The following is a 211,152-nucleotide window of genomic DNA, read 5'->3' as shown; positions in this document are numbered from 1 at the left end:
TAATGAGACACAGTGGATGTATTCACACCTGACAGCTGACACCTAAAACTCAGCCGGCGCTCTCAGTCCATCTAACTCAGAGTCTTTGTTGCTGAAATGCACAAATCACGCCGCATGCTCACACACTGCTGACACCTCCTTCTCTGCTTCTCACTCTCCATTACTTTCATAACAACATTTATAATCATCTACATGACAATCTGTGTGGGGCTCTATAGTGCGGCTCGGGGGTGACAGAGGTTAGTACTGAAGGGAAGCAGTGCATGCTGGGATTGCGGCCTGCTGAGAGAGTGGCATTCTGGGAGGCGGTGTCCTGCGGGCAGGGCCTCTGGGGGATGCAGTATGCTTAATAGGCCTTTCATGGCCGGCCCACAAAGCCTTTTGTCCCCCAGATAATTCATCCTGCCCAGCATGGAGAGAAGGAGGAGAGAAGGGGGAGGGGGACCTCAGAGCGGGGGAGTCCCGGCTTCTTCTCCCACCCTGCAGTGTAATGCCGGGTGGCGCTAGTGTGAAGGAGCCACGTACAAACTGCTCAGTGGCAACAACACCAAAACATTGGCAGCGAAGTGCTGGCAAACAGCAGCACAACAACACCATCAGTGACTCCTCCGAAACACAGCCAAATGTCTGACAGTGGACACACATGTGGATGTTCTCACACACACCTGAACAAGAGCAACAGGTGTCATAAAATACCACAGCATGTGTGTGAATGGAGCCCTGCTGGCTTACAAAAACCCCTCAGGTACATCATGGTGGGAGTTCCTGCATTCAGAGAGAGCGAGACGTGGCCGACTTCCCACCAACAGAACCCCCATCAGACCCTGTGATCTGGGAATACCCAGTTATTAATGAACTGGACAGGAGCGGCTCCCCTGGTTTTAAAGTGTGCTGATTGAAGTGAAGAAGAGAATTCCTGAGTGAGCACAGGGGGGGGTTCGAGCTGTGATCACTGCGCTATGAGTGTGTGTGTGTGTGTGTGTGTGTGCTGCACAGTCCTGACTGGGCCTGTCCCGTTCACAACAACACAACACAGCTGCACTGGAGGGACTGCAGGCCTCAATGGACGGGGGTCAATACAAACTCTGTGGGGACCAACGCATACCAAATCAGGGGGAACAGAGCAGGAGGTGGAGGAGGCGGAGGAGGAGGGGGAGGGGGCGCACTTTTCTCCCCCAGGATCCCTTCAGTTTGTAAACTTTTAGACTTTTTTCCTTCATAACTCCCTGTGTGCTTTACAAACTCTGGTCCACGTTCTGGTTTTTACGCACAATCTGTGCAAAGCTCTCGTGTGTTGCGCGTACTGTGCAGAAACGGCGCTGCAGTACCCAGCTCGGGGATTTTGGGAGCCAGTCCCTATTGTTCAGATCCCTCCTCCTGCTTGGGAAGTGGGAGGACCCGAAAAGGCGTCGCAAAAGGGAGAATTGTTTGAGAGCTCAGTCATCCAAAAACGGCCTTTCAATGTGAGAAGTTGGGGAGCCGAAGAAAATGTCGGTGGCATCGCAGTAAATTACTAAAGCAGCGAGACTTTAGAGGGAACAGAGAAGTAAAAAAAAAAAGAAGTCGTCGTTTTTGGGGAATAAAGCTGAGAAGAGGAGCGAAGAGAAGATCGTGCGGTTAAAGACGAGGTGTGAGCACCAAGCAGAGCGGTTTGGGTAAGTTTTGTGCCTTCGGTGCGTGTTTTTACGCTGCTACGCTGCTTATTAACGTGTTTTACAAAGTTACAGATACATGTATCAGCCCTGGAGCGTGTTTGCATCCCGACACAACTCTTTAACAACTCGTATGTTGCGCTGTTTAAAGAGAAAGTTGTGATTTGGGTGCTCGCTGAGCGCCTCATGCCGCTCAGCGCTTTAGTAGCCGCATTTGTTTTGTTTTTTTCAGCTTATTGATCCACGTAAAAGTTCATACAAAGGTTGTGTGTCACAAACACTTTTTATTTGCAGCCAGATTTTGTGTCGGGTCTCGGATTTGGAGCTAGTTTTAACCAGAAGAGTTAACTTTGTGTTCGGACTTAGCCTGTTGTTGATTGGATGAACTCTGCGTCCGTATTTTCCGAACTTTTCCTCTGTTTCCTGCGTGTATCTGCGGACACTTACACTCGTACATGGAGAGGTATCAGCCATGTGTGACACGTTGCAGACATTCATGGCTGTGTTTTTACGCATACGCGAGTTTTTCTTGGGGAAATGTGAATGCGCTTTGCAGGCCGCAGCCTATGGTGGCTTCCATAGGGGAACAGAGCGCAGACACGGCGGCTCTGCCAGAGTCACCCTCACATTACCACCGGGGCCGCAGCGATGTATGGAGAATGTAAAAGCCCTAAATCTTCTTCTTCTTTGCTGCATGAAATGTGCTGAGCAGATTGTCATCACGACCCATACCTATGTACCTGAGTGCTCCCACCGCCCCTCACCCCAAACCGAAGCCCCGGTGTCAGAATAACCTCATTAAAGCCTCCAATAAAGTGACAGCTGCTGCAGGAGCCGCGCAGGAATGCAGCCTCTGTCAGGACAGTCTCTCTTGATATCATCCTGTCATTCAGCTCTGATCTAATGAGAAAATGTTGGTCTTAATCCCCGGGCTGCTAATGAGTGATACCGTGCAGGGACCGAGGAAGAGGAGGAGGAGGAGGAAGAGGCCTGAAAGAACTGCCGCAGGGGCTCAAGTTTCCAACCCCAGGTGTCGTTTTGTTGTTTGGATTACATTTAGCCTTTGCTGCCTGGCATGGAGCAACCTCTGCGATCCAGTGACAGACATGGCATCAGACAAGAGGGCCCGAGTGTTCCCCTGAATCAATGTCACCCGGATTAAAAGTCGAAACGAATGGCCTGGCCTCCCCCCAATTAGGCGCACAGTTTATACACGAATTAATTGGTCTCAGTAAAAAAAGGAGGCTCTTGTTGCTTGGTAGCGGGGTTTTGTTGTTTTTGTTGATCATCTCTTGGCAGGCGGCTGGATCAAAGTTGTGCTGAATGATTCCAGTCTGATTATCTGCTCGTTTCTCACACTGATTTGGCCCCTTTGGTAACTGAAGTGGAGAAAGAGGAAGCACCAGGAGGCCAGAATCAGTCTGATAACAGTCTGTGCAGAAGAGTTCTAATACCATGTTTTATTACTAGTTAATCGTCCTATAAACGTCCTATAAAATGTCACAGTTTGTTTCATGATTTTTCGTCATTTTAGAGTAGATGATGTCAAAAGTGTTCGTTCACAGCAGCTGTGTTTTGATCAGACCACATCTTATTTGTAATATAATGTAATACTTAAAAAAATCTAGGAAACTGTTAAGATGGAGAGAACACCATCATACACATGACACATCAGTGAAAATACATCTGAATATTTTTGAAGATCATTTTCTTAGGCTTCTAATCTGCACCATTTATAGCGTGGATGATACATTTCTTAGCTGCAGTCATGCATTTTAACACTCAGCACAGCAGGTGCCTGTCAGGTCCCAATAACAGTGTTATGTGTATGAATGAAACCATTTCAGTCACTAAAGGGAATATTATAGGTGTGTAACCAGTTACATTAAAAAGGCCTGTATCTGTACAGGAAGCTTATGTTTTTTTCATTTTTTCTGGTGTGACCTTTTATAGTGAGGCCTGAAGTTAAATTAATGTTCATTGATCTTGGTTACCTGCCAAACGGCCCTGTATCTGAGACACAGGCTGCCAGTTTTCCACTCTTTTGTCAGCTATCCTGTAAGAGCCCACGTATTACAGCCTGTAAAAAAAAAGTTACTGTGTGTGGATTCATGTCTGCAGCCAATAGAAATACAGCTTCTTGCTCGTGTCTGATTTATAGTTTCAAAATCTGCTTTACTGATAGATGTTAAGAGACATGAGAGGAAGGATAAAGTTTAGGCGACTGGCTGTGTGTTTTTACATCTGGATATAGGTCAAAGTGAGATGATGATTTTTTTTTTTTAAAGATGCATTTAAGGTTTGCAAACAGCCTGCAGATCTGTAAGTTCTGCCTGAGTCTGATGTTTGTGAGGCAGAGGTTCTGGCTGTGCTGCTGGAAAGCAGCATTGTTATTGTAGTGGGTGTAACATTGGCGTTAATTGACAAAGGAGGAAAAAAATCCTTCCTGAGGGCACGCTTTCATCTCTATGACAGCGGATACACTCATGCAGTCATAACAGCCTGCAGACAGATTCTGTGGGCCTTTAGCGTGTGTGTGTGTGAATGGCATCCTGTTCAATCAGGATCATCTCTTTGTATGTATTACTTGTCAACTGGTCGTCACCTGTTTTGAGAGTTGCATGTTAAAAACGGAGCTTGATGGAAGAGAAGGCAGTTCATCATTTTTTTTTTTGGTTAATGTATTTTTTATAACAGCAAGTGACGCACTTCTCTCCAAATAAGGCCTCCTTATTTCCCACTGGCAGGCATTACTGGCCTGTTGACATGCAGTGCATTAGTCCTCCAGCGTGGACAGATTGGAGGCTCGAGCTCAGGCCGCGTGCCCCCAGGAGGGTTTCTGTGTCCAGTCAGACATCCGATAACCAAAGAGGGACACCTGGACCGGCAGGTGGCCGGGGTCCAGAGTACCCCCCCCCCTTCCCCTAGGGCTGCATACCTCTCTCCTCCTGATCCTCCCTGTCAGAGAGAGAGGGAAGAATGTGAGGTAAAAAAAGTGAAGGAGAAAGTACAGACGGAGAAGGAGAGGCTACGCTTATATACAGGCTGTTTATGCATGCAGGAGGCTACATATCATCAATACGCTCATGTTTGAAGCCTTTGTCTTAACAGCCTAATAAGGATAATCCAAAGCTTTTAAACCAGTTGAGTTGATTTGTTCCACTACCTAAACTAAAAGTTAAGAAGCTCTTGATTGGATAATGAAGTTAGCCAAGCCTCACTCTCTCACTCTCTTTCACTCTTTCCATCTTCTACACACACACACAAAACACACACACACACATCTGAAGCGTGTCCTTAGATCATTGATCAATTCCAGACTAAGTAATAAACCGTGTGTGTGTGTGTGTGTGGACAAACAGTCCTCTGTGTGCAAAGCAGATATTTGGACAAAGATTAGGGGGTGTTATTATGAGCCAAAAGCAACCCAGACGCTCTAATAGATCATTTACACACACACGCACACACAGAATCTCGCACACAGTCTACTTTCTCCCACTTTTTAACACTAGTGTTGGTTGGTTTTTGGTCGGGTTTTCTACAGGAATATTAATTGTATTTCTTTTCTTCCTACAATGTGTGAAAGAAACAATAAAAAAAGAAACATCAAGGAATCTGGGCTGTGATCCAGAGCTTTAACCAATAATCAGATTTATAGTGTTGCAGCAGAGAGCGAGCGAGAGAAAAAACTCATCATTGAAGAATGTCAAACTGGCAGGAGAAGACATGATTCAACAGAATAAATCACCGGGCACCAGATTAGCTGGTTATTGGGCCCCTGAGGTTATCAGAAGTGGAATTTTCCATCGACGGTGTGGCTCTTTTGCGAGCGTTTTTGTGATATTTCAGAGCGGGATAATGTGCATCCTGAGTGACGGGACAAATGGCAGCTCTGCTTTTACCATGTCTCACAAATCCAGCTTCTGAAACTGAGAACTCCGGTGCCTCCAGCTGTTTCTCTTCTTAAGAAAGACTTTCAGCTCTCACTTCATAACTGTGCACTCAGACTCGGGGTTGCACCATCGAACACACCCTCGCTTTCTGTTCAATTTCCTGCCTTCTCTCCATTTTCTAAATCCACCTCATATCTGTTCTTTGTCTAACTTTACAGTCTTTCTCCATTCCCTCATCTCTCTTTCCATCTCCCTCTCTCTGCCTTATCTCAGTTTCCTAATGCCTCCTCATATCTGTTTTTCATATAATATTTCACTCACTCTGCTTTTCTCTTCATCTCCCACTGAGAGTTGTAGGGCCAGGCAGCCCTGCTCACTCTCCTTTTTTCTTCTTCTCTGGGTTCCTGCTGAATAATGGGGAGAAATTGCTCTTGATTTATAATTGGTTCCATTCACTCTGATGCATGAGCTGCCAAAAGAGTTGGGGGCCCCTTAACCCACCCCACATCACCCCTCCTCCCTCTCTCGCTCTCTTTCTCCCTGTGATGCAGGAACACACAGGGTGCAGGCTGCATATATGTACAGCTATGAAAGTCTGTATTGGCATGTGTGAGTGCCGTGGCGTTTTATCTCTCAGGCCGAGGATAAGTGGTAGCCTGTTTTTTGGTGTGTTGACATTTGGTGTTGGAAAAACTTCCTGAGGTCTGCATATTTATGTGCCTCTGTGAGTATACTTTTACCATGTAATACGGGCTTGTGTGATTGCTAGCTTATGTGTCACCAAAAGTGTGTGTGTGTGTGTGTGCAAGGGAAGAATAGTTGTGGGTAAGTGAACTATGTAAGTGCATGCATGTGTGTTTGTATGATGAGTACTTCATCTATCTGTCTATTCTTCAGCTACTTAGCTATGGTGTGTAGCAAGCAATGCTTACATCCATCCATCCATCTGTACATCCATCCATCCATCTGTACATTATTCACTCTCCTTCCTTTCATATTCAGTTATCCCCTTTCTTCTTTCCATCTTCCACTCTTATAATCCATAGGTCTTTCCTTCTGTGCACATCTCCTTTATTGACTCTAGTCACTTCCTTCCTTCCCTCCTTCCCTCCTTCCCTCCCTCCTTCCCTCCTTCCCTCCTTCCTTCTGTCCTATGATGATCCAATCCTGTTCCCATGGCCCTGTTGAGCATGCTGGCATCCTGCACCAGGCAGGGGAACATGGCTGGCCGTGTTCACTGTGGCACCACAATTAGCTCTCCGTGGTTAATTCAGCTTCGTTATCTAAATTATGTAAATGCAGTGGTGCCTAATTGATTAGAACGCCCCCCCTCCTCTACATCGCAGGCCTGTCCAGATCTCTCTCGTTAATCCTCGAGACGCTCTGTAGCTCGTTAGTGTCGGATTGTGGGGGGCTTGGACGGCATATAGCTCGTTAATACTTTGTGAAGCGTGTGTGAGAGAGTATTATTGGGGAGGGGGGGATAAATTCTCAACCTCGTTAGGGATGCTTAGTTGCTTTTGATGTGTAATTTTATGGCATGAGAACGAGCAATGTTTTGAGTAGAGGATTTGGACTGGCCCCTCTCCACCTGTTGGGCAAGATTTTTATGCCAAATAAGACTCTATGAGGTTGTCCTAGAAAGCTTGTCCCCTGGGGGTGGAGTGGAGGAAAGATGCATGGGAATCGATTTAGGATCTTCTCTTTGCCAAGTTTTTGCGTGTGTGAAGTAGAGAGCCGAGGAGGATGGCGACGGTCATCTTGGCTTTGCTCTGTCAGTGGAGCTTTATAGTAGAGATAGCAGCATCCAGGTTAAATCTTACCTTGTCTCATTTTTCTCATTTCTCAACTGAAACACAGCAGCAGGTCGGCTATGACACCTGAAAATTACACTTCACAAGATCAAGCTGATGGCACTGCTGCTGTTTAATTGGACTGAATTATTGGATGACTTTCCTGGACTTAGTAATAAAATGATTAGATTGTTATTCAATTTGTTGATCAGCAAAAATAACTGAAATTTAGTGTCTTAAAAATTGACTGTTGGCTGCTTTTTCCCATTTTATTACTGTAAAATATTCTCATATCTTAAATTTACTTTTTACTTATTACTTTACTTACTTTTACAATGTTTTTATGACTTCAAATATTAATAAATGAATTAATGGAGGGGTTAACCAATAGTCAGCTGTTGCAGGTTTAAACATTTAATGAAAGGTTGGTTAAAATAAGTGTGTCTGTGGTGCGTCTGTGCCGTGCGTTGTTTCCTGTATGGCGGTCTGAGGGTGACCCAGGTGTGGTGTTGGTTTACTAAGTGATCTCCAAACCCTCCTTGTCCTCCTCAGCTCAGCACAAACCCCCGGGGCCAGGCCGAGAGGCCAGCAAACAGATTGACAGAGTGAGGAGAAAATATGTTGGGACATTCAGTGACGCTCTCACACACGCTCTCTCAAACACACCCTCTCATTGACGAGGCTCTGCTCTCCTCCTGCTCGCCTGCCAGTTGACATCCTCTCTATTAATTTGAGTCGCTGTTCAGCTTTCTTAGTCAGCCTCCCCCCCCCCCCCCCCCCCCCACTGCCTTCATAAACCCCCCCCTTACCCATCTCACATCAGTCCATAAAGACATTGAAGCCCCTCTCCTCCTCCTTCTCCCTGCCTCCACAAAACTCTCCACACACCACTCTCAGTCCTCTTGGTCATTGAGCTCCCTCCCTCCTCTTCTCTTTGGTCATTTAGCAAGGCCCATCAGCTCTTCCCCGGGCCCTTCAGAGTAGCGTCTCCCCTTTCTCCAGGGGTCTGCGGGGTCTTTGTCCATGCACCGGCTCACTGCTTTACAATGACTCTCCACTCTATTAAGGTGCGTTCTGCCTGTTAGCGTCGCCAATGGCAACCGGCCTCCCGCATGGCAGCTATGCAGCATGGCATTGTGGGCTGCGGGCCCGAGCGGGGCAGTTGAACCCCCAGCACTCCTCACACTTGACACCGCATGTGTTTATCTAAAGGGGGGGCTTTGTGGTGTTTGGAGAACCTCGAGGGGAGGAGGAGGGGGGAGCACAGGGTGTAAAAAGACGTAAAACTGGGGGAGGAGGGAGTGCAAGAGGGGAATTTGGGGAGGTGATAAATATTCAACAGCTCTGTTCCTCAGAAGGAGTTACTACCCTGCAACCCCTCCACCACCTCCACCTCCTCCTCCCTCCTGTGTGTCTTCTCCATGCCAGAAAGCAGATGGAATGTGAGCACTCAGGGAGGAGGCTCCAGTCTGGTTTTATCCAATTAGCAGGGTTGTCAAAATGAATTTATCCATGGAGGCAGCGAGACAATGGGACCGGCAGTGGCCCGGCAGAACAGGGGCCCCGGTGTCTTTACTTAGCACGCTCACAATGAACTTCTTTAAAGTGACTCTGTCCCTCAACATATAAGGCACTCTGCATACCTACAGTCAGGATGCATGCCTGCACACCACCACCGCAACCTCATACTGTCTGCTAGCTGAGCTTTATCCTCATCTGCTCTGTGATGCATGTACCCGGCCGGCTTTTGAGGATGGCCTGAGTCAAGCCGCAGGTTATTTCAGTTGAGTCCAAGTCAAGTGCTTGAGGCAGGCCCGAGTCAAGTCCTCACAAGAAAAAAGCAAGTCAAGAGGCTTTCAAGTCTCACTATAATGACCATTAAATGGCACATAATCCATTTAAAGGCTGTGTTAAGAGTGGGAATGTGCCAATTACTCTACTTGTGATCTCTACTGTGAAGAGTCCTCCATTTATTTATTATGTCTGTATGGAATCATTTTCATGAATGATGCCAGTGATTTCAGAGCTACATCCTGTGGCCAAAGGAATTTGATAGATTTAATGTGATCAGTTATATCATCTAAGCACTACTGCACTAATTTCGGTGCAGGCGCTTCTCATACTGACAGCAAAGCAGTCCAGTTTAAAGCTGGACTGGGCCTTCGGGTTTGCAAATGTATTTCTGTAAAAACATGTTTATCTATTGTGCATGTACCTCAAATAACTGGCTGTCAGTCAGTGGACCGATGGAGGCAGTGGTGCACAAACAGATGTTTTAGTGAAAGTGTGTCTGTTTTTAATGTGTGTGTCACCATGAAAGAAAGAAAAACATGCTGTAATTTTGCCCCACAGCCGTTTGTCCACAATTATTTTAGGCATAGGAAAGAATTTCCTCTGCTGACAGTAAAATGATAAGATGATTGGTGAAAACCTTTCCTCGTTAAGACACATCATGAAGGAGTTCAGTCTCACAGTAGCCTCAGCTTGATTACAGAAATAACTGTACTCTCTAATCAAACTTGTGCACTGCAGCTTAAAAAGTTCACACAGTTCCGTCTCTGCACTGTCGCTGAAGTATGTTTAAAATGCCACAAACTGTTCACCATGCATGTGTTCCCCATGGTGAGGCTGTAACAGAACACACACACAGACACACACTCTTAATTTAGAGGAGCTGTCTGCTTGTATGCTCTGTTTTTTATCAGTCTCGCTGATGCGTAGAGGGCTCCTCTCCCTCTCTGTGTCTTCCCTGGGAAGAACGTATGGAAAAAGTTGGACATAGATGTCAGGCCAGCTTTTCATCTTCAGGCAGGGTATCTGCTAAGCAAACACAGGACCCAGCTGACTAATGAATCAGGCAGGCTTGGAGGAGGGAGTGATGATGTATGAGCGAGGCCTTCTCATACTGCTAGTACAACAGTGCTAGTACCTGACTGTCAGTGCTTTTATTGTGAAATTAGGACCGGTAAGAGGTTGCGAGCATCCTGCTGGGCATCTAGCTAACAGACTGTCTGCTGCGGTTTACGGTTGGCGATCCTCACAGCTGGGACAGGTGCTGGACACAGACGCATGTGTCTTCATGGGCAGCTGTCCCAGGTTGTGTCCAAACAGCGACCGGCCACAGAAGCCGCAGTCCTTCAGCTCTGCTCACTGCTGGTCCCACAGAAGCTCGCTGTGTTTGTTTACAGAGTGAGCCACTACTGATGGACCACTCTGGAAGTAATGAGACCATACATGTATGTGAAGAATTAAAAATATGTCTCAGGAGTTCTCTGCCATCTTAGAGCTAAATTTAATACATTTATATTAATATAACATCATCAAAAGTGACTGAGTCACACGACTACTCGTGTTTAAATATTTATAACTCTTCTTTCAGCTTTTAGAGAACTTTGGTAAATTTAAGGTGATGATTACACTCCTTTGTGAACATCACAGAGGCATATGTGTTCTTTTTGAGACTGCTTACAATAGTAGTCCAGCCAGAGTCTACATCACACACATGCACAGTTAATAGATATCTTACAGAGGTCATATAGTCTTCATCACATTTTTGCTTGTCTTAATAATTCTGATGCACATACATCTGGACACAAACACAAACTTGGATGTTGGATGAACACCATTTTTTTCTAATATTTATGGAAAAATGGCGAACACTTTCATAATTTACTTGTCAGGTGATTGAACGGACAGTTTGTTTGTCAACCAATCAGTTGCTGTTGGCTTGAAACACAAGAAAACCATGAGCTGTGCTCATCAGCTTAGTCTTCAGTGGGGCTCCACACCAACCTTAAAACTGGAACTCCAGAGACTGCTGTTAGCTTTTTTGCTAACAGGTTTGTTGCTAACACAAGGTCTAATGAATGAATGAATTTTGTGTAACTAATCTTTTTGCTTGTGTTCAGTTTTTTTGCTGCCTTCATGTTGCACAATATATAAAACTCATAGCTTTTCCGTTGAATAAAAAGGCTGTTGGCTCATTAAGTGATCCGCTAATCATTACCACACCGTTGTGATGAAATTAATTATGTAAAAATTGTTTATACACATCTGAAATGTGCAATTAGAACGCAGCAGAGTGATGTGTGGTCCGCTGTGGCAGTTAACAGCTGGTTTTCCATCAGCCTGCTGCTTTGCTCATTTTCAATAAATGTGCCAGGCAGCTAAACATTTTCACTGCTGCCATTAGATGATGAAGGTGCATTGTAAGAGTTTCCATTCTCTTACTGTCCTGCTTTGGCCCCTAGTGTGTGTGTGAGAGAGAGAGAGAGAGAGAGAGAGAGAGAGAGAGAGAGAGTCATTAATCATCCCGCTTGCCATAATAAGATGAGGACAAATATGTGTGTTAAAGTTGCTTCTACTTTTACAGTTTCAGTGCAGCACAGTGTGTGTGTGTATGATCGTGTATGAGTGAGAGAGAGAAAGAGAGATTCAGCTTTGCAGGACCACCCTCCTCATCCTGACGGGAAGTTGTTAGTTTAACCTGACAGGAAAGAATTCGGGAAACTTGGCAGCAAGCGACAAGGGAGCGAGAAAAAGCTCCCCTCTCTGCATTAACTGTTAATAGACTGACCATCGTCCTCCTCATTTCCTTTCAATACTAAAATATCAGAGCTCGCTCCTCTCCTCCATCTTAGACACTGCTGTGATTTAAATTCCCCTCCGCCCCCCTTCGCCTCCTGCCTCTCATTAGTTGTTCTTTGTCCCAGCTCTTGAATGCAGCCTGTGTGTTTTCTCGTCCTCCCTCCTTCCTCCTCTCAGACCCTCTACCTGTATCTGTTACACCTGAGCGGGAAGGTGGAGGGGTCAGGTTACAGCCCACAGAATGAGGGCGCCCCTTTGATCGGCGCAGACTGATTGGGTGCGGGTGCAGGCGGAGGAGATGAGGGGGTCAGCGGTGAGATGGGGGCTGACAGAAAAGAAAGGCTTTATTTGTGTCTGGAGTTTGACTGCTGAGGGGTACTGCAGAGTGCGCTGGGTTGTGTTTCGTTAATGGTTGCCTGTTTGTATGTGTGTGTATACAAGTAAAGTTCAAGCAGAGAATAAGTGCAGTGGTGTGTGTATGAATTCAAGGCTGACTTGTTGATGGATGATTTGTGTGGTTTTGTCGTCAGTGTGCGATTGTTTGTTTCAGTCAGAACAACATGACTTAAACCGTTTAGTGTCCGCAAATGACCCGCTAACCTCCACCTCTGTGTGTTACAGGGGGTAGTGTATGGAAGATGTCTGGAAAGCAAGACTGGACTCCGTGGATGAAAAAGAGAAGGGCTCCAGTGTTGTGCACTCTGGCTGCAGTGCTGCTGTGCTGCCTGCAGAGCGGCGCTTCAGCAACGGGTGAGTTCATGTCCATGTAATGTGGCTCTTATATTATTTTGCTTTGAACAGTCTGCAGGTTTGAAATGGAAACGCTTCCACTCTTTGTGCCCTCTGTCACTGTTTTGCTCCATCCATCCATGTGTGAGTGCCTTAGTACATTACTTATTCTAAGCACCTGGTGCAGGACAGGTCCTGCCAGGGAAAAAATGTTCTGGCTCCCTCACATGGACTGAGGTGTTTTTACGTGTCTGGCAGCAGCTACAGCAGTTTGTTTGAAATAAATCTGAAGTCTTTTGGACGAGCTGGACCTGCCACCATGGGTGCACTGAAAGAGAAGTATTGTTTGTACTGTGGAGCTGCACCCATCAAGCCATTAATCAGTTCAACTCGGTGAAAAATTGTTTTTATACATTTTTTCAACAAAATGCTAGGTTTGCAGAAATCAGAATGTGTTGTCTTAGTTTACAGTAAACTATTAACGAATTGTCAAGAGATTCAATGAATAACCTGTCCTATAAGTCATTATGCTGTTTGTACTGATCACTTTCTGTACTCTCTCCTTCAGATGAGGTGCCCGTGTTCACTGAGGAGCCTCAGTCCGTGGTGCAGAAGCTGGGAGGCAGTGTCCGCCTGCGCTGCAGCGCCCGGCCCGCCTCCACCAACATCAGCTGGCGCCTGAACGGCCAGGAGCTGGTGGATGGAGACCTAGGTGTCATGCTGGACCCCAGCAGCCTGTTCATCCCCATGCTGTCCAACCTCACTCTGGGCAGATACCAGTGTGTGGCCAGCACCGGTGCTGGAGCCCTTGCCAGCGTGCCAGCTAACGTCACCGCTGCCAGTGAGTAGCCGCCCACACAAAAAGCTGTGACAAATAAACACAAACACACAGGCTCCCCTTGGTTTTGGTTTGTAAGAGTATCCAAAGAACGTCTCTGACTTAATTTTCTTCAAGTAGAACAAAAACAGTGCAGGGGCGGTATTTGTTTGCTTAAAATCAAACCAGTACAACTCTGTAAACCTTGTACTTTTCCACTGCTTGTGGCTAGTCTGCGTTTTCATCTTACAAAACACACAAAGCAGCTTCAGCGCACTGATTAGCTGTATGTATTCACTGTAGTTAGACAAAAACAGCTGTTTTTATGCAGTGCTAATGGAGTTGCAGTAAAAGATTCCTGATGCTGACGTTTTTAGTGCTCTGCCGGTTCGAGTGTGTGGTGTTATATTTGATATGCATCATGGGACCGAGAGGGGGCCTGAAACTGTGAAACATGAGCTGTAGGAATGGAGGGGACCCAGGGGCCGGGGGCCAGTCTGAGCATTGGGGGGGGAGGAGAGGGGACTCGGGCTCTGGCCCCCTTTGCTCCCCACAACACCACATTCCTCTCCACAGGGCCCGACAGCAGGTCTCACCAGAAATTATGGCCCCATAATTGGGTAGAGGGCTATGGGGAGATAAGAGTGTGTGTGTGAGGGGGTGGACAGAGGATATGGGTGTATGCTGCAGCAGAAAACACCATTAGGTTAAAAAAAAGGTTGTTGTTAACAGTGTTTTACATGAAGTGATGTGATGTATGAGGCTGCCATGGCTGCAGAAACTGGAGGTGTTTGAGGCCAGTCGAGACAAGATCCTGACACAAGATGAGACGTGATGTCACATTCTCTGTCTCCACGAAGGCCTCCATAACCTCACTCCTCCTTCGCTCCTCACCCTGTCACTTTCCCTCCTCCTTTCATTATCCTCCTCTTGTTTTTATTTTCCTCTCTTTTCTACAAAGGGCATTAAAAGTTATTGATAGTTCCAATAGCGGATGAATCTGTTGGGATAACCACATGTGGAGCCAGACTGTTTGCCCCACCTCCCTTAAAAACGTCTATAATTTAATAACGGTTTCTTCTCGGCCACCCCCAAACCGCCCAAGGAATTGCTCCACAGGGAGTGTGTACGTGCCTGCCTCTCCTTGTGCGCCCTCTTAGTTGTGTGCACATGTTTTTCGTGATCAGGATAGGTTGATTCCAGACCCTCCACACTATCCGACTCTGAAGAATCTGCACTTTTTTGGCAGAAGTTAAAAGCTCCTCGTGTGCAGACATTCACCCTCCTTTTTTTTTAATGCTTTAGAAGAGAAACGTGTATCTGCACAATGTGAACGCACAACACGTTGCACAAACATGTTATAATTCAGGCACACAGATGCAGGCCTCCTACCGCTACACATAAAAATGATGAATGCACTGTCTCTCTAGAAATATTTAAGTCGGCCTTGCCAAGCAGCGCTGGTGCGGGAGGTCTGCTTTATGAATACCATCAATCCTCCATCCTGCATGCAGGATGCACACACACACACAGAAACACACACCTGAGAGGTGCCTTTGTGTGTGTGTTGTGGGGGGGTTAAAAGGTGTAAATGGAGGAATTTGAAGGAGGAAGGTGGGATGGGTCGATAAGAGACAGAGAGGGGTGAGGAGGAGGGGGGTGTCTGTAAAAACAGCACCTGATTGATTTAGCAAATGGAGCGCCGCACGGCCTCTCTCGCTCACACACACACACACACACACACACTAAGCCTAACATGTCCTGGCTGGGATTCTCATCTTTCAGAATAAGAGCTGACTGAGATGGAGTTGTGTTGTGTGTAGACTCTGATCTTCCCCCATTAAAGCTCCAGACGCAGGGACAGCATGGTGAATAAATCAGCTGCCCGCAGTGAATGTGTTTGCTCAGAGCTTTGAGTAAATCACTGTGATGCCCCCTATCAGTAGATACTGTGGTCTTAACTAAACTTGCTTATTGAATTAGATCTGTATACAAAGTCTGATCGGCAGACTTGTTTATAGCAGCAGCAGGGTGTGTGTTTGCTCCAAGAAAAACACTGCAGTTTATAGCACCTCTGGAAAGAATGGAGGGAGAGAGGCTGTGTGTGTTAAGAATAAATCAGCAAAGGCTGGTAGACATTTAATTATGTTGCTAGAGAAGTTTTATTTATCTTTCATTGCACTGTTGGATTCCATGATGACAAATTTTCCCCTCTTTTCTCCAAATCTATAAAATGGCAGCACCTCCCCTGCACAGATTTTTACGGCTTCTTCTTAAGAGCCGAGTTTTGCTGCTTCCTCTCAAACCCAAACTGGCTATCTTCCCCTGAAACCCTATAGGATGGACTGCCCTCACCTTTGACCTCATGTCCAGGCCTCAGGGCTGCTCAGGCGGCGAGTGGGGGGTGGTGGTTTAGGAGGTCAGGGGTCAGCTGAGTGTCTGTGCTGTGCAGACTGCGTGTCTGCGGACACAGTCTCAGCACATGGCCTCAGTAATCCTACTCCCTACATTTCCCACAGAATCTGAACCAGCTCCAGTCCCAGAGTAATGTTTGACAGGATTAATGGTACCGACTGATGTCAGACGCCATTTTTAGGCTTCAGGACACGAACATTAGTAAACCAGGAAAAATTAGCAAGAGTGCTTTTATAAAAATTTCTGTGACTTCCAGCAGATCATGTTAAGACAAGCAGTGGGAACGAAGTTACTGAACTGAGTCAGAACATTAGAGACGCTGTGGGAACGTGGTTACAACACAGCAGGCTCGGGATGATGCGAGAGACACCCGATATCAAAAAGGCTCGGTTATTATTGCTGAGATTATTGTGGTTTTCTGCTTCCAAAGCTGAGGACTGACTGTGTACATTTGCAGTTAGATGTGATTTGCACACCGTTCTGCCATGATGACAGAATGGAGAACTGTAAGACAGCGCTGACCCCCCCCCCCTCCCCCTCCCATTCGTTGTGTGTTTCTTTAGAGCTGCGGGACTTCGAGCATGATGACCAACAGGAGATCGAAGTTGATGAAGGCAACACGGCTGTGATTGAATGTCACCTCCCTGAGAGCCAGCCCAAGGCTCAGGTCCGCTACAGCGTCAAACAGGAATGGCTGGAAACCTCCAAAGGTACAGAATGGCTTCAGTTCATTAAAGTCTTTCATAATATGCAGCATCTCTTCCTTCTTAATTCCCCGCACTATCTTCATAATTTACTGGAATGCTCTAATCCTGCTATCAGAGCAATCATAAGACTGATGATAAGGGTTTTTATCTGGAGAATGTTGAAACATGGGAATGCCATTGTTTATTTTTCAAACTATTTACTTCCAAGTTGCCTGGAAGAGAAGAAAAGCTCCAGTGGTTTGTGGCTGGTATGCTGATGATGCCTGGGAGCTGTAGGTACTGATATCAGCCTCTTATCTGTGAGGAAATGAATACCACATTGACGAGCATTCTGGGTCAGACACAAGGGCGCCACTCTGTGGCCTGTGTTGACAGTGCAGCTGTGTGTTGGAATGGCACACAGGGCTCATGTTACACACAGTTTCACAGTGTGGATTTTTCTGTGGTTCCTTTCTTTGTCTTTTCTGAGTTTTCTCATGAATTTCTTTGTGAAACCTGACCTTGTTGTAGGTGTTACCTCTAAACCGTTTACTGGTTTTGTCAAACATTGTGGGCTCTTCTCACACCGGCATCTGTTTTCTCCTGCAGGGAACTACCTCATCATGCCCTCAGGGAACCTGCAGATAGCCAACGCCACGCAGGATGATGAGGGGCCATACAAGTGTGCAGCTTACAACCCCGTCACTCAGGAGGTCAAAACCTCCACCTCTGCAGACCGCCTGCGCATACGCCGTGAGTATCCAACTCTGACACTCTAACCACTGGATTTTTGTCTCATTAAAACACATTGAGCTTTCTCTCCCCCTCCCTAAAGGGAAGATGCACTAAAATGGGAAAAAATGTTTTTTAGCTGCATTGTGCACCAATAGAGTTTTTGTTTCAGTGTGACATTTAGCACATGATCTTGCTACATCTTGTCACAGTGCTGGTTTTACAAATGTCTTTTACGACATAATGACAGTCTTTTTTTTTCACCATCGTCTCTCACAGGCTCCACCTCAGAAGCAGCTCGGATCATTTACCCGCCGGCGCCTCGTTCCATCATGGTGACCAAAGGCCAGCGGCTGGTGCTGGAATGTGTGGCCAGTGGCATCCCCACTCCTCAGGTGACATGGGCAAAGGATGGGCAGGACTTGCGTTTCCATAACAACACACGATTCCTGCTCAGCAATCTCCTAATCGATGCCGTGGTCGAGGGGGACTCTGGCACTTACATCTGCCAGGCGGACAACGGCATCGGCTCAGCCAGCGCCGCCACGGCCCTCTATGACGTGCAAGTGTTTGGTGAGTAAAGTGGGGTCTGTGTCATGGATTTAATAATTAGACTGACTCCTGTTTGGCGCGCTGAGAAGACGGGGGTCTGTGTGCACACTCATGTGCGGCTGGGTGGTGTTCTGTACGAAAGAGCTGGTGGAGACAGAGCTCTATTCTGTACCAGGACTTACTTGATTGAGTGTGTCTAGGTTATGGATGACTGTTTTTACAGTGATTTTCTGTGTGTGTGGGTGTGCGTGCCTATTTGTGTGTGAGTGTGTTGTGGGGCTTGTCTCTCTGCAGCTGGCTCTAATTAAAGCCAAAGTGCTGCTGTAGCTGTAATGAGCCATGCCCCATTCACAAGCAGCCAACCATCAACTAGCTGGCCTGCCTGGCTCTACACACCCTCCTGTCATATATCCTCACACACGAGCATGATTACATGTTTTTTTTTACTCAGGCACACACGTGACACTAAAGCTGAAATGAATTATTGTCTGAAATAGACAACCTTTCTGTTAATCACAGTCAAGAATGGCAAACGTTAAGTGTTTTTTTCTGTTTGAAATCATTAGAAATGGAATATTGTTTGGTTTCGGTTGGTTAGTCTGACAAAACATAAACACTGGCACCTTTTTGAAATGTTTGGAAAGTTGAGGTGATTAGATGACAAAGCATTCAGCAGATTAAGCTGCAACTAGTGATTAAATCCAATTGTTGTTGTTTGGTCTGGTAGTATGGTAGTAATAGTTTTCCTCATTTTTCCCTCCTGTCTCCTGCAGAGCCTCCTCAGGTGACAGTGGAGCTGCAGCAGCAGGAAGTCGTGTTAGGGGAAACGGTGCGGATCACCTGCCAGGCCCGAGGTAAACCCGCCCCCTCTGTGATTTGGCTCCACAATGCCCAACCCCTCTCCCCATCCCCCCGCCACCGCCTCAGCTCCCGGGTTCTGCGTGTCTCCAACGTTGGACCCCAGGATGATGGTCTGTACCAGTGCATGGCTGAGAATGGGGTGGGCAGCTCACAGGCCTCCACTCGCCTCATCACTGTATCGACTGGTGAGTGGAGTTGTTTTGATCTATTTTTATTCTTTTGTTTTTCTTTTATTTTTTTTAAGTTATTACATTTCTTAACGTCTCTTTGTTTACAGGGATTTCAGCCCGGGGAAAGCTGCCTTCCATCTATCGCCCGCTCAGCCCAGATAAGGTGCTGAGAGAGCAGCCGCCTATGAGGCCTGGAGCTGCAGGTGCCATGCTGCCTCTGGACTGTTCTGGACTACCAGGGCAGATCCTGCCTGCAGAAGCTCCCATAATCCTCAGCCAGCCACGCACAGGCAAGGCTGACTACTATGAGCTCACATGGAGGCCCCGGCACGAAAGAGGCCCCCCTGTGCTGGAGTATATGATCAAATACAGAAAGGTACATGTGCTTCTAACTACCTCAAACATGTGCTCATCCTGAGCGAGAAACTGAACCGTGTGACCCCCCCCCCTCTCTTAGGTGGGTGACCCCCTTGCAGAGTGGATCTCCAGCAGTATCTCAGGCTCTCTCCACAAGCTGATGCTGGCTAAGCTGCATCCAGACAGCCTGTATGAGGTTGAGATGGCTGCCAAGAACTGTGCAGGTTTGGGACAACCTGCTATGATGACCTTCAGAACTGGCAAAGGTAGGAGACTGCCTCAGAATTATTTATAGAACACCATCTGTTTAAAGTCTCATTTCTTTAATGCAAAATGTGATCTTTACTCAAACTTCTCTGTCTGCAGGTCGTAAAGGTCCCGGAGGACAAAATGATCCTCCAAAAACTCCTGCTGTCCCTTCACCAAGCCTCTCTCGTAAGCACCTAGCACGGCCTCCTTAATAAATCCTCCTTTGAATAACAATACTAATAAGACCAACATTAACATAACTAGCTGCTGTTCTAACTCTGACTAACAGTTCTCACTCTCTCTTGCCTTTCTGTGACTGAAGGATGAGCTAACAGTAAGTGCTGAATGTGAAGAGTCTGTTTTGTCTCAGTTTAAGTAGTGTCATTTATCTGACACAACATTCCTGCTCCTACTGCAGCTCCAGAAGCCCCCGACAAGCCCACAGTCTCCACGGCAACAGAAACGTCGGCATACGTGACTTGGATTCCTCGTGGCAACCGAGGCTTCCCCATCCAGTCATTTCGGGTGGAGTACAAGAAGGTGAAGAAGGCCGGAGAGGACTGGGTGACTGCTGTAGAGAACATCCCGCCATCGCGGCTCTCGGTGGAGATCACAGACCTGGAGAAAGGTCAGCCATCTTTACACTGCATGTTACAACAGTGTCGTTGTTATTCGCTGTGCTCTGACTCGGTGGAGCAGGAGGAGGAGGAGGCAGGGGGAGTAGAAGGATGGCATGCCATATAATTACAGTGATGATGTCCTGCATAATTACATTCCCACGGCTCATAAATGTATCATCATAATGAGTGTTGTTACAGTCATTTCAGTAATTACTACCATCAATCAAAACCATAAGCAGGTCAGAGTCAGCACTCTGAGTAAAACAAACATCATTAGTCAACACACACACACACGAGTCAATGTATCCTCAGGAGACAGAGCAGTGATGGTTTTCCTCTTCCTGTAGGGACGTCCTACAAGTTCCGTGTGGTGGCTGTGAATGTGATCGGTTCCAGTCCTCCCAGTGCGCCTTCGAAGGCCTACACAGTGGTGGGTGGGAGAACGCACGAGCGCCCCGTTGATGGACCCTACATCACCTACAATGAAGCCATCAATGAGACCACCATCATCCTGAAATGGACGGTGGGTCTCCAGACAAACAGAAACATTCACGTCTCCAGCATCAAGCAGACTTTTTAAAGGCTTTATTTCTGTCTCAACAGTACACTCCTGTCAACAACACGCCAATCTATGGTTTCTACATCTACTACCGGCCGACAGACAGCGATAATGACAGTGACTATAAAAAGGATGTGGTGGAGGGAGACAGATACTGGCACTCCATCACTGACCTGCAGCCTGAGACCGCCTATGACATCAAGATGCAGAGCTTCAACGAGAAGGGCGAGAGCGAATTTGGCAATGTTGTGATCCTTGAAACTAAAGGTGAGCTCATAGCTAAAATCAGTGTGGAGGGAGCTCAGTCAGGATTCTTTTACAAACGGTTTGTCCCCCTTTTTTTCTCTTCAGCTCGTCTAAATCACCAGCGCCCTTTTCCATCAGAGAGCACAGACACCCCAATGGGACACCCCAGTGGGCCGGTGCCTCGACCTGGTGACCTCCCCTACCTCATAGTTGGTATCGTTCTGGGAGCCTTTGTCTTCATCATAGTTGCCTTCATCCCCTTCTGCCTCTGGAGGGCTTGGGCCAAACAGAGTGAGTGCTCCTCGTGTTTTCCTTGAACCAAATTTCTGCAGAAATGAAACCGTCCACACCGGTTTGATTCTTGTTTTTCTATTTGTTTCAGAGCAAACATCTGACTTGTGTTTCCCTGCTGTGGCCACCCCTGTGTCATCATGTCAGTACACCATGGTTCCTCTTCAGGGACTTGCACTTGTTGGTCACTGCCCGCTGGATGGTCACATGACTGCTCCTCATGGCATCTACCCTGCTAACGGAGAATACACTCCAAACGGCAAACTTCACCACCCAAAGCACTGCCTGCCAGGGCTGCAGCAGGTACGAGTGTATTCAACATGGATGAGACGGAGAGACGGAGGCAGACCAGTTAAAATAGATATGTTTTGTGCTTTGCAGGATGATGTGGATTGTGATATGGAGTGTGACACCCTGCTGCCACAAACAGTGCCAAATGGACATCTGGCTGTGTACCGCTACTCCAACGGGTAAGTCATCCGATTTAACTGAAAATGAAAAACACGAGCCAAAAATTCTCCATCATAAATGACATTAAACTGACCTGCAAAATGTTTTTTTTCCCTCAGTGTTACTGACCATCATGACCCGACCTGCTGTTCTCCTGATGACTCCACCCACCAGCTCCTTGAACCCTCCAGTCTGCCTATCACGTCACAGGAAGTGGGAGGTGGGGGCAACACAGAGGAAGGCGTAACTCAAAGTACGTGCGCATGCCTTGACATCTGCAGCAGACTGATGTTTTCCGATGTCTAGAGAGAGTTGAGATTATTTTGTGACACTTTCAATGCTTAACTTGAGAGCCCAACCTCCATATCAAACAAACTCAGCATAATATGTTCTGACCTGACCAGTTGTTTTTTTTTCCTCTGCAGAACCCACATCTTTCCCTTTTCTGTCTCTAGAAGATGAAGGTATTTTCACCACATCATCTTCAACAGCCACAACGCCACAATCCCACGACACGACAATACAGGAAGTCAACATCCTCCCGAACGAAGCATCCCACGAGGACGAAGGGACGGCCAACACAACAGATGCATAAGAGACTTGTTGAATAACCAGAAGAAAACAAGAGAAAATATTTATTTTTGTATCACAGATATTTATATATTTATGCTTTTGTACATATGTGTCTGATTATACTGTATATAAGGTTATTTTCATATTGAAAAAAATACATACATCTCCTCACTCTGTCATGGACAAAAGGAGTTTTATGTTGTGACGCTGTCTGCATTTCCTGGGGAGGGACGAAACCTAAATTTGAGACGTTATTCCTCGCGTGGAGAAGATGAGTCTGCGGGGGCTTCGTCTCAGTTCAGCACTTCACGCCTACGCCTTCCCCACTCCTCATTTCATTCCCTGTCAACATCCTAAATGCTCGGACCCTTAGGTACTTAGCTTTATGTACTACACAAACAAAGGGACCATGTCTGATGCTGTTACTATGAGGTGCTTCATCACCGTTTAGTTCACGTTCTCAAGACACAACAGTCATTTTGTATAGCAGTAACACAAATGTATTATGCATTGTTCATCATTAACAAACTATTAACACGTGTATGCAACATAAATCATTGTTTCAGTAGTGTACAAGAGATTATATATTGTATAGTTATTTATTTTTTAATTGTTTTTTTTATCACTGAATGGGAGAGATTCTGGAAAATGTCTTTAACTCAGTCACTGATAAGCTGAACTTTATACTGCAACCACTTCTGTGTTTACTCATTTGCTGGTTACCAAATGACTGCCAGGTGAGGCCGCTGTGACAGGTGCGTGTCAGTATTATTCCTTCTCACTGGTCGGTGCATTAAAGTATTAGTCTTTGACAAGAGACATCTGCAATCAAAATGAAGGAGGTCCTGAATCTACACTCCCTTATACGTGCAGCCGTCCTGTGGCTGCACATGCTGGAGCACTATTGCATGTAAATAAAAGCTTATGAAATTAATTTGAGTCTTTGGTTCATCTTTTCAGTGAGGGGTGATCGATCTTTACAGCTCTCACTACATGCATGTGCAGTGCACCTGAATGATGCAGGAACGTTGAGTTTTCCTGCATTTCACTTGGGCTGATGTTTTCTGTATTTGAGCACTCATCAGAGAGGACTAGGGTGGAGTGGAGCCTGAGCTGCTGCAGTGGGGACAGATTAGTGACGTTGTACTAGGGGCCCCATGTTAATGTGTTTGATTTGCACTGAAGATAAATATTTTATTCAATACTTTTCTTCCATAACAACAACAAGCAACACTTAAACAACACAATGTAACTTTATGTTAATCACTCTTCTGTGAAATCAGCCTGTCCAGTTAGGATCAACACTGATTGTGAATCAATTTCAGCTGCTGTTGTGCAAATGGAACAGACAACAGGTGGAAATGAGGCAATTATCAAGACAAGCCCTATAAAGGAGAGGTTCTGCAGGTGCTGACCACAGACCATTTCTCGAGAAGGTTTGCTGTGTCTGTCAGCACAGGGTCCAGAGTGTGGAGGAGATACCAGGAGACAGGCCAATACACCAGGAGATGTGGAGGGGACCGTAGGAGGACAACAACCCAGCAGCAGGACCTCCTGTGTGCAAGGAGGAACAGGAGGAGCACTGCCAGAGCTGAGGAGATCCCTCAGGAGAACATCCACCGCCTCATCACGAGCATGCTCAGGTGTTGTAGGGATGTCACACACCTATTGAGAATCATTTTGACTTGTCTGGAGGAATTTCCACTCAGGTTGGATCAGCCTGTAATTTGATTTTGAGTATATGGGATGGGGTCAATTTTAATTTTTTTTTTATTTTATTTTTTTGTTCCTTAACATATTCCACTGGAATATTTTATTCATTAATATCTAGGATGTGTTTTTAATGTTCCCATTCATTCATTTTAAATTTATTTTCAAAATTAATTCTAATGTAAGGGTATAAGAAGCACACACTATTCTCCAGTTGTCAGCAAATACAAAGGTCTCCTTATAAACTTTATTAATTTCATATTTACAAATACATACATAATCTAACAATTCTGATATGAAACACTGGTAGTATTTACAAAATAGCTCTTGGAAAAAAATGATTCTGTACAGTTCAACCTGATAAGTTAGTAAATTACATTAGTAGGCAACTGTGCAGAAGGATTCTTAATGACCCAGTATACAGTGAATCAAGTTCTAAGCCTAAACTTGACTTTATTTCACTAACAAACTGTCGGTTTAACCAACATTTATACAAAGAAATTTATAGGAACACGTTGTCCCTGTGAATCCAAAAGATTTTTGAAATATTACAAATTAACCATGATATCATACATAAACCAATATGAGATTGAAATTGTGTAGCATGTAAACAACAAAAATAATCATTCAGCAGGTGCTTACTTTGTCGTTGGACATTAAAAGCAACAAAAGATTAAATCCTTTCAACAGCGATTCACTGGCCAGCGGCCTTCTCACACAGCCGAGCTGCCGTCATGGCCCAGGATGTGGCTAATGTTGTGGGCAGGACGGTTTGGCTGTTTGCCAGAGTCGCCAGACGATGCGTTGGAGAGAGACAGCAGGGGGGACATTGGCATGGCCGAGCTGTCAGTGGGCATACCGGTGGCGATCTCAGGGAACAAAGAGGTGAGGCTGAAGTTGGATATGTGGGGAGTGATCCCAGATGAGTTGGTGATGGGCATGGGGGGCATCTCTGGAAGCAAGGGGAAACTGGCCTGCCCAAAGCCCACAGGGCGAGGTGGTGAGAGGATAGAGCCGAAGCGGTTGTTGAGGGGTGGACCACTGCCCTTGTCGGCACCCGGGCTGGTAAACATTTGGTTGGGAAAGTATTGGAGGGTGACGTCACTGGGAAGGCTGGGGTGAGCTGCTGGAGAATAGGAAGGATAGAAGGAGGGCAAAGTGTTTTGAGGCTCCACAGGGAGAAGAGATGGCGTACGGGAGGTGCTGGGCTGGCTGACTGGAGGGATGAATGTGGAGTTTGCATTGATGGGAGGTGGAGGATTCATCCCTCCCTCCGGAATAAATGGGAAACCAAAGTTTTGTGCTAAGTGTTGGTCAGGAACCAGGTTATTTTCACTGGGAACCTGAGTGCTATCTGCCATAAAGCGTACAATGGTGCTGCGTCGTGCCTCTCCTCCAGACTGTGGTCTGCTCAGCAAAACTCCTCCTCCAGGCGGCAGAGGCAGGTGACCCTCAGGCTCAAAGGGGTTGCTCTGTCTCAGAGCGACTGATCGAGGCCGGTCTCCTGGTCTCAGTTTGGTAGGCTGAGTATCACGGGCTATATGGCGAGAATGCTGGCTGACAGCTGTGGGTGGTCTGGCGGAGGAGCGGCCTGGCTCAGAGCTGCTGTGTGGGGTTGGAGGGTGGGGGAGACCTGCTCGCACACCTGGGCCTGCATGCATATTACTACTGACCTGAGGAATATGGCCCTTGTTCCCCTCTCCAAGTCGCATAGCTGGGGCCTTCTGTGTTTGTGGCACATTGGGACTGGAGGCCTTGGCCTGTATGTCTCCTGAGGAGCTCCCAGGCACACAGCCGTACTCCATACTGACTGGAGGACAGCACTGCACTGCTCGCTGGTGGATGCTCTGCTCAGGCAGGTGGGGGGAAAGAAGGCTTTGCATGAAAGTCTGGTGACAGCCCTCCTGTTCACGAGAATGTGGAGGTCCGACCTGTACTGCCTGTGTGCCAGGGTGAGCTCCACTGTAGCCATTACGATTCCTGCCATCTCCTGGGGGCACAACACCCATCCTGAACCCTCCCTGCTGCTGTGCTTGTGGACCCCTCTGGGAGGGAGGCACTGACTTAGGAGCCATGTCACTACCACGAGAAACCTGAGCCTCAAAACCACTGAGCTGATGTGGTCCTCCTCCACCTCCCATAGCTTTGAAAGGTGGACACTCTGAGACACGCTGAACATCAGTGGACCCTGTGTGATCAGAGGGCAGGCGGTTCTGTGGGTTATGAGCAATACTGCCCTTCACTCGTGATGTGTCCAGGTACCCACGGAGGTCTGCTTGCTCCTGAGTGGCACTGCGGCCTGGCTGAAGGTGGAGACCCATGCGCTGCTGCTGTTCACCACTAGTGGAGCTTTTACCAATGAGTGCCTCTGCAGAGTAGTTAGAAACACGATGACGTTCCTGCCGAGATGGAGCGCAGGCCAGGTCTGAGGCCCGGGACACCGGATTACTGGGAGGAGAGATGAGCTGCTGCTCCAGAGTCCGGGAGCTCATCATCCTCTGCATAGCAGAATGGTCCTGACCAGGCTGAGGGGAAAAATCACAAAGAACTAGTTACTAATATACTGCAAGCAAAAGCAAGATTAAAAACAAATCATCAACAGCAAAAACTTAATAATAATACCCTTGAATGTTCACTCCTGCCTACACTGGAGCTGAAGGGGCAGGGTGGCTCTTTAAATGCAAAGTTCAACAGAAACGACCTCAACGCAACCATTATGTTAGGCTCTATTTTTTTTCCTGACATGGCAGAGTAAATGTGGTCTGCTGTTGACTGCTGGCTCACACACACACGCTTAGCTGGGCAGAGGCCAACAAACACATATACAAAATACCAGCGTTAACATTTTTAGCCTTTTGTCTTTTGACCAAGACATGAAGACAGGATTAACCTTTATTCTACAAATACAATTATCAGTCTTAACTGCCAAATACCACGGTCACATTATAACCCATCTAACACCAACCTTGAGATGGTCCTGCTGAGGCAGGTGGCTGCTGTGGTGGGCTCTGGATCCTGCTGTCTGGGCTTCACAGCTTTTCTCCTGATGTCTGAAGTGTTGCTGCTGCTGCTGCTGCTGGATCTGCTGCTGCATATGCTGCTGGTGTCTTGAGTGTGAGCTTGGTTGTTGTTGTAGTTGCTGCTGTTGGTGTTGATGCTGTGCTTGGGGTGGCTGTGGGTGTGTTTGTTGTTGGTGCTGTTGGGGATGAGACTGTTGGTGTTGTGTTGCTTGTTGATGCTGTTGCGATTGTTGGTGTGACTGTTGTGGATGCTGCTGGGACTGCTGCTGTGTATGCTGTTGATGCTGTGTCTGTTGTTGATGTGAGTGCTGCTGAACTCCAGACTTCTCCAGATGATGCTGCTTCTGCTGCAGACCAGCAGGTGAGCCAGTCTGGCTGCCTCTGACAAGCCCACGCTTCTTCTGCACATGTTGCTGCTCTTGTTGCTGCTGCTGCAGTGCCCTCTGGTGTAGTGAGTGGCGCTGTGCAGGGTCTGGCTGTGTCAAGTGGTGTTGCAAATGATACAGATGGTGTCTCTGTTGCTCTTGCTGCTGTTTCATATAAGGATTCCCTCCCAGATGCTGACCAGGCTGGGTAACAGTATGCTGTGGATGACCTTGGGGCAGATGAACCTGCTGGTTCTGCTCAGGAGGTCCTTGAGGGGGGCAGTGACCATCTGTAGGTCGGACCACGGTGCTCATGAAAGAGTTTGTGGAGAAGAGAGGGCCTCCATTTTCTGAATTAATCCTCATGACAGCTGAAGAAGTGGACGGCAGCTGTCCTACCATCATCTGGGTGTGGTCTGGTGCTTTCCCATCCATATGGCTAACAGTGTTCGCTGATGGCGGGCAAGGTTTAGGTCGTTTTCCAGTGTTTAGCATCACTTCTTCCGGTGCCTGCCTCTTGGAGATGATCTTTACTTGTCGGTCTCCTACATTGGCTCCAGCCTGAGCCCTCAATAATGCAGTCTTTAAAGGAGTGTACTCATTTGGCTGGGCTGCACCGGAACAGGGTGAGAGGGCATTGTTAGCGGGTTGGGATATGTGAGTAGAGGTCCCAACAGGAGAGGGAACTGAGCCCTGTTGAACAGCCAGATTAGGGGAGGCAGGATAAGGCTGGTGACTGGAGCTGGACCTGATCAGGTTGTTGACACTGAGGCTGACTACTGTCCCACTCTGTGATGAGCTCTGAGACTGGGCCTGTGGGAGAGGCTGAGACTGGGCCTGGGGGAGAGGCTGAGACTGAGAGTATGAAATGTTTTGTGGATGTCTGCTTCCATTAGGCCCACTGACAGGCCCTTCCCCAACTCTAACAGATACTTCAACAGCACCTTTGGCTGTTCCTGGATCCAAGGGTTTAGTCACTTTGGTCTGCTGCCCAGCTGAGACTCTGTCTTTACTGATAGATACCGATAGGGTTTTGGGGGGCTCCCATGTAGCTGCAGCAGAATTTTCTCCAGAGCAGCCTCCACTCCTCCTTCCAGGGCTGTCCTGTTCTAGCATGGCTAAGGCCAACATCTCTGCCTGCTCAGATGTAAAGGTAAATGTTCCAAAGGAGCCAGATGATGCAGCGATACTGTGGCCCTGAGGAAGCATGGAAGCCACAGAGAACCCTCTACTGCTCCCAGCTCCTGTAGACATGGGAGAATCAGTATGTCTGCTGGATGTCATGGGGTTCTCTATGGTTTGGTCATCTAGGTTAGTGTATACTTGTTGAGACAGGGCAAAGTCTTTTCTAGAGGGAGTGTCAGAAGTCACTGGCACTAAGCCTTCTTTCTCTGCTGCAGTGGAATACCTCTCATCCTGAGACTCTCTGTCTATTCTAGAAGCCTGGGGAGGTTTGATTTCAACAAGGTGGCATGAGGAAGGGTTGGCCATACTCACATCAGTCTGTGGTGGAGCTCTGGGAGTAGTGGGCCTTTTCCTAAACTCTGAACTTGTTGTAGGGGCTGTAACACAACTGTGGGCAGCTGAAAACACTGTTGCAGATGATGACATTGCCACAGTTGTGGACACCGATGATGATGTGGTGGACTGAGACTCAGACTTATTACAAGGAGGATGACTTGGGATATTAGATCCCCGGGAACGACATGGTGACAAAGGTTGTGCAGTCTGATTTAAAAGTATTGGTGCAGTTGTTGTGATACTAGTGGTGCAGACTGGAGTCAAACATGTAGCAGAAACAGTAGCATAGGTGAACTGAGTGTCAGTGGCAGAACTGACCACAGGCCTGTTTTGTCTAGAAACAGTAGTGGTGGGAGCTGACTTGATTTGGGCTGTGCTAGTTGTTGTACTGTTGGATGTCTGCTTCAGCTCTGGAACAGAAAGTTCACCCACACCTGAGTTGTTGCCAGGAGCTGCAGCTGGTTTACTTTCAATGACCACAGGTGTACTGACAGGTGGTTGGACTGATGTGACACTGACAGCAGTAACAGCAGTTGTAATTCCACTAGTGTTAGGGAGACTGAACACTGAAATACTCTGAGATACACTAACTGAGCTTCTATCCTGTTGATGTAAGGGACTGGGAACAGCTGGCTCACTAGATGGACTGCATACAATACTTTTCTGTATGTTCTGTGCAGATGTGACATTACCTACAGCTTCCCTGTTATCTATAGTTGTGACCATGGTAGGAGGAATATCTGTGAGTTTGGTGGTTGAGGGTTGTAAAACTTGAGATACTGCAACTTGAACTGTCTGGATCTCTCCTGCAACAACCATCGGCTTAGCAGAAACATCAACAGCAGGCTGGGGCTGATGCAGATCCTTGTTCTTTGAAGGTTTAGTCTTTTTAGATGCAGCTCTCCTCGGATTCTGAGCTGTGCGAAGCCTCTTTCCCGAAGGCTTTGAGGCATCAACCACCAGCCCTGATGTGACTGAGTTCACACAAGGTACCTGTAGCTGCCGTGTAGGTACTGCAACTGTAGCTCCAGAAATGGGTGTTTGAGTAGGAGGCTGCTGCTGCTGCACTACTGATAATGCAGCCGGTGGTGGCTGACCATTGCTCTGGCTAGAAATGGTCAAAGGGAGGCCCTGAGAAATGCTCTGGTTGAGACTACTGAGGGCCCCTAAACTGTTGAGGGCCACATTAGTAGTTGGTTCCTCAGTGGTGGTAGGCTGGACCAGCTGGAGTGTACTTTGGCCACCCTGAGAGCTGGCTTTGTCAGATGTCTTCACAGGCTGTAGGGCAAACACATGGCCATTCACAGTGATAGTCTGGGGGGTTGTAGGGGCTGGTGGAGAAGTGGATGTCTGGGTGACTTGCAGGGGATGGTTTGCTTGAGGCTGAACAGGCCGAGGAAGAATATGAACCAGTTGCTTTCCTCCGACACTCTGTAAGGGATTGACAGACACTGAATTGCTGGTTGTGGGTATCTGAGTGCACGCTGCAGGCACTGCAGTGGGCACAGCAGCAGGCACCATACCGATTTGAGGATTCTGTGGGGCTGACGCAGCCTGATTGGGGGCCTGAATGATTACAATATGCTGACATGGTGTCTGATTGGGTATTTCCTCTCTCACAACTGGCTGAGTAGGGCAGGCACTGGCTTGCTGCAGGATTACTACACTTGGATTGTTTGTGTTCTGTGGTGCTGTTACAGCGGACGCTGTTGCTCCAGCTGGGTTGACCTGAAGCACCTGCATGGTCTGAAGGAGGGGTAGCACAGTGGCCTGTGGCTGAGGCACCAGGGCTGACTGAGTAAGGGGCTGAGGCTGTGGGATAAGGGCAGTTGGAGGATGAGGAACCAGTGATGCTGGTTGAAGTACAGCAGGCTGGGGCTGTGACACAACAGCAGGGTGGGCTACCACAGCTGGCTGCGGTACAATGCCTGACTGGGAAAGAACAGCACACTGAGGCTGGGGAGCTAGGACAGGCTGAGCCTGTGCCTGGTTCAGGACTGCTGGCCCAAGCTGGGGTGGTCTTTGAATGGACTGCGCTTGAATGTGACCTGTAATGGGTGCCTGCTGTACTGGCATTTGTATTTGGATGGGATGAACAGATGGTTTGCTGCCCACCGTACACACTGTCACCTGCTGGACAGCTTGTGTGGTGTTGCTGACCTCTGGAGTTGGGAGGTTCTGGCAGACAGGCTGCACAGTGTTCCCTGCCATCTGCAGTGTTGTCCAGGTAGTCTGGGTGCTTCCTGCTGCCCCAGCCCTAAGAAGAGCTTGGCTGTTTGGGATAGCAGTGTAACTTACAGTCCTGATGGCAGAGTCCTGTGTGATCCAAGAAGAAACATCTGAGGCTATTGCTCTGGTTACAGTTTGTGAAAATGTAGGGTGGCTGGACGCATGTACAGCAGAGCTTTCAGTGGGAAGCTGTGATGCTGCTGTTGCTGCAATGGTGAGGGTCTGGGCTTGGGTGGCAGGCTGAGTCTGTTGTGGCAGAGTTGTGGTTGCTGCAGGTATCTGGAGGGTGATGTAAGACACAGAAGGTGGCAGAGTGGGGGCTGCAGCTGGTGTCTCAACTACACACTGCTCTATTACTCTAAGGCCTGGCATGGACTGAGTGGGTGCAGCAGCTGACACTGGGAGAAGGGCAGGAGTGGAAGAAGTGGCATTGACTTGCAGCAGGGCTCCATTGACCCTTAATCTGGCACTGGCCTCAGATGGTGGTTGAAGAATTAATGTTTCAGTGGGCTGTTTCCCTGGACTAGCCTCCTTCCCTGCAGGGCCCATCACATTGCCATTAGAATAGACAATGATCCCCTTTGGGAGTTGGTGAGTGGGGGTCACTGTTGCCACTTTGGCACAGCGCTGTTTGCCCTTCCAGTGGACAGTGGGGTCCTCTAGAAGGTTAATGTCATGGGCTTTAAGGAGCTCAATGTAGTGAGCACTCTCCTTACGCAGTTCCTCCAACTGACGCCTCAGACGACGGATCTCCTCAGCTGAATAGAAATGAAGCACACAAATTGAATAATCAAGTATTCAGGTATAATTAAAATACAAGAAGACAATAACACAACCACGGTTAAACTTCACCTTGAACTTTATCCCCTTCTCCAAGAAGCATTGTATCATTTTGTTTCTTCAGTTCAGTGATGTAGCGAAAAGCCTGGTCCAATATCATATTTTTACTCTATAAATGTGATCATAAAGGTTTGGTATTAAAACATGCTTACACGACACATACAAAGACCAACATCAAGACTACACCTCAGCATGTGTCCTACCTGTTTAAGTGCCTCTGAACATGGCAGAAGATTACCAATGCGGTTAATTCCAGCATTGATTTTTTCTTTTCTGTGTCTCTCCACTGAATCAAAAAAGAGAAGAAGACTTTTCATTCACTGAGAAAGTGAAATGCAAATCTATGTGCGCTAACAAGCAATGTTTGAGGAAAAGAATAACAGTAGATGTGCTTTTACCAGCATTGTGAGATTCTTTGTTTTTCTTCTTTCTGCAAAAACAAACAAACGTTTAAAATTTAATATGATTATTTACATATAATTATGTATGTGCTGATAACTGGGTAAAACAGCAATGAAGAGAAAAAGAGAAAACTCTTACTTGGGTTTTCGACCAGTTGCCTGAGTTTCAGTCATCTCTGGCATCCTGTCCTAACAGTTGCCTGTATGATAAGGTACCACTCAACAGCTGGACCTTAAACCCCTTCCGTACATGCCCTGCAAAGTAAACAGAGCATCCGGACTGAGTATTAGTTACAAGTAAAAGTAATGTCGGCAGAAAGATAAAAACAAATATAATCAGGCAGATAAAGCAGCGATAAAGCAGTCGTGATGCTGTCACGCAGTTTGATAGACACTAGATAATCAGTCACAAAGTAGTATGGTATTCTGAGCTGCCACTATTACTACCACTACTAGCTAACAGGCTAATGTAGATTCTTCTAGCTCCAAGGCTAACATAAACTCGTTTTCCAACCTGTTACAGTATAGTAACAGCCTATTTAACGAATTACACAAAGTGTGGTTTGTCTGGGTTTCACGTTAAATCGCCGACAGTAAACGAAGGTCAAATAAATATAGGGACACCTTACTAGCAAGAAACTAGCAACCTGAGCAATTACCTATTCAGCTAGCTTTCACTTAGCTAGTTGGCTAATAGCTACCTTAGCTTGCCGTTACCGACACAATTATTCAATGCATTATTTGCGGATTCATTCGCATCTGAGCTCATAAATGGGAGCTAATGAAGGGTAATTTCCACCGACCTCTAGCCTCGACATTATGGAGACTGCTGGTTTCCGTAAGAACTTTGAAATTAGAGGCTAACTATTAGCTAGCACTGCATTCAACTCATCTCTCAAAACAACCTGAATACATCTATCCTCGTGTAGAATGGGGAGGGCTCTCTCAAAGAAAATGACCAATGGTATTGCAGAGTTGGGAGTTTCCAACCAATCAGGACACGTAAAAGCCTCTGGGCTGAGTTTACATGGACTGACTCTACAAATGAATATAGTATATCATCCTTCACAGTAAACTTAAAATAAGTAATCTTACAACTGCCAATGTAAATACAACAGAATAAGACACGTAGCAAAACGGTTACTGCAAATAGTAATTCCTTTATTTAGACGTTAAAAAGTCTTACAATATAGAGCTCCAGAAAAGATAAAATTCTTCAAAGAAAGGAAAACATGCGTATACTACAGTGGAGAGGACACAACTCTCCTTGCATGCAGAGGGGTCAGAGATTCCTCTGGGCAACACACTGTCATCATAACAAAAACTTCAAATCTGCTGAGCATCAAAAACCAGTGAAAGTGTGTGTAACAACAGAAGCTGAGTGAGGCAGGAAGTTTGAGAAGACCATTTTTGCAAGATGGCTACATAAGGTGCCAAAGGTGTTTAAGGCATTATGTCTTAAAACACTGTGTGTTTAAAGACAAGCATCCTCACACACCTTAGTTATACTACTGAAAATAATGCCCAAATCCAGTCCCAAACAGCCCATCTGTTATTAATCAGACGATGTGAAGTGGGCCTCTCAGACACACATTCACTACAAAGATACTTGTTTGGTTCCCTCATGTCTAAACAGTTCTACTCTTAGTAGCAGTAAACCCAGGAGAAACTCTGAACCATTTGCCATCCCAATGTAAAAAATAAAAATAACAGAGGGGGATTTAAATTAACAGGCTGGAAAACAAGGTTAGAAATTAAAGAGTGGTGACCACATCCTCCCACCACCACAAAACCATTCAGCCTTCCTTGTGTCCATACTGAGGGAACTGGTCAGACTCATTACCCCAGAGAAACCCAGGGTTCAGGTGGTGAGGGTCGTGCCTGTTCCATGTAACATCTGTATAGGTACCACTCCAAACTGAGCAGCTGGGACTGTCTGCATGTCAGTGATGGTCTTTCACACACTTACTGCTTCAAACCAACTGTTTTCTTTTGCTCAACAGTATAGATATGTCCCCTTTAGTTTTAATAACCGCATAAAAACACAAACAGTATGATTTGCAAACACCACACCCGCCCCCTCCACCGTGTCTAAAACTGTCTTAAGTTGGCAACTTTGTCGATAGGAGCACTTTTGGAAAGAATTTTTTTTGTCATTTTCAATTACCTGTATGAGGAATGGGGCAATAAAATATGGAGAAAATCAATAATAATAATAATAATAAAGGGGACCCCTTTGCAAAATAAATGCAGCAATTTTTATACTTTTGTTTTCTGTTTTTAGCGTCCTTTGAAGAAAGTGTTGAATCTGTCGGCCCTGGGGCTTTTATCACAGTTCTGTTTTTGTGGAGAGAGGCACATCCCTGCTCTTTCCAAATGCTGTGCCCCTACTCGGACTTCTGAAGCTCTCCGCTGGGAGGTGCACATGGACTGCGCAGGCTCTTCTGCAACACATGGGCATCTGCTGGCTCTATCCTTTTGTAGTAATTCTTTTTTGTCTCAATGATCTCAAAGCCAAACTTCTGGTAAAAGTCAATGGCTGACTCATTGCTGATCTGCACATGACTGCAGGGTGGGGAAACAAAAGTTATGTTAGTCAATATTCTGACAAACAGTTTGTTCTTATGTGTGTTCTTGAATAAGACACTCACAGGTAAATGTTGTCAAAAGTGCCATCCTTCTCACAGATGTTTAGCACGTGATTAAGCATCTTCGTGCCTGTAGAAAAACAAGAGGCACAGTCAAAGAAAAAGCAAAGAAGGAAGAAAGAAGCAATCACTGCTGAACTCTTTACCAATTCCAAGTCTACGGTAGGGTGCTAGACAGCCAAGTGTCATGATATACAGTCTCTTCTGGTTCTGAGAGTGGTCCACTCTGCAGCACACAGCCCCCACTGCAATGTCATTGAAGTATGCTGCAAAACAAAAAAAAAAGATAAGACTCCTAACATGATTGTATAGCTAATGTCTGCATATCAATGGACTTCTACTACTTCTACTTTCTACTCCATGTATTGAAATCAATCAGTAAATGAAGAAATAATGCCTGCCATGCATATAGTTGTTAAAAATCAATGTACTTCAGCAATGGCAACCACAAGAGAAATCTATATGTATTAGAGTTAGATGAGCGATATTTCTTACCTAGCTTTGCAAGCTCTCCAACTTCCAATACATCTTTGTAAAACTTGTCATTGTAACTGACAGGAAAGATGACCTGGTTCAGGCGTTTCAGTTGCTTAATGTTGTGGGGCGTAACGTCCCCCAGCTCGATCCGGCTACTGGAACAAGAGCAAAACGGTCAAATAGCTGACAGTGGCTGAAACCATTATATTAAAGACAACAAAATTTAGATCACCCCACAGAATGCTACTGCTGTACTTTAGAACACATTATTAATTAAACATCACTAAGTTGGTTGTAGTAAATTAAGGTGCAGCAATGTGACAGTACGCTGAACGTCTTTGGCTTTTGTGCTGTTGGTCAGAAAAAAATCTGTAGATTAGATAGTCTAAATGTCTGTTTTCACCACAACAAAGAAAGAGGAGAGAATCACATTGAGACCTGTGACTCGTTTAGTAAAACATTTGGTATATAACACCTAGAAAGTTACAGTTGAACTTTTAACTTTCAGATAACCTGCATACATACAACAGCTTGCTTTGTGTCTTACTAAGTGACCCAAACAGGACACTCCATGTTGTCCCGTTGTGGGGTTCACAGAGATATTTATAGGACGACTACACATCTAAAAACAGCTCCTGGTCACGTGTGTTCATCAGGATGTACAGTAGTGTCTGTGAAATCCTATCTGAACAATTAACATGGTTCAGCGTTAATCGTCTTCATGTCACCTGCGGAAGTAATCTCATATATGTTAATCAAAACGTGAAGCACGACTGTCAAGACGTTACTTAGATAGATCAAGTTACACTAAGCAAACTGGTACAAACTGAAGTTGATGTTCAGTTGATGTCGGGTGTAATGTTAAAGCGATAACTTATTTTAGTCAATATTAGCTAAGTGTGCCCTTAATTTGTCCAATAACTTGACTAGATTATATCAATGTAGCTTCAATTTACGGCACATACAAAGTACCAGAGATCCATGGTTTTCTACTTAGCATTGCTAAACTGGGTTTACTGACTCAGCTTCCACTAGCGGCTAGCTAGTTAGCTTAGCTTGTTAGCGACCTAAACGTACCGACAAGCGGCTTAAGTTAATGAGAACCTACGTGACAGGACTGTTTTAGTGTCAGTGCTGTCGTTTATATTACTGCCATACACCTAAATAAAAGTAGCTTAGCAGGCTAGGTAGCCTCGCCGTCTCCTCCCCGCCTCCCCTTGTAGAAAAAAAAACAGACAAGAAAAACTTTACTCGTACTAAGCTACGAATTCGTGACCCAAATGCTCACACTCACCCTTTCATTTTAAAAAATATTATTCCTTAATTTCGATGGTGCTGATCTTTAGAGTTGTTTAGGGTAAAGAATACAAATTCTAACAGAGTTTGGGTCAGGGATGTCTCCCGTTTTACCCTCCACATGTAGCTAGTTGCGATGGTTGCAATTAGCTTAGCCACCACACTCGTTCCACGACTGTGTGGAGACTGTCAACCCTGACCCCCGCATGCGCACAAACATTGCTGCGCCTACGCAGCAGGATATTTTCCCCTGGATTTCGACTGTCAGGCTGTAATCAGCCTCACCAAGATAAATTAATCAAATAATGGTTGGGTTGTGTTACACAGTATGCAGTGTGTTGATAGTGCTTACAATACGTGTTGGGAATTAACATTTGAGAAGAGTGAATTTAGTTTACATACGTACAAGAGAACAGCCTGTGAGTCCTATCTCAGGGTAACAATGCCCCCAAAACAATCTCAACCACTTTCGTTTTTGGAATATTTTTGTTATCATTTTGTTGAAGGCAATTCTTAAAGAAATACAGTGTTCCGGTGCCATAAAACATAAGACAACCTCTGCACGATACTGTGCACATAACCAGAGCCTTCATTCCTTTTTGTTAAAATAGACATGAATAATTGATTGCCTATTGATGGAGCTCTATATATTTTTCCGCTAACATTATATTTTGAGCGGGGTACACAAACGGACAACAATTACACAAATGGATTATATAAATTAAAAAAAAAAGTTGCAATACCAATGGTTGCTACGATTGAGCCTCCATTTTGGTTCAAACGTCGCTGCAAAGATATTCAACAATATGAGAGATGGGTTACTTGTGGCTCAACTGGTCGACGGCAGAGCCGATCAATTTACGGTATTTATTTCATGTAACGTCGTCTACTATCCATCTACATTAACCTGATGGGGCTGAGTTAATCATTATTTTTCATAAACAAGTTCTTCCTGTTAAGGGGACTTCCTCCAAAGTACTTTAGGTAGACGAATTCTGATCTACATTTATCGATCACCAGTCTTCATCGTTGGTATATCTTTGCAGTTGTTCCGGGGGCGGATCCAAAATGGCGGCAGTTGCAGGGCCCGCAGTAAAACCGAGCAGAGAGTGAATGAAGTCAGCTGATCTCTGCCTGCTGTCACGCACCGCAGCACCCAGCGTTTCTCTTTCGAGGCAAGACAGTAAACGGACACTTCACAACCAGACGGTAATTGTTCTATTACTTTTTAAATCTAGTGCGCATTCTCGTTATATTCAGTACAACAACAGCTGCTTTTTGTCGAAAATGAAACGTTTTAGATATCCGCTTTGCACCAAAACGACAGTGGCAGCATTTTCCTTAGCCAGGCCGACAATACATGAGTGTTGCTGTTATTTTCACGATAACGAATAACAGCTACCAAATGTTGCTTGTACTGTAAAGACAGAATGGGAGGGACTGGACGTGTGTATTTAAGGTTTATTTACCATATTATGTCATACTCTTCCTGCTGTGTAAATGAAGCTAGCTTGTTTGAGTTTCCAGGAAAACTGTCACACTGAACATCCTGCACTGTGTGAAGCTCCAGAGCCATCATAACGGTGCTACAAGGTCACGCTTGTGCCAATAAATCTCTTCTATTCATTATAAAACTCTATTTAGCAAAGTTTTACACTCACACTCTTTGCTTGCAGTCAATGCACAATTAACATCAGTATGTCAGGATGTATTTGCGTGGACATCTCACTGACATGTCACATTTTTTAACCTTTTTTTTGCTATCCCTGTTAGCTTTACTGTCCCATTGCTCTTTACACAGACAGTATGCTGCCTGGTTACCAAGCTGTTCACCTGTCTTTACTTAGAATATATTAAATACTTTTCTTCAGTGAGCCACAAAGCACATTTTCTGGAGAGGACTGTAGTCATGAAGAGTTTCTCTGTCCAGTTATAAATTGTACTTCCCAGATTTGCACCATACTAGTTTTCCACTTCCTTAAAAAGAGCAATGTGAGGCCAGCCAGTCATGTGCCATGATCATATGATCAAGTGTCATGTCTGTGAAATTCTTTGCCCATAACCTTTGTACAAATGGTATTACACAGGGCCTGTTTAAATGGTAGCATGTATGATAATGCTCTTGTAACAGAAGGGTTGATGCATATAATCTTGTTGTAGAATTAGCATTAATCAAGGAGGCAGATAGTTGTTTCAAGTATTAACCATGGGAACAACAGACCCTACCAGCCCATTGTATGCTGGCAGACTAGTTTAAAATCACATCAGCCTCACATTGATAGTTCACACACGTTTAACACCCAATCAAAGGGCAGGAATGAATGTGTTTTGGTCTTGATGATACACCAGTGAAACATTTTGCTGCAGTTGAAGCTTTTGGCCTGCAGGTGGAGCTGCTGCTGTATTCCTGCACAGTTGGTGCTAAGCTGCCAGTGCCTAGCATAAACAAGATCTATGCATCAGTGAGAAGGACAAAGAAAAGGACATGGATGTAGAGATAGAATACGAAATAAAGGGGTGCAGAAATACACAGCATGAGCACGTTGGCTTCATCTACTGTGATGGGTGTAGATAAAGCTGATCTTAAAATACGCTGTGCATCTGCAGGCTGCTCTCCGTGGGGATGTACAAATGTCACGACTGATGACAGCTTGTGCTGCTGCTGCATGTAGCTTGATTATACACCATAGTGTGTATATCACACCTATGTGATATATATATAGCAGAAAATGAGCATGCTGTGTTTGCATACATGTATGAATGTGGAAAAAAACAGATAAAATGCTGTTATGTGGGATTCCCCTCTGTTAGCCTTATACATTATACTCATCCTGAGATGTGTAGACAAAAAGGAGAGGGAGAACAGGAGGGTGGCCTACTTTATTATGCTGAGAAATGAGTCATGAGCAGTGATGACACTGTATTTTCCTAACTTTGGTTACTACAGTAGGAACCAATATTTAGGTACTGACACATTACATGAGAAATATTACCTCCCTTTGTGGCCTTTATAGTGCAATAGAATCGGTTTATTGTCAGAATTCAGAAGGTTGGGTCAAATGTGAAACTGTGTTGATGATGGGTTTTAAGTACTTACAGGATAGGATTTGATTGATAATAGCACTGTGAATTGGGTTGTTTATCAATGGATTCCAGAAATACAATTTGTAAGTGCTAACACAGTTTATTTGTCTCCTGAGTAGAACTGTAGTAACTGAGTAGAAATGGATGTTGATGTCCAACAAATCAATCAATTTGTGGGGGCAAATAATGTCACAGTAGTGATTACCTTCAGCACACTTAGCTGTTTTATAGCCATTAACTTTATTATTATTTAATTATTAAAACCTAATCACAGAGGTGTTGTTGTTGACATTTGCTTGATATGTCTCTCATTTCTCTTTCTAATCCAGTCAGATTAATAACCCGGTGAAGATGGACATGTCCAAGCTACCCAAGATCAGGGATGAGGATAGAGAGAGCCAGTTTGGATACGTTCATGGAGTCTCAGGACCAGGTTGGCCACAACACACACACACACACACACAGACACCCTCAATTAAATAATGAAATTCCTTTTTGTCTTTGTTCACATTCAGTTTGTAGTTTGTAACAGTAATTTTTAACATACACATACCATCTTGGTAGATGCAGGTTTATATGTCAGGCTTGTCTATGACTTCTCAGTTGTGGTAGTATAATCACAGGTCTACTCCACATCTGTCCAACATGATTTATTGAAATGCTTTTATTCTCATTATTGTATTGCCTTTTTCTAGTGGTAACAGCCACATCCATGGCGGGAGCTGCCATGTACGAGTTGGTTCGCGTCGGCCACAGTGAGCTGGTGGGAGAGATTATCAGGCTGGAGGGAGACATGGCCACCATCCAGGTCTATGAGGAGACATGTATCCTTACCTATAAACTGCGTTCATTTTTTATGACAATCAGGCATCAATCATTGACTGAAAAAAGAGAAGGATATAGTAGATGTATGTAGTAGATGGTTTTCAAGAACAATCAACCATATGTGCACTAACCAAACACTGCAATAGGAGATGTTTGTCTGTGTCAATGCTGTTAACTATATGCAATAGAGAAGGCAGATGTTCTCCTGAACTAGACTTTAGCTGGCGTGTCTGTAGGAGATCCTGTGCTGCGAACAGGGAAGCCTCTCTCTGTTGAGCTTGGCCCAGGAATCATGGGGTCCATCTTTGATGGTATCCAGAGACCCCTAAAGGACATCAATGACATCACACAAAGCATCTACATCCCCAGAGGAGTGAATATTGGCGCCCTGAACCGAGACCTCAAGTGGGAGTTTTCTCCCAGCAAGAGCCTGCGGGTATGAGTCCGTGCAGGCTTCACACCTTTTACCATGATGTGAAGCAGATTTATTGTATGGCTGTTTCCTTTCTTACCTCTAGGTTGGCAGTCACATCACAGGAGGAGACATCTACGGCCTTGTGTATGAGAACTCCCTCATTAAGCACAAGATCATGCTGCCTCCCAAAAACAGAGGCACAGTGACCTACGTTGCTCCACCTGGAAACTATGATATCACTGTGAGTCTGACACTCATCCAACTACAGCCCTGCTTTTAGGAGTAGCTGTCACTTTGTGTTGATGTCGTGTGTCTGTGTTTCAGGATGTGGTGATGGAGCTGGAGTTTGAGGGCGTGAAGGAGAAGTTCACTATGGTGCAGGTGTGGCCTGTCAGACAAGTGCGGCCTGTCACAGAGAAGCTGCCCGCCAATCACCCGCTGCTGACCGGACAGAGAGTGCTGGATGCCCTTTTCCCGTGAGTCTCACATCCTTTTTCAATCTGAACAAGTTTTCCTGAATTGTTGTCCTTTCCTGACTGTTCTCTGTGTTAGGTGTGTGCAAGGAGGAACCACAGCCATCCCAGGAGCCTTTGGCTGTGGAAAGACTGTCATCTCTCAGTCCCTGTCCAAGTACTCCAACAGTGACGTCATCGTCTACGTAGGCTGCGGGGAGCGTGGTAATGAGATGTCTGAAGTACTGCGAGACTTCCCTGAGGTGGGTGGCAGCACCGATAACACTGTGTCCATTTGTGAGAGACTTATACAGTACTCAGGTAACTGACAGTGTCGTCTAATCCCCAGCTGACCATGGAGGTCGATGGAAAGACAGAGAGCATCATGAAGAGAACAGCACTGGTGGCCAACACCTCTAACATGCCTGTAGCTGCCAGAGAGGCCTCCATCTACACAGGAATCACATTGTCTGAGTACTTCAGAGACATGGGCTACAATGTGAGCATGATGGCCGACTCCACCTCCCGTTGGGCCGAGGCTCTCAGGGAGATTTCTGGTCGTCTGGCTGAGATGCCTGCTGGTGAGTCTCCTGGAGATCATAACAGGCTTTCTGCTCCTTGATTTCAAACAGCACCAGCTCATTTTGAAAGTGTCTTTTTTGCACAGTGCTATAATGAAATACTTTCTGCTCACAGACAGCGGTTATCCTGCTTACCTGGGTGCTCGTCTCGCCTCCTTCTACGAGCGTGCTGGAAGAGTGAAGTGTCTGGGCAACCCCGAGAGGGAGGGCAGCGTTAGTATTGTAGGAGCGTGAGTACATATTTACATCACTAGAGGGAGACATTACCCTGCACATCTTCTGTGGACCAGTGCTGAGTGGTTTAGCATTTAGTTGCATGTAAATGAACATGTTCTTTCCTCAGTGTATCGCCTCCTGGTGGTGACTTCTCTGACCCTGTTACCTCAGCCACACTTGGTATTGTTCAGGTAAATAATAAAATCCTACCGGGGTTCTAAATTCAGCCTTCAATTCCTGAGGCTTTACTATTCTTCTCTCATCATCTTCCCTCAGGTTTTCTGGGGTCTTGATAAGAAGCTGGCTCAGAGGAAGCACTTCCCATCTGTCAACTGGCTCATCAGCTACAGCAAATACACTCGTGCTCTGGATGAATATTATGATAAGCACTTTCCAGAGTTTGTGCCTCTCCGTACCAAAGCTAAGGAGATCCTGCAGGAAGAAGAGGACTTGGCTGAGATTGTGCAGCTGGTCGGAAAGGTAATTCAGCATGAAGTATTTTGATCAGAGCTTCAAAGTCAGTTCAATGTCCTGTGTCACATTTTGCATAAATAAATGATTAATGCGATTTTCACCGTGACAGGCTTCACTGGCAGAATCCGATAAAATCACTCTGGAAGTGGCCAAACTGATCAAAGACGACTTCCTACAGCAGAATGGTTACACTCCTTATGACAGGTAACATTAAAGGCTTACATAGCATGCTCAGATAAGACAAACTAAAAACTTTCTGACTTGTTCGTCTACCTCCTCAGGTTCTGTCCCTTCTACAAGACAGTGGGCATCCTGTCCAACATGATAGCCTTTTATGACATGGCACGGCATGCAGTGGAGACCACAGCTCAGAGCGACAACAAGATCACCTGGGCCATGATCAGGGAGCACATGGGGGAAATCCTCTACAGGATCAGCTCAATGAAGTTCAAGGTGTGTTTGGGGTTATGTCAAAGCTTTCTAGACGTGTCTTCTGTTAATCTCTGTTTATTATTTGATGATGATTTGATATGTTTTTCCAAAGAAAAAATTGTTTTATATTGTTTTTTTATTGGTCAAATGAAAAGCATTTCCATATTTTTAATCCCTTTAAACTACAATTTTGAATGTTGACAAAAAAGAAGGAAGCTGAAAATATGCTGAATTTAGAGAGAGTAATTAACATTTCCTTCATTAATGATGCATAATGTCACCCACCAACCTAGTAATGATTTGTCGAAATATCTGTCTGCCAACTGATTACCTGCGTACATCTCGATTTTATCCGCTCTGTGTGACTGTATTTCTGTGTCTGTGCAGGACCCAGTGAAAGACGGCGAGGCCAAGATCAAAGCGGAGTATGCACAGCTGGTGGAGGATATGCAGAACGCCTTCCGCACACTGGAGGAGTAGACTCCCACCTCTCACAACCTTTCCAGTTTTCATCTCTGACCCCCACTGCAGAATCACATTCCACCTCCTTGTGTTCCTGATGCCTCTGTGCTCCCATGTGCTCCTTTTGTGAATGTGTGAGCAGTTTCATGTGGAGGGAAAAGAGAAAGATGTACTGTATTCATTATTATTTGTTGCCTCTGGATCCTCTGCATGGTCATCGGTGGTGTGTATGTGTGTGTGAAAGAGGGATCTCTTCACCCCGTTTCTTCCTTTCTCTGTTTACATGATTTCTGTGTGTAGCCGTGCTGCTCTTCCTGAAGAGGATCGTTCGGTTGATGTATTGTAATTCAAAGACCATCTGTACAGAAGAGTATTGAATATAAATTTAATAAGATCAGTCTATTTATTGCCAGCGTTTCGATGTCGAAGGCTTCGTCGTTCTTTTTTTTTTTTGGTTTTAATGGTTCTGTGCAGTGCTGTGTACTTTGCTGTGTGAATGTGTAAGAGTCTGGCGCTCTGCTGTCCAATACTTTCATCATTGTTACTCCCAAAGAATAAAAATGTGGGACAAAAAAAAAATGTTGCTTGATTGCATCGTTTCTGGTGATACTGTCAGTGCTGCTGAACTGGTCTGTCTGCATGTCACTCAAATCCCCAGGATTCCTCCCTCTGGGTTCATTACCATAACAATACATTGCTTAATCAGAGTTGTCTTAAGTGTGTCTTAAAAATATTTAATAAATGTTAAAACAACTTCGACAGAGCACATCCTACTGAAATAATGTGCTTTCCTAAGTACCTGGAAACAATTTCTCTGGAGGCCAATAATTAAGGGAGAGGTCATTCTGGAGCCTCCATCTGGTTATGTGAAGGCCAATGAGCGTCACGACTGAGGTGACAACTCCCTTAAGGTATGTTACCGTGGCCGGATGAGATACACCTGCAACAGGAGGAGTGAGGAGCACGTTTACCTGAGCAGCAGAGCTTTGGAACTGCGTGGAACAAACTGTCTTTTTTTTACTTTTAAACCTTAGCGGCACTGAGAACAGGAATCCTGGGTCCACTCCGTGTCAGGTAAATGACTCGCAGCTGCAGTTTTGTGTCGTCTGTGGAGATCGAGAGATTAAACGCGCCTGTGCGTAAAAGCGTGTATGCGGGCGCGCGTTGATAACAGCGCGTGGCTTTTTTGCGTATCTGATCGTTAACTTTCTTCAGCCTCTTTGTCCGAGAAAACGTGACATTCACGTTAACTGATGCTTCATATCATTGAAGCCAATCAAGCAGCGAGGAGAGGAGGAAACCTGCGCGCTGTTAGTGTGTTTCAGCACGAATGTTTGGAAGGATAGTCATGTGTGCACAAAGGATTCACTTCACTGGCATGACTACGCATCCTCAGTGAGCTTCTTCCGTCAAACCAGTTCTGTCGCAGTGCTAATGACTTCCCCCGTGGCTCTGCTGATATCCCTGTTTGATGACATTTTCCGCAGAGAAACTGCTCCTTAAAAATTCAGCCCTCAAAAGACCAACAAGATGTTTTCTTCCACTGAAGTTTTCACTGATGCTTAAAGTCACTCACGGCATTCTGTTTCTTCTTATCTGAGCAGTGCATCAGAGCAGATGGACCAGGTATCAAACCGGTCAGGAGTGGGGAGTGATGACATTACAGATGAAACCGCATCCCTGGTGGATTTCAGGTGGAGTTCTGATGAAGAAGATGTAAGAGGAAAAAAATCACCACACAGACACACAGAGCTATGATGCTGCTGAAACTCAGCATTTGACTTTTACTTGACATTAAAAGTACAGGACCTCTCACTGCCACCTTGTGGTCTGTGATGCTTCTCAGTCCAAATGTTTACCCTCTGTTTACCAAACTTTACTTTGATTTGCACTGATTTATTGTCTATTTCTGTCTCAGTAATGTCCATGTCTCCTCTCCTGTCAGAGTTCGGACCCTCAGGGACAGTGCCTGGCAGCGCCACAAACGCCTGTCACATCCTACAAACAGAGGCTGGAGGAGTTTAAGAAGTTGTTCAAAGAATTGCCTGAATCAGAGAGACTCATTGTGGGTGAGCTACTGATAAGTGTTCAAAAGTAGATTCCAACACTGGCCTTCACATCACATTGTAGCAGTTAACCAACATCCACCTGCTAAACTACAACTTTAGGAAGGGACTGTCTGATAAAAGTGTGGAGCTGAATGGATGCACAGGAACACCTTACCTGACCTCTGCCATGTTGTTTAACTCACAATGTCATCTTATGTAATCAATATTTAAAAAAAAAAACAAGTATCAAGTAACTGGTATCATCATGGCGGGCCTTTCTTTAAGAAAAGCAGTCAAACATGCTTTCCCTGCCAAATATAAAAAATGTTTTTGGCTTGTGGAATTTAAATTCTTTATTTACTTCACCAGTCCTGTGTATTTTTTCTCAGACTATCCATGTGCCCTCCAGCGAGACATCCTCCTTCAGGGACGCCTCTACCTCTCAGGGAACTGGCTCTGTTTCTACAGCAATGTGTTTTGGGGTACCAAGGTAATGAGACTGTGGGGGAGGACAGGCTGTAAGAGCCTGCTGTTTACACAACAGAGACATGCAGACAAAGCAGCAGAACAGACATGCTGCAGTGTAAGATTATATTTTCAAGATGATAACATTCTTCTTTTCTATAATTTCACACACGGGGTGGCTAATTGCACCCATAATTAGCTCTTTACACCCAGAGCTAAAGAGCGCCGTTTGGCCCTCGTCTCCTTTAGAAAATCAAGTGAAAGTCGTTCTGCTCGGTAAAAGTAGCAATACTTATTGCTATACATTATATATTATTGCAATACAATAATTATTGGCTACTAACATCTGGGTGAAGTAAACATTTTAATAACAATAATACATTTTTATTTGTTGGTGCCTTTCTGGAAGCTGAAGGTCACCTTACATAAAAATTTGATTCAGATCTGTTGTTTCAAGGTGCTTAACAGAGAGAGAATGTAAAATGCTAACACTACAGCAAATGTAAAACATGCTCAACTGCATTAAGAAGTGTGTTGAAAAAGGAAAAATGCACCTAGACAACGTTGTGATCAAACCCGTTGATAAAGTTGAGCATTTTTCTGAAAATTCCCCTTTAGAGCAAGTGACACTAAGAAATTATGAGAAACATTTCCAGCCGTGCAACATAGTCATGGAAAGATGTTCCTGATGCAAGTTTGCAATAATGTGCAACAACTACAAGGACAGATGGCCAAGATGCAACAAGAAAAATAACAATGATGATACACTAATTGCTACGCTAGTGGCGGGCTTGGTCGACCATATTACATCGTAATGCAACAACAGCTAATTATGTCACAGCTCCCTGCGAGGTTTCATCACAAAGTACTGTTCCATTCTCTGTTAAATGTGCATCATAATATCTTTCATTTGCAGATCGCACTGACTCTTAAAAACATCAAAACTATGAGCAGAGAGAAAACGGCTCGCCTGATTCCCAACGCTATCCAGGTCTGCACAAGCACAGAGAAGGTGTGTTGGTGTCAGACATTCAACCATTCAGTTATTTTCACATGTGATAAGCACACATTCACAGTTTATCTCTTTCTTTTTAGCTCTTCTTCACTTCCTTCTCAGCGAGAGAGAAGAGCTACCAGGGTGTTTTCCGCATGTGGCAGAACGCACTGTTGGACAAAGTAAGGCCCTGCTCCACCCACACCACCTCCAACAGCACATTCAGACACTCACCAGTGCAATGTTCAGATTTCACGTAGGAGTAAATGTCCTGCACACGCAACAGTACTGACACTTTACATGTATCAAAAGAAATCCTTTCAGTCTTTTATCTCCAGGAACCGTGTAGACTTTTTTTGCTGTTTGCCTTGATTACCATACTCAAATCCACCCAAATCCCCACTGGGTTTGTGACTTTACCCTGTGTTTATCTAATCAGTCCAGAGAGCATTTGGAGACTGTCTTCAGCTGACATTATCAGGGCTGCTCTGCTGTTACATAGGGTAAAGATCTGCAGTGTTACATCATGGGCCCAGCAGACAGCCAGTGTTTGGAATAACTCAGCTCTCACCTTTACCCTTCACTTAGTTTAGTAAAAGTAAACAAATAAATGAACACAAGCCAGAGAAAGTACATATTCAGAAAAATGTAAGCGACCTAAGGAAATGCATGAAAGTTACTAAATAAAGCATTTAAGGAAGACTGGAGGCAAAACAGTAGTAAAAATAATAATATTGGTTCTTATGCCTTATACTGCCATTGTTCTTCCACACAGTGGTATTCCAGCTGCTTTAATCCCACAGGTTAAGTTAAATTCCAGCCTAGCAATGTTAAAAATGCAGCACAGATTATTATAAAGTTAAATCTGCTGACACTTCAGCTGCTTTTATCGTTCTGTTTGGAGAGTTTTTGTGCAGCAGAATGTTTTAAAGTGAAATTAATTTATTTAAAAAAAAACAAAACAAAACAAAAACCATATTTTGTGAACTGTTTTGTAACAATGCTTTTGCTGTTTAATTGGATCTCTGTCTAAACTATTTTTGGAGTCAGGCACCATGACAGCCTTCCCGTGTGTGTGCGCGTCCTCTGGGATCTTTAGCATAAACACCTGTTTGAACACGCTAAAGTTCATTGACCCCCTCCAGGTGTGGCCATGAGGGCTCATTTTCATTATTGACGACCTGCCTTTTAACCATTCACTGCGTCGCTGGACGCTCCGCTTGTGTCGGAGCTGAAACTGTGCGCGGGCATCGCAACAAAATAAAGCAGCTCCGTCAGACGTGCGAACTGTGCGTAAACAGGTACAGCAGCTGTTTACCTTTATCTGTGGGCGGTGCGTCTTTACGCAGCTGAAGTCGATGTGAGACTTCCTGAATGCGCGCTAGTCTACGTCCAGGTTACAGATCACTGGGTGAGAGCCTGACAGCAGCGGGAAATGTCCTCTGACACGTAAGTAAAGCCTGGCTGCATGGATACTGAACTTTGACCAGTTTATTTGGAACATCGGACTCTTTAAACGCTCCAGCCTTCTTTTTCCTTCGCGTTTGTTTCAGCTTAAAAACCGTTTCGTGCTGGTTCCCACCTTCCCGCAGCAGATGTTACATGTATTTTAAGTTGTGTTCACAGATAATGTTTTGTTGATTGCGCAGCCGGGCTGCCAGGGGTTAACAGAGAATGTAAGATGAGTATCCAAACGGTTTAGAGCCAATAAGGTCTACAGGTTGTTCAGAGACAGGGCTGTGAATCCTACCGTGTGGATGGTTATGTTACCTGTGTTTCCTGGTTACCTGCTACCAGCTTATTGTTTTGTATTATCTGCCAGAGATGATCAATCAGTGTGTGTGTTTCCTCCTTCTAGCCACTGAGCAGCCAGGAGTTGTGGCACATGGTTAAACAGCATTATGGATCAGATCTGGGCCTGAGCCATGAAGAGATGGAGAGCATATCAGCAGAATCAAACATGCAGAGCAGGTATTTACACCTGCACCTCCGTACACACACACACACACTTAAACACACACAGTTGAACACGTGATTTTCTGTTATTTGTTTTCTGTGCAGCTTGACAGTGAGGCATGGTGCTGATGAGGGTCTTGGGAGACTGGAGCGGACCCCCTCCACCCGCCACCCTGGGTTAGAGCATGGCCCTTTTGAGACTTCCACTCCTCAAGGGGAGGAACTGCCTTCCCCTCTTGGCTCACAGAACTCCACTAACACAGTATGAAATGTTTTTTTTATGTCTTTTGTGCACATCTAAACTCTTTGTGCTACTCAGATTTTCCCTCTTCTCTTTCAGGACGACCCTCGCAGCACCCAATCTCAGCGGCACAGCCCTGTTCCCTCGCTGGAACGCCTCGCACCAGAGCGGGTTTCAAAGCGCTCCTCGCTTTCTCTCGACCTTAATGCCAATGAGAATGGCATGTCTGAGCAAAGTGGCTCAGAAAGCAACGAAGAGGGTAACAGGAAGCAACCTTAGCACTATGCTGACATGCTGTGTGTTCTGCTGGTTTATCATTTTTATATCCTCCTCTTGTCTTTCAGTGGAGGATCGCGTTGGTCTCTCCCAGGTGCAGGGTCGACTGTATCTGAACAAGGTGTTCCACATCAGCGCAAGCAAAATGTTTGAGCTGCTCTTTACAGATTCCAGCTTCGTGCGCAGGTTTATGAGCGTCCGTAAGATAACAAGTGAGCCCTGTTTATATATTTGGGAACATCCACAGTTCATTCCCCTGCTTGTTTCAGTCAGAGCTGCCTCTTTTATTTTCAGATCCCAGCTTTACTGCCTGGCAGAAAGACGCCTCTGGAAACTCCAAGCGGAGTCTGAACTACACAATAATCATCAGCAACCCTCTGATTGGGAAGTTCTCCACGGCCACAGAGAACCAGGTGTGTTTACATCGGTGTGAATGGAGTGTAAATGGATGAGTAAATGTTTGATGTTTCTGTGTGATTTGTGGCTTCCTGCTTATTTGTACTACATTTATCTCTCAGACACTGTACAAAGAGTCCCGGGAGGGTCAGTATTACATCGTGGATGCTGAAGTGTACACTCATGATGTCCCATATCATGATTACTTCTACACTCAAAACCGCTACTACATCATAAGTACGTCGAAGCGGAAGTGTAGGCTAAGGTGAGATATTTGAACATGACTTTTCTACTTATGCTAAGCGACCTTAAATTAGAGCCCCTCTTCTGCTCCTAGGGTGTATACTGACGTAAAGTACAAGAAGCAGCCCTGGGGCCTGATCAAGTCCTTCATAACCAAAAACTCGTGGAGTGGCATAGAAGATTATTTCAGGCAGCTGGGTGAGTAGAAAGCCTCGTCTGTAGACTGTGGAGGATGAACTTCCCCGTCTTCTCTCTGTAGCCTGTGATTTGTTTTATCTGTGATCTGATAGGAACCGTTTCCTCCAGCACACTTCAGGCTTTGCAGCAGTGAATCATGTTATTGCCGTATTTGCAAGATGGAGAAATAAAGAAAAGGAAAAGACAGGAGAATTACTGCCAGCCTTTCACTCTTATCAGCTTTTTAAGAGCACTAAGCCCAATCATGAAACTTTCATCAGTCGCATCCATTTTTAAAGGGTTTTTGTTGTTGTTTACTGTTCTGCCCCACATCTGTCACTGTGTAGAAGCAGAAATGTTGGAGGAGGAAGCAGAGCTGAACCAGGGAGGAGGAGAGCTGGGGAAGATGGGTGGCCTGCGGAGGAGGCGGCGGACTTACAGCCGGACTCTTCCTGAGCACGGAAAGCCCAACAAGCAGTACGGGCCGGATCCTGAGCAACACAGAGAGGGCACCATGGGTACTGACAGCTTTAATGTCATGTGAACAACAAAGTTACATGTACATATTGTATGTAGCTACACACAGGAAGCGCTTAGAGAACCTCTACACTTTCATCAAGTACACTTGTTTCTAACGTGTTATTTAAACATGACATCAGACATAAATGGAACCTGGTTCAGTCTTTAACAAGTAAGCATCATTGTAGGTGGAGTTGTTGTGTTATTGTCCTATTGATTCACACTTTTGACACACCCAGAAAAATTGCAACATTTACATCTCAAGCTGTTGCAAAATGCTGGACGTCACAGAGAGAAAACATCTTGTGATCAGAATACAATGTGCTCATATTGACCTAAATTATCTGTTATGTATTTCAGGGCCCATAGAAATCAAAAGCCAGTACAGATGGAGCACCACTACAATAGTGGCTGGAATGAGTTTGATGTAAGTTGACAGCCTGATGTGGTTTATTCATGGTGTGAAGAATAACATTTTCTTGGTGTCACTTTAAATGTGATGTTTTCTTCCTTTCTCAGTCTGTTGATTCTGATGATGCTGAATCTGGGCCTGTTCTTTAAGTTGTGGGCTATGGAGGACGTGGCCCACCGGATGTACCTGACCACCAAGCATCGGCTGAGGGAGAGGAGCGAGGCCAGGTCAGATGACAGTCTGCTGCTGGCGTCAAGTGTTCATAGAAAGTATCAGTCGTGTCCATGATTGTTTAGAAAGCAGAAGTCTTGGTGTGGGTGGACAGTGGGGGAAGGGGCCAGTCTTCCTCCATCTTTTTTTAAATAGCCCACATGCATGAGAGTTCTTGTTCTAATGACTCAGTTTGCCTGTCTCAGTGAGCGTTATGTAAGCCACATCTTGCATCAGCCTCCTTATAGTTCCTTCTTTCTGCTTCTGTGTGTCTTGATGCATTCGTGCCACAAAATGATGAACTTCCAGTATTTCCTTGTTTTTTTGACAGCTTTGCCCCTGAATATGGGCCCAAACCAGGACCAGGGTACAGGTCCAGAGAGGAGATGCACCTGCTGAAAACTGTCCTGCAGGACTCTATTAACCTTTTAGAACAGGTATGTTGTTTTAACCTTTGAACACACACACACGAGTAGCACACTTTAGGACACATCCATCTAAGCAGGAGGCCATTGTTATACTCAGTGTATACAGTGTGCTTGTGGTTTTGAGTGGGTCAGTGTTCGTCACTAGACAGAATGGATGCACAGCAAGGGACAGAGCAGCGTGGGCTTCAGTGCAGGGAAGACACTGTCAGCGTCTCAGCGGGGCACTTTCAGCCTGAGGAACTAGACTGTCATATCTCTGCTCATAGCCCGGCACATAAATCCTCTAAAACAGAAAGTTGATGTTTTATATCATGCTGTATGTACAGATCGGTGTGTGTTTAACCTTTGGGACAGAGTCTGTGTCAAACTACACTGAGTTTTCTGTTGATCAGAGCCAAAGACCATAATATACACTCAACAAAAATATAAACGCAACACTTTTGTTTTTGCTCCCATGTTTCATGAGATGGACTTGAAGATCTAAACTTCATTCCAGATACACAATATTACCATTCCTCTCAAACATTGTTCACAAATCTGTCTAAATGTGTGATAGTGAGCACTTCTGCTTTGCTGAGATAATCCATCCCACCTCACAGGTGTGCCACATCAAGATGCTGATCTGACATCATGATTAGTGCACAGGTGTACCTCAAACTGCCCACAATAAAAGGCCACCCTGAAATGTGCAGTTTTGTCTCACAGCAAAATGCCACAGATGCCACAAGCATTGAGGGAGCGTGCAATTGGCATGCTGACAGCAGGAATGTCAACCAGATCTGTTGCTCGTGCATTGAATGTTCATGTCTCCACCATAAGCCGTCTCCAAAGGCGTTTCAGAGAATATGGCAGTACATCCAACCGGCCTCACAACCGCAGACCACGAGTAACCACACCAGCCCAGGACCTCCACATCCAGCAGGTTCACCTCCGAGATCGTCTGAGACCAGCCACTCAGACAGCTGCTGAAACAATTGGTTTGCATAACCAAACAATTTCTGCACAAACTGTCAGAAACAGTCTCAGGGAAGCTCAACTGCATGCTCGTTGTCCTCATCGGGGTCTTAACCTGACTCCAGATCGTCGCCGTAACAGACTTGAGTGGGCAAATGCGAACATTCGATGGCGTCTAGCACGTTGGAGAGGTGTTCTCTTCACAGATGAATCTCGGTTTACATTGTTCAGGGCAGATGGCAGACAGCGTGTGTGGCGTCGTGTGGGTGAGCGCTTTGCTGATGTCAATGTTGTGGATCGAGTGGCCCATGGTGGTGGTGGGGTCATGGTATGGGCAGGCATCTGTTATGGACGAAGAACACAGGTGCATTTTATTGATGGCATTTTGAATGCACAGAGATACCGTGATGAGATCCTGAGGCCCATTGTTGTGCCATACATCCATGAACATCACCTCATGTTTCAGCAAGATAATGCACGGCCCCATGTTGCAAGGATCTGTACACAATTCTTGGAAGCTGAAAATGTCCCAGTTCTTGCATGGCCAGCATACTCACCGGACATGTCACCCATTGAACATGTTTGGGATGTGCTTGACCGGCGTATACGACAGCGTGCACCAGTTCCCACTAATATCCAGCAACTTTGCACAGCCATTGAAGAGGAGTGGACCAACATTCCACAGGCCACAATAGACAATCTGATAAACTCTATGCGAAGAAGATGTGTTGCACTGCATGAGGCAAATGGTGGTCACACCAGATACTGACTGGTTCTGAGTCCCCAGACCGCCAATAAAGCAGAAACAAAATGCACATTTCAGGGTGGCCTTTTATTGTGGGCAGTTTAAGGTACACCTGTGCACTAATCATGATGTCAGATCAGCATCTTGATGTGGCACACCTGTGAGGTGGGATGGATTATCTCAGCAAAGCAGAAGTGCTCACTATCACACATTTAGACAGATTTGTGAACAATGTTTGAGAGGAATGGTAATATTGTGTATCTGGAATGAAGTTTAGATCTTCAAGTCCATCTCATGAAACATGGGAGCAAAAACAAAAGTGTTGCGTTTATATTTTTGTTGAGTGTAATAACACTACTTAAGGCACAGAAGAACTCAAATGACATCTGTCTGCTAGTATAGATAGATAGATAGATCTTTATTCAGCTTGGGTTGCTACCATAGCTAATGCTGACGGAGCCTACTTTTAGTCTTCCTCACCCCGTTAGTAAAAAGATTCTGAAAATGGCGAGTTGCACTTCAGATGGCAGCTAGAAGGGCCGCTTCAGGGAGGTTTCCTGTTAAGCTGTCATTTTGTCCTTTAATTGACTAAGAGGCAGGAGCTGACTGTAGAATAAAGGTTATCAGCCCCACTAACCTGAGGCTCCATCCACTAACTTTATCTGTCTGCTGTGAATGTGTAAGAGGAAACTACTTCATAGAATAAAATGTGATGACTGCTCATCCAAACGACTCGACCCGCAGCAGGGACTGTACTTTGGTTCACAACTATACATCAAATGAGGAGACACACACCGAGAAAAATGATCAACCTGTTCTCTTTTAATGGATGAATGTGTCCAACTTGACTGCATATAAAATAAGAAATGGAATTGTTGTTTTTCCATATTAATACCAGCAGGAATCCATCAAACACATGCATACCTGCACTTTTTAAAAGCCAGATGTGTTGAAGCTGCTGATTCAGTTCTTCTCCTCACAGCTCCGCAGTTCTCTGGTGGTGCTGCAGCAGAACTTTGCGTTGGCCAATCGAACAGCAGAGCCGCAGTGATGCAATCACTCCTGGCGACTACGGAGCGCTTGACACCACCACCACCACCACCACCACCTCTGGCCCAGTGAGGAGGACTGCAGCACTGAACAGCCTCAGAGGAGTCTCTCTGGTATCCACAGGATGTTGCCATGTAGATGTCCCCAGACCACTGACATGCTATGTGTTGCCGGGGGTTACGTGCCCCAGAGCCTATGGTGAGGCATCAGGTGCCAGGGTATTCTTTTTTCAGCTGGAGACTGACTGCTGGGAGGACAAAGTTACATCAGAGTCTGCAGCTGGTTTAGATTTCTGTAGGGTGCTATTGTCAGCTCCCGCAGCTGCCTTCTGGCTCACTCTTTTCCGCCATACCTTGTTTTAATGAACCTGGTGCCACATTTAACAAACTCCTGTGCACACCTCTGTGTCTGGTAGGTAAATTAACATTATTTAAATAGATTTTTCATCAGGTTTTTGCACATATTTTTAATTGTATGCACAGGTCTTGTAACTTAGGCCGTGTTTTAGATGATTTGTCCTTCTTCCCTGCATTGAGCCAATGTATGATTTTCTGTGGTTTTAATCATGTTGATGTTGGTGATGTTATTTGCGTAAAGGTGAAGGGTTCGTAAGACTTTCTGAGTACTGTGCACTCACTCTGTCAACACTAAATGACGTTTACAACATGTTTCTAAAATGTCTGGTTTTGTTAAGTTCACTTCCTGCAAATGGAGACTAGTACTGATTGCTGTTTTTGTACAATATTGCCTGCACTGTTTTAATAAACATTTCTTACTACATGTCTAGACTGTAGTGTTTTTAGTAGGTGCTGCACAGACTGTGTGTTCTGCTACCTGGGGAAAAAGACGAAGCAGAAGATTAAACTGGACTACAGCCAAAAGTGTCTTTGTACCTTCACTGCTGAAATACAAGACCAATGAAAGTCTTTAAATATTGATCAGTAGCCTGTCCCTATTCATCTCTAGAGGAAGCATATTTTTTTCCAAGGTTTCCTTATGAGAGATGGGATTACAGTGCATGAGCAGTAAGATTCAAATCATGACATGGTATAAATGCCAATGGACAAATGTAACAATCGAAGGCAGAAAGTGGTTTATTATGCTGATTAAAGCAACGTTTTATCAGTATCTGTTGTTTTGTGTACCTTTTCAAGGTCAGTCTATAAAAGCTTTTTTTTAGTTTTTGCACGCTAAACTTCTGAATTCTTAGAAGACATTTATCTGATGGATGTACTGAAATACAAAAAGCCACCGTTAACCTGGAGCTTCTTAGATTTTCATTGATTTCCATTGAAGACATTTATCTTGTGGCCCTTAAAGACTACAGGTCCTTACTGTGTTTATAAAGTAATTAAACCCAAGTGCACCTTGATCCATAGACATAATTAAATACAGAGTTATGCAATAATACATGTTCACATGCATAATTTGATCTCAGACTAATAGTTTTAATAGTCTTCCCGCTTGCAGTCTTTAATATATAATTTATCTAAAATGGCACATGTGCTAAGTAATCATATGATTTCCTCAGATGAAAGCGTGTCTGTGTGTCCCGTGGACTGTCCAGCGCGGTTCTGTAGGTGTGGGAGTCTGTGTGGGTCCTGGGCGTGGGAGGTCTACCTCATTTGATGTCAGGAGGCAAACTGGCCGCTCAGTTTTTGGCAGCAGAGCTGCAGGACCCCCTCCCAAAACACACCTTCCAGCTGAAGCGTCCCCAGCCCAGCTAAACCCGGAACCCAGCAGTCATCAAACCCGGACAGCAGCTGGTGACTTCCGCGGCGCAGCCAGCGTCATGTAGCGGCGAGAAACACCGGATACGACAGCTGCTGCTGCCAGGGAGATTTCCGCTGAGGAGCCCCGGCGGGGGAACTCGTGTCAGCCGATATGTTTTTAGCGTTAACGGGAAAGGATCGGCTTGTAGGAGCCCGGTGTGAACAGGTATGTTATAGCGGCTTTGTTGTCTGTCTTTGGTTTTATGAATGTTGTTCGGTGGAGTGTGCAGTTCCGGTCAGACGGCGGCTTTGCTGCCAGGTGTGAAGTGAAAATCTGTCACCTGTGGTCATGAATTAATCGTCTGCAGTGCAGAACTACATGTACATAAAACTACGGGAAGCACGGAGTTCACTTTTATTTGTTTACACGAAGTACCCGGAAACAACGTGGGATATTAGCCTACTCTGGAAAGTTGCTGATTCAGCTGTGGAAATACACATTATATCAATAGTAATGACATTTATTTTTCTAGATAATTCTATTCTAGAATCATTCTAAAGTGAAAATAACAACCTGAGGCCTTTCATATAGTGTTCTGTAACTTTTTTAACAGCGTACAGGTCTGTAGTTTTACTCTAAATACTGTACACCAAATAAAATGAGCACAACACTTAAGCTCAATCCAACAACAGTTTTGGAGCAGTTTTTTAAAAATAGGTTTTACATCATTTTACCTGTTAGCCTAGCCTAGCCTAAAGAAATCTGGTCTTGTTCGTTACCTAGCAACAAGACAAGACAGCAACAAGATTCCAGGAAGTTACGTGAATAGCCGAGAACATAAACAGTGTAAACAACAGTTGCTATTTGTACCAAAATATTAAGTAGCAATTATGATTAAAAACACTCAGTACACACTCAGTGAAACACAGCTAGATAAACTCTGAAGACTTTTCTTCAGAGTGTATCTAGCTTTTTAGAACAGGGAGGTTAGTTCATTGATCTACTTTTCATCTCAGTTACCTTTTACACAGGCACTTCAGTTCCATGTATGTTTGTGAAGTTTCTGGTCCCTCTCTTTAGAATCATAAAGAGGGTCTGATCAAATGTTTAGCTTAACTGAGCCAATGTCAAGAGGACACATGCAGACGGGTTTTCTCATGTTTTCTTTGTCATCTCATAAGTCACATCATAGCCATCTTGGTGGCATTTGCCGTCAGTGTTTGTGATGTGTTCGAGCAAACCTTTCAGGCCCTGACATGGGCAATGTGAGGTGACATAGTCAGCTGCTAGTTCTCTAATATCTGATTTTCATTACTGACTATAACAATATAGTGGCAAATCCATTCGTTAGTCACATTGTTGAGTAATTATTTCTCTTTCAGTTCTTTGATTCATTAACTAATTAGTTGAGTCTACAATGTCACTGTAGGAACTACAGCCCGCACAGCTTTTAAATGTCCTGCAAGTCAAAATTAGTACATAGCACAGACATAAAACTGCTGAGCAGCACAGTCATGCTCTGAATCCCTGCAGCAGTATTAGTGTTTTTTTTTGTTTTTTTTTTGTCAGAGAGCAGATGTGCGGTGTGGTGTTCCTACACTACTATTACCCAGAACATGTAACCCAATCTGTCTTCTTTTTAGGCCCTCACACAACTGAGGCTGATTAACTATTTTCTATGGTAGTGACCTTTTCTGACCCAGATGTTTGATCAGTGGCCAATCAGTAACACGTATGTCCTACATTGATTTTTTGCTAATCAGAGGTTTCTGTAGACCTCCCTCAACAGAGCCAAACCCCCCAAAGAGTACCGGTAGTTTATCTCAGCCGCAGGATTAATCCCACTTTGCTATCCACTGGCACAGTGGAAGTGTCAATGTGATTGAGAGGACAGTGGAGATCTGTGGTTGTTATAAATGCTTACACTGCCTTTGCCCAATTTCTTGTATACATACGGCAGCAAGCAGAAGTAGCGGGACAGCTCTGTTGCTGTAAATCATGACAGATGTGTGACAGATGTGAGGACAGGGGGTAGACTGGGTGGGGTCAAATGAGCATGGTCTGCTTTGCAGTGTGGTGTGCTGTAAATCTGTTTGGAGCTGCTCCATCATCTGAAACAGATGCAAATGGCCAGTAAGCTGCTGTATGTAGAGGTCATTTCACTAAAGTGAGCTTTCAGAGATATTTTACTTGATTTCACTTCCTGTTTCTCATCTGCCAATGTCCTCTTCATTGAACTGTCATCTACAACAGAAAGATTCACTCAAATTAAGTGTATGATTGTGCTAATGAACTTTTTTTCAACATCTGATAGGCCGACTAGCCATCTGTCATGAGGAAGCAACCCAACAAGGTGCTGGAGGAGGAGGAGACCTTGTGTTGTTGTGAGTATGTGAACATACACGGGGAGCGCAGCCATGTCGCAGCCTGCTGCTGTGACTGTGAGGACCTGGACGATGCCTGTGACAGGTAAGAGATATTATTCATGCTGCTCATGAATATCTACACTGTCACTTAAAATCTTGATCTTATTTTTAAAAAATGATTTAATAGCAGTTTAAACTTTCAAAAATGTTTACATTGAACTGATACAAAACTGTTAAAAACCCCATTAAATCCTTACATTTTAGCCTTGCTCATAGAGTCAGCAGTCTAGGAGGATGTTACAGACTACAGATATGCTTTTGTTTTTGAGACATTCTGGCCTTTTCTTTGTTATTAGATTTCTTAAGAGGGAGCCTCAGAAACCTGAATCCCTCTCAAGCGTGGCTGAAGTGGTCTCAGACCGGATTCGTATTCCCTGGCTGTGGGGTGGAGCTCGAAAACTGGATCTCTCCATTGTGCCCCCCCTCATTCTCCTTCCTGCCCTGCTGCACCTTGCTGCCCTCCACTTTCTTATTGGCATTGTGGTCCTAACAGCTCTACCTGGCTTAGTGCTGTGGTACTACTACGTCACCCACCGCAAGAAGGGACGCACACTCTTCTTCCTCAGCTTGGCCCTCTTCTCCTTGTCATACATGTACGTTTTGTTCATCACAGTGGTGCTTCCCCGTGGGGACGTTGGCATGCTTCAGCTTGGGATGGTAAGCTTAGGCGTCATCCTCACCATGCTAGCTCTTGTTCACACCAAGAGAGAACCTGGCATTGTTTGGCCAAAACAAGACGCCGTCCACAGCACAGTGATGTATTACAGCCCCCTGGCAGACAGAGACCCTTCCCTCAATGGGGGGAGGCAGGATGTGAAGGTGACAGTAGCCAACCGGACGGGGACATCAGGACAAACTCGGTTGGAGCTGAAGGAATTCAACAAGAAGAACTGGTGTTCGGTGTGCAAAGTGGTGCGTCCTCCGAGGGCGGGACATTGTCGGATCTGTGGTGTCTGCGTGCTGCGTCTCGACCACCACTGTGTCTGGTGGGTTTCATTAAAATGCTTCTTACTCTGGCTGTCATCACTGTTTCTTCTTCTTGTCTCATAAGCACTGAATTGCTCTTGTTTGTCTATTCTACACAAACTTAATTTTCATACAGTTAAGTTGCCCTCTTTCTTATCAGACTGTAAGATCATACTGAATGTTTTTGTCTCATATCTCTATCGTATTTTGAGTTGTGTCAAGTCAAACTCATATAATTGCCGTTCACCATTTCCTGCTGCCATTCACTCACACTGATATGTGTGCTCCTGCATGTGTGTGTATGTAGTGTACCCCTGGGGTCTCAGTACAATGTTGTTTGTACTTGTGTGTCTATATGTCCTGTCTGTGCCTCGGTAGGATAAACAGCTGTGTGGGGCAGGCCAATCACCGCAGCTTCCTGCTCACACTCGTCCTCTTCCTGCTGACGTCCCTGTACGGCATCATCCTGGTCTTGCAGAGCGTTTGTCCACAGCAACACCTCCTCATCGCCTTACTCTACTGCCCGGGAGTCTACAACCAGTACAGGTAAGGAAGACACACACACACTCACCCACATGCATAATTTCTACACAGTACTTCTACCACATCAGTTCTCCTTGTTAGTCATTAGGCTAAGTTAAAAACAATGAGTCTTCTAATTTCCAACTCTACCTGTTACCCAATTCTTTCACATTTCTAAGCTAGGCTAAGCTAACTAGTTACTGGTTCATTTACCATGTGGTTAGATTTTTGATCTAAGGAAAAAGTAACACAAATTTTTAAAACCCTCAAACCTTCCTCTTAAATAAACATGAATATTGGCATTAACAATGGTTTGCTATGACACAATAAAATGACGAATGAATGATGTTTACCAAGCCCTGCTGTGCAGCAACATCTGCTCAGTACTTTACATTATATGTCTAAGATAAATACCTACAGTACAAATGGAGTCTGTGGAAATGGCACACAGCAGATAATCCTTTAGCAGCAATCTGGGGGAAAATCATCTTCTTTAAATAGCTCAAAGAAGCTAAAAATAAATGAGATGATGTGGAGTGTTTTGACATCTGTTTTTCCTCAACTGTGCAATTAAGTTTTCCTGTGAAGGCCTCTTTTGTTTTGTTGTTCAATCGGTTTCAAAAGAACTTTGGAGTGTTGCCTATCAAGCCACTAGAAAACGACTGCTCAGAGGGATGGCAGTGGATGTGAAGCAGTTAAAATGGTCTGTGCTGTCACTAGTGTAGGCATAGCAGTTAAAAATAGGCCATGAGTATGACTTGTGTGATCATGTAAAAAAGTTTTTTTTTGCGTGTGTGTGTATTTACCAGCTTTTCTCTTCATCTGCGTTCCAGCACTGCGCTTTGTTTCACCTGCGTGTGGTACAGCAGTATTGTAACCGGTGGACTTCTCCACCTGCTGGTAGTGCAGGTCATCAATGTCAGCTACAATGTGACTGAGCGCGAGGCACGCATCGCCCTGCGAGAGAAAACCGCTCGCAGTGCCTATTGTGGACTTGTTGTGGACACAGGCATCTACTCTCGAGGTTTCTATGGAAACTGGTCTGAGTTCATGACCATGGGAGACAAACTGAACCCCCCATCTCCTGCAGACCTGGTGTAAGAGTCCCAACCCTGCCAGAAATGACTGTGGTAATGGCTGCTGTTCTCTTCCTGCCCACTGGATGGCAGCATTGTTCTTCTAAACCTTGTCAGGACTGTCCTTAGCAATGCTTCATTTTAAAACTGCACTAAGCAATAAAAAAAACCTCTACACAATAACATTCCCTGCCATAAATGTGACTGACAAATGGCATCGTATCTATGCAGCTGTATCCACTCTCATTTCCTTCACACTGGATGTCTTCCTTAGACCTTTTGTTCCCTCTGCATTCTTGTGCCTTGGTGGAAGAAGAATTGAACTCCAAACAACAGTGATCTGCTGATCTTTGTCAGCAATCAGCAGTCTGTCAGCTGATCTTTGATGGATGTTTTGTCTGAGCACAACTTCAACTGGACAGACAAATACAAAACGTCTGGATGCATCCTGGTCAAAGAGGGACTTTTCTCACTATACCTCCTTCATCCTTTACAAAACTCTGACTGCACTTGAATGCACTTGGCATTGAGAACTTTATTGTGAATATTTATCACAGCTAAAAAAAACATCTTGAATTCTGCAGCAATTAATTTCATAGTTATTTAAACTACCATATAAACACCCTGGCTATATAAAAAAGCAGTTAGTACATCCTGTTTCCTCCATCTTGCTTGGGTTTCAAAGCTTTCTTTTGGGTCCTAATAACTGTGAGTCCACTTATGTGTGTTTGAATTAACTTTTATTTATTTTTATTAAAGTAAAGTAAAATACACAGGTGTATTCATCTTCTGTTTCTGATGCTGATCTGTTTGTGTGTCGTCTGTATTCACTCGGGGGTTCCTCCCACTGGCTGTTACAGTGGATTGGAGCAGAAATCAGGCAGAACTTTGGTCACTCTCCGGCTCAGCATCTCCCGCCTCTTGTCCCTCTCTCTTTCCTTACGCAGCAGACATGGAAGCTGCCTCCAGGCCAGGAAACATCGCTGCAGCATCCGTCTGAAATGCAGGCAGATGGAGGGACAGACGGGAACAGAGCAAGTGACAAACTGGATTAACGGTTGACGACACCTAATAATGTTACTCGGGGCTTGTTGACAGTGGCAGCTGGGCAGCTGGTGGGAAATCACCTGCAGCCTGTGGTCATTTAGCTGACTTCACCTGGCCGACAGGGTGAAGATTATAAACATTCCTATTTGGTAGTGTTGACGGTGAAATCATTAAAACAGACCAGTGCTACAGAAATCATTAATTATGTCCACACTGGGAAATAGGAGGCTGCACAGTATTGGCTTTATTAATCCAAGGCAAAGGGTAATTGTTAGTTTCAAATGAATAATTTGCAGAAAATAAATATTGCAAACCAATTTCAGTTCAACTTAGCCCTGTTTGCTCTTTTTGAGCCTGTGTGGGGTTAGCCCAATAACTACTGGATAAAGTGGCCTGAACTTCTGTGCACTGGTGTCTTTTTTTGACTTTTTGACTTTCCTTAAGCCATGAGGCTGACATTTGTAGTGAGTGTCACTGCCATAACAAACATAACAGCTTTACATCATTGTGAGTGTGCTTAAAATTACAGCCAGCATGTTAAGAGTGCTGGCTTTAGCATTCACCGAGCCTCTGGCATGGGCGTATGTGTGACCCATATATCACAATTACTGACGAAACGTATTGATTGTGAGGTACCTAAAGAGGCTATTATTGCAGAGAGGTGGTCAGGCTGGAAACACTATGCTATGAGCAAGAAAACACATCTGACTCCATTAATCACAATATAAAGAGACATTTGCAGCTAACAGCAGATATGAGGTACAGCACAATTTTCAAAGTACTGTAACGGCAACTGTGGTGGAAAGTGCAATAAATAAATAAGTTAGTCACTGATTCACTGAAAGTTTCATTTTGGTAAATGTAAGAATAAAACTGGTGCAAGCGTATTAATCCATATGTAAAATCTTAAAACTCTCATGTCTCGTTTTCCTACAGAAGCTGCTCTGATTTTGCATGTTTCGTAATTAAAGTATTTACAAGCTGTTAAATTTAATTGAACACCCCGCCCGTGTTCTTCAGCGCCTGGTTCTTTTACTGAAGCCCCCACACAGTGAACATATGGCAAAGTCAAGGGGTAGCAGACCTGTTACTGTGCTCCTGAGCCAGCTCCTGGCGGTCCCAGTCCACTAGCCTCTCCTGGGTCACATGATCCAGCAGTGCAAGCAGGAACCTCCTCAGGGTGTGTGTGCGATAAAAACGCTCAGCTCGCTCCTCCTGGATGAACCGCAGATCTTTAAGCTGAAACCAACAACATTTAGTGTGTCAACTGACTGTGTAAAATTAAAATGATTCACCTGTAGCCCATGTTAAAGCTGCCTTTGCCTTATAGTAACAAGACCTAGAACTGGTCAAACTTTTTCTGTTTAAAGCCTGGGCACCTTCAAACTTAATTGAGCAGAGGTAGAAGAGGAGATTGAGACAAGGTGCTGCTTTAAGACTGCCTTGATGGAGTAACTGTGCGTGTAAGTGCGGGTGTATACACACTCTTTTCCAGCAGCGTAAGCTCCTCTGAAGCAAAAAGTGCTGCTGCAGTTGGTCAGCAAGAGCTTCTTTCTCAGACAGGGACTCTCTTGCGGATTGTTGCCAGCCTCGTGTGCACCGCCGCAGGAGGAAGAGATTGTGATGACTCTCGGCCAGCTGGCAGGATTGAAAAAGGAAAAAAGAAAATGTGCTCAGATGAATGCTTCCAAACACACTCACATGTGCCAGGTAGAAACAATGGGAGTGTATGAAATAATTAGGCACCTGTCTTCGACTGCGTCTCACATCTAACAAAGAGATTATACGTCTTGGTGTGATTTTCTCAATTCAGAACATTTTGAAGACAACATTGCACTGTCAAGGGATTGAGGATAGAAAGTTGTACCATGTTCTATTGTTTGGATATTTTCCCTCTGCCTTGTTCGAGTGTGTGTTCGTGGGCTTTATTTGTGCACCGTCAACAGTGTGAATGTGGTGTTAGGTGGTTGGTACATGTGTGTATTGTATAATAGCTCTTTGCTCACAATTATTGGTCTGTTAGAGGTGTTAGGAGTGGGATGATTGTTGATACACAGCATGTGGTCAGTGGTACTTTTTAACTGAATGACTGGGAAGTATAATATTCACATAGTTTGAATTATAAAAAGCTTTAATAGAGTTGTCTTTGCATGACCACGTTCAAACTAGCAAAGCTGGCAGGTATTTAACATTGTCTACAGTCAAGAGTGGCCTATTCAGACTCATGCTGTGTGTACCTGGACCTGAGGTCTTTTTAGGGGACTCTTATGGTCAGAATCAACAGGACAGGTGATGTACCTCCATGCTGGTGTTTCTGATCTGAATGAGGTGTTTCCATGGCACCAGTCCTCGCCGTAGCAACAAGGTTTTGTGGTAGTGTTGACGGGCCACTTTCAGGAGCTCCTGCTGTCTTTCCAGTTGCCTCTGTTTTTCCTCCTCCCTCTGCGCAGACACAGAAAGTGACACTGTTGTAATATTGTGCAATGCGTCACAGGAGAGGACCACTCCTCAGATTCTGACTCATGTTGTTCAGCTTCTACGTCAATGTCCATTAAATATGAAATATGTCTCACCTCTCTTTCCAGCCTTTTCTCCTCCCGCCGCTTTTCAGCTGCTTTACGTTTCTCCTCCTCTTCCTCCCTCTGCCTGTTCTCCTCAGCAGCTTTCATCTCAGCCTGAAAGTTTTTTTGTTTTTTTTTTTACATTAAATGTGTCCCAACATCTGGTTACTGTAGAAAAAAACGCCTTCTCAGTCTCACCAGTTTTTCCTCTTCTTTCTCCCTCTTCAGTTTCTCAATCTCCTTCCTCCGCTCTGCGCGCTGATGAGCACGGGCCTCCATGGCTTTAGGGAGAGGGGAGCAGAGGGTTATCTGACAGCGGTCTCTGAAGTAAATCCAAGCGTGACACTTCATATTCTGAACATGTAGCATGAATTTAAAACAAGTGCTTCTGTGGCTAATCATGTCCACAGAGGTTATCTCTGACAACGTGTGACTTATTTAAAACACCAGCGGCAGTCTATCACCACATGAATATGTTTATGTATGAATGCATGTATGTTCCCTATTGTTGAGCTTGTAGACTGACCCGTGATGATTGGATGGGGGCGCGCCTGCCGTGTGACATCTTTCCTTGAAGGTGCACTCGGACTGTCAGCTTCTCCAATAACTCTCTGTGCCCTGTAACAATCACGGCCAGGAGCATGTAAACAGAGGTACGTCATAACTCTGTCTGCACATCGTGATGCTGATCCCTTCCTTGGTAGTTTTTATTCAGACAGGTCAGGGCAGACTAAACCACCACGCAGCAGACTGGCTGCAAATGAATTACAATGAAGTGCAGAACTTTTTTTTTTTACTGAAAACTATTAGGTTTTCAAGGTTATATAGACTCCTTGAAAAACATTTTTCATCTGAAGCCTCATAAATATAACATTTTATCAACAATGAAGAACACAACATCCTGCTCCTCTGTTTCCCTCTTTAGTTTTAAAATCTTTGTCTTGTTTTAGTGGGATATGTACTTATAATGGAAAGCTTGAAACAGATAATAACTTTTTAGCTCAGTCCACTTAGTGTCCACAGACAAAACCTACCAACTTGTTCTATCGTTAGTCTCCATTGTAGAGAGAAGTGAGCGGGCCTAAGTGGTTATTCATCATCTTGGGAGGGTTTCAGAGCTAACAACACATATAGGGCATGTGGAGTCTGAGCAGTTTTAACAATAGAGGTGCACACACAGAGGACTGAATAATCCTCAACACCTCCATCGTTGTTGATACCACATCTGACTCATTTTAGTTGCATTTATGGACATTTTTAAGTTGACTAACTTGACTCTGGTTTTTATAGAAACTTTTTAGTTCTTATTTCATCAGGACAAAAACACATTCTGCAGATATTACGACAGCATGACTCCATAGTGAAAGAGCCTGCAATCCAAATCTGTGAGCTACTCAAACCATTTGCCTCTATATACAAAAACTACATCACAGGACTGATGAGCTGCTGAAATCCTACGTCAGCCAAGAATGAGAAAACAACTGCACTTCCAACAATCAGTGTGTCTCCTCTGTGTTGTTTTGTTGTTGAAAATTCATCAGTCCATTAAAATATGTGCTGCTTTAAATATGGTGCACACTCCTGTTATGTGAGGTTGTAGTTTGCTTACCTCTGCACCCCATCACAGTTCTGGCTCTTTGGTCTGGAGCCTCTTAGAACTGATAGCTTGGTTAGTTGTGCATTTTTCTCCATTTCCAGCTCCAGGCCAATCATAACCTGCTCTTGCTTCATCTGGGCAATTTGCTCTTGCTGCTCCTTCAGCAGCTTCCTCTGCTGTGTGATGATCTGCTGCTGGACAGTGTGTCGGTTTTCAAACCTGCTGCCCGGTAAAATTGCCCTCTTTGAACAGATGCCCTCTCTTCTCTGCCGTGCCTCACAGCGCTCGGCAGCGGTAAGGGCAGCAGGGCGTCGGGTCACCTGCCATGGCTGAGCTGGCTGAGTCGCTGCAGCCACGGGGGTCTCATCCTGCTGGACTGCAGATGTTTCAGGGGCTAAACCTGACCTGTGGTGACCTTCCTGCAGAGAATAAAGTAGAACAGAGAAAATCAGATTATACATGGGAGAATCAAACCAGAGAGCTGAAGGGAGTGACACAGATGCTGTTTCTCTCAGGGCCAATATGTCCTACTCCTGGAATTCTGATACTTGAGCAGCAAAGGTCTCATTGTTTGCAGATTGAACTCTTTTTTTTGACCCCTCCATCCTGAACTTCTGCAACTCCAACTTCATCGCCTGCACTGTTTGTTCACTCCCGAGAGCCCTGTTCCATAATCCTACATGTCTTATTCCTTCCATCTGCTCTGTGCCCTGCTGCTCATTTTCCCAATTTCTCTTCTCAGAGTTGTGAATATTTCAGCGGGAAAACTTGTTCTTCTTGGCCATCATGCTGAGAAAGGTTCAGGTTATCCCATGTAAGGAGAGTTAGTATGACTATTTATTCTGTTTTCTTCCTAAGCTTATTTACTGCTGCACTAATCAGGTCATTACCTGTCAAGGGCAGGGCTGATATATTCAGAATTTTGAATTTTGTTTCAGTGGGAAGCATTATTGAAGAAAGTGCATGGAGGCAGAGGATTTGTGAGTGCACCTTCTTTGTGGTCTCCGGTTGGGTTGGCGCCTCTGGTGAGGCCATTATTAGCTGATGAGATGCGGTTGTGGCCTTGGGTTTGCCTGTTGATACAACACTGATTAAGGCAGCCATCTTACGTCTGGTTTCCTGCTGCTGGGCCAAAAGCTCCCGTTTCTCCCTCTCATTCCGACACCATAGCTGCCACTCATTTAGACATCGCCGTAGCAACCGCCTTCGGTCACTTTCCACAGCCAGCTGGCTTTGTCTGGAGGGGGTAACAGATGTGATCATATTTTTAGCCCTCAATTACTGCTCTGTCAGGGTACCCTTCTCAATTAATAAATGCCCTAGAGAAACAGTGACAATGAACAGCCTAACTTTGAACACGGCTAGTGTTTTACATTGTGTCAGTTATGTCAAAGGATTCTGTGACAGCTTAATTGGATTCTTTTCACATGTACTCTTTTTGGTTCTTGCCTGTTTTCAGTTCGCAGTGCCTCCTCTGTTCTTGCCACCTCTCGTTGCTTTTGTTCTGCCCACACAACTGTTCGCCAAGCTCGCCATGCTCTCAGCTGCCTCTTCCAGTCACACAGGGCCATGGCTTTCCCCATGTGAAGCCTTCGGTCCAGCACCACTGAATACCATCCAGAGAAATGCCTCTGCAGACACTGGGGGAAGTACAGCGATGTATAGGGCAACAAGTTATAGAGCGTACACAGACACATATTCATATACTTTCACATTCAGTACTGACCATGAGGTTGTTCATGTGAATCTTTGTTTGAATTTTCTGTTCCTGATACAGCCGCTCAGTCTCCTGCTGCTGCTTCATGTGAAGCGTTGGAGCTGCATGGAAGCTCCTGGCTGCCCTCTGGACTTCTGCTTTTTCTCTTTCTCTGCAATAAACATTCAGATTCCAGTTCAACAAGAGAAAATACAAAAGTTTACAGTAAAAACTAAACAAACACTTCCCAATGTAAACAATTTTAGTCTAGTTTGTAAGTTGTCTTATGACACATTCTCAGAGGCAAAGAAAGGCCTTTGTGAGTAGTGTATTATACAACAGCAGCCTCCACAGGGACTCTTCACCAACAGTGTTTGGGTCACAGAGATATGGCTCATCACAGGCTTACTTGCCAATAGGTTACCATGAATCCATGCAATCTACTAAAGGAAGGTGGAGCAAGCCAGATCAGAAAGACTGAGATCAGATAGTAGACTGAGAGTAATTTAGATAAGGGGATTACTGTAGGCCGTGCAGCACACAGGCCAGGGGTTGCTGTGGGAGACTGTACCTCTGACGAACCAGCCGTTCCAGGTCTCTCCTCTCCTCCATCTGGCGTCGCAGTCTCACCATCTCCTGCTGCACCATCTCCTCCTGCCTGCATTCCTCCTGCCTCTTCCTCATCTCCTCCTCTCGCTCCCTCCTCTTCGCCTCCTCTCTGGCGCCCTGCTGAGCCTCCCTCATTCTCTGCTGTCTCTGCCTCTCAGCTTCCCGCCGAGCCCTGTTCTCTCGCACCTTCAGTAGAAATCAGCGGCAATTAGAGTAATTGAGAACACAACTTGGATGCCCATCATTCCAGTTGATTCGCTCAGCTCCACACACACTGACAGTTTCTCCAACCCATAGCATTCACATTTTTTTTGCATTTGGCAATTTGCAATTTGGCACTTACTTTGGTCACATACCTGTTGGTGTCGTGCCTCCATGGTGACCGTCGGGTCTCTGAACTTCTTCTTCATTTGTCGAGCATCAAGTGCCAGATCCTCCATCATTCCAGAGTCCAGCACTTCTTGCTCCATTAGGCTTTGCAGAAAGCTGTTAACAGCAGACCCCTCTTCTTCCTCCGCCAGGCAGTTATACAAATCTAAGGTGTAAGAAAGCTATTATACTACAACTGGGGTGTTTTTAAGGTCTCGTCCCAGTAACTCAAACTCATTTATACTTTAAATTATTGCTGATTCTTTTGCAATAACTAATAAAAAATGTAGACTGATTTTCATCAGTCTTAGAAGCTGTTGGTTTCACTTCATTCACCATGGAAATGAGAATAAATGTAGCACATTTAAGGCTGACATTTTGGCAGTAGGGAAAAGCACAAGTGTACTAATGAAAGCTCAGTTCCATTAGAGGTCCCGGTGAGTGAGCCATGACCATTAAGTGCCTATAACCATGGCTGAAACCCCTCCTACCATGACCTTCTGATTGACTTGCCTCTTCCCCAAGTAGCCATTTAAGAAACTGCAATTTTTGCCTTGGAGGTTGGTGCTTGGTGCAGCCATAATTAGGACACAAGTGCTTTCCCTATTGAGTCAAAGAGTCAAATGTCTTCCACTAAGGCCAAACAGTCCCTTTATACATTAACTTTAGTTAATGATGATGAAGTCTAATTTCAACAGGTCTCGATGGATTAAAGTCATAATCCTCAGGCTGGTTTTTGTACCATCAAAGTTGTTGTAGGTCAGAGCAGCAGGCTGAACAGTACGCTGCACAGCTGGGCTTGTCCTCTCAGGGGAGCACATTAGCACGTCCTCATCCTCCATCTCCAGCTCCAGCCTCAACTTACTATTCAACCAGCCACTTAAAAGAGCCTGAGCTGCAAAAAGAAAGAAAAACACAACCCATAGATCATGATCCATCCTCCTGCTGTACAGGCTAAAATGATTATATAAGTGGAATTTCTATAGTCTATTATTTGTTTATTGGCTGACCTACCTTCGCTGTAGGCATCATCGTGATCTCTTAACTGTTCAGAGCTCTGTAATGGTACAGCCAAGCTTCTGGTTCCTGAATGAAGTTTCTTTTGGGGGAAGACTTCTGACACAGCAAACTCAGAGGCCATCTCCACTCGCTGAGGAAACACACAAACATGCAGCTCTTCACTCATTTTGTTCGCCCTACAAAATGTACAGAATATGCAGCACCAGCTCTTCTCACCTTTCTCCACTGCTCAATATCACCATTCTTCACATGTATCTGGAAAATCATTTCAAGTGTAAGCTCATGCTGTTTGTAAAAGGGAGCAAATCTTCCACAAAAAAAATGTTGGTGAACTCTGCCTGCATCAAAATGCCTGGACAGGCTCAAAGACACCTTGTGCTGCTGTGTGCAAATGGGAGTCTGAGCCAAGAGCCTGACATCTGAGGATTATTCCACTGAAAAGCTTAGCCTGCCTTAAATCAGCAGATTACGTCAAAATCATTTCCCAGATGTCTAAAAGTCATTGCATTACTAGTAGCGATTCGGCTGCTATCTCTGTCTCAGACTCCAAGCAGGTACAGCTGCGAGCAGGTGAATATATGAGAAGGGCCACCTGTTTGACATTTCAAACCAGGAGCCACAAGTCCGTGCTGTAGTAAATAAGCTGGATGTTCTTCCTCATTCATACATGCAATAGGACCCCTTTACAACCGTGCTTGACCTGAATGGAGGATTTGATAGTGCAGGAAAAGGCCTGAAAGGTGAAAATAGCCTGAAAACATGTTTTATATTTCATATCTAGATTAGAGTTTTGGTGTGATCCTAGGATTTATAGTCTGGAACTAGTAGCCACAGTTCGTTCCTTTCTCCCAGTAGTGTAGTCTGAACCAGTCATTACACATGCAGTGATCCTTTTGGGTTTAATCCAAACTTACCTTGTCTGCTGGCTCGTGCCCTCTTAAACGAAACAGGTGAGGACTGTGACCCTGGAATGTCATCACTGCGTGATATACTACAACTATAATACAACCACAACCATCAATTTAGCATCCTGCCGTCTTCCATTGGCAAAAACTGTTCAGAAGTCAATGTAAGGAGCACTCGCAAAACTCAGAGCTGTACACAAACTGCCGTATATTTGTATCGCATGGGATTCTGGGTAATGGAGTGTATTGACTATTTTTTTCTTGGCGGATTGTGGCACAAGTGAAGAAATTCAGTACTACGTGTCCCAGTACACCTTCACGGGGCTTCCGCGTCTCTCCCTGTAACCATAGCAACTTTGACTCCCGCTATGAATCCTATATTTAGTTTTTTCACAGGATAAAACACGTATGTGAATAAATACACAGCAGAACGATCCACATAAACGTTCTGGAAACAACAATATGGCGAACGAGTGTAATAAAAAGAGTCTAATCGAGCACGTAGTAGTTTTTTTATTTGCTGCAGTCGCATCTGATGACGACATATAACCGCGACTTGTAGTTCCTGTCACGAGAGTTTTTGTGGGTAAGGAAAAGAAGGATGCTGTTGAATTAAAATGTGTTTTATTTAATAAGGCATGCATTAGAATATCTACATTTACTTAAAACGTATCGATTGAAGGAATTAATGTCTCAAATCGGCAAAACGTTGACCGGTTTTGTAACACGTGAGTGACAAAGCTAACTAGCTTCGTGGCTAATTCGCATGCTTCTTTGCATGCGCTGTGCTACTCTAGCTAACTGCGATCGATAGTTCAGTGTAGATCGCTTAATCTTTAAGAGCCCATGGCTGGCAGCAAGATGCAGCTGGAGCTGTCCCGTGTGGTTCAGGGGAAAAGCCGGCTGGGTGTCTTGAAGGGGCTCGGCAGGACGGGTCGGCACTCGCTGGAAGTGCCGGGGTGTCTGCTGTACACCCGCTTCGGGACGGTTCCCCACCTAACCCAGGACACGCTGCATACCATGAGCAGCCTCCCCTCTGTCAGCCAGGTCACCCTGTCCAACATGTGAGCTACAACCAACACTCGCACATATACACTTACATGCTCTTATTCTTACATCTGTCCATCACTTCTCCCTTCAGAGCAGAGCACCAGGAAGTGTTGGAGGAGTTTAAGGATGGATTCAGAAGGTTTGCAGGTACAATCTGTATATTTTCCTCTTTTCTATCTTGTCTGTCAGCATCATTTATTTTCTATAGCGCAATCAGGGAAAGAAGTAGAGGGATGGGAGTTGGTCAGTATTGATTAGACATAAATGATATGATGACACCCTGTGGTTTTCAAATGTATTCAGTATTGATTAAAAAGTAATCTGTTTCGAGGGTTTCGACTAACTAATCATCATGAAGAGGATTGTTAATATTATTGCAGGGCAGCTTCAGTCACTGTGCTTTTTATGTTGCAGTTTTACCATGTTAAGCAACATATGTGCAACTATATGCAGCCAACTGCTAATTAGCTGTTGTGCAATTATAGTACTTGGCCATCTATTTCTCTCAGTTGACTTTAAGTTGTTTTGCATTCCAGGTCTTTGGCTGTAGTTTGCATGTCTCTCTGGCTACAGAGAAATTCAGTTTAGCTCTCTAAATGAGACAGCAGTCTGGAAGAGCAGGTATAAGAGAGAAACAATGGTGTTAGATTGCCATCAGTATTAGAAGATACAATTTGGCATGTCTATGTTTATAAGCACACATCTTTTTCACTCCCTGGCAGTATATCTCTGCTCTGTCTTGTGTTCAGACTCCTTTGACTAACCGTATCATTGGCTGTCAGAGTACAGTGTCACCTGAATAACTCCTCTAAAAGTCAGAGGCTGCAGAGGAAACTAAGAGGGTTTGTTGTACTGTTTGGAATTAACCTTGTTGCTCATTTGCACTCTGCATTAGTCATTATCACATAACCACCACAGCAGAGCAGCCTGTGCTAATATGAATTGTTGTAAATGACATGCATTCACCACACACACACATTTCTGCTGCAGAGTTTACATGATCATCATTCCTGCTGGCTAAATCAAAAGACTCAAGCAACTTATGCTGTCTCTAAATATACAGTATGTTGCGTTCGGTGTATAAAGCTGATTAGCTCCGTGACTAAAAAGTTCTGTTCTGAGTAAGATTCATACAAATGCTCTAGAGTGTGACCTCATTTGGTTTTGCTGTACAACAGTAGCTATGGTGCTAAGCTTTGCCTGACCTCAGGCAACCTAATTTGAAATTAGAAATATAATCATGGAAGTGTCACTTGTTGTAAACTCAGGGATTACTACAGTGCTGTCTCTAAATTGCCTGAAGGCAAGAGCAGTGATTAAATGATGAGAAACAATAACAGAATTTGCTGCTTTTAGGCCCTTTGTTTTTTCACCATTTGATCTCCTGCTGCAGCTGGCTGTGCTGATAAGGCCACACTTCCTCTTTCCAGAGTTGTCACATAAACCTGCAGTGGTGAAGTTGCTGTTTTTGTCACCTTACCTCACACTAGGTCTTCGCTTAATGTAGTTACTGAGTTACAGGTTTTGCTCTGTAATTTCTGTTTTTCAGGCCTTCATGACACTGTTCTATACTGCTCACTTCACGACCCAGCAGCCCTCTGCCCAACAGGTTATACCACCAACAAGGTGAGACTGAACTTCTGATGAAACGGTAAAGTGCTTAAAACTGCAGTTCCTCAAATGGCCACTTGAGGCTGGCTCCGAAAAAAAAAATGGAGGAAAAAAAAAAAAAGCAAACATGTCTAAAGCCTGGTACAAAAAAGGACAAATGTCCTCTAAAATCAAAATGTCTTTGTGCTGTCATTAGACAGTGTCGGTGTGGGGCAGCGGTGGGCGGATAGAGCTGACAGTGGCCAAGTTCATGGCTCTCCAGAAGACTGTGCAGCCTGACTGGTACCAGAGCATGGCAGATGGAGAGACCTGGCAGAACAACACCTCTCGCAAAAGGGTTCGAAAGTCGGTGGATCGAACTCTGGCTCACTTGGATGAGTGTCTGCTGCTGCACCAGAAATCACAGGTACACACACACATTCAGCCTGTGTTCTGCACCTCTGTGGGAGCTATAAACAGCACAGGCGCGCACCACAAAGATTGATGTTTGGAAGTCATTTTTTTGTCGCTGGGGCAGCTGTGCAGCTGTGCTACGGCTGGAAACACAGTGAGATTAGGACCAGTACCTTATCAGTGGGTACATGCATACATTATCAGCAGGCGTGTATGGGCGCCATCAAGCATGACTAATGGCATTGTGTGTTTTCCTTTCTTTGAAGTGCAGTCAGATTCTACCTCATGTCATGACAGAGGGAACAGTAGAGATAAAGGCATTCATGTGGAGAGGTGTGAGTGAATTGTCATGTGAGCTACATATGATGACTGCAAACCAAATGTTCCCCGAGACTATAAACATAAAGTGTGAAGTCATGTTCAGCAAAGAGAGCTGACAGCGGGCTGAAAGTAACTCTTGATCAACAATGTGTGCAGTGAACTGCTTGATTGCTACCAAGCCCCCACCCCCACCCCTCCCTTCCCCCCACTATGTCTTTCGCCTTTCGTGATGTGCAGTCAACGTCATGTTGAGTCATCAAAATCCAGATGGGCCCTTGCGAGAATAAAACATTTATTTATTTATTTTGCAGCTGCAAACCTATCTCCTCTTTTCTTCTTTTTTTCTTTTCTCACAGTTTTTTTCTGTAAGTTTTTCAGCTGTAAATCACCAAACTGCTCTGTCATTGCCAGGAGCTGGAGGGTGTAGAGGTGTTCGGTGTGGTGGAGGGGGGAGACATCTTGGAAGAGAGGCTACGCTCAGCTAGGGAAACTGCCAAAAGGCCCGTGGCTGGATTCTGCCTGGACGGCCTTCAGTCAGGCTCCATGGACCAGACCCTGAGGACACAGCTCATCACTGCTTTGACCAAGGAGCTGCCTGAGGACAAACCCAGGTTTGCAATGCTGGCAGCTGTCTGGATTTGTTTTCATAGTAATCAGACACTCTTTCCTCAGTGTTTAATTGAGAATCAGTCACTGAAGACAGTCAGTCAACTAGAACCAAACAAAAACAGGAGTAGTTGGAGGTGAGACAAACAAACAGCACCCTGCATGCTGCTGCTGTTTATGTTCCCGAGTAGGAACAAGATAACACACACTCAGGCTTATATTTATTCACCACATTAAGACAACCTGAAAAATACTGCCGGGCCTCACGTAATTTTATTTTCATAATCAATTATTGGTTTGATTCTGATTGATCATGAAAACCTTAAAGAGATGTTTACTTGGAGGAGTGTGCAATTTAAGGCTGCCAACAACAATTATCTGTATTATTCATCTGTCAATTATTTTCTCTCTTAATTTTTTGATTTACCAACATTCAGAAAGAAAACTATGAGTACATTGATTGCAGCTGACGGACATTAATTGTTTGATTTTCTTCTAACATTAAATTTACTACAATATAAACAAGAGGGTGAACTAGAGGCATTTCAGTTTAGCATCTCAATAACTAAAATGCAGGTTCCAATCCAGGGGAAAGCATATAAACAAACTGCTTCTTTTAAAGATGTGAAAACAGCACCAGACTGAGTCCCCTTTAAAAACACAAGGACAAATGTCCTCTATAAATTTTTGGTACCCCCCAAACTAAATGATCCTTTCAGAGACTTTCTCTCTGGAGACCAGCGTCTCACATTAGCACTCCTCTCCTGGAGGTGATGGAGGAGCTCTGCTAGTTGCTCTGAGCGTGAGAGTGGGGCGCTGCGAGGAGTCTGTAACCAGGAGCTCCCTGTGAGCTTTGCTGACTTTACTTCATCTCAAGTACCGTGGGGCACAGTCCCTGCTGGTTGTTCTGGCTGTTACAGGATGCAGCTACCTACTGGAAAGTGGAGAGGAGTCATTATCCAATGATAAATTGGGCCTGACCTTGACGCCTGCAGGCAGAGACTGAGAGGGAGCCAGTTAACTAAAAGTCCAAGAAAAGCAAACGCACAATTACTCAAGGGGATACGTGTTGTTGTAGACGAGAGGAGGGCTGCTGGTGTTTGTGCGTGGCCCATGTTTGACAGTAGTATGTGAGAGAGACAGGCTGTATTCATGTTTATGATTTATTTAATGTTTACTCCGGTGCCTCCTGCTGTTTTTGTGCTTGTCGTGTGTTTGTGTGCGACTCTTAGGCTGCTGCAGGGTGTGGGCCGACCTGACGAGGTGCTGGCCTGCGTAGAGGCCGGAGTGGATTTATTTGAGAGTTTCTTTCCATTCCAAGTGACGGAGCGAGGCTGCGCTCTCTGCTTCAGCTTCGACATCTCCCCGGACCCAGAGCGCGCAGGTAGAGCGCCCCCTGCAGGTGTGGTGAACTGTTGACATTAAAATTCAGAACAAAAATATACCCTACATGGCAGCCGTGGGGCACAGATAAACACCCCCCCCCCACCTCCATTTATACAGCAGCCCCCTTTGTTATTAATGTCATAGGCCAGCTTCATTTTGATGCTGTGAACGTATGAGGAGGTACAGATCAAGCTTTTCGGCTGCTTTACCGTTCCTTTCTAATTTACAGCAGCCTCTATTATAAATGCATTGTTTCATACCCCCATATTTCCCCAGCTGTCTGGTTCTCATTAGGCTGTAACCTGCAACCTGTCACTCTACGTCTAGACATGTAGCATTTAAATTTAAAACACACACAGGTTTCATTTCAAATGTAAAAGGGGCCAATAGGGATAAAATGGGTCATTTTTTAGAATTTAGGCTGCATCTACTTTTTACAATTTAAAAGCAAATGACATTTCAGGAAATGCTACCTTGCCCAAAGCCACAAAATGACATTTTTTAATGCAGGTGTGATATAGCACCCCCCAAAAGAGAGGAAAAACATTGGCAGTTAACTTTAAGAGCTTGCAACCTGTGCCTGGAGCAAACTGACATGTCACTGTGTAATTTGGAAGTTTCGGTAGGGGGTCTTTATTCTGATTATAATGACCCCCGAATAAACCGTGACTGTGGATTTGATTTCTCTTACATCATAGTTTATTTGGCGTGGTTTCTGTGCATCAAAGACGTATACACAAACCAATCAGATGAGACTGCAGGGTATAAATATGCTATAATGTTATATTATTTTGGAAAGCAGGGAGATGGGCGTTGCTTTGATGTGAAGTCTGAGTTAACTAATGTTTAAAAATAAGCCTAAAAGCTAATGAGCCCAGCAGCATTTGTTAATTTCTATAGTAGGAGTGTGATGGAGAGTTTAAAGCTGCTGGTTTTTATACAGATGTAAACAGGAAATTAATTGCACAGAGACTATATAGCATATGTGTTAAGACTTTCCAGAGTGTTGCCAGTAAACTAATGACCCGTCATCCAATTTTAATTTAGTCTGACAGCTGTTAAAAACACATGACTAGGATATAAGTGTGTCTGTGGAGGCATTTATTTTGCAGTTATAACAGACATATCTACAACGGCTGGTGAAATTATGCATGTGATCGTATGTGTGTGTGTGTCTGTGGTGATTTGTGTGTGTTTTCCAGTCCCAGATCAGTTAAATAATTGGGTGTAGTGAAATCCAGCCGGTGAAGTAAAATCAATGATGTATCCCATAGCAGCTGCAACAAGGTAACCGTTAAGTCCAACCTTGTTAGACTGATTGCTGTTCCAAGTGAAGACCTAAACAAATATTATAGCCAGAGGTCTGAGAAATGCACCGGCCTGGCCTGCTTGCAGGTTTGTGTCTCATTAAAAAGTTGTGTTAAACTTGTATGGCAGAGTGAAGTTTGGGATCTGGCTGTATCTGGTGTCAGACAGCACTAATCGATTCTGCACAGGGAGTATAATGGAGTTCGGTGGAGGTGAGAGCAGTGATGGTGTCAAACCCAAAGAGAAAATCTAATTCCCCTCTCAACCAATTACAAAGCCCCATGGGGGGAGGTGTGTGTGTGTCACCCCCCTCCTTTCCCAGCTAAGGTCCTTTTTGACATGGCAGATCATATGCTAATTCAGCCCTTCCTTCCTCACTTCTCACCCTCTCTGTCACACTTTTCTTCCTCCATTTTTAGAACTTCTCTCTTTCATCCAGCTCTCTTCTTCCCTCCTCTCTCTTTGTAGCATCCAGCATCTGACCTTGTGACTGTTTTAGCATATAAAAATGATCGTGCCATGCTATTGTTTAGATTTGTGGAAAAGAACAGCACGTACGCTCACAACTGGAAAAACAGAACGTGGCTGCTCTCCTGTTACTGCTGGCAGGGACAGCTTTGAAAAGCTCGCTGGAGGGAAAAAACATTCAGCACTCCAAAGAGGAGCAACCAGGAGCTAAACACATTCAGGATTCATTTATTGACGTTGCTTAGTAGTTTAAATTAGGCAGCAATTTATAAAAATTAAGCTGTTGATGAAGTGGCAAAGGCTGCAGATCCTCATTTCCCCTCTATTAGGGACCCGGACAACCCATCCTGTGGACCACATGGGACCTTAATTTGAAACAAATATGAACTGGGAAGATTACACATATGCTCTTTATCAACTTAATATTATATATATATATATAAATATATATATATAATCATCGTATATTACCTCTCCTTTCATACAGCCACAGCTCTCAACAATAATCTGTTGCTAATCTGAGGAGATGCTGAGTAGACCACAATGCTGTGTTGGTTAATGACTGTAGCGAGCAATAACCTTCACTGTTATTATTTTTCCATCTTTACTACAATCTCAGACTTTCCTCATGTGCAAAATTACCTTTTAAACAGGCGTCATGTGTTCCACCATTGTTTGTTGTTTACAAATTATATGGTTCCCATGGGGAAAAGCAGAAGTAAACATGTTTACAGCAGTAGGAGGTGAGTTTATATAACCCTTCCATTTAAATTATATTAAGCCTTGTAATTGTGCATAGTTAAAGATGTGGCTGCTCTGAGTGACAGGTGGATGCTGTCACAGGTCACTTAGGCATCACCCGCCTGCTGCTCCTCCACCTTGCTATTTTTAGATTCGCTAGGTAAAATGGTGACTGCCACCCTAGGTGTGGGTATGTTATGGAGGGTTTTGTTTATCTTAATTGACAGCCTGATGTTCAAATAGTTTCTCAGTTTAGTCAATAGTTTAGTCTGTTACAGTTTGTATGGCTTCCTCCCTTTGCGTGTTGTAGAATTTATCTTCAGTGGCCTTTACTTCCTCGGCTTTGACGTTTAGTTAGTGTTGATCAGGCCAGATTTTGTTTTGATTTATTCTCATACTTAACACCACACAGACCCCGGGATAATTTCCTTTTTATTCTTTGTTTATACACTTTGGTGCTCTCTGTCTCATCTCATTTTGCTCCTCCGCTGCCTTTTAGTCTCTCTGTTATCAAATGCATTGCCGCTTTTTCTCTCATTCACTCTTTCATCTGAAGTTATCATCTTCTGACACTCTCATCTCTTATGTCTGTGTCTGGCCTCACAGCTGGTCTCCCTCTAGACAACTACCCTCCTGTTAAACTCACTCATCTGTGTCAGACAGGTGTTCTCAAAGTCACTGTGTTAAAACGACAGAGACAATATGTGAGGCAGCATTGTTTACTAGAGGTCAAGCTCCATTGTGGGTTTGATTTCAGCTGACAGTTGTGTGTGTGTAAAGGGATTTCTTCTCTGCCCAAGGATAAGATTGCGATGTGAATAGTTTATTGTAGGATTAATAAAGAGGATGTGTGTTTTGCCAGTGCTGGAGCTGAATGAGGAGAACAAGGCGGTGGGGGAGACACAACAAAATGGAGATCGTAATCGTGACGATCAAACACAGATGACGTCCTTTGAGATCGATCTCAAAGACAAGAGGTGTGTACCAGCGTCTGAGGGGGTGGGAGATGCAGCAGCGCTTCCAGAATATTTGCTTTCATGTGCTTCCTGAACACTTGACTTCCATTTGTGCCGCCTCCTCATGAATTCTTCTTGAACTTTCTGTGAACCCCCCGTCCAGGTACCAGGATGACTTCAGGCCCCTGGTGGAAGGGTGTGGCTGCTACTGCTGCAAGAACCACCAGAGGGCGTACCTACACCACCTGCTGGTGACCAATGAGCTGCTGGCTGGAGTCCTCCTCATGATCCACAACACAACCCACTATTACGGCTTCTTCAGCGTCCTGAGAGAAGCCTTGGCCAGCGATAAACTGGACCTCCTGAAGAGACGGGTACTTGGTGATGGAGGCTGGCAGACAGGAAGAAAGGAATAAGTCAGAAAGATATGAGAGGGACAGATCTGAGGGGACAACGGGGAAGTTCTCTTCTTTACTGGATTGACATGACCAGAGGCAACTATGAGCACTGTCTTGCTCTGCCAAGTCCAGTCACTGGATGGACTGTGATACTGCAGAGACCTTGAGAATGATTCACCCCATATGTTGCTATAGCTGTGGTTAAAAGAGGTGGATGAAAAGAGAGCTGATAAAGACAGCTGTTTGATGTTAGTACCATGGGTTTGTGTCAGGAGGACCACTCCTGCAGGCTCCTGTAATGATCAGAGCGCACAGGTGAGGGAGGAAACAAGGCGGATGAGATGAAAAGTGGCGAGGGATTTGCATATAAGAAAATATTAAGGAAGAATGTTGGTGAGCTACAATGACTGAATCCCTACTCACTGCATGTCAGTGGACGACAATGTCCTCTGAATTCATTAATATAGCAGCACAGACCAGAGGGAGGACCAGTGAGCGATCACTTATCTCAAGAAAAAATGCATTGCTACTTCCGTTATTTTAATTTTTCATTTTATATCTTATTGATCTGTATTCGTTGTCTTCACTTGTATGCCCCTATGATGAGGCATGCGGACTAGATCCGTGTGACCTCACTGACTAATCAGCGTTTATGATGGGATTGTGCATTGCATTAAAGACATCCACACAACTCTCTGGTTACGTTTTGAGCTGACAGCTCCCGCCATCCCTGCTGCTGAGAAAGGATAAAGATCAGATAAAGATATGGGTCTCCGCTGCCTCCTATGTGGTGATGGAGGGAGGCTTTTTGAAGGTGAGGGGATATAATTGACTGCCAGACCGTGCAGATGTCTGAGGGGGACAGGAGGACAGACCGAGCGAGAAGGGACTGTGACAGATTTATGGAAGAGAATGAGGATTTTTTTTTTTTTTTTACACTGTGCGGTTACCTTAACGGCATCAAGCATTATGGAGAAGTAGGCCATAGGATTTGCTGTCATCAATAGACGCTTAAAGAATAAAGCCATAAAAACGGTTTGGGGAAAAATGAAAAGATGGAACTTCACTAATGCCTATGGGGAAAATTTGTGAAAGCTAAAACAAGCAGTGACCTCTAGACTGTGTTTATTTTAAGGTTTAATTGGATGGCTGTAGACAGAAAGTACTGCAGAAAAGGTTGTAAAGTCAATCCCCCAGATTAGCTGGTAAAAATAGAAATAAAGTGAATGGCTATTGTCCTTATTATCCTGTAAAACCGCTGCAGATATTCTTTTCAGTGCAGGTTTACAGCAGCTGTGTATCTGAAAGATTTCTTTAACACTCGCTCAGCAGAATCCATCCATACACATGAAAAACTGAGAAGCTCATCTGGTCATTGCAACAATTTTAAGCTGTTACGCTTGACTGTTGAGTGAATTTATAATGAGTCGAGACTCCAGTCGGTTATTCATTTTGACATATCTTTATCAAGCCTGTGACCTTCAACTCTACAGTAAAGTGGAGCAGAAGTGATTGCAATAATGATGAGATAGAGCACAATGAAGCAGAATATAAATAAGCATTTAGCAGATGGTGAAGAGTTCGCAGCTCCAGTGTGTTAACCAAGCGGCAACTTCTGGAGACTTGAAGTGTCAAAACTTGTAGTTCACGTCGCAACCACTGGGGGCTGGCTCCAGAAGCGAGTCATTTCCCATTGACTCCCATGTTAAAATGGCCAACTTCACAGCAGAAATGAACATGTTTACAGCCTGGTACAAAAAACTGTTCTGGTCTCAAATGATAAGTTCTTTTCTTGTGTCTGTGCATCCCGGAGCCTCCCACCGAGCCTCCAAATGGCTCTTCAGAAACAAACGGGTGACGTCACGGAAGCTCTGTCCGTAGTTTTTACTGTCAATGGTGTTAAAGAGAAAACGGTGTAAAAATGTAAATAACATGTTGGGTTAGTTGTATTGTTTACATTAATCCGTCCACTCAAGTGTTTTGTCTTTTTACTATAAAGGTGCACAATGAATGTGCCATAGTAGAATGTGTCACTGACACTGGGAAAGTCATGTGTTACAGCAGAGATGAAGCTGATGTGTAAGTAGCAAAAAACCGCAGTGCCTTTAATGGCCTCTCTGGGGTCTAAGTCCATCCTGAATGATGGACTTTCCGAGTTATCCCCCAAAGGTTTTCTGTGGTGGTTTTATGCATCTGAGTCCATCTTACTCGCAGTTTATACATATATGCACAGTAATGTAGCTGAGGTGGGCGGACAGTCATGTAAGGCAGCAGCGTCCAATTGGAGGTGGCACCCACCTGTCACATTAACTTTGTAAAAATCTTTGTGTGTATGTTTATTTCTGCTGTGAACAGTAAAGTCTTTGGGGGGAACTGGCTCCCTTTCTGAGCCAGTGCACTTTCTGTAATGTTTTTTTCACTTCTGAGGCTTGAGCTTTCTGTTTCAGAGTTCAGTTTTCTTTTGAGACACTTCAAATGTGTAAAACTACACCAGAAGTGACAAAAGCAGACTGTTTTGCTGCAGAGCCATAATGGTGATTATTGATGTTGAGAAGTTTTCATATTACACTCCACTTTTCACCGATATTATGCATCTTGACATACTTTTTGTGCAGCATCAGTCTAGCAGTGCCTCAGTAACAGACTTTGATTGCGGTGTGACTTTAACAGTGACTTTAAATTAACTGCAATTAGCTATTTAATGCTATGGCTAACATTGAGTTAAAGCAGAGCCAACATTATGTGCTCAAACATACATTCACACTGGGTAAGCCTTTTCCCCCCTGATTAGTCTTAATGGTAATAATTTTCATAGAGGAGTTGAAGTTGAAGCTGATGGTTGTGGTCGTGCTTGTTCCCTGTATGTCCCTCTCTGCTGCACTGAGTGGCATTGGGCACAATTTCCATGTAAAAGAGCTCTAAATGACACAGTCAGCAGGTGGCCTTCGTTGCTCATTTCAACCAATTATACAGATGGCGAGTGCTATTCAGGCTGGATCGCACTTTCTTTCTTTCTCTCCACTCTCCTGGACAAGTCTGCACTGAGAGCAGAGCCTCACATTTATCTCGCTCTTCACATGGCAGTCGGATTGTTATCTGCTGTCATGATAGCATGACATGGAGCAAAAAAAAAAAGAATGAGCTCAGCTGCTGTACCCAAACAACGAGGCTGCATGACAGGCTCATGAAGCCAGCGGTGTGAGGTGCGTTGGGTGTTATCGTGGAGGAAATGTTGGCCGCCAAAGTGTGCTTTATCTGTGAGCGATTGTGCTGTCAGAGCAGAGAATCACAGGCTTTTCAGGATGCGGACAATGTCAGTATTTGTCACTCTTGAGAGGAAAGTGTTTGCATTGTGTTGGAAGCTGGAATCAATGAATTGACAAGGTGTTGCTGTATCTGCTGCCATCAAGTGATTACAGAACAAACCGGCTGAGTGCAGGCACAGGGGCCCCCCCTGACCCCCGGAAGAGCCTGCGTCTGAACATTTCTCACAGGATAGTGAATCAAACAACCACAAAGAGACAAAAGAAACAGACACAAAACAACTTTAGAGGAATACAGAACGACCACAGAGACACACAACCACAACAAAGAGACACAAACAGCAACAGAATGAGCTGCAAAATAACAACAAAGAGATGCTTTTTCAGTCTCCTGAAAAGAGAGGTAGGGGGCCTTCTGCATGCCTGTGCCTGTGAGCCTTTTGCTTCATAATGTCTTTGTGGTGCCAGCTTGGACTTTCTGTGATTAAAAGACCAGAAACATGATTGCAGTATTGTCCCTGAGACAAAATATCTGCTTCATCTGAGAGCCAGACCTCCATAAACTATTAAAACACATCACAGAGCTGCTATGGGTGACACGTTTTCTCATTAGAAAACACACAGGCTCTGTAGTTTACATAGAAACAATTCCACAGACTTTGTGGAAGGCCTTTATCTGTCCTGCTGCCTCCTCACATGATTTAGGGCTGAACTTGGCTCTCTCTGGCTGAAGCAGTCCATCGTGCTGGGCTCCAAAGTTTATGCTTGTATTGAACCATGTGGCCAGTAGAGACCAGTCAGCATCCTGCAAAGAAGAACTGGTGTTATGGGAGCTTTTAGATGGACAAACAATGACAACAATTAATGGTTTCCCTCTGTGGTTATAGGTTCCTTACAGAAATAGCTAAAAACTAACTGCTACTTTCTAGATTTTAAAGATCTTCAGTAGCTTGTTGGGTTCCCTCCTGTGATTCATTGATCTGAAACGGGTGGTTCATCCAATCACTTGCCAGGTATTGTTGTCCCTTCCAAACATCGTTGGGGTAGTTTGTACCTGTGGATGTCCAGCGCTTTGATCACCTTCCCCCATATGCTCAGAGGCCATTGCTTTTCATGCATTTGTTGTGTTTGCTGTTACAAATTTTGTACATTTATCTGTACATTTGATGTCGTGCCCCCTTCTTTTTGCTCAGCTGGATGTGTAATGTAAGTTCATTTTCACCAGTTCATGAATGTAATTTACAGGCTCACCAGTAGTCCTAACAATGCTCTAAAAATACTCCATCACTAGCCTCCTGTTCATTCATACTGCTCCTCCTGCTAATGTGAGGCCTGCACATTGTGATTTCCATTTCCTTTAATTACCTTTGCTCTTAAATCTAAAGTGGTGGAGAGAGAGAGAGAGAGAAGCAGCAACGCTGTCTCCAAGGGAGCTAAAAGTGATCATCTTTATTAATCTGTTTCTAAATACACAACAGAGCCTTATGTGTAATGAAGAAATATGTCACCCAGGTGCAGCTCGGTGATGTGTTAATGCATCACAGTGGGATTCTATGGCACAGATGAACAAGCTAAATTATGATTTGGTCACACAGTCAATACTGGTTAGCAGGATTCATTTAAAAAAGAACATATCAAAGACCAAAAAGGTGCATTTCTTATCTCCATGCAAGCCGCGCTGCCAGCTTACCTCACAGGTTCCCCTTCATTTCTCCCAGTCAGAAACAATCAGGAATCTCTAAGCCGAGATGGAGAAGACTCCCTCTGTAGCATTTGACCCTCTTTTCTGTCCCCATGGTAACCCTTGACCACCAGGCGAGGAGCAGCCGTGGTCCTTGCTCCTCCACCGCCTATAAATGATTGCTCACTAAACAGGAGGCCAAATGCCTTATTAGCTCCCTGATGTATTTCAGGATTCATTTATACACATAAATCATAAGCTGACAATGTTCTAAATCAGCTGGGACCTTCTCCCCTTCTTCCGCCGTCCAACACGCTGGCTGAATATTTTATCAGGGCTACGACTCTGCGCATCATAATGTATAAGTTTGGGTTAAAGTGCTGAGCTGAAATATAGAGAGAAGGTCATAACACATTACTGCTCCAGACTTATTGGTTAACCCACCTCATGACCTTCTGCCTCTCTGTTTTGTGTAAATTTAATGGGACGTGATGTGAAGCCACTAAAGGAAGAATCCTTTTTTTTTTTGTGAAAGTGTTTGTGAAATGAATGTGTTGTCTGAATATCATGCTGATTTATATACCACACACACACACAGGCATAATGTTTGGGCGATGCGGCGTACAGGCCTGGCTGCATGTCACGCTTCATTACTGAGATTTTTCACACTATACCAATCCTTTTTCTCTTGATAGGATTGACACCGCTTTATTCTCTGATGTTCCAGGTGTATGTGTTTGAGTTTGAAGTGTGAAATATGATAGGGGGAGGTGGGCAGGTAGAGCTGACCCAGAGAGGCAGACAACCACCTCACCTATCACCCTCCCTGCCACATTACTACAGTGTCAGAGTCAGGTTTAAGTATATAGTTCAGAAGAAGTTCAATCATGGAGCAATAGTTTGAACTCAGAAGCTGCAGTTTCTTTGACCGGAGAGGCCGGCAAAAAAAAAAACAATTATATTGGAAGTTATATTTTTCATGTGAGTCAGCGAAACAGAATCTTTATTTTTAGACAATATGACTTTTTCCAACGAATGTTTGTCCAGCAAATCAATACAGAACATTTCACCCAGGATACAAGCAGCATTTTTTATTTTTTTTGTGGCACCTTTAAACTGAGGCAGCGATGAGACCTCTGATTCTGCTCTATTAAATTGTGTGACAGTTGTTTCTATCCAGGGATAATTTCTCACACTGCTTCCATTAGAGAAACGTCCTAATGAGGGTTAACTCAAAGGTTATGTGGGCGCGTGCTCCTGTAGTTTCAGTGTTTCACCAATGCAGCCTTTTTATTTTCATTGCTCTGCTGCCCTAGAGGTCAGGGTGAGTTGAAGGAAAGGTCATGTGTGCTCGCTTTAGTAGGACACTGGACAGATGAAAAGGCCATATACGACTTGACCTTTTTCTTTCAGAATAAATTCAGATCTGGGCTGTGGAGAGTGGCAGCAATGCACGGAAAAGGAGAAGTGTGGGTTTTTTTTTTTTACAGAGTTTAGAGTTTGCCTGTAGTGATTTGCTGCACTTGAAGTGTTTACAGATGAAGTTATCTCCAAGGATGTCTCCTCTTAGGTAGCAGCAGATTGAACCCCCTCTTTCACAATAAGGGATGATTGAGACCTGTTATAACGCACCTTCATACCAGTGATATTTGATTGCAAGTGTTTTTTTTTATAAAGACAAAAAAAGACCAGTTTGAAGAGGGTGGATTTATGTGAGCATCTTTCCATCAATCAAAGCGATCACACTGCAAACGATCTGTTCATGTACGGCTCGTGCAGAGGTTTTAGGGCTGATCAGACCAAGCTGACTTTTATTCTCCACCCATCCATCTGCAAACTGCAACCCTTAATGTATTATATAAATTAGGTTTGGAACATGTCCTACATTTAGACATTAGAGTCATCATCATCATCATTATCATCATGATGACCACTGAGCTCCTTCATCTTGGGAAAGTGGTGCCATATCTGGTCAATTGGTTCGGTGTTAGATGAGTTCAGATCCTCGTTCTTGGATGGCACCCATCACCACTCTAGACTGTGGAGTGTCGTTAAATTAGAGGAGCACTCCTCCTGTCAGCTTCCCCACCATAAATCCTGACACTCTGAGTGTTAATCAGCATTTTCCTATAAAAATCTCTGCACATATACTGAATCTGCTTCTCGTCAGGGTGCAAAGAGTTGCAGGACCCAGTGAGCTGGTCTTTGGAGTTTATGAAGAAACACAGCTTTGTGACAATGTTGTGTTCTTCAAAAAAACATGTCATAGATCCGGTCAGTGGCCTCCTGTGTGGTGACTGTAACTGTCCCTCCAGGATAGAAGTGATTTTCTGGGCTCTCTCTGCCATGTTCAAATTCAGCCATATCCATCATGTCTTGATGAACCTTCTTGACTAATAATATGCTTCAGGTGGACCAGATGGCTCTATTAAGGTGCTTTTTTACTACTTAGGCTACAAACCTATCAGTCACCACAGTCATAAAGAAAGAGTCCTGTATCAGATAGTGTGGCTTTCACACATTCCTGATCTCCACATCATGGAGTCAGTCTTTGAACCATGAACCACGCTTTGAGCCACCTACCTGCACTGAAAAAGCACAAATGCTTTGTTTTTCTTTTTGCTGCATATTGCATTATGTTAACTGTTCTCTTTTCAGGGCACTGTTTATGAAAGCACCCTCAGTTTAGCTTCCATAATTTCACATTGTTCTTAAATTCATTATCAAAAGTTGAAAAAAATCAATATGAACTCATTTAAGTTTGATACTTTCATTTTTTACACATTTGGATGTTGGCATCAAAAATCAATGGACCTCACGTATACTCCTCCTCCTCCTCTGCTTTTACTGCCTCCGGCACAGCTTTTAGAGGCGTGAGGAACCAAACACACTCATAAACCAAAGTCAATATGATTTGCCTGACGTCAACGGTGACATCGCTGATAATCAGGTTGAAATAAATGGAATCTGATTGGCGTGCTTCAGAGTTTTACTCTCAGGAGCGTGACTGAACATCTGATGGGCTTACATGCAGAGCCTTGATTAAATACTGATCGTACTCTCAGAAGGGGTCCATGCTCTGATGAAGTCTACCAGACATGAACAGCGAGGATTTCTCCATGTTGCAGCAGCTACAGTGTTTTCTTTCTGTGCAACATTTTTGTGTTCTGCAGGGTTAGCTGGTTCAGAAGAAGAACTGACAAGGACATGTTAAAAATAAGAAGGGATGACAGAGAAATAAAAGTTGACGGCAGTCTTTCAGGGAGTAGATGTCCAGTGCAAAGTCCAAAGTGAATTTTTTATTGGTAAAATAAACCATGCAGAGAAATCCTTCCTGCTCCTAACCACAGGATTTTCTCTTTCGTCTCTGAGTGCTTGTAGCTGTTAGCGGAGGCTTCTAAGTTCAGCTGAATATGAAGGAACTTAAAAACAGCTTCACTTGTCACATCTCATATCTGCTGCATAGCAGGGAGCAGACTGACTGCAGATGGGTTTTTTAAGCAGTTTTCTCCTCTGAAGGCTGTTTAGACCAAAATCAAACCCGCCCAGCACCGAACAAAAGTTTATTAAGTACAGCTAACAGGACCCTGAAGAGCACGTCACTGCCCACATTGAGAATTTCAGTCTATGAATATGAAACAATGTGGCTGCCTCGGGACTCCTGCTCCACCCACCACCACCACCACCATCATCATCACAGTTCATACAACTCTGAACTCCACTGCCACACAAGCTGTGCCATTTAAAAGCCGGCAGGCTGATTCTTATTTGTCTCTGCACTCAGAAATGGAAGCAGTGTGTATGCACATGCGCTGTCAACACACACAACTGGTGCCTAGTTGTTTCCACCTTAAATCTTACAGCACATCTGGTTCATACATGGCCAGTGTAAACACACACAGCAGCAGTGAGTGTTGGGCTAACAGCATCAGAGCCTTCATGTGCACAGAGAGGTTTCTCCTGAGGATTTGTTTAATGAAATAAAAACTCCTACTTCCACTTGTTAATCCCCTGGATTCATAGTTTCAGGCTTCTGAATGAGTTCAGCAGCAAATTAAGTTGTTTTTTGTCCTGACACGTTTGGAGAAAAAGTGGAAAGAATCCTGCAAGTGTTTGTCAAGTCAACTTAGTACAGTAGTTTTTCAGCAAATGGCTCTATCTTGGAAGTCCGTATCTTGGACCTCCAGAAAGTGACAGTGTTATTACAACTGACAGTATTAATATAGCTTAGCTCCTTCTTCATCACAGGGAAGATACAGCAGTGTGAGGTGTTGAGTCCACGCTCCTGGATGGCAGCTGTGGAATTGGGGAGTTGTGGGAAAGAAAATGTTCAGTGAATGGAAGTATATGGAGCTAAAATAATTATTAACACTTACTGGTAATCAAACAATCTGTAGGAATTTGCATATAAAATGCTTGCATGCTGCAGATGGAGGCTGAACGGTCACTTCAGATTATGAGTGACTGTAGGAGCAGCCTGCTAAAAACTGCAGCTCTGTAAATGACTAATCGAGGCTGACACTGAGAGTGGATCAGTCACCACAGCCCTCCATGTTAATTACCTCCATTTGTGATTACCTGGCCTGCCCTGCTTGTCTTCACCTGTGTCATGTTACCTGCCTCGTCCTCGTCAGTTTGTCCTGTGTCTAGTGTCTCCCTGGTTCCCAGCGTGCCTCCCCTGAGTTCTTCACTTCTGGTATGGGTGCAAGGAGAGAGGTCCCAGATGCAGACTCCGAGATCGGGAGCTGGTTTAACTGTTTTATGATAGAAAAAATGTGAATAGTCCAGTTTTGGAGGGGTGAAAGGCTGGCAGCCTGGTTGGAGGGCTGGCACTGGTACTGAATCTCCTCCACTACAGGCTGAACGATGAGGTGATGAGGGAAGTAGAGCCAGGTGTGAAGCCACATCAGAGCCAGAAACATCAACCCTAACAGCCTGCTTATTGGCTTTGGTAATTAAAGCTGACCTTCAGCTAAACTTGCACGTCTTTTGAGTTTGTCTGTGTTTGGGTGCACCTGAACACATTGTTCTTGTTTATAACAGTATATTGTAAGTCAAGGTCTATCTGTTTTTATTTATGGTCTGTGTCATCAGATCAGGCTCCTGACTGCGCTCTGCAGTGATATCAGTAATAAAAATGTTTCTCACTTCTCACAGTTTAAACAGCTGGAGCCTCCCCTGTAAAAGGGAAGGGACGCTGCAGATTCTCTGGCAGTATGAGGCGACAAGTCATGAAAGTTTTGATCCCACACCTCCAACAGTTGAACTGTGAGTGCAGTAAATCTCAGCTCCTCCTACTTAGGTCACTGATTTATCAATCAATCCATCTCATGCCTGGAAACCTTCTCTACGAAGCCCTCAAACCTTAAACATCCATGTGTGTCAACAGTCAAATATTGAGAAGATCGAGCATTTCTTACAAGAACTGGCTGTTCACAGGAGATTCAGAAAACGAGCTCTGTGTGATTGATGTGATAGACACGCTGACATGCTTTGAGTTTGAAGGCAATTTCCTCGTGTCATGATTGAATCAAGAGATCGATGTCCTGGTGGCTGAGTCGTGGACACGATGTGTTGAGCCGATAGGACCCTTGTTGGATGTAGTCTCCTTCACCCTCGCCCTAAACTTTTACTTACAGTGTGTGATCAGAAGGCTGTGTGTGTGTGAAGAATGAACACTCATTGAACGTATCGAAGCCCTGGCATTACTCCAGTGTTCCAACGTTATTGATGAAAAGGCTATCAGACAGACACACACTCGGCTGTTGTTCACCTCCTCACACCACAAATCTAGAGCAGGCTGCAGTTACTCACATCCTACCCCCCCCCCCCCCCCCCCCCACCCCAACAACCACCTGTGTCATTTAGCAGAGAGAAATGACTTCAGCATTAATCAATAGGACCGATGATGGGAGTGAGCACATATAAACTGGGACAGTTAGATCTGTTTTTCAAGTCATCCACTGTATACAAACCACAGACCTCTGTAATGCATACCATGGGGCTGCAGCATACACATGTCCAATCAGCATCTGTATGCTGGTCATTGAAGAAACATGGCTGTGTTTATATTTTGCATAAAAATGCGTTGAAAGGTTTAAAGGTCCATTACAGCAGTAAAACAGCAGCAAATTAACTCTGTTTTCAGGGTTAAACATGCTGACAAAAAGTGCACAAAGAACACAACAACATCCACAAAGGAAAATGCGAGGATGGCAACAAGACCAGGAGCAGAATATTAGTATTCAGTCCCTGCGGCTACACGCCTCTTGGATACTTGTTAGCCTCTGTTTTTGTCTCTCTCTCTCTCTCTCTCTCTCTCTCTCTCTTCAGCGCGTGCACACAGGGGAGCCTGGATTTCCATTTCTTTTTCTCCCAGTGGTTATCTATCTGCGATGCTATATTTTCATCCCATACAACAAATAGGACATTCTGAGTGAGATGATGATGATGAGATAATATTCACATAGACAATGGCTAATCAAAGTCTAATCAAACCAGGTGGACAGCGTAGAAAATCACGCATCTGTAAATCTTCTGCAGCAGATTGAACTCTCAGTAGATATATTTTTATAAATGTTTTTTTTAGCCACTTAATCAGTGCAGCTGTGTGGTTGGTAGTCAAAGATGTTACCATGAAATGTGTCTCAGAGGAATCCTGTTTGTGAACACAGTGTTGTTTGTGCTCTTAAGTCTTTACATTCACTGTGTTTGTTTAAGTGGTGTATGGCTCTGCCTGCAACGCTAATGACATTCTAAGGAGTGATAATTAGCAAATGTTAGCAACACTTTAAATGTTATACGTGACAAACGGCAGATTCTGCAGTGCTGCAGGCTAGTTTATAAAAGAAACATCAGAAAATCAATTTCCCTAAAAATGGCCAATAAATTGGAACATTTTATCATATGCTGTCTGTGGCTTAGCACTAAGCTAACTAGCATTTGCTGTTTTGAGCTGTGATTACCTTAACGACATGACAGCAGAGATAAACGCTCGGAGAAGTGTTTCAAATTCAAACCTCCAAAGAGACAATAAACCTGCCAGCGACAGGTTTTATCAGCTTTGTTCGAACTGACTTGTTTTGTCGCACACTTTGGTTTCCTCGTGAAAGGGCCTCTTTAAAAAACTAATTTACTGAAAAGGAGGTGAACATAAGAAGGACTTAACAGTAGGATTAATGGGCTGTGGCTGGCTACACGGTTCTTGAAGCGCATAAATAAATAAATAAAAACAATGCCAACTGAGCTCATTGTGTTCCTCTCTGTTCACTCCGAGCGCTGAGGCAGAAAACCTTCTGTGAAGATCGAGCGGCCAGATGTAGATCTTATCAGAAGGAGCTCAGCTTCGCCTTAAAGTCCTGCGAGCTGTAGCGACACTCTCGCTGCTCATTTCACACTCCGTGTCACTGTTTGAAAACCATAAACTGTGCCATGTTTTTCATCTTTGACACTGATTGTCACTTGTCATCTGGTGTCACTGATTGTTGCCATGGAAACGCAGCACTTAGCCACCATGAGATTGGAAGCCTAACGCCTTATAGGTTTAAAATAGCTGTTTTTTCTTCTTTTCTTTTTTGCCGCTAACTTACACACGGCTTAAACCTAAGAATAAAACAGTGACCCGTGCCGAACATATTTTTATGAAGCAGGTGCAGGACTCGTGGTCGGTCACTGATGACATCGTTAAGGGTGCTTCAGGACTATTTTGGCTATTTTTAAAAAGAATTGTTGTGTCTGCGGTGATTCATGCCGATGTTTTCCGAGTGTGGTTTTGCATTTGTGGGTGCTGCTGATGTTTCGAGCCAGCTGGGTCGGGGTGTTGTTGCTGGAGATGTGGAGGTCAGACACAGAGTTTGCTGCAGGGGGGTAAAAGAACAGCTGGGTGAAACAGGATACAGCCTGCAGCCCAAGAAAGGCCAGGGACCCTCTGTGTCACCACTGAGTGCACTTAGTTTGTGAGAGCACATGTGTTCATGCCTACATGAATATCTGTCCTCGTCTGTACGTGGTTCTGCATTTACATGTAACCTCTGTTGTGCTTGTTGTGAATCACCAGTGACATCAGTCTGGCTCTGGAAATGAGATGCAGCGGCTGGTTAGGGGAGACCTCTTTTGCATCAGGTACTCATTAAGTCTCCAGCAGGAGCGCCGTCTTTCCTGATTTAGCTGACATATCAACGGGGGGAAGCAAGAGTCTGGGTGAACAAAGCCTGAGGGAGAAAAGCAAAAGGTTAAAAAAAAACAACGTTTAGGCACAAAGATATCAAAAGAGAGAGGCTTCAAGCCGAAGAGAAACAATTTACTTTCTGGGACTTCTGGGAGAAGGAGATTGTTAAGGCATTTAGTGATGGACTGAGATTTCTCTTGTGCTTTTTTAGATGACCTCTTTGTAATTGTATAAGCACACACACACATTTACACACAGCTCTCTGAGTCGGGCCAAGGATTAGTGTTATGGGAGGAATTGTGTGGAATGAAAGTCATCTATTTGTGCTCATCGATTAAACATTGTTCCCCGGGGTCTTTCAATCTGCAGATTTAATTAACAAGTTTCACAGGACTAACAGGCAGCAGGGGCCTGCAGCTGGCAGAGCCAGAGTGGATCGTGGTGGCGAGGAAAAGCAGCATATGAAAGAAAGGGAAGGTGTGAGCGGCAAAAAGACAATTGGGATCAGACTGATAGATTGGAAGCAGCACACACACACACAGAAAGAAACACTTATTTGATTTCTTGTGCGGTTAGATGACAATAAGATAAAACACATCTGTACTGATTTGTAACAGTAAATAGGCTTTGTTCTCAGCATAAAAGGGAAATGTTAATTTTAAATGGAAACACGTTTCCACTGAATGTATCAACAGTGCTCTCTCAGGATGATGATTTTTTTTTGTAGTGACAACGGCATCATTAATTCTGAGCTCACTTAATTCACACTTTGTGTTTGTGTGTGGATATCACCTCTTTGACAGAGGTGACATATTTCCCTGGTTCCATCCTTAATGCTAAGCTAGTTTTATAGTGTATTCAGAGTGTATATATGACAGCATCAAACACTGATCTGTACATTTACTCTTTGATTCCATCCATATAGAAACTGCAGCTGCGGAGTGCTCAATACGGTCTCATGGTAACTACCTGTACATCATCATTATACAATCAATACACAGGAACCTGGCAGATGTGAGCAAAGCATTTGTGTGGCTGGAAAGCAGAATGAGCTGGAGAAACAGACGTGATGACACAACGGCCTCTCAGGCCGTGTAGCTTTGTAGTAGAGTGTGACGGGTATCTAAACATGGAGATCGCAGAGGGGTCTACCAGGAAGCAGGGAGACAGAGTGCGTGTCTGTGTGATGATGAAGGTAATGTAAGTCGCCTCCAAGTGCTGCTGAGACTGTGATTAAACCAATTAGGAGTAAACAGAGACACAGGAAGTGGTATCTTTCTGAATTAGTATAAAAGAAAGAAAAAAATGACTTGTCGTAGCTCTTCCCCCTCCAGTGAAGCATCTCTTGTCAGCGTGTCAGCAGGCTGCTTAAAATGGGCAGCAAGAACAAAGTGTGTAATTTGTGAGTCAGATTTGACATATTTATACTGCGTTTGAAGCTGAATGCACTTTGACCTCTATGGGAGTAACGTATTATAACCTCTCCCTCTGTAAGGCTGAAGGTGTCCTATCTCTGGGCCTCATGTGGGCACAGCTGCCCACACATGAATGCACATTTTTCCCCCCACAGACTCCTCACGCAGCAAGTCACTTCCTGTCACTGCTGCCAAGGTGGAGGGGAGGTCTCACTATAATTGCTCAACAGATTGACAGAATAAGGGGAGCCCGGGTGCAGAGGGCCCAGAGTGAGGAAGGTGTGACTGTGCAAAGAATGCATTACTTATGCATGCCAAACTCCCGATACATTATTGAATGTGTGCTTCTATTTAAAGAGCATGGCTTATCTGCAACAAAGTACAATTTGCAGGATACACTACATCCTTGTGAATAGGTAAAATAATAATTTCATTGCCACTACTTCCTTTGTGTCTCCAGGGAAATGCTGGAGTTTCTGTACTGAGGGATATTTCTTTAATGCAGGCTCTCAGTGGATTGCTCCTCGGAGTAAGCCTGATAGGTCTGGAGGGGCTGCTCTGCCTCTATCTTTGTCTTTCATTTCCCTACTGGTCATTAAGTCCAAAAGAAGCTCCCTGGTTGAAACCTGGCTTGCAGATAATAATCATTCGCTGGCATTGTGATGGTAATTTTCAGGGTGGCAGCATTTGCCCTTTAATCTTTGTCCACGGGAGAGAATCTGAAGGAAACAATCCCTGTGACGCACTCACCCTGAGGAGCCACAATACACTGGGTACCACATAACACCTTCGAGTGTCAGAGGTGTATGAGTGTGCATGTAATTTTGTGGCTGTTTCTCTGTGGCTTATTAAGCAGGGGTCTTAATGGACTGTTCAGGCTGCAGAGACATCACTGCACAGATCATTTTAATGTACATAACTCACAGCTAATCCAGGTCCATGTCCCACAGAAGGATTCACCGAGCGTGTTGACTCCAGAAACAAAGTGATTCACTTTGAAAAGTCATTTCAAATGTTCTCTTTCACCTCTTATTTACTCAGCATCACTAACCATGTAGAAATTACATCTAATCACACTTAATAGTTCCTTCTGATCCTACTACACTCAGAGCGCTGCCCTCTGAGGCCTCCGCTCCTCCTCCTGTTATCGCACAGCGGTGAGATAAGTGTGGCTGGAATCACTTGAAGCAGGTGTGAGAGCACATGAGGCGCAGTCCCACCATTCAAGGGTTTCTTTGAAAAATGCATGTTTAGATGTGGTCATGCAGGACACGTGCAGATTTGCATTCTATCAGGGAGCTCCAAGAATGACGGTGACGATAAGAAGAAGCATACAAAGTCCGGTCACGTTTGCTTTTAACACTTAATCTATGACGAATGAACTGGCTAATCAATGCAGAAGGACCTTGAAACTAAACAATCCTAAGTATTGATACTTACATATTTTCTGTACAATATATGCCTACAAATATGAGCCCCTCACACTGCACAAACACACTTATAAGACCCACTAACATCTGGATTTCTTTGCACATTGATTAGTGTTTATTGCCGGGTCAAATGGCTGCAGCAGTCATGGCTCCTGTTCCAATCAACAGTTCAGCAACTCTCAGCCATAAATGTATCTGTGTCCACTCAAGCAGGCCTCACATTATTTATTTAGTATTGACCTCAATGTTTATGGTTTGCTAACATATTGCTTCTCTGGTGGTGTGTACATGATGGCAGATGTGATACAGCAGGTTGAAAACAGACATTAATAACTTTAACAGTCTAATAATAATAACAATAATAATAATAATTATTATTATATATTGTGACATTTGTCAGGGTTTCAGGGCTTTTATTTTGTGTTTGGTTATGTTTTGCATTACTTCCTGTATTTTATTTTGAAATCACTGACCTCCCTCTTGTTTCAGGTGTCTTGTCTTCCCCCTCCGTCCTCCTGGTGATTACCTGCCCTGTCTTAATGTGTCTCACCTGTGTCTCTTTGTCTCTCCCTCCCTTGTGTATATTATGTGTGTGCCTCCCTTCACTCCCTGCCAGTTTGTCTTGTGTGCCACTGACCAGCCTTCATGTAAGTATCCAGTTCTTCAGCAGTCATAGTTTTTGACCTTAGCTTGTTTTTGACTTTGTCCCAGTCCTTTTTGTACTTCAGTCCTGAGTCTTTCATGTATGACCCCAGCATGTCTGACTAGCCTTAGCTTAGCCCTTTTTTTGTACCTTAATCCCTCAGACTTCCTGGTTTCTGATTGGTTCCTGGTTGTCATTGTTTGTCATTATAAAGCCTATAAAACATATGTTATCCTCTCACATGATCTTGAAGATGTTTTCATATATGTCTTGATACTTTTTCAGTTGAAGACATCAGTTTTTTTCCCATCAACAGTAATTTTAGTCTTACTTACAACTCAAATAATGAACTAATCAGCTCCATTGGGATTAGACGTACATGCCCATTTATGTACATAAGCTTATATGTTACTATGAGCAGTTGCTTTGATCCTGACTAATGTGTGTGAGAATCACAGCTCAGTCTTTAACTGGCTTAGTGTGGAAAAAAAGCTCATTATTAAAATCAGTGCTGTCAGATGTGTCGACAAGTTCAAAAATATTTACAGTGAGAAATGATGAGATTAAGTTTTTACATTTTTTTTTACAATATACAACACAGTCATATACTCTGACAGAACGTACTCTCCTTTTATGCAGCCCATTGCTCCTTAAAAATAATAATATTTATTTATTTATTCTGTAAAAATGTGTTGTTTCCTTAAGAGGGGCTGGAGCTAGTTGTTTACCCTTGCAGTCAGCAGGCCTCTGGAAGTAGCTACATATTTAGCATAACTAAGTGTTTTCTTATAAAACTAAATAATATTTTTAGCCTTACTTAGTCGGGCTGACTAAGAGAAGAAGAACAGCTGGCCTGGTTTATCTGAAGGTGTTTCATCTGGGTCTAAAACAAACCTCATAACACTCAGCAGGATATCAAGGTATTCCTAAATGACAGTTAAACCCCTGTGGTGTGACTCCTGCAGACGTGAAGTCTCTGCCATGAGCATGTGTTACATCTTGACCGGACAAAACGGGCAGACCTGATTTGCCAAATTGACAGTAAAGATGGGAAGGGAGGGACAGAGAGGGGGGGGGTGATTATCATGCTGCTATGACACACTGGAGGCTGTGGGCTGTGGTGGAAGCACACAGGGACATTGTCAAGGCATGAAGCCACTCCATACTGTAATCAACATCTTTATCCATCATCATTAGCCACTGCTAAACGCTGCTGCCGCCGTTCACATCTGTTCACCCATAGAGATGCACAGCAAATCCAGAAAGACCAGGGAAGAAGAAGGAGGAAGCAGATTTAAGTCACCAACTTACATTTGAGGTTTACTCCCTCATTGAATCGCAGTATAGTTACTATATAGAAACAGACTAAAAAAGCGTAATGAAGTCTGACCACGTCAGAGTAATTAGACAATGAACAGTCATCAGTCAAGCAAACATCCACGTCCTTCTGAGACTCGGTGATAAACATGCGAGCGCTGCATCACATTCATCTTTTCCTTCCTCCGTGTCATCCTCCGCTGGCAGGGCAGAGAACATGCTGAGCAGTGGCACAGGACCCTCCCACTGCCTTTCACTCATGGTTGGGTTCCTTCATCTGTGAAACTCCCCTCTCACTGTGGACCTGTTTGCACACGTCCTGTCAAGCACGCCAAATAAATGCATAGAGACAGAAAGCAAGCAAGCAGGCACCTGTTTGTGCTTGCAAAAGCATGCACCTCACTCATGCAAATAATATAATCTACAAAGAGCATGAATCTACAAAGAGTAGCCCCCCCCCCCCCCCAACACACACACACACCCCCTCGCAAGGCCACTTTTTAGAGTCAATCTTTACGGAAGACTACAAAGAACCATCTGACAGAATACTTACATTTGATGGCACGGGGCTTCATCAGCACAGCTCAATGCACCTAAAGGTTTTTTTTAAATATATATAAGACCTCAAATCCCCAGCACTGTGCACCTCTGTGAGACTTTCCCACGCACAGCTGGAATGCAGCAGAAAGGACTTTGAACACTTGCAAGTGAACTGGAACCTCTTTGATGGTTTATCCCTGCACATGTGGACCTGACGGCCCATCATCACCAGAAAACCGCAGTTTTTAACTGATCTGGAACAAGATCACTTTCCTCCTGTGGTCGTGTGAAGAAGTGTATGCAAAGTCTCTCATGATCACCATGACAACCAGGAACAGTGGAGAAGCTTGTTGCAGATGGAAGACGTTTTTTTTCCTGTAAACTGTTTAATGTAGTAAAACCCAACCCCGACCCCTATTTAATCCAAGTAGGTTTGCTTCCTGAGCTGTAAAGAACAGAACATAATCCGGTCTCCTGGATTAGAGTCTGCCAGATCTTTTACTTTCCTAATCCAGTGAAACAGTATGTGTCATTTTGGGAGGCATTTGCATCCATTTCTTGGCTGTCATGGTGACGAGTGGCAGCCTGAGCTGGAGATTTTACATGCACAGATCCACATGACCACTGATGATTTATTACAAAAACTACAAAGTCATCCTTGAAAACATTCAGAGCAAGCCCTTTGAACATGTACTTGGCGGGAGATCGGATCTGTCCGTCACTGAAACTTGCCTCTAGCTGTTGGTAATTCTTCACCGAACACTGATTGGACCCATCTCCTCTGTTCTGTGTGACTTCAACAACAGCTTGAAGCTTTGCCAGATGAACTGTCATGTGAGCTCACATGGTAAACACCGGTCGGTTCTGTCACCTTAAAAAAACTTTTGATTACACTTCCTGCTGAGGCCAGGCTGCAGGAGAAACTTCCTACACACTCTCTCGAAGCTCTCAATGAGCTTGCATCGCCTTAAGGACAAAATGTCACACAAGATGTCTTTCAATGTAAAAAAAGATTGCCATGAAATTGGATGAGCATATACATTCTCCCAAAGGGCTAAACTCCTTTGTTTTTAATGACCCTGTGACCTTTCCTCTAGGACAAATGAAACACTTTTTAGCAGCCCTGCATTAAAGATGCACAGCATTATCCTGAATATATATTCCCCTGCAGCCGTGGACATTGTTGTATGTAATGGACGTCGCCTGTGGCTGCTGGCCTTTGGGGGCTTTAGGCTCATTTGCAGTCTGCTTACAGTAAGAGGAGGATATTTTTTGTTATTGTCCGACTATCTGAAAGACACAGCTGTGCAGTCATTACGCCATAAAATGTAACTTTAATTAAATTAATTCATATTCAAATTCAATTGTATGTCCTGATTACACTCCTGTAAATATGCATCTATTACAATCTATAATAAGTATCTGCACTGAATTACATATTGATTGAACTGCATGACCAGTTTTTTTATAGAAGGGAGACATAAATTGATGTTATGTGTTATTGATGATCACAAACTGGATGTTCGTCAATACACGCTCACATGCTCGCACACACACACCTGGGGCAACATCATCATCATAAGCAGCTTCAGTGGAAGGAGGCTGAGTCGACACAATGACAGGAAGTGTCAGGGGAGCAGGTGTTTACGCCTCTCAGAGAAATGAGAGAGCCTGAGATGTTGGTTGAGAACATTCCTCCTTTTTCTTTTCCACCCGCAGCTGTCCATGATCCGTCTGCTTTTATTTTTTTACTTCTACAGTCATCTTTGATCCTTGTTCTTTCAGTTCATTTCTTTCCTACTTGGCTCCTCTCATTCCTTCTCCCATCATCCCTTATCTCCTTCCTCTCGCCACGTTCATCCTCCTCCTGTTTCTACATCTCACAATACCGTATTATGTCAGCCACTCTCGCCTCTGTAGGCCGGCTCCTTTCATGCACCAATATCTGATGTCATCTTTCATCACATGCAAAATTCAGATGTACTGTACACAACATGTATACATGGCCTGGCAAATGTTTCATCTTTTTTTTTTATTTATTTACAACACAATGCAGTAAATACTGTGTCCATGACAGACCAGCCCACCACATACTTTACAATCCTGTTTGATTTGTTAAGATCACAAAGCTTGTGCCTTCATCAGAACAGCCAGCAGGCAGCTCTAAATCACAGGGAGGTTTGCCAATAAACAGACGGTCCCTTTGAAAAACACTGAGAATGTTTCCACTGTGCGTTACATCAACATCTTCACTTATTATTATTTTTTTTTAATTCTAATTAATCCACACTGAACACAATGCCTCCACATCAAAATATAAGACAATCTTCAGACTGATGTGAGATTTGGCAACAATCGATACAATCCTTCCAGCACAATTCAAGTGCACGCTTGTGAATTTTGACTTGTGCATGCATGAGTGACTGATAGTCATAGTAATGAGGGGGGGGGGGGGTGGTTGGGGGGGGGGGGGGGGTAGTGGGGGCGGTAATTAATCAGTTAATCCAGACGGCAGTGGGCCTGCAGCTGTACGATCAATCATACGATCATCTTCTTCATTCTTTTAAGTTCTTTTGCAGCTTCAAGCTTACGTTGACCTGAATGTCTTCAACAGAACGTCTGTGGCAATGAGCCGTACACATACTGTACAAGACTCATCCACACCTTGTACTCTTAACAAGACGGCGTGCATGTGTACATGTGGGTCTTTTCTGAGGGGTAATACTGTTCAAATGGAATCCCAGCCTGGTCTGTAAAAATCCTCTTCTGATTATTGCACATATTGCAGCGTTGGCTCATTACCATGCGTCACCTTGCTGCTACTGTAGGATACAAAACAGGTTTCGCATCTACCGATTGTGACCTGTATACATCTGTGGTCGCTGCTTGGTAAAATGTGCCACGCCGGAGCTGTAGCACGAGTGCACAGCCTCATTTCCATTTAAATCTCCTGGCGCGCCTCCTTCCTCAGCAGCTGAGGATCTTGATAAAGGCCCGTCTGAACTCGATGTTGAAGGTGGTGTAGATTATGGGGTTCAGGGCACTGTTGACATACCCCAGCCAGGTGAAAGCACTGTAAAGTCCAGGAGGCACGTAGCATGTCCTGCAGTGGGTGTTCAGAATGTGAGTCACAAAAAAAGGAAGCCAGCAGATGAGAAACACCCCTGGAGCAGCCAGACAGCAGAGAGGTATGAAGAAAAGGACGATGGGGAATTCAAGGCGTAAGTGGGACAGAGTGGGCATAGTAGAGATAAAAAAGAAAGAAAGAAAAGTAAGTGCACCATGTTTGTAGTGTAAATTTGAAGGAGTTGAGAAGAGTGCAGAGGATGGGTAGAGGAGAGAAAAAGAGAGAACAGAGACTTCATGTTAATCATGGTCACAGTTCATGTTCACTCAAGCAGCTTTCATCCAAACACTGCTAACAAGCTCACAGTATGAACCAGCTGAAACTGACTGCAGTCAGCAAGACTGATAAACATTAGTCTTTTTTATCTTTTACAAAATTAAAAATACAAACTAAAAATCAATGAAATATTGTTTTTTCTGCAAATGTTGGCACGGCCAGATAACGAGCTCAATAACTGCATGATTGATGCTGTTATTATTACAATGCAGTCTGTTTCTTTGTATTCAAATGCTATTGTTAGGGATGAAAACGTTGTCCCTGATGATTGAGCCTCCTGCTCCTGATTACCAGCACCCTGTATTTTATCTGTGTGTCTTTCCCTCACTCCTTGCCAGATGGTCTCATGTACTTGTTCTGAGCTTTCCATCCTTGATATCATGATTGATGATCTTCCTGGTGTTCTGACTGATTGTTTTTCCTGATTGTTTTTCCTGGATTCCTGGATTTTGTGCTTCAGCCTAGCCCTTTTGCTACCTTAGCCAGTGTGGACTGCCTCTGTGTTTTGCACTCTATTACGGATTACATGCCCTTTTGTGCCACTGCTTGTTTGGACTGACCACTGTGTGCCAACCCTCAGCTGAATCTGCGTGCTGCTCCTGAGTCATTTTCCCCTGAACCATTCCTGACAGCACCATGTTTAAAATTAATTTTAGGTTATGGTTGTTAGCTACTGTAAATTGCTAAGCTGTGCTGACTACAGCTAAATATCCTACAGAGGAGTTCTGGTGAGCAGTACTATGAAATCCCAGCACAGCATGGAGCTGGAAGACATTTCTGATTTCTGCTTATTAAATTAGATACATTTGGTAAAAACCTCTTTGGAGCATTGCCATAAATTAATTCTGTCTTTACTTGTGTTCAAATGCAGGAGGTACATATGTTACTGCTCTCAGAGTAAGTTCTGTGCCAGACACAGAAGCCTGAGTCAATCAAAAACCCTTTTAACATGAGGTATTTATATATAAGTCAGCTGCAATATACCAGAAACCCTTCGTTCATTCACACCCTTTAATTGAGGTCACAGCATCACAGGAAGCTGTGGTCAGTTGCCTGGAAAGCAGGTGGAGAGCTGGCTGGACTGAGATCATCGCCTATGTGCGTGCACCAGTGTTTTCACTGACACCAGTGTAATGTAATCAGACACCTCTGATTACATTTTTGTCAGTGAGATCTATGCTGTGCCAGAGCTAACTGGACCAGGCTTAAAGCAACCTGGCTGATAATTAGAGCGTGTGGAAGCTGTGTCAGGAGCTGCAGTGTGTGTGTGTGTGGGTGTGTGTGTGTGTGTGTGGACACACACTGTAAGCCCAAAACCAGCCAGACCTTTTTTTTTGTTTTGACATTTCAGCTTGATTTATTGTTGCTCTGCACAACATGCAGCGAATGCACAGAGACCATAAGCAGGATGAGGGTGTAGGTGACCGGGTGTATGTAAAAGTTGTGTATAACAACTGTAATTGCATCTTTTAACAGATGATGCTGTTCCTCAGCTTCTCCCACCTACAACACTCACCGAGCACAATGGCCAGCATCTGCGTTGCTTTCTTCTCCCGTGCGTGCATGCTCCTGAATCGTGGGTTGTTGTTGTTGTAAGAGTGAGACATCGGCCGCAGCGACGTGTGCGTCCGTCCGTTGGACAGATCCTTCACCTCGCAGCTCATCCTGATGGGAGGACACTCGATCTGGTTGTTGTCCTCCGCATCCTGCTCCCCCCTCTCCTCCCCCAGATCCAGCTCCGTGCGACCGCAGGAGGCGTGGCTGATGCTGCAGTAGTTCTGCGTGTCCACTGGGGGCAGCACCGAGTTTTCCACTGGACCCGTTTTGGGGCGTTTGCGCCACAAACATCCTGACAGCAGGTTGGGTTTGGAAGGACCTGACGGCTCTACACTCTGCTGAGGAGACAGCAGTGGAGACAAAGTTTAGTATATAATCAATGAACTGATCATATAAACTGATGGACAGCTGCTGTGATGAGTCAACATCAGCTTCTACCATCACCTTCATGTAGCATGTATGGTGCATTTCTCCTGGAGTTCTGGATGGTTGAATAACTATTCATGTCCAGACTGAGTTTGAATGCTGCTCTGTGTCTGCTTGGTGTGTTAAATGATGCCTTTGCCTGCATTGGGAGAACACAAACACAATCTACTTTCACGCTGCTGTTATGGCCGCTGTTTATCGGCTCCAGCCCTGATGAGCGGTGATGACGTCCTGGTGGACACACAAACTTCCATCCCTTTTTTTTTTGCCAAAGTAGAGTGCCAAAACAATATTGCTGCTGCTTCATTGCTTGTTATCCCCGTAGAGCCCTTCTGCAGTGTAATATCTATTGAATTGACTTTAGCTCATTCTCTTTAACTGCCTCCTCTCACTGAGTAATGAAGAAGACGGCCCATTCATGTCAGAGCTGACGCTCACTCCATGTTTTAAATCAGAGCTCTGTAGTTAGCATTCACAACATGTCAGGAAATACGACCACAGACTCTGTGTGTTACTTATGAATGCAATGATTTTAGCAGCTTCATTTATCTCTTACTACAAGCAAATACCTTGACTTTCTAATCCTCCACTAAACCCAGCAGCTTGTAGCCTCTTCCTCTTCAGTAACTACTTTTTTATTGTGCAGTGTGTATTTCCAGTTCAGCCACAAACATGCATTTTTCACGGCGCTCTCTTACTCATCTCGTCACACAATTTCCCTTTGGGGGAAAATTACAGATTGTTATTTTCCTCCGCCTTTGAGCGGTCTGTGGATCGTGCAGGTGCAGCAGAGCGTCACCGGCAGACTTTGCTCAGCTGACTAGTGACCAGGTGACACAAAGCAACAAGCCACGCTTCAGAATCACGATTTTTCGACTCCTTCTCAGACCCCTGGGCTGCAACCACACAGTGGAACCGAAACCTCAAGTTTGCATGAGCATACACACAGGCAGACCCACATTAACGGCTAAAAACAGAACCGCCTAGCGTGCCACCATGTCACAATCCGCCAACACAGTCAATATGAGTTAGTCAGGCATTAGGCTGTGCTGCATTCAGGAGAAGTACAGCAATAAAAACACTTTTTTACTTTAAAATCACACATACCACTTTAATCCGTATAGGTGACAAATCTTGCTTTGCTTTGGGAGTCTCCTCCTGCAGACACGTCTCCTGAGGAAACAGAAAATATGAAATCGCAACACTCCACAATTAGAGCAATTTTCCACCATTTACATGATTAATCCATGTCAGAGGACACTTTCATTAAAATTAAAGATCGCTGAGTGTCTCAACACAGACACAACTAATCAAGAAAAAAAGGAATCATGTATCTAACACAGGAGAACAAAGGAGAGGCTCTTCCTTCATATCAAATGTGCCTTCATTTGACTGAGTCACAGTTTTATCATGTTGTTTCAAAACACTTTTCCATTACGACTCTCTCAACCTGAACCTCAGGGCTTAGATATAATAAGTGTCTTCATTCATGGACTAAATCTTAAACTGGGGCTCTGTTCAACCAATTATCTGAAGCCTGGTGGTAAAACAGAGGGTCTGACTGTGAGTATGTGTGTGATGAAGTGGGCGGGAATAAAATGAGTCCAGCACCATTCTGGATGTGTCAAAGCCGGTCAAGTTGCTGGATTAAATTACCTTATAGTGTCTGTTATTTAAAAAACAGGGCAGAAACAGATGCACAGCACATGACCTGATGTCAGATAAAGCCATCATCCGTATGATAGATGGAACTGGGACAAACACTAGAGTGATGGATACGACTGAAGAACTGACAGCTTGTCGAGAACAAAATTCAGATTTACTTTATAATGAAAAACCAGCAGAACAATGTCACCCTTCATGAATTCACTAATGAGACCACATTATATGTTTTAAGGACTAAAATACAGCCTTTCAAAATAAACATAAAAGACTTTACATCTGTTTGATTTTCTGTCTAATAATATCTTTTTTCTATCTTTGTATATTATTTATTATACAATTAATTTGGGTAGATGTCAGTCACACTAATTACACCACCACCCGCTTTGCTTTACTCTCTGTTTAGTGCAATTTTAGGGATGGCACAAAAACATGGCAGGTGATTGGATGGATGATCAATCTGTCTATCAATACATTAAGATTATCCAATCAGGTCGCTTCACACTGCCATCGCTGCTTGTTACACTTAAAGCTGCTGGTAGGCCAACCTGGGAGTTAGCATCATGCTAGTAACAGCTATCAAATCCATCCGGCCAGACCCAACGCTACTGTAGGTGCTCTTGGCCCCCCCTCCAAGAAGGGGCGGAGCCAGTTAGCGCTCTGTGAGGATTCAGAAGTGATGACAGCCTAGAAGCAGCACTTTCATCTGCACAAAGTATGTATCGTTTGATTTTTCCCACGCATATTTGAATAAGTTCAGTGTCGGGGTTTCAGCCCGAGTCGGGCTTTTATTTAGTAGTTTTGTTGTGTTTGCATTAGTTCCAGTTTCTAGTCTTTTTTCAGGTGTCTTGTCTTCCCCCTGCTCATGTGCTCCCTCCTCCTCCTCCTGCTGATTACCTGCTCCTCACTAATATGTCTCACCTGTGCCTCGTCTTCCCTTTCCCTCTCTGTATCATGTGTGTCCTCCCCTTGCTCTCACCCATTCCTTACCAGCCTTCTGAAGCCTTTTTCTAATTATAGATCTCCATGAATGACCACAGCGTGTGTTTCTGTATTACTCTCTTGCCTCGCCTCGTGTATCTGGTATCTTTGTGGTGTTTTGACCGGCTTTGCTCGACCCTCTTGTGCCTTCTTTCTGCGACTGTGTTTTTCCAGCTATGCTGCCTGCTGTCTTGCACCTGTGTCCAGCCTGACACAGAGGCAGAGTTCAGCGCTACATGTACACCTCCTGATTAAACTCTGCTATTTTTAACTTGACAGAAGCTTTTAATTGAGCTTCAGTTATGCACTGGCAGCCATGTCAGCCATGAACAGAGCTATACATTTACAGTTAATCTCTGACCTGTGTTCCTCTAGCACTCAGCCTATTCTAGCGCCTCTCTAATGTTTCTCTAACAACATCATATCCTGATGATTCCTCTCGCTTCTTATCCTTTTACCTGCGAGCGATTTATCAGAATTCCTGCATATCATAATAACGGCGTGTACAGAGGTAACTATGCTGACAGACAGCTGTGTTCTTCACTCTCTGTAAAACAGCTTTAAGGCAGGCTGTGAGTGTGTCTATCAGAAAAGGTCCAATATAAAGGTGAATTGTAATTTGCAAGTCATTATCGTGCACATAAAGTAGGTGAATGCGAATGAGGGAGACTTTATCTACATAAGAAATATAAAATCCACTCTCAGGAGAAAACCTTGCATCCTTTTACAGACTTACTGACTCCAAACAGAGCCGGGCCGCGATTACTTTTGGACCTTGGTTTTATAATAGTGTCTGTATCTGTAGCTGTGTCATTCATCTCATATTATAACTCATAAATATGTTGTCAAGGATGTCTCATTAAACATTTTTAAGTTATAAATGTCCTTTGTTCCTCCCCTCCATCTGGCTCTACACTGATTTATATACCATTCAAATCAATAAACACAAGTTTACTGATACACAACACACATAATAAAAGTCATCTCAGAGCTACACAACAGAAACAACAGAGGCTCCTTCTAGAAAATGAAGTTAAGTTTGAAGTTATAAATATTAAGAAGTCATTAATAAAGGGTCAGGATCACATTAATGAATGGTCTTTCAAAAATCAGAGTGTTATGAATGAAGTGAAGTGATTTATAAATGAATGTTTTAGAGGCCTTGCAGCTCCTTTTGACAGGATCATGACTTCGGTATGAGTCAAAAAGTAAAACTTAGACAGAACATTTGTTATTGTGGCCGACAAGAAAAACGGCATCAGCGTTACCACAGATGGGGGGGTGGAGCCCGGCTGCACCTTCCCACTGGGCTGTCCGAAGGTGATCCTCTTCCTCCTCATCCGAAGGAAGACGTAGATGCGGATGTAGACCAGCAGAGTGACAATGAACGGCAGATAGAAGGACACCACGGAGGAGTAGATCACAAAGTCAGGGTTGGAGATGGAGCAGACCATTGGGTCGTCTGCAATAAAAAGAAATTGCCATTATGTAACACAGCCTCAAAATCCGAAGGCAATAAAAGTGACAGAGGGTGTGATTTATAGCCGACCTCTGGCCTAGCTTGCTCTCTATCTTCATCAATGACCTGCATGGTTTGTCCTCTTTCATGTTCTGCATACATACTGCTGCACATGTGCACCGATAGTAGTGACGGAGGTGTGAGACCATCTGACGACATATTAATAGTGTGTGGACCAGTTTTTCAGATTAGCCTAATTCTGCTGTAAACTGAGATAAAAACGTGATTCTGATTGCAGTTGTGAAATACATATTGCATGCCAGTGGCATGAAGCAGCTGTCCGGCTGTTCCTTTGGATCAATAGCACATAGCTCAATGCACAGAGAGATGCAAACAAGGACAGACAGATACAGGCTATTTCTGGCCACTCTCCAAACTGCCCTTAGTTTCTAGATTCTTATTATTTAGCCATCTTATTTGGCAATTATAAAGCCTTTGTCTTGTCAGACTGTACTCTTTCAACCAATTGCTTTTAAAGAAAGACTAGATGTGAACCCACTGTCTCTCTCCACTGGTGGATGTGTGATTACATACTCACAGAACAGTGGGATGCCAGCAATCAACAGCCATTGTTTCACATTGATTGTAAGTGGACTAAACCAAATGCGTGTGTCTGAGTGAGTAGCTTTACATTGTGTTTGACTAATGCTCTTAATTGTTTATGTGCAGTCATGCATCGGCGCTGCTGGCTATTGAAATCAAAATAGCTACTGGTAATGTCTCTCACATTGTCATTGTCCCGCTGTGGATTTTTCCTGGTTGCCATTTCACAGAAGACCAGATTTTGTCATGGCAGCAAATCTCCAGCTTTTGAAGAGCATGAATAAATCCCCAAACCTCCCTCGGACTCATCAAAGAGACACAATAACAGCCTCTCTCTCTCGTTTACAGTAAGCTACATTTTCATCAGGACACAATGCAAACTCTTGACCTAATAAAAGGAAATCTGAACTTTCCTCCTTACTGAAAACACAAGCAGAAAAACCTGTGTGCACACACACACACACTGTCAGGACCCCTAGTTCTGCTGGGTTTGTTTTCATTTTGATCCTGGCTGTCAGGGTGTATTTCTAGTTGTTCTGTGTGTTTTCCTGGGTTTTGGTCATATTTTCTGTTTTATTTTGAAAGTGTGTGTCCTTGTGTGTTTTCCTTCCCCTTGTGTGTCCCTCCATGCCCCGTGACTGCTCGCCCCACCCTGATGTGTTTCACCTGTGTCTCGTTAACCCTGTGTATTTAGGTCTCGTGCTCCCTCTGGTCTGTTTTGCCACCTGATGCCACCCTGCTGTTTGTTCCCTCTGTGCCCAGTGTTTCTGCTTTGCTGTCTTGTCTGGTTCTTCCTTTCTGTTTGGCTCTCAGTTGTGTTCTTTGGGTCCTCTGTTTAAACTTTGTTTCTGGAGTTCTTTTTTATTGGATTCTTAACTAATGATTTTAATCAGCTTTAATAAATAAAGTTCACCTTGTCTGGAGGACATGCGGCCATGTTGTTTCGCAGTTTAATGATGAGGGGCTTAGAGTCTGGACTTGGGTTTTTCCTGTGTTAAAGTTGCATTTAAAAGCAAACATGATCTTTTCCTAAACATGAAACAATAGTTTTGTTGCTTAAACCTAATCAAGGCACAAGAGTGTCAATGTAAAACTTAAACAGTCCCATACAGACATTAGACTCAAGTCTCCTGGGTGAACATGTAGACCTTTATATTTACTGCTGCACAGATTAATAGAAAATACTGGAGCTTTTAACGTTTGTTACAGCTACAACATGTTTAGATACTGGCCCTTTTACATACTCCCAACTAAACTCAAGAGAAAATCAATAGATAAAATGACCACAAAGTGAGGTGGAGGTGCACAAAGCAAGCAAACGACTCCTGAAATAAGTCCACAAGGAAATAGCTTCATGTATTAATCTGCATGTGAGTAAAACTTTGTTTGACTTTACATGAGTTATGAAAGACTCCTCAGTAATCTGTTTGGTATGATCTGCACATCAAGGCATATAAAATAATAAGAGAGAGAAACCAATTAGAAAAAACATTAACATTAAAACTGAAATGAATTAATTAAAATTGGATTCATTGTATCTTACACTGCACTACCCAACAATATGATTAATTACAGAGGCCAGATAGCGTGCTTCACTCCACAGCGACCTGCACTGCTAACATTCAATCAGCTCAAATTAGCTTCTTTTAAATGAGCTGAACTGATTGAATTTTTTTTTGTCAGCAAATCCCAGCGTGTCAGAGTTAAAATTCTGACACTTACAGCCAGAACAATATGACAGGATTCCTGCTTTACAGACCCTGCCTGCCTGGTAAACACCACCCACATCCCTCTGACTCAACAGGCTCCTGGTTGTACAGTTTTGACGTCAATACCATTATCACTGCTTTTCTTGACAACCCTTTAAGACAGACAGTATTTTTACAGGCTGAGTGTGCATTTAAATGCCACTTTCACCCTAATTGACAAGCAGCCAGAATTTGAAGTTGTGTTTTGTCGCACATATCCAGACTAAGTCAAAAAATGTTGTCCTGACCTGTGGTGTTGAATCCAAACAGCAGGGGACAGGAGACGGCGAAGGCCAGGACCCACACAGTGGCAATCATCACAAAAACTCTCTTCCTGGAGCGATGCGTGGTGTTATACAAGACGGGCATCACTACAGCAGTATACCTGCAGACACACACACAGAGAATGCTTTGAGAGTGTGTGTGTGTACAGAGGAGAGGTGGTGACATTTGAATGAAGAGAAAAGTGCTGATTTACAGTTACGGGAAGAGGGAATAATTAAAGGCAGAAAAAGGGTGTCCTTGGAAAAACATTGGGCTTTTGGGATGCTAAAAAATGCACCGCCAAGAGCAAAAGATGATATGAGGACCAACAATGGAGAAGCAAAGCAGGCATTTTTGGTTCGAAACAATTTGGGTATTCAGCAATAACCTTAGTGGAGCTTTGATTTAAAAGCTAATCAGCACACTATATGCCAAGAGTGTATAATGAGCCCTGGACTATTCAGCAATGGCTCTGAAGAAGCAGCAATTACACTGGACCCCAACCCAAAATGGATGTGATGTTATGTTGTTTAGAGCCAGATATCTGCCATGATTGTTTATCCTCATCAGACTAATTACTGTGGGTTTTCTCCGGGCAAAATGCAGAATGAGAACCTGGAGCCAAACAGGCTCACAGACGTTGATTAAAAGTACTCTTCCCTCTCTGCCCACCTGCTATGATGCTGTGTGCTTAAATAAAGGCAGGGAGGAATACGTGGAGTAATATGATGTGCACTACATGGTTTAATACTCGAATGCTGCATTAGGTTAACAACATGTTTAACAACATGCTCTCATACCCAACAGAGAGGAGGAAAGATCGCTTCATTCCTTTTTATTTTGATTTCTTTGCTATTGGAGTTGTTGGTTTACCCATCTTTTTGTCTCCGTCACAGTTTGGATCATGGATTTTGTCTTAATTACTGTATGGATCCTTGAGTTATGTGTTTTGTGCGGTAGCAGTGATCCTTGACCACCAAATCCTAATCGCTTCATCCTCGGGTTTCACTAAAAGCCTGTGACAAATGTGAGGAAATTCCTTCAACGTGTTCCTGCGTTACAGATTGTGTTTACTTAGCTGGGATGGAAATGAGGCCAGAGTGAACTTGACCTTTGACAACAACGTCTAATCAGTTCAGAAGGCTGTGCTAAACTGGAATACATACAAACATGTGTTTTCTAATGTCATCCTGACCTTTGACCACCAAACTCGGATCTGCTCATCTGCTCATTCTTGCATTATACTGTAGTATCTATTAATTACAGCTCGTACTGTATTTTTAGGGGTAGGTGACGAATCTTTGCGGCAATCATCATTGTGAAGTTTAAAAAACACTGTCAGAGTAACAGAACACCCCCGGTGCTCCGCATTCATTAGGAACCTTGTAAACATGTGATGCTGTTGAAGTGTTGTTGTAACGATCAATCACTGAGAACCACGGGGCTCTGAATAACTGCACCGCTCAGGTGTAAATTATGTATTGAATTAAAATGAAAAGCAGGATTCTAGCAGAATGTAATTAAACACACAAAAGGTACAATACATGCCCACCAGCTCATCAGTCTACCGTCGCCTTACAGGCTGCTGTTCCAGCTGCGCTTTGTCAAATTCTTGCAAGTTTTTAAGAGGCACACACTTTAAACTAATTTTTAAAAATCATTATGTGTGTGTGTTTGTGTGTGTGTAATGCAGACAAACCCCCTTAGAGTGGTGTAAAAGCTTTGAGTACATTTACAATAAATTAAATAAAATAATTCAACATTATTTAAAATGATTCAATGTTTTTTTTTTTTACAGTGTGAGCAGGTGTGTTAGTGGGTTTTGTGTCCGGTGTGAAAGGGGCTTAAAGTGCAATACTGCAGCAGCGTATTATTTGTTATTGTCCCCAAACCAAACAATCGGTATTAATCAGAAAATCCAAGAGGCACGCTGTTAACCTGGGACTTACAGCTGTCACGCAACCTTATGAAAGCCCTCATCATCATCATCCTATGCTGCAGGAAGACAAACAGTTCCTCCTCATGGCCTGAACAAATAGACCCCCCTGACAATTATATGTCCCTTTATTCATTCTGTGTAGTTGAACTCTTGATGCCTGAGGGTTATAAGTGCCCTCCAGAGATATTAAATATTAACTGTAACACACAAAGAAAACTAAGTAAATAAATAATGTAAACACTCAATGCACAGTAAAAGTTCAGACCCATACACCACACACTCCTCCCTCACTGTCTCAAACAAGTGCCCAGCAAAAATATTCTTAACTCCTGTCACCACACAGACACACAACTATTAGGCAGATATGAACAAGACTGGAAAGTACTGTTTCCTTACAGCATGCAATGGAAATCCCACGTGTGTGACATTTACACGTTGCCATGAGATGTCATGGCAACGCTGGTGTCTGTTCACAATAACTGTAGCAAAATGGTTAAACACACACACACACACTGCACGCACACTCACCTGTCAATGCTGATTGCACACAGATTGAGGATACTGGCAGTGCACATCATCACATCCAGCGTGACAAAGATGTTACAGTAGAGCCTGCTGAAAAGCCAGGCGCCGCCGACCACCTGCACAAGATAGACAGCCAGATTAACAAAGCACATGTTTACCTTTCCTTTCCTCACCATGAAGTGTGAAGCACCTATGAACCCTCGTACAGCTGACAAAGAAGTAAGGGAGTGTGGTCCACAGAATATAAAAAGTAATCGTCATATATCTCTGTATATCCACAGAAAATGCTGCATGTAAGCCTATAGCGATATTAATGCAGCGGCTTTATGCATGCGTTTGTGTTAACATGCAGCAGACAGATAAGACGAGCAGGAAAATGCTCTACACGTGCAAAGGTTCTGTGATGGAAGGTGTGCCTGTCATTAGCATAATAACAATGTTAAAGGAGGGAACATGTCTAAGGTACTGTTTAATTATCTTGAAAAAGGTTTGTTTATCTTTCCCAGAAGGGACATAAACCCCAGACTAACCCGAAACACCCACTTTTCCACGTCCTACACCCTCAGCAGAGTGCTGCTCAGGGTTTCAGCCTTTTACTTATGCTCTGTAATAACTGTCTGACAGAGATAAATGGGATCCAACAGCCATCACCTCACTGCTGAATCTCTCAAATGCAGGATGAGACTGTACGCCTACCTACACAAAGAGGCGGCTGACACACATGGGAATATGTACAGACACACACACACACATACAATGATGTAAATAGACAATATTTTCACTCTCACACAGGCTGGAGAAGCCACACACACAAGGAGACAAAAACATTCAAACGTCTTTCAGATATTCTAATGTGGAACCTGTTGACTGACAAACCGTACCTCAACCACCTCCTATACACACAAATCCTAATTTCACTGTAAAGAAGAAATGCCAATAATGTCCATTCTGGTTATTTCTTTTTTTATAAGGAACAAATTTTCTTTGGCTTTTCAGGGTTATAAATAAACAGAAACACAAAACCTGCCACAAACTGCAGTGTGGGCACAGTTTGAAAGCAAGTGTGTGTGTACCAAGCAAACCGGAGCTGTGCCCTAGTTCCCTATTTCCATATTAATACTGGTTCTAAGCAGGGTTTTGTACAAAATAATAATAATAATAATACTGGTGCAGCACTGGTCATTTCCTGATACTACAAAGCTGCCAAAGCTGTTCATTTTTAACACACTTAAAAAAACAGCTTCCTGATAAATAATGACCAGTGCTGAATAAACAAGACAAAACAAAGTCACATTAAGACATTGATATAGTTGGGAAAGTTTGCAAGCATCAAACAGATGAAACTAAACCTGACATGGGGACACAAACCCCAGCCTCCTGGCTGAAAGTCTGGAGCGCTGCCTCCATCCACGTCCTCCTTCTGCAGATATTTGTAATCAACTTCTCCTATTTTGCTTTGGGAATAATTGGCAAACTATTGTGTCACTTATGTGTGAGTGTGGGTTGATGTGATGCAGTATGAAGCATGCCTGTTGGACACTCAGTAACTCATGTGAACAAGTGCTGCATTAAATGTTAGAAACATCAAACCTGAAGAAAGCTCGATATTACTGCAGTACCTTTTTAATCTCAATCTAAAACCCAACTCCTGATAACACCACTCCACATAACATTTACCAGATGATGTGTGTGTGTGTGTCTGTGTGTACATTTAATACTGTGCGTGCACGGTGTGTGAAAATGACACAGTGGGACATTACACAGTGTTCGAACATACAGTATACAATCTATTTTCTGGGCATAGAAAGTAAAAAGGCTCAGCGGGAGCAGTAATTGTTTGGATGCTGATGGAAGAGAAGATCAATTAAGGGGAGAAAAGGCAGTTTGATAAATGGGTATGAGATGAAATTTGGGTTCAAACCAGGCTGAGCATGAAATAAAGTCAATGCAGAAAACTGAGGCTGATTAAAAAATCCCCACAGACCTGATCATGAAGGCCTGTGGGGAAATAAGCATGTTCACCAGTTTGATATAACTCACCTGTTCAAACTCAAACCTGTATGATGTTTAAAGGCATGGCCTCTTTGATTGACAGGTAGGGGTCATAACAGGTTGTTAACTATCTATAAGCAACATGTCATACATGCGGCTCTACATGTGATGGTGGGGCCAAGGCGTCCCATGAACTCCACTTAAGTTGACACATGGAGGACCAATCTGGTGGGCCACCCTCAAATTCTCACTGGCCCCATGTGGCCACCTGTTTCTGGGGGCACCACTGTGTGCATGTTATCAAAGCTACTCTGTTATTGTTGCATTTTAGGGAGGCACACATCTCCCATCTGCAACAAGCTTTTCCACCATTTTCTTGGCAAACACGGTGACAGCTCCCACAATTTACATGTAATATTATCACCTGGCCACAAGAGGGCACAAGACAAGTACACTGCCTAGACTTCATCCAAACACTGTTGCCGTAACTTAGTGGGTGATGTCATGAACCATTTGTCTGAAAAGCAAGAAATACGTTTAACAACAGTGGTACATAACTCTGTGTGCATATCATCTTCTCTGTCAGAGCTCATTGTGTTGGATAAATGAAACATGACGGGTCTGGATGGGGCCTGACTTCTGCTCAGACAAAGCTATTTTTGAGCTCTTTTGTAGTCCAGTCATATATCTTCTGAGGCTGTGCAGCATCATTTGGGATAAATTGTCAAAACCGAGCGCTCAGTCATTGCTGCCAATAGAAACACTTTGCTCAGGCACATCTCATAGATCAACCAGTATCATCCAGGCATGAGGTGACTTGCTCAAGGGCACATTATTAGTACCTGCTGTGGGAAGGGGAAACGATACTCAGTCAGTTTTCCTGCAAAATGACACCCAGCAGAAGAAAACCAGCAACCTCCTGGTCAAAACAAGCTAATCCTTGTCCGTTAGATTATAGCCCGCTGGGTGACGGCGCTCACAGTGCCAGTCTGTGCGGCTGAAAGCCTTTGATGCTGAACTAATGTGTTGTTATCTCAGGCATATGGAAAATATTACTGACCTTTACATTTATGCTAAATTAATTATTTTGTGTCATATATATCTTTTAATGGTTTTTCCTTATTCCTTTCCATGCAGCACATGCTCTTACAGCATGACTGCTCACCAGGAAGTTAAACTCATGAGCGAATCCCACCGAGGCCCCTGCCTACCTTCATTTACCTTCCATAAAATGTAATCATCTTTAATTTGTCGGCTTCTGCTCACTGAGTATGTTATGTAATTTTTTTTCCTGGTTGACCTGCCGTTGGAACTTCTACACACTCTGAGAAATAGCGCTTTCTGCTGACACTCAGAAAACTTTGGGCAGTCGGCTGGCTGCTTGCTAAACATAACAGGACTTCCACCAGATAGACCCCATGTGGGCAAACATCTGCCCTTCAGCAGCACTCCTTCAAGGGTGCAATTCTGTACACACTCCCAGGCCTGAGACCACACTGTCCTATAGAAGGAGAACACTCCTGCAGTGTATGTTCAGCGTGCAGCGTGTCACTTTAATGAAATGTGGACGCCTGAGGGTCATGTAAGCCTGCACACTGAGAAAATTACCAATGAGCAGGCAAAATATGTTACACTGAGTAATCTGCAAATGAACAGCACTTTGCTTTAAAGGTTTGATAAAAATGGAAATCTCAGGTTTGCATTCTTTGTCACTTGAATTTCAGCCAATTACTCCAAGCAGATAAAGTCATTGTTTAATATTCAATATGCCCTTCAGCAGTTACTAAATCTAAAATACCTTTCATCATCATTACTGTCGTCTGGTCATCCACAAAGTTGTCACTACATGATAAGCTCCAAATGACCCTCATCCTTTTTCACTGTGACTTCTCTTTTTGTGTCACCTGCTCTCCTCTCCAGGGTCAGCTCCTGACTCACAGCCGGGAATCTGTATTTCCTTCTCCTCCTCACCCTCTACACTTCTAATAAGCTCTATTTTATTACTCTCCTTTTGCTCAGTGATCTCAATGATCCTTCAGTGATTTTTAATTAAGAACCACGAAGGAAGGGCTGCAGTATTTAGGCATGTCAGTACATATTAAAACCTGCGTAAAAATATTGGCTAGCTAAAAGCAAAAGAGAAAAAAATAACTAGAGATACTCACCTCCAGGTACACAGCCCAGGGCATCACCAACGAGGCCACCAGCAGGTCAGCCACAGCCAGGCTGACCACCAGGTAGTTGGTGGTCGTCTGGAGGGAACGCTCCCTCAGCACAGCAAGACACACCAGCACGTTTCCGAACACGATGGCCAGTATGAGCAGGGAGTACAGCATGGCGTAGTAGTTGCGCTTCCCGTCGTCCTGCCCTGACACCTCCCAGCTCTCATTCCTCTCAACCCATCCATCTGACTCGTTCCAGAGCCGCTCTGTGCTGCTAAACATCGCCATGGGGACGTCCCGGTGACATGGGAGGAGAGATGTTTGGCAGACCTACCCAAAGTAAAGAGCAGAGTTTGGTGTAAACTCTCATTTGGATTAAAATGTCACATCACGTTAGTCACACGAGTGCAGATATTAGCCGTAGATAATGGAAGCATCATTTCATGTCAAAGGCCTACTGGGAGTATATCCTGCCTCTTAGCAACAGTAGTCAGATGAACTGCTAAATAAAATGGTTGAAATGCATCCCAGCAGAAATGCTCTTTGCTGAGCATCGCTGCTGTTTGCTGGCACAAGTGTTTTATTTTTCCTGCTGACTGAAAAATATCAGCACATATTGATGCCTCCTCAAGACCTGCTCATCTCTGTGGCTCCTCTAAAGACCATCATCTCCATCAAGACTCAGCAGAAATCCATGCTGTTAGCAAGCCTTTCCTTTATAGTTGTTCCAGTCAGCCTTTCAAATGCACCCATTTCCTTCCTGTAACTGGCTTTCAACACAACTAATAGAAACAGAAGCTACAAGGCAGGGGTGGTAACTTTCATGTGAGGCTGGCAGTTTGCCTCTAAACAGTGAGGTTAGCTCATTTGGGAAGGGGTAATAAGTCTGTGCTGCCGCCCTGAGAAGTCCGGCTGGCTCTGGTCCCGTGCTCTCCATTCTTCCTCTCATTTATTCCCAAACCTCCCTATCTGGCCTGAGTCCAGATAACGGCGCTGTGGTAACGCTCACACCTGTGTCTAGATGGTAAACAAACTGATCCATCTTATCCAGCCCCCCCCTTCCTTTCTCTGGTGACAGAAATAAAGAGGAGGAAAAAAATCTGATCATTTTTAGACCTGGCTCAAACCCAGGAGGCTTTTAAAGATTTCCTCAGTCTATAATTCCACTCAGATCCTCAGTGGCTCCAGTATCATGTTATTGTCCATAAGAGAGCCAGAGGAAGAAGAAGAGCAGAAAAAAAACAAACAGGCACCAATACGATCACCTTGAAGTCTGCGGATAGGAGATACCACACTGTCCTATAGAAGGAGAACACTCCTGCAGTGTATGTTCAGCGTGCAGCGTGTCACTTTAATGAAATGTGGACGCCTGAGGGTCATGTAAGCCTGCACACTGAGAAAATTACCAATGAGCAGGCAAAATATGTTACACTGAGTAATCTGCAAATGAACAGCACTTTGCTTTAAAGGTTTGATAAAAATGGAAATCTCAGGTTTGCATTCTTTGTCACTTGAATTTCAGCCAATTACTCCAAGCAGATAAAGTCATTGTTTAATATTCAATATGCCCTTCAGCAGTTACTAAATCTAAAATACCTTTCATCATCATTACTGTCGTCTGGTCATCCACAAAGTTGTCACTACATGATAAGCTCCAAATGACCCTCATCCTTTTTCACTGTGACTTCTCTTTTTGATGAGTGCATCAGGGTGTTTGTCACCAAATTACTTATGACAGGTCACAGGGAAATCATAAAACATTTGAGGGAAAAACATCTCAACACACACACACACACATGAATGTTTAATTTGAGTGCACTGGTTATGGGATACAAGGCTGCAGTGAAAGGTTTGTTTATACTTGTAGAACAAGTGCTAATTGAAACTCTTCACTCTTTTGTTCTCCACCTCTACTAAACCCTGCTCTATTAATGCCATCCTATAAGTGTGTGTGTGTGTGTGTGTGTGTGATGGGCACTTCCATGCTCCCATATATAGTTTCTAGCTCAGTCCACATACTGTGATGTCATTAGGAAGCATTGTGTAGGACAATTCAGTTTTTACATATGATCAACTGTGGATCAATTAACAGGGAACTGTTGCCAAGGAAGACCTGGCTGATAGCATCTGATTGATTTGATTTTTTTTTTATCTGGGATTTATTGTGCCAGCCAAGGAATCTTAATTTTCCAGAGTCAAACCTTAATAGCACAATTCAATTAAATCCTGTGATAGGAGCATCAGCCTTATCAGTCGCTTGCTTCGAGAAAATGTAGAGGTCAAACCAGTGGAGAGAAATTATTACGCAAAAAGATGTTAGAACATAAAACCACCTCTAAAGCGAATGCAGAATGAAACCATTCATAATGTACAGGTGAGGATTTATCACAGGAGTGAAGATCTAAAAAAGAAAAATAGGCTACCACAACACAGAGCATGTTTTTATGGTTAAAGTATATGGACTGTCTACATACCTGTTACTGTTTTCCAGTGAAGAATTCATCAGATGCCATCGAGGAAAAGCATCATGCGTACACAGTGAAAAGTTGTCCGGTCATTGCGTCCTAGGAGCGGCGGCAGCAGCCGGAGGAGCGCTCGGTGCCATATTGCGCGCAGGAGAAATGTGAATATGAGAAGCAGAAAGAGATAAACCACCCGCAGTCACTTCACTTCGTTCCCCTCTCTGGATCTCTCCGTGCCTGCTGCGAACACGCATTGAGCTTTTTTCTTCTTTTTTTTTCCACCCCTGCTCCCACTTTGGTTTTTGCAGCCACACTGGGAGACGCGCGTGTACGTGCTGGAGACGTCAGGTGTCTCCCTCTGCGCAGCGGCGGCAAATGAAGGTGAATAAATTATTACAAGCACATCGAATCAGCCTCTAACTTCAAAATGAAATCATTGTCACACATGTTTTTTTTAAATGATCATGTGTGCACGTGTTACCATCCTGTCCTGTGGCTGTGTGTTTTTTTTCGGGTTGACCCTGAACAGGTCTGGGTCGTACCTTGCTGGAAGTGGCATTCACATTAAAAAAATAGCCTAATGGGGGCCTCACGGCGACCAGAGAGAGGACCGGTAAGACCTACAGAGCGTGAATTAGGTCAGTCTGGGTCCATGCATGAAAAAAAATGTATAGACCTGCGCATTGTGTCTCCAGCATCCTCCCTTTATCACACTTTTACAAAAGAAATGCCAAAAAAAAACAACTCAGTACAGATAAAAAAAGTACCGGGAGCCTCTCTCTTGTATCTCACATTTCCAGCCTATGTTCCAGCCTTTGTTATGCTGCCTTCTACATGGCATTTTAAGATAAGCGTAATCAGCCCTGCAGGAGCCCCAAACAAATGAGACCTGGACCAGCCCATATGAAGTGAAGAAAGTGTTGTTTTGTCCTCTCTCCTCTTTGAGTTAAATTGTGTGAGAATTCAATAGATGTCCCCATGGCACCCAATTATACACATGATGGGGAGGTGCTGGCACTATATTAAGCAGACAGTTGAGAAGCAAATGAACGCCACATGGTTCACATTTCCAGATATATTTATCTTCAACAAAGCACATAGCCAGGCTGTAGGTGTTATTCCAGTGACCTGATGGAGTGTGTTTCAAAATAAGCAGGAAGCAGCAGGAAGTTAATGGCCTGTTCTATGTAACCGCAGTATCTGTGATCATTTTTCAGTACAAAAACCACCCATCACTTTGTGTTTTAACTAATGTAAAAGCCTCCAAATGTCCTTGGTGCTCATCGGAAATTTGACCCATCCTTCTTCTCCACAGCAGCGTGCAGGCTGGTGCTGTGCAGAGCTGGACAGAATCCTAATACACACTACACTGTGTAGTAGGAACTTGACAAAACTGATGGACTGCAACATCCACAACAAATGCTAAATCGGACTTTGGAGGGTACAGTGAATCCTCTGCACGCCAAAAGCATGCCAAATTCTGATTTCCTTTGCACTCCTTTTTTTTTCTTTTACAACATTCTGGAAATCTGTCTCACTCCCTCCTGTGTGAGTGACAGCTACTGGATGTGTGTAATTTTTCTCTGACAGCCACTGGCTCACTGCTTTTTTGATGTACGACAAACTCATCAACTCAGATATGAACCCGTGTCACAACCCCTCTCACTCCCTCCATACAAAGACTGCTGATTCCTCATACCATGCCCACATCCACATGGTCAGAGGGGATGGACGCTTCACACGGTGAAGCAAGCTCAGCTTTCCCTCTGAATGAGGGATACACAGACCTTGTGCAGATCAGACTGTCGACAGCCTCTCACAGAGCAGTTACTCACAGGATCTATACCTGTCTAGACAAATGCCAGTGTGAAGGTCAGACCTGAGGGGGCATCGCTGCAATAAAGAAAAAGGACAGTGGTGGAAAGTGGGGGAAGAAAAAAAAAACATTGTCAGGCTTGGTTGACATCTTGCTGCCATCTAGTGGTCCACAGATTGAACTCCACCACAAAAAAATCCACTTCATTACCACAATGCATTTATAGTGTACATACATAACAGAAAGGCTTCAGGCACACATCATTAATGCAGCCTAGGGGCTCCTGTGAAGGCGCTGATCATCACAGAGAGACGGAGCAGGAGAAAAGCCACGTATGGAGCAGCATATGAATGACAGAACAGAGCTATTTTTAGCTATTATGGTGACAAGTCCCACCCGTGGATTTTAGCTTCATTATGCCATCATAATTTTAACACTACTCTAGAGTTTGCTTGATGAGATCTGGCTGTGTTTTCTCACATGGAAAAAAAGTGTCACACCTTCAGCATTTTATTAACATAAAGCGCATTTATTAGTTGGAATACATCCTTTGTATCTGTGGCATTTTCCCATAAGTGATAAATTAGTATAAAATCAGTAATCTATAAAGTACCAGTGCTGTGATTGTACCTCATAATAATATGTAACTGTCAACAGAATACAGTGTTTGTAGGACGCTCTTCTGTGTAGCTGCTGTTTATGATAGAATGCAGTGTCCATTCCTGCCCACATTCATTTCCCTTCGTGCTCGGCCCACTCGGCGTACCCTCCTGCGTAATGTCTGGCCCTGAGAAAGCAAAGCAGAGTGAAGAGCTTAGCACTGATGTTTGTAGTTCTATGTAAAGGTCATTCAGCTGTCCAGAGGAGCAGGACACCTGAGCAACCTGGACCTCCTTACCTGCTGAATCCCAGCTGATGGGCTATGCCCAGTGCTTTGGCGCTCCTGTTTCCACTTCTGCAGTGAAAGACAATGTTGTCGTCGTTCTTCTTGGGAGCCTTCATGTCAAACTTCTGCTGGAAACGCTCAGGGGTAAGCTTCAGAGACTCCTCCAGGGTGCCCACTGACATACAGAAAGACATGTATGACTCCAGGAAAAACAGCACACGATCACACTGCGTTATCTGTTATCACTTACATGGGATGTTGACAGCCTGAGGGATGCGGCCCGCCTGGTATTCATCTGGATTTCTCACATCAAAAAGCTGAATGTCACTGTTTGACAGCATGGACTTCAGCTGGGAGTAGGTGACCACTGAAGCTAGAAAGAAGAACACATTTTAGCATTCCATCTGACTGTAGAGCTGATGGTTAGCTGCTGTTAAACATAAACTCACCCTCCATTGATTGACCTTTACCCCTGTGCTACTGCTGTGAGTGTGAACTGCAGCTAAGCCACTGACAGATCATTGCTGTCATTTCAAACAAAACTGCTAGAGTCAACCAAACTCTCACATGTTCCAAACAATCACCTAAAACACACAACAACCAGCTGCTGGAACATGCTGACTGTAAACTCACAGGCAGAGACAAACAGTGCAACATTTTAACACCATTGTGATGTAAATCCACTCTGACAGGAAGGCCTAGTTTCTTATGAAGCCAGATTCCTGGTTTACCATTGTCGGCTGCTTTTCCCCACGTTGGACTTGAGGTTGTAAATGCACGAAAACCAGAACTGAAAGTCGGATAAGCGCTGCGGTTCACTTCCGTAACAGCCTGACAGCAGGTCCGTGACAGTACAAGGCGCAACATGACGCAAACAGGTGAGCACAGCAAGGTGAGGCGAGGTGATATCATGAGGTTTGTTGTCTCTGTCACAGACTCTTCCTCTTCTTTCCAAGTGAGCGTTCCTCGGTGAGCGCTGCGTTTGGCGCCATCTACAGGCCGGAGAAGTCATAGCCGCAGGCCTCTGGAGGCAGAAGAACAAAGATGCGGCTACAAACTATTAGTAAGTGAAATCACTCACTGTTAGATTTACAATGAATGTGTGTAATAAAAAACATCATCTTTAATTCAAATATAATTGTTTTATAGTTTAACACTTGCTACGTTTTAGCTTTACAGCACTTCTTGCTAGCTGGACGCCAGGTCAATAGACAGCCTAGCATAGTGCCTAGCATGCTAAACAGGTCTAGCTAACAAACAAAACACACAGTAGCTTAGAGACAAAGCAATAATATAAACCCCATACATATGATATTATCTCTGGGCAATCCTGCTGTTTAATCACGTAACTTTGAACCAAAGTTTACACTGTTGTAAATATGTGAGTTAGCTTTCTTGCTCTGTGCATTGGATCAGAAGATGCAAGAGAAAGTCATTTTTATTTGGCGTTTCAGAGTGACTCCAAGGTTCAGACTATAGATAACACGTGGCATTCACAGGTTTACATGCAATTTTAATATTAGTATTAGCCAAGCATTAAAAAGCATGCTGAAATAATTGCTGTTTCTGTGTATGAAAACTCTGACAGTACATTATGTACTTGCAAGCTGCTTAAATTAGCCTGTTTAGTAAAACAATAACAGTGTTTTTCTTTCATGGTGGTCTGAGATTTGCAGCTAGAACTCAGTGTCGCAGTTTTGCCTTACAGCTTAAAGCCAGTTTGACTATTCATATCAGCAGAGAATTTGTGCTTTCCAACAGTGATTGGCGTGGGCCATACATTGAGCAACAAACATCATAATTATAAACAGCCTGAAGGTGACAGCTTGTACAGTTTGTTCTGTAAAATCTTCCATGTCACTCTCTCATCAAACAAAGCCCACATAGATTTGGGTGATTCAAATCTCTCCAGTTTAAGATGCTGCCACAAACATTGTTCATTTGCAAGTTACATCCACACACTTTAGTGCATTCTAAACACTACCTGTCTAATAACATGCTGCATGCTTTGTGCTTTTACCAGTGAGAACCTCTGGTTTTAACGGGTTGTTTCCTTATAAACAAATGTCTTTATTTTTATTACTTCCTCAGTCTAGCCTGTCTAGACTTGACTTAAAAACAATAAAAAGGTAACAGTGTTTTTTGACCACCAGGACAGTCTTTTTGCTTCTGTCACCATCATTACTTCTCCTTTATTGCTTCCTCCTGGTCTGCAGCTCTATAATTGTTAGAGGACACAGCTCTCCTGTGACTACCCACCACCGCCAGAGGGAAGAAAATACTTAACTCATCATTCCCAGGGGAAGTCCTGACACATCTGATGAGCATAAAGATAAGAATATATTTGGTAAGCCTTCATTTCCATTGTTAAACTAAGAGCTCTGTCATTCAGTCTAAACAAATTTATTCCCAACATTAATCAGATGAAAACGTGTTTGGTGGTAGCTCTTGACATAGTGACTTGTTTGAGCATGTTGTAAAGTGTCAGGTCACATAACTTAACCTTCCTTGGTGCAACTGAACGTTTTAGTTTTTTGTCTTCCAAACAAAATGGGTGTCGTTTAATGCTAACACTAAAAGATGTCAAATATGTCAGGCTGGAAGCTGAAAATCAAATGATGTACGGAAGACATGTAGAATATGTTCCTCTGTAGAGACACTCAGATAAAATAACATGGAAACTGGGATATAAATAAAAAAAAACAAGTTATTAAAGTTTAGTCTGTGTAGTAGTTCTTCTATTTGTTCATCCTTAAGTCAGTTCTGTGTCTCTTTGAGGGAGTTTTGCAGGTAGTTTGTGTACTTTGTGTTTCTTTTGTTGTTGTTTTTTTAATTTTTGGTGTTACTTTCTGTCCTGTTGTGGTCTCTGTGTGCTGTTTTTGTTTCTTTGGTGGTCATTTAGTATATATTTAAGCCCCTAAATAAGTACATTATTTATCTTTCATTAGTGCAAATTGTGGAAGTTAAGGGTATGAATCATTTCTCATTTATTGAGTAGAACCTGGAAACTGAAACTGGAGGAGGATTTGAAAGAACCTGTCAGGACGTTCATCCTGCAGCTGTCCCCCCCTCTCTGTTTTGGGTAAATCCTCTTGCTGCTAAGAGGAAACGCTATGACTAATGTTTGAATCACTATATACTTGATAGTCACATGTTATTTTCCCAGCACACACTCTAGTTGGACCAGTCCCTCAGCCAGTTACACGCCAGCAGTGTGCGGTCAGCTGTAATACAGGCACGCCTTGGAACGAACCACCTGGCTGCAAAGGGGATGAAAACAGAGAAATGACAGAAAATATATGCACGTTTTCGTCTTCTTTTTTTTAACTAAACCATTTTACTATGTAGAAATCTAATATTGTACAGAAAATATTTGCATTAAAATGTGTTTCTGTTATTTAAATTTGTTCGTTACATCGTTGAAAAAACATCCCGCCCCTACGCTGATGGTACGGTCCAAAACGCGGAATCATATGATGCACAGACTCAACCTGAACAGTCACAGTCGGAGTTTTATTCATTTCTTCGTTGTTTAAAACAAAAACTGGTTCCATAAGATGCCGATGTGCGGAGGACTGAACGAGGCGCAGGCTGCCGATGATGAAATCCAGGCGATCTGTAATCAGGTCAGTAGAACAGTCCTGTTTCTACCTTTCTGGTCGTCAGACTGGGCCTGTTGTTTATTGTTTTTTTTTTTTTTTTTAGATGAAGCCTCACGCAGAGCAAAAAACGGGACAGAACTACGGTGTGTTTACTGCCAAGAGTTACAAATCACAGGTTGTAGCCGGCACCAACTACTTCATCAAGGTAATTATTGCTTTTAGACGGTGAACCTCCTCCAGATTGTTGATTTGCAATGTTTGTGCGCACACAGGATTTTTTTTTATGATCTTTGGTGGCCCTACAGGCCTCCATAGAACAGATCTACGCATTACTGTTGGCAACTTTACTCTGAAGTGGAGTCTAAAGTTTATATCAGCCTTTTTCTTATGCAAACAAACCTTCCTAATAATTTGCAGTGATGAGCACAGAGCAGTTCTGCTTGTTTGTAGTTTTCCAGCTCGCAGCTTAAAGGTGTGTCCCAAGCTACATTGTCTAGCTGTGGTTGCACAAGTTGTAACTATTTCTTTGAAAAAGTTGTGTTAACTTACTTTCCAACATTTTTTTTGTCTCCACACACACTTTTTTATCTGGTTACAACAAAGCTCAGCTCATACATTCAGTTTTTTATACTCTGTAAAAAGAAGGATCAGTTGAACTGCACATTCATGGTTATCTAACCTGTCAATTATTAGAAATATTTTCAGTTTTACAGCTTGTCCAATAACAATAATAAGTCATGTTTGTCCTCTGAAATATATGCCATAAGCGGCATGTTCCTTTCCTCTTTGTCTTTCATCCTCTGTCTTTCATCCTCTCTCTTATCTACCTACATTCTATCCTCCATCAGGCACCAGACAGATAAGTTAGAGGCTGTTTAGTAAATATAATCATTTAGTTTCTTAATCAATGAATTCAGGTTTAAGGATCTTTTTACATTGTCTTGTGCTTCCTCATAGGTCCATGTGGGAGGAGATGACCATATTCACCTGCGTGTTTACAAAAAGCTCCCATGCTATGGAGGAGAACTTGAACTAACCAGTGTGCAGCACAGCAAGACCCACCATGACCCCATTGAATACTTCTAATACCACCACACCAGTGCCTACAAACTCCAGCTCATCATAGTCACTGTGTGTCCTGGACCATCATGTAATATGTTGTTATTATGCATTGCTTACATCTAAAAAACATTCTGACATGTAAAAAAGTGAACTATTTTATACAAGGCTGTATGAATAAAAGCAGATTTGTTCTGATCCTGTTTTTGTTGACTCTGGATTGATTTATGGATCTGAGGATTACAAAGTCCTTTCTGAAGCTGCGTCCAAACCCACAAAACCTAATGTATGTGTATGTACCTTTTAGCAAAGACCAAAACTGGTAAATTCTGAACAATGTCAGGTTTTACATGCTCTCACTTGTCACAGATCGATGTCACACTGGAACACTTAATGAAAATGATCCATGTTATGTGGAGAGCCAACACCCTCAATTCCATTCTTTATACTTAAAGCACCATTTTTAAACAATGACATCAACTGCATTATATATATATATATATATAACATGTTCTGTATAACAACCTCTGTAAGCTGCTAACCACACTGACACCACACCTATACGACACCTCACCCTTAATCCATCACATTATATGGTGATGGATGAACAGGGAGTTCCAGTCTGTTTGAAAAGAAACCCTGTGTGAGTGAAACATTCATCAGTCACACAGTCTTGGTTTAAACATATTTAAACATGTACAGAAATATGTTCATGCACTTACTAAGCATGGGAAGACTGAACTGTGGAGCCCACCACACCTTAAATACAGCAGGAGTCTTTCACCAAGTCTAAACAAATGCATTGTGTAAGATACGTATATGAATCACACCCAGTTCGCTGTAGATGACCTGTGAACACGATGACTGATCTGTTTGTAAAGAAAAGGTGGAAAAGGAGCTGTAAAAGTGACATTTAAGGCATAAACACAGAAAATTAATACCTAATAGTTAAACTCAGCATCTGATAAACATAATGTTGTGATTGAATCCTGAAATATTGTGTGCACGCCCCCCATTGTTTTCCAAAGACTTCACTGTTAGTCACACATATGTTGGCTTCATCTTGTGATCTGATGTTCCTCTTTACCTAAACAGCATGAAACATCAAATATTTAACCTTTGTGTCTGCAGCCCTAAAGTTTAACATGGGCTGGAGTGGGCTGACAGTTGTGACTCATAGGTTGTGAATGACAGCATTCCCCATCTGTCTGTGGTTTGGCAGCAGGTTTTGTCTTCTGACAGTCAGCTTTTTTCCCAATATATAACTTTATCAACTTCCCCCTGTTTGTGGTACTCAAAGACTCAGAGACAGACCTGCACCACGCTTTGTGTTGTGTAAATCTTGTAATGTTTTTTCATTCTTTTTAGTTACATGTAGGCATTACTAGACCTTTCACTGTAATAATAAAAAAAAACAACAGTCTCCTGACACTGGAAATAATGTGTCTGTACTGAATGATCCGGCAAACTAGAAAAAACCTTTTTGAAAAAAATGTGTTTGATGGCTGCATGCTGAAGTATTTGCTGTGAATTGCCGAAGAAGCTGAATTCTGTATGAAATCTAAATGTCTGAACATTCGGCCCATTGCACACTAATGTTATGAAATTACTTGATTGTTAAACCACTTCCAGTTCAAAAACCAATCGAGATAGCCAACATCAATAAATACTATTGATCATTCTAACAAGTGGTGCAGAGGTGGAGATGAGAGCATGAGGATATGGTGCATACTTCACATATTTTCCTGTAACAAAGCTTGCAGAGGGGCTCGCCTTTGTAAGAAATGAGGTAGTGAATGTTACACATCTGTTACACAACTTTCCACCCTGAAGGGAGTTTGCAGGAATTTGGGTAGTAATTCCTTAAGGGTGAGAAGCCAAATACTGGCTTCTCAGGTTTGTGGTTAGTCATGGAGCTCCACCTAGCATTTCAATAGTGACGTTAAACCATATAAATATGATTGATAAGCACCTGAAATCAAACATTTGAGACACAAAAGCAGATTGATTGCTTCTTGGTTAACTTCAAACGACCACGCAGGATGGCTCATATTGGAGGATTCACAGATGGATTGGATGCCACTGAGGAAACTCAGAAGATCTGTGATGAGGTTAGTCTCAGTCCACGTTTATTTATACAATCTGCACACACAACAGACTGCTGTGCTGCATTTCAGCTGGGTTTACATCACATTTATGTTGTTGATCCACAGGTGAAGGACCAAGTGCAGGAAAGGACAAAGAAGACATATGAGGAGTTCCGAGCAATTCAATACAGGAAGCAGATTGTGGCAGGAGCGAACTACATCATCAAGGTAATTGACAGTGTGATGTTCATTATGTCAGTGTACAAAATTTGGACTTACATATGACATCTAGTTAGGTTGTTAAACAGATCGCCTTCAGTCTACATGACTGAAACATTGTGTAGATGTGTAACTGTCCTCTCTGTTCCTGACAGGTTTACGTTGGAGGATTCAGTTACCTTTGTGTGAAAGTCTACCAGCACCTTGATGGAGTGTGTGAGGTGATAGATGTACAAGACCACAAAAAAGATGATACCATCATACCATTCTAATATACTAACAGCTCACAGGCACAGTGTTAAATGTGTGTTATTCTGAATGAACTAAATTCTTTAATATTCCTCGCTTAAACACCTTACTTATTAACCTTCACCTTTCAGAAGAAACAAGCATTCGTTTCTCCACCTTTAAGTGGAATTCAAGGATATTTTTATCTTTAATTATTATTTTAATTATTAATTAGCCTGAATTATTTTGTTTGTTTTATTTGACAGAACATGTATTTTCAAAATATGATTAGAATAAAAACCCTTTAATCTTCGACATTTCTCAGTTTTGAGGTGTTGGCGCCCTCTTCAGTTAGAAATAGGAATCATTTTACTTTGGTTATTTAAGCACCTGGTTGCTCTATGGCTCACTGCAGTTGCCTTTACCTTGAGCGGTCCTCCTGGTCTGAGTAGCTACACAGCATCTAAAGATGCTTCTTCACAATATGCCTCATTTGAGCAAAATCAGAAAACAAGTTAAACTCTGTGGAAAGTCACCTAAAAGCCTTGAACATGATTTAAAACACAAGACAACATGGTTCATTTGAAAACATTTTATGTCTTTTTTAAAAAAATCTTTTTGTACAATAATTCTGTACAAAGAAGCACAGAGATGACGTTTGACGTATGATGTTTTCCAGCGGTGGTAATGCAACACAACAATCACAATGGAATATGGGTATGAGAGGTCAGAGAGCCTGCAGTCAGGCCACGGTTTCAGCTCCAGTCTTGTTGAAGTCGCTCTTTATTTCACCTTTGGGGGCGTGTAGTGAATTCTGCACCGTTCACGGAAAACCTGAAAAAATGATCACCAGGATCATTTATGTGTTAGTACTGGTCAGTGGTGATAACGGCGAGCATACTGTACCTTCAGACTTCTATCATTGACAACTTCTTCAACATTCAGCTCTGATTGCATTAACTTTAGCTGGAAACATGAAGAGCATTATTAGTTCACTCAAAGAAAAACAAACTTTGATTTATGTCAAAATAAGAACATTTTCTTGTTGTTCACTTGTAGTTTTAGTCCAGCAGATACAGCTTGTCAGTGTTAAAATCCTTTGACATTTTTGTCATCATATCACACATAAAAGAGGAAGAAATTCTGCTTGTATTGCTTACAGTACAAACTCACTTTAAAGACATACTTTATTATTCATTTTGTAAAGTGGTTTATGGCCCTAGCAGTCACTAAACTGTGTGCTTCGTTGTCTTCAGTAGGGGTGGGCGAATCGATCTAAATATCGATAGTATCGATACCAAAGTTAGGATCAGTAATTACTTCATACTAGCGTGATGAGATCGATATTTTTGTGGAAGTTTCTCTTCTATACCTTCAGCAACTTTACTCGTATTTACTCGCGGTGCAAACAGCGCTCCTCTCTCTCTGCTCAGTGCGCAGGCACACTCCACCCCTCACCCTCCTTCTCCACTCTGCCGGAGCAGACGGAGCTCCTGATTGGCTGTAAACTAGCATCATGGAGTAACTCATTTACACAAACATAAAGCAGCAGAGCCCAAAGACCTCGAGCTGCAGAGTAAACAGAGGGAGGAGGAAGAGGCAGATCCCCGAACATGAACCAGAGACAGTGGTCACTGACAAAGGCTTTACTAGACAAACACTCATGAATATCCAGTAGATGATTTAAAAAAGTGAAGGTTTAGATCTGCAGCATGAATTAATGGTGTCTTTCTGAGTGCAGTAATAAGACATGCAATTTTAGCAGAATGACTGAACAGTCATCATATCATCAGCTGAAATAAATCTTGTTTTTCTCAAATTCCAAAATATATCTAATAATATAATGATATAAGTTTATATAATGATATGTATTTCAGTATGATTAATATAATTATGCTTTGGCGATAACTGTTGAAGGATCTTTTTACTTCATATTTAGGCTCCATGCAGATAGGTGTTAAACTTTTATAAAAGTATTTTAGTCATGCTGTTTCACCTACATGATTCACAAAGAGCCATGGTTATCACAAGGAGCATTGCTGACATGATTGTGAGGTTAAAAAAACTTATACAGTTCTGCACTTTTGTTTGCAGCTTGATTTACTTAACAAATGTTTTTGTGCATTATTCTGCTAATCACGATCAACTATTTAAAGGCCAAAAAAAAATTTTATGATCATGAAACCTCAAAGTAAAAGTATCGGTATCGGTATCGGTATTGGTATCGGCGATACTGGTCCTGGCCCATGATACTGGCCCACCCCTAGTCTTCAGGACTTACTTTAGTCTGCTCCTTTCTGAGCTGTTTGATGAGTGCCATGTTTTCACTATCTTTTGCCCTTCCTTCACGTAGCTGTCCAACCACCTCAGATGTTTGAGCTATACAGACCTTTATAGCTCTGTCTCTGCTCAAATGGGCCTCCATCATCTGTGGGGTCCACAAAAAACAAAACGGAGCCATGAGAATTATGAAAAAAACCAGAGAGTTTTTAGATCTACAAAAACAGACACTCACAGATTCATAGAGTTGTTTGCAGGTTTGTGTAGCATCCACTTTGCCAGAAAAGGAGACGGTGGGCACGGTGGTATTCAGGGCATGGACAATGCGGTCGTCTATGGTGCGCATCACCTTCAGCACCTCCTAAAAACACACACAAGGAACACACACAGCCAAAGAATTAATAGAATGGCTTTGCATTCTTTCAAAACCTTTATTTTTCTTCACATGTTCACAGTTATAAAACATTTTGAAAGCCTGATGAGGTGATAACAGTGTTTCACAAAAAGATAAACATAACAGAATTCTTTAACTAATAATAATAAACCCTTTTGGTGTCATAGTAGTATTTTTTATTTTTGATTCTTAATTAGGTGACAAATATTTTGCTGGTGTTGCTTAGTTATTCCATGCTGTGTAGAATGTTACTGTGTACACCTTTGTAACAGAAACTTTTACTAACAGCGTTCAGTCTGCCTCCTTAAACCCTTGCAGGCTCACAGTGCCAGCATTGGTGACCAGGAGGGTCACTAATTAACAGGAATAAACGGAAAATACACAACATAGCAAGATTACATCCGACAGGTAATGATTCGGATAGCTGTCGGCACGTTAAAAGTTTGCATTGATTGGTTAATCCTTTATTAAATTTACCTGAAACATTGAAAAGTCCTCACAGTTTAAAGTTCCACCGGGCGCCGCCATAGTGGCCTGCAGGGTCCTCCCGTGAATCAAGCACGGCGACTGTTCAAAACGGTGCCTGAATGCAACACATTTCGACTGGCTAAATGTTTGGATAGTATATTTGCCACATTTAATCATACAGTAATCAAATTCGACTCAGAATTGCTCAGAAACAATAGATCACTAAATTAGAAAAAAAGATATTGACTGTTACATAACTTAAAATAGTATAGCCCGGTGGTGTCAGTTAAGTCTGTTCGTCCTAACTCAATGGTTAAAACTAGTCATTTATATGATGCTCCTCTATAGCGAAAAAAACTACTTGACTTTAGCAATTTAACTTTTGCTGAAATGGGGCTCAGATTAATATTAGTTATTTCTGGTCAGGCAGACGGCACAGCCTCCTATGCTTATGTGACGGGTCCTGTTTGGAAGTGAGGCTACGCACTTAGTTGACTTTCAGCAGCTGAGTGGGGAAAGAGGTGCGCCTGTGCATGGATTATCAGAAACTTTGATTTTTATTTATCTCTGTTAAAAACAAACATGAATTTCATCAGACCACAGCTTTCCATCGGACGAGTCCTCGGTTGGTATACCTAGCTTTAATTTATGTGTTGCTTTTGATAAACATGCTTTAACTGGCTTTAGCTTCTTTGTAACATCAGCTGGCTGGTGCATTATAGCTTAATTAAAAGCTATCTATAGAAATATTTAAACCCCTTAACAACTTTCTTTATGATTGTCATACAATAATTCGCCTAAATGTGTCTGTGTGATCAGTGCGTTGTTTTGTTGACAGGTAAGCAGACAGGTGTACTTCCTGTATAGTGATGTCACGTTTTTTGTTGGTCATGTTAATCAACCCATAAAATCTCGAAAACCTTTAACCCAGCAAAACGTTTTAGTGTTACGTTGAATCCAGGCATTGTTAAACAGACCCATGTAAATGATAGAAGAGGATAACATTACATAATTCAAGATTCAATGTTATAGAGTCTCTATGGAGCAATTGTTCATTTAGATTTTATATTGAGTTTTTTTGCAAGTGTTTGTGCTTGAAACTAATACACGAGTATTATAAACTAATTCCAGTTGTAATGAGATGATTTACCAATTAGCTGCTGCTGCTGCTGTATATAATGGTAAACTGAGTACGTTTCCACCCAGATTGGAATTTTAAATTTCAAACAGCTTGTTTGAAATGTGCCATTTTTTATAAAGGGATCTAAAAATGACAAGTGAAACAATCTACAGATTAATAGATGATTGCAACTGTGTTGTTTTTATATCAACAGGTCAGAGGTGCAGACAGGTGACTGAAACATGGAACAACAGAGGGATGTGCAGTAATCTACCTGGGGCAAAACCACAGTCCTCACCTGCTGCAACGCCAACACCTGGTGGAGTTTTGCATCACAGACAAACTGCCACACATGTACAACATTACAAATCCAGGAACAGTTTAAATGCATGAATCACTGTTTTCAGTTCCAGTGCAGACTAATTCCCGAATGCTAACCTTCAACAGCAAAACCTGTGTATAATGGAGTGTTAGATTTTTTAAAATTCTAAATGGATTAAGCATAAACAGTGGTTAAATTTTAAGGGTGACAGTGACAGTCATTTTTTAGGATCAGGATTTTCTAACTTGCACTCATTTGTCTTGTCTTTTGGTTTGTTCATTATTATATGTACATGCAGCCCAGCATCCCGGATTCAGAGTCCCAGGCTGCAGACCCTCAGACATGGACAAAAAGATGATGGTCTGGTCAGGACGCTTTAAGTCCGTAGACCAGATACCAGAGACTGTGTCGTAAGTATCTTTTTCCTGTTTGTTCCAGACCTCCCAGCCGCTTGTGTCTGATTGGATGTCTGTGTGTGTGTGTTTATTAGTTAAGTTACATCACAATAACAGAGCTAACTAACTGGATGAGCTGCAGTACATTGTGTCGCTGGTCCTCTTGAGAGGGCTGCAGTTCAAACAAGGCTTCTGTTTGTGGCTGGAGGTAATTACTGTGGCTCCTGACATCAGGGCGGAGATCTCGTATGATCTGCCATTGTGATAGATCTGCTTGTCAGGGGTAGAAACAACAGACCTCCCACCTCTTATAAAGCAGTATACACTGAGAGAAGCTTGAATAGCTCTTGATTGTTGACCCTGCTGCTGTTGTATACAGAAACATGCATCTCACTGCACTGAAAAAAAGTGTCAACAAACACTGTGGTCTTCCATCTTGTTTTATGATCATGCTTGTTAAATTGAATACTTTCTGATTGTTTCGTACACCTCTTTTTTTCCACAGGTTTGAGATGATTGATGCTGCTAGAAACAAAATCAGAGTGAAAGCTGCCTATTTGATGATGGCACTCACGATCGGAGCATGTGTGGTGATGGTGATTATGGGCAAAAGGGTGAGTAACAATCATGCTTTAGTTACACAGTTTTTCTCCTGCTTGTCAACAAGGACAAAATGTTGCATGAATGGTTTTTAACAATATCTTTGCCTTTACTTAAAATAACTGTTTGGTCTGCAGCATCATATCACATAAGAATATATAAAATTAGGGATTACCCTGATCAATTTTTTTTAAATTCTGAATAATTTTCATTGTAATTTTGCAGGCTGCAGGCAGACATGAGTCCCTGATACAATACAACATGGAGAAAAAAGCCAAATGGAGGGAGCAAATTCAAAATGAGAGTAACAACGCTGCTGTCCTGCCTGAGAAGGCTCAGTGATGGAGAACACCTTGTCCTGATATGAGATTTACCACAAATACAGGGTCAGTAACCTGGAATAATTAGGTTCATCTGTTCACAGTCATTGTGGCATCTGTGTCTGTATATAGTGAGCACCAAAATAAATCATTACAATAAGTCAAGCTTTTTAAGATGTGATTTAATGACCTTACCTGGTTCTGTCACATTTAGACTGACTGAACTAAAGGAAAAAAAACATTTTCTCAAACTTGCAGCAGGTATGAGCCTTCCACTAGTGCCCTGACACCAGGCTGCCTGGATAATTATATTCAGTTGTTCCAACCTCTGAAATGTGAATATTTGCTGTAATATTTGCAAAATCATGGAAAATGGTTCCATTAAAAAAAAAAAACAAATTACCCTGCATACTGACTACAATAAAACTTAACACTGTGATTCATGAAACAACTTTTATGCAAATGGCATAACAGGGGACAGATGCACAAACTCAGAACAACAAACAGCAATGAACATGGAGAGTTGGTCATCTCTTGCAGAGATTTAGACAAAAGTAAGCAATTAAAGAACTTGGTAAACAAACATTCAATTTTCGCTAACTAAGATGATCACCAGGATTTTCAAGTTTCAATTTAGATATTTGTTGTAATTATGTGGAAGATTTCTGTAGCATTAGGATTATGGCACCACCAGCTACTAACATGACAGATGCTAACCTCCCAAAATAAAAAAGATGCATGTTTAAAAAAGAAAAAAGACCAACTTTAGGCCTAATAGCTGGTATATATGCTGATGATTTGGCATGATCTAATTGGAAAAATACTACCTGAACAAGTCATGTTTTATCTGCTCTCGGCCTAACAACCAATTTTCCAATTACAGTCCGACTGGTAGAAGTAACTTGGACAGAATAAAGTTATTGTAGCTTTGCCAAGGCAGCATGATCTTCTGATTGTGATAAATGTGTGCTTACAGCTTCAGTCCACAATCTGCTGGAGCCCCTTTGTGGAAAAGGGTAAACAGTGTAATCCTTGTCAAGATAGGAAAGGATGGAGGACACACACCACCCCACTTTTACACCTCACTTCCTGAGGAGGGAAGAGCCATGTCATCAACCAATTACATTGCTAAAACTAGCTCAAAAACTACGGTATATACTGTTGATGAGCTGGCATCAGTCCTGAACTAAAGTGCTGAAAATGAAATGAAAGGATGGTAAGATAGAAATCTCCCTGGTCTGCTGCTGGGCAGAATCCAGGGTTAAATAGTCTGTTTTGTCTTGTCCAAGTCTGTCCAATTGTCTCAGTGCGAGGGAAGACTCCAATTCCCATGGTTCCATGGGGTTAATTACGCCACAACAGAAGGCAGGAGGCAGTCTAAAATCTTCAGGATGCCACCTTTGCCGGTGGAAAGGTTGTGTTAGTGAATAGAGGAATGCATGATATAAGATCCAGGAGCGAATGCAAGCAACCTGGTTCATCACTGACAAGCTCCACCTCTCAGTGACACAGTCAAGATTCTAATTTGTCCATCTGTGGTCAGAGAAGGAGGCAAGGGAACCCGGCCTTCATTGTTGAGTCGTTTAAGTGCCTTAGCGGTCAGTTGAGTCCTTGGGTTGGGACTGGCCACATGGCCTAACTGTGACAGTTCAGTCCAGACCACAGTCAAATATGTGATCATCGTCTCATGGTCAGTCCAGTGATTAGGATAGATCATTCTTCTCTACGCATGTGGAAGGGAGAAAAAATAAAAATCACGTCCATGATGTTTGTCTGTCTTGCGAGTCATTAATGCTTCAGTCAGACAAGAAGTGTAGTCCAAATACTCCCACTGACTCAGAGATGGTGATTACCAATCCTACAGGATGAGAAATGCTGAGGAAGAAATTACAAAAGGTAATACAGGGATGGTATTATGGAGACAATTTGCTAGTAGGTGCCTGAAAAGGTAGTAGGAGGGGTTCAGTTGCGGAGAAATTTTGCAGGACAGAATGATGATTAAAACCTTCACAAACTGGCTGACAAGACTGCAGAACTTGACCCATGTAGAACATATGCACACACGTGCTCCTGTAATGTTAATCATGTTTACGATTAAATCAACCTCTCTGACAATGAGATGGGGAGGAGGGGAGGCCAAGGGCTGCCGTCACCCTGTATCATGGCAGTTGGCAGACAGTGAGAGAAGTGAGCATAGGTGAAGATGAACGTGGAGCTCAGGGGGGAGGGAGAATTTAGCATTATAGCTGGAAGCCCTCCATCGGGGCTTCACACTGCTGGAAGAGGAACTGCTGCTGCTGCAGGTCGACAGCTGGAGCCAGAGACGGATCCTCGTCTTCAGTGTTGAAATAGCGTTCAATCAGATCAAAGGCCTTTTGGTAGATTTCCTGGTTCTCATGGCCCTGCAGGAACTCTAGCTTGTCCAAACCTGTAAGGAAGAGAGTTGTTGCATATTATTTATTTGTCTGTTATTTGAAAGACCACAAAGCTACAGGCTTATAGTGAACTGTAAATGTTTCAGAGGTGTGCAAACTCACCATAGGCCTCCTCGATGAGTGCACAGTAGGGGTTGATGCCTCCTCCCCTCTTGGCCTCCAGTTCTCCCAGTCGCAGGATATTCTCGAGGCCATTTAAAGCCACCTGAACTATTTTGGAGTCCATAAGTATGAGCAGGTCACACAGAGGTTTTATACAACCAAGTTCCACTAAGTGCCTGCAAAGAAAGAAGTAAAAGCCAAATTTCAGCGGCTACACACTTGATATATGGCATTTGTGGACAGCATCAAGAGTCCTACCTGATCTGTTCTGCAGAGCCACCTGAGGTGGCGTTGGTAATGGCCCATGCTGCTTCCTTTCTTGTGCGAAACTCTGCTACTTGCAAGATGGTTATGAGAGGAGGAAGTAGACCTGCATCTATCACCATCTGCAAAAAGGCAAAGGAAACTCATGATATACTTTAACACAAATACTATACATTCAACACAATATATTGATCACAAACTTTTTCCAGATTGTGCTGGGGCAAATCCTCCATGAACCCACCTGTATCTGTGCTCTGTTCCCTGCAGTGATGTTGGAAATTGTCCAACAGGCTTCTTTCTTGATAGACTCCTTGGGGCTGCTCAGAAGGTGAAGTAAAGACTGCAGTGCTGAACAATTCAGAATCACCTACAAACACACACACAGAGTCAGATACATCTGAAAGTCTTTTGCATATGTATTGTTGTTCTGTTTGTGTAGGTAGATGCTGTTATTACCTGTGTCTGTAGATCATCTCCAGTGACTATGTTTCCAACTGCTCGCAGTGCAGGAGACACAACTTTATAATCAGCATGCCTAGAAGGAAGCAGAGTGTGATCACTCAGACTGTTTACCGAAGCTTGAAGATGGTGCACATGCAAGATTTGGTTAACGTAAAAAAATGTCTCACATCAGCAATTCAACCAGTCTGCGACAGACTCCTGAGTCAATAACAGCCTGGATTTTGTCATTGGGGCCATCAGATAGGTATGAGAGTGCCCAGCATGCATCAGCCAGAATGTCTGTGTCATTGACAAACAGCAGCCAGGACAGCACACTGAGACATGGCGACACCTACAATAAGACAAAGAGAGGGGGTGTTATGTTCAGTGAGCAAGCCTGGTTCTCTATACACAAGCAAATTCACACAGCTTGTGACCTTGAAACTTGAGATAGAATGTACTTTAGTGATGTGAGGTGTGCAGTTGCCATAGTGATATGTTTATCTTGGCAAATTACCTTAGTGAAGTCTGGAGGTGGGTTCTTTCCTCTGCACAGGTTTGAGAGCGCCCACACTGCATTCCTCATCATTGTTAGACGATTCTGTTTGGCCAGTAACCTGCAAGATAGTATTATTAACCAAAGATACTAGATCAAATTTGCCTTCCAATTCTATTTACAACAAGAATATTAAGGAAGAAGTCAATGTTACACTAAGTGGATACTTACTGCACCAGGGAAGGCAGAATGTTGCAGTCTATGACAAAGTCTCTGCATTCTGTGCTATCTCCTGCTATGTTTCCCAAGGCCCAGACTGCCTGAAGGAGAAAATTATCATTTAAAGCAAACAATCATATTAAAATGTAGAATTATTAATAATTTAGCCTTGTTAAAAATAGAAATGTGGGAAAAGATTGAGCTGACTCAGAACTCCTACTTACCTGTTCCTGTACATCTTCAAAATCTGAGCTGAGCATCTCTATGAATATGGGGACCGCTCCTGCCTGGATTACCACACGTGTCTGGTGAGATGTACCTGAAGCGATGTTGGTCAACACCCATGCAGCCTCAAACTAAGATTCAAAATACATAAAAATGATTAATCTAGATAAACAACATGACCAGTATGTGAAATATAATGTTAGATAGAACGAACACATTAAAAAATAAAATAACATTTTTCTTCATGCCTCTTCAGCTTATTCACACCTGCACTCTGACTAAAATTTACTGAGGGTATGTACCTGCAATGTGCAATTTTCTCTCCTCTTCAAAAACTCAACGAAGCGCTCCACCACCCCCGCAGTGGCAATGACCTCATCAATAGGTGGGTTGGGTTCTGCGTAAGAATTAATATAGAAATCATCATCAACCTTAAAGCCCATATAATACCATTTGTTAGTTTAAGAACCCACATTTTAAAATGTTTAACTTTATGGTAGAAAACTACATATACAAATGATTTAAGAAGGTTCTAAAGGTCACGTGTCATTCAGTAATAACCAAGCCCTTATAAAGTGTTAAATCACATGCACATCATAAACAGAAGGACTGTATTGATAAATGAGAATTCTAAAGCTCTAGATTCCTACCTTTAGAAAGAAGCTTCCTAAAGCGCTGAGTGCCTATTAGCTGCTGCTCAGGAGAAGTGGAGAAGATCATCTGTACCATGTCTTCAGAGATCACCCCACCCTGTACAGTACAATAACAGAAAGTAAAAAATAAAACACAAGCAACATGCTGGCCCATCCACCTCAATATGTGACAGAATTTTTTTTACGATCTTGTGTATATCACGCTAATGAATGCCTTCTAACCATAAGTGGGTCCATGTTATTCGCCTGGGACTCCAGGTAGCCACTATCAGCCATTCCATCATCCTCCAGGGTGCCATCATCCTCCACAGTTGCAACATTCCTCCTCTTAAAAAGCTGCAACAGAATAATAACAGAATAACTTCTAAGTATATGTACAGCTTATTATTACATCATTAAGACTGTTTCGCCTGACCGTGGCAGGTGAGGAACAGCCACAATTTTCCCACTCTTATCTTTAGACTTTGCTCACTTGTTCATCCTTCTTCTGTTTGCGGAGTTGCAGGCCTTCCTCTTCCCTCCTCCTTCTCATTTCATCTGTGTTGAGAGACTTGTTTTTGTAGCTCTTAAGTCGTGCATTGTCCTTACCCTGACTCATTGTGTAGCCTGAAAGATGCACAAGAGGATGTACGGTAGATCAGTCTTTGGCAAGTTTAGAAGAATAGCATTTAACTTCCCAATTTAGAATAGAAGTGTACTGTAACAATAACATGTCTGCACCATATTCTTTTAAATAATACACGCAGTTCACCCCTAACCATTTTTCTGGATGTGTCAGTTGTAAGGATTAGCAAGACAATTACCAACCAAGAGAACAGCGTTGGCACCGTAGCTCTAACTATAGTTCACATAGTTAATAGTACACCATTCCTCTCAACAATGATTGTACAACGACGGGGGCATCTAAGGATACTAGCTAGCAGGTTAGCTTTCTGTGTCTTGACATTGCGCGATAAATGTCGAACTAAACATTCTATTATTCACTGGGTGTATATTATGCCCCCGTTATCAATTATTAAAAAAAGAAAAGCGCGAGAAAAAGTGAGTTAAAGAAAAATCCGTCCACGGTGAGGCTACACTTGGTCAGCTAGCTAATGTCAAATCCGTTGTTAGCCCCTTCTAATAGCAAACGCTATAGCTAACGTTAGCATATTTTTGTAATCCGTCGTTAACGTTAGCTCATGCGACAGGGCAATGTTTTCTAAGCGTTTCTGAGTTTGAGAATAAATTAGATTCTCATAATAAAACGTTGCCATACATGTACAGTTAAAAATGAATGTATTTATTATCATCTGACCTGTCAGATTGGACTCCGTAATTCCCTGATTCGCTAGGCCACCGTTTGTACAGCCGTCGCCGGTATGATACTGCGCATGCGTGATATTAAACGCGTCCTCCCTCCTACTCCCCCGCATAGTCCGCCCCAACCACGCGTCACTTTGTCTATATAAATACGTAGAAACATATGGTGGACACAAAACACCTGCGTTCAAGTGGATCAGACTGTTTAAAACGACATAAACAGATATAATGCGATCCAGCGCAGAGTCCAGGAAACACTGTCTTAGCGCCGCTCTGTTACTGTGCGGGGTGGAGGCAGCTGTTGTTGGCACGGTGACTGTAAACATGCGTCAGGTCTGTTTGCGTGATAGATTGTAAAGCTCATTTAGCTTGAAGGAAAACATTTATACCAAGAATTCACATGCTGAATTCTGTAGGTGAAAGTAGCCCTTTGCAGAAGAACAGCACCCTATGATAAAAAAACTCGATTTAAATCTAATACTTTATTGATTTACTGTATATCAGAATCACAATGGTGTTTATTATTATTATTTATAATGTAAGTGAAGAGGTTTACGTTAGGAGAAATTTGCGTCAGTGATTAGTGCGTATAAAACTAGAACAATTAACATGTAATAAGAAGCATGCATGGGTTAAAAAAATAAAATAAGGAAAGTAAAACAAAGTAAACAATGTAATCTAAAAAAAATGCTATAAATTCACATGACATTACAGACTTAAAATAAACAGAACAGAGCATGAGTAATGGTTGTATATGTATATTTATTGTTATTTCTTTAATATATGCTGCTGCTGCTACAACCTAATTTCCCTACAGGAATTGTTAAAGTAAAGTAAATCTTAATCTTAATAACTTTTTTCACGTCTAATTGTAGGGGAATAGATGACAATGAAATGAATGTGTGAAGGAGATGAGGTATTGAAAGATGAAGGTGAAGACATGGAGGGAGAATTATAAAATGACCCATCACAGGAATATAGACACATATTCTTCTGTCAAACAACACATCCACAATCCCATGGCTGCATGTTCCTGAGTAATTCACCCTGTCATCCAGTAATAACTGCCTCTTTAATGTACCTTCTGTGGGATTAATGATTAATTATCTCCAGCTGGCAGCTGGTTAACATTTCAAAGCTGATGATTAAGTCACTGAAAGCTTAGATAACTCTTCAGTGGTCTCGCCTCCACACGGCGTAATGTAATAAAGACATGTTACCAAACATGACTGCCGGGGCAAAGTTGAGCTCTTATATGTGTTTATAATTATGGAACTCGGTGTAATACGTATTGCTTTGGTGTTATAGTTGTCAAACACGTGCCATAAAAGCCTCAATGTTTCATAAGCAGCTCCCTTAAAAGAGAAGTGGCTCCGCAACAGCAGGCTCTGTGTTTACTGCTCTCTTCAAGGACACATAATACACGGTATGTCTGTCTTTATTCATGCTGATCAACATTATACTGACATAAAACTTGATCTATAATCCTTCTCTGTTTACACTTTAGAAGGTGACTCATCCACAATGGCAAAACACAGCGTTAGCCTTGTGCTTGCCATAGTGCTGGCATCAACCCTCTTCATCCTCACTATGGTGCTCTCTGCTCTGGCAGCACCGGGAATACGTAAGTTAAAGCACTCTGTGCAATATAAGAATGATTAAATCAAGTATTCCTTAATGTCTAAATGAGCCTGATTTTGTCTTTGTCAGACCCTTTTTTGTCGAGCACCCGTAACATTTCAGATGAGTTTGTGACTCAGATCACACCTTCAGGATGGACCTTTGCCATATGGCCAATCATTTACACCTTTCTGGCCTTGGTGTTGGTGTACCTCATCTCTGGCATCTTTAGAAAGTAAGATATTAAAGAGATAACCTCCTTAAATGTATATAACTACAACAATAACTACAAACACATGCTGTGTTGTTTTCTGAGTTACTATATTTCCCTGTCTTTCTGTAGGAATGCCTATGGTTACGTCTACTGCAGCCCTGCTGTTGTGCCACATGGATTCTTTGGCGCTTGGTGCCTAAACCTTGCCCTCAACTTAGGCTGGTTGTTTCTGTGGGACAGAAAGTGAGAACCTCTCTAATGTGGGATGCTATTTACACCTGAAATCGACCTCAACTTTAATTAGTTGTCACAGGCTTTAAAAAAACATCCCTGGAGTAAATGTGTTGGTCTTTTACAGGTTTATTTTGGAAAACTTTGTCATTGAAAAACATGTGAGGTTCATTCTCAGCATTTACCCTGCTGTGACTTGGGCTTTGGCCGGGGTGTTCACAAAAAACTACAACGCTGCTTCTGCAACTCGCAACAACACCTTCATCGGTGAGAAAGAGAGAAAAAAAGCCTCTGAATCAATATTGACTGTGAATAATACTGTACTAACTGATTCTCTCTCCACTGTAGTTGCCCTGCTGGCTGTAGCCTGCACTTTGTGTGTCACACGGATATTTCGGGTTGTCTGGAGGCAAATAAAATATCCATTATATACAGATGTGAACCCAGAGGCCATGTCTCCAATGGAGACTGCTGAGAAGCAGATGAAGATCTTTAAGTGAGCACACTGATGCAGTTATACATGCTTCATAAGTGACATAAGATCACAGTGACACATGTGACTTCAAACATGATCCATGAGCTTAAAGCACTCAGCTGATATCATACAAAGTTTGATCATACAAAGTGTTTTTTTAATCTAAAAATGAAAATGAAAAAAGTAATGTGTTTTTTTTATGCTGTTAAAAATGAATGTTGGTGTTATTCAGTGTTTTGTGCAGTAAAAATAAAAATAATTAATGTATCTATCATGTCCTAAAAACCTCCTAAATCATAAAAATCCCATTTCACATTTCACCTGAGCTGCACGTGTATTTATCAGAAGAGATATATAACGCAGCTCCCCCTACCTTCGGTCACACACACTTAACAATTACCGCCCCATAAAAAAAAAAAGATAAGAGTGGTCATAAACATTCCTCTTATACAACAAACATTTCTATATAAGACACAGGCATTCCTGTCCTCTGCACAGCTAGTCCTCTACACGCTGGTGACTGTTTTCATACAAGGAGGAGCAAAACAAGGTATGTTTCCTCTCGTCAATCATCATTTGGACAGCTTATTGATATCCTGCTATTATTTATTATGCCAAATCCAGCATGCAGTGGACACACATGGAAATATTTATGTAATTATACAAGCAGCTTTTGAAACTTTTTACAAGAAAGCTATGATTTGACTGTAGTCTTCACTTGTTTCCCTTTGAAATAAATCAGTGAGTTGAAATCTTTTTTGTTATATATAATAACTGTAATGTTTTTAATTTAGTGAAATATTTCCACAGATTTTTCACAGTGGACCATGGGAGCACACAATCCAGGGCGTCTCACTGCAATAGCGGTGTCTGTTGTTGCCTATGGGATAAGTCTGGCATTCAATGGGCTGTCTGTAATTGGAACAGGTATGCTGAAGCTTTGTTTACCAACTGAGTTCTCAAGTTTAGTTTAGGTTGATGTGGACATTCTTATAGCATAGCAGGATTATTGTGAAATCACAAATATTACCCAATGTTACATGTTTTTTCATCTTTCTTTAGGTCTTTATACAACCACCACTGCAAATGTGTCTGCTGTGTTTGACACTCAGCTCACACCTTCAGGATGGACCTTTAACATCTGGAGTGTTATCTATGTCTGGCTGACAGCGATGATTATCTACATTGTTGCTGGTCTTTGCAGAAAGTGTGTCCACAGTTTACATTTTAAGCTAACAAAAAGTGAAAAGGAAAATAAAAGTTGTGGTTCTTTTGTCTTGCAGGAATGGATATGGATATGTGTACTGCAGCCCTGCAGTGCTGCCCTATGGATTTTTTATTAGCTGGTGTCTCAATCTGTGCTTTAATATTGGATGGCTGCTGGTGTGGGACAGAGGGTAAGAAACTCAAGTCTGTGTCACTGTGTACATTATGGTGAAATCAACAACAACAAGTTTTTTAAACAGTGATCTCCTGTTGTTCCCTTGTAAAGTCTGATGATTCCTGCACTGGTTTTCCTCATCCTGGTCATCTGCACAAACTACACTATGATCTGCTTTATCTGCCATGGGCTTCACATTTATGGAGCTTGGCTCAAGAAATACCACAAGGCAGATCTGTGGCTTCTCCGTGTGGTGGTTAGTATGCTGGATGAACTAAATGAGGCCTGTGCAAGGGTATTAGTTTAGGGTAATCTGAACAAACGCAATTTCCCCATTGTAGGACAAATAAAGGTTTTCTTAATCTTAATCTTAATCTTTTTCTTAATCTTAATCTTAAAATATGTTTTTAACACACTATGTAATTGCTTTGTAATTCTAATGCACATTCTCATACTATTTTAATATTCAAGTAAATGTGACATAATTACATTTCTCAGTCACAATAGAACAGACATACCGTAATATACAAAACATAAAATTGTGCAACATAACATTCTTTTTATTACCACATGTGCAGGTTCAGAACGGTGTGATGATCTACACAACATGGACAACCATCGCAACACTTATCAACCTGACCATAGTACTGACCTATGAAGCCAAGGTGTCCGCGACAGATGCTGCCACTATCTCATACTCTATTTTGGCTGTTTTGTTACTTGTATGGTGAGTTGAAAAAAACATAAAGAAAAAAAATTCATAAAATTATTTAATGGAAAAAATAGTGTGAGATTCAAACGTGGTATGTTTATTTGCTGGTAGGTTTGTTTTGGAAAATTCCGTCCTGGACAAGCATGTGAGGTATATCTGCATCACCTACCCTGTCATGATCTGGGCTCTGTCTGGAAACTTGGACAAAAACTATGATGATAAATCCCCAAGTCGCAATGGCATCTTTATTGGTAAGATGACGATATGATGATATCCACACACATCACATCAACAACATGTCAGGGGTCTAAATTAATACAACAATCATTATTTGTAAATTATTCTGAATCCAATAGAACAGGGAAACTTGCCGACAACAGAAATCAGTGTAAAACCTGATTGTATTCTAGCTGTACTAACTAGGCTTTCTCTTCTTAGCTGTGCTGCTGGCTTTAGCCTCTGTGCTGTTTGTTACTCGACTTATTTTGGTGCTGTGGAGACACGTTAAACAGCCGCTCTATGAAGATGCCAGTCCTGCAGCTATGGAACCGAGGGAGATTGCTCAGAAGCAGAAAAAGATATATTGCTAAGTAGTTTTTATTTATAAAATGATATTACGTTATATGCACTCGATTTGCAGTGTTGTATAGATTGAAAGCAAATGTTGTCTTTACTAATTAAAATGACTGTTCTTTCCAACTTTAATAAACTCATCTCTGATCTTTTTATGTGTTTGCAAACACTCATTAGGCCCTGGTAAGAAAACTATTACCTATGACAGTGCAAAACATTTCAATCAATGCTTACAAAATTACCTTAATTTCAAAATGAACAGTGATATGAACATGCTGCAAGGTTGAGTTATTATTTTATATGAGGGTAATAGTTCAGATATGTGAAGGGTTAAACAGCTGTCCTACAGCTTGCTTGTTAGACTTCTTGCAGCGTCCATTTTCACAGCCAGCAGTGGCACCTTTATTGTCACAGTAGTTACACTTCTACAGAAAAAAAATGAGGGATCAACGACAGCCTCCAGGAGGAAGATGCTCGCATTCGTACCCCAACCCCAGGCCTGCCTCCAGGGTGGGGCCCCATCTGTGCCATACCAGGTGCCATAACGGAACTTGTGTTTTAAATGATCCATAAAGGGGTTTTTGAACCACTCTTAGTCTGACCCGTCACCTAGGACCTGTTTGCTTTGGGAGACCCTGGGGGGGAGGACATTAAGCCCTAAGCCCCCTGACAACAGAGCTCCTAAAATCATCTGGGCACTCAAACCCCTCCGCCACGATAAGGTATATATATATATATATATATATATATATATATATATATATATATATATACAATATTTAGTTGTATAACCACTGTTTTTGAGAACTTCTTTACATCTGTGCTGCATGGAGTTGACCAACTTCTGGCACCTGTAAACAGATATTCTGGCCCAGTATGATTTGACAACCTTCCACAATTTATTGGAATGCCACAGAAACAGCATTTTTGATGTCCCCCCACAAGTTTTCTATTGGATTAATGTCCAGGGATTGGGCTGGCCACTCCATAACCTGCTCGCTTACTGGTGTGTTTGGGGTCATTGTCTTGTTGAAACACCCATTTCAAGGAGATTTCCTCTTCAGCATAAGGCAGCATCTCCTCTCCAAGTATTTTGATATAAGCAAATTGATCCATGATCCCTGGAATGCCATAAATAGGCCTGACACCATAGTAAGAGAAACAGCCCCATGTCATGATGCTTGCACCACCATGCTTCACGGTCTTCAGAGTGTACTGTGGCTTGAATTCAGTGTTTGTGACAAACTGTCTGTGGCCCTTGGACCCAAAAAGAACAATCTTACTTTCATCAGTCCACAAAATGTTTCTCCATTTCTCTTTAGGCCAGTCGATATGTTCTTTGGCAAATTGCATCCTCTTCAGCACATCTTTTTTTAACAGTGGGACTTTGCAGGGGCTTCTTGCCCATAGATTAGCCTCACACAAGCATCTTTTAATTGTCACAGTACTCACAGGTAACCTCAGACTATCTCTGATCTCCCTGGAGCTGATCATTGGCTGAGTCTTTGCCATTCTGGCTATTGCTCCATTTTCTTCCATGTATCTCTTGTTTGGCTTTCCATTTTAAAGCATTGGAGATCATTTTAGCACTTTCTGCACTTCTTTATAACGGTTTTTTCCATCTCCCATCAATGTTCTAATTAAAACACGCTGTTCTTCATGACCCATCTTTCTCAGGTTTTAAGAGATGTGTACAAAAGAGAGAGATGTTGCATGTACAACATGTGCTGGCTTCATCCTTAAATAAGGGCCACCTGAATGACACCTGTTTCTTCACATAATGAATGACCTCATTGATTGAACTCAACACTGTTATTTTGAACAGCCCCTTTTTATTCAATTATAAAGACTCAGAAGCATTCAGTCTGCTGGCTTCTCTGATTCTACTACACCTACTGGTAAATTTGCAACGTAATAATATGATTTATACCAAATCAGTGTTTGCTCTGGATACTCATGTTGGACTGCTATTATTTTGAACACAACCTGTGGTGACTTCCTCAAAACTCCAAAGTCGCCAGATGAGAAGAGAGATGGGCCCTACCTATTTGTCTGATGCGCTGTAATAAATAAGACACTGAATCCGGCTTCCTCTTGATGAGATTTTATATAGATGATCATGAAATAGAACACTGCATTGTAGAAATGAAAACTAAAAAGAATAAACGTGGGATGAAGGTGTAAAGGTGTGCGCTATGGTACGTTTAGTTATGCGTTATATATTACGACACTGCGATACTGCAGCCAACAAAAACTGTGGCTACCCAACTTCCTCCTCTCTTCACACCCGGGCCGGTGAGTGACTGCCCGTTTTATACATCCCATTTGTCACCACCTACACCCACATGACGCAAATACTCCCCATCACTATGACAACCAGACTAATAAAAACAACAACAACACAACTGTATTTTTTTTTAAATTTAATGTTATTTTTTGTGCACATACATTTTCTGAGACTTTTTTCCACATAATTGAAATCTAGTGGAAAAAAAACAGATGAAATTCTGAGAGTTTGATCTGATCGCAGCCTCTAATCTTTTCCTGCTCCTGTTTGAGCAGTCAGTTTCTGAAACAGTTTGTTGTCTCTAAGCTCTTTAAAAGCTGCTCCTACTGTGTAGCGGTGGTCTGGTGGACCTCTTCCTCTGACTCTTCCTGCAGGTCTTCTCCTTCTGCTTTTTCCAGGACAGTCTGGTTGGCCTGGTCAAGGTCGCCTGTCAGCGTCTCATATTTGTCATCTCTTTGGCGAAGTTCTTCCAAACACTGACATAACAGCAGCATATCATTAAGGCATTTTTCCTTTGCCTCCCTCTCTTCTGCTTTTCTAAGGAGGCATTCACCTCAGCCAGCCAGATCAGCAAGCTGCTTTTTTCCACCAAATTCTGGTGAGTCTTCAGCATCTCAGTCTTCAGGGAGCAAGCTTGAGAGACCAGGTCCTCATACGTGGAACAGCCCTGCTGTTCTTTCTTTGCAGCCTCCTTGCGCTCTCTCTTCTCCTGCTTCTCTCTCTCCTTGCGCTCCTTCTTCTCCTGCTTCTTTCTTTCTTTGCACTCCTTCTCAGCAGCCAGGTCGGCGGGGACCTGAGCGTTTTGCTGCTTCGGGCCCAGAGCGGCCCTCAGTCTCATCAGGATGTTACTGGTCTGATTGTTCTGCTCCATTTGAAATGAATTCCCATCGCTGTTGGTGAATGTTGTTAAAGTATTCCGTATATTCCGTGTTCTGTGTTTTACTGTGTGTCACTGTGTTGACGTGGCAACTACTGAGCTAAGACTGTTTGTTCTGACATCATATTATGTTTCCTTTGATGTCCTTAGATGACATCATATCCCCCATTTGTCGTTCAGCATACTCTGCTCAACTCTGCTCAATGAAAAACAAGTGAAATTCTGAGAGTTTGGTCTGATTGCAGCTTTTCCTGCTCCTATTTCTTCTAGAAAGCCTTGTTTTGAGCAGTCAGTTTCTGAAACATTTTGTTGTTTCTAAGCTCTCTCAAAAGCTGCTCCTTCTTTGGAGCGGTGGTCTGGTCGACCTCTTCCTCTGACTCTTCTTGCAGGTCTTCTCCTTCTGCTTTTTCCAGGACAGTCTGGTTGGCCTGGTCAAGGTCACCTGTCAGCTTCTCATATTTGTCATCTCTTTGGCGAAGTTCTTCTAAACATTTTTCCTTTGCCTCCCTCTCTTCTCTCAGCTGCTTTTCTAAGGAGGCATGCTGCTCGGCCAGCCTGGTCAGCAAGCTGCTTTGTTCCACCAAACTCTGGTAAATCTTCTCCATCTGAGTCTTCAGGGAGCAAGCTTCAGAGACCAGGTCCTCATACGTGGAACAGCCCTGCTGTTCTTTCTTTGCAGCCTTCTTGCGCTTCTTCTTCTCCTGCTTCTCTCTCTCCTTGCGCTCCTTCTCTTGCTTCTTTCTTTCTTTGCGTTCCTTCTCAGCAGCCAGGTCGGCGGGGACCTGAGCATTTCGCTGCTTCGGGCCCAGAGCGGCCCACAGTCTCATCAGGGTGTTGCTGGTCTGATTGTTCTGCTCCATTTGAAGTGAATTCCTGTCGCTGTCGGTGAATGTTGTTAAAGTATTCGTATATATTCCGTATTCTGCGTTTTACTCACTGTGTCACTGTGTTGACGTGGCAGATTCTGAGCTAAGACGGCCTGCTCTGAAATCATATTATGTTTCCTTTGATGTCCTTTGATGACATCATATTAGCTCCTCCCCTTTTGTCGTTCAGCATACTTTGAGCAATGGAAACCATGGATCCTTTGATGTCACTGTGACGTCATATTAGACATATTAGACCGACATTTATCGGTGATATCTTAGCTGGTGATTAGCTAACATAGGTCTAGAAAGTGTCTTTGGATGCTAGTGACTGGACGATTTCAACAACTAGCTAGCTAGCTAGTTAGCTAGCTATCTGTCAACACCAAGCGGCAACCTTCGGGGCTCAAAGTGGAAGCCCATGCGGAAGTGTCAAAACTTGTAATTCACGCTGCAACAGCTGGGGGTTGGCTCCAAAAGCGAGTAATTTCCCATAGACTCCCATGTTAAAATGGCCGATTTCACAGCAGAAAAGAACATGTTTACAGCCTGGTACAAAAAATCGCTGTGGTCTCAGATGATAGGTTCTCTTCTAGTGTCAATTGTACGGGGGGTGAATTGTTTTACAACTCACTCGTTTCAATTGTATTCGGACTTAAAATTACGCCTAATTACGGGCGTTGCCGCTTGAGTGACAGACAGTTGACAGTTGATTGCACCACCATGCTTCACAGTCTTCGGAGTGTACTGTGGCTTGAATTCAGTGTTTGTGACAAACTGTCTGTGGCCCTTGGACCCAAAAAGAACAATCTTACTTTCATCAGTCCACAAAATGTTTCTCCATTTCTCTTTAGGCCAGTCGATATGTTCTTTGGCAAATTGCATCCTCTTCAGCACATCTTTTTTTAACAGTGGGACTTTGCAGGGGCTTCTTGCCCATAGATTAGCCTCACACAAGCATCTTTTAATTGTCACAGTACTCACAGGTAACCTCAGACTATCTCTGATCTCCCTGGAGCTGATCATTGGCTGAGTCTTTGCCATTCTGGCTATTGCTCCATTTTCTTCCATGTATCTCTTGTTTGGCTTTCCATTTTAAAGCATTGGAGATCATTTTAGCACTTTCTGCACTTCTTTATAACGGTTTTTCCATCTCCCATCAATGTTCTAATTAAAACACGCTGTTCTTCATGACCCATCTTTCTCAGGTTTTAAGAGATGTGTACAAAAGAGAGAGATGTTGCATGTACAACATGTGCTGGCTTCATCCTTAAATAAGGGCCACCTGAATGACACCTGTTTCTTCACATAATGAATGACCTCATTGATTGAACTCAACACTGCTATTTTGAACAGCCCCTTTTTATTCAATTATAAAGACTCAGAAGCATTCAGTCTGCTGGCTTCTCTGATTCTACTACACCTACTGGTAAATTTGCAACATAATAATATGATTTATACCAAATCAGTGTTTGCTCTGGATACTCATGTTGGACTGCTATTATTTTGAACACAACCTGTGGTGACTTCCTCAAAACTCCAAAGTCGCCAGATGAGAAGAGAGATGGGCCCTACCTATTTGTCTGATGCGCTGTAATAAATAAGACACTGAATCCGGCTTCCTCTTGATGAGATTTTATATAGATGATCATGAAATAGAACACTGCATTGTAGAAATGAAAACTAAAAAGAATAAACGTGGGATGAAGGTGTAAAGGTGTGCGCTATGGTACGTTTAGTTATGCGTTATATATTACGACACTGCGATACTGCAGCCAACAAAAACTGTGGCTACCCAGCTTCCTCCTCTCTTCACACCCGGACCGGTGAGTGACTGCCCGTTTTATACATCCCATTTGTCACCACCTACACCCACATGACGCAAATACTCCCCATCACTATGACAACCAGACTAACAAAAACAACAACAACACAACTGTATTTTTTTTTTAATTTAATGTTATTTTTTGTGCACATACATTTTCTGAGACTTTTTTCCACATAATTGAAATCTAGTGGAAAAAAAAACAGATGAAATTCTGAGAGTTTGATCTGATCGCAGCCTCTAATCTTTTCCTGCTCCTGTTTGAGCAGTCAGTTTCTGAAACAGTTTGTTGTCTCTAAGCTCTTTAAAAGCTGCTCCTACTGTGTAGCGGTGGTCTGGTGGACCTCTTCCTCTGACTCTTCCTGCAGGTCTTCTCCTTCTGCTTTTTCCAGGACAGTCTGGTTGGCCTGGTCAAGGTCGCCTGTCAGCGTCTCATATTTGTCATCTCTTTGGCGAAGTTCTTCCAAACACTGACATAACAGCAGCATATCATTAAGGCATTTTTCCTTTGCCTCCCTCTCTTCTGCTTTTCTAAGGAGGCATTCACCTCAGCCAGCCAGATCAGCAAGCTGCTTTTTTCCACCAAATTCTGGTGAGTCTTCAGCATCTCAGTCTTCAGGGAGCAAGCTTGAGAGACCAGGTCCTCATACGTGGAACAGCCCTGCTGTTCTTTCTTTGCAGCCTCCTTGCGCTCTCTTCTCCTGCTTCTCTCTCTCCTTGCGCTCCTTCTTCTCCTGCTTCTTTCTTTCTTTGCACTCCTTCTCAGCAGCCAGGTCGGCGGGGACCTGAGCGTTTTGCTGCTTCGGGCCCAGAGCGGCCCTCAGTCTCATCAGGATGTTACTGGTCTGATTGTTCTGCTCCATTTGAAATGAATTCCCATCGCTGTTGGTGAATGTTGTTAAAGTATTCCGTATATTCCGTGTTCTGTGTTTTACTGTGTGTCACTGTGTTGACGTGGCAACTACTGAGCTAAGACTGTTTGTTCTGACATCATATTATGTTTCCTTTGATGTCCTTAGATGACATCATATCCCCCTTTTGTCGTTCAGCATACTCTGCTCAACTCTGCTCAATGAAAAACAAGTGAAATTCTGAGAGTTTGGTCTGATTGCAGCTTTTCCTGCTCCTATTTCTTCTAGAAAGCCTTGTTTTGAGCAGTCAGTTTCTGAAACATTTTGTTGTTTCTAAGCTCTCTCAAAAGCTGCTCCTTCTTTGGAGCGGTGGTCTGGTCGACCTCTTCCTCTGACTCTTCTTGCAGGTCTTCTCCTTCTGCTTTTTCCAGGACAGTCTGGTTGGCCTGGTCAAGGTCACCTGTCAGCTTCTCATATTTGTCATCTCTTTGGCGAAGTTCTTCTAAACATTTTTCCTTTGCCTCCCTCTCTTCTCTCAGCTGCTTTTCTAAGGAGGCATGCTGCTCGGCCAGCCTGGTCAGCAAGCTGCTTTGTTCCACCAAACTCTGGTAAATCTTCTCCATCTGAGTCTTCAGGGAGCAAGCTTCAGAGACCAGGTCCTCATACGTGGAACAGCCCTGCTGTTCTTTCTTTGCAGCCTTCTTGCGCTTCTTCTTCTCCTGCTTCTCTCTCTCCTTGCGCTCCTTCTCTTGCTTCTTTCTTTCTTTGCGTTCCTTCTCAGCAGCCAGGTCGGCGGGGACCTGAGCATTTCGCTGCTTCGGGCCCAGAGCGGCCCACAGTCTCATCAGGGTGTTGCTGGTCTGATTGTTCTGCTCCATTTGAAGTGAATTCCTGTCGCTGTCGGTGAATGTTGTTAAAGTATTCGTATATATTCCGTATTCTGCGTTTTACTCACTGTGTCACTGTGTTGACGTGGCAGATTCTGAGCTAAGACGGCCTGCTCTGAAATCATATTATGTTTCCTTTGATGTCCTTTGATGACATCATATTAGCTCCTCCCCTTTTGTCGTTCAGCATACTTTGAGCAATGGAAACCATGGATCCTTTGATGTCACTGTGACGTCATATTAGACATATTAGACCGACATTTATCGGTGATATCTTAGCTGGTGATTAGCTAACATAGGTCTAGAAAGTGTCTTTGGATGCTAGTGACTGGACGATTTCAACAACTAGCTAGCTAGCTAGTTAGCTAGCTATCTGTCAACACCAAGCGGCAACCTTCGGGGCTCAAAGTGGAAGCCCATGCGGAAGTGTCAAAACTTGTAATTCACGCTGCAACAGCTGGGGGTTGGCTCCAAAAGCGAGTAATTTCCCATAGACTCCCATGTTAAAATGGCCGATTTCACAGCAGAAAAGAACATGTTTACAGCCTGGTACAAAAAATCGCTGTGGTCTCAGATGATAGGTTCTCTTCTAGTGTCAATTGTACGGGGGGTGAATTTTTTTACAACTCACTCGTTTCAATTGTATTCGGACTTAAAATTACGCCTAATTATGGGCGTTGCCGCTTGAGTGACAGACAGTTGACAGTTGATTGCACCACCATGCTTCACAGTCTTCAGAGTGTACTGTGGCTTGAATTCAGTGTTTGTGACAAACTGTCTGTGGCCCTTGGACCCAAAAAGAACAATCTTACTTTCATCAGTCCACAAAATGTTTCTCCATTTCTCTTTAGGCCAGTCGATATGTTCTTTGGCAAATTGCATCCTCTTCAGCACATCTTTTTTTAACAGTGGGACTTTGCAGGGGCTTCTTGCCCATAGATTAGCCTCACACAAGCATCTTTTAATTGTCACAGTACTCACAGGTAACCTCAGACTATCTCTGATCTCCCTGGAGCTGATCATTGGCTGAGTCTTTGCCATTCTGGCTATTGCTCCATTTTCTTCCATGTATCTCTTGTTTGGCTTTCCATTTTAAAGCATTGGAGATCATTTTAGCACTTTCTGCACTTCTTTATAACGGTTTTTCCATCTCCCATCAATGTTCTAATTAAAACACGCTGTTCTTCATGACCCATCTTTCTCAGGTTTTAAGAGATGTGTACAAAAGAGAGAGATGTTGCATGTACAACATGTGCTGGCTTCATCCTTAAATAAGGGCCACCTGAATGACACCTGTTTCTTCACATAATGAATGACCTCATTGATTGAACTCAACACTGCTATTTTGAACAGCCCCTTTTTATTCAATTATAAAGACTCAGAAGCATTCAGTCTGCTGGCTTCTCTGATTCTACTACACCTACTGGTAAATTTGCAACATAATAATATGATTTATACCAAATCAGTGTTTGCTCTGGATACTCATGTTGGACTGCTATTATTTTGAACACAACCTGTGGTGACTTCCTCAAAACTCCAAAGTCGCCAGATGAGAAGAGAGATGGGCCCTACCTATTTGTCTGATGCGCTGTAATAAATAAGACACTGAATCCGGCTTCCTCTTGATGAGATTTTATATAGATGATCATGAAATAGAACACTGCATTGTAGAAATGAAAACTAAAAAGAATAAACGTGGGATGAAGGTGTAAAGGTGTGCGCTATGGTACGTTTAGTTATGCGTTATATATTACGACACTGCGATACTGCAGCCAACAAAAACTGTGGCTACCCAGCTTCCTCCTCTCTTCACACCCGGACCGGTGAGTGACTGCCCGTTTTATACATCCCATTTGTCACCACCTACACCCACATGACGCAAATACTCCCCATCACTATGACAACCAGACTAACAAAAACAACAACAACACAACTGTATTTTTTTTTAAATTTAATGTTATTTTTTGTGCACATACATTTTCTGAGACTTTTTTCCACATAATTGAAATCTAGTGGAAAAAAAAAACAGATGAAATTCTGAGAGTTTGATCTGATCGCAGCTTCTAATCTTTTCCTGCTCCTGTTTGAGCAGTCAGTTTCTGAAACAGTTTGTTGTCTCTAAGCTCTTTAAAAGCTGCTCCTACTGTGTAGCGGTGGTCTGGTGGACCTCTTCCTCTGACTCTTCCTGCAGGTCTTCTCCTTCTGCTTTTTCCAGGACAGTCTGGTTGGCCTGGTCAAGGTCGCCTGTCAGCGTCTCATATTTGTCATCTCTTTGGCGAAGTTCTTCCAAACACTGACATAACAGCAGCATATCATTAAGGCATTTTTCCTTTGCCTCCCTCTCTTCTGCTTTTCTAAGGAGGCATTCACCTCAGCCAGCCAGATCAGCAAGCTGCTTTTTTCCACCAAATTCTGGTGAGTCTTCAGCATCTCAGTCTTCAGGGAGCAAGCTTGAGAGACCAGGTCCTCATACGTGGAACAGCCCTGCTGTTCTTTCTTTGCAGCCTCCTTGCGCTCTCTTCTCCTGCTTCTCTCTCTCCTTGCGCTCCTTCTTCTCCTGCTTCTTTCTTTCTTTGCACTCCTTCTCAGCAGCCAGGTCGGCGGGGACCTGAGCGTTTTGCTGCTTCGGGCCCAGAGCGGCCCTCAGTCTCATCAGGATGTTACTGGTCTGATTGTTCTGCTCCATTTGAAATGAATTCCCATCGCTGTTGGTGAATGTTGTTAAAGTATTCCGTATATTCCGTGTTCTGTGTTTTACTGTGTGTCACTGTGTTGACGTGGCAACTACTGAGCTAAGACTGTTTGTTCTGACATCATATTATGTTTCCTTTGATGTCCTTAGATGACATCATATCCCCCTTTTGTCGTTCAGCATACTCTGCTCAACTCTGCTCAATGAAAAACAAGTGAAATTCTGAGAGTTTGGTCTGATTGCAGCTTTTCCTGCTCCTATTTCTTCTAGAAAGCCTTGTTTTGAGCAGCCAGTTTCTGAAACATTTTGTTGTTTCTAAGCTCTCTCAAAAGCTGCTCCTTCTTTGGAGCGGTGGTCTGGTCGACCTCTTCCTCTGACTCTTCTTGCAGGTCTTCTCCTTCTGCTTTTTCCAGGACAGTCTGGTTGGCCTGGTCAAGGTCACCTGTCAGCTTCTCATATTTGTCATCTCTTTGGCGAAGTTCTTCTAAACATTTTTCCTTTGCCTCCCTCTCTTCTCTCAGCTGCTTTTCTAAGGAGGCATGCTGCTCGGCCAGCCTGGTCAGCAAGCTGCTTTGTTCCACCAAACTCTGGTAAATCTTCTCCATCTGAGTCTTCAGGGAGCAAGCTTCAGAGACCAGGTCCTCATACGTGGAACAGCCCTGCTGTTCTTTCTTTGCAGCCTTCTTGCGCTTCTTCTTCTCCTGCTTCTCTCTCTCCTTGCGCTCCTTCTCTTGCTTCTTTCTTTCTTTGCGTTCCTTCTCAGCAGCCAGGTCGGCGGGGACCTGAGCATTTCGCTGCTTCGGGCCCAGAGCGGCCCACAGTCTCATCAGGGTGTTGCTGGTCTGATTGTTCTGCTCCATTTGAAGTGAATTCCTGTCGCTGTCGGTGAATGTTGTTAAAGTATTCGTATATATTCCGTATTCTGCGTTTTACTCACTGTGTCACTGTGTTGACGTGGCAGATTCTGAGCTAAGACGGCCTGCTCTGAAATCATATTATGTTTCCTTTGATGTCCTTTGATGACATCATATTAGCTCCTCCCCTTTTGTCGTTCAGCATACTTTGAGCAATGGAAACCATGGATCCTTTGATGTCACTGTGACGTCATATTAGACATATTAGACCGACATTTATCGGTGATATCTTAGCTGGTGATTAGCTAACATAGGTCTAGAAAGTGTCTTTGGATGCTAGTGACTGGACGATTTCAACAACTAGCTAGCTAGCTAGTTAGCTAGCTATCTGTCAACACCAAGCGGCAACCTTCGGGGCTCAAAGTGGAAGCCCATGCGGAAGTGTCAAAACTTGTAATTCACGCTGCAACAGCTGGGGGTTGGCTCCAAAAGCGAGTAATTTCCCATAGACTCCCATGTTAAAATGGCCGATTTCACAGCAGAAAAGAACATGTTTACAGCCTGGTACAAAAAATCGCTGTGGTCTCAGATGATAGGTTCTCAACATCCCGAAGGTTGCCGCTTGGTGTTGACAGTTAGCTAGCTATCTGTCGACACCAAGCGGCAACCTTCGGGGCTCAAAGTGGAAGCCCATGCGGAAGTGTCAAAACTTGTAATTCACGCTGCAACAGCTGGGGGTTGGCTCCAAAAGCGAGTAATTTCCCATAGACTCCCATGTTAAAATGGCCGATTTCACAGCAGAAAAGAACATGTTTACAGCCTGGTACAAAAAATCGCTGTGGTCTCAGATGATAGGTTCTCTTCTAGTGTCAATTGTACGGGGGGTGAATTTTTTTACAACTCACTCGTTTCAATTGTATTCTGACTTAAAATTACGCCTAATTATGGGCGTTGCCGCTTGAGTGACAGACAGTTGACGTATCACAGCGTGAGTTTCCTGCTTCCACGATCGCCCGCCCCCCCTAAACCCCGCTCGTGCCCCCCCTCTTTGTCCAAATTCGGAGTTTTAATTGACGTGACGCTGCCAACATGGCGGCGGTCATCACGTCCCGGAACCTCCCACTGAGACTCAAAACGGCTCTTCAGAAACAAACGGGTGACGTCACGGAAGCTCCGTCCATAGTTTTTACTGTCAATGGTCAACATGGTTGCTCCATAGCTACATCATTGTTATCAGCTGTTAAAGTTACCCTCCCCGGATGAAAATACAATGCATTTTGGACACTGGTGCATATCTTGGTATTGGCCCTTGTTAAAGACATATGTCAATGATTTATATTATGTTTGGTATGATTTTAAAGGGGACATTCTGAGCTTTCATTCAAGCTATTTTGTATATACTTTTCACAAGTAGGACACTGGAGCCTCAAGTGAGACAGGGGTCTAAATTAATACAACAATCATTATTTGTAAATTATTCTGAATCCAATAGAACAGGGAAACTTGCCGACAACAGAAATCAGTGTAAAACCTGATTGTATTCTAGCTGTACTAACTAGGCTTTCTCTTCTTAGCTGTGCTGCTGGCTTTAGCCTCTGTGCTGTTTGTTACTCGACTTATTTTGGTGCTGTGGAGACACGTTAAACAGCCGCTCTATGAAGATGCCAGTCCTGCAGCTATGGAACCGAGGGAGATTGCTCAGAAGCAGAAAAAGATATATTGCTAAGTAGTTTTTATTTATAAAATGATATTACGTTATATGCACTCGATTTGCAGTGTTGTATAGATTGAAAGCAAATGTTGTCTTTACTAATTAAAATGACTGTTCTTTCCAACTTTAATAAACTCATCTCTGATCTTTTTATGTGTTTGCAAACACTCATTAGGCCCTGGTAAGAAAACTATTACCTATGACAGTGCAAAACATTTCAATCAATGCTTACAAAATTACCTTAATTTCAAAATGAACAGTGATATGAACATGCTGCAAGGTTGAGTTATTATTTTATATGAGGGTAATAGTTCAGATATGTGAAGGGTGTGAAGCTGTCCTACAGCTTGCTTGTTAGACTTCTTGCAGCGTCCATTTTCACAGCCAGCAGTGGCACCTTTATTGTCACAGTAGTTACACTTCTACAGAAAAAAAACGAGGGATCAACGACAGCCTCCAGGAGGAAGATGCTCGCATTCGTACCCCAACCCCAGGCCTGCCTCCAGGGTGGGGCCCCATCTGTGCCATACCAGGTGCCATAACGGAACTTGTGTTTTAAATGATCCATAAAGGGGTTTTTGAACCACTCTTAGTCTGACCCGTCACCTAGGACCTGTTTGCCTTGGGAGACCCTGGGGGGGAGGACATTAAGCCCTAAGCCCCCTGACAACAGAGCTCCTAAAATCATCTGGGCACTCAAACCCCTCCGCCACGATAAGGTATATCATATATACCTATATATATATATATATATATATATATATATACACACATATATATATATATATAGATTAAGATTAAGAAACCTTTATTAGTCCCACAATGGGGAAATTGCATATATACATACATATATACATATACAATATTTAGTTGTATAACCACTGTTTTTGAGAACTTCTTTACATCTGTGCTGCATGGAGTTGACCAACTTCTGGCACCTGTAAACAGATATTCTGGCCCAGTATGATTTGACAACCTTCCACAATTTATTGGAATGCCACAGAAACAGCATTTTTGATGTCCCCCCACAAGTTTTCTATTGGATTAATGTCCAGGGATTGGGCTGGCCACTCCATAACCTTAATTTTGTTGGTCTGGAACCAAGATGCTGCTCGCTTACTGGTGTGTTTGGGGTCATTGTCTTGTTGAAACACCCATTTCAAGGAGATTTCCTCTTCAGCATAAGGCAGCATCTCCTCTCCAAGTATTTTGATATAAGCAAATTGATCCATGATCCCTGGAATGCCATAAATAGGCCTGACACCATAGTAAGAGAAACAGCCCCATGTCATGATGCTTGCACCACCATGCTTCACAGTCTTCAGAGTGTACTGTGGCTTGAATTCAGTGTTTGTGACAAACTGTCTGTGGCCCTTGGACCCAAAAAGAACAATCTTACTTTCATCAGTCCACAAAATGTTTCTCCATTTCTCTTTAGGCCAGTCGATATGTTCTTTGGCAAATTGCATCCTCTTCAGCACATCTTTTTTTAACAGTGGGACTTTGCAGGGGCTTCTTGCCCATAGATTAGCCTCACACAAGCATCTTTTAATTGTCACAGTACTCACAGGTAACCTCAGACTATCTCTGATCTCCCTGGAGCTGATCATTGGCTGAGTCTTTGCCATTCTGGCTATTGCTCCATTTTCTTCCATGTATCTCTTGTTTGGCTTTCCATTTTAAAGCATTGGAGATCATTTTAGCACTTTCTGCACTTCTTTATAACGGTTTTTCCATCTCCCATCAATGTTCTAATTAAAACACGCTGTTCTTCATGACCCATCTTTCTCAGGTTTTAAGAGATGTGTACAAAAGAGAGAGATGTTGCATGTACAACATGTGCTGGCTTCATCCTTAAATAAGGGCCACCTGAATGACACCTGTTTCTTCACATAATGAATGACCTCATTGATTGAACTCAACACTGCTATTTTGAACAGCCCCTTTTTATTCAATTATAAAGACTCAGAAGCATTCAGTCTGCTGGCTTCTCTGATTCTACTACACCTACTGGTAAATTTGCAACATAATAATATGATTTATACCAAATCAGTGTTTGCTCTGGATACTCATGTTGGACTGCTATTATTTTGAACACAACCTGTGGTGACTTCCTCAAAACTCCAAAGTCGCCAGATGAGAAGAGAGATGGGCCCTACCTATTTGTCTGATGCGCTGTAATAAATAAGACACTGAATCCGGCTTCCTCTTGATGAGATTTTATATAGATGATCATGAAATAGAACACTGCATTGTAGAAATGAAAACTAAAAAGAATAAACGTGGGATGAAGGTGTAAAGGTGTGCGCTATGGTACGTTTAGTTATGCGTTATATATTACGACACTGCGATACTGCAGCCAACAAAAACTGTGGCTACCCAGCTTCCTCCTCTCTTCACACCCGGACCGGTGAGTGACTGCCCGTTTTATACATCCCATTTGTCACCACCTACACCCACATGACGCAAATACTCCCCATCACTATGACAACCAGACTAACAAAAACAACAACAACACAACTGTATTTTTTTTTAATTTAATGTTATTTTTTGTGCACATACATTTTCTGAGACTTTTTTCCACATAATTGAAATCTAGTGGAAAAAAAAACAGATGAAATTCTGAGAGTTTGATCTGATCGCAGCCTCTAATCTTTTCCTGCTCCTGTTTGAGCAGTCAGTTTCTGAAACAGTTTGTTGTCTCTAAGCTCTTTAAAAGCTGCTCCTACTGTGTAGCGGTGGTCTGGTGGACCTCTTCCTCTGACTCTTCCTGCAGGTCTTCTCCTTCTGCTTTTTCCAGGACAGTCTGGTTGGCCTGGTCAAGGTCGCCTGTCAGCGTCTCATATTTGTCATCTCTTTGGCGAAGTTCTTCCAAACACTGACATAACAGCAGCATATCATTAAGGCATTTTTCCTTTGCCTCCCTCTCTTCTGCTTTTCTAAGGAGGCATTCACCTCAGCCAGCCAGATCAGCAAGCTGCTTTTTTCCACCAAATTCTGGTGAGTCTTCAGCATCTCAGTCTTCAGGGAGCAAGCTTGAGAGACCAGGTCCTCATACGTGGAACAGCCCTGCTGTTCTTTCTTTGCAGCCTCCTTGCGCTCTCTTCTCCTGCTTCTCTCTCTCCTTGCGCTCCTTCTTCTCCTGCTTCTTTCTTTCTTTGCACTCCTTCTCAGCAGCCAGGTCGGCGGGGACCTGAGCGTTTTGCTGCTTCGGGCCCAGAGCGGCCCTCAGTCTCATCAGGATGTTACTGGTCTGATTGTTCTGCTCCATTTGAAATGAATTCCCATCGCTGTTGGTGAATGTTGTTAAAGTATTCCGTATATTCCGTGTTCTGTGTTTTACTGTGTGTCACTGTGTTGACGTGGCAACTACTGAGCTAAGACTGTTTGTTCTGACATCATATTATGTTTCCTTTGATGTCCTTAGATGACATCATATCCCCCTTTTGTCGTTCAGCATACTCTGCTCAACTCTGCTCAATGAAAAACAAGTGAAATTCTGAGAGTTTGGTCTGATTGCAGCTTTTCCTGCTCCTATTTCTTCTAGAAAGCCTTGTTTTGAGCAGCCAGTTTCTGAAACATTTTGTTGTTTCTAAGCTCTCTCAAAAGCTGCTCCTTCTTTGGAGCGGTGGTCTGGTCGACCTCTTCCTCTGACTCTTCCTGCAGGTCTTCTCCTTCTGCTTTTTCCAGGACAGTCTGGTTGGCCTGGTCAAGGTCACCTGTCAGCTTCTCATATTTGTCATCTCTTTGGCGAAGTTCTTCTAAACATTTTTCCTTTGCCTCCCTCTCTTCTCTCAGCTGCTTTTCTAAGGAGGCATGCTGCTCGGCCAGCCTGGTCAGCAAGCTGCTTTGTTCCACCAAACTCTGGTAAATCTTCTCCATCTGAGTCTTCAGGGAGCAAGCTTCAGAGACCAGGTCCTCATACGTGGAACAGCCCTGCTGTTCTTTCTTTGCAGCCTTCTTGCGCTTCTTCTTCTCCTGCTTCTCTCTCTCCTTGCGCTCCTTCTCTTGCTTCTTTCTTTCTTTGCGTTCCTTCTCAGCAGCCAGGTCGGCGGGGACCTGAGCATTTCGCTGCTTCGGGCCCAGAGCGGCCCACAGTCTCATCAGGGTGTTGCTGGTCTGATTGTTCTGCTCCATTTGAAGTGAATTCCTGTCGCTGTCGGTGAATGTTGTTAAAGTATTCGTATATATTCCGTATTCTGCGTTTTACTCACTGTGTCACTGTGTTGACGTGGCAGATTCTGAGCTAAGACGGCCTGCTCTGAAATCATATTATGTTTCCTTTGATGTCCTTTGATGACATCATATTAGCTCCTCCCCTTTTGTCGTTCAGCATACTTTGAGCAATGGAAACCATGGTTCCTTTGATGTCACTGTGACGTCATATTAGACATATTAGACCGACATTTATCGGTGATATCTTAGCTGGTGATTAGCTAACATAGGTCTAGAAAGTGTCTTTGGATGCTAGTGACTGGACGATTTCAACAACTAGCTAGCTATCTGTCAACACCAAGCGGCAACCTTCGGGGCTCAAAGTGGAAGCCCATGCGGAAGTGTCAAAACTTGTAATTCACGCTGCAACAGCTGGGGGTTGGCTCCAAAAGCGAGTAATTTCCCATAGACTCCCATGTTAAAATGGCCGATTTCACAGCAGAAAAGAACATGTTTACAGCCTGGTACAAAAAATCGCTGTGGTCTCAGATGATAGGTTCTCTTCTAGTGTCAATTGTACGGGGGGTGAATTTTTTTACAACTCACTCGTTTCAATTGTATTCGGACTTAAAATTACGCCTAATTATGGGCGTTGCCGCTTGAGTGACAGACAGTTGACGTATCACAGCGTGAGTTTCCTGCTTCCACGATCGCCCGCCCCCCTAAACCCCGCTCGTGCTCCCCCTCTTTGTCCAAATTCTGAGTTTTAATTGACGTGACGCTGCCAACATGGCGGCGGTCATCACGTCCCGGAACCTCCCACTGAGACTCAAAACGGCTCTTCAGAAACAAACGGGTGACGTCACGGAAGCTCCGTCCATAGTTTTTACTGTCAATGGTCAACATGGTTGCTCCATAGCTACATCATTGTTATCAGCTGTTAAAGTTACCCTCCCCGGATGAAAATACAATGCATTTTGGACACTGGTGCATATCTTGGTATTGGCCCTTGTTAAAGACATATGTCAATGATTTATATTATGTTTGGTATGATTTTAAAGGGGACATTCTGAGCTTTCATTCAAGCTATTTTGTATATACTTTTCACAAGTAGGACACTGGAGCCTCATGTGAGACAGGGGTCTAAATTAATACAACAATCATTATTTGTAAATTATTCTGAATCCAATAGAACAGGGAAACTTGCCGACAACAGAAATCAGTGTAAAACCTGATTGTATTCTAGCTGTACTAACTAGGCTTTCTCTTCTTAGCTGTGCTGCTGGCTTTAGCCTCTGTGCTGTTTGTTACTCGACTTATTTTGGTGCTGTGGAGACACGTTAAACAGCCGCTCTATGAAGATGCCAGTCCTGCAGCTATGGAACCGAGGGAGATTGCTCAGAAGCAGAAAAAGATATATTGCTAAGTAGTTTTTATTTATAAAATGATATTACGTTATATGCACTCGATTTGCAGTGTTGTATAGATTGAAAGCAAATGTTGTCTTTACTAATTAAAATGACTGTTCTTTCCAACTTTAATAAACTCATCTCTGATCTTTTTATGTGTTTGCAAACACTCATTAGGCCCTGGTAAGAAAACTATTACCTATGACAGTGCAAAACATTTCAATCAATGCTTACAAAATTACCTTAATTTCGAAATGAACAGTGATATGAACATGCTGCAAGGTTGAGTTATTATTTTATATGAGGGTAATAGTTCAGATATGTGAAGGGTGTGAAGCTGTCCTACAGCTTGCTTGTTAGACTTCTTGCAGCGTCCATTTTCACAGCCAGCAGTGGCACCTTTATTGTCACAGTAGTTACACTTCTACAGAAAAAAAACGAGGGATCAACGACAGCCTCCAGGAGGAAGATGCTCGCATTCGTACCCCAACCCCAGGCCTGCCTCCAGGGTGGGGCCCCATCTGTGCCATACCAGGTGCCATAACGGAACTTGTGTTTTAAATGATCCATAAAGGGGTTTTTGAACCACTCTTAGTCTGACCCGTCAGCTAGGACCTGTTTGCCTTGGGAGACCCTGGAAGGGAGGACATTAAGCCCTAAGCCCCCTGACAACAGAGCTCCTAAAATCATCTGGGCACTCAAACCCCTCCGCCACGATAAGGTATATCGTATATACCTATATGTATATATATATGTATATATATATATATATATATATATATATATATATATATATATATATATATATACACACACATATATATATATATAGATTAAGATTAAGAAACCTTTATTAGTCCCACAATGGGGAAATTGCATATATACATACATATATACATATACAATATTTAGTTGTATAACCACTGTTTTTGAGAACTTCTTTACATCTGTGCTGCATGGAGTTGACCAACTTCTGGCACCTGTAAACAGATATTCTGGCCCAGTATGATTTGACAACCTTCCACAATTTATTGGAATGCCACAGAAACAGCATTTTTGATGTCCCCCCACAAGTTTTCTATTGGATTAATGTCCAGGGATTGGGCTGGCCACTCCATAACCTTAATTTTGTTGGTCTGGAACCAAGATGCTGCTCGCTTACTGGTGTGTTTGGGGTCATTGTCTTGTTGAAACACCCATTTCAAGGAGATTTCCTCTTCAGCATAAGGCAGCATCTCCTCTCCAAGTATTTTGATATAAGCAAATTGATCCATGATCCCTGGAATGCCATAAATAGGCCTGACACCATAGTAAGAGAAACAGCCCCATGTCATGATGCTTGCACCACCATGCTTCACAGTCTTCAGAGTGTACTGTGGCTTGAATTCAGTGTTTGTGACAAACTGTCTGTGGCCCTTGGACCCAAAAAGAACAATCTTACTTTCATCAGTCCACAAAATGTTTCTCCATTTCTCTTTAGGCCAGTCGATATGTTCTTTGGCAAATTGCATCCTCTTCAGCACATCTTTTTTTAACAGTGGGACTTTGCAGGGGCTTCTTGCCCATAGATTAGCCTCACACAAGCATCTTTTAATTGTCACAGTACTCACAGGTAACCTCAGACTATCTCTGATCTCCCTGGAGCTGATCATTGGCTGAGTCTTTGCCATTCTGGCTATTGCTCCATTTTCTTCCATGTATCTCTTGTTTGGCTTTCCATTTTAAAGCATTGGAGATCATTTTAGCACTTTCTGCACTTCTTTATAACGGTTTTTCCATCTCCCATCAATGTTCTAATTAAAACACGCTGTTCTTCATGACCCATCTTTCTCAGGTTTTAAGAGATGTGTACAAAAGAGAGAGATGTTGCATGTACAACATGTGCTGGCTTCATCCTTAAATAAGGGCCACCTGAATGACACCTGTTTCTTCACATAATGAATGACCTCATTGATTGAACTCAACACTGCTATTTTGAACAGCCCCTTTTTATTCAATTATAAAGACTCAGAAGCATTCAGTCTGCTGGCTTCTCTGATTCTACTACACCTACTGGTAAATTTGCAACATAATAATATGATTTATACCAAATCAGTGTTTGCTCTGGATACTCATGTTGGACTGCTATTATTTTGAACACAACCTGTGGTGACTTCCTCAAAACTCCAAAGTCGCCAGATGAGAAGAGAGATGGGCCCTACCTATTTGTCTGATGCGCTGTAATAAATAAGACACTGAATCCGGCTTCCTCTTGATGAGATTTTATATAGATGATCATGAAATAGAACACTGCATTGTAGAAATGAAAACTAAAAAGAATAAACGTGGGATGAAGGTGTAAAGGTGTGCGCTATGGTACGTTTAGTTATGCGTTATATATTACGACACTGCGATACTGCAGCCAACAAAAACTGTGGCTACCCAGCTTCCTCCTCTCTTCACACCCGGACCGGTGAGTGACTGCCCGTTTTATACATCCCATTTGTCACCACCTACACCCACATGACGCAAATACTCCCCATCACTATGACAACCAGACTAACAAACACAACAACAACACAACTGTATTTTTTTTTTAATTTAATGTTATTTTTTGTGCACATACATTTTCTGAGACTTTTTTCCACATAATTGAAATCTAGTGGAAAAAAAAACAGATGAAATTCTGAGAGTTTGATCTGATCGCAGCCTCTAATCTTTTCCTGCTCCTGTTTGAGCAGTCAGTTTCTGAAACAGTTTGTTGTCTCTAAGCTCTTTAAAAGCTGCTCCTACTGTGTAGCGGTGGTCTGGTGGACCTCTTCCTCTGACTCTTCCTGCAGGTCTTCTCCTTCTGCTTTTTCCAGGACAGTCTGGTTGGCCTGGTCAAGGTCGCCTGTCAGCGTCTCATATTTGTCATCTCTTTGGCGAAGTTCTTCCAAACACTGACATAACAGCAGCATATCATTAAGGCATTTTTCCTTTGCCTCCCTCTCTTCTGCTTTTCTAAGGAGGCATTCACCTCAGCCAGCCAGATCAGCAAGCTGCTTTTTTCCACCAAATTCTGGTGAGTCTTCAGCATCTCAGTCTTCAGGGAGCAAGCTTGAGAGACCAGGTCCTCATACGTGGAACAGCCCTGCTGTTCTTTCTTTGCAGCCTCCTTGCGCTCTCTTCTCCTGCTTCTCTCTCTCCTTGCGCTCCTTCTTCTCCTGCTTCTTTCTTTCTTTGCACTCCTTCTCAGCAGCCAGGTCGGCGGGGACCTGAGCGTTTTGCTGCTTCGGGCCCAGAGCGGCCCTCAGTCTCATCAGGATGTTACTGGTCTGATTGTTCTGCTCCATTTGAAATGAATTCCCATCGCTGTTGGTGAATGTTGTTAAAGTATTCCGTATATTCCGTGTTCTGTGTTTTACTGTGTGTCACTGTGTTGACATGGCAACTACTGAGCTAAGACTGTTTGTTCTGACATCATATTATGTTTCCTTTGATGTCCTTAGATGACATCATATCCCCCTTTTGTCGTTCAGCATACTCTGCTCAACTCTGCTCAATGAAAAACAAGTGAAATTCTGAGAGTTTGGTCTGATTGCAGCTTTTCCTGCTCCTATTTCTTCTAGAAAGCCTTGTTTTGAGCAGTCAGTTTCTGAAACATTTTGTTGTTTCTAAGCTCTCTCAAAAGCTGCTCCTTCTTTGGAGCGGTGGTCTGGTCGACCTCTTCCTCTGACTCTTCTTGCAGGTCTTCTCCTTCTGCTTTTTCCAGGACAGTCTGGTTGGCCTGGTCAAGGTCACCTGTCAGCTTCTCATATTTGTCATCTCTTTGGCGAAGTTCTTCTAAACATTTTTCCTTTGCCTCCCTCTCTTCTCTCAGCTGCTTTTCTAAGGAGGCATGCTGCTCGGCCAGCCTGGTCAGCAAGCTGCTTTGTTCCACCAAACTCTGGTAAATCTTCTCCATCTGAGTCTTCAGGGAGCAAGCTTCAGAGACCAGGTCCTCATACGTGGAACAGCCCTGCTGTTCTTTCTTTGCAGCCTTCTTGCGCTTCTTCTTCTCCTGCTTCTCTCTCTCCTTGCGCTCCTTCTCTTGCTTCTTTCTTTCTTTGCGTTCCTTCTCAGCAGCCAGGTCGGCGGGGACCTGAGCATTTCGCTGCTTCGGGCCCAGAGCGGCCCACAGTCTCATCAGGGTGTTGCTGGTCTGATTGTTCTGCTCCATTTGAAGTGAATTCCTGTCGCTGTCGGTGAATGTTGTTAAAGTATTCGTATATATTCCGTATTCTGCGTTTTACTCACTGTGTCACTGTGTTGACGTGGCAGATTCTGAGCTAAGACGGCCTGCTCTGAAATCATATTATGTTTCCTTTGATGTCCTTTGATGACATCATATTAGCTCCTCCCCTTTTGTCGTTCAGCATACTTTGAGCAATGGAAACCATGGATCCTTTGATGTCACTGTGACGTCATATTAGACATATTAGACCGACATTTATCGGTGATATCTTAGCTGGTGATTAGCTAACATAGGTCTAGAAAGTGTCTTTGGATGCTAGTGACTGGACGATTTCAACAACTAGCTAGCTAGCTAGTTAGCTAGCTATCTGTCAACACCAAGCGGCAACCTTCGGGGCTCAAAGTGGAAGCCCATGCGGAAGTGTCAAAACTTGTAATTCACGCTGCAACAGCTGGGGGTTGGCTCCAAAAGCGAGTAATTTCCCATAGACTCCCATGTTAAAATGGCCGATTTCACAGCAGAAAAGAACATGTTTACAGCCTGGTACAAAAAATCGCTGTGGTCTCAGATGATAGGTTCTCTTCTAGTGTCAATTGTACGGGGGGTGAATTTTTTTACAACTCACTCGTTTCAATTGTATTCTGACTTAAAATTACGCCTAATTATGGGCGTTGCCGCTTGAGTGACAGACAGTTGACGTATCACAGCGTGAGTTTCCTGCTTCCACGATCGCCCGCCCCCCCTAAACCCCGCTCGTGCCCCCCCTCTTTGTCCAAATTCGGAGTTTTAATTGACGTGACGCTGCCAACATGGCGGCGGTCATCACGTCCCGGAACCTCCCACTGAGACTCAAAACGGCTCTTCAGAAACAAACGGGTGACGTCACGGAAGCTCCGTCCATAGTTTTTACTGTCAATGGTCAACATGGTTGCTCCATAGCTACATCATTGTTATCAGCTGTTAAAGTTACCCTCCCCGGATGAAAATACAATGCATTTTGGACACTGGTGCATATCTTGGTATTGGCCCTTGTTAAAGACATATGTCAATGATTTATATTATGTTTGGTATGATTTTAAAGGGGACATTCTGAGCTTTCATTCAAGCTATTTTGTATATACTTTTCACAAGTAGGACACTGGAGCCTCAAGTGAGACAGGGGTCTAAATTAATACAACAATCATTATTTGTAAATTATTCTGAATCCAATAGAACAGGGAAACTTGCCGACAACAGAAATCAGTGTAAAACCTGATTGTATTCTAGCTGTACTAACTAGGCTTTCTCTTCTTAGCTGTGCTGCTGGCTTTAGCCTCTGTGCTGTTTGTTACTCGACTTATTTTGGTGCTGTGGAGACACGTTAAACAGCCGCTCTATGAAGATGCCAGTCCTGCAGCTATGGAACCGAGGGAGATTGCTCAGAAGCAGAAAAAGATATATTGCTAAGTAGTTTTTATTTATAAAATGATATTACGTTATATGCACTCGATTTGCAGTGTTGTATAGATTGAAAGCAAATGTTGTCTTTACTAATTAAAATGACTGTTCTTTCCAACTTTAATAAACTCATCTCTGATCTTTTTATGTGTTTGCAAACACTCATTAGGCCCTGGTAAGAAAACTATTACCTATGACAGTGCAAAACATTTCAATCAATGCTTACAAAATTACCTTAATTTCAAAATGAACAGTGATATGAACATGCTGCAAGGTTGAGTTATTATTTTATATGAGGGTAATAGTTCAGATATGTGAAGGGTGTGAAGCTGTCCTACAGCTTGCTTGTTAGACTTCTTGCAGCGTCCATTTTCACAGCCAGCAGTGGCACCTTTATTGTCACAGTAGTTACACTTCTACAGAAAAAAAACGAGGGATCAACGACAGCCTCCAGGAGGAAGATGCTCGCATTCGTACCCCAACCCCAGGCCTGCCTCCAGGGTGGGGCCCCATCTGTGCCATACCAGGTGCCATAACGGAACTTGTGTTTTAAATGATCCATAAAGGGGTTTTTGAACCACTCTTAGTCTGACCCGTCAGCTAGGACCTGTTTGCCTTGGGAGACCCTGGGGGGGAGGACATTAAGCCCTAAGCCCCCTGACAACAGAGCTCCTAAAATCATCTGGGCACTCAAACCCCTCCGCCACGATAAGGTATATCGTATATACCTATATATATATACACATATATATATATATAGATTAAGATTAAGAAACCTTTATTAGTCCCACAATGGGGAAATTGCATATATACATACATATATACATATACAATATTTAGTTGTATAACCACTATTTTTGAGAACTTCTTTACATCTGTGCTGCATGGAGTTGACCAACTTCTGGCACCTGTAAACAGATATTCTGGCCCAGTATGATTTGACAACCTTCCACAATTTATTGGAATGCCACAGAAACAGCATTTTTGATGTCCCCCCACAAGTTTTCTATTGGATTAATGTCCAGGGATTGGGCTGGCCACTCCATAACCTTAATTTTGTTGGTCTGGAACCAAGATGCTGCTCGCTTACTGGTGTGTTTGGGGTCATTGTCTTGTTGAAACACCCATTTCAAGGAGATTTCCTCTTCAGCATAAGGCAGCATCTCCTCTCCAAGTATTTTGATATAAGCAAATTGATCCATGATCCCTGGAATGCCATAAATAGGCCTGACACCATAGTAAGAGAAACAGCCCCATGTCATGATGCTTGCACCACCATGCTTCACAGTCTTCAGAGTGTACTGTGGCTTGAATTCAGTGTTTGTGACAAACTGTCTGTGGCCCTTGGACCCAAAAAGAACAATCTTACTTTCATCAGTCCACAAAATGTTTCTCCATTTCTCTTTAGGCCAGTCGATATGTTCTTTGGCAAATTGCATCCTCTTCAGCACATCTTTTTTTAACAGTGGGACTTTGCAGGGGCTTCTTGCCCATAGATTAGCCTCACACAAGCATCTTTTAATTGTCACAGTACTCACAGGTAACCTCAGACTATCTCTGATCTCCCTGGAGCTGATCATTGGCTGAGTCTTTGCCATTCTGGCTATTGCTCCATTTTCTTCCATGTATCTCTTGTTTGGCTTTCCATTTTAAAGCATTGGAGATCATTTTAGCACTTTCTGCACTTCTTTATAACGGTTTTTCCATCTCCCATCAATGTTCTAATTAAAACACGCTGTTCTTCATGACCCATCTTTCTCAGGTTTTAAGAGATGTGTACAAAAGAGAGAGATGTTGCATGTACAACATGTGCTGGCTTCATCCTTAAATAAGGGCCACCTGAATGACACCTGTTTCTTCACATAATGAATGACCTCATTGATTGAACTCAACACTGCTATTTTGAACAGCCCCTTTTTATTCAATTATAAAGACTCAGAAGCATTCAGTCTGCTGGCTTCTCTGATTCTACTACACCTACTGGTAAATTTGCAACATAATAATATGATTTATACCAAATCAGTGTTTGCTCTGGATACTCATGTTGGACTGCTATTATTTTGAACACAACCTGTGGTGACTTCCTCAAAACTCCAAAGTCGCCAGATGAGAAGAGAGATGGGCCCTACCTATTTGTCTGATGCGCTGTAATAAATAAGACACTGAATCCGGCTTCCTCTTGATGAAATTTTATATAGATGATCATGAAATAGAACACTGCATTGTAGAAATGAAAACTAAAAAGAATAAACGTGGGATGAAGGTGTAAAGGTGTGCGCTATGGTACGTTTAGTTATGCGTTATATATTACGACACTGCGATACTGCAGCCAACAAAAACTGTGGCTACCCAGCTTCCTCCTCTCTTCACACCCGGACCGGTGAGTGACTGCCCGTTTTATACATCCCATTTGTCACCACCTACACCCACATGACGCAAATACTCCCCATCACTATGACAACCAGACTAACAAAAACAACAACAACACAACTGTATTTTTTTTTTAATTTAATGTTATTTTTTGTGCACATACATTTTCTGAGACTTTTTTCCACATAATTGAAATCTAGTGGAAAAAAAAACAGATGAAATTCTGAGAGTTTGATCTGATCGCAGCCTCTAATCTTTTCCTGCTCCTGTTTGAGCAGTCAGTTTCTGAAACAGTTTGTTGTCTCTAAGCTCTTTAAAAGCTGCTCCTACTGTGTAGCGGTGGTCTGGTGGACCTCTTCCTCTGACTCTTCCTGCAGGTCTTCTCCTTCTGCTTTTTCCAGGACAGTCTGGTTGGCCTGGTCAAGGTCGCCTGTCAGCGTCTCATATTTGTCATCTCTTTGGCGAAGTTCTTCCAAACACTGACATAACAGCAGCATATCATTAAGGCATTTTTCCTTTGCCTCCCTCTCTTCTGCTTTTCTAAGGAGGCATTCACCTCAGCCAGCCAGATCAGCAAGCTGCTTTTTTCCACCAAATTCTGGTGAGTCTTCAGCATCTCAGTCTTCAGGGAGCAAGCTTGAGAGACCAGGTCCTCATACGTGGAACAGCCCTGCTGTTCTTTCTTTGCAGCCTCCTTGCGCTCTCTTCTCCTGCTTCTCTCTCTCCTTGCGCTCCTTCTTCTCCTGCTTCTTTCTTTCTTTGCACTCCTTCTCAGCAGCCAGGTCGGCGGGGACCTGAGCGTTTTGCTGCTTCGGGCCCAGAGCGGCCCTCAGTCTCATCAGGATGTTACTGGTCTGATTGTTCTGCTCCATTTGAAATGAATTCCCATCGCTGTTGGTGAATGTTGTTAAAGTATTCCGTATATTCCGTGTTCTGTGTTTTACTGTGTGTCACTGTGTTGACGTGGCAACTACTGAGCTAAGACTGTTTGTTCTGACATCATATTATGTTTCCTTTGATGTCCTTAGATGACATCATATCCCCCTTTTGTCGTTCAGCATACTCTGCTCAACTCTGCTCAATGAAAAACAAGTGAAATTCTGAGAGTTTGGTCTGATTGCAGCTTTTCCTGCTCCTATTTCTTCTAGAAAGCCTTGTTTTGAGCAGCCAGTTTCTGAAACATTTTGTTGTTTCTAAGCTCTCTCAAAAGCTGCTCCTTCTTTGGAGCGGTGGTCTGGTCGACCTCTTCCTCTGACTCTTCCTGCAGGTCTTCTCCTTCTGCTTTTTCCAGGACAGTCTGGTTGGCCTGGTCAAGGTCACCTGTCAGCTTCTCATATTTGTCATCTCTTTGGCGAAGTTCTTCTAAACATTTTTCCTTTGCCTCCCTCTCTTCTCTCAGCTGCTTTTCTAAGGAGGCATGCTGCTCGGCCAGCCTGGTCAGCAAGCTGCTTTGTTCCACCAAACTCTGGTAAATCTTCTCCATCTGAGTCTTCAGGGAGCAAGCTTCAGAGACCAGGTCCTCATACGTGGAACAGCCCTGCTGTTCTTTCTTTGCAGCCTTCTTGCGCTTCTTCTTCTCCTGCTTCTCTCTCTCCTTGCGCTCCTTCTCTTGCTTCTTTCTTTCTTTGCGTTCCTTCTCAGCAGCCAGGTCGGCGGGGACCTGAGCATTTCGCTGCTTCGGGCCCAGAGCGGCCCACAGTCTCATCAGGGTGTTGCTGGTCTGATTGTTCTGCTCCATTTGAAGTGAATTCCTGTCGCTGTCGGTGAATGTTGTTAAAGTATTCGTATATATTCCGTATTCTGCGTTTTACTCACTGTGTCACTGTGTTGACGTGGCAGATTCTGAGCTAAGACGGCCTGCTCTGAAATCATATTATGTTTCCTTTGATGTCCTTTGATGACATCATATTAGCTCCTCCCCTTTTGTCGTTCAGCATACTTTGAGCAATGGAAACCATGGATCCTTTGATGTCACTGTGACGTCATATTAGACATATTAGACCGACATTTATCGGTGATATCTTAGCTGGTGATTAGCTAACATAGGTCTAGAAAGTGTCTTTGGATGCTAGTGACTGGACGATTTCAACAACTAGCTAGCTAGCTAGTTAGCTAGCTATCTGTCAACACCAAGCGGCAACCTTCGGGGCTCAAAGTGGAAGCCCATGCGGAAGTGTCAAAACTTGTAATTCACGCTGCAACAGCTGGGGGTTGGCTCCAAAAGCGAGTAATTTCCCATAGACTCCCATGTTAAAATGGCCGATTTCACAGCAGAAAAGAACATGTTTACAGCCTGGTACAAAAAATCGCTGTGGTCTCAGATGATAGGTTCTCTTCTAGTGTCAATTGTACGGGGGGTGAATTTTTTTACAACTCACTCGTTTCAATTGTATTCTGACTTAAAATTACGCCTAATTATGGGCGTTGCCGCTTGAGTGACAGACAGTTGACGTATCACAGCGTGAGTTTCCTGCTTCCACGATCGCCCGCCCCCCCTAAACCCCGCTCGTGCCCCCCCTCTTTGTCCAAATTCGGAGTTTTAATTGACGTGACGCTGCCAACATGGCGGCGGTCATCACGTCCCGGAACCTCCCACTGAGACTCAAAACGGCTCTTCAGAAACAAACGGGTGACGTCACGGAAGCTCCGTCCATAGTTTTTACTGTCAATGGTCAACATGGTTGCTCCATAGCTACATCATTGTTATCAGCTGTTAAAGTTACCCTCCCCGGATGAAAATACAATGCATTTTGGACACTGGTGCATATCTTGGTATTGGCCCTTGTTAAAGACATATGTCAATGATTTATATTATGTTTGGTATGATTTTAAAGGGGACATTCTGAGCTTTCATTCAAGCTATTTTGTATATACTTTTCACAAGTAGGACACTGGAGCCTCAAGTGAGACAGGGGTCTAAATTAATACAACAATCATTATTTGTAAATTATTCTGAATCCAATAGAACAGGGAAACTTGCCGACAACAGAAATCAGTGTAAAACCTGATTGTATTCTAGCTGTACTAACTAGGCTTTCTCTTCTTAGCTGTGCTGCTGGCTTTAGCCTCTGTGCTGTTTGTTACTCGACTTATTTTGGTGCTGTGGAGACACGTTAAACAGCCGCTCTATGAAGATGCCAGTCCTGCAGCTATGGAACCGAGGGAGATTGCTCAGAAGCAGAAAAAGATATATTGCTAAGTAGTTTTTATTTATAAAATGATATTACGTTATATGCACTCGATTTGCAGTGTTGTATAGATTGAAAGCAAATGTTGTCTTTACTAATTAAAATGACTGTTCTTTCCAACTTTAATAAACTCATCTCTGATCTTTTTATGTGTTTGCAAACACTCATTAGGCCCTGGTAAGAAAACTATTACCTATGACAGTGCAAAACATTTCAATCAATGCTTACAAAATTACCTTAATTTCAAAATGAACAGTGATATGAACATGCTGCAAGGTTGAGTTATTATTTTATATGAGGGTAATAGTTCAGATATGTGAAGGGTGTGAAGCTGTCCTACAGCTTGCTTGTTAGACTTCTTGCAGCGTCCATTTTCACAGCCAGCAGTGGCACCTTTATTGTCACAGTAGTTACACTTCTACAGAAAAAAAACGAGGGATCAACGACAGCCTCCAGGAGGAAGATGCTCGCATTCGTACCCCAACCCCAGGCCTGCCTCCAGGGTGGGGCCCCATCTGTGCCATACCAGGTGCCATAACGGAACTTGTGTTTTAAATGATCCATAAAGGGGTTTTTGAACCACTCTTAGTCTGACCCGTCACCTAGGACCTGTTTGCCTTGGGAGACCCTGGGGGGGAGGACATTAAGCCCTAAGCCCCCTGACAACAGAGCTCCTAAAATCATCTGGGCACTCAAACCCCTCCGCCACGATAAGGTATATCATATATACCTATATATATATATATATATATATATATATACACACATATATATATATATAGATTAAGATTAAGAAACCTTTATTAGTCCCACAATGGGGAAATTGCATATATACATACATATATACATATACAATATTTAGTTGTATAACCACTGTTTTTGAGAACTTCTTTACATCTGTGCTGCATGGAGTTGACCAACTTCTGGCACCTGTAAACAGATATTCTGGCCCAGTATGATTTGACAACCTTCCACAATTTATTGGAATGCCACAGAAACAGCATTTTTGATGTCCCCCCACAAGTTTTCTATTGGATTAATGTCCAGGGATTGGGCTGGCCACTCCATAACCTTAATTTTGTTGGTCTGGAACCAAGATGCTGCTCGCTTACTGGTGTGTTTGGGGTCATTGTCTTGTTGAAACACCCATTTCAAGGAGATTTCCTCTTCAGCATAAGGCAGCATCTCCTCTCCAAGTATTTTGATATAAGCAAATTGATCCATGATCCCTGGAATGCCATAAATAGGCCTGACACCATAGTAAGAGAAACAGCCCCATGTCATGATGCTTGCACCACCATGCTTCACAGTCTTCAGAGTGTACTGTGGCTTGAATTCAGTGTTTGTGACAAACTGTCTGTGGCCCTTGGACCCAAAAAGAACAATCTTACTTTCATCAGTCCACAAAATGTTTCTCCATTTCTCTTTAGGCCAGTCGATATGTTCTTTGGCAAATTGCATCCTCTTCAGCACATCTTTTTTTAACAGTGGGACTTTGCAGGGGCTTCTTGCCCATAGATTAGCCTCACACAAGCATCTTTTAATTGTCACAGTACTCACAGGTAACCTCAGACTATCTCTGATCTCCCTGGAGCTGATCATTGGCTGAGTCTTTGCCATTCTGGCTATTGCTCCATTTTCTTCCATGTATCTCTTGTTTGGCTTTCCATTTTAAAGCATTGGAGATCATTTTAGCACTTTCTGCACTTCTTTATAACGGTTTTTCCATCTCCCATCAATGTTCTAATTAAAACACGCTGTTCTTCATGGCCCATCTTTCTCAGGTTTTAAGAGATGTGTACAAAAGAGAGAGATGTTGCATGTACAACATGTGCTGGCTTCATCCTTAAATAAGGGCCACCTGAATGACACCTGTTTCTTCACATAATGAATGACCTCATTGATTGAACTCAACACTGCTATTTTGAACAGCCCCTTTTTATTCAATTATAAAGACTCAGAAGCATTCAGTCTGCTGGCTTCTCTGATTCTACTACACCTACTGGTAAATTTGCAACATAATAATATGATTTATACCAAATCAGTGTTTGCTCTGGATACTCATGTTGGACTGCTATTATTTTGAACACAACCTGTGGTGACTTCCTCAAAACTCCAAAGTCGCCAGATGAGAAGAGAGATGGGCCCTACCTATTTGTCTGATGCGCTGTAATAAATAAGACACTGAATCCGGCTTCCTCTTGATGAGATTTTATATAGATGATCATGAAATAGAACACTGCATTGTAGAAATGAAAACTAAAAAGAATAAACGTGGGATGAAGGTGTAAAGGTGTGCGCTATGGTACGTTTAGTTATGCGTTATATATTACGACACTGCGATACTGCAGCCAACAAAAACTGTGGCTACCCAGCTTCCTCCTCTCTTCACACCCGGACCGGTGAGTGACTGCCCGTTTTATACATCCCATTTGTCACCACCTACACCCACATGACGCAAATACTCCCCATCACTATGACAACCAGACTAACAAAAACAACAACAACACAACTGTATTTTTTTTTTAATTTAATGTTATTTTTTGTGCACATACATTTTCTGAGACTTTTTTCCACATAATTGAAATCTAGTGGAAAAAAAAAACAGATGAAATTCTGAGAGTTTGATCTGATCGCAGCCTCTAATCTTTTCCTGCTCCTGTTTGAGCAGTCAGTTTCTGAAACAGTTTGTTGTCTCTAAGCTCTTTAAAAGCTGCTCCTACTGTGTAGCGGTGGTCTGGTGGACCTCTTCCTCTGACTCTTCCTGCAGGTCTTCTCCTTCTGCTTTTTCCAGGACAGTCTGGTTGGCCTGGTCAAGGTCGCCTGTCAGCGTCTCATATTTGTCATCTCTTTGGCGAAGTTCTTCCAAACACTGACATAACAGCAGCATATCATTAAGGCATTTTTCCTTTGCCTCCCTCTCTTCTGCTTTTCTAAGGAGGCATTCACCTCAGCCAGCCAGATCAGCAAGCTGCTTTTTTCCACCAAATTCTGGTGAGTCTTCAGCATCTCAGTCTTCAGGGAGCAAGCTTGAGAGACCAGGTCCTCATACGTGGAACAGCCCTGCTGTTCTTTCTTTGCAGCCTCCTTGCGCTCTCTTCTCCTGCTTCTCTCTCTCCTTGCGCTCCTTCTTCTCCTGCTTCTTTCTTTCTTTGCACTCCTTCTCAGCAGCCAGGTCGGCGGGGACCTGAGCGTTTTGCTGCTTCGGGCCCAGAGCGGCCCTCAGTCTCATCAGGATGTTACTGGTCTGATTGTTCTGCTCCATTTGAAATGAATTCCCATCGCTGTTGGTGAATGTTGTTAAAGTATTCCGTATATTCCGTGTTCTGTGTTTTACTGTGTGTCACTGTGTTGACGTGGCAACTACTGAGCTAAGACTGTTTGTTCTGACATCATATTATGTTTCCTTTGATGTCCTTAGATGACATCATATCCCCCTTTTGTCGTTCAGCATACTCTGCTCAACTCTGCTCAATGAAAAACAAGTGAAATTCTGAGAGTTTGGTCTGATTGCAGCTTTTCCTGCTCCTATTTCTTCTAGAAAGCCTTGTTTTGAGCAGCCAGTTTCTGAAACATTTTGTTGTTTCTAAGCTCTCTCAAAAGCTGCTCCTTCTTTGGAGCGGTGGTCTGGTCGACCTCTTCCTCTGACTCTTCTTGCAGGTCTTCTCCTTCTGCTTTTTCCAGGACAGTCTGGTTGGCCTGGTCAAGGTCACCTGTCAGCTTCTCATATTTGTCATCTCTTTGGCGAAGTTCTTCTAAACATTTTTTCCTTTGCCTCCCTCTCTTCTCTCAGCTGCTTTTCTAAGGAGGCATGCTGCTCGGCCAGCCTGGTCAGCAAGCTGCTTTGTTCCACCAAACTCTGGTAAATCTTCTCCATCTGAGTCTTCAGGGAGCAAGCTTCAGAGACCAGGTCCTCATACGTGGAACAGCCCTGCTGTTCTTTCTTTGCAGCCTTCTTGCGCTTCTTCTTCTCCTGCTTCTCTCTCTCCTTGCGCTCCTTCTCTTGCTTCTTTCTTTCTTTGCGTTCCTTCTCAGCAGCCAGGTCGGCGGGGACCTGAGCATTTCGCTGCTTCGGGCCCAGAGCGGCCCACAGTCTCATCAGGGTGTTGCTGGTCTGATTGTTCTGCTCCATTTGAAGTGAATTCCTGTCGCTGTCGGTGAATGTTGTTAAAGTATTCGTATATATTCCGTATTCTGCGTTTTACTCACTGTGTCACTGTGTTGACGTGGCAGATTCTGAGCTAAGACGGCCTGCTCTGAAATCATATTATGTTTCCTTTGATGTCCTTTGATGACATCATATTAGCTCCTCCCCTTTTGTCGTTCAGCATACTTTGAGCAATGGAAACCATGGATCCTTTGATGTCACTGTGACGTCATATTAGACATATTAGACCGACATTTATCGGTGATATCTTAGCTGGTGATTAGCTAACATAGGTCTAGAAAGTGTCTTTGGATGCTAGTGACTGGACGATTTCAACAACTAGCTAGCTAGCTAGTTAGCTAGCTATCTGTCAACACCAAGCGGCAACCTTCGGGGCTCAAAGTGGAAGCCCATGCGGAAGTGTCAAAACTTGTAATTCACGCTGCAACAGCTGGGGGTTGGCTCCAAAAGCGAGTAATTTCCCATAGACTCCCATGTTAAAATGGCCGATTTCACAGCAGAAAAGAACATGTTTACAGCCTGGTACAAAAAATCGCTGTGGTCTCAGATGATAGGTTCTCTTCTAGTGTCAATTGTACGGGGGGTGAATTTTTTTACAACTCACTCGTTTCAATTGTATTCGGACTTAAAATTACGCCTAATTATGGGCGTTGCCGCTTGAGTGACAGACAGTTGACGTATCACAGCGTGAGTTTCCTGCTTCCACAATCGCCCGCCCCCCTAAACCCCGCTCGTGCTCCCCCTCTTTGTCCAAATTCGGAGTTTTAATTGACGTGACGCTGCCAACATGGCGGCGGTCATCACGTCCCGGAACCTCCCACTGAGACTCAAAACGGCTCTTCAGAAACAAACGGGTGACGTCACGGAAGCTCCGTCCATAGTTTTTACTGTCAATGGTCAACATGGTTGCTCCATAGCTACATCATTGTTATCAGCTGTTAAAGTTACCCTCCACGGATGAAAATACAATGCATTTTGGACACTGGTGCATATCTTGGTATTGGCCCTTGTTAAAGACATATGTCAATGATTTATATTATGTTTGGTATGATTTTAAAGGGGACATTCTGAGCTTTCATTCAAGCTATTTTGTATATACTTTTCACAAGTAGGACACTGGAGCCTCAAGTGAGACATTTCCGTTATGGTCTCAGTGAGCCGAATGCAGCAAACATTGATGTACATCTGTTCCAAAACTGGGCTGGCTTCTTCAGGTGTATTTTTTGCAAAGTCAATTCTTTTTATTTTTGATGCTGATGGTAAGGATTGGATGAAGTAGCCTATGTGTTATATAGAAATAAAAGTGTGTGCACATCAGATTGTCCCATAGACCACCATTAAAAAAACAAAAAAGAATTCACAATATAAATAGTTTTGAAAGCATGTTTTAGCCTTAAAACTGTATGTGTGTTTCTAAATAAACAAACAGGTTTGTACATGTTTGAGATGAAGGGTTCTATAACTACACAATCAGACTCACAAAACAGAGACATCTGAAGTCTTTTATGTAAAAAAAAAAAAAGTATTGATTTCACCATACTTAATGTACAATATATCATCTTCATTAACAAACATCTGATGACAGACAGATTAATGAACAGTATCTACATTCAGAACATTGCCCCGCTGCAGGGGAATAAGTTGGTGCTATACAGTGACCTGATTATTCACATGTTTCTATTGAAAACCCACAAAGAGTCTGAGAGTTCCTAATGACAAGCAAGCAGACAACAGGAGGAGGAGAAGAAGCAGGCTGAAGATATGTGGGGCTTTAAACAAATAAATAAGCCTGTAAAAGGTTAAACAAAAAACATTCTTTCAAGCAGACGCAGCCTCTCTTATGATTTGTAACCTCTGAAACAATTAAATGAGTGCAGATGAACACAAAGACAACTAGATAGATGCATCAAGTGAGATCAGCCCTGCTGGTCCATTCATACACACCAATCAGTGGATACAAATACGTAAGATGCCGGAAGTCTCCTTGTTGTTTATCCCTGCGCAAGAACTTTCAGGCGGCAAGTCAATTAAAAGCTAGGGCTTTGTCTGTGCATAACATGCTACACTATTTAAATACCATTGTTAACTATGGTGTCTGTTGTCATTGCACTCGTGTTTGTGTAAACATAGTTAGCACAGTCAGCGTTTCGCTCTGTCAGATGTGCGGTGTGGTTGCCTGCCAGGCACACATCCGGGCCTCACAACAGCGGAAGTCATCATGTCCCTCACCAATGCGCGGGATGTTCACAAATCGTTGCGCCATTGTTTTGCTAACTCTGCGCTGGCGGTCAGTTAAACAAAATACATTTCTTCCAGCGTGTACGTAAATATGGATATATACTCATTCAGCCGTAACTTGATTGTAACAGAGCGAATGCGCTTTCATGCACAGTGAGTAGTTATCGGAAGCAAAATGTTAGCTAACGTTAGCTAGGTGTTTACATTGTTGATCGTTAACCGTTAAGCTAGATAACTAGCCCTAACAAATGGATACAAAGTACCCTGTCTTGGTAAGTTAATGACATCTTTTTGTTTTGTGCTGTCACGTTACAGATATAACCAATGGTATAATTGAAGCACTTACAGATTTGATGAAGCATTATGAACATCATGGACGAAATAATATTTAGCGATTCTTCTACATGTAGTGGTCTGGGGGCTGCCATCTTTGTTTTCATTCCTAGGCACAATTTAGACACACAGTGGTAACCAAAGTAAAAGGTTCTGACACTACTGGTGTAAATGTTTGTTTTCTGGCTGTTAATACCGCACTACTTCCATCCGGATTGAAGTGTTTGTATGCTTTCATAAAAACGTTCATTGTGTATTGCAATGATACGATCGTACCTGTACAGAATAAAATTGTACGTACTTTGACATGCATGTAATTACCTATTCAGTGAAGTAGTACTAACGCAATACTTTGTATGCCAGTTTGATTGACAAATTGTAATAGCATAATGAAGTACATAATGGGGGATTTTACATTTTAAATAATCAGCTCAGGAAAATTGTGAAATTGCAGAGCTAATGTCTGCTGTCTGTTCACAGAGGCGACCCAAGAGGAAGCTCTGCTACGTCACAAACAAGAGAAGGTATGTCTAAACATGTTTCATGTGTTCATTTCAAGTTGTAAACTTAAAAAAGAGCATTTCCACTGTTGTATCATATTATACCGCACATCTTAATCAAATACTTTTATTCATTAGATTCTAGGTTTAAATTGTTTAAAACCAACTATTTAATGTTTTAATATGTCCCTTAGTAGCTGTTTGGCATGTAATATCTCGTGATTTGTATTGAAACTTTGAGATACTGCAATTGTCATATGATACACCCGACCTTTGTGTTTCAGTCCATCTAAACGGTGGGAAGGACCAATGACATTGGAGGATGTTGACAAGATGTTTGATGACTTAGGTAAGAGCATGTTTCTTGTTTTTAATGTTTTGCAGTTGTAGATTTTTTCATGTTAACCTATGTGTTTTTTTTCTTTTCAGACTCAACCCCACAGTATGATGTACTCCCTCCATCCCCTCTGCTCCAGACTTCTGATACTGAGGGAAAATTAAATGAGGAGGAGGAGGCCTCTCCAGCCTTACTGGAGGAAGAAGTTCCAGAACACCAAACGGTAATTTATAGTTAGTACCGTATTTTCCGGACTATAAGTCGCACTTTTTTCATCCTTTGGCTGGGTATGCGACTTATACTCAGGTGCGACTTATCTATGAAAAAAAATTGTTAGCCTTGTGTCCTGACGCCCCATTACAAATATAACGGTAGCTGTTCTGTCCCTCTCCTGACGGTTCTCTTCCACCTCCAGTTTGTCCACACGTTGCATTCCGAGCATAGGTGACACGCTCATTCATGGAACGTGTGCTTGCAGCTGAGCCGATAGGCTGACAGGTCGCTAATTCCAGACAGCTATAGCGCACAGTAGTCTGCCTTTTACTCATTTAGGCTACAGGATGTTTATAGGAGTTTATAGGAGAATGCTCTGCAGCCGTAGCCTACCACTTACGTAAGTTAAGAGGAATTCAGGTCGGCAACTTTACACAAAAAACGTAGTGATTTACGCTAGGGTTGGGCGATATTGGCAAAAAAATTAATCACGATTAATTGTGGCATTTAGCCGATAACGATTAATTTGACGATTAATTGATGACAATTGCACTTACATGTTTTTGACTCTAAATTGGCACAGTGTTCTAGCATGATACTGACAAATCATCAGTCAAGTTAACTACTTCATTCTAACAGGTTAAGCTGGTGATTAGGCACCAACCAGCCATGGAAATATGTATTGATAATGGCTGGTTGGTGCCTAATCACCAGCTTAACCATGCTCTAGTGTGGCTGGAATATGTCCCACACTAGAGCATGTTTTCACTCAGACTGTAGAACAGCAGCAGAAAAAACAAACAAATAAACAAACCGGACAATTTCACATTTAAATGTGTGTCTGTGCAAATCAACCAACAGCTGAGTGGAATTCTTTCCAATATCTGCTGGAGGAGACTTCGCTGTTGTAATGTTTCCTATCTTGCTGTGGAGTCCGTAAATAAAGAGCTCATTCATTTGATACGAGCAAAAATTCAGTTACTATAGCAACAACCAACGCTCCACGCTTCACCTAATGCATGTCGCGGCACAATATACAGCTGTAGTGTTGTGTCCTCGTTGCGCTTTCTTCGGCTTTCTTCGTGCTCGGGCTTATGGTGACAGACGTTGAACTTATGTTAGAAACGTGCTGCTCCGCATTATTTAACTGAACACCACTGCCTTCCACCATTATTGTTATTGTGGGCTCACATGTGCGCGGGTGATGGTGAGACTACGCCGCACACAAAAATGCGTCATCATGACGAGGCACTAATCGCTGTAATCGATAAGTGGCAAATATTAATCGATGACAGTTTTTCTGACGATTAATTGCACACGATACGATTTTGCACAAGCCTAATTTACGCTGGCCCGCTGATGCGACTAATACTCTGGTGTTACTTATCTGTGGTTTTTTTCTTCGTCATTAGGCATTTTTAGGCTGGTGCGACTTATACTCCGGTGCGACCTATAGTCCGAAAAATACAGTAGTACAATGACATATGCTCATAATACAGGCATTGTGTTTACTATAGTGAATTTACATTCTTTGAAAGGCTTTATATACCTCTCTTTAATCTTTAGACTCCTGAGGCAGATGTCCAGTGTTCTCCAATGAGATCACCTAGTCCTAAACTGGACCTTGGTAAGAGACTAGTGTAAAATAGGTGTGTTTTGTGTTGTGTAAGTGTAGTTCTCTTGGTAAAGGGCTGCTTTTTTCTTTGTTGCAAATTTAGACATCCCATTTAAAGCACACACGCCAGTGAAGACATCCAGTCCTGTTGAACGGAATAGGGGTGAAGAAGCTGAAGAAAGGTTGAACAATGGGAATGACATAGTCATGTCTCCCATACTTTTTCCCCAAGAAGATGAAGGAAAGAAATCTGAACCCATCCAAGGAACTTTGGACAACGAATCACAAGAAGAGTATGGACACTTATTGCTTCTTGCAGGAAATAAGTTGCTTTAACTTTCATTTTTTTGCTGTTCTCCTTTCCAATTCCAATTCCAATTTCCAATTCCTCTCCAATTCTCCTTTCCTCTAGCAGTGATGGTCAGTCTAAGTCAGAGTCTCCTTCAAGCAGTGTTCCTGTAATAGCAACATCTCACAAAGAGAAGCTGGAAAAATCCTGGTAAGGCGATTTTTATTGATTGCAGCAGTCTTCATTCTCTGAGCCCAGCCCTATGGCGTCACTAGTGTAGACAATGTATGGGTTGCTGATATCTGGCCTTTATTTGTTTGATGCCTGTGTAACGAGCTATAGTGTGTAACTATAGCTGTTTACTTTACTAAAGAGTAAAAAGAATAATAGCTTCCTTTTTGCTTTACAGCAGGAAAGAAAACCTGGTGCCACCTGTTCCAGCAGTGTGGCAGCAAACTGAAGTTGCAGCTCCTGAGAGAAACTCAGAGAACATTAACAGTGAGCCGCATGTGGAGAGCGTTACCTGTGGGGGCAAAAATATAAATGATTTTCTGCAGAAGATCAAACATTTGATACAGTCTAAGCCTGCATTGTAAGTTGAGATATAATTATTTCTTAATAACCTAATCCCAATGGCACATGCTAATGCAATGAAGCATCAGCATTGATTTAGTATTTCCTGATAGAACTGTGAATATTTCTTTAAGGTCCAAGAAGTCTCCGGTTAAAGCACCCACTTCAACTCCTCCTGAGCCTGAGGATGATTTTCTGATTCTGGAAGATGATGCATCTTACACATTTACCATCCCAACTAAAACTACAACCAGTAAGAGACAGAGCAAAACTTCCAGTAGTGACAGTTCGACAGACAAGGTGGAAAAGGATTGTCCAGTAGAGGGGCCAGAGAAACAGCAGGCTTCCAAAAAGCCGAACAGCAAACTGAGAAGCCAATCTGTGAATCAGAAAGCAAAGAAGATGAGAAGTGAGGCCCCTGGGCCAGAAAATGAAAAGGATACATCACTCAGTCTTCAGGATCGTCCCATGGGTGATTTAAAGGAACGAGGGAAACCAAGCAAAAAGAGATGGCTTAAGAAAGCTCAGTCAAAAAAAAGTGACAAGGAACAGGATCTACCTAAAGACAGAGAGAGAAGACAAATGGAAACAAATGCACACAAGTCAAAGATGTCAGAGTCTTCCAATGACGAAGAACCTACCAAGACAAAAAGAAAAAAAGAACTGCAGGGATCTGATGCTGTGAAGGAGATGACACATGTGGATGATATTCTGGAACAAAATCATGAGCAAACAGATGTGGTAGACCCATGTTCTCTTACAGGTAAGACATGTTATACCCTTAATGCCTCTTTCTAAGTGTTGCACTAAATCAGAACAAACTCTAAATTTACATATGTGTTTTCCTTTAGCAGATGGAATGTCTGAGCAAAACCAACCACCAGGTGATTCTGAAGAAAATTCATCTGAAGTCAGCCAGATTCATGGGAAAAGAAAACGCAAGCAGACCGGACTGTGGTGGTTGAGTTGCCCTCAAAGCACAGAGGAAACAGACAACCATCAACCTACGCTCAAGAAGTCAAAAGAGAATAATAAAAAGCCTAACACAGCAGAAACTTCACCTATAAAAGCAAAAGGAAAGGTTTTTAAAAAAAGAAATCATAACGAACCTGTGCACACAAATAAAGCTACAGAAAAGAGAAGAAGGCAGAACAAAAAAACAAGAGGAGACATGCTGGACAAAATGAAAACAACGGAACAGGAGCAGCAGGACACCCCTGATCAGGAACAGTTGAGAGACAACTGTCTAAACTTGGGTATGGTCACATATTACCATTTTAATGGCAGTAGCAACAAATGTATAAGAAAATGTGTTATTTTATTTTATTAGATTTTCTTGGAAGATTAATTCCAATTATGCTTATAACATGTGTTTCTTTTGTCTTGCAGACAGAAACATCCTGACACCTGACACAGATGGAACATCTGAAAGAAACAAACAAGCAGTTAATTCTGAAGAAAGTTCATCTGAAGCCTGTCAGCTTCCCAGAATGAGGAAAAAGACGCAGGCTGGACAGCAGGGGCTGAAATGCCCTCAGCACACAGAGGAAACTGACAAACAGCAGGCCACATTCAAGAAGTCAAAACAAAATAATAGAAAGCCCAGTGCAGCAGAAACCTCACCCGTGCCAAATGCAAAAAAAGACACACTTATGAGGACAGTGAATCGGAAACGTTCTGCCAGCACAAATAAAGCTACAAAGAAGGAAAGAAAACAGAATAAAAACACAAGACAAGACGCATCAGACGAGATCAAAACAACAGGTGAAGTCTTCAAACTGAGCGAAGAGCTGGAGCAACAGGACATCCCTGATCAAGACCTAAATCAGGAACATTCAAGTCCTTTGGTCTTTACTCACAAAGACAGCAGTCTTAACACAGGTGAGGTTCAGTACTCACATCTTTACTTCTGTGCTATATAATGGTATTAAACTGTCAATTTGGATGCACCAGTGCAGATCTAGTTAGATGAAGTTTACTGGCTTGGTCCATATGCCTTCACTCAGTTGACACAAAATAGAAACACTGAATTTGAAAAGTCTTAAGACTGAACTGACTGGAACTGATTTTTTTTTATGACAGGTGCTCAGATATTTCAGAGAGTATATCAACCCAAGGAGCAGGTCAGGAATGCACGACCAGGAAAACGGAGGAGGAAACCACCTGGTAACTGGTGGTTGATCAACAGTATGGATGAAGATTTGGAAAGCGTGTCCTCACAGCCTCAGCAGCTTCATCACAAGGAATCCAAACGTCAGAGGGAGAAAAAGAAACACTCCAAACAGAGGAAATCTTTTTCTAGTGATGGCGACGCTGCAGTCTCATCAGCACCACAGGGTGGAGCTCCTGTGCCACCACTCAAACAAACGGAACTGTCCACACCAAAGATGTCTAAACGAGACAGACCGGATGTTTTCACGTCACAGAATGTGGTCAACAGCGGTCAGAAAAACAGATATGGTATCACTTCACATCCTGCTGAGGAATGTTCTGCTGAAGATCATACAAGAAGGAGGACTGAGACAAGTATACTCTGCATGGATGTTGGTGAAATCAGGAGCACACAGAACAGCCCCTCCAACCCCAATCCACCACAAAACAGAGGGCATCAGCTAGAGAACACGTAAGGAAACCTTTAAAGTTACCACTAATTCTCAACATCTGATCTGATATTTAACGATTTGCAATGATTTTGGCAGATTTGAAGTCTTAAAAAGTGGGCCGTCCTCCATGATTGAGCTGGAAGAAGGTGACGACAGGAGTGATGAGATGAGTATGTTAAATCACTTTTTGTTTGTTTGCTTTTGTTGTGCATACTTCGAGAGAACATGTAAGAGAGTGAGTGTGAGCCCAGTGTGGAATAAAATAATTATGATGCATTGTACTGTTATTCTGTCAGGATAAAAATGTGACTCCTCCAATGCTTCCTCCATGTGTAGCTCACATCTCTGGGTTAAAAAGTTCCAAATAGTCGATCCTCATATGAAAATAAATAAAAAAAAATCTGACCTTTTTTATTATTCATGTCCACTTTTATCTTTGCTGTGTTTCAGTTTTACCGTCAACCAGAGTTCACACTGCACTGAGTGTATCAGATCTCTGTGCTCCTCCTCTCAGACCTCTGATCTTACAGCCTAAGGATAAGGCCAACCTGACAGAATGGTTTAAAATCCTCTGGCCCTCCACTGCTGACAGTAAGAAAATACCTTATATTCTCTGGAAGAAAAGACAATAGACTTAGAGATGTATTTGCTGTTTTTTACCCAATCCCTTTCTCATAGCAGTTTCTCAAAGACAAAAGTCAACACTTGAAGTTATTCAACATTTAATATTGTTGCAGGTGTAGCTGAGATCACTCCGGACCAGTTTGAGTGGTACTTCTACCAGGACAGAGCTATGGGCTTTCAGGTGGACCTGAACAGTGGCTCCATCTGTAATGGAAAGATCTTGCTGGGCTCCCATATGAAGAAACCTCTGTGGGTGGATCACAGCGCCACAACAGTATGTACACTACATCCCATGTTGTATTAGTCCACCTGTTCATAAAAAAACCTTTGTCGTTTAACTTTCCTACATTGTTGTCTCTTTCAAAGGTTTTTAACTTATTGACAAGCTCTGTGAGAGTGGCCATTGATGGCAGCGAGTCCCGCTACAGTCCAGGACAGTCTTTTGTGGTGCAGTGTGGTAAGAACATGATGTCTATTAATGGACCAATTTATAAGTCACTCTGTATAAAGAAACAGCATTATTACAAAAGAGTAGTTATTGTGATGCAAAGATATTTTCTGATGTTGGCATACTAACTAATCAGAGAATCTACCTTTAAAATCACAAATATGTAAATATAGTACAGCACATGAAGTATAAGTAACTCAGCGCTATTTAAGAGAAGCTCCTTTTTTACTAACTGTTCTTTTCAGGTTTAAAAATTTCCCTGTCAGTTATTTAATCAATTGTTATGATATATTTTGTCTACTAACTGTATAGATGTTTTGTGTAAAAACAAAAAAAAATCATCTGATTGTAGTAAATCTATAGGATTTAAGAAGGTAAGCTGCATCAGGTGCTGCTGATTATCAGCCATATTGAATTGATCATCAATAGGTGTGCAGACCTCTATAGAGAGATGTTTGCTCTGCAGCATTCAGGTGTGTGTTAACACAATGACAAGAGAGAAAGACACAAACAATGGTGGTAAAGAAGCAACGTTTGCTGCACATATATTTCCAAACAATTTGGAGTTCAGCATGTTTAGTTTAGGAAAACATTCAAGGCAGCTGTCAATCTTCCCAGGAGTGGACATCTCAGCAAATTCACCCTAAGATCATGATCAAAGAAACACAAACAAAACTGAGAGCTTTGTCTCCTTGACGGCACAATTAGGAAAAAAACTGAACAAGTACACTTTCTTTGTTGGAAAAGAGCGTGGAAAAATGACTGAGGTTCACAAAACTGAACAAAGCCCAACACTTGTGGAACAATGTCCTATGGACAGATGAGACCAAAGTAAAGCTGTTTGGCCTTAAAGCTCACCACCATGTCTGGTGAAAACCAAGCACAGAATTTCAGCAGAAACACCTCAACAGTATGAGAGACTGATAGCCACACAGGAAACCTTGACCTCAAGTCATTGCTATTCAAGGTGGGTCTAGAAGCTATTGAATCATGAGGGGTACATTGTATTCTCATTCATTTTTGCTATATAAAGAATGCCATTTACAAAACAAAGTTGCATTTTATTGTACGTCCGAGGTTGTATTCAATCAGATGATTTTATATGTATTTTCACAAAAAAAACTTCCTAACACACTTCTAACATGACTGTAGCACCATGAAAATATTCTTCTCCTTCATGTTCGTTTTTTACTGAAGTTCTGTTCTCTTCCCACAGGGCAAGCCTACAGCCTCCAGAATGTAACTGCACAGCCTGCAGTTCTGTACTTCACCAGAATTTTAGCAGAGAGTTTAGACTGAAAATGTTCCTGAATGTGTTTTTTTAAAAAAAAATACTGGCGATGTGAGACATTTTTTAATGGTGTATTTTTGTTCAGCATTGTATTCAAATTACCTACAAATAAAAAAATCTTGATTTTTGTAACTTTTGTTTCCTTCTGTGAGAGAAAGAAGTGTATGAACTAGAAGTAGATTATTGTTTTATTGATTATTGTATGTATTCTGTTATATGTACTGCAGACAGTGCTGAGAGTTTTGGAAACAAAGGAAGTGAAGCACTTTGCTGGACAAACCATGTAATGACACCATGTCTTCATGAAAAGTTTTCATATGTGCTCATATTTGACAACTTAATGGGGATATTGATTAACCTTCAAATAGATCATCACCTGCTGAGTCTGCACAAAACCAAGTAAAAGGCACATTAGACTGTCACATAATCAATGAGAGCAGGGCCTGATTCTCTCATGAAACATTTTCACCTTCATGAAGGTCAAAAATATTTCTGTCAAAGAATCTGATATTTTTTCCTCATACTTTTTTAATAACTAATGATGCGCCGATACCAACATGCTTCTTAAACAGGAGCCTTAGTGGTGCTCTATGATACTTCATAATGTAACACGTACCTTGTTTAATTTATACCTTATACCTTGTAATGAGCATCCCTTTATTAAAAATACTTAGTCTGTTTCTTCAGGATATAAATGTTTATCACTGATGTGGACGGCCTGACAGAGCTCCTCAGATTGATCAACATTCAAGCCTTGAATTCAAAACAAAATGAAAGAGAGTCCCCTCTGCCGCAGAGCTCTGCAGTTTGATAATTTATCACTTCTGAATGTCCAGTTTCAGTTGTGTGTAGTGTACCAGCAGCTTGACTCGCCTCAGGGCACAATCTCCTTCAGAGAAGTGGATGCTGCTCGGACCACCAGAGTATTCACAGGAATGGCCTCCCAGCTCTTAAATTATAAACCGTGTCTATGACCAAATATGCTTCCTGTAACACAGCATCTGTGCAGTAAATACATCAGCACCTCCACTCTGTTCTGGTGGAGGAAAAAGGTGAGTTATTTGTAAAATATCGCATCTTCAGAATAAATAACCTTTATTGATTTTAACCACGTCTCCACAGACAAAACACACCCTCAGTATGTGACATGTAAGACCAGAGAGGGAGATGCATACAGCTGTACCTCCTCCCCCCTCGGAGAAGATTGGATCAAACCTTGGTTCTCCTCACCCCCTGTTATGTGCCCATGGTTAAAAGGCTGCTGCTTTGAGGTAACAGACTGGGAGGTACTCTGTGAGCCGCATGGTGAGGACATTGATGGGCTCCTAGAGTGCATCACAGACTACATATATTTCTGTGTTGACTACAGTGTCACAACAAGAGCTGTCCAGTGTTAACCAAACGACAAGCCATGGGTAACCAAAGAGATAAACGCTATCCTCAAGCAATATAAGCAATGTTTTAAAATCAATTCTGTAGCTACAGGAAGCCAGTGCAGAGACCTGAGGACTGGATTAATGTGGTTAGTCCTTTTTGTTCAGGTAAGAACCAGAGCAGCCGCGTTTGGATCAGCTGAAGCTGTTTGATGGCCTTTTTAAGGAGACCTGTGAAAAGACCATTGCATTGCATCAACCCTACTGGAGATAAAAGCATTAATACGTTTTTATAAGTCATTTTGTGACATAAGACCTCTTAGTTTGGAAATAGGCATAGTGTATTGTAAACAATTTCTCTTCCCAAGTACAGCTGACACCTAAGGGAATTAGTTCATTATGTTTGTTTATGATTATTTTTGCAGGACTTTAATTACTGAGTAATTTAAAAAAAACAGTTTGAATTTACCCTGAATCTTGACAATTTAATTAAGTAAAATTGCCCCCTTCCCTTTAAAAAAAAACAAACAATGAAAAAAAAACAGAAATGCATTGACCAAAATCAGTAACAGAAATTACGAAAGAAGTGAGCAGCAAAACTATGATGCAAGCTTGGCTAAAAAAACACCACAGAGTGTTACAGAGTGGAGAAAAAGGAAAAAAAGAAAGAGCTGTGCACTTGTCCACATTAAGCTGAGGTAAAGTGCAAATGCAGAGTCCTTTCTTGGATAAGATGGTTTAAGTAGCAAGACAGACACTGAATAATGTATTCCTGAGAGTCCGTCTAACAGAGCTTAATCTCAGCCCTCACTGACGTAATGCACTTCTTCACGTTGCTATTCCTGATGCATCTGACACCAGTGTGTCTGAACCTTTAATGACTATAATGTAAACACTGCCGATTCCTCACTTACATGACTGGTTTCAGGGGGATCAGCATGTATTCTGTTTAACAGATTAACAGATGTCAGGTTGAAAAAAGATGCGATTCCTCCACTTAGATCTGTCGCAGCTGTAGGAGACTCAACACACTGTGCATGGCTTCATGGGAAGGACCTGTTATATATTCACCTCCCTCTTGGAAATATGATGCAGGCAGTCCCTGGTGTGGCGTCTGGCATTAAAGAGTTACTTTATCAGTGAATCCAGCAAACAACTTTCAGATAACCAGAGCCTTCAACATTCATGATATGTAGCTGTAGAAGAATCATGTTCACATCTCTGAGGGACACATTTGACTCAGTGTGGCTGCTAGCAGGTAGTGAACACATTAAATACTCCTAATACATAAATCGTGCAGTAATTGGCTTCACTGAGCTTTGCATGCCATGGATTCATTTGTCCAGACAAAAGCTTTACACGTTTTCTGAGCGAAGTCTGCATCTCAGTTCTTGGACAAACTTCAAATAATGAGTAGGACTTCCTCTCTTTGTACAAACTGGCCGTGTGCATTTGTTTGAGGTGGCACTTTTGCTATAGGCATGGCAGTGTATGATAAACTCATTTACAATTAAGCTGTTGTGTTGCTCCATGAATCAAGCACTAACAATCTCAGGATTTTTTGACTTTCAGGCAATAACAGGAAATTATTTCTTATTCGAGATCAGACTGAGCTGATCTTGCAGGGAAATTTAATGTGTTTATTATGTTCTGAAAGAGGTCTTTGTGTATAGAATATGTGTTCTAAACTACAAAACAAACCGACAGAGTATCAGAGAAACTCTACACCTTTTGTCGTTACTGCTGAACCTCCAGTGTGCATCCTGGTTACACCCATGTTGTGTGCTAACAGATGACACGTGAGGGACAGACACTGAAGAGCACACAGACTTGGGCAATAATCACTAGATGTTTATGTGTTATGTATTGAACAGCTGATTTATGAAAGAGCACAGTAACCAGGTCACAGTCACATAACACCACATTGAACCACACAGAGTGAGTCAATGTATTCACAGACCTTCGGACCAATTATGAACATTATGCCTCAAGGCGGAGGGACATCATTAATGTTTACATCCTGTCCTCTGCACAATATTACAATTACCATGACAGAGCGTTAAAGATGCAATGATGTTATGTCAAAGACGTCTTACAAGCTGGCTTATATCATTGCCTAATGCCATTTGATAGCAGGAGATAGAGGGTAGTGGGTCAGTGTAGTTTGCTGTCAGTCCAGCATCAGAGGAGGAGGAAGCCAGGCTGCACTCAGAGCTGACATTCTTTTATACAGTCTATAATTATAAAGCCATAATCATGTTGACAGACAGGTCATGAATGGGGTTTGTTTTTAGCCTATAGCGAGAGCCTTTAGCCCTGGTTCTACCCACACAGTCTATCCGCAGCAGACTGAGGATAGCTATTAGCTCGATCCAGCGTATCCAACAGATTAAGATAAGATTGTTGGATAATGCGTATGCTGTAGCAGCACAAACACAATGTTCATGTGTGGAGTAAGAAGCAACACCTCTAGAGAGAGGAACACACCTGTACCTTTACCAAAGGTCTTATCTGAACTCCAATCATAGCTTTTCTGTAAATTAAAGTTGTACTGTGTCTACACCAAACCTAATGTTTACCATAGCACTGTCATTGTATATGAAGCTGTGGGAGGGCTTGTTGAGACTGTGTACACTTTTCCAGCAAACACACCGCAGCAAAACTAATGAAGGGAGTAACTGAGCAGGAGAAGGCAGTGTTTTTTATTTGACTGACTCACCAAAGCGTACTTTGTCTGTGTGGGTGAGAACTGAGCATAATGAATGTGCACTGAGAGTTTACCTGCACGGTGAAGCTAAGGCAGCCGCTAATGGCCAGACTAGTGTGTTTATTCAAGTAGAAGAATGGGACAAAGTGGTGCATTCTTAATGTGGAATACTGTTAGGAAACATGTTTCTAAATGTCAGTGGATGAAGGGTCAAATAGGATCATCAGAACAGGATATGGATGGGCAGATTTTCCAGTAGGTAAAGTTTTCTGTCTCACCCCTCAGCCTTTAACTCAAATCCCATCACATCCCCCACCTCCATCGCCTCCCGTTAATTGAGCCCCGGCCTTCTGCTCCACACTCCCACAAAGGAGGAACTCTCAGAGGAAAAGCACACATGTTCGAGCTACGCCGGACCCACCTCTCTCACACAATGAGACTCCCTCTTATACAAAGTACAGTAGAGAAGTGTTTCTTAATGAGGCTTCTGGGAGCAAAAACATCCTCTGAATCTAAAGTTTCAATTACCGTCTGACAGCAGCTTACACTGAATGCACATTGGCCCGTCAGTGTAATAAATGTAGTGTTGAATAGAAAAAAGAAATCAATGAACACAATAATTTTCTGCTCTCGGTTTAATGGCAAAAAAAAATGATTTAAGGTGAAGTCATTTTTCATTAGTGTGCCCTGTTATAACGTTACACACACTTGCAGAATCCTCTCTGGACGATTCCTTCAGTGTTCTTTATCCCTGAGTTCAATCTGTTCCCACTGAAAACTGCAAATGAATGATGACAGCAGCACCTGCAGCCAGAGGCACCTGACTGCCCCTCAGTCAGATATAGAATGAAAGGTGCAGAAGGGGGCAAGATCATAGAGGATCTGTGAATTAGTTTTAGAATGCCACAATGACTTTAACAGCTCAACTAAGCCCTTAATGTAACATTTAACTGATCACACACTGACTTCCTCTCTCTGCTGAAAGTGATGGAGCTGAAGGCGAGTGGACGGGTTGGTGCTGTCGTTTTACATGTTAATCAGCCTCCAAATAATGATTGTAGACTGGCTGGGTTATCTAGGAATCTAGCTTTGTCTTTTTAATTAATATGGTGTTCAATTCACAGTATAATACAATATAAAATATGTAAAAAAAAATCTAAATTATATTTTTAAATGCAAATTACATTTCTCCAATAATAAGCCATACAAAAACATAGTACAAAGCAAAAAATAACAGGAAAATGCTTATTAAATTAGAAAATATAAAATATCATAGGTAATACAATAATGTAACATTTTAAATTATTTATTTTACTTTTACATTTAATTACAAAATACACAGTATTAACATATTCTTTTTTTAATAAGCTGTTTTGGTCTATAGTCTGTGAAGGTTTATCAATTCAGGTTCAAAGCACTCTAAACTGACAAAATAAAACAACGTATTTAAAAGTTATAAGGATAAACTAATTAAATGAAACTTTGCACAATATGTAGGCCTAGTATAAAATGATAAAAAGCTGAAGGAGACATCTGGTTAAACTATGCAGTGGAATAAATATGAATGTAAACTACAATGGACGCTGGGAGAAAACAGTGATTTGTGAACATTGAGGCTGTGAGTGTCCTCAGCAGGCTGCAGGAGAAAATCATCATGCAAAGTATCTGAAGCTGGAATCCTCTGTCTGTCCTTTGCATGGAGATATTCTAATCAAATCTGCATCCAAATGTCAGGGGGAATATATCACTTTTCAGAATATCACATACGTTTGTGGCAGCAGTCGATTTCAGTTGAGTCTTGACATCCGTCGTCAACGAGAACCGCATCGATGTAAAATGTGACACAGGGCTTAAACTTTTCTCGTGCCATCTCGGATAAACGAAAATTGTTTGTTGATTTCCAATAGCTCACTGTCAGCAGCAGAAGCAATTTACATGTTCTGCTTTCTCGCTGCCTTTATATCTCTCGACACAAGAACGTCCTCTGTGTCTGTCTCTCTGTCTCTCCGCCTGCAGTTTTTCGTAAAGACAAAAGAACAATACTCAAAAAAAATATTTAAATTCAGACACGGAGAAGTAGAACAGACAGAATAATTGGTGTTCTACAGAGGAGCACATAATTTCAGTCTTTAACCAAAAAGGGTGACAGGAAGTGTGGTTTGTACAGGAATGAAAGTTAAAAATTACACCAATGAATTTGACTGCTCTGGTGCAGCCATGACATCCAGGTTCAGATTGGCCTCAGTCCTATATTGTGGCAGCTCGTTAAGTGGCACTAATGTTCAGCAGTGTTTGTAAAATGTGTTTAATGTTTTGACTTCATGTGTTTTAAGAGGATCTTTAACCCCTTCCCCTGTTTTAAATGCCTGACTTAACCAGCAGGTTTGTTTATGCCAAATCCAGCCACTTAACATCAAGTGACAACAAAACAGCTCACAGTGTCAGGGCGCTCGAACATCAGAGTCAAAGTCTAATCCTCCACTGTCCCCCTGCAACACCTCCTTACTGGACTGTCACAGCTTTATCAGTCCCCTGGTCAGAGGACATCGGACATCAGGTCACATGCCTTAATGTAAATGTTATGTCCCACGTTGGCCAATATAATATTGCCACATGTCATATTTGTTATATGTGAGAACGTCTAAGCCCAGAGAGAAAACAAAACAGGACATTCATTAGGCATTTAACTAAAATAAAGCCTCGGTGCTGGGTTAACATCTGATGAGCGTTAGTCCCAACACCACCCATTTAACACCTTATGTCTATAACATGGACTCTCACAGGTCCTGGTTGGAAGACATTGGCTCATTTGCCCAGATGTGCAGTTCTGGCCATCCCAGATAAACATAAACGTATGTGAATATATGTGTATTTGTGAAGATGAGTTGATTTTTCAGTTTCCAGCCTTAATCCAAAGTGTTTGGAACCGGTGAATGAATGTATTGATCCACAGCTGGAAATAGTCCCCAATAATTGTGCTGTTTAATATTTGATCAAATGAGTTTAAGGAAGTTATTTCATTTTTCATAAATAATAATAATAATACCAGAAAATATTCAAACATAATGGTGTGACCTGTTTTTAAAGCAATGAACCTTAAATGCTGGAATGCAGGAATGACTTGGCAGACTATTTCATGCCTGTCACTCCAGTAAGAAACTTTAATTAAATATTCACATTTTACTCGTCACTTGAGGATTTTTCAGCCTTCCATCTCACACCTGTACCTCTAGACAGGATGTTCACTGTGGGAAACGGAGGACACGATAGTCATGTCTGGGTTTATTTCTGGCAACAATCAAAGTTGGCCAGCTGGCACCATGTGGAGGGATGTTGTGTCAGGAGGTTCGTCTGAGGTTGTTAAAGGAGGACTGCCCGCCCTCTCTCTCTGTTGCACTCATAAAGCCACCAATTAGAGTAAAAGCTCCGTGGATCTTCCCTCTTTCACCTTGTGAATGTGACATTCGGAGGCGGATATAATGGTGCTGAAAACCACCCAGTAGCCCCTAAAATCCATCTGTGGTCTGACGGAGTAAATTAATCTACAGCAGAGCGCACAGGTACCCACTGCATACTGATCCAACAGCCCCTAATAACAACATTTTATAAGGATGTGTTTGGTAAAAAGCCAAAAACAACTTGCTTCAGCCTAAGTGATGGTGGACACACAGATTGATCCTTTGAAGGCGCACAGCATTCTCTCCATCATTATTCATTTGTTTCATTGTGAAGTGTTATAATTTTCTCCTCCTTCGGCCTCAGCCTACCTCATCTTCATCTTCCTCAGGTAGTGATTTGTTTGATTGATTTTTCTGTAAAATTACTCTTGACAACCTCCAATCTTACCCATGAATGCACCGTGTCTCCTGGCAGGTCTGCTGAGATATTGATTTTTTTTTTCTGTGCCTTCTTAATGCTGACAGCCTGACGACAATAACTGCGCTTAACTGCGGAAGTTATTTTTTTATGAAACGTGTTATTCTCAGTCATGGGGGAAAGATTTACACTCTTCAAATTGTGGTTCCGTTGTTGGTGGTGCTGCCTTCATTAGATGGTGATTAAACAGAAAATTGTATCGTTTGTGTGACATGAGAAACATGATCCACCTGGGGCTTCACTGATCAATAACAGCAGGATTCATAATTTTCCTGCTTTACATCATCAGCATTCAGGTCACAGTGTTGCCAAAAAGGCCCTTAAAGACGCCTGTGTTTTCTGCTCTTGAAATTACTCCATTTCCTTCAGAGCAATTGCCTGACCTTTACACAATCTGTAGGTCCTTAAATGATGTGTGTGTAGTTTGAGTGTGTTGGTGTGAAAGGGTAAAATGACTTTTTTTTTTTTACCAGTAATTGTATGTGACAACACAACAAGTCATTGGGACTGTGCACTGTGAAGCACAGCCAGAAGTAAACGCACTAATTAGTTGTGTTATTAGAAATCACTGCTGTGGCTGAAGCTGCCAGCTGATCGATTTATAGCTGCAATAACATAAAGTGGAGTACTGTCTGTACGTGTAACAAACTCTACTGGATCTGATATTCACTGATCTGTTTCATACTTCAGTTAACCCTCACAGCACCACACTGACATTAGTCTATGAAGCCTTTATATTAACCAACATTAATTCTGACCAGTGTGGATTTGTCCGATGTAAAAAAGGAGAAAAAGAGGCAGAAGTGAAACGTGAGTGTAAAGCTGAACCAAAGTCAAAACATGAGGGCAGCAAAACCAAGACAACCAGCTAAAGGGTCAGTCAGTATGATCTGATTTTTATAACAACTGCAGTAATTTTATCATCTGTCACTGTACAAATATTAAATATAGGCAACAAAGCTACTGTTTAAAACCCCATTAACAGCATGCATGCTCTTTCTTTAGGCTGCTGAGCTAACATAAGGAGGTGATGAAAAACATCCATTCTGTGTTCATGTTTTACCAACAAATCATATGCAGAGGAAATGTAGGAACCTTCTCTGTAAAGTTAAAGAAGTGTGTCATTGGACCCAAAATCAATGATGGCAGGAGAAGCCGTGGAAAAATGTTTTATAGGAAAAAAAACACAATTAAGATGTCATGATCCTTTGTTTAGTTGTTTTTTTTATCCTTTGTTTCCTGTTGTAGTTCTAGTAAATTATTTCTGTTCCTGTTTTATTCTGAAAGTCCTGGTCTCCCTGTTGTATCCTCGTCAGTTTTACTTCCCAGAGTTTTCCCTCCATTGTGATTGCTTGCCCCGCCCTAATCAGTTTCACCTGTCTTGTTGTCCCTCATGTATTTTAGTCCTGTGCTCCCCTTCGTGCTGTTGATGTCGCCCTGCTTACTCCTGTGTTTTCATTAGGTTTATGTGTGTGTTCCGTCCATTTACTTAGTTTATTGTTTTGTTAATTTTGCTGCTTTAGTTAGATGCTTTTGTATTTGTGTTTTCTGGCTTTATTTATCAAGGAACAAAAAGGTTCAACGTGTTGCCCGGTCAGTTTGGGTCCTTCGTAAAACCTAACAATGACCTACAGATCAACTGTCGCTGCATCAGGTTGACGTCGTGTCAGACATCACAGAAACATGATTACATAAAATGTAAGTGAAGTGTGACATTGTGTTCTGTTTGTGCCGTTAATGTCACACTACTTCTGTGTCTGATTCTGAGCCATCAGCAGCCGGTGATTGATGGTTACTTGACAGGCAGATGTAACTGTAGGTTGTTCATTTGACAGCACATCCAGTGTTTCTGCTTAAAAACTCATCCTGGCATCACATCACATAGGTTTTTAACCCTTTAAATTCTCAATGAACATAAAAGCCGTTTACACCTTGTAAAGAGAAGAGGCTAACGTACACAGTGATCCAGAAGTGGAAGCAAGTGCACATCTGCTGGTGTGACTACAATCAAAATGACAGGTACTACGAGCAGAGGGGGGGTGGGGGCGTGGGAGGAAGAGAGGGCTGATGGTGATGGAGGAGGAGGAGGAGGATGAGCAGGAGTGTGCAGCACCATGACTGGATGTGCACAAAGGGAAATGTCCGTAATGCATTTCCATGGTGTTGGCTGGTGTTGTATGTGTGCTGAGCAGGAGGTTGTGACGAGGTGAAAATTGTTTTACAGTCTTTTCGGGGCTGAGGTGCAAAGTGTGCATACATTTTCATGAGTTCTGGTTGTGCTGATAAAGACTTTCACAGAGAATCTGCATCAAAGGCTGTGCAAGTTAATATTCTGTCTCTCTCCATGAGCTTTGCTGACATATGAGGAAGCAATATGAATGGAGCCGTAACAGAGAAACATATTGACTTCCACACAATCATACATGGTGGATTTGTCTGCAGGCAGGTGTGGATTTATATTCTGTGGATGAGGTGTGTGTTTTTTATTCATTCCTCCATCTCTGGTGATGGCGCCTTTTCAAAGACATGCTAATTTCTGAACATTTCTGAATTTCAGTTACATTCATTTGGCGCGCTGAGGGAAATGAAAACTGTGCTGGATGAGAATCCAGCTGAAGATGCACCACACTGGTAGGTTCTCGACTTTAAAACACTTTAATTTGTTGTGCATGGAGAAGGACCTGAAAGTGGCATGGTGTTTGTGTGGACGAGGACCAGAGGGCTGTTAAAATATTAAAGCTGTGTTCAGAGTCTGGCACCAAAACAATATTGATCGATGATGTAATCAGGCTAATCCTATTGGTGTGAAGATGAGAGACCAACACAACCAACCAGTGTCTTTGCATTTGTGAGGATATTGTTGTAGTTGTATTTCACTATTCTGTCTGTTCTGTATCGTCTACAAACATGCTTTGAACTGGAGCTGACGTCCTCTAATCATGTCATTGATTTTCTCAGCAGTAGTTGGAGTGATGAGGTGAAGCGTGCTGGTCGGAGTAATTTAGAGGCAAGTGTATTTACTACATCAGATGAACCTTTTAATGCAGCCTGTTTAAATGAAGGGAACATGCTGTCGAGGCCTCAGGCAGACAGCGGCCTTACAGACAGTCATTCACACACGATGAAACCTCAGCACTCTAAATATTTGCTTGTTGTAAGTTTGCTTTGAGCTTCCGTGACACAAATAATAGTTGGCATTATGTGTTTTTTTTTTCAGGACTTTGTGTCTCCACAGTTACATGTAACACTCACAGGTGAATATCAGGTGCAGTTCCATAGGAAGCCTGACACCCGAGTGGACACACACTACAAAAAAAAGTCTCATTTTTGTAGTTTTTATTCACATAAAAAACACATTTAAAGAGAGACTATTGAGCATTTAAAGTCTTTGCAGTAAACAGAGACACAGTCTGCAGTTCATTAACAATCATTCACACCCTCCGTTCTGCCTTATCGCTGTAACGTTGCACCACATAGCTCCTCTTTGATAGCATTCTGTGTATTTACTGAGTCTAAATCAATTACTGGGCTAATTAACCAGCCTGTGTACATCACTGATTCTTTGGATCAAAAGTGTGATTGACAGCAGCAACACAGACGAAGTTCATTTTCAGTTCAGAGAATATAAGTGTCTCTCTCTCTCTCTCTCTCTCTAAATCTATTCACTGAGCCTTTGCCTTGCACCAGCTGTCTGCAACCGGGGCTCAACGTGCCCGTGGTTGAAACTGTTTATTTCCCCCCAGCAGACAGCCTGCAAAGGCCTGCACCTCCCAGCACTGATGTAATTGCACCTGACAATCCCACATCCAGCACATGTCATCTCAGTTCAAAACAGGAAAAACCTGGCCTTTAAATTTATAGACACCATCCACTGTGATGGAACATATCATGCTACTCATGTGGCTCTTGTTGATGCAGATGCAGGTAATTCACTCTACTGGTTTGACACTGAAGAGGCAGCAAAGTAGCCTCAAACGGAGACATAAACAAATCAGTTCATTCTACTCCATGCCTCGGAAACGTTAGCGTTTCTGCTGAAGAGATCACTTCACCGACGCACGATGTTCGTGACGGTGATTTGTTTCTGGAGGCTGCACATGACCGATGACTGGGCAGCAGAGAGATGCAGACTCTGTTTAATAATTTAGGCTTTATCCATTTTAGACCTAGTTCCTTTTTGTATTATGTTTTGGTTTACTTTTGTTTTGTGTTGCTATTTTTGACGACGAGAACATGAACAGAACAAGGGACTGATCCTCCAGTCCCAGCTTAGTCTGATACGCCTGTTATCCCTGAGTTTTAGGGGAGCATCCTTGTAGTTTTTTTTTTAGGTGATATTCCAAGTTTATGGGCTTATGTGTCCCAGCAGGCCTTGGGATCCCGGTGGAGGTGGAGGAGGACGTGACTGCCAACACAGCCTGGACCTGAATGAGCACTGGAAAAAGGCCTGAGGGGGTAACTGGTGACTAATTGGTTTGATGGCAGTGGTTTAATTATGCTAGAAATTTCAGCTTTAATGGCCTGTAACTGTTACTGAATGCTCCTGACAGTGAGGTTTTCACTGCCACTGTGTAAAGCCCCAGATCCTTCAAATTCTATGTGCTTGAAGGATATAGTCATTTTACACTCCGGAGACATGATTACAGAGAGGTGAGGGGTGAGGTGTGCTGCTGAGATAATTTCCTCTCTAAGGAGGAGCATCTCCCACTGATGGACACTCGTTCTCTGCAGCCAGAGAACACACCAGGCTTAGCAACAGTCACAGAATCTCTACTGTGGAACACATCATCAGATCAGGGCAGCAGTTAGGCGTTTCAGGCATCTTGTGTTGATTGGAGCTCAGTCTCATGTTTCTATGCTGCTTGCGCAGGTTTCTATGCATCATCAACTCTCAGGTTATTGTAATGGCGACATGATTGCAGAAGTGCAGCATAGTGCACTCTGGGACTACATTTAACAGGCACTTTCAGTGTGTCCTTGAGGAGATGCTGGAGGCTCAGGTTGCTTATCAATTCAGTAATTGTGTTGGTTACTTTGTCAAACTCAAGTTACTTGTAAGATGATGAATGTTCAGGTCCCTCACTTAACTACGCTGTAGTTAAGTGTTTTAAAAAAAGAACGTCCACTCTTCAACTGTGTAATAGTGTAGGAGATCTCTATTTTTCTGTTGAGGTTGTGGCAAAATGACAGACCTGGTTAGCCACATATCAACAGTTAGCATGCTCAAAGGGTTGAAGCAGAACTGATGAAGCTGAATGGAGAAGTCCAGTTGGCTCGCCTTCAACCCTTCGACTGAGAATCTTCATTAACAAGTTAGCTTGCTCCAAATGTGAATTAGTTGCATTACTGGGAAGTTTTGGCCATAATAATAAAATTCACATTGTAGCTACAGCTTTGCTATTTTAGTTGATCCTCATCATGGCAGATTTCTGCCACAGTGTGCAGCTCTAAACCTCTAAACATACCCAGCACTATCTACAGACTGACACAGTCGCTGAACATGAGGTTAAAATTTAGCGTCTTTCTTTAGATATTTGAAACCAAAAACAGAGCTAAAAGAGAAATGTGCACATCAGTATCAAACAAGCCAAGATTTAGGTCCCACCTTGTTCATCTGATTAATTCACAGGTGGCAGAGAAGGAGATATAGATGAGAAAGTGTAGCTGTAGAGTGCAAAATGTGACATTTGAGTGGCTGCACCACAGCTGGCAGGCTGCTCCTCCAGACCTCACCAGAGAGAAAATCAAGTTGGCTGTCAATATGATTGCTGTCACCTCAGAGTGCTTCAATTATGATGCACCCCATGTATCTTATTTTCACCTTTCAGCAGCACCGTTTTAGCACATGTCCCCTGCACACTGCATCACAGCCGAGCCATAAAGTAGAACTGCACGGTCAACCATGGCAAGCCTTTAAGCATAGAGAGCTTATCCTAAGCCGCCAGACATGTTGGAAGGATGGGAAGTGAAGTTTGGCCCTTAGACATGGACGCCTGCTCCCATCGATCCCACAGTAAACAATTTCAACCTATCTGTTGCTGCATTCATCACACTGCCAGCTCATGTGTATGCAAATGTATCCGTTTTGTAAACCAAACAAAGGCTGAAATATTCAAAGGCCGGCCTTTTGGACATGAGCAGCCCTCCTAGAGGGCACACTGGAGCACAATGATGCTAATCATCTCTCTTGCTAACAGCTGTATTTGGGTAATTGGTTAAAACGTGCAGAGATGTTTGACATGGCCCTTCAGTTTGACCTCAGATTGCATTAGTGTGTTGAGGAGTGTTCCACTGATCTTCGGCTTGATGATGTGAAATAGCATAAAGGCTGCTTTTATCAGTTTCCTTTCTTCAAAACACTTTAAGATTCCCATGCAGGAAAAACAAGAGCGTGCAATTCAAATCAGATTAAAAGAGATTGACAGCAAAAGATTGTGTAATTGCTGACCTCTTTTGTCTCTGCCGTGTAGCTGAACAACTCGTGGCTTCAGACTTCCCATTCATGTTTTTTTTTTGCTGGATCTGATCAACAAGGGCGAGTTCATTATTCCTCCGTTGTTTATGAATCACAAAGAGATGCTTCTAAATGTAAAACATCTTTGTGTTGATCAGGTGTTGAAACTCGCTTCCAATTTCCTCTTGTTCTATTCAGTCTAATCCAAGCGCAGCTGGCTGAGGTCCTGTATGTATGTTTGAATCAGTCACAATGACACACACACACACACACTGCATGATACACTAATGTTCCCACCTTCAGCCTGGGTTAAGGCCTTTTTTTAAAAAAAAAAATGGAGGCAGGAAAGAGATGCTGCTTGGTGCATTGACGAGCAGCAGCAGTGGGAGGATTAATGGGAGCATTGTGTGATCGTATTCACTGAGATTATAATGGGGATGGTCAAATTTTGTTACTGTTAATTGTGTTATTGTTACACACACAAATGAAATGCGTGTCTGCTCAAGGGCAAAACCCCAAAGGCATTTATTCATGTTTTATATTCTATTTGGTTATTTTAATCCTTTCATACAACAATACGAATTATTCAGAGCAGTTACAGAGAGATGGGACGAGGAGGTGATTTAATATTTCATACAACAACACAACATGATTTTGTGACGTAAAGTCCAAAACTAAAAACGTACAGAACCAGAAAGAATCAGAGATGAGTTAAGGAGATGGTTTATGGTGGGGTCAGGGTGTGTATATATGCAGTGATTGGATTTTGGCCTATTCTGAATATATATATTTTATATTGAGGTGATGCAGACCCCAAATTTGGTTATTTTTAACCCTTCAAAGTCACTTGAAGTGCTTTAGCAAATTATATGAAGTCTTCGCTGTCATCAGAAACATTGAAATGTGTTGAGTAGGATTATACTAACAGTATTGGACTAGAAATGAAATCATTGTGCAAAAACAGAATAATAACGGAGAAAGAGTCCTCTCTCTTTTTTGGCCTTTATGACAGTGGTTTATGAAGAGATACTTAGACTTTATTGTCATTCGGGTATACAACAAATGTACACAGAACCAAATTTCATTGCAATGGATCTCGCTGATTGAAATATTCCAGTTGAAGATCTTAAGATAAGTTGAGAACAAAATAACATAAAAATCATCAGAAGGATCCCAGGACCCACAGCAGAACGTTCTCCACAGCGTCTCCAGGCTCACGTCACATGTGCTCAGTGTGAACCTGCTCTCATCTGGCAAATGCCAATCGCCCTGCACGGTGTTGGGCTGTAAACACAAGGCCCACTTGTGGACGCCCGGCCCTCATACCACCCTCATGGAGTCTGTTTGACAGTTTGAGCAGAAACATGCATATTAGTGGTCTGCTAGAGGTCATGTTGCAGGGCTCCTCCTGTTCCTCCTTGCACAAAGGAGGAGGTAGCGGTCCTGCTGCTCGGTTGTTGTCCTCCTTCGGCTCCCTCCACGTCTCCTGTACTGGCCTGTCTCCTGGTATCTCCTCCATGATCTGGACACTGTGCTGACAGACACAGCAAACCTTCTTGCCACAGCTCACATTGATGCACCATCCTGGATGAGCTGGACTACCTGAGCAGCTTCTGTGGGTTGTAGAAACCGCCTCATGCTACCTCTAGGGAAGAGCACTAACAAAATGCTAAAGTGAGCAAAACATAAGGCAGAATCAAGAATCTTTATTGTCACTATGCAAGGCACAATGAAATTTTGTTCAGCAGCTCTTGGCTTAGGCACACAGTTGGACACATAATGACACATAATAAAAGAGAGACATGCTTAAAATATACCTAGATAAATATAAAATAGAATAGAGAATATAAAGAGTAAAACTAACAGTGCAAATTAAATTTTTAAAGTGACCAGTTTATATACCAGTTTATATTGTACAAATTGCAGTGTATTAATTTTAGTAAAAAGGTTTAAAGTGCACAGTGTCTGTGCACAGAGGTTTATTGCTCTTTGGTTGGGTGGGATGTGTATGGGGAAGTGGATGAAGCTGTGTTTCAGTCTGTTGGTGTGCGTTCTGATGCTCCTGTACCTCTTTCCAAAGGTACACACAGTTGGTGTCCTGGGTGGGTGGGGTCTGCAGCTATACGACCAGTCCAGGTGTGGGAGAGGACTCCCCACAATCCCCTGTGCTGTCTTCACCACCTGGGCCAAGTCCTTCCTGTCCTGTGCAGTGCAGCTCCCGTACCACACTGTTGCACTCAGACAGAGGATGCTGTCTATTGTGGCTCTGTAGAAGTTCGTCAGATGCTGAGGGGAGAGTTCAGTCCTCTTGACCTTCCTAATGGAAGAAGAGCCTTTGTTGGGCCTTCTTCACCAGGTGGGACTGTGCATGGACCAAGACAGGTCAGATGTGATGTGGATGCCCAGGAACTTGATTTTGTCCACCCGCTCCACCTCCTCCCCATGAATGAGGAGAGGGAGGTGTTCCATCCTCCTGGATCTCCTAAAGTCCACAATGACCTCCTTGGTCTTGCTAGTGTTCAAGACAAGGTTGTTGTCTGAGCACCATCCTGTCAGGTGCTGGATCTCCTCTCCACCGACTACGGTGGTGTCATCTGCAAACACAACCATGTTTGTGGAATGAATGGCAGAACAATCATGTATGAACAGGGTGAAAAGAGCCAGGCTGAGCACACACCCCTACGGTGTGCCTGTGCTCAGGATCAGTGTGGATGAGGTGGAGTCCCCAATTCTCACCACTTGAGGCCTGTTGGTGAGAAAGCCCTTGATCCAGAAGCATAGAGAGCCAGGCAGTCCCAGGTTGTGGAGTGTGGCAAGGTTCAGTGAACTGAAGTCCACAAAAAACATTAACGTAGGTGTTAGGATGCTCCAGGTGAGTCAGGGCGGTGTGCAGTGCTAGAGAGACTGCATCCTCTGTCGACCGGTTCTCCCTGTAGGCTGGTGTCTGAGTAGCAGGAATGATGTCCTTGATGTGGCTTAAGACGATCCTCTCAAAGCACTTCATGATTACCGGTGTCAGAGCAACAGGGTGGTAATCATTGAGGCTGCTGACAGTAGATTTTTTTGGCACAGGCACAATGATAAAGGACTTGAGGCACACAGGAACTGAAGCGAGCTGCAGGGACAGGTTGAAAATGTCCATGAAAAACACCAGCCAGCTGATGCGCACACAGTTTCAGTACCCGACCTGACACTTTATCCGGTCCTGCAGCTTTGTTGGTGTTGATCCTCCTGAGGGTGGCGCTCTCCTGGTGATGCTGCAGAACCAGAGGCTGGACAGTCTCTCTGCTGCCAGGGGTGTCAAAGTGTACAAAGAAGGTGTTTAAGGTGTCAGGCAGAGTGGGGTTGTGGCCGATCTGCTGGTTGCTGTTCCTGTAGTCCGTTATAGTTCTGATGCCTCTCCACATTTCCCATGTGGAGAGGCAGCAGAAATATGACGGACTACAGGCAAGGCAACCAGCAACATCAATGGCAGCAGAAAGGATGAGAGCAGAGAAATGGTCTGTGGTCAGCACCTGCAGAACCTCTCCTTTATAGGGGTTGTCTTGATAATTGCCTCATTTCCACCTGCTGTCTGGTTCATTTACACAACAGCAGCTGAAACTGATTCACAGTCAGCGTTGCTTCCTATGGACAGGCTGATTTCACAGAAGTGTGATCGACTCAGTTACATTGTGTTCTTTAAGTGTTCCCTTTATTTTTTCAAGCAGTGTATATGGTGATTGCAAACATTCCTGCAGTAAGCAGTGTGCAGAGTAAAGTAAACATACCGATTATTGCCTAAAACCAGGTGAACAAGTCCAGCAGTGTAAGAGTGATCTGTAGTGTTAACAGTTGGTGCAGGATACAGAATTGCAAACAGCATTCTATAAATGATCTGGAGTTAACAGTAGTGCAAATGTGTTCATATATATTAATAATTCAATGGTAAGTAGTTCACGAGAAATATATCTAGTATAGAGCAGCACATTATCCAGACCATAGAAATCAAGTGAGTGAGGTAAGGATACAGCAGAGATGAGTACAGAGTGACTCTGGCCCTGATGCATAGAATACAGTAATGGCCCCTCACTGTATCAGGTGGGCTCTGAAGGCGCCTCACTGCTTCAACAAACGTTGTCGTGGGAAACCAAAACAGCAGCATCCAGTTTGTACATATATATCCCGATAAAGTGGAAACCATGAAGGCATCAAACTCTATAGTGATTCATCCAGAGTGAGCTGTGCTGCTGCCATGTCAGAAAAATCCAAACACATGACTTCTATTGTGACTTTATTTTTTTACACAGCCTTTGTAGTAACATTTAATCGCCTTTTTATAAGTGTACATAAGGACCTCTGTCAGCTGTTACTGCCTGGGAAGCATCTTTTGACTCTAACTAGACAGTGTGTTTGGGGCTGTGCTGTGCACCCTGCTGGGAAAAGAGTACAACAAAAAGAAAAGGCAGCTCAAATTAGCTTTGAACCGTAACGTGAGGCCAAACCACAGAAATAACCTGTAACATCACACACACACACACACACACACACACACACACAGATGATCTTTGTGTTGGTTGTGCGAAGCATTTTGTCCATCAATATTCATG

General features: G+C 43.0%; 17 protein-coding genes across 25 annotated transcripts; 10 read left to right on the top strand and 7 right to left on the bottom strand.

Annotated features, from left to right (window-relative positions):
* Positions 1-1,405: 1,405 nt before the first annotated feature.
* Positions 1,406-22,403, top strand: boc (BOC cell adhesion associated, oncogene regulated). Of its 2 annotated transcripts, XM_028433444.1 has the most exons (18): positions 1,406-1,655; positions 12,547-12,675; positions 13,223-13,495; positions 16,450-16,596; positions 17,182-17,325; positions 17,584-17,877; positions 18,630-18,902; positions 18,995-19,263; positions 19,345-19,510; positions 19,611-19,679; positions 19,912-20,121; positions 20,461-20,636; positions 20,717-20,939; positions 21,024-21,209; positions 21,301-21,512; positions 21,591-21,679; positions 21,779-21,912; positions 22,085-22,403. In XM_028433444.1, the coding sequence occupies exons 2-18, from the start codon at positions 12,564-12,566 to the stop codon at positions 22,252-22,254; spliced, it is 3,147 nt and encodes a 1,048-aa protein (XP_028289245.1). In that variant the 5' UTR covers positions 1,406-1,655; positions 12,547-12,563; the 3' UTR covers positions 22,255-22,403. The 2 variants fall into 2 exon arrangements, with proteins under 2 accessions (XP_028289245.1, XP_028289244.1); XM_028433443.1 differs by having other exon boundaries at positions 20,717-21,209.
* Positions 22,404-24,156: 1,753 nt separating this feature from the next.
* On the bottom strand, positions 24,157-33,233 carry usf3 (upstream transcription factor family member 3). Its single transcript, XM_028433117.1, has 7 exons — positions 33,122-33,233; positions 32,458-32,573; positions 32,316-32,347; positions 32,121-32,203; positions 31,930-32,026; positions 26,908-31,835; positions 24,157-26,467 (listed from the first exon to the last, which is right to left on the bottom strand). Exons 2-7 carry the CDS (start codon positions 32,499-32,501, stop codon positions 24,656-24,658), a joined length of 6,996 nt encoding a protein of 2,331 aa, XP_028288918.1. The 5' UTR covers positions 32,502-32,573; positions 33,122-33,233; the 3' UTR covers positions 24,157-24,655.
* Positions 33,234-34,027: 794 nt separating this feature from the next.
* naa50 (N-alpha-acetyltransferase 50, NatE catalytic subunit) lies at positions 34,028-36,933 on the bottom strand. 2 transcript variants are annotated; one of them, XM_028433548.1, is made up of 5 exons: positions 36,738-36,933; positions 35,462-35,598; positions 35,113-35,232; positions 34,970-35,036; positions 34,028-34,883 (listed from the first exon to the last, which is right to left on the bottom strand). In XM_028433548.1, exons 1-5 carry the CDS (start codon positions 36,743-36,745, stop codon positions 34,706-34,708), a joined length of 510 nt encoding a protein of 169 aa, XP_028289349.1. In that variant the 5' UTR covers positions 36,746-36,933; the 3' UTR covers positions 34,028-34,705. The 2 variants fall into 2 exon arrangements, with proteins under 2 accessions (XP_028289349.1, XP_028289350.1); XM_028433549.1 differs by having other exon boundaries at positions 35,462-35,595.
* An 857-nt stretch (positions 36,934-37,790) lies between these two features.
* Positions 37,791-44,253, top strand: atp6v1ab (ATPase H+ transporting V1 subunit Ab). The gene is made up of 14 exons (XM_028433416.1): positions 37,791-37,948; positions 40,153-40,256; positions 40,519-40,647; positions 40,870-41,084; positions 41,167-41,304; positions 41,388-41,539; positions 41,616-41,778; positions 41,865-42,096; positions 42,212-42,326; positions 42,440-42,503; positions 42,589-42,792; positions 42,896-42,990; positions 43,068-43,239; positions 43,606-44,253. The coding sequence occupies exons 2-14, from the start codon at positions 40,175-40,177 to the stop codon at positions 43,696-43,698; spliced, it is 1,854 nt and encodes a 617-aa protein (XP_028289217.1). The 5' UTR covers positions 37,791-37,948; positions 40,153-40,174; the 3' UTR covers positions 43,699-44,253.
* A 374-nt stretch (positions 44,254-44,627) lies between these two features.
* On the top strand, positions 44,628-55,574 carry gramd1c (GRAM domain containing 1c). The gene is made up of 18 exons (XM_028433435.1): positions 44,628-44,754; positions 45,285-45,396; positions 45,626-45,749; positions 46,118-46,218; positions 47,110-47,205; positions 47,289-47,369; positions 49,046-49,158; positions 49,249-49,405; positions 49,484-49,643; positions 49,729-49,872; positions 49,955-50,073; positions 50,179-50,321; positions 50,394-50,497; positions 50,824-50,994; positions 51,356-51,422; positions 51,515-51,634; positions 51,949-52,054; positions 54,727-55,574. Exons 2-18 carry the CDS (start codon positions 45,298-45,300, stop codon positions 54,793-54,795), a joined length of 1,974 nt encoding a protein of 657 aa, XP_028289236.1. The 5' UTR covers positions 44,628-44,754; positions 45,285-45,297; the 3' UTR covers positions 54,796-55,574.
* Positions 55,575-56,371: 797 nt separating this feature from the next.
* On the top strand, positions 56,372-62,369 carry zdhhc23b (zDHHC palmitoyltransferase 23b). Its single transcript, XM_028433449.1, has 5 exons — positions 56,372-56,732; positions 58,822-58,976; positions 59,230-59,919; positions 60,278-60,445; positions 61,255-62,369. The coding sequence occupies exons 2-5, from the start codon at positions 58,840-58,842 to the stop codon at positions 61,520-61,522; spliced, it is 1,263 nt and encodes a 420-aa protein (XP_028289250.1). The 5' UTR covers positions 56,372-56,732; positions 58,822-58,839; the 3' UTR covers positions 61,523-62,369.
* On the bottom strand, positions 62,315-71,443 carry ccdc191 (coiled-coil domain containing 191). Its single transcript, XM_028433450.1, has 17 exons — positions 71,311-71,443; positions 70,613-70,651; positions 70,391-70,526; positions 70,119-70,271; positions 69,364-69,542; positions 68,970-69,193; positions 68,429-68,564; positions 68,152-68,342; positions 67,693-67,939; positions 66,715-67,121; positions 65,632-65,723; positions 65,304-65,386; positions 65,118-65,219; positions 64,843-64,986; positions 64,030-64,182; positions 63,629-63,783; positions 62,315-62,493 (listed from the first exon to the last, which is right to left on the bottom strand). Exons 1-17 carry the CDS (start codon positions 71,371-71,373, stop codon positions 62,352-62,354), a joined length of 2,646 nt encoding a protein of 881 aa, XP_028289251.1. The 5' UTR covers positions 71,374-71,443; the 3' UTR covers positions 62,315-62,351.
* A 397-nt stretch (positions 71,444-71,840) lies between these two features.
* Positions 71,841-81,230, top strand: qtrt2 (queuine tRNA-ribosyltransferase accessory subunit 2). 3 transcript variants are annotated; one of them, XM_028433572.1, is made up of 9 exons: positions 71,841-71,887; positions 72,143-72,365; positions 72,443-72,498; positions 73,901-73,977; positions 74,159-74,368; positions 75,088-75,287; positions 76,515-76,684; positions 80,048-80,162; positions 80,305-81,230. In XM_028433572.1, the coding sequence occupies exons 2-9, from the start codon at positions 72,148-72,150 to the stop codon at positions 80,555-80,557; spliced, it is 1,299 nt and encodes a 432-aa protein (XP_028289373.1). In that variant the 5' UTR covers positions 71,841-71,887; positions 72,143-72,147; the 3' UTR covers positions 80,558-81,230. The 3 variants fall into 3 exon arrangements, with proteins under 3 accessions (XP_028289373.1, XP_028289374.1, XP_028289372.1); XM_028433573.1 differs by having other exon boundaries at positions 71,858-72,365; positions 76,515-76,666; XM_028433571.1 differs by having other exon boundaries at positions 71,858-72,365.
* Positions 81,231-101,858: 20,628 nt separating this feature from the next.
* Positions 101,859-118,004, bottom strand: drd3 (dopamine receptor D3). Its single transcript, XM_028433006.1, has 7 exons — positions 117,720-118,004; positions 113,566-113,678; positions 111,083-111,219; positions 108,293-108,486; positions 105,489-105,554; positions 103,915-104,293; positions 101,859-102,159 (listed from the first exon to the last, which is right to left on the bottom strand). Exons 1-7 carry the CDS (start codon positions 118,002-118,004, stop codon positions 101,963-101,965), a joined length of 1,371 nt encoding a protein of 456 aa, XP_028288807.1. The 3' UTR covers positions 101,859-101,962.
* Positions 118,005-122,491: 4,487 nt separating this feature from the next.
* LOC114453538 (thiosulfate:glutathione sulfurtransferase) lies at positions 122,492-123,848 on the bottom strand. The gene is made up of 4 exons (XM_028433492.1): positions 123,612-123,848; positions 123,131-123,253; positions 122,893-123,055; positions 122,492-122,781 (listed from the first exon to the last, which is right to left on the bottom strand). The coding sequence occupies exons 1-4, from the start codon at positions 123,790-123,792 to the stop codon at positions 122,727-122,729; spliced, it is 522 nt and encodes a 173-aa protein (XP_028289293.1). The 5' UTR covers positions 123,793-123,848; the 3' UTR covers positions 122,492-122,726.
* A 2,497-nt stretch (positions 123,849-126,345) lies between these two features.
* On the top strand, positions 126,346-127,740 carry LOC114453539 (cystatin-B-like). The gene is made up of 3 exons (XM_028433493.1): positions 126,346-126,506; positions 126,586-126,687; positions 127,440-127,740. Exons 1-3 carry the CDS (start codon positions 126,438-126,440, stop codon positions 127,566-127,568), a joined length of 300 nt encoding a protein of 99 aa, XP_028289294.1. The 5' UTR covers positions 126,346-126,437; the 3' UTR covers positions 127,569-127,740.
* A 1,780-nt stretch (positions 127,741-129,520) lies between these two features.
* On the top strand, positions 129,521-130,390 carry LOC114453000 (cystatin-A5-like). Its single transcript, XM_028432600.1, has 3 exons — positions 129,521-129,652; positions 129,755-129,856; positions 130,003-130,390. The coding sequence occupies exons 1-3, from the start codon at positions 129,584-129,586 to the stop codon at positions 130,117-130,119; spliced, it is 288 nt and encodes a 95-aa protein (XP_028288401.1). The 5' UTR covers positions 129,521-129,583; the 3' UTR covers positions 130,120-130,390.
* Positions 130,391-130,652: 262 nt separating this feature from the next.
* Positions 130,653-133,303, bottom strand: mix23 (mitochondrial matrix import factor 23). Of its 2 annotated transcripts, none has more exons than XM_028432598.1 (5): positions 133,227-133,303; positions 132,591-132,716; positions 132,357-132,503; positions 130,982-131,041; positions 130,653-130,909 (listed from the first exon to the last, which is right to left on the bottom strand). In XM_028432598.1, the coding sequence occupies exons 1-5, from the start codon at positions 133,275-133,277 to the stop codon at positions 130,859-130,861; spliced, it is 435 nt and encodes a 144-aa protein (XP_028288399.1). In that variant the 5' UTR covers positions 133,278-133,303; the 3' UTR covers positions 130,653-130,858. The 2 variants fall into 2 exon arrangements, with proteins under 2 accessions (XP_028288399.1, XP_028288400.1); XM_028432599.1 differs by having other exon boundaries at positions 133,250-133,299.
* Positions 133,304-133,687: 384 nt separating this feature from the next.
* On the top strand, positions 133,688-136,139 carry fam162a (family with sequence similarity 162 member A). The gene is made up of 5 exons (XM_028432597.1): positions 133,688-133,842; positions 134,552-134,656; positions 134,958-135,069; positions 135,560-135,668; positions 135,880-136,139. Exons 1-5 carry the CDS (start codon positions 133,800-133,802, stop codon positions 135,994-135,996), a joined length of 486 nt encoding a protein of 161 aa, XP_028288398.1. The 5' UTR covers positions 133,688-133,799; the 3' UTR covers positions 135,997-136,139.
* On the bottom strand, positions 136,136-142,192 carry kpna1 (karyopherin alpha 1 (importin alpha 5)). Its single transcript, XM_028432596.1, has 14 exons — positions 142,107-142,192; positions 141,282-141,415; positions 141,032-141,145; positions 140,807-140,906; positions 140,459-140,553; positions 140,156-140,287; positions 139,944-140,032; positions 139,734-139,833; positions 139,405-139,568; positions 139,232-139,310; positions 139,017-139,142; positions 138,770-138,897; positions 138,512-138,687; positions 136,136-138,402 (listed from the first exon to the last, which is right to left on the bottom strand). The coding sequence occupies exons 2-14, from the start codon at positions 141,405-141,407 to the stop codon at positions 138,215-138,217; spliced, it is 1,617 nt and encodes a 538-aa protein (XP_028288397.1). The 5' UTR covers positions 141,408-141,415; positions 142,107-142,192; the 3' UTR covers positions 136,136-138,214.
* A 1,186-nt stretch (positions 142,193-143,378) lies between these two features.
* LOC114453585 (uncharacterized) lies at positions 143,379-147,334 on the top strand. The gene is made up of 11 exons (XM_028433537.1): positions 143,379-143,537; positions 143,619-143,735; positions 143,822-143,966; positions 144,075-144,188; positions 144,304-144,443; positions 145,714-145,858; positions 145,935-146,048; positions 146,144-146,288; positions 146,611-146,759; positions 146,856-146,995; positions 147,183-147,334. The coding sequence occupies exons 2-11, from the start codon at positions 143,636-143,638 to the stop codon at positions 147,332-147,334; spliced, it is 1,344 nt and encodes a 447-aa protein (XP_028289338.1). The 5' UTR covers positions 143,379-143,537; positions 143,619-143,635.
* Positions 147,335-183,313: 35,979 nt separating this feature from the next.
* LOC114453638 (protein IWS1 homolog) lies at positions 183,314-192,285 on the top strand. 4 transcript variants are annotated; one of them, XM_028433600.1, is made up of 17 exons: positions 183,314-183,480; positions 184,141-184,184; positions 184,445-184,509; positions 184,590-184,720; positions 186,277-186,337; positions 186,429-186,618; positions 186,738-186,824; positions 187,024-187,206; positions 187,322-187,950; positions 188,039-188,443; positions 188,577-189,068; positions 189,270-189,810; positions 189,887-189,960; positions 190,241-190,381; positions 190,528-190,688; positions 190,781-190,871; positions 192,079-192,285. In XM_028433600.1, the coding sequence occupies exons 3-17, from the start codon at positions 184,470-184,472 to the stop codon at positions 192,159-192,161; spliced, it is 3,309 nt and encodes a 1,102-aa protein (XP_028289401.1). In that variant the 5' UTR covers positions 183,314-183,480; positions 184,141-184,184; positions 184,445-184,469; the 3' UTR covers positions 192,162-192,285. The 4 variants fall into 4 exon arrangements, with proteins under 4 accessions (XP_028289401.1, XP_028289399.1, XP_028289400.1 ...); XM_028433598.1 differs by having other exon boundaries at positions 183,314-183,599; positions 186,741-186,824; XM_028433599.1 differs by having other exon boundaries at positions 183,314-183,599; positions 188,042-188,443.
* Positions 192,286-211,152: the final 18,867 nt, after the last annotated feature.

This window comes from Parambassis ranga, chromosome 20 (genome assembly GCF_900634625.1).
Source record: "Parambassis ranga chromosome 20, fParRan2.1, whole genome shotgun sequence".
In the NCBI taxonomy this organism is placed as follows: Eukaryota; Metazoa; Chordata; class Actinopteri; family Ambassidae; genus Parambassis; species Parambassis ranga.
This window is presented reverse-complemented; position numbering and strand designations above follow the sequence as displayed.

Bases quoted from the DNA above. Each gene is read 5' to 3' on its own strand.
- LOC114453539 (XM_028433493.1), top strand. From the start codon at position 126,438: ATGCCGATGTGCGGAGGACTGAACGAGGCGCAGGCTGCCGATGATGAA. The intron at 126,507-126,585 runs GTCAGTAGAACA...TTTTTTTTTTAG, and splicing joins TCCAGGCGATCTGTAATCAG to ATGAAGCCTCACGCAGAGCA. The intron at 126,688-127,439 runs GTAATTATTGCT...GCTTCCTCATAG, and splicing joins GCACCAACTACTTCATCAAG to GTCCATGTGGGAGGAGATGA.
- kpna1 (XM_028432596.1), bottom strand. From the start codon at position 141,407: ATGAGTCAGGGTAAGGACAATGCACGACTTAAGAGCTACAAAAACAAG. The intron at 140,033-140,155 runs GTAAGTAGGAGT...TTTCTCCTTCAG, and splicing joins TTGAAGATGTACAGGAACAG to GCAGTCTGGGCCTTGGGAAA. The intron at 139,143-139,231 runs GTAATAACAGCA...GTGTGTTTGTAG, and splicing joins GAGATGATCTACAGACACAG to GTGATTCTGAATTGTTCAGC.
- boc (XM_028433443.1), top strand. From the start codon at position 12,564: ATGTCTGGAAAGCAAGACTGGACTCCGTGGATGAAAAAGAGAAGGGCT. The intron at 12,676-13,222 runs GTGAGTTCATGT...TCTCTCCTTCAG, and splicing joins GAGCGGCGCTTCAGCAACGG to ATGAGGTGCCCGTGTTCACT. The intron at 16,597-17,181 runs GTACAGAATGGC...TTTCTCCTGCAG, and splicing joins ATGGCTGGAAACCTCCAAAG to GGAACTACCTCATCATGCCC.
- LOC114453638 (XM_028433597.1), top strand. From the start codon at position 183,576: ATGGATACAAAGTACCCTGTCTTG. The intron at 186,825-187,023 runs GTAAGGCGATTT...TTTGCTTTACAG, and splicing joins GAGAAGCTGGAAAAATCCTG to CAGGAAAGAAAACCTGGTGC. The intron at 190,689-190,780 runs GTATGTACACTA...TCTCTTTCAAAG, and splicing joins TGGATCACAGCGCCACAACA to GTTTTTAACTTATTGACAAG.
- qtrt2 (XM_028433572.1), top strand. From the start codon at position 72,148: ATGGCTGGCAGCAAGATGCAGCTGGAGCTGTCCCGTGTGGTTCAGGGG. The intron at 75,288-76,514 runs GTTTGCAATGCT...TGCGACTCTTAG, and splicing joins CTGCCTGAGGACAAACCCAG to GCTGCTGCAGGGTGTGGGCC. The intron at 76,685-80,047 runs GTGTGGTGAACT...GTGTTTTGCCAG, and splicing joins AGGTAGAGCGCCCCCTGCAG to TGCTGGAGCTGAATGAGGAG.
- naa50 (XM_028433548.1), bottom strand. The intron at 35,037-35,112 runs GTAAAGAGTTCA...GTTTTTCTACAG, and splicing joins CTACCGTAGACTTGGAATTG to GCACGAAGATGCTTAATCAC. The intron at 34,884-34,969 runs GTGAGTGTCTTA...CCCACCCTGCAG, and splicing joins ACTTTTGACAACATTTACCT to TCATGTGCAGATCAGCAATG.
- LOC114453000 (XM_028432600.1), top strand. From the start codon at position 129,584: ATGGCTCATATTGGAGGATTCACAGATGGATTGGATGCCACTGAGGAA. The intron at 129,653-129,754 runs GTTAGTCTCAGT...GTTGATCCACAG, and splicing joins CTCAGAAGATCTGTGATGAG to GTGAAGGACCAAGTGCAGGA. The intron at 129,857-130,002 runs GTAATTGACAGT...TGTTCCTGACAG, and splicing joins GAGCGAACTACATCATCAAG to GTTTACGTTGGAGGATTCAG.
- drd3 (XM_028433006.1), bottom strand. From the start codon at position 118,004: ATGGCGATGTTTAGCAGCACAGAGCGGCTCTGGAACGAGTCAGATGGA. The intron at 105,555-108,292 runs GTAACGCTGATG...CTGTTTCCTCAG, and splicing joins GCTCCACCCCCCCATCTGTG to GAGACGTGTCTGCAGGAGGA. The intron at 102,160-103,914 runs GTGAGTGTTGTA...TGGCTGCTCCAG, and splicing joins GATGCTGGCCATTGTGCTCG to GGGTGTTTCTCATCTGCTGG.
- gramd1c (XM_028433435.1), top strand. From the start codon at position 45,298: ATGGACCAGGTATCAAACCGGTCAGGAGTGGGGAGTGATGACATTACA. The intron at 49,406-49,483 runs GTATGAAATGTT...CTTCTCTTTCAG, and splicing joins CACAGAACTCCACTAACACA to GACGACCCTCGCAGCACCCA. The intron at 50,995-51,355 runs GTACTGACAGCT...TATGTATTTCAG, and splicing joins ACACAGAGAGGGCACCATGG to GGCCCATAGAAATCAAAAGC.
- fam162a (XM_028432597.1), top strand. From the start codon at position 133,800: ATGAATTTCATCAGACCACAGCTTTCCATCGGACGAGTCCTCG. The intron at 135,070-135,559 runs GTAAGTATCTTT...TTTTTTCCACAG, and splicing joins CAGATACCAGAGACTGTGTC to GTTTGAGATGATTGATGCTG. The intron at 135,669-135,879 runs GTGAGTAACAAT...GTAATTTTGCAG, and splicing joins TGGTGATTATGGGCAAAAGG to GCTGCAGGCAGACATGAGTC.
- zdhhc23b (XM_028433449.1), top strand. From the start codon at position 58,840: ATGAGGAAGCAACCCAACAAGGTGCTGGAGGAGGAGGAGACCTTGTGT. The intron at 58,977-59,229 runs GTAAGAGATATT...CTTTGTTATTAG, and splicing joins CTGGACGATGCCTGTGACAG to ATTTCTTAAGAGGGAGCCTC. The intron at 59,920-60,277 runs GTGGGTTTCATT...GTGCCTCGGTAG, and splicing joins CTCGACCACCACTGTGTCTG to GATAAACAGCTGTGTGGGGC.
- ccdc191 (XM_028433450.1), bottom strand. From the start codon at position 71,373: ATGACATTCCAGGGTCACAGTCCTCACCTGTTTCGTTTAAGAGGGCAC. The intron at 70,652-71,310 runs GTAAGTTTGGAT...ATGATTTTCCAG, and splicing joins GGCACGAGCCAGCAGACAAG to ATACATGTGAAGAATGGTGA. The intron at 65,724-66,714 runs GTAAGCAAACTA...TGATTGTTACAG, and splicing joins AACTGTGATGGGGTGCAGAG to GGCACAGAGAGTTATTGGAG.
- LOC114453585 (XM_028433537.1), top strand. From the start codon at position 143,636: ATGGCAAAACACAGCGTTAGCCTTGTGCTTGCCATAGTGCTGGCATCA. The intron at 143,967-144,074 runs GTAAGATATTAA...GTCTTTCTGTAG, and splicing joins ATCTCTGGCATCTTTAGAAA to GAATGCCTATGGTTACGTCT. The intron at 146,760-146,855 runs GTGAGTTGAAAA...ATTTGCTGGTAG, and splicing joins GCTGTTTTGTTACTTGTATG to GTTTGTTTTGGAAAATTCCG.
- atp6v1ab (XM_028433416.1), top strand. From the start codon at position 40,175: ATGGACATGTCCAAGCTACCCAAGATCAGGGATGAGGATAGAGAGAGC. The intron at 40,257-40,518 runs GTTGGCCACAAC...GCCTTTTTCTAG, and splicing joins TCATGGAGTCTCAGGACCAG to TGGTAACAGCCACATCCATG. The intron at 42,327-42,439 runs GTGAGTACATAT...TTCTTTCCTCAG, and splicing joins AGCGTTAGTATTGTAGGAGC to TGTATCGCCTCCTGGTGGTG.
- LOC114453538 (XM_028433492.1), bottom strand. From the start codon at position 123,792: ATGATATCACCTCGCCTCACCTTGCTGTGCTCACCTGTTTGCGTCATG. The intron at 123,254-123,611 runs GTAAACCAGGAA...TCTTCTTTCTAG, and splicing joins GGGAAAAGCAGCCGACAATG to CTTCAGTGGTCACCTACTCC. The intron at 122,782-122,892 runs GTAAGGAGGTCC...TTGCTTTCTCAG, and splicing joins CATCAGCTGGGATTCAGCAG to GGCCAGACATTACGCAGGAG.
- mix23 (XM_028432598.1), bottom strand. From the start codon at position 133,277: ATGGCGGCGCCCGGTGGAACTTTAAACTGTGAGGACTTTTCAATGTTT. The intron at 132,717-133,226 runs GTAAATTTAATA...GTGTGTTTTTAG, and splicing joins AGGACTTTTCAATGTTTCAG to GAGGTGCTGAAGGTGATGCG. The intron at 130,910-130,981 runs GTACAGTATGCT...TCATTTTTTCAG, and splicing joins TCAATGATAGAAGTCTGAAG to GTTTTCCGTGAACGGTGCAG.
- usf3 (XM_028433117.1), bottom strand. From the start codon at position 32,501: ATGCCAGAGATGACTGAAACTCAGGCAACTGGTCGAAAACCCAA. The intron at 32,204-32,315 runs GTAAAAGCACAT...TTTTTGATTCAG, and splicing joins CAAAGAATCTCACAATGCTG to TGGAGAGACACAGAAAAGAA. The intron at 26,468-26,907 runs GTTGGTGTTAGA...TTTTCCCCTCAG, and splicing joins CTCAGCAGGACCATCTCAAG to CCTGGTCAGGACCATTCTGC.